This window comes from Hyaena hyaena, unplaced genomic scaffold (assembly GCF_003009895.1).
Source record: "Hyaena hyaena isolate Hyena2069 unplaced genomic scaffold, ASM300989v1 scaffold_243, whole genome shotgun sequence".
NCBI classification, from domain to species: domain Eukaryota; kingdom Metazoa; phylum Chordata; class Mammalia; order Carnivora; family Hyaenidae; genus Hyaena; species Hyaena hyaena.
This window is the reverse complement of record NW_024080872.1, coordinates 2084267-2372624: the sequence shown is the minus strand read 5'-3', so window position 1 is coordinate 2372624 and position 288358 is coordinate 2084267. Positions and strand designations below refer to the sequence as shown.

Sequence of the window (288358 nt, the reverse complement as noted above, 5' to 3'; positions counted from 1 at the left end):
GAAAGGAAATGCTTAAAGTTGAATTTAGAAATTTAACAGCTTTTGTAGATGTGCCCACAATCTTCAGATACAAGTTATTTTGTGGGGAGCTAACCTACTTTTTTTTTTAATAGTTGTTTTCGGGGCACCTGGGTGGCTCAGTGAGTTGAGTGGCCAACTCTTGATTTCCGCACAGGGCTGTGGGATCGAGTCTGCGTCCGGCCCCATGCTGAGTGTGGAGCCTGCTTGAGATTCTCTTCTCTCACCCTCTGCCCGTCTTCCCCACTGCCCCCCCCCCCCGCCGACTCACAGTCTCTCCCTAAAGACAAAAACAAAAATAGTTGTTTTCTTATTGCTTCCTTAATTTTTTCTTCTTGACATATAGTTGACATATAACATTATATCAGTTTCAGGTGTTGAGCCAACCTATTTTTTATTCCTGGGCATGATATAATTTTCCTTTCTTTTTTAAAAAAAAATTTTTTTTAATGTTTATTCATTCTTGAGAGACAGAGGTAAGTGGGGGAGGGGCAGGGAGAGAGGGAGACACAGAATCCAAAGCAGGCTCCAGGTTCTGAGCTGTCAGCACAGAGCCCGTGCAGGGCTTGAACCCACAAACTGTGAGATTATGACCTGAGCTGAAGGTGGATGCTCAACTGACTGAGCCACCCAGGTGTCCCTATAATTTTCCTGTTTAAAGGTAGACACCAATCACTGACACACTGTTGGTGGGAACGTAAAATGGTACAGCCGCTCTAGAAGATAGTTTGGCAGTTTTTTATGACACCAAATACGTAATTACCATATGACCCAGCAATTGCACTCTTGGGCATTTATTCCAGAGGTATGAAAAGTTGTGTTCACATAAAAACCTGAGCATGAGTATTTATAGCGGCTTTATGCATAACTGCAAAAAATTAGAAACGGAGATATCCTCCAATGACTAAATGTTTAAACAAACTGGTACCTCCACACCGTGAAATGAAAAAAAAAGAACTATTGATATTATTGATACACAAAACAATTTGGAGGGACCTCAAGGGCATTATACGGAGTTTTAAAAAAAAAGTCATCCTCAGTCATATGCTGTAAGAGTCTACTATAGTAACATTCTTTTTTTTTTCTTTAGTGTTTATTTATTTTGAGGGAGAAAGAGTGAGCAGGGAGGGGCAGAGAGAGAGGGAAAGAGAATCTCAAGCAGGCTCCGTGCTGCCAGTGCAGAGCCCGACACAGGGCTCGATCTCACAAGCCACAAGATCATGACATGAGCCGAAATCAAGAGTTGGACGCCCGACTGAATAAGCCACCCGGGCGCCCCTGTTCCAGTAACATTCTTGAAATGACAGCATTATAGAGCTAGAGAACGGATCAGTAGCTACCAGAGGTTAGAACTTGGGGGAGAGTAAGGCAGGGTGAGGGGGTGCAGACGGGAGGGGGGTATGGCTATAAAACGGCAACTCGGGATCCTTGTGGTAATGGAACTATTCTGTATTTACATGTGTGAGAAAATTACATAGAACTACACACACACACACACACACACACACACGCACGGGTGCGTGTGACACAGGGGTGAAATCTGAATTCGGTGGGTGGACTGTACCCACGGCAACTCTCTGGGTTTGATACCACACTCTAGTTAGAATGTCACCTCTGGGAGAAACAGGGTAAACGGTACACTGGGATCTCTCTGTACCCGGTTTGCAACATCCTACGGATCTACAATTAATTTTTAAAGATATTTTTAGAAAGTAGACCCCAAAAGTGGATGCATTTTCTACTGAAGCATCGTGCCACCCTCTTGGGTTTGTAAAAAGAACAGGGATAAAGAAGACGTGATATGGACACAATGGACTATTACTCAGCCACAAAGGAAATGAGATCCTGCCATGTGCAACAACATGGAGGGACCCGGGGTACTATGCTCAGTGAAGTCAATCAGACAAGGACAAATACCGTATGATTTTACTTCTCTGTGGAATCTAAGAAACAAAATGAACAAATAAACAGACTCTTAAATACGGAGGGCACACTGGTGGCTGCAGAGGGGAGGTGGGTGGAGGCCGGGTGAAATAGATAAGGGGGATTAACAGGCACAGGCATCCAGTTATAAAATTGGTCCGGTCCCAGAGTGGAAAAGTACAGCACAGGCACCACAGTCAGTAACACCGCAGCCCCGTGGCCTGCTGACTACACTCAGTGCGGCGAGCACTGAGCGCCGTATGGAATGGCTGCATCGCTATGTTGTACACCGGAAGCTAACAGAACGCGGTGTGCTAATTCTACTGCAATTAAAGATAACGATACATAAAGCCCAAAAATCAGGTTGTTCTTTTTATCAGTTTGGGTGTTTTTGTTTTCAATGTTTATTTTGAGAGAGACAGAGAGAGTACAAATGGGGGAGGGGCAGAGAGAGGGAGGGAGGGAGGGAGAGGGAGAGGGAGGGAGGGAGAGGGAGAGGGAGGGAGGGAGGGAGAGGGAGAGGGAGGGGGGGAGGGAGAGGGAGAGGGAGGGAGGGAGGGAGAGGGAGAGGGAGGGAGGGAGGGAGAGGGAGAGGGAGGGAGAGGGAGAGAGAGAGAGAGAGAGAGAGAGAGAGGGAATCCCAAGCAGACTCTGTGCTGTCAGCGCGGAGCCCAACACAGGGCTCGAACTCACAAACTGCGAGACTGTGACCTGGGCCGAGATCAAGAGTTGGACGCTCGACCGACTGAGCCCCCCCACCCCGGGGAGTCCCTCAGTTTCGGTTTCAGGTTTTAACTAGGTAAGAGCCCAACGCTCCCAAAACAAAAGCGATCTGTCCCTTCCTCCCCCTCCCTTCCCCTCCCCTCCCCGCAGGTCTCCCGCGCACACGCGCTCACCAGTAGTAGAGAGTATAGTTGGTGTCTGGACTTGTTTTCCTTCCAGGAAGCCAAGTGCACTTCATGTAGCTCAGGTTGTGCCAAACGCATTGGAGCTCAGTCACGGCCGACTCAGGGTCCCCTGCAACACGCAGCCAAGGGTTTAGGCTCCTTCTTTCCCTGCCAGGCGGGTCTGCCAATCCCTCTGGGGCACGGGGGATGGGGAGAGTGTCTTCCCAGAAAGCCAGTCCCTGATCGCTCGTGCCATGTTACCCACAAGGCAGCCCAGGATGGAGAAGACCCAAATCTAACTCGTTGACAACTTTCCCTCTCACCCCCCAGATACCAAGGGAATAGCTTTACTATCCCGGGGGACCCTAACTTTGTATCCCTAACTGGAGGCACAGTCTAAAGATCAAAGAGTATTTCAATCGTAAGATAGGAGTACGGAATTCCTAAATGAATGTGAAAATAGAAACAACCCATCGACACCTACCTGTCTTTAAAGAAAACAAGTCTATTGAGTTAAAATTCACCTTCCTGTCTTTGGACCCGTACTAACCCTCTTGTTTCGGAGGCTAAACAAACATTCCTCCTGAAGCAATGTTGGGGAAAAGTTAAGCAGAACGTAACGCCCGGTAATCGTCTGCGGTGGGTTATGACTTTAGGTGCCCTATCATCTTTAGCATCTGAAATCTCGACCTTTCTAAAGCCTTTGGAGTCGGGACATCAAGTCACCAAGTTAAAGGCCTGGGTTTAGAATGCAAACTCACTATCCCTCAGGATTCTCCAAGGGTACTGTACTGAGCTGTCAACCTTCTTACTGGCATAATCCAATTTCGGCTCTTTCAGATTATTTCTTAAACTCCTAAGGAAATGAGAATAGGGGAGGTAAGTTGTTCTAAACCACGCTCCCAGCCTCGTGGTGGTACTGAATTTTCTCATTCTACAAACAGGACTTCGTATGCTTTTGACCGGTGCAAGGCAAGTAGAGAGGATGGTCTGGAGCCCAGGCCACGCAGTGCTGAGGTCCCGTGGTGGGAGAGGGGACCCTCCACACAAGGGGCAACATGATATTAATAGACAGTACGTACACAGAATTTGCTCTTTGCCAGGCCCTATTCTACGCACCTCACGTATACTGACTTACCTAATCCTTTCAATAGTCCTGGGAGGCACGTACTATCACCATCCCCACTTCACAGATGAGGAAAGTGAAGGGGGAAGGGGCTAGGTGACCTGCCGATGGTCACACAGCCAGTAGTTGGCAGAGCTGAGAGTCCAGCCTGGACATCTGAGCGCCTGCGGCCCTCCCCTTCCGCATATGCTCTTCCCTCCACGCAAGCCGAGAGCCAGAAGCAACTAGGTGATGGGTGGGAAGGGAACTGGGGACCAGTGACCAACCTGACTACATGACAGCCGTTCCCAGGGCTGGTCTTGAATTGGAGCAGGACCTGTGGGCCATTTTCATTTTCTAGCAGCTTTCCCCAAATATATCCCATGTATCAAGCTAATCTTTCTAAAGAGGAAAATGGTATTTTGGTTTTTTAAGGCGCTCAACCTGTGAACTGAAGACTCACAGTAACTCAGTTCCCTTCTGCCTCACGAAATGGGTCAGGGCAATGACGCCTGCCTTGCTCACATCACAGGACAAGCCGGGGCGTCTAGGGGGCTCAGTCGGTTAAGCGTCCGACTCTTGATTTCAGCTCAGGTCGTGATCTCGCGGTTGTGAGACTGAGCCCTGCTCCAGGCTCCATGCTGGGCATGAAGCCTGCTTAAGATTCTCTCTCTCCCTCTCCCTCTGGTCCTCTCCTACTTGGACGCGTGCTCTCCCTCTCGAAAAAAAAAATTTTCTAAAAAAGCACAAGCTTATGAGGCTTAATTTAGGGGAGGGGTATATATGTGTGTATATCACATTCCAAAGTATTTATTTTTGAGGGGTGGGAGGGCAGAGAGAGAGGGAGAGAGAGGATCTGAAGCGAGTTCTGCACTGACAGCAGCGAGCCGGACGCAGGGCTCAAACTCACAAACTGTGAAATCAGGACCTGAGCCGCAGTCAGACGCTCAACCAACTGAGCCACCCAGGTGCCCCCACATTCCAAATGATTAAGTGCTATGTAACTATTGGGCACTGGTCCTCAAGTTGTGAGCACTCTGAAGGCAGGGACATCTTCACATTTATCACTGTGTTGTGAGCACCTAGTAAAAGTGCCTGGAACTTACCAGACTCAGCAAATACTTGAAAATTGAACGAATTGATGAACACTGAACATCAGCATGTGGCTAGTTTGGATTCATGCTCTAAATTCCAGCAAACAGTGCTTTCAGCTCTTACCTTCAGGGGGCGGGGTGCACTTTTCCACCAGAATGCTCGGATTGTCACTTTCATTGGTGCTACACTGGGATCCTACTTGCAGACAAATCCTCTCGTTCAGAGGCACTTCTTTCGAACGACGGGTTTCAGGAGCAATTTTCTAAGGTTAGAAAGTTTAAAAATAAAAAGGTGTCACTGTAGCAAACACCCAGAAATACATTTAGGTAATAAAACAGCAGCATGTTCAAATGTGTAAAAAAAAAAAAAAAAAAAGGAAAGTTATCAGATGGCATAGATAGTGACTCTCAACCTGGGGTGATTTTGCCCACCCCCCCGGCCCCCACAGGAGGATAGTTGATAATGTCTGAGAACATTTTTGTTGTCACAACTTAGGAGGGGGCTGCCACTGGCATCTAGAAGGCAGCGGCCAAGGATGCTGCTAAATATGGAACCAGGCACGGGGCAGCTTCCCCTCCCCCTACGACAAAGAACTATCCCGCACCACATGTCAGCAGTGCCACGGTTGAGAAACCCGGTACAGATAAAAGACAATTTCCTACAGTTTAAATGTATGAACATCATGGCATTTACCTACACAACTACCATGCTAACACATCAACTATCTGAAAGCAACTTAATATTTTTTTAATTTTTTTTACATTTATTTATTTTTGAGAGACAGAGAGAGACAGAGCACACGTCGGGGGGGTGGGTAGAGAGAGAGGGAGACCCAGAATCCGAAGCAGGCTCCAGGCTCCAAGCTGTCAGCACAGAGCCCGACGTGAGGCTCAAACTCCCAAACTGTGAGATCATGACCTGAGCCGTAGTCGGAGGGTGACCCGAATGAGCCACCCAGATGCCCCTAAAAGCAACTTTAAAGGACACACAATAATATTATCAATATTCCATTCCTATCCAGACACAGCATCAACATCAAGATCAAGATCAAGGTTAAAAACTGCTTTAAGAATCCATTGATCCCGGTCATTTCTGAGGACAGACGTACAGGAGAGCCTGAGGACCACAGAGACTTTTCATTAACCACGTTCCCGCACTGTTTGACCACGGTGACTACCTCAGCCACGCCCAGAAACGTGAAGGGCTGTTCGGTGCACTGACTAGAATACCACACGCTTATTCTGAAGAGCAGAACTTGGCAGAACTGCGCAAAGCCAGCTCACGGACAGCATACAGATGCAAATCACAAATCTGGCCGTTATGACTTAGAACGGTGAGAAGAGAGGGCTCTTTAGGAAATTAACATTTCCCAAATGGACAGAGTTGGAATCATTCTGAAGCTGCTTTTAGTCAGGGCTCCAAGGAGTTTCCTGTTTTGCAATTGTTTCTGACTCAAGTTGGAGATAGCATTTCCTTTTCTATACCTGCTCCCGGCCCTGAAGTGAAAACGTCGTCATGGCCGCCTCTGTCTGCCACCCTAAGGAGCTACTCTGCCATTTCACAGGCCAGCCACCCGCTGAGGGTAAGGACAACAGGGAGGTACTCCCGAACCCAAGACATAACGGCCCTCTGAGAGGCGGCTAGCAAATCAACAATGAATGAATCACAGCAGACATGGGCCCAATCACGTTAGAGACACTGAAGAGCTCTCAGGCCCAGACAACACAGCACTCTGAAAAGGGACTTACCCGGTCAGCCCCGAAGAAACAAAGAAAAAGAAAGGTGTGTGAGGGAACTTCTGGCGGGCGGGGGGGACTCTAGCTCCAGGGACACGGAGTGTTTCCGCGCCACCACCAAAGCTCTGCCTTTCTGCAGTGGCCTCCGGCGACTCTCAGCCAAACACATTTTCACAGCTCCTTTCTGATCCTTCACAAGAAACCGACTCACCATTTGGCTTTCTTTGTCGTTGCTGCCTACAGGGATGAAACACGCCGGGCACGCCAGCAGAAAGCTTTCTGGAATGGTCTTTTGGTTTTTGTTTGTTTGGCCGTGAGAGCTCTCATGGCAAAGGAAGGAACTGGCCCGAGAGAGAGAGAGAGAGAGAGAGAGAGAGAGAGAGAGAATCAGAGGACTGTGTGCTGAGAAGATGAGGGCTCTCGGCCCGGGAAAGCGGGCACCAGCCCCGGGGTCGTGGGAGTGGCAACACGAAGGCTCCAGATGCAAATGTCGCCACGCTCCCAATTTCACCCAGCACCAGTCCCATATAAAAGCCCCCGAAGGAGAGACACCGGGACCCGGGGGTCCTTGGTAGTTCTGGCGGGGAAGCTGCCTGCGCTCTCTGAAGACACCGCAGGGAACATGTACGGTCAAATGGCATCAATTAGAATCATCCTGGGGGAAAATCCCAGTCTTCCAATTATATTACACATTGTTCCAGCAAGAGGACTGAGGAATCTTATTACACAGAGATTTTTATTATAATCAAATTTTTTTAATTAAAAAAATACTTGAGTACTTACTCCGAACCGTGTATTGGGAGGGGGCATATGAATAGTAAAAATAACCCAGAAAAGAGACGGGGAGGGAGTGATAAAATACTTTTTAAAAGTCTCCCTCGAAGCTCAAGGTTAAGTTAATACTACATCGGCATGAGAGGAGGTGAAACCCAAACTGACGACGATGACAACGACGATGGCCAGGTCCAGCACCACCTCTATCAGACAAGGAACTAAATCCCTTCCGGCAGGGCTCGGTGCGGTCTGAGTGACAGCTCCCATGTGACTTTCAGCTGAGGTGACTCACTCCAAGGGGAGCTGCTGTAGGACACTAGGCTCCGCCCCCTGGGGAAGCTGGGCTCCTTTGAAAATGTATCAAAAACCAAGGCCAGAGCCCTGAAACGATCCCTCCCCGCAGGCCCACCGTTCCTTTGGCCGGATCACACCTTGCCCCATTCCAGATTCCTTTCTCAGTAGGAAAAGAGAGTCGGCCCTGGCTTTGCCTCTCTGGGTGCCTGGACCTGGACAGAACAGCAGCTTTTTAATTTATTCACCTAGTGAGACTTGCCTATCTCTTGGTGATGAAAGAGATCTAACCTGACGCCAGAGCACATGAATCAATGTTCTTTTCACAACAACCAGCCAAAAAAACAAAAACAAAGCCTGACGCCAGATCCTTCTTCGACTCTCCAGACTGGGAAATGAGGAGACACTGCTAACACAATGGGGGAGGGCGGCCACTTGAAACGAATCTTGTGTTTAAAAAAATAAAATAAAATCACATACGAGTCCCTGTCTCTTGTGTTCATGGTCCTCCAATCGGAAGACTGAAAGCAACCTCAGGGGTTTACCCCGTTTAGCAACATAGGACCTCTGGACGGTCTCATAAGCCCCCGTAACGTGTACAAACGATCCTAAAGCTCCCCCTACTTCGATCTGCTTCGAAGCCTATCCCAGACAATTGCATGATGTTAATGCTTTGTCCAAAGGATGGGAAGGGGAAGGGAAATCACTCCCGCCATTCATTCTCAGCCTCGGGACTGTAACCTTCAAGAGGTCGGCCGGGAAGTCTCCCATCACTGATTAGAAGAGAAAATCCGTGTCTATCCCATCCGTGGCCCGGGCCGCGTCAACAGTCAGCAGTTGGCTGGCTGGAATACACCCGAGCAAGCCTCAGGCAGAGGTCACTTGTCATGGTTTCCATCCGGTCTCCTCAGGGGCAGAATGGACGCTAATATTAGACTGAACCATATGACCTATAAAAGCAACCGTTTCGTGTGATTCAACCTCACAAGAAGAAGAAGAAAAACTGACAGTTATTGAACGTGAACTCGGTGCCAGGTGCATCACGAACATCCTCTCCTCTAAGACACGCGCCACTGACATTGGGTCCCGCCCTGGCATTTTACAAACAAGGAAATGGAGGCTCAGGGAGGTTAAGTGACCTGCCCAGGGTCACACGCCTTGAAAGGGGAAGAGGCACATTTTCAAACCCAGTCCTATCTAATCCCACTGCCTCCTAGAGTCGCTTTGAAGTCTCAATTTCTGTATCTCTACGGTGGAGTCGCCCCATTTCTGGGCTACGATATCACTACGTATGTCTACCCTACTGGTCCTTGAGTGTGCTTGGCTGGCTAATGAACGCGGACGTGTCAGAAGAAAAGGTGACCTCTCCTCGGTTTCTATGCGATGCTGAGGCGAAGCACTTAAAGGTCTTTCCCATGACATCTCAAGGGCTGAAGTACTGAGAGTCGCCACTAAGGATCCAAATGCCTGATGGTCCCCTCTTGGGAACAAGAGGAAGCCGACAGAGTGAAAGGGGAACTCAACTCCTGAACTCAACTTCTGCCTTGAGAGCATCTCTCTTTTGATTGTTTGGGTTTTTTTGTTTTTTGTTTTTTGTTTGTTTGTTTGTTTTTTTTTTTGAAGTATGGTTGACCTACTAATTTGGGGTGCACAGCAAAGGGATTCGACATTTATGTACCTTACTCGGCGATCCCCCTGGTGTCAGGTCTAGTCACCATCGGTCGCCACACAGACTTCTTAACAATATTACTGGCCATATTCCCTATGTTGCGCTCTTCATTGTCATGACTTACTTATAACTGAAAGTTGGTGCGGCTTAATCACCTTCACCTCTTCGCCCATCCATCCCCTACTACCCTCAGCTTGTCCTCGGTATCTGTGAATCTGTTTCTGTTTTGTTCTGTGTGTTCGTTTTGTTTTGTAGATTCCACATGAGTGAAATCACATGGTATTTGTCTTTGGTCCATCCATGTTGTCACCAATGGCAACATTTCATTCTTTTTTATAGCTGAGTAACATTACGCTGTATAAATATACCACATCTTCTTTATCAGTTCATCTTCCCGTTGTGAAAAAGGCTGCAATAAACATAGGGGTATCTTTTTGAATTAGCGTTTCCGTTTTCTTCAGGTAAATACCCAGAAGTGGAATTGCTAGATCATAGGACAGTTCTATTCTTTAATTTTTTGAGGAGCCTCCATATTGTTTTCCATACTGGCTGCACCAATTTACATTCCCACCAACCGTGCGGGAGGGTTCCCTTTTCTCCATGTCCTCGCCAACACTGGAAATTTCTTGCCCCCCCCCTTTTTTTTTTTTTTAAGATTTTGTTTTTAAGGTTTCTCTACACCCAGTGTGGGGCTCAAACTTAGAACCCTTAGGTCAAGAGTCACATGCTCTACTGACTGAGCCGGCCAGGCACCCCGATATTTCTTGTCCTTTTGATACTGGCCATCCTGACAAGTATGAAGTGATTGATCTAACTGTGGTTTTGATTTGCATTTCCCTGATGATCAGTAACGCTGAGCATCTCTTCTCGTGTCTGTTGGCCATTTGGATGTCTTCTTTGGAAAAAAATGTCTATTTGGGTCTAGAGATCCTCTTGTTTCTTTAATTTTAGAGAGAGTGTGTGCGTGAGTGGGAGAGAGGGGCAGAAGGGCAGACAGAGAGAATCGTAGTCAGGCTCCAAGCTCAGCATGGAGCCCATCTCGGGGCTTGATCCCACGACCCTGGGATCGGGACCTGAGCTGAATCAACAGTGGCACGCTCAACTGACTGAGCCACCCAGGCGCCCCTGGAGGACCTCTTAAAATGCAAATATTTCTAGGGCACCTGGGTGGCTCGGTCAGTTAAGCATCCCTATGATCTTAGGGTCATGATCTCAGGGTCACGATCTCACGGTCTTAAGATGGTGCCCTATGTCTCCAAGCTGGGTGTGGAGCCTGCTTAAAGATTTTCTCTCTCTCTCTTAAAAAAAAAAAAGGCAAATATTCCGAGTAGCCTCAATTCTCTACCAATGAACACCTAAACCCGGAATTAACACCCCGGCAGAAAAGGGGGAAGAAAGGCAGATTGGTAAGCTTCCCTCAAGAGGAAGCACCTGTTCCATCCTCGCTTTATGAAGCTTTCACATACGTGTTTTTCCATGTCCCAGAAAGCCAGAGAAGAGAGTAGGGCCACACTTCACAGAGCAAGAAATTAAGGCTCAGAGAGGTTCGGTCACTTACCCCAGGTCACAGGGATAGCTGAGTGGCACACCAACTAGAACCGAGCTCTCCTGACTCCCCCTGCCGCCAGGCTGCGTGAACATCGATGAGTCCACGGTTCGCTGACCCAAAGCACTGTCACTAGTATCAGCTTCTCCCATCCGGCCTCCTCACAGTCCCGGACAAACTCGATCCCAACCACCCCTGACACCTCTCCCCCCTTACTGAAAGAAGGCACAAAGATATAAAACAGTTCTGAACAGCTGATCTGACGCTTCGAAGGATCGGTCCGTCAGAAGGGGTTGCAAGGCAATAGGGCCCAAGAGAACATTCCACTGGCTGAGACTGTCATAGAGACCCTGAGATCATCCAATCGTGTTAACAAAAATTCACTTACTTCAGTTGACTACATCTGACTGGAAAGGGCTGAAAGTTCCCCTCGCTTTTCCTCAGGCATCAGGAAACCTAGTCGACCCTATCTACCGCTGATACCTTATTTTTCCGCTTTCCATATGGCCACCTAGTTTTATATCACGTAGTTCTTGCACAGCTGCGTGCATGTCATCAGCAAGACGGTGAGTGGGAAGACTCTGTGAGAAACTGGAAGTGTTATATACACAGAGGCAGGGACACAGGAAGAAATGTCAACGCGACTAGGAGCCGAGGGCCCAGCAGGTAGAGACAGCAGCTAAGTGTCTCCTAACAGGGTCTCTCTGTGCATTTCGCGATCAAATAATGAGCCAACGTTTTCGAATGTTCAAGCGCTCGATTTTTCTCAACAGTCCTTTCGGTCATTTTCTTTCCCAGGTAAAATTCGGACACAAGCCCAAACAGAACTCCCGGGTTGAAGTGAGGTTAGAATTCGGTTTATTCTTGGCTCCAGTTCACAGCGTCCACTTCACCTCATCAATGCAACACACCCCAGAAAACTTACCTTGTCCTGTTTGTTGTCGAAATGACTAAAATACCATAAGGTGCAATTGGGGCTGGCTCCTTCTGGGGGGTCCCACGTCCAGATGACCGTGCAGAGGTTCTCAACAGACACGCTCAAGTTCGTCACAGGTGGCTGCGTCTCTGCTCAAATGAAGCACAAGGAGTACATTCATCAGCACCAGCCAGTGTTCTTTGTGGGTCATTTAGTCCATTCCTCCAAGTCCTGGGGCCAAGAGCAGTAAAGCCGAGCGAAGAACAGCTGACGCGCACCCAGCCGGGCGACGCTCTAGGCTCTCTCCGCGTGCCACTCCACCGCGTCCTCACGACCGCCTTGCGAGACAGGGGTCTCAGCCTCATCTCGAAGATGAAGTGGCCGAGGTCAAGGACACAGAGTCGCTCGCCCCATGTCCCATAGCTCGTGGATGGCAGAGCTCAGATACAAACCCAGGAAGGGGGGCTCCGGGGCCACAGCTTCAACTACTCGCTTTAGTGTGGACACAGGGGAGAGAGTATACCCTGAAGTTTCTGACTCCCTCCCGCAGGAGTTTGGGGTTCCCTCTACCGCCCGCTCAGTGCACACACTCCGATCTTGGCAGTGCCGTGGGGGAGTCTCAGCAGCGTGTCTTTAATCATGCTTGCTAACGTGACCTGGGAACTGTTTTTATAACTTTTCCAAAGAAGTACTGAGAAAGATTTAATGGTCCCTGTCATTCCCCCGAGGTCTGACACTAAACAGCTGGGATTGTAGCTCTGAGTAATCTGAAGAGGGAAGGAGACAGAAGAAGCTGAACCAGTGTGTTAAAAATGTGTTTCAGTTGGAGAAAACCCACCACTGCCTCCACCAAATATTCAGTGACTCTATCATTTTGGACCCAGCTCTATCACCAGGGAGAGGAGTTTTAAAGCTTCTGCCAAAACCAGGGAGAGACACAGAGTGGGGGAAAGGAAGCACCATTTTAGACTTTGCTGAGGGCTTCTGAGACCAGGACGACCGAAATCATTCCTCAAGAGCCTCTGTCCTACGTTTGCAACTTTTCTATAAATTGAAAATTATTCCAAGATAAAGTTTACTAAACTCATTAAAGAAAAAAAACAATCCTGGGGCGCCTGGGCGGCTCAGTCAGTTAAGTGTCTGACTTTGGCTCAGGTCATGATCTCCCGGTTCGTAGGTTCGAGCCCCACGTCGGGCTCTGTGCTGGTGGTGCAGAGTCTGCTCGGGATTCTCTCTCTCTCTCTGCCCCTTCCCCACTTGTACTCATTCTCTCACGCGTGCTCTCTCTCTCTCAAAATAAAAAAAACTTTTAAAAAGGAATAAATAAGTAAGTAAATACATAAATCCTCCCAAATTGTCCAAAGTTGCAAACTTAATCATGATTGATCACTTATGGGCTACAGTTGTCTTAATTTACCAATCCACGGAGTTCTATTTTTTTTTAAACGTTTATTTTTGAGAGAGAGAGAGAGAGAGAGACAGAGCAGGGGAGGGGCAGAGAGAGGGAGAGGGAAACACCAAATCCAAAGCAGGCTCCAGGCTCTGAGCTGTGAGCACAGAGCCCGATGCGGGGCTCGAACTCACAAACCGTGAGATCATGACCTGAGCCGAAGTCGGAAGTGTAACCGACTGAGCCACTCAGGCGACCCTCCAGAGTTCTATTTTATACTCTGTGCCAACACACTGGCGTGCACTGGGCCTCTTACATAATCTGTAAATACTTTATACCATGACCTTCCTCTTCAACTGAACAAAAAATTCCTTTTGTCCCCCAACATCAGCCCCCCAGGCACTACATAGTTGGCATTTCCCCCAAAGGTCAGTTTTATTCATGGTAGCCTGTAAAGGCCCTGGACTTTCAATATCCATTCCCTTTCCCCACAAGGGTGACCAAAGACCCAGCTGTGGGGACGCGCAGCCCACAGCAGGGCCAATGGAAGCAGAAAATTCCCACTGCGCTGAGTGAAAAGCTGGCTAGCCTCTGGAAGCATCGATGGTTCCGGCGATAGTGCTAGTGTTAGGATTCTAAGCAACTTCTGGCGTGCACAGCAATTTAATTTTGGCCTTTCAAACACATCAGCACTTGTGAAGACAAATCATTTGTCAGCGGTAGGGCTTCTGATAAAAACTTTGTTCCCTCTGAAGACTACAGTCTACTTTAGGCTCATCTGCCGTATTCCGCGCTTTCCAGAAACACACGGCAGCAAACTTCGTAACGCTTTACCTTCCTACTCCCACACAAACATTAAAGCCTTGATAATAAAAATTATTACCTACTTGTGGTGATATAATGAACCACACCTCAATTGTCAAGGCAATTTAAGACCTTTTAAAATCTATTTTTGGGGGGCGCCTGGGTGGCTCAGTCGGTTAAGCATCTGACTCTTGGTTTTGGCTCAGGTCATGATCTCATGGTTTCGTGGGTTTGAGCCCCGCGTCGGGCTCTGCAGCGGCAGCACGGACCCGGCTTGGGATTCTCTGCCTCCCTCTCTCTCTGCCTCTATCCCACTCATGCTGACTCTCTCAAAATAAAGCAACTTTTTAAAAAAATCTATTTTTTAACCTCAGTATTTTAGTAGAACAATAGCCTGCACTATTTCCAATCTCTCCGATGGGTTTATTTTCTCTTCCCATCTGTTCTTAACTGTCCTTTAGTCAAATCTTGTCATGGCTTGCATTTTAAGCTACTTGTGGCTATCTGCCATCCGTTCTTCCCCCAGTGGTTCCTTCCATTTCTCTTGAGGTTTTTCCACTTCCTATACTTTAAAAAATACACACACAGAGACACACACGTGCTCGCACACACACACTCAGTCATCCTGAAACTTAAAATACAATCTCCAAATGTTGAAATATATACGGATACATGTGTATGTACATATAGCACACTGAGATATGTACATAAGTAACCGGTAACTGTACTTCTCGTAAAGATCTCTAACAGCTCTGCACATGTAAGACTTAAGATAATTTCCGTACGGTGTAGTTTTGAGAGCATGGACTCTGGGCCCAGAGCACCTGAGTTCCTGCCCCAGCTCTGCTACCTACTGGCTGGCAAGCTACTTAACTTCTCTGTGCTCCAGGTTTCTCACCTGTAACGTGAGGATGATCAAGGGGCGATTCTGAGGATACAATGAGTTAATCCAGATAAATTGCTCAGAACAGTGCCTGGCACAGAGCAAGCGCTATATAAATGCTAGCTATCTACTTGCTTTCTTTCTGAAGAAACAAAACAGTTCTAAACAGGTGCTTTGGGGGGTACCTGGGTGGCTCAGTCGGTTAAGTGTCCGACTCTTGATTTCAGCTCAGGTCATGATCCCAGGGTCGTGGGATCAAGCCCCACGGGCTCTGCAATGAGCATGGAGCTTGCTTCCAGATTCTGTCTCTCCCTGGGCACCTCTCCCCCCAACTCATGCTCGCTCTCTCTCTCTCTCTCTCTCAAATAAAAAAATAATAAAATAGTTGCTTTGGTTGTCTATGAAAGGGATACATGCCCACCGCCTGTAAGAGAGAACAGGTATTTAACTCCAACCGTTTCTCAGAGGTTGATTGCTGGCTTCAGAAAGGGGAATGGGAAGAAGAGAGGGATTCAAGCAGCTCCCCCTGACCCCCAACGTAACTTCAAACCTCAAGAGAGTCAGTATGGTCACCTCAGTAAGATTCCATCCTACTTAGAAGCTGAGCTGGTCGATGCTCTAATAGGTCATGTTGCTTAGGGAACAGTTTGTGCTCTCTCCCGTTCAATCACAGCAGATGGCAGAGGTGTGCGTATTTCGGGAAAAGTTAAGGAAATCACAACAGTCATATATGAGTCACCGCCTCCTTCCCTTACATCCACTCAGTCATCAACGTCTGTCCATTTTCTCTTGCAACATCTCTTTTAATCATCCCAGGCAAACCAATGTGCTCTGCTGGGCCCGCGAGACGGGCTGACACTGGCTAAGCCGTGGCCCTGGACAGGAGGCATTCATGACACATCTTTCTGTCTTTCTTTTTTTTGTTTTGTTTTGTTTTTGGTTTAAGTTTTATTTATTTATTTTGAGAGAGACGGAGCATGAGCAGGGGAGGAGCAGAGAGGAGGAGAGAGTGAATGCCAAGCGGGCTTCATGCTGTCAGCGCAGAGCTCGACATGGGCTCGGCCTCACCAACTGTGAGACCGTGACCTGAGCCGAAATCAAGAGTCAGGTGCTTAACCGACTGAGCCACGCAGGTGCCCCCACAACACCATCTTTCTAGCGGACAACTTCAACCCTAGAGTCCTCCACAGCTTTATATTCCAGCAATTCCCATCACGCCATCAAGTGTCCCTGTTTGCTTCTTCTCTGGTGTCATTTCCCTCACGCCGTGCCCCACTCCGGGCCTTTGCGGGCAAATGAAACTCTCCCACCCGGACCAACTTCGCCAATGCCCCCTTCCTGCCGAGCCGGGCTCCTTGCTGCCCACAAAGGAGCGCCCTCCCACCCTCATTTTGTGGGTCTCTGCTCTGGCAATTCTGCCCTGACTGGGAAGAACTTCTCCACCTACTCAAATTCCACCCGTGCTGAAGGTCTAGCTCAAGTTTTACCTCTTCTGCACAACTACCAGTCCTCACGGCTTCCCCTCTTCTGAACGCCTACAGTGCTTCTTATTTGGACCACACAGTCTGGCAATTAGAATGCGAGTCTCCAGGGGCGCCTGGGTGGCTTGGTCAGTTAAGCGCCTGACTTCACTTGGGTCATGATCTCGCGGTTTGTGAGCTCGAGCCCTGTGTCGGGCTCTGTGCTGACAGCTCAGGGCCTGCAACCTGCTTCGGATTCTGTGTCTCCCTCTCTCTCTGCCTCTCCCCTGCTCATGCTCTGTCTGTCCGTCTCTCTCTCTCTCTCAAAAATAAATAAACATTTAAAAAATTTTTTTAAAAAAAGAAAGAAAGCGAGTTTCCAATATACAATCAATCACTTCATAACAAATGACCTGTCTATCCGTTCGTGGGTCCCAACCAATTCTGCCCTGCTACTCTGGGAGGTGCCCAGCTCCTCTCTGAGCCAAGGACTCCCCTCCCTTCTACAGAAGGAGGCACTGAAAAGACATCAAGGACATGACCTCTGGAGTCTGGCTGCTAGGATTAGAAGCCTAGCTCCACTCTCCTACCTACCAGTCTTGGAGCAAGGCTCTTAGCCTCACTGTGCCTCAGCTACCTTATATCCAAGATGGGACTAAAAGCAGCAACTACAGAATAGGTTTTGTGTAAAGGTTAAATGAAAGAGCACAAGTGAAAAACTCAGAACACTGCCGGGCATAGAGTATATTAAACACTAAATAAATGCTAGTTGTTATTAAGACACACCACCATGTGGACTATCAGCCTAAACAGACTAAACTAAGCTTGTAACCTAATCATCTGTATGGACACTGAGAAGATTAGAGCTGGAAGAGCCCTGAGAACTTACAGGTTCTAAGGTGAGGTGCCTAGGTGACTCGGTTGGTTGAGTGTCCCTCTCTGGATATCGGCCCAGGCTGTAATTTCACGGTTCCTGCAACTGAGCCCCGTGTCCAGCTCTGGGCTAACAGCATGGAGCCTGCTTGAGATTCTTTCTCTCTCTCTCTCTCTCTCTGCCCCTCACCCCCTCAAAATAAAAATAAACATTAAAAAAAAAAAAAAGAACTTACGGATGAAAAAAACTGCCACGCAAGGAAAGGGAAATGATGAGCCCAGAGTCCCACAGCTGGGAAATGTCAGACCACTAAAACTCAAGCCCGCTGCTTCTTTTTTTCTTCACTGTAACTCACTGCAACTTTATTAGTATTTCTTTTTTTAAGTCATCTCCACATCCAACGTGGGGCTTGAACTCACAACCCCGAGATCAAGAGTCTCACACTCCACGGATGGAGCCCAGCCAGAGGCCGCACGATTTTATCAATATTTCTAGTGGGAAAAAAGTTTCTTTATTTTAAGTAACCAAAGTTACCAATGAACCGCGGAGACAAAACCGATTAAGTTGAGGGTTGCTGGTATCATCTAGAAGGCCAGCTGTTGTTTCAGGTGCCTGTGGGAGTCTGCAGAAGGGAGGGTGTTGGAGCAGGAGCGTGAACATCAGGAGACTAAGGAGACAGGTGACCCTAAATAAGTCCCTTGCCTTCTCTGGACTGAATGTCCCCAAACGATTATGGGAATCCGATCTCCACAACGGAACTACACTCCACAGTTCTACACTAACCTACAGAGCTGGGCTCAGTGCTAGACAAGGCAGACGCTTGAATAATTATTAACTGAAAACTTCCAACCTGCCTCGGGCCTCCACTTTAAATGCCACCTTTTCAAGTAAGGGCTTCCCAGTTCACCCTGTTTATAATGGCAAACCCCATCTCCGCTTGGTGTTTCTTCATTGTACTCAGCGCCATCCCACACACCTGATATTTTACTCCCCCCGCCTCCCCCCTTCCCGCCCGCCCGCTCCGGACTCTACAAAGAGCACAGAGGCTGTACAGGGCAGAGGTTTCCTTGGTCTGTTTCACTCACCACTGCATCCTCAGCCCCTAGAGCAGACTGCGTACGTTCTGTTGGCTGAATCAATAGGGGGCATCAAGATTTCCCAATCAATGTCTCAACTTGGGGTTCAAAGCACAACACCCTGATGAAAATGCAATAAGCTAATCGTGGGTGTTTGTGTCGATACGGTAGCAAAACCTCTCCAATGTGGAGCTACTGTGGTCACCCAACGCGGCCACAAGGCCGCTCAAGCCAGGAGCTGTCCGTGAAAAAGGCATTAGCCCCCCACTTTTCCCAGCATGGAAAAGTTGCGGCGCGGGGTGAAGGGTACACGCGAACCCTCTGTAGGATCTCTGCAACTTGTCTGCAAACCGAAAACCATTTCCAAGCAAACAGGTTATTAAAGAAAACAAAATGCCATCCACCCGGATGCTGCTCCGGGTTTCCCAACGGATTTCTCGGACGCCAGAGGGGGCGGTGGCCCTCGCGTCTTTTTCCTACGAGGACCGGGGTCTTCAGGAGTTCCCTTCAACTCCCACCCCCTCGCTCGACCGGCGAGGTCCCCGGGGCTCGCCCCGACCTCGGTCGCCGTCCCCGCCGGGCCCCTCATCCCCTCCTCGGCGACATCGCGGGTCCTGACCCGCCGCCCTCCGACGCCGCGGACAGGTTTCCGTCCGGCGCCCGGGCGCCGGGCTCTTCCCGACCGCGCGAGGGAAGTGCGGCGGCGAGTCGTCCTGCCCCGCCGCCGCCGTCGCCTGCGAGCCGGGAATGCCCCGTCGCTCCCGGGTCCCCTACCTCGAACCCGGCGCCAGAGGTTGCGGTCGCCGGACGTCGTGAGGACCGGCCCCCGGCGCCCTCGGTCGCCGCAGCCCTCGGCCCCTCTCCGCCGCGACCCCGGCCGCCCCCTCCCCCCAGTCCCGGCCGCCGCCGCGCCGGACCCGCACTCACCGGTGGGCGCGGCGCCCCCGCGGCCGCCGCCGCCGGCGCAGAGCAGCAGCGCCCACAGCCCGCAGAGCCGCGCCGGCCGCTCCATGCAGCCCCTCTCCTCGGAGCCCGGCCGGGCTGCGGGCTCGGGCAGTCTCCGCCTCCTTCGCTCCCTCTCCCACTTCCCGGCTCCGCCGCCCTGAAGGCTGGGGGCCGGCGCAGACCGGAAAGGCCGCCCCGCCCACCCGCCGCAGGTAACCCGAGCCGTGCGCCGCGGGCGCGGGCGGAGGGGGCGGGGCGCCGGGGCCCGCGCACCTCCCGCGCTCCCCCCCCCCCCCNCCCGCCCTCCGCCGCCGCCCCGGCCCCGCCGCCGCCCGGCGCCCGCTCCGGAGCCCCCAGCTCGGCTCGGGTCACGCCGCCCTTCCTCGGCCGCGTCGCCGCCCGGGCGCCCGCCGGGCCCGCCTTCTCGCCTCCGCGCGGGGGCGCCGACCCGGGCCGGCGTCGCCGCTGCGTGCGGACCTGCGTGCGGGGGCCTTTGGTGGCGGCGGAGCTGGGACGGGGCCACCCACGGGAAGCGGCCTCGGCCGGGGAGTCGCGAGACGCGGCTCCGGGTCGCCGGCCTCGGAGCCCTAGTTTCCTAAACTCCGACTCGGGCCTTAGTAATCCCAACCCCGTCTCCCACGGTGGGCTCGGCGCCGAGACCACGAGGGGACTTAGCGGGGGACGCGCTCGGCGAAGAGGCCGAAAGGTGTAGTGGAAAGCTGGTAATCCATGAGCTTGAGTCGGGGTTGGGGGAGAGCAAAACTTTTAATGCGAAGGACAGTGTCACACGATGTGTAGTTCTTGCGCTTTAAAAGCGCACAACCAACTCTCTACGTATTTCTTTTTCATGGGTTTAGAGGATGGAAGGGGGGGGCCGAAGGACACACAGTACAGACAGTGGGGGGCTGTGAAGGTCAATGAGGCGGGGGATGGAGGGAAAATGGGAACCCTTGTACTTTGATTAGAGTTCTGGAAGTCAGAAGTCTCACTGGGCCACAATCAAGGCGTGAGCAGAGCTGTTGCTCCTGGAGGTTCGGAGAGAAATTCCGTTTTTAAAATGTTTAAAAAATGTTTATTCTTGAGAGAGAGCGAGACACAGCCGAGCGGCGGAGGGGCAGAGAGAGAGAGGGAGACACAGAATCCGAAGCAGGCTCCAGGCTCCAAACTGTCAGCTGGATCCGGGGCGCGAACTCACCGATGGCGAGATCAGCACTGAGCCTCCCAGGCGCCCCGAGAGAGTCTGGTTTTAGCTTCTAGAGACTTCCCAGGTGCCTTGGTTTGTTGCTGCACCACTCAGGCCCCTGCTTTCCTTGTCACCTCTCCTCTGATTCTGACCCTCCTGCCTCCGTTTTTCATTTATAAAAACCCTTGTGATTAGACTGGACTTACCAGATCCTTGCTGATAATCTCCCCGTCTGAAAATCCTTTATTGAATCACATCTACAAAGTCACTTTTGCCTTATAAGGTAACATATTCACAATTGTCTGGGACTAGGGCAGGGACAGCTTTGGGGAGGGGCATTATTGTCTCACCCCCCCCCCAAGAGGGTGCCATCTGGATGGATGAGGAGACCCACTAACCTAGGTGTACTCTGGTTGAATTAAGCCAATGTATGCACCTGAGCTCTGTTGCAAAAAATATATACCGCAGTAACTGCCCGTAACACACTAGACGCTACCGGAAAGGCATGGGGATATTGAACCTATCTGAAACAAAGGCCCCACTCTTAGAATTGTGGTCCTCGGGTTCCATAAATATTTCCTGGCCTTTCAGGACCCGTGGTGGCCACTAATTAAAAGCAGGCCCCGCCAACAGAGAGCAGCAGCCGGGGGGGGGGGGGGGGGGGGGGGGGGGGGGCTGCTATCATAAAGGCAAAAGCAAGGAACTATGGGGCACAGAGAAGGGGTCACCCTCTGGGAGAGCAGAAGCAAGGGAGGCTTCCAGAAGGCAGGCCTGCCTGCACAGAATCTTGCGATGCTGTCTTGCGTTCGAGGTTCAGAATAAATCCTTGTCTGCATATGTTACTGAACGACATAATATTTATGAGAACGCTTTGTAAACTACCGAAGCTGGTGGAACTGAGAGATAGTACCGTTATTTCCAAATCCCCCTGCAAATAAGCCAGCCACTCTCTAACCTAAGATTCCCCCCCCACCCCCATCACCGCACACATGCACTTGTTGACATTGGCTATAAACATTATACAATAAGTTTATAATAACATTTCCAAAATGGTTATGTCATCTGCCTTGTAAGAAGTCTCCACTTGGAACGGGAGGCCCTAGGGACTGGCTTAGTGCCACCGTGGGCACTGTATGGCAGAGTTTGAGTGAGTGCTTAATGAAATGAACAGTAATGGCAGCAAATGATTGGAAAAATAAGCGTCATGACTTGTCATTAGCGTCGAAAAGTCCCTGGGACTTAGAGCACTGTGAGGCGAAAGACAAAAAGAGCAGTGGCATCGCCATAATAGTACTGGCCTGCTGACCACGAATATGAGTGTTCTAACCAGTTCTACTTCCTCCCTAGCCTAAACTTGAAGCAACGCTTTTTTTTTTTTTTAAATGGTTTTCGGGGCTCCTGGGTGACCCAGTCAGTAAAGCATCTGACTCCTGGTTTCCGCGCAGGTCACAGTCTCACGGTTCCTGAGTTCGAGCTCCACGTCGGGCTCCACGCTGATAGTGCAGAGCCTGCTTGGGATTCTCTGTCTCCTTCTCTCTCTGCCCCTCCCCCACCGTCTCTCTCTTTCAAAATAAATAAACATTAAAAGACATTAAAAACAAAAAAATGTTTTGGGGCACCTGAGTGCCTCAGTCGGTCAAGGGTCCGACTTCGGCTCAGGTCACAATCTCAAGGTTCATGGGTCAGTCAGCGCCCATCAGGCTCTGTGCTGACAGCTGGGAGCCAGGAGCCTGCTTTGGATCCTGTGTCTCCCACTCTCTCTGCCCCTCCCCCACTCGCGCTCCATCTCTCTCTCTCTCTCTCTCTCTCTCTCTCTCAAAAATAAACATTAAAACATTTTTTAATGTTTTGGAGGGGGTGGTGAGATTTAGGAATGCTGTTTCTTCAACGTCAATCTTTTATTCGTAATTTCCGTGCACTTTTACTTAAAGAGCATCTTAGATTGGATTAGGCCACTGCTGTGTTCTGCGGGAAGATAAAGACAAATGGAAGACTTCAGGAATTGCCATCAACAGCTCTTATTTGGGCTTTGTGTAATCAAAGTCATAAGGGGTCCACGTCACGTTCAGCTCTAGTCCTTAATTCGTCGAGCCCTGATGATTCGGCCGCGACGCCACCAATCGTCATTCTTTTTGCTTTGGCCTGACGGGACTGGCGTCCTGGGCTGACTTATATACCTCGGCCACTCCAACCGCTTTTTGGATCTTTACCCTTTTCGCTAAGGCTTTCTCCTTTTTTGTAAGGGCACAGATCAGAAAATATCTGGGGGGAAAGAATGATGTACCTCTTTCCACAGTCAGGTCTCCTTCCAGCCTATTGGAAATGCCCTCCTGACTTCATAAACGACACAGACATCAGCACGTATACCAAGAATCCGCCCCTTAGGTCAAAAAATCTCGCAGAGGGTCTTCTACCTTTTATGAGGCAAAACCCGAGCAGATGCTCACCGCCGCTGCAGTGCAGAGAGAAGGAAATAGCAAAGAGGGAATTTCCCTCCTTCTGACATTAGCGCAGTGGTTCCCAACCGAGGTTGGTCTCTTCCTCCCTGGGGGACATTTGGCAATGTCTGGCGATATTTTTGGTGGTCAGCCCTTGGGCTGGGGGGGGGGGGCGCTACTGGCATCTAGTGGGTAGAGGTGAGGGATTCTGCTCAACATCCTTGCTTTGCACAGGACAGTCCCTCCCCCACCAAAAAAAAAAAAAAAAAATTATCCAGCTCAAAATGACAATAGTCCCAAAGTCGAGAAATCCTGAGCTAGCGGACTCTTTGTTTCTTCTGGACTTGGCCCCCTATCCACCCGTTGTCCCCATGCCCACCACGAATGAGTGAGAGATGAATACTACAGGTACTTGTCCTTGATACCTCCCTTTCCTGTGTCTAGTGCGCGTGACCTCCCCAGCCCTGCTGGCCAGCCGTGCACTCCCTGAAGTCACAGAACAGCTCTCAGGGCTATTCTCCTCCTTCCCCACCTCCACTGTTCCAATCAGGTGCCTTATTGCCTGTCCCTGGTACTATTGCGAGAGTCTGCACATCTCCCCTCCACGAGCCAAATCTTCCCAGTGTGCAAATCTGATCATTTCACCACAGAGAACTTGAAGATGAAGGGACGTGGTCAGTGTCGTGACGTACCATGCTCTCAGTGTCTGGGTTGCATGGACTTGAAGGTTCTTGCTCTTCAGTAAGTGGTTTCCTTTTCTTCTTTTTCTTTCTTTCTTTTTTTTTTTTTTTAGAGAGAGAGATGGCACAAGCGAGTGAGGGGCAGAGAGAGAATCCCACGAGGGGCAGACGGGGAGAGGGAACGGGGAGAGAAGCAGGGCTCCCCTAGGGCTCGTATTTTACCAGAAGCAGGGCTCGAACTCACAAACTGTGAGATCATGACGTGAGCCGAAGTCAGACGCTCAACAGCCGAGCCACCCAGGCGCCCGGTAACTGGTTTTCTTCTACAGGTTTGGTGAAGCTCACTCAAGGGAGTGCTGTTTGCACAAGGGGCTTGGGACAGGACCCTTTGGGTTTTAGCCTGAGGCAGAGAGGTGTGGTGCTGGGGTATCTGTCTGGGTCAAAGTCCCGAAGCCCATCCACCTTTAGGTCTCCAAAACTTACACTGGCTGTTAAATGGACCCTCGGATTCCACAAGGCACCCATCTACTCAGAACTGTCCACAGGTCTCCAAGGCCCTTCCCTATCCCCCCTTTTCTAACCTCATCTTCCACTGCTCCGCCCAATGCAAGCTCCCCTGGCCACACTCACCTCCCAGCAATTCCTATTGGGAGTCAAGTGCACTCCTGCCGCAGGGCCTTTGCTCCGCCTTTTTCCTCTGCTATTTGCCAGATGACCACAAGTCTTACTCCATCACCTCATTTAGATGGCTCACTGAGGCCTGCTCTGGCCACCGCATGGAAAATTGCAAGCCCCACCAACACTCACTCCCTAGTCCCCTTTCTGGGCCATTCCGCCCTGTTCCACCGGAATGTAAGCTTCCTGAGGGCAGGGAATGTTTTCTGACTTGTTCCCAGCTGTATCCCCAGCTCTCGGAACTATACCTGACACATAGTTCATACTCCATAAAGATGTGAATAAATATACAAATGAAGAAATTAACACTGTGCTAGTTGCCGTCAGGGATCCCAGCCAACCAACAACACAACACGCAAGAGTTCTTGTTGGTGACCTTGGGAGATTTCCAGTCTCAGGTGTGGAAAGGTATAGAAAACGATTAGGGAAAATGCAACAAGCAAACACATATAAATGGCAAACATACTCATCTGTGGTACAGAGAAAGGCAAGACAGACCCGTGTGGCTGGAACTGCTCTTGAAGGCTTCTTGGACTGGATGGGAATTGAACTAGACCTTGAAAGATGACCAGAACTTGAGAGAGACAGACAGACAGGAAGACAGGGAGACAGAAAGAGAAAGAGAAATAAGTGAACAGCATTTTATGGCTGGATCTCATAAGCAATAAGGAGCCACGGAAGACTTTTACGAGCAAGGTGGTGACATTATAAAGGTGATATTTGGGAGAGGCGCCTGGGTGGCTCAGTTTGTCCAACTTCGGCTCAGGTCATGATCTCACGGTCCGTGGGTTCAAACCCTGCATGGGGCTCTGTGCTGACAGCTCAGAGCCTGCTTCCGATTCTGTGTCTCCCTCTCTCTCTCTGCCCCTCCCCCCACTTCTGCGCATAAGCACACGCATGCTCTCTGTCTCTCTCTCAAAAATAAATAAACTTTAAAACAATGTTTTAAGTATTAAAAAAATAAAACATTTTTTAAAATTAAAAATAAAAAAGAATCTCCATTTGAACAAAATCCCGAGGTGGTACAAAACCCCATGCATGATAAAGTTTGAAAAGCACTGGGCTAGGGGCACCTGGGTGGCTCAGTTGGTTTAAGCACCGGGCTTCAGCTCTGGTCATGATCTCACAGTTCATGAGTTCTAGCCCTGAGTCGGGCTCTGTGCTGACAGGTGGGAGCCTGGAGCCTGCTTCGAATTCTGTGTCTCCCTCTCTCTCTGCCCCTCCCCCACTTGTGCTCTGCCTCTCTCTCTCTAATATAAACATTAAAAAAATGTTTTAAGTTAAAAAATATTTTTAAAAAGTGATATTTGGGAGATCTGGTTTTCTAAGATAAATTATGAAAACTTCCGTACTTCCTGCCTGGAGGCCAGGAGGCTGGGGAAAGACTGAGGCCTCGGCATTCCGGGACAGGGCTGGCCTCCAGGCCAACTTCAAGCTCTGCCATGAAACCCCAGGTGCCCTGAGGCTGATTCTTCCCTGTGCCCCACTACTTGGGGTGCTGCTCTGTGAAAGAGCACGCCCTTGGGGTCTGGCACCCCTATTCTTCCTTGTACCCCTTCAAAGCGTTCAATACCCGCTCCAGTCGCCCCACAGCCTCACTGCCTTCAGGCCGCAAGCTTTTCCTTTCTGGCATTGGCCCTGTTCTGCTTTCCAACACTTGGGTCTCCAAAAGAGGAAGAAGAGCCTCTGTGCGTCAGCACCCAGGACCCCTCCTCTGGCTCTGGAGTTGGGGTGCTTTCACGCTGCCACTACCCCAGCATCTCAGCCAAGATCCCCCACCACCTTTTCACTGCACCCTCTCCACCCTGCGTCTAACCCAACTTAGGCCCCGCCCCCTACCCTAGCCCCGCCAGGATGCATCTAATCTGTCGAGTGCAGCCTTTATTTTATTTTTTAATTTTTAAAATATTTTCTAAAGTTTATTTATTTTGAGAGAGAGGGAGAGAGAGAATCTTAAGCAGGCCCCGCGCTGCCAACACAGAGCCCCATGCGGTGCTCGAACTCACGAACCACGAGACGGTGATCTGAGCCAAACCCAAGAGTCAGACGCTTAACCGACTGAGCCACCCAGACGCCCCAAGGGGCACTTCACCACTGAGCGATCATGAGTGTCTGTCTCTCTCATCTCAGCCTCAAGAAGCCTCACTTTAAAGATTCCAATGCTTCATTTGCATGTTAGTCCTCTGCACCTTCTTGCCCTGGAATGTCTCCATTGTTCGTTTGCCTTAAGCATGTGGGATAATCAATACTTACATCTGAACACAGAAACCTCCGGTCCCGGTCCCTGGGGCCTCTTAGCAGTTCCCTCATTCACAAAGTGCCTGGGTGGCTGGGTGGGTCAAGCATCTGACTACAGCTTGGGTCAAGATCTCATGGTTCCTGAGACCCTTGTCGGGCTCTGTGCTGACAGCTCAGAGCCTGGAGCCTGCTTCTGATTCTGTGTCTCCCTCTCTCTCTCTCTCTCTGCCCCTCCCATCCCGCCCCCTCAAAAAATAAACAAACAGTAAAAAAAAGAAAAACAAAGCCTCTGGGAGGAGGCTATTTGCATAGCTGTGACGTGCAGAGGTCAGCTTGCCTTTCTAGCTGCTGGACAGTTCCCTAAAGGAGCAAGGAATTGAGGTGTGGGAACCGCAAAGCTGTTTGGAACAAGACCCCTGCGTTGGCGGCAGCCCTGCCTACTTGGCGGCATCCCTCGCCTCGCCGATGCTTCGCAGCCACAGAAGCCAAGGCCAGTCGCTTACCTTCTCTGCAGCCTCACTTTCCAGGCTACCGATCCTTGCAAATTTGACGAGGTTTGCTTTGTGGCCCAGCGCATCGTTTATTTTTGTAAACGGTCCACGAGCATTTGAGGAAAATGTATACGGTTGACTCTTGAGCAATGTGGGGGTAAGGGGCACCATCCCGGGGCGCAGTTGAAAATCTGCAGATAAGTTCTGACTCCCCCCACAGGTAGCCTACCGCCCCCCCCCATAGCCTGCTGTTGAGATGACGCCTTCCCGATAACATCAACAATCAATTAGCACACATTCTTTGCATTTATATACTGTCTTCTTACAATGAAGGAAGCTAGAGAAAAAATCACATTAGGGAAATCATAAGGACGAGAAAGGACATTCACAGTACTCTGCTGTATTAATTGAAAAAATCCGCGCACAAATGGACCCGCGCAGCTCAATAATTCTCAAATTATTAGTGTTCTACGTGTGTCCATTAAGTCAAATTTGTGGATCATGTTGGTCAAATTAATATTCTTGCTCATCTTTTTTTGTCTCTTGAACCTATCAGTTACTGAGAGACCTGCTAAAATCTCCCATTACGATACTGTGATGGCTGATTGGTCAAATTCTCTGTAGATATTAGTTCTAACACATCCACGCTTCTTTCCACCATCTGTAGAAATGGCACCACGTGTGCCATTTGACCCTCTTTTTTTTCCTGTTTCTTTTCGTCCTTTCCCCTCTTGACTTCTTTTCAATGCTGTCTGCCTCCGGGAGTCTTTTTTTTTTTTTTTTTTTTCTTTCTCTTTCTTCATTACAAGAGCGTGTTGTATCTTTTGGGTTTGGTTGTAAGGATTCAACGAGATGAAGAAGCTTACACCGAATGTAAATCCTGTGCCTAACATATAGTAAGCACTAATAAATGGGAACTATTATTAGAAGGTTCTAGTGCTCTTTCATCTTCAGGGTTCCTTTGTCTCTTACGGTTCCGCTTTTATTGTTCTTCCTTCTGCTGACACTGTCCCATTTGCTCTCGGTCTTTTTTCTTTCATTTCTCCTTTACTACCATTCAGTTTCCTGTTTCCTCTTACTCTTTCGTCCCCACGCCAGCTCCGTGTGCAAGCTGCAATGGCGAAGCCCCCTTGGGAAATGAGTCAGTGTGGAGGGGCCTGGTGTCACAGCAGAGTCAAGAGGCAAGACAGCACAGCCGTTTCCCCTGAGACCCATTCCACAAGGTGACAGAGGTACTGTCACTCTAGGTTGGCCTTGGTACCATTCGATCAGCTGGGCTCATCGGTGCCTGCGAAATGGGTACAAAGCCCTAGAACTCACCACCTCGGGTACAGTTTCATTCCTTCGTGCCTCCGCCTGTAGAACACAGCTGGGGGCCCAGGAGTATTACTGTCGGAGAGTGGGTGTCACCTCACTAGGAATTTGTGTGTGTACAAACCAGAGCCTGGAAAGAGGAACCATTTGTGCTCAAGCACACTGCGGTCAGAGGAAAATTTTGTCATCATTGTTGTGACAGAACTGCAACTAAATTTAGCAAGCTGTGTGTGTATTTGCGTGTGTGTGTGCACGCGCCCTTACGATGCTCGGAGAAAGCAACACATGAGGTTTCCGAAAAGCAAAAACTCCCCAGACCTAAAAAAGAAGCCCGCTTCCGATGTGGTGTCTGATCACCCTGGCGATCCCTTCGTCCTGTTACCTCAGATTTTTGCTTTTTCTGTGTCCTTCGTAGCATGACAGTCTTTCAAGATAGATTGTGTCACTAGAGGAACATTGGCGCTTGGTGGAGTTTTGGGTGTTTTTCTGTTCTCTGGTGGTTTCCACACTTGGATTGAAATAGGCAGGGGTGTCAGACTTCCATATTTTACGTGGGCCTCACTCAACTGTAATATTTTGATGGCAATTGAGCAGATGCTTTGCTTTCTCACAGGAAAATGTTTAATAGATGCTGCTGATGTTTTGAATTCTCTTTCATACGAAAGGGCCATTTACACTTCCAATGTGGACGAAATGCAACACATTCCTGGCTGTTGGAATTTCTGATCCCAAAATGCCTCTCTATGATTCAGAAGTTCTAAAAAAAAACAAATGATATATAATGTACTGGGTCTCTCTTCGTGAAAACAGGAAACAGGAAAACTTTAATTTCTTTTAAGCCACAGAAAGGATATGGAGTAGAAGGTGAGAGAAACATGCTGGAGGTAGGGGTGCAAAATGGGAAAAGGAACAGAGATGAGAGACAGAGAGTCATCCAATTTGAGTAGTCAGAGAAATATTTGAGTGAAGTGGCTTTGAGTGGGTTTTACTTCCCCTAGTATGCTCCAGACCAGAGACTCTCTAACGAAATGTTTAATCTCAGGACCCCTTTAAACTCTTAAAACCTACCATGGACGCAGGGCGCCTGGGTGGCTCAGTCGGTTAAGCATCCGGCTTCAGCTCAGGTCATGATCTCACGGTTCATGAGTTCGAGCCCCACGTCAGGCTCTCTGCTGTCAGCACAGAGCCCGCTTCCAATCCTCTGTCCCCTTGTCTGTCTGCCCCTCTCCAAGTCCCCCCACCCCCCCACCCCCCAACCCCCACGCACACGCACTCTCTCAAGAATAAATAAACATTTAAAGAGATTATCAAGGACCCTAAGCTCTGCTCTCAGAGTTTACTTCCTGGGGAACCTAACCTGTGACAAGCGTCCTGTACAGTGCCTACCACATTTGTGCTTAAAGTATCGAAGCTACTAGTTTCCTCAGTTACAGATATACTTGACCTTGAACAAACTACATCTAACAGCTTTTAGACACACATGGGGGTTATTCATTTTGCTAACAGATTCTTTAACTCTCTTCAGGTATTTCTCAATCCGAGGATTGATTAAAACTAAGGTGTAATAATTAGGGAAATGCAAATCAAAACCTCAACGAGGTGCCACTTTGCAACCATTCGGATGGTTATTCTTTTTAAAACAACAGGAAACAGGGGCACCTGGATGGCTCAGTTGGTTCAGCGTCTGGCCTCTGACTCTTGATTTCAACTCAGGTCATGATCCCAGGGTCGTGTGATCGAGCCTGGGGTCAGGCTGCACGCCGAATGGAGATTCTCTCGCCCTCCCTCTTCCCCTTCCCCCACTCGCACTCTCTCCCTCTCTAAAAAGAAAAAAATAAAATAAATAATTAAAAAATCTTTAAAAAACAGGAAATGAGGGTTGGTGAGGATGTGGAGACATTGGAACGCTAGCACACGGCTGGTGGCAAGGTAAAATCGTGCAGCCGTGGTGGAAAACAGCTTGGTAGTTCCTCAGAAACGTAAATATAGAATTATTATATGACCCAGCAAGTCTACTTCTAGGTAGATATCCAAAAAGAATTCAAAGCAGTGACATGAACAAATATTTGTACTCCCAGGCTCAGAGAAGCATTATTCACGACAGCTGAGACACGGAAGCAACCCGCTGTCCATTGACGGATGAACGTATAAGCAAAATGCGGTCTATCCATGGAATGGAATGTTAATCAGTCTTAAAAGGAAGGCAATTTGGACACATGCTGCGACGATGTTGGACATCAAAGATATCATGCTAAGTGGAATAAGCCAGCCACAGAAGGACAAATATTGTATTATTCCTCTTCTATGAGGTATCTAGAATTCTCCGGTTCATAGAGACCAGGAAATAGACAGGTGGTTGCCAGAGGCTGGGGAGGCGGGGAATGGGGGGTTATTGCTTCATGTGCCCAGTTTCACTTTGGGATGATGAGAAAGTTCTGGAGATGGAGACTAGTGATGGTCACACAACAGTGCAAGTGCCCTTAAATTAATGCCACTGAACTGTCCACTTAAGAGAGTGAAAATGAACCAAAAGAAAGAAAGAAAATGGGCAAACTGGAAAACGTTATGTATATTTTAGCACAATAGGAAAATGAAAACAAGTTTTAAAGTATACATGTCTGAAATCTTGCAATACACTAGGACATAGGCTGCTTAAAAAAGTTAATGGATCATTCCCTTGTGTCGCCAAATTAGCGTTCATTGCATGGATCCACCGCCTTGAAAGCATGAGGCTCGGTGAAAGAAGCCAGTCACAGAAGATCACGCACTGATTCTGTTTATGTGACACGTCACGAAGAGGCAAGTTGACAGAGACAAAACCTAGTTTAATGGCTGCCTAGGGCTGGGAGGGAATGGCTGGTACTAATGGATGCAAAAGTTTGGGGGGGCAGGTGACGAAAATGTTTTAAATTGAACGTCGTGATGGTCACATGTACAACTCAACGGGTTTACTGAAAATCCCTGAATTCAATTCATTCAGTCATTGATTGATTGATCCATTCATTCAGTAGGATCCACGCCCAACATGGGGCTTGAACTCACAACCCTGAGATCAAGAATCACACGCTTTACTGACTGAGCTGGCCAGGCGCCTCCGAATTCAATTTAAATGAGTGAATTATATCTCAGTAGACTGTTGCTCACAGAAAGGTTAATGAAAACCAGAATAACTCTTGGGGAGTTATCTTTCCTATTTGACCCAGGAAATTAAACTTTGAGGCCTTGGTGTGGAAAGGTTCATGGGTTTTCTTGTAGTCATTTTGATCATTCAGTAAATATTTATTGAAAACTTTCTGTGGGCAAATAACACTATTGAAGAAGGTACAGAGCGGTCTCCAAAAAAAATTCTTTTAAAATACTGTGTCTGCAGAGATCAGCGGAGCCGAATAGAGAGCCCAGAAATAAGCCCGTGCTTATATGGTCAATTAATCTTTGACAAAGGAGACAAGAAAAATATACAATGGGGTAAAGACAGTCTCTTCAATAAGTGCTGCTGGTAAAACTGGCCAGCTACACACAAAAGAATGAAACTAGACCCCTTTCTCACACCATACACAAAAACAAACTCAAAATGGATTAAATACTTAAATATAAGCCTTGAAACCATAAAACTCCTAAAAGAAAACCTAGGCAGTAATCACTTGGACATTAGCCTTAGTAATATTTTTCTGGATTTGTCTCCCGAGGCAAGGGAAACAAAAGTAAAAATAAACTATTGGGCCTACGGCAAACTAAAAAGCTTTTGCATAGCAAAAGAAACCATCAACTGAATGGGAGAAGATATTTGCAAGTCATATATCTGATAAGGGATTAATACCTAAAATATTATAAAGAACTCATGTAACTCAACACCAAAAAACAAAAACAAAAACAAATCATCTGATTTAAAATGGGCAGAGGACCTGAATAGGCATTTTTCCAAAGAAGACATCCAGACGGCCAACAGACACATGAAAAGATGTTCAACATCACTGATCGTCAGGGAAATACAAATCAAAACCACAACGAGATATTACCTCACGCCTGTCAGAACGGTTAGTAATTACAAAACGCAAGAAATAAGGGTTCTCAAGGATATAGAGAAAAGAAAATCTTGGTGCACTGTTGGTGGGAATGTAAATGGGTCCAACCACCATGGAAAACAGTATGGGGGCTATTTAAAAAAAAATTAAACATAGAAATGCCATATGATCCAGTCATTCTGCTTCTGGGCATTTACCCAAAGAAAAGAAAAACACTAAATTGAAAAGTTCTGCATCCTTATGTTTATTGCAGTATTCTTTTTTTTTTTTTTAATGTTTTATTTATTTCTAGGAGAGGGAGAAAGAGAGAGAGACAGCGTGAGCAGGGGAGGGTCAGAGAGAGAGGGAGTCACAGACTGAAACAGGCTCCAGGCTCTGAGCTGGCAGTCAGCACAGAGCCCGACACGGGGCTTGAACCCACGAACCGCGAGATCATGACCTAAGCGAAAGTCGGACGCTTAACCGACTAAGCCACCCAGGCGCCCCTATTGCAGTATTCTTTACAATAACCAAGATATAGAAGCAATCTAAGTGTCCGTTGGTAAATGAACAGATAAAGAAGATGTGGTATGTGCATGTTCACACACACACACACACACACACACACACACACACACACGAATATTACACAACCATAAAAAAGAAAAAAATCTTGCCATTCGTGACAATATGCCTGGACCTAGTATACTATGTGAAATAAGTCAGACAGAAAAACACAAATACCATATGACTTCACTCACATGTGGGATCTAAAAAACAAAACCCCTGAACAAACCAGCAAAAAGCAGAAAGAGATTCATAAATACAGAGAACAAACAGGGGGTTGCTGGAGGGGAGGGGCGTGGGGGGATGGGTGAAATAGGTGAAAGGGATGAGGAGGTACAAACTTCCGGTTATGGAATAAATCAGTTGTGGGGCTGAAAAGTACGACATAAGGAATAAAGTCAATAATACGGTAATTACTTCGTATGGTGACAGATGGTAACCACCCTTACGGTGGGGAGCATTTTGTAATGTACATAATTGTTGAATCACCATGTTGTACACCTGAAACTAGTATCATATCGTATGTCAACTATATTTCAGTTACAAAAATATGGTGTCTGCCTTTCAGTAGCTCGCTCTCTGGGGGCGCCTGGGTGGCTTAGTCGGTTAAGCGTCCGACTTTCACTTAGGTCCTGAACTCGCGGTTGGTGGGTTCGAGCCCCGCGTCGGGCTCTGTGCTGACTGCCAGCTCAGAGCCTGGAGCCTGTTTCAGAGTCTGTGACTCCCTCTCTCTCTGACCCTCCCCTGCTCACGCTGTCTCTCTCTCTCTCTCTCTCTCTCCTAGAAATAAATAAACATATTTAAAAAAAAAAAAAAGAAGCTCGCTCTCTGATTAAGGAGACAAGCCACACACACACATGAAATGAGACTGATCAAGGCAATACCATGTTGCAGTTCTATTGTCAACTCATGTTAATGATTCCACTTGCCACGTACAATCAACTGAAAGTATTACTGTAAAATTAGCCATACCGAAAATAAGACCTTAGAGTGGTTAACGTCAAGGGCTCTGAAGGCAGAGTGCCTGGTATGAATCCTGGCTGGATCACTTTCTAGCTGTGTGACCCTGTGTGAATTATTTAACCTCTCTGTGCCTCCGCTTCCTCCTTTTGAAAACGGGATGATTATGATAAGGACAGCGCCTACTTCAGCTGGCTGTTGTGAGGATCAGATGTGTTCATGCATGTAAAGTGCTCAGAGCAAGTCCTGGCACATAGCAAATGCTCAGTAAAAGTTAACTGCCATTTCTGGAAAATGGTGAATATTGAATATTTGTCCAGTGAAAACCCATAAGCATACATTAGAAGATACTTCTTAACAGAGCTGCGGCCCTTTTGCCAGAGATTTCAACAGCACATAAGGCAGGGTGTGATTCAGGAACGTCACAGTATTATTGGCTTGGGGTTTCCAGAATGTTCAGTATCCTGATTGGGCACAAATTAAGGATTCAATAGGTAGTAGAATGTAATGAAAAAATCTAGGTTAAAATGTTATCCGAAAGGTATAGTGAGATCAGATTGGTTTTTGCTACTTTCTAATCTGTTTCTCAAAATGACTGGATGCCTTTTGTTTTTATATTTGCATTGTTAATATTTCAAGGATACAGAAATGCATAGAACCAACATGATGAACACACAAATACCCGTTATGAAACCGTAACCCTATTTATCTGAGATTCCTTTCTAGGAATTCAAACATCATAAACAGTTGATACACCGTCTCTCCATAGAGGTACCATTACCTTAAAAAAAAATTTGTTTTAATGTTTATTAGTTCTGAGAGACAGAGCAAGAGAGGGGGAGGGGCAGAAAGAGAGGGAGACACCGAATCCGAAGCGGGCTCCAGGCTCCGAGCTGTCAGCCCAGAGCCTGGCGCAGGGCTTGAACGCACGAACCGCGAGATCATGACCTGAGCCGATGTCAGACGCTTCAGTGACTGTGACCCGCCCAGGCGCCCCTAGAGGTGCCATTATCTTAAATATTTTTATACTGGTACTGCAATGCAGATAATCATAAATAATATAGAACTGTTTGCATATTTTAAAACCATATACAAATGGTAACCTGTATGTATATGATATGATATCATGTCTGTTGATAGATACAGTTAGCTCTAGTTCATTCATTTCCTTTGTTGTAGAGTATTCCAGAATGTGTGTGTTTACTTATCCATTCTCCTGCTGGAGGACATCTATACTGTTTCCATTGTTTTGCTATTACAAACAGAGCTGCTATGAAAATTCTTGGGTATAAGTGCAGGTTTGTCTAGGTGCCATTTGCATCTTGCCAGCAGTGTCTGGAAGTTTCCGTTGCTTCACACCCTTGCCAAAATGTCTTTGTTGTCCTTTTCGGAGTTCTGCCAACTTGATGGGTGTGAAATGGTATCTTAGATAAAGCGTTTTAGAATGTTGCCTGGCACGCAGTAGGGTCTCAATAAGGGTGAGGTATTTTAATTGATAACCAATATGGACACTGGGCGCCTTGCACCTTTTCATCTGTTTGCGGGTCGTTAGAGTTTCCTGTTTGGTGACATGCCTCTTCATCTCCTTTCTCCACTGTGGTTTTTTGGGGGTTTTCTTTTAGTTTCTTTATTTATTTTGAGAGAGACAGAGACAGTACAAGTGGGGTAGGGGCAAAGAGAGACAGAGGATCCCAAGCAGGGGTTCGAACTCGTGAACTGTGAGATCATGACCTGAGACGAAACCAAGAGTTGGATGTTTACTGACTGAGTCACCCAGGTGCCCCCTCTGTTGTTTTTTTATGAGGTTATTTGTCTTTTCCTTATTAATTTATAGATTTTAAAAATGTCTCCTTTGTTGTTTATGTAGTCAATGGCATTTCTTTACCCTCCTTTATGGTGCCTTTTGTCCGTCAGAACTATGTTTTTTCTTCCAATGTACTCAGATCGATCATATCTCCCCTTTGGGCTGTGCTTTTTATAGCTTGTCTAGAAAACCCTTCCCTATTAGCGGTTATGAATTCTCAAGGGGGTTCTATTTTTCTGCCCGGAACCAGGCCTAGGTATGCAAGCTTTCAGTTAGTCTCCTCTGCCAGTGGACAGGTATTTTCCTCACTTGCCATGTCACTGAAGCGTAACTCATTGAGGGTCCAGGATTTACATGAGGTCCTTGGATCCAAGGCCTTGGCTTCGCTCTGTGTGTACATTGTACTGATTAGTATTCAGTTTGGCTGCGAGCAACGGAGTTCCAAAATAATAGTGGCATAAACAAGGGCAAAATATGTCTCATGTAACAGCCTAGAGAAAGGCCAGCCAGGCTGTCGTGGCGTGTGTGCGTTCACTCTGCTCTCGGGCACCCAATGCTCTTTATATCTTTTTTTTTTTTTTTAAAGATTTAAAAAAAAAAAAATACACCCAATGCGGGGCTCGAACTCACAACCTTGAGATCAAGAACCACACGCTCCCCCTCCTGAACCAGCCAGGAGCCCCATGTATCTTGCTGTTCCGTTCTATGTGGCTTCTGTTTCCTCAGGTCACCTCATGGTCCAAGATGGCTGCTCCGACTCTAGCCTTTGCTCTTACATTCCAGCTGGCAGGAAAGAGTAAGAGGTTAAGAAATAAGGGACACGGCAGCTGTCTTTTAAGGAAGATTCTCAGTAGCTTCCGTAAGACATTTGTTTTTATGTCCCCGGTCATGAGTCAGTCACAGTAGCTATTATTTGGGGGGCCATGTATCCAATTGAAAATTAGGGGCTCTCTTACTATGGACGCACGGGACAATGGCTGTTGGGGGATCACACAGTGGTCAAACCTCAAGTCAGTAGGTCACAAGTTACCCGTACACCTCTCTGGTTTTTAGTTCTCTTGTTCTCTCTGGCATCCGATTTTCTTGTACTCTCAACTGCGCCTTTCAGCCTTTTATCCGATAAATATTTAAGCATCTACTACGGGCCAGAAACTGTTTTCAGAGCTGGGGTGACGGCAGGGACCAGGACAAAGGCCCTGCCCTCACCATGCTTCCATTACCGTTGAGGGAGACAGACCATAAAGGAACCAGAAAAGGTAATGCTGTAATGTCGGAGGGTGTGGATTGGGGTGGTGAGAAATACAGCAGATTGGGGGGGGGATGGAACGTGCTGAGAGTGGAGCGATCAGTTACTTCAGGGAAGGCCTCTACGGCAAGGTGACATTTGAATAGCACACTGCACGAAATAAGGAAGAAACCTATGGTAGTATTTTGGGCAAGAGCATTCTGGGCAGAGAAAAGAGCCAGTGCAAATGTCTTGGGGTGGAAGTGGACATGGCGTGTTCAAGGGCCAACAACATGGCCCGTGTGACTGAAGCAGACTGGGAAGGTTGGAGAGGGAGGGCAGCGGTGTGCCAGAGGTAGCAAAGTACCAGCTCAGTTAGGGCTTTGTAGATTTTTGATTTCACTGGAGCGAGGAGAGAAGCCATTGGAAGGTTTAAACGGAGGCAAGACAGGATCTACCTTGTGTTTTGAAAGGATCACTTCAACTATGGAGTTGACTTAGTAAATGCTGGACGCAGAAGATCACTGTGGTTGGCCAGGCAGGGGACGCGAGTTAGTTGACCTAAAGCGGTAGTTACGGAGGAGGCGAGAAAGGGTTAAGATTCTACTTTGAAGGTTCGCCAACAGCTTTGCCGAAGGACCACACGCAGGGTGTAAGAGAAAGAGAGAGAGGCGGGAGACGCGACTGCTAGGTTTCTGGCCTGAGCAACCGGGTGAGGGGAGCTGAGATGGGAAACTGGGAGAAGAGCAGGTTCAGGGGATGGAAATCGAGTCCTGTTTCCACCAGGTCAAATTCTATTTATGGGTTTTTGAGTTTAGAGAAACCTAGGTGGAAGACAGGATATGGGAGCCATCAGCACATACACGGCCATGACATTGGATGAGATCGCCAGGAAGGGCCGCAGGGAGGCTGATAGATTTGGCAATGGGAGGACAAGGACATTCTCTTCTGATTCCCCCCTCCTTTTCTTTTTCACTGAAATCAGAAGAACGATTATTTGCTGGCAGTGAGATGGTGAAGAGGAAACCGGAGGTTTGACGAGACAGAAGACGGTATAATATCTATTCGTGATGTTATATGTATATTTTTTAAATTAATTCCTGAATTCATTTTTAAAGTAGGCTCCATGCCCAATGTGGGGTTTGAACTCACAGCCCCGAGATCAAGAGTCTCATGTTCCACTGATAGAGCCAGCCAGGCACCCAGGCACCCTTGTGATGTTATATTTTATAAAACATTTCCTCTTGTAAATGTTTATTTATTTATTTTGAGAGAGAGAAAGAGCGAGAGCAGGGTAGGGGCCGACAGAGAAAGAGGGGGAGAGAGAGAGAACCCCAAGCAGGCTCCACACCATCAGCACAGACCCCGATGCAGGGCTCAAACCCACAAACCATGAGATCATGCCCTGAGCCAAAATCAAGAGCTGGACGCTCGACTGACTGAGCCACCCAGGTGCCCTTTTATAAAACATTTCTAAATGTTTCTCATGGGGGAGGAGTTTTGCATTACCCAATGAGCAGCTTGCTGTCATAGCTCACTTTTATGAGGAAAAGCAGTTCTTTATTTTATTTTATTTTGAGAGAGAGAGAGAGGGAGGGATAGAGACAATCCCAAGCAGGCCAGGAGCCTGATGCAGGGATTGATCCCACGAACCATGAGATCATGACCTGAGCAGAAATCAAGAGTCGGACGCCTAACCGACTGAGCCACCCAGGTGTCCTGAAAAAAAAAATCCTTTGAAATTAAAAGACATGTAGCTACTTACAATCATCCTCTCCAACATAAGCCAAAAGATGCTTCATTAAGAAACTGACTTGTTAGACGACAGAACAAGAAGAAACGATCGAAAATCTGAAAATGGTCCTTAAGTTCCAACAAATGAATAAAATAAGATAATAAAACAAAGGCTTTTCCCTTCTTTACACAGAAGGAGTGGCATCAAAGATTGATTTGTTTCTTGCTGCCACCGAGACTTGGTGACTGTCATCATGCAGGCAGGGTGAGCTCCCATGTTGTTTGGCCCCTGGTCACGTTTCCAGAGAACGCTGCTGCTGTCCAAGGCCACACTGAGTGTAGATGTGTCTGAGGTCCTTTGCAGAGTTGCTGTGTCCCGGGTACATGCAGAGAGTGGGGCTCCAAGCTAAAGTAGGTCCACGTGTCCCGTCTACGCATCCCGTCTGGTGACCACTGGAAAAAAGAGGCCAGACCCAGTCCAGCCAGCCCCCGAGGTGAGACAGAACCAGCATGCACTTAAGTTGTCTTTCCCATTCTTTTTGTGGTCCTTTCCACTGGGACTCGATTATAGAGCACCATTTACTCTCTTCTCCCAGGCCATCATAGAAAATGGTGGCACATCTTAACATATTGTGTCTCCAGTGCCAGATGCAGGAAGGAAGAAGCAAACTAATGGGTAGCTTGTGCTTCACACTGTGAGCAGGTTAAAAAATAAGAGAAGCTCATGGACGTCCATGTACCGTAGCTGTAGAGGATCTTTCTTGCAGTCTTCCATTTTGCTGAACTGTCAGAAGGCAATGTGGGCAAGTACCTGAACTAAAATGATGTAAATGTGGATGTTTATCAACCGTCTGCATCCCCCCCCCCAATTGCCTATTCATGTCCTTTACCCATTTTCCTATTGGGAAATTCATCTTATTGATTTGTAATAGCTCTTTTCATATTAAGGTTATTTATCCTTAATCTGTCATATGTGCTACAAATATTTTACTCATTTTTTCCTTTGACTTATGCTTTATTTATTTATTTATTTATTTTGAGAGAGAGTGAGAGAGAGAGAACACCTGAATGGGAGGGGCAGAGAGAGAGGGAGAGAGTGAGAATCCCAAGCAGGCTCTGCACTGTCAGCATGGAGCCTGATGTGGAGCTTGAACCCATGAACTATGAGATCATGACCTGAGCCAAAATCAAGAGTCAGATACTCAACCGACTGAGCCACCCAGCTGCCCCTACTTATGTTCTTAATTCAGCTTTTATGTGATCAAATTTATTAGTTGCTTTTGTTTTTGTGTACATAATAAGTAGTACATAAAAAATAATTTGCACATAAATTTTGTGCAAATACTTAGCCAGTTATTCCAACACTGCTTATTGAATAATCCCAACACAATTTATTGATTTCTTTCTTGAAATGCAACCTTTGTCATTTAGATTTTTACACACACATGAATCTTTTCTGTTACCTCCTTCTGTCTGTTTTTATATTAGTAAATGCCTGGTTTTTCCCATGTCTTTTCAGGGCTTGATAGCTCATTTCTTTTTAGCACCGAATCATATTCCCTTGTCTGGAGGTATCACAGTTTTCCCACTCACCTACTGAAGGACATCTTGGTTACTTCCGAGTTTTGGTAATGATGACTAAAGCCACTATAAATATTCATGTGCAGGTTTTTGTGTGAAGACACAGTTTCAATTCCGATGGGTAAATACCAAGGAGTGTGATTGCTGGATCATATAGTAAGGGTATGTGTCCTTTCTAGAAACTGCCAAACTGTCTTTCAACGTGGTTGTGTCAGTTTGCATTCCCACCAGCAATAAATGGAGTTTCTGCTGTTCTACATCCTTGCCAGCATTTGGTTTCTGGATTTCAGCCGTTCTGATAGGTGCGTAGTGTTATCTCATTGTTGTTGAATCTTGCATTTTCCTGTTGACCTATCACGTGGAACATCTTTGTAAATGCTTCTGTTTTTGCAAACATTTTCTCCTAGTCAGTGGCTTTTCTCATTCTCCTGACATGGTCTTTCAAAGAGCAGAAGTTTTTAATTTTAACACGTCCGGCTTATTAATTCTTTCGTTCAAGGATCTGTCCTTGGTGTGAAGCTGAGGTCATCTAGGCTTTCTCCTATGTTATCTCCTAGGAGTTTTAAACTTCCCTAAAAAAAAAAAAAAAAAAAAAAAAACCTTTTAGGGGCACTTGGGTGGCTCAGTTGGTTAAGCATCTGACTTCGGCTCAGGTCATGATCTCACAGTTTGTGGGTTCGAGCTATGCATCGGGCTCTGTGCTGACAGCCAGCTCAGAGCCTGGAGCCCATTTCAGACTCTTTCTCCCTCTCTCTGCTCCTCCCCTGCTCACGCTGCCCCCCCCTCTCAGAAATAAATAAAACATTAAAACATTTTTTAATAATTTTTTAACATTTCTTTTCTAGAGAGGAGAGTTGGGGAGAGAGAGAATGAGCACAGACAGAGAGAGAGAGGGAGAGGGAGAGAGAGAATCCCAAGAAGGCTCCACACTCAGCTTGGAGCCAGATGTGGGGCTTGATCCCACAACCCTGGGATCATGACCTGAGCTGAAATCAAAAGTCGGATGCTTAACCGACTGGGCCACCCAGGCGTCCCTAAACTTTTGTAGTTTTATAGGTTTGCATTTTACATTTAGATCTGTGATCCATTTTGAGTTAATTCTTCTGAAAGGTATAAGGTATGTGTCTATATTTATTTTTTGTTTTTTGGGTTTTTTTTGCATGTGGATGTCCAGTTATTTTTTAACCATTTATTGAGTAGACTATCTTTGCTCCATTGTATTACCTTTGCTCCTTTGTCAAAGACGACGTACTTTACTTATGAGGGTCTTTTTTTTTTTTTAAATGTCTTTATTTAGTTTTGAGAGAGAGAGAGAGAGAGAGAGAGGAACAGAGGACCCGAAGCAACCTCTGTGATGACAGCAGTAAGCCCAATGTGGGAGTTGAACTCATGAACCATGAGATCATGACCTGAGCTGAAGTTGGACACTCAACTGATTGAGCCACACAGGCGCCTCTATGAGGGTCTACTTCTAAGCTCCCTATTCCGTCCCATTGATCTCTTTTTCTCTTCTTCATCAATATCATGCTGTGTTGATTACCATCGCTTCATAGTAAGTCTGCAAGTTGGGTAATGTCAGTCCTCCAATTTTGTTCTTCTGTAAATACCCAGTTTCAATGAGCTATATTATTTATTTTAATATCTGATAGGGCAAGTCTTTCTTATGCCTCTTTTTTAGGGGATACTCTTTCAGCTATTTTTGTATTTTTATTTTTTCTGATCAACTCTAGAATTGTTTTGTCACATTAAAAAAAATCCTTTTGGGACGCCTGGGTGGTTCAGTCGGTTAGGTCTCCGACTCTTTATTTCATCTTGGGTCATGATCTCACAGTTCGTGGGTTCAAACCCTGCATCAGGCTCCATGCTGACAGTGCAGAGCCTGCGTGGGATTCTCTCTCTCTCTCTCTCTGCCCCTCCCCGGCTCTCTCTCTCTCTCTCTCTCTCTCTCAAAATAAATAAATAAACATTTTTTAGAAAGAATAAAAAGTCCTTTTGGGGTTTTGATTGGGATGGCACTGAGTGAATTTACAGAGAGTTAGGGAAAAAGTCATTATCTTTAGAATTGCAACAAGGTACATGTCTCTGTTTATTCAGGAGTTTATTTTTACACCCTTCAGAAGATAGTCCTCTCAGGGCGCCTGGGGGGCACAGTCAGTTAAGCGTCCGACTTCAGCTCAGGTCATGATCTCACAGTTTGTGGGTTCGAGCCCCGCGTCGGGCTCTGTGCTGACAGCTCAGAGCCTGGAGCCTGCTTCAGATCCTGTGTCTCCCTCTCTCTCTGTCTTTCCCCTGGTCGCTCTTTGTCTCTCTCTCAGAATAAACAAACATTAAACAATTCAAAAAAAATTTTTTTAAATAATAAAATAAAAAGAAGACAGTCCTCTGAACCTAGTGCTTTCCCTTCAGGGCTAGTATCTTAAGAGGTCTTGGGTTTTGTTTTATTGCAGGAATTAAAGTGCTTTGTCGGTGGCAACTGCAATAGAAATGGAACGGTTTGACCCAGTTAGCGAGTTGGAGGCTTGGCAGGGGAGAAAGACCTCCCCAGAAAGTCCAAGAAATAGGTCCAGAGGTCGGGAAGCAGACCTTGGTCAGGCACAAGGCTACTGCTCCTGGCTGCAAGCATGTGGGGGAGGGGCAGATAGTTGCAACTGAGATTAAGAGCAGTCGCCAGTAGGAAAGAGGTTCTCCAGTGGACTTCTTGGTGGGATGACCAGCCAAAGGGGGTCCTTGTCAGACGCCATTTCTCAGCTTCCGCATTAACTGACATTAGGGTCCGGGTAAACTTTTGTTGTGGGGGGGGGGGGTGGGGGGGCTGCCTGTGCGTAGTAGGATGTTCAGCCGCATCCTCGGTCTCGACCCACTCGATGCCAGTAGCTTGCCCACTTCCCATTGTGGTAGCTAAAAATGTCTCCAGACGTTGCCAAGTGTCCCCGGGGGAGCAAAATCACCCCCGATTAAGAACCACCGCGCTAAGATCTCAGAGTCCATGAAGGAAACTAAGAACCAAAGTGAGCGCGTGTGGTCAGTTAGCAGGGCACCAGTGGTGAACGTGCCGGTTGGCCTCCTAGAAAGGGGAAGTGCAACGTACCCCACCCCCACTCTGCCACATCCTGGTTGGGGGGGGGTGGGACGGTGGGGTAGCTGACTTCCTAGGGATGTCCCAACATCAACGCGGGAGGAAGAGGCAGAGCAGGGGCAGAGTCCGCTTTGCTCATGGCCATCTGAAGGAGGGAGCCCTTGCTGGGGAATGCCCCGCAGGGAGGCAACCCGAGGGCGGAAAGGTATCCATCTCTGAGGACAATTCACGTTCAGGGTGGAGAAAGGGAAATTCTAGTATTTCCACCTCAGGATGAAGACTTGGCTGGTCCTGACTGAATGTCAGCCTCCCCGAGTAGCAGCACCTGCAGACTTACTGAAATGCCTTTAAGTAAGCTGAGCATGAGTTACAGGTCATGGCTATGGAAACTGGTTTGTCTAGACAGCGGGCATGGGAAGCCTAGTGTGAGGAGAGTGCACGGCGTACGCGTATGGAGAAGGATGGGGTCTAGGAGGGTATCAGGAGGTGGGGGTCACCTGGCTGGCTCAGTCGGTCAAGCATGTGGCTCTTGATTTTAGCGTGAGTTCGAGGCCCATGTTGGGCGTCAAGATTACTTTTTAAAAAAGTAAAAATAAGTGGGGCGCCTGAGTGGCTCAGTTGGTTAAGTGTCTGACTTTGGCTCAGGTCATGATCTCATGGTTTGTGAGTTCCAGCCCTTCATGGGGCTCTGCTTGTGATCCTGTCTCCCTCTCTTTCTCAAAAACAAAAACAAAAACAAAAAACCAAAAACCATTAAAAAAAAAAGTAAAAATAAGTAAAATGCAGGCAAGAGCCAGTAGACCTCAGCTCCAAGCCCCAACACCCAAAGTGAGAACGAGATGTTTTCCAACAAGATTGGTTGGGCAAAGTTTCCCCTACAGGGTTCCTATGGCTATAGAGAAACGAGTAGGAGATGGGGAAGGGGAATTCTAAGAACCTTTCTGATCTGTGTCAAGAGAGCTGTAGAACAGTGATCTGTGAGTGTTGACAGGGAAATCCAAACGATAGGTATCAATCAAACTCAGTTGAAGGGGCAGGGGGCAGGGGGACTCCTGGGTGGCTCAGTCAGTTAAGCATCCACTTCAGCTCAGGTCAAGATCTCATGGCTCGTGAGTTCGAGCCCCCACGCCGGGCTCTGTGCTGTTGGAGCTTGGGATTCTCTCTCTCTCCCTCTCTCTCCTCTGCCCCTTCCGCTCACACACACACTGTCTCAAAACAAAATTAAAAACAACTGAAAGAGTTGAAGGAGGCAGCGTGTTCGAGACTCTATAGAGTTAATATTGAGGGAGCAAGTCTCACCAGTTCAGTTTTGAATCCCAAACCACTTTTGGGGGGCGCCTGGGTGGCTCAGTGGGTTAAACTTCTGACTCTCAATTTCGGCTCAGGTCATGATCCCAGGGTCGTGGGACTGAGCTCCGTGTCAGGCTCCATGTTGAGTGTGGAGCCTGCTTAAGACTCTCTCTCTATCCCCCTCTGCCCCCCGCCCAACACACACACATGCTCTCAATCTCTCAAAAAAAAAAAAAAAAAAAAAAAGCAAAAAACTTTTGTGTAGTTCTGCTAGTGGAAGAAGGTCGGAGGAGGTGGCACTAAGCAGAGAGGTCATACAGTGGGGGGTGGGGAGGTGGTGGCAGGAGGGAGCATTCACCAATGCTCAGATGTGCATGGCACCCGGAAATAACTGGATAGTGTCCTGAAGGACAGACACAGGGGCAGGGCTGCTAGTCAGCCAGGAGGCATCAGTAGCAGTACCTGTTAACTAACAGCCAGCGTCTGCATGTATTTGTCAGTGCCTGTGCCACGAAGGAAATAATGTCCCTGTGTGCGGGCACAGATCTCCATCATATGGCGAGATCTAGGGAGGCCAGAGGGGATCTGTGGGACAGCAAATGGTAAACATGGCCTGACCTTGACCCATCCACTCTCCCTACCCCACTTCCACTAACAATGGAGAGGTGGGTCGAGAAACACAGACGGTGGGGTGGCTGGCAAAGTTCTGTTATGCTTTGGGGTAGGTTATAGTTACAGCGAACACATGTAACATGTAACATATAGACGTGCCAGATATCATTCTCTAAGCTTTACACACGTCACTGAATTTTCATGTTAGGAGGTAGGTACAATCCACGCGTCCATTTTAGAGATGAGAAAATGAAGGCGTGGAGGGGTTACCCTAGCCAAGGTCCCACAGCTCAGTAAGTGAGGGCTGGGATGCTCACTCAGCCAGTTGGGTTTCAGAGTCTGTGTGCTTAACCACCGTAGGCTACATAGAAGAAACGTCAAATCTCTCAAAATGAGACTCATCATTAGAGAACCACCAAAGCTGCTGGGCAGGCTACGGGGACCTGTAACTAGCCCATCCCCACCAAAGAGTCTCATCTAGAAGCACCGCTGGGGCACCTGGTTAAGCGTCTGACTTCAGCTCCGCTCATGATCTCATGGTTCATGAGTTTGAGCCCCGCATCGGGCTCCGCACTGACAGTGTGGAGCCTGCTTGGGATTCTCCCTGTCTCTGTCTCTCTCAAAATAAATAAACTTAAAAAAAAAAAATAGAAGTACAGTTATCACGAAACAACCCTGGGGGCCATCGTGGTGGTGGCAATTCAAAGAGAAATGAGAAAAATCACAAGATGGTTAAACCAATGTGGATTGCCTTGGAACTTTCCCTCCTTAAGATTCTCCTTCCAGGGCTAAAACTTTTACTGAGTTCTGTTTCTACAAAATAGGAAGAGGAGGGAGTGGAAGTGGGGCTACCTTCTTTTCAGAAACAAAAGATTCTGTGTAACTACCCAAAATTATTTTCATGAGAATGTCTTCCATGCGACTTGAATGGCCGCTGTACTTGTTCTGACAGAGACAATTTTGTCTACTCAGCCTTTCTTCCTCTCTCCTCCTCCTTTCTGTGTGTGTGTGTCTGACTTTAATCTGGGATGAGGCAGGGAGGCATAGTACTACTATCGTGCTATGACGGCAGCTCCAGGGGCATCTCAAATCCTCACTAGGCTATGGAAACATCCCGCAATAATAGGCCTTGGTCAGCTCTGCATCGAACATAACTCCGCATTTATATCGGTTTTGGTTTTGCTTCGCAATATTAAATGTTCAGATCTGTCAGGGCTAGACGCTATTATTTATATCCAAGAAACATACGATGCTTTCTCTCCAAGAATTCAGAATACTCGGGGCAACTTGGTGGCTCAGTTAAACCTCGGACTCTTGGACTCGGCTCTGGTCACAATCTCGCAGTTCGTGAGTTCGAGCCCTGCATCGGGCTCTGTGCTGACAGTGTGGAGCCTGCTTGGGATTCTCGCTTTCTCCTTCTCTCTCTCTGACCCTCCCCTACTCGTGCTCTCTCCCTCACCCTCTTTCAAAAATAAACTTTAAAAAAAAATTCCGAAGACTCAATCTAGTTAGTGACAGAAAAAGACTACCGTTGGATTATCTACTTATCACATCCCATCTATTTGCCTGCAGATTACTGCCCTGATCATTCATGTGCCTGGCTCACAATGGGTTACCAAGCACATATGTAATGAATGATCTACAATTCCCAGACTGTTCATATGATAACTTCTGTTGGTTTTCTATCAAGGCACATGCAGTCAGCATGTAAGGTGCACCCAGGGCCTTTAAGACCCAACCCTAAGAGATATACTGAAGCAGTGATTATAAATCCTACAGTACATAAAGAATGAGACTTGCAGATCAGAAATCAACCGGGGTTGGTTGAACTGGAAAAGTTCATTCAGGGGAAAGAAGCGAATTGGGCATAAGTTTTCTGAATAACAACACAAAGGCTGGTCTATTCTGTCTGAGTCTCAGACCAAAGGATAAAGGAATCTGGGCAAAACAAGATGAACAACATTGCCTGATTTTATATGCATTATTTGCACATTCCTTGTAGCGATGGGCTTTAATGGTCAGAGTTTATATAACAATTAAAATGAAGAAGTTTTCAGCTTCCTGTTAAACTCTATTTTCCTAACACACACATATACTACTTCCTACTTGTCTTTCAATGCCATGTTCATGCCCTGTCTCCTCCACAAAGCCTTTTTTAAAAAAAATTTTTTTAATGTTTCTTTTTTCTTTTTTTTTAATGTTTTATTTATTTATTTATTTATTTCTAGGAGAGAAATTTATTTCTAGGGGAGAGAGACAGCGTGGGCAGGGGAGGGTCAGAGAGAGAGGGAGTCACAGACCGAAACGGGCTCCAGGCTCTGAGCTGGCAGTCAGCACAGAGCCCGGAACCCACGAACCGCGAGATCATGACCTAAGCGAAAGTCGGACGCTTAACCGACTAAGCCACCCAGGTGCCCCTAATGTTTATTTTTGAGGGAGGGAGAGAGAGAGAGACAGAGTGCGAGTGGAGAGAGGCAGAGAGAGAGGGAGACACAGAATCCGAAGCAGGCTCCGCACTGTCAGCACAGAGCCCAACGCGGACCTTGAACTCACGAACTGCGAGATCACGACCTGAGCCGGAGTCAGATGCTTAACCCACTGAGCCACCCAGGTGCCCCCTTCACAAAGCCTTAAAAACAAAAAAAACCCAAACACCAACTTTAAAAACTCTACGTTCAACCTGCGGCTCAAACTCGCACTCCCAAGATCATGAGAGTCGTGATCATGAGCCAGCCAGGCGCTCACAAACCCCTTTTTTGTTCTACATATAGAGTCTGCGCCTATTCAAGTACTTGTCATCATCGCCACTGATTTGCTATTATCAGACTTCTTCATATCATCTTTTTATGTGACTAAGTCTTATCTCCCTCAACCACAATCTCTCTGAGGGCTGAGATATCTGTCCACATGGCCTTGCATATAATGAAGGCTTCAGAAGTATCTGCTAATCTAAGCTGGCTTTATTTCCTTGAGGCTGTTCACTATTCCATGCCAGGACTTTTTTTGGTTCTAGGGAAACAGGTGAAAAATCAGACAAAGACCTCACCTATTTGGAGTTTACCTTTTCAGTAAAAAAGTGGAAGATATAAACTGTCGTGTCTCTCTCTCTAGAACGTCGCAGGAAGTTGTAGCAGGAGACCATAGGAAATAGTACAGACCTGTTGAAAATACTGTGGATTGTGAGTCATGATCTACCTTGGCTTCATCGCTGATTTGATGTATATCTTCAGTATATTTAAAAAAAAATTTTTTTTAACGTTTATTCATTTTTTAGAGAGACAGAGAGCGCGAGCAGGCGGTGATGGGGGAGGGGAGCAGGGAGAGGGAGACACAGAATCCAAAACAGGCTCTTGGCTCTGAGCTGTCAGCACAGAGCTGGACTCGGGGCTCGAATTCATGAACCATGAGATCATGAGCTGAGCCGAAGTTGGATGCTTAACTGACTGAGCCACCCAGGTGCCCTGAGTACATTTCTTAACCATTTGTTATTTCTATTTCTCTATATGTCATATAGAGATCCTATAGTTACTGGGAGAATTGGATCAGAAAAAGATGAAAATACTGCTGGAGGGAACTTCCTCAATCGGACAAAAAGCATCTATGAAAACCTCACAGCTAACACCATACTTAGAAGTGAAAGACTGGCTGGCTTAGTCAGAAGAGCATGGAACTCTTGATCTAAGGGTCGTGAGTTCAAGCCCCACATTCGGTGTAGAGATGACTAAAAAACCAGAAACTTCAAAAGTTAGGGGCACCCGGGTGGCTCAGTCAGTTAAGGGTCTGACTTGTAATTTCAGCTCAGGTCATGATCTCACGGTTCTTGGGATCAAGCCTCTTGTCGGGCTCCACACTGACAGCATGGAGTCTGCTTGGGATTTTCTCTCTCCTGCTCTCAAAATAAATACACTTAAAACAAAATAAAAGTTAAAGACTGAAAGCTTTCTCGTAAAGTTAGCGTGTGAACCAGACTAACTCCATCTTGGACGAATCTGCCTCGACGACCTGTGAGCAGTCCCTTTCCCCCACATTCCTTATTTAACCATACCCTTAAGTCCGTCCTTGACAAGGCTCCTCCTGGCTGGTCCCCAAACATGTACTCCTTAGCCTCTAGGGCTATAAAAGCAGGTCTCATGGGAAGGTGGGAGTGCCATAAGATCTAACCATAAGGCCTCTTAATAGACCTTAATCTCCTGCCAGGTAGGATTTGTCAGCCTTTTTCTTCAGTCTTAATGGTACTTTCAGCCTTTGGAGGTTGTTTTGCATATACGCCCCGCCCCAACCTTTTTCAGGGAACAATCAGTAATCAGACAAGGATGCTTTTCCTGCTGCTATTCAATACTTCACTGGAATTTCTAGCCAGGTTCTAAGTAAGAAGATGAAATAAAAATAGTGGAGATTGAAAAGAAAGAAGTAAAACTATCTCTATTTTCTTTTTAAAAAATTTTTTTTAATGTTTATTTATTCTTGAGAGAGAGACAGAGCATGAGCAGGGGAGGGACAGAGAGAGAGGGAGACACAGAATCTGAAGCAGGCTCCGGGCTCTGAGCCCCCAGCACAGAGCCTGATGTGGGGCTCGCACTCACGAACCGGGAGATCACGACCTGAGCTGAAGTCGGACGCTTAACCGACTGAGGCACCCAGGCGCCCCAAACTATCTCTATTTCAGATGACATGATCTTATATAGAAAGCACTCAAGAACCCACCCCCCCAAAAAAACCCTGTATTAAAGCTAACGAATTCAGCAAGGTTTCAGAATACAAGGTCAATATAACGAATCAGTCATATTTCTATAAGCTAGCAATGAACAATCTGAAAATGAAATAAAAGCTTCATTTACAACAGCGCTGAAAGGAATCAAATACTAAGGAAAAAACTCAACAAAATCTAAAACTTGTGTACCTTAAAACTCCAAATCAGCATTGGAAGAAATTAAAGAAGACCTAACCAAATGGAAAAACATCCCATGTTCAGGGCTCAGAGGGCTTAATTAATATTGTTAAAATGGCAACACACCCCAAAGTGCTGTATAGACTCACAGCAAGTCCTACTAAAATACCAGCTCCCCCCACTCCCACTTTGTCATACAGAAATTGACAAGCTGCTCTGATCTTAAAATTCACAGGAAAATTCGAGGGCCCCCGGGTATCCAAAAAATCTTGAAAAAGAACAAAATTGGAAGACTCATGCTTGCCAATTTAAAACCTTCCTACAGAGCTACAGTAATCTAGACTATGTGGTACTGGAATAGGGATAGACCTATAGATCAATGGAACAGAGCAGAGACCCCAGAGCAAACCCATGTTTTTATGGCCAACTGATTTTTGATAAGCATGCCAAGACAGTACAAGGGGGAAAAGAATCGTCTTTTCAACAAATGGGTGCAAGACAACCAGCCATCCACAAGCAGAAGACTAAATTTGGACCCAAAGCTCTTACCATATACGAAACTTGAAATGGATCAAAAACTGTAGAACTCAAAGAAAACATAGGTGTATATCTCTAGGACCTTGAATTAGGCCAAGTCTTCTTAGATAGGACATCAAAGCACAAGCCACAAAAAAGAACATAGGTACATTGGACTTCATCAAAATTAAAAAACGTGCGCTTCAAAGGACGCCATCATGAAAGCGAGAAGGTGATCCAAAGGATAGATGTATGGAAATCATATCTCTGATAGGGGACCTGCATCTAGTACATATAGAGAACCCTTACAACTCGATAATAAAAAGACAACCAATTTTTAAAAAAATCAGTGAGGAATCTGAACAGACATGTCTCCAAAGAATGTATGGAAATAGCCAATCAGCACACGAGAGATGCTCAACATTGTCAGTCATCAGGGAAATGCAAATGGAAACCAGGAGAGACCACTTCACACTCACTGGAAAGGGGATAATCAAAGAAGCAGATAATGATCAGTGTTGTAGAGAATCCCAAGAAACTGGAATCCTTATACACTCTTGCTGGGGAACGGAAGGGCTACAGCTACTGTAGAAAATAGTGAAGCATGGGGCGCCTGGCGGCTCGGTCAGTTGAGCGTCTCACTCTTGGTTTGGGCTCACGTCACGATCCCAGGGTTGTGGGATGGAGCCCTGCATTGGGCACCGTGCTGGCCATGGAGCCTGCTTAAGATTCTCTTTCTCTCTCTCTCTCTCCCCACCCATACTCTCTTCCTCTCTAATAAAAAAATAAATAAATTAAAGCAACACAAAGAAAAGTCTGGCCGTTCTTAATAAGGTTAGAGTTACAATATGACCCAGGATTTCTACTCTTAGGTATTATGTCCAAGAAGACTGAAAACCTGTGTAGCCAAAAATATGTATGTGAATGTTCACAGCATTACTAATAGCCAGAAGATGGAAATAACTCAAATGCCCATCAACTGAGGAGTAGTTAAAACGTGGCGTATCCATCCGTTCAGTTATAAAAAGGAATGAAGAGCTGATCCATGCTATACTGTGAAGGAACCTTGAGAACATATTAAATGAAAGGAGCCAGTCACGAAAGGCCATGTTTTGTAGGATTCCATTTAGATGAAATGTCCAGAAGAGGCCAACCCACAGATACAGAGAGCAGATTCGTGGTTGTCAGGGGCTGAGGGCTGACGGATCGGCATCGGGAAGTGGCTGCTGGCGTGTATGGGGTCTCTTCGTGGGGTGGTCAAATGGTCCAACATTCACTGTGGCTGGTGACGGCCGCACAGCTCTGGATATACTAAAAACCACTGAATTGTGCATGTTAAGTGAGTGGGTTGTAGGGTATGTGAATTATAGCTCAATAAAGAGGAAACAGAAAAAAAACCACATTGGAGTAAGTGTTGAAAGGCCATACACGGAGGTAACTCACTCTGTAGGACTCAGTCACCACTTCAACCAGGAGTTGGAGAAATGTACACACACTTAGAGAGTGACCATTACGTGGTCGAGGGCTAGGAAAAAAAGCCTTTATTGTAACTGGAACCAGATAAACAAAGCGCTCTTGCTGGCCAGCTCTCAGGATAGGGGGAGAGCCTTTTACACAGACCCACTTCCCACCCCCAACCAGCTTTCATTCTATCCTTCTCCCTTGGTGTTTTGATAACCGAAGTGCTGTACTTTGAGCGTGAGACCGAGGCGGAAGGTTGCCCACCATTTTGTGGATCAGAAACCTACCAGACTTAGGGGCTTGTTCATGTTTGGAAGAGTTTGGGGATTCCTATGACTCCAATACACTGCTTGGATTCTTCATGTCAGATAAACCCAGTGTTTGTATATCAAAAGCTTGGGTTGTTACACTGACCTATTTCGTTTGTTGATTAACCAGTGAGTCATCTCTAGTTCACCGATATGGTGGTCAAGGGTCTAAGGCTCTTGCTACCACGGCTGGTTTCTATTTCGGTTTTAAGAAGATGTTTACAAGACTTATATAGGCAGGCAAATCACATAAACATGGTAACAATAACAATTCCGTCCACGGAGACGATCCCGCTGGTTACCAGGAGAATTTGCATGGACTTATTTTCTTTGCGGGCTGTCACCACAGCAATAAACAAACACTATCAATGATGACTTATTCTGGTTTTACAATATGTTCAAAGACTACCAAACCAGTAGCTTCCACGGGAAATTGGATTCGAGCTTCACTGGAAAACAGTCAGGATAGCAGAAATGTATTCTTTGGACGTGAGTTAATTTGCAGAGGCCAAATCACTGCACGTAATCACTCAACTATAGAAACAGTAATACCTAGCACAGGTCGGGTTTTCAAACACACTTTCCTGGCTTCCTCTAGTCTAGCGCACCTGATTCTCCAGAGCTTGCTGCCCTTGGTCTGAAAGCTGGGAGAAAGAAACCCTCGTGAAACTGTGTCACAACTCGGGGGACTCACTGGCCACAGGACACAAAACTATCCCTCGTGTTTCCCTTTTTCTCCCTAGCCATCGATAGCTCAGGTCCAGTCTTTCCACATAATGTCTCTCGCACTTGGCATTTCTTCTCCATTCTTAGTCTTATCTGCAGGTTTAGGGCCTCATAACTAGATTACTGCAAAAGCCATCCGACTGGGGTCCACATTTCCATTTCTCTCTGCCTCAGACACATCTGACAGCAACGTAAAGGATTAAATACCTGAAAGCAACAGCTAATCTCTCGGTCTAAAAATCCTTTGACTGGCTCACCCCATGTTTTCCTAAGTCCAAACACTGTCAGCCGGGCATTCAAGGCCTTCCACCGCCTAGGTCCGAGTTTTCATTCTAGGTTTATATCCTCTTCCACGCCCTTGAACAAAACTCATCTCCTCACCATCCCCCGAACTCCTGCTGATTCGTTTTGCACCTTTGCGCACGATGTTCCTTCTGTCTGGAACGCCCTCTCATCCTTAAGAAGCCTGTCCAGGGCTTCCTTTTGTCCATGAAGCAATCCCTGAACATCACACTCCACAGCGATCTCTCATTCCTTGAACGCGATGAAAAGTTAAGGACAGTGCTGTCCACTGGCAAGGCTTAAGTAGGACTTTTCTCATCTTACGTCGTCAATCCTTCCATTACGTTAATCCTGTGTGTATCTCGCCTGCTCGCCCACATTGTAAGCTCTTTGAGCACACGGGCCAGTTATTGGACTTTAGACAATTACCCACAGTACACAACACTGTGCTGGGGGCCATGACATGAGACCAGCTGTTGACTAGAGAGCACTAAAATGTCCCCAAGATGCCTCATTCTAGGGGACGGTTCCTTACGCATACGTACCAAATCTAATCACTTTCAACGTGAAAGTAACTCTACAGGTTACTCCAAGATATTAAGGAATTACAAAGGCTTCTGGAAGACTTCTGAATCCCCTATGAAAATACAAAGTGAACCTTCAATAAATAAGTTCGTGCCCCTCTCAAAGCTTCAAAATGACATGTAAATAAAAATGGCCGGCCGGGGGCATCATCCTTAAGTTTTGCTTGCTCACAAAGCATTAAAAAAAAAAAAAAAAAAAGCCAAGGCTCCATGCAGTTCCTTTATATTTCAGTGTCTTTTTTTTTTTTCTCTCTGCAAAATAGGCTAAACTATATAAGGAAAATACGTCTAGAACTTGAAGTTTACGTGAAAGGCAGCCAACATTATGTGGATAATTCCAGCCAAAGAAGTTCTTTACATCTCGGTTTCTCCTGAATGATTTAGGCAGTCCGGGAGGTCTTCGTAATTAGCAACGTAATCCCTAGCTAGCAGTTGCTAAGTCTGCGGTGGGTACAGTACCCTGACCCCCCACAATGCTGCAACCATGAGTTCTATCAAAATACCTGCTGATCTTGCAAACTGCGGGGGGGAGGGAGGGGGAAGGAGTCATTACAAAATGCCTACCCGCGTCTGCTACTTTGAAAGGTCTGAAGCTGCGTACGGTGTACTCACTGTAAATTCGCAGAAATGTTTTATCTAGCTTCATGGATGGCCCCAGATGACAAAACTCTGGCAACAGATACCGCCTTCCTTAGGGAAGCCTACGTCATAGACGAACCCTCGCCCCGTTCGGAGAGAGAGCTCCTCAATTACCCAGCTTCAGTTGGATCAAGACTGGAAGGAACGGTTAAGGTTTTTGGTATTTCTAGGTATAGCCTTGCCTTGTGAAGTTCTCCTCTTTAAGTAATTCTTTTGTTTCCGTGAGCCTCGCCTTGACTACTAGCGGGCAGGATTTCAAGTGACCTCCCCAGTGTGAAATATCCATGTTTTCTGGAAATCTGATCAATTTTGTGCTCTCCAAGGATTGGCCTGATCAGGGCTTGAGCTCCCCGTTGAGAAAAATGCTGAGTTCAAAGTATTATTTCCTTCACTTCTAATTACAAATAAGTTTCACCTTTTATTGTGTTCCATGATACAATTTTACATAGTACCATTGTTATTTTGAGCAATAGTGAAGCAAATTGGATGGACGTTTGCGAGCTCTGCTTCTCCGTATATAGATTTACCTAAAAAAGTACAAACCAAGTACAGTGGTGCAATTTTCCAGGCACTTTCAAGTTGCTTAAATATGTACAAATACGTAAGCACCCTGTTTGAAAGCATGAGAATTTTGGCGTCAGGAAGAAACACTCCGTGTGTATCACATCTTTACATGTTAACATTTGCACAGCTCCGATGATTCCTGAGAAAGGTCAGTCTCGTCACTTTACATGTGCACGTCCTCATATTTCAGCAGTGTATCTTGGAAAGCCGTAGCCTCTGTCACTCGATGTACCGCTAATAGCACAAAATACATGTAACGTGTCCCTCATCCAAGGGGAATGTATGGTGTCTTCTTGTAATATCTAAAACAAAGGAAATCTACATGTTTATCATGAAGCACAATAGCCGCGGTCAAGAAAGGATGTGTATATGAAATTACAGGCATATTTCAATTTGTCACGGACACTTAGGTATTTAAAATGACATAAAACAGAAAGAGCAAAGAATAACATTACCGACTTAAGTCTTCAAAGCTGTATTACAAAGGCCGCATAGCAAAAAAAGCAGAAAAGATCTGGTTACTCATTAAGAAAAACGAAAGACTGGAAAATGCAAAATTCAAGAAAACGTGAGAGGCAACGCAATCTTTAAAACGTTTTTTAACAAAGACTTGTAACAAGAGCTCTAAACAGCGGTTCTCAGAATTGCCTGTAGGGCGTTTCTAACACACAGACACCCATGCTCCCTTCCGAGAGGCTTGGAAAATAATATTCACTAAAGTCACAAGTGATTATTTGTTTTTGAAGGCTACACTACAATGGTATAAGCTAATCGATACAGAGGCGTTTTCATGGAAGTGAAGAACTCCAAACGTACAAAATAGAAACTTTATATCCCATAAGTATATAAACATATAGATTCATATTGATGTAGATATTTAAAACACGTTCCATTTTGTGTGATCAAAAGAAACCGAGAGCTTCTGCTTGGATTAGATGTAAGAAAAGAATGCCATACACATCACACCTGACCTCCTTACCATGCGATCCCTTCTTAGATCTCAAGCTTTTGATACTTGGTTCTCAAGTTAGCTTCGAAAATTCAGTATTAAGTCCACAAACTGCTCTCTGGTCACAGTAATGAGACTATTGCTACTGCTACAAGTCATGTCTTGTATAAACTCCACAATAATTTCCTCTTACAAAATTTGTAACTCATGACACCAATCTCAAAGGCAAGTGGAGGTTTGAGGGATGACTAATTGTTTATCCACACCTGTCAGATGCGACAAGCCAATATGGGGCTCATTGGGAGGAAAACAAAACAGACCAGACCTGCTGAGGCCCCAACTCTAACTACTTAAGAAATCTGCAATTATTGGGGCCCCTGAGGGGCTCCGTCGGCTAAGCGTCCGACTCTTGATTTCGGCTCGGGTCATGATCTCATGATTGGTGAGATCAAGCCCCACGTCAGGCTCTGTATTGATAGCTCGGAGGCTGCTTGGGATCCTCTCTCTCCCTCTGCCCTGCTTGTTCTCTCTCTTTCTCTCTCGCTCGAAAATAAATAAACTAAAAAAAAAATCTGCAATTAATAGTTTTTAAACTTTATTTTTGAAAAATGTTTCTTTATTTATTTTCAGAGGGAGAGTCTGGGAGCTCAAGTATGGGCAGAGAAGGGGCAGAGAGAGGGAGAGAAAATCTCAAGCAGGCTCTATACTGTCAGCGTAGAGCCTGACAGGGGGCTCAATCTCACGAACCGTGAGATCACGACCTGAGCCGAAATCAAGAGATGGAGGCTTGCACTAGTTTCTACTCCTGAAATCATTATTGCACGGTATGCTAACTAACTTGGATGTAAATGTAAACAAATAAATAAATATATTAAAAAAAAAAAAAGAGTCGGAGGCTTAACCGACTGAGCCACCCAGGTGCCCCTGCAATGAATAGTTTTAAGATAACATAAATGCCCTTTTAAAAGTCAAAAGCCTGAAGAAGTTTTAAAATAACTGTATACTGTGGTATATATATGATAACAGTTTATACAGAAAAGGGCCAAGGAATATCTAGCCCATATATCTTTTGTCAAGTAATCGTTTATGAAGCACAAAAGAATAATTTATACGTCACAACACAGCTACACTTTATCTTATTTTCTATTATTTTATTTTCCTTTGGGAAATAATGTATCTCAAAGTGTGACTAAAAAAAGGCTCTCTTTTATGAGCCTCTAACAGGAAAGCCTGATTATAAAAACTCACTATAAAGTCAACATTTACTCAAAACAAGGCACACCTAAATATGACACATCAGGACAGGACAGCTTGCATAAGTCTACGCCAATAGAAATGAAGATTTTCCTTGGTTATCTATCAATGTGTAATGTCACGGATCTAAAATACAGGTCTCTACAGCTAAATAAAATAGCCACGGCTTCTGGGAATTAAATGAGATAGATGGGAAACAGGACCACGTATTTGTAAGGTCCATACTTCAGGGGGAAAAGAACTTTATTACAATGACTGCTTTAAATATCTTGATCACCATAGTAGCGGTAAGTTGAATACTTTGTTTTCAATTTGAGTAATGTAGAGTTCAAGGCTAAGTCATGCGGTTGCATGCAAATCGAGTAACTGCAACAGGCTATACACACTGGCTTAAAATAATGTGTGTAGCTGTTGTGTCTTTTGTGGAGCCATTTTTGCTGATATTCTACGGATTATGAAGCAAAGAAACCCATACACTAGACAGCTCTGAGCAAATTACTGAACAAATTACATAGTTGATAAAAATATGGGGGCGCGTGGGTGGCTCAGTCAGTTAAGCGGCCGACTTCGGCTCAGGTCACGATCTCACGGTTCGTGGGTTCGAGCCCCATGTCGGGCTCTGTGCTGACCGCTAGCTCAGAGCCTGGAGCCTGCTTCGGATTCTGTGTCTCCCTCTCTCTTTGACCCTCCCCTGTTCATGCTGTCTCTCTCTCTCAGAAATAAATTTAAAAAAAAAAATTAAAAAAAAGATATGGCTTGGAACAGTGATGGTAAAGAAAGGTACACCCCTACACTACTGAGCTTGAGATACAGACAACAGGGGCGCCTGAGTGTCAGTCAGTTACGCTTCCAACTCTTAATTTAGGCTCAGATCGTGGTCTCACAGTTTGCGGGTTCAAGCCCCACGTTGGCCTCTGTACTGGCAGTGCGGAACCTGCTTGGGATTCTCTCTCCCTTTCTCTCTGCCCCTCCCCTGCCTCTCAAAATAAATAAATAAACTTTAAGATAAAAAAAAAAAAAAAAAAAGAGGGGGCGCCTGGGTGGCTCAGTAGGTGAAGCATCTGACTTCAGCTCAGGTCATGATCTCATGGTTCATGAGTTCAAGCCCTGCATCGGGCTCTGTGCTGACAGCCTGGAGCCTGCTTCAGATTCTGTGTCTCCCTCTCTCTCTCTGCCCCTTCCCTGTTCATGCTCTGTCTCTCTCTCAAAGAAATAAACATTAAAAAAATTTTTTAAAAAAGAGAGAGATACAGAGACACAGACAATAAAGGAAGTGGAACGATTTCCTATCTTCCTAGTCCCGATCACCACCTGGCTTCTTTGGGAAGGAGACAAAAAACAAAAACAAAACCAAAAAAAACCCTCTGAAAATGGAACAAAGGGATGAACAAAACAAAAGGGGTGCTTTGGAGCAGTGCGCACGCGCTCGTAAAGGGGCTAAAGGAAGTAAAGATGGCAAAAAGAAGAAACAGAACACTGATTCCAGACTCCTCAAGCCACGAGGAGTCCCAGACATGGAGACCAGGCAAGAAGGAGACCGGAGCGGCCAGTCCCACTGGGGCCGATGGAAGTCTGGGTGACCGGCTTCTTCATATTCCGAAGAGGACAGTGGTTGGAAAACGAGACTCCTGGGGGCGCCTGGGGGGCTCGGTCGGTTAAGCGGCCGACTCTTGATGTCGGTTCAGGTCATGATCTCACGGTCGTGGGATTGAGCCCCGCGTTGGGCTCTGTGCTGAGCGTGGGGCCTGCTTGGGATTCTCTCTCCCTCTGCCCCTCCCCCGCTTTCTCTCAAAAAAAAAAAAAAAAAAAAGAGGGAGAAGAAGAAAGAAAATTGAGACTCCTGGTCATTCAATGCGACCTCATACTAACTAACTAAATTTCCCATAGCCTTCCCTAAAGAGAAGCATACAAAATAAATTTGGAGAGGCAGAGAAAGTCAACTAGCCTGTTTTCCTGGAAATCTCTCTCCTCTTCTTTTCCTCATCATTTCCATGCAGTTCTTTGGACACTAACTGCTGCTGGCTTATTTGTAAGTACAACCTTGGTGTGACAGGCTCATATGGGGGAATGCCTTCATCAGGCAATCACTGAAATGCAGCTACCAGGGCAGAGAAGGTTCTTTTTTTTTTTAAATTTTTTTTTTTTTTTAGTGTTTTTATTTATTTTTAGGAGAGAGAGAGAGACAGCGTGAGCAGGGGAGGGTCAGAGAGAGAGGGAGGCACAGACTGAAACAGGCTCCAGGCTCTGAGCTGCCAGTCAGCACAGAGCCCGACGCGGGGCCCGAACCCACGAACCGCGAGATCATGACCTAAGCGAAAGTCGGACACTTAACGGACTAAGCCACCCAGGCGCCCCAGGGCAGAGAAGGTTCTGGAACCAGCTTTACAAATGTGTTCTCGGGACACCTGGGTGGCTCACTCAGTTAAGCATTCGACTTTGGCTCAGGTGATGATCTCAGTTTCGTGGGTTCAGGCCCCGCATCGGGCTCTGCACTGGCAATGCGGAGCCTGCTCGGAATTCTCTTTCTCTTTCTTTCTCTCTCCCTCTGTCTGCTCCTCTCCCACTCGTGCTATTTCTGTCTCTCTCAAATGAAATAAACTTAAAAAAAGAATGTGTTCTCTAAAGGGTTGTAGTTACCCTTGTTTCTTTTAAGACGTCTTAATTTCTTAGGGCGCCGGGGTTGGCTCAGGTGGTTAAGTGTCCGACCTTGGCCAGGTCATGATCTCACAGTTCGTGGGTTCGAGCCCCACATCGGGCTCTGTGCTGACAGCTCGGTGCCTGGAGGCTGCTTCGGATCCTGTGTCTCCCTCTCTCTCTGCCCCTGCCCCACTCACACTCTGTCTCTCTCAAAAAAGGAATAAACATTAAAAACAAATTAAAAAATGAAGTCTTAGTTTTTTAAAAATTCATAGTTTGAAGCGTTTCTGAAGCAAATCTTTTACTGGGTGTTTTCATTAGTAAGGATATGAAGGTGACTTTAATAATAAGCTGACTAGGCTCAGTCACTGAGGGTCTAGACCATAATGCTAGGACTTTTACAAACACGTTGAAGACGTTAAGATACTTGAAGTGACAATCCATGTATAGAGTGGTCAGGACTCTGGCATAAAAATGAAGTCTAGGGGCACCTGGGTGGCTCCATCGGTTGAGCGTCCAACTTCAGCTCAGGACACGATCTCAAGGTTCATGAGTTCAAGCCCTACATCGGGCTTGTTGCTGTCAGTGCAGAGCCCGCTTCGGATCCTCTGTCCCCCTCTCTCTGCCCCTCCCCTGCTCGCGCTCTCTCAAAAACACAGAAACATTTAAAAAAAAAAAAAAATGGAGCTTACCAGAATAACCCGGGCATACTCTGGTTTTAGGATAAATAGGTGTGTAAAAGTCGGAACTACTTAGTTACGACATAATGTGGCTGTAAGTGGTAAACACGACTCCACTTCCCTATTTTTTGGGTTGTGGTTTTAATAAGGTAGCTGCGATCATCAGGAACACTCAGTCATAGATGAAAATGCTAAGAAGTTTTATGACAACAGAGTTTTTGGTAGGCCATCCGAGCACCGAGACAATTCTCAGGTTTCGGAGGTCCTTCAGTGCCTCACCTAAACGATAGTATCTGTAGTTTCTTATAGCCGAGACAGGGATTATGGGATTATTCTTTTAGGCATTCGGCTCCTGGGCCCATCATCTCATTGCTTTAGGACTTCTTGAAAGACTCTTAGCCATGCTTACAGTAGATCAGGTCAGATTGGCTCAGCTAATTACTTCTAATAGCACTGCGGCCTGAAGAACAAAATGGCTGATTACCAATAACTGCCATAACCTTTGCTTCAGATAATTACTTCCAATTCGATCCACATTATATCATTGAAACGATTAAAGACGGTGGGAGCAAATGTGAAAATACTGATGGGATCATTTCAAGGGAACACATTTCGAGCTAACAGATTTTGCAGGGTAACGCTTCTGGGGCCCCCAGATCATGTTTTCATTTTCAACCACACGAATACTTGCCTGCTCGTGGATAATGTCAGACAATTCTTTCACCATGTCTCTGAAATTTGACTTTAGCCCTTCATGGTACTCGATTTGATCCTCTTTAATTAGCCGCTCATTTAGTTCCAGTGCAATACTGCAGGCCTGTATGAATTTCCTGTGGGCAAAGAACAAAGACAATGAGGGGTTTTATCATTTATTCCCAGAGTGTCTCACCAACCATCAAATTGATATTCACTTTAACCACGCTTGCCTAGGAGGAAGATTAGAATCTGTATTTGCTCACTGCGTCTTTGCTAATGCCATTTCCTAAGTCCGAAATACCTTTTCCTTTCTCCCCCAGCTTTCCCTTCTGGTTTCTGACCTTCTTTAAAACCTGGCTCCAAGCAGAGGCCTTCTAGAAAGCCTGTTTGCTCAGTCACTTGATATTGTATCAGCTAAAGTTGTGCTAACGTTGATTTGCATGTGTCAATAATGAGTCGTGCCTTCGAAAGTAATTTATTTGGGGTTACTATGTACCCAGTACAGTGCTGGGTGCTACAGGTAAGAATTATCCGCCCTGGGGCTGGGAGCAGGGACAAAGATGGGGGAGCGGGGGTGAAATCAGTGAAGGGGATTGAGAGGTACAAACTCCTATTATAAAATGAATAAGCCACAGAGACAAAAAGTACAGCACAGGGGCGCTCGGCTGGCTCAGTCAGTTAAGTGTCCGACTTTGGCTCAGGTCATGATCTCACCGCTCATGGGTTCAAGCCCCACATTGGGTTCTGTGCTGACAGCTCGGAGCCTGCTTCAGATTCTGTGCCTCTCTCTCCCTCTGCCCCTCCCGCACTTGCACTCTATCATCTCTCTCTCAAAAATGAATAAATGTTAAAAATTTTTTTAAGAAACCCAGAAAAGTACAGCACAGGCAATATAGTCAATAATATCGTATTAACGGTGTGTGGTGACAGGTGGGGTGACCACACTCCCCGCGGGGAGCACTGAGTAATACACAGGATTGTCAAATCGGTGCGTCATACGCCTGAAACTAATAACACTGTATGTCAACTACAATACTTTACAAAAGTGGGGAGAGCTGATGACTTATCGTAAAAGTCTTTTCTCTGTCATTTCGTGTGCGTATGTATTTCAATGTCCACAATTAGAGTGTAGGTCTTAGGGACAAACTACCTCATTGCCCATTTGCTTTGTATCCCTGTCATAGCAACTAGGAGGATCTTTCTGGCCGTGCCAGGCATTTATAAATATTGGTGAATGAATGATTACCGGTTACTCTGCAACCTGGAAGAGCAGAGAGCACATAGACAGGAAAAGCAAATGAAAGAAGTCGGCAGCAAACGAGTGGATAAGTTATCTTCCTCCTTGGTGTGTTTTACTCAACCTCTCTCCTCATTCTGAATGTAAACTCTATTTATGTAGTAAACAGATCTGTAATGCAAGACCATTCAGACACGCCTTAGTTTACAGGGATGTTCAACTCCAGCCAAGGTACTGAGTGCCCTGGACCAGCAGAATCCCAGCTGGAACTAAGAACACAAGATAGGAGGGGCGCCTGGGTGGCTCAGTCGGTTCAGCACCCAATTTCAGCCTCGGTCATGATCTCGCCAGTTCCCAGATTCGAGCCTCCTGTGGGGCTCTGTGCTGAGGGCTCAGAGCCTGTTTCTGATTCTGTGTCTCCCTCTCGCTCTCTGCCCCTCCCCCACTCATGCTCGCTCTCTCTCTCTCTCTCTCTCTCTCTCTCTCAAGAAATGAATAAACATGAAAAAAAAAGTACTGTTAGAAGGTCGCTTGGCTATTGTCAAAGAGAACAGAGAATGTCTTTTTTTTTTGGAGGAGTATCATTTGGTGCACATTTTGGTTTCTATGAAGAAGAAAATGAAGTAAAAGGATTGAGGTCTAAAGGGAAAACGACAAAGCACTTACCTAAACATGTCTTTCAACTCGTTTACTTTCTTTGGTGGATACTTGCTAGCTTGACTATCATTTAAGAAAGCCCTTGCATATGCTAATGGGCCAGCATTTACCTAAATGACAAAGGGAGAAAAATAAGAGAGTTGTTAGAATGTCATCAAAAAGAAATTTCTACATTTCTCGTTTTATTTTTATTATTTTTGTGAGACTTTATTATTTTTTTTTTTAAGGAATCTCTACACCCAAGAGGGGGCTTGAACTCACAACTCCAAGGCCAAGAGTCAAGACGGAGAGTTGCACACTCCACCGACTGAGCCAGCCAGGTGCCCGTGCTTTTCTCTTTAAAAAAACAAAAACCAAAAAACCCCTCAAGGGGCGCCTGGGTGTCTCAGTCAGTAGAGCCTCTGACTCTTGACTACGGCTCAGGTGATGACCTCATGGTTTGTGGGATGGAGCCCCGTGTTGGGCTTTATGCTGACAGCGTGGACCCTGCTTGGGATTCATTCTCTCTCTCTCTCTGCCCCTCCCCTGCTCATGTGCTCTCTCTCAAAACAAATAAATTAAAATTAAAATTAAAAAGCCCCCTCAATACATTAAAAATATGTGCCTAACAACCATATTTACTATTCTTACTATAAGCTTATTTGGGGAAAAAAATGACTAAAGCAAATAATCTGCAAAGATGATATTCCAGTAAGTTACTTAATGACTTCTGCTATGTAAATACAGAGCTCGGCTACAGTCAGAGGGGTTTATGTCAAAGTCTTCTGCCATAAGGTCCATTTTATGGCTGTTGAACAGTTTTTCCGGTTAATCGAAAACAACCCACAGGTGTCTGCACTCTGGAGGAGCAGAACACACATATGGCTAATTATTGCTCTGTGCCTTTAAGAAAGCAGGGCTCTCTAGAAACGTTGAGGATGTATTCAGCCATTGACATACCTGCACTGAGACACAACCCTGCAATTTCAGCTGCAGCTGAATCATGTCCACGTCGGCAGAGGAGCAAAGTTTTTTCAGCTCTGCTGTTTTATCTTTGATTTCATCAGTTGCAACGTCGATCGGCTTTAGATGAATCTGCTGCTCATAGTTTATAGGGATCCTCTTCTTCACATACGGAAAGGAGTTTGAAGCTGGTAAAATGTTCAGATTGACTGGTTATCTTTAAACAAAATCGTCTGTTCAAACGGCCAAATCAAAGGGGAAAAAAATCCATCATGCTTAATTAACCACCTCCCCCTGTGCCCCGCCCCTGCTTTCTCTAGAAAGTACCGTAGGGTATCAGAAAGCACCGTAGTACTTCAGGATTGAGGGGGGAATTCTTTTTAGGAGATACCCCAGAGCAATCATGAATTACATACGGGGAAACGCTGGTATGTAACATCGCCATGTTTGTGTACGCTGGTGACAGAACAGTGGAAAAGTGAAGGATGACAATTCCGGTTTACATTTTCCTGCTGGCCACCTGCTCCTTGTGTGTATCCCAAAGAACCAAGTCAAACAAATGTTATCTCGCCAAGTCCTACTTACTAGTCAAGATCGTACGGCGTTTACACTGTTCTTCTATGCAGCCTTGCTTTTTGCCTGATAATGTGTAAGGAGCTTCAAAAACAAATCTGTTGATATTGTGGTTTCTTTCAAACTCCGTCTTTCTTTCTGTGAGTTCTTTGTCATCAAAGTAGGGCTTCACATACGTGACTTGGATATGAGCATATTTTGGATCGAGCTCTTTGGTATTCACCTATAACGTAAGAAAGTTTAGGGTTTTTTTATTCGGTGGAAGGGAAGAGTGGGTACCGGTAAGCTAATCAACTCCTCTGAGACTAACTGAGGAACACTGTCGTCTGGATCGTGCTCTCAATTAAATACATGCCTGGGGGAGAGCGTGGTCCATGTTTTAAGGATCATTTCCTTCTGATTATAAAAAAGTTACAGTAACTTATATGGGAATTATAGGAATGTAGGAATGTAATAAAAACTATAATCCTTCCACTCAGTGAGGACCTCTACTCACATCTTGATGTATTTCCTTTCAATCTTTTCTCTGTGCACATGTATTTACAGAGCTGAGAGCATAGCAAATGCGGTTTCATTTTCTGCTTCTTTAAAAATACATTAAAATGGTTAACTGTACCTTTGAATTCTCCCTCAATAAAAAATAAGGTTATGGAGAGGGTTCTGAGAAGGGGGGAGAGCACCAGAAATCCATCTTCCTACTTAGACAACATTTACTCTGGCGGAATCTGTCTGAGCTAACAATTTTGGACTCTGGAGTCTATGGAAAGCATGTAACTTGTAGGGGAAGAAGGCCTAGACGGAAAATTGCAGGTACGTTTGGTTTTCGTCGATTTCAGCTCCTGGCGTACTGGCGGCTCCAGTGCCCTACCCCTCAGCCCCATGGCAGGCAGCTGTGCACACGTTCCTGGAACAGACTGCAGGAGCTAGGATGGGCAAGAAGGACTCTGTCTTCCAAATACTGGGCATTTGTGCTCTGATTGCCGTTTCTGATCATCAAGCTACAAAGAGGAGATAGCCATTTTCGTAATCCCCCACCGCTAGCTGCGCAAGTAGGGGAGGGGCAGAGAGAGAGAGAATCCCAAGCAGGCTCTGCACCATCAGCATCTCAGAGCCCGATGCAGGGCTTGAACTCACACACCATGAGATCATGACCTGAGCTGAGATCAAGAGTCGGAGGCTTAACTGAGCCCCCCAGGTGCCCCTGACTTCCAGGGGATTTAAAAGATCTCTCCCTTTCTTTTTCTTTTTCCCTCCTTGGGAGCCAGACATTGAAGAGAAGGATACTCAAAATCAACTGCACAGAGGAGGGAAATGAGAGATTCACTACACATGCCCAAGGGAAGGTGCAGGTTCAGAAAAGACCTGAGAAGACCCTAAATTTACACCTCCGATCCATGGCACAGAGGCAGCCTCCGCCAATGAAAACAAAACCCAGCAGACCCTGGAAAAGGGGGAGAATCTGATTTCCAGAATGATCACAGTATCAGATCCAAATGTCCAGTTTTCAACAATAAAAAAAATCACAAGGCATCTAAAGAAACAGGAAAGTACGGCACATTCGAAGGAGAAAAATAAACCAATGGACACTTGTCCCCCAAAAAGACCTGCTAGCAGACCTTCTAGAAAAAGACTTTAAAATAACTGTCTTGATGATCAAAGAACTAAAGGAAGTTGTGGAGAAAGTCAAGAAAGTGATGTACGAACAGATGTCAATATCAATAAAGAGGTAGAAAACCTCAAAAGAAACCAAATAAATTTTTGGAGCTGAAGAATACGGTAAGTAAAATGAAAATCCACTAAGGGATTCAAAGGTGGATTTGAGCAGACAGAAGTAATAGTCACAGATCTTGACTATTTCCCACTGGGGAACGTCACCCAGTGGACCAACATATACACTGTAGGAGTCCTGGAAAAGGAAAGAGATGGAAAGAGGAAGAGGTAATATTTGAAGAACTAATGGGTGAAAACTTCCTAAATTTGATAAAAGGCATGACTATAACCATCCAAGAAGATTCTGAGTTGGGTGAGTCATAGAGACCCACACTGAACCACAATAAAATCAAACTATCAAAGAATTTTGAAAGAATCAAGAGAGAAGCGACTCCTCACATACAATAAGGAAGTCTCAGTACTGATCAGATTTCCTATCGGAAACTTTGGAGGCCAGAAGGGAGTGGGTGGATATATTCAAAGTGCTAAAGAAAAGTCTATCAACCAAGAATTCTGTATCTGACAAAACTGTCCTTGAAAGTGAGGAAGAAATGAAGATACTCCTAGAAAAAGAAAAGCTGAGGGAGTTTGTTACCACTAGAACTTTCCTACATGAGATGCCACAGGAAGTCTTGCAGCTCGAGATGAAAGGATACCAGACAATAACTTGAAGCGGCGTGCAGAAATAAAGATCTCAGTAAAGGTAAATCCACGGGCAATTGTAATAGCTGATATTATTCTAACGATGGTATGTAACTCCATTTTTTGCTTTCTCCATAATTAAAGAGACAAATACATTAAAAAATTATTAGTCTGAAAGCCAGTATTATTGTAATCTTGGCTTGTAACTCAAAAATTTCATTTTCTACATCATTTAAGAGACTAATGTATTAAAAAATTATTAGCTTATGTTTTTTGGACACACAAGGGATAAAGATGTAATTCTACAACATCAACAACTAAAAGGGGGAGGGATGGAGCTGTTAAAGAAGCAGATTTTTTGGTATATTATTGAAATTAAACAGGTATGAATTCAAATTAGAGTGGTATAACTTTAGGATGTTAAATATTAATACCCATGAAAACCACCAAAAATATAAAAGGATATAGTCAAAAGGAAATGGGAGACAAATTTAACCATTCCACTATTAAAAAATCAATTAAACAAAAAGAAGACAGTAATGCAAAAAAAAAAAAAAAAGAGAGAGAGAGAGAGAGAGAGAGAAAGACAAAAAAGCTATAAGGCACATAAGAAAACAAATAGCAGAAGGAAAGGACTCTTTCTGTACGAGTAATTACTTGAAATGTAAATGGGTTAAAATGTAATCAAAAGAGAGATTTGCAAAATGGATAAGAAATTATGATCCAACTATGTGTGGTCTACAGGAGATTTAGTTTAGGCCCAAAGACACACATGGGCTGAAAGTAAAAAACAGAAAAAGATATTCCATGCATACAGTAACCAAAAGAGAGCAGGGTTGAATATACTAATACTGAACAAAGTAAACTTTAAATTTTAAAAGGTCACAAGAGAAAGAAAAGGACACTGTATAGTGTTAATAGGTTCAATACAGCAAGAAGGTAAAACAATCACAAACATCTACACATCTAATAACAGACCATCAAAATACATAAAGCAAAAATTGACAGAGCTCAAAGGAGAAACAGTTTTACAATAATACTTGGAGACTTTAATACCACTCTCAATACTAGATACAGCAAGCAGACAGAAGGTAAGTAAGGAAGTAGAGGACTTGAACAACACAACCAACTACATCTTGCAGACATATACTGCACACTCAACAATAATATGTATTCTTCTCAAGTGCACATGGGACACTTTCCAGGATAGGCTGTATGTTAGGCCACAAATTAAGTCTCAATAGATTAAAAAAGACAGATATCATAGAAAGTATCTTCTCTGACCACGAAGGGATGAAGTTGGAAATCAATAACAGAAATAGGAAAATTCATAAATTTGTGGAAATTAAACACTTTAAAAAAAACAACGGTTCAAAGAAAAATAATCACAAGGGAAGTTAGAAAATACTCAGGGCGTAATGAAAATGAAATCACAACATACCAAAGCTTATAGGACACAGCAAAATCAGTGCTAAGGAGGAGACTTATAAACACGACATTAAAAAACAGGAAAGATCTTAAATCAACAACATGATTTTACAACTTAAGGAACTAGAAAGAGAGGAACTAAGCCCAAAGCTAGAAGAAGGAAGGAAATAAAGGGTAAACACAGATTAACGAAATAGAAAATAGGAAAATAGAGAAAAGCAATGAAACCAAAGGTTAGTTCTTTGGAAAGATCAATGAAGTTGACAAATCTTTAACTAGATAGATTAAAGGAAAAAAAGAACACTCAAAATTGCTAAAATTGGAACGGAAAATGAAGACATTACAAGCGAATCCACAGAACTAACATGATGGTAAGAGTATGAGCAAGTATATGCCAACAAGTGAAATAACCTGGATGAAATGAGCAAATTCCTAGAAACACACAGCCTACCAAGATGCAGTCGGGCGCCCGACCGACTGAGCCGCCCATGCACCCCTGAACATCCCTGTCTTTCAAACTATGTGCATTTTTGTTTTCTGCCTTCGTCCTCAGGGTCAATTCCCAGAAGCTGCTTCATTAAAAGATTTACCTGGTTTTAAGGATTTTGATAGATATGACACAATTACCCTACAGAAAAGCTTACCGATGTGTATACCCCCGCGAAGTGACTGACATTGTAAGCGGGGGTGCTCGAGACTACATTGATCCTATCTTAGGTCCTCCCGTCCTCCGAAGGGGACCGCAAGAAAGGACAGTTCTCTCCCAGAGACAGAACGTTATGGCAGTGATGGACCATTTCGTGAAGAGTCTACATTCCATGTCCAGAAGCCGCAGGAGGCAAATCTCAGAACTGTCTGTGCTGGACTTTCCGAGATGCCCTCCCCTCCATCAGGCTCCCCTTTAACCTGACACTATGTCCAGGCCCCTCTCTCAATGTTCTCCCAACTCAACTGGCTTGTGACTTGGCTGTCGAGGACTTTGTCAATGTCACTGCAATCGATGATAGGCCTGGTTCTGCGTTTAGTGTAGAAACCAAACATTGAAACAGACTAAAAAGACAACAAAAGCCTCTCAGGAAAGAGTCTCAGTCTCTGTATCCTTCCCCCCCCCCCCCCCCCCCCGCTCCCCCACATACACAGGAGGATGGCCAGGGGACAGAAAGTTCCTTAGCATCTTTTAACTTCTCCAAACCCATTTTTCTTATGGAAAGATCTAAAAGCCCATCTCTGGAAACCTTAATCTTCTTTTCTCTTCCAGCACATTGCTAGATTTCTCTACAGAGAACACACTGGTGGTTGGCAGAGAGGAGAGGAGTGGGGGGGGGGGGCAGAATGGGTGAAGGGGAGCGGGAGATACAGCCTTCCAGCTACAGAAAGAATAATCGGGGACTAAAAGGCACAGCCCGGGGAATACAGTCAATGGCACTGTAATAGCCTTGTATGGTGACGGACGGTAGCTTCGCTGGCGGCGAGCATAGCATAACATACAGAGAAGTTGAATCGCGATGTTGTAGCCCTAAAACTAACGTACCATCGTGTGTCGACTATACTCAGAAAAAAAAAAAAGGCTAGATTTCTAAGAGACACCTCAGGAGATAAGCAAGGCAATTATCTGGGCTAAGACAAAATACAGAAGGGAAATAAAGAAAAAAGAGGTCAAGCCTGATTTTAACCTTATAAAAGTAAAATATGTGTATGATAAAACATTCAGGGCGCCTGGGTGGCTCAGTTGATTAAGCGTCCGACTTCGGCCCAGGTCATGACCTCCCGGTTTGTGGGTTTGAGGACCGTGTCGGACTGTGTGCTGACAGCTCAGAGCCTGGAGCCTGCTTCCGATTCTTTGTCTCCCTCTCTCTCTGTTCCTTCCCAGCTCGCACTCTGTGTCTCTCTCCCTCAAAAATGAATAAATGTTAAAAAGATTAAAAAAAAAACCCCACATTCAAACAGTACACAAAGGTATAGAGGAAAAGTAAAACATTTCTTTCCATGTAAGATTCTAGTGCATCTCCTCAGGGGTAAGCATGGTTAACAATTTTATACGTATCATTCCAGAAATTTCCTAAGCATGTACAAGTTATTGTGCCCATCACCCCCTTCCCTTCTCCCCCTCCCCCATCAGCCCTGAGTTTGTTCTCAACATTCAAGAGTCTCTCATGGTTTGCCTCCCTCCCCCTCCCCTCCATTTCCCTTCTTCTCCCCCAATTTATCTAAATTTAAAAAAAAAGTTTTTAATGTTTATTTTTGAGAGAGAGAGAGAGCATGAGCAGGGGAGGGGCAGAGAGAGAGACAGAGACAACAAAATCCAAAGCAGGCTCCAGGCTCTGAGCTGTCAACACAGAGCCCAACGCAGGGCTTGAACTCATGAGCTGTGAGATCCTGACCTGAGCCGAAGTCAGACGCCCAACCGACTGAGCCATGCAGGCGCCCCCATCTCAATTTTTTAATGCATAGGTTACCACATCCATTATACGGATGATACCATTTCTTGAGCCATACGGACATTTAGATGGCTTCCAGGTTTCTGGTATGTAAACTTTGTAGCAATGACCACCTTTCATCATACAACTTTATGACAGCGTACACCCTACAAGATAAAACCTTAAACGTGAACTTACTGGCTCCAAGGAAACACAGGTTTAAAATACTAGAAAACATCGCCAAACCGCCCTTCGAATGGTCTGCGTCCTTCAAGCAGACTTTGTTTTCTGGCAAGGTCAAAGCGGGTTTATAAGTTTTACGTTCACACATTAAGAAAGAAAAAAAAGGACCTGTAAGCAACTGCTTATTACATCTGTTGGCTACGGAGAAGGACTCAAATTCTGTGCCTCCGAGTAACGTCAGGAGTGCAGCTCCGTGACAGTGGTTTGCCGCTAGCACTCGCGAGCCGGCTTTGCAGGGGAAGAAAGAACTAGACAACTGTGTGGCGTTCGCTAGCCTGGCTTTCCACTAACTTTCCATTTATAGCATCAGTTAAGTGGCATCGAGCCTAAGACTATCTGGCTACAATGAGATAAGATCTTCCGTTTTCTTAACTTAATAAAACACCACAAAATAGGGAAACTGATAAGGAGAGGGGTTTTGCCAAATATTAATAAATTCCAAGCCTACTAGCGTAGCAACTGCTGCATGGCTAAGCCATGGGGTCAAGATCAAACTGTCTCCGAGAGAGATAGGTGAGTCTACAAAGTGAAGACATCATTTTCTTTTCTTTCTTTTTTTTCGTTGAGAGAGAGGACACAGTGAGCGAGTGGAAGAGATAGAGAGACAAGGGGCAGGGAGAGAGAGAAACGGGGCTCCCCTGAAGTGGGACTCGAACTCACGAACCGTGAGATCATGAGCTGAGTCAAAGTCAGATGCTTAAGTGGCTGAGCCACCCAGGTGCCTGACATCATTTTCAGGGTGAACCACGGCCGCGAGCTTTTCATTCTGGCAACGCTACCTACTAGCTGCTAAGTCGCTTGCATCGGAGTCGCTCAGGAAATTCTGCTGTGGCCTGCAGATCCTGGACCGTGTAGGGCCCTTCCTACCTTAGCAACCAGCTCTCATTCTGGGCACATCTACGGCGATGAAGGACGGTCAGGCATTCCTACTGTGCTTTTCTGAAAGTCCGCCTGGAGGAAACTACGTGTCCCTAGGAGAGTCTCTCTTGCTAGAAGCCTTCTCATCGTGGCCTGGCAAAGCCTGCTGGGATGGACGGCCTTTAGGGCAAGGCCCAAGAGATCTCTCCTAAATTTACTTCATTGCAAATGTAACTACCAAACTAAGGATATCTTAGAATAAAACGCCCTAATAGCACTAGTACTATCTCCATTTTATGAAAGAGAAAAAATGAGGCACAGAGAAATTAAGGGACTTCCCTATGGTCAACTAGCCAGCAAATAGTAGTAAGAGGATGGAGATCTGAATCCTTGTCTCTTGGACTCCAAAGCCCCTGTCCTTTCTTTTTTTAATTAAAATAATGTTTATTTTTGAGAGAGAGCAAGAGAGACAGAATGTGAGCAGGGGTGGGGGCAGAGAGAGAGGGAGACACAGAATCCGAGGCAGGCTCCAGGCTTTGGCCTGTCAGCACAGAGCCCGACGCGGGACTCGAACTCGAACCATGAGATCATGACCTGAGCCGAGGTCAGAGGCTTAACCGACTGAGCCACCCAGGTGCCCCTCCTGTCCTCTCTTTCAATATCCGAACAGGCTGTATTTCCAAACTTCTCCACCAGCTTAAAAAGGAAGGAGTCAGGAGCAGTGTACCATGCTTGGAACGAACACATCATGATTTCAAAATGCAGGGTCTAGGTTACCTTGTCCGAATCCTGAATTATTTTAACATTCTCTGTACCAAATTTTTCACCATAAAGTTTAACGAGTCTCAGGGAAATCTCCGAGAGGCCGGTGAGCTTGGGTTCTTTATAGATGTACTCCTTCCCATCTTCTTCTTCAAAAAAAGACTAGGGGAAAATGAAACACACAATCACTTCTGAATAGCCCGAGCCGGCACGGCATTTGAAGACAATGTAGGAAATAACTGGCGCTAATATACTTGAAATAAGTTTTAAGTGGCACTGAGAGCCATGTGGCACGCATGGACCCTCTCACCTTCAAAAAAATTCGAATTTTCCAATTCGCAGTCATATGCACGTATACGTGGCCAGAAGTTTTCCACGCTAGTTTTTTTCTCATTCCCTGTCGTCCTTACCTGTTCTGGATTTGAAAGCTCTCAGTACCAGATATTAAATATACGCCTTGAGACGTTGAACAGAAAACGAAACTGAGGGAAAAATTCAAATCTCCTATGTTGTACTCTGACCTAGTGGATTTAGATATGGAAACCGAAGTGAACTTTACACTTAGACGGGCTTCGGGCTGTTGTGCCTGGCACTCTATCTACAGAAGGCAAGGAACCAATGCCTGCTGCCACTGTAATCTAATAATTCAAAGGTGAATGTTTAAAAAGGAAAGCAACTTTACGAACGAAAGTATACTTACTTGGCCATAAAAGGCAACTCTGAAGAAAGTCCCTAAAAGTCTCTTTTTGGTGTGCATGACCTCCAGGATTTTTGTGTAAGCTCCATGAAGAGTCCTATAGACTTGAGTAAGTTTCTGAAAAGTGAGAATATACAAATCAGTGTTGTCTCTTGGTTAATTACTAAGTGGCTAAGATAAATACACGGTGGGGGGGGGGGAGGTTGGGGGGCGGAGCAACGCTATTTCCTTTTCAAAGTGTTTTATGGGATCAGCCACACTCCCCGGCCCCTCCATCACAATCAGATGAAATTCCTCAATAACGTCAAGTCTGAGGGTAGAACTTAAAATGGTCAATATCCACACAGACGTGTATCTGTGTGTTTCTAAATATCATGCTTCATTTCATTCACACCTCAATGGTAATACATACTTTAAACATACTGTATTATTGGCTACTATTTTCTTTAGGTCTGAATTAATTGAACTGAAAGAGAAGCCAAATGCTTTGCTTGAGCCTTTCAGGCAGAGACGAGAATTAAAAAGTCGTGCAAAACTTCTGGAGATAAAAATAAATGCAGATAAGGTCAAGCCCAGAGAAAGAGCAGAAGCTGAGGGCAATTTCCCTCTCCCCTTTTTGGATGAAGCAGGGTGGAGTGATTAGGAAAGGCTTGATCCGGATGCTAGAGAGATCAGGATCCTTTCATTCTGAGGCACAGACAGAAGCCCCAGAAATACGGCAGATCACTAAGAGACAAAACAAACAAAATGTGTACATACAAAAATAAGAGCATATGCCTCAGTGAGGACTGCTGTGTACAAGTTTCCAGAAGTTTTCAGAGAACAGATTCATCAGGACACCCAGAGAAAGGGTGCACATCGTGCCAAGGACATTATTAAGAATGTGAAAGACAGCCTAGAGAATGGGAGAAAATATTTGCCAGTCCCAGATCTGATACAGGTTTAGTATCAGAAAATATAGTTTAGTATCAGAAAATAGAAAGAGCTCTCACAATTCAACAACAAAAAGGCAACCCAATTTAAAAATGGGCAAAGGTTTTGAACAGACAGGTCTCCAAAGAAGATATACAAATGGCTAACAAGCACATAAAAAGATGTTCAAAGTCACTGGTCGTAAGGAAATACAAATCGAATACCATAATGTGGTAACACTTCACATCCGCTACGATGGCTTTAATGAAAAACCCAAAGCAATAGGTGTTGGTCAGAATGTGGAATGTATACATTGCTGGGGGGAAGGGAAAAGGGAAAACTGGTCGGTGGTTACTCAAAAAGTGAAACATAGAATTATCCCATGAGCCAGCAATTCCACTCCTAGGTAAATACCCAAGATAAATGAAAACATAGTTGCCGTACAGAAACTTCTACGGGAATGTTTACAACAGCAACTCTCCGGAACAGCCAAAAGGTGAAAACGACGTCAACGGATACATGGATAAACAAACTGTGGCGTGTCCCTGCGATGGAAAATCATTCAGCCATAAAAAGAAATGACGTTCTGATACATGCTACAGCTTGGATGAACCTCTAAATATTATGCTAAGTGAATGAAGCCAGACACAAAGGTCACATCTCTATTAATCCTTTTTTTTATGACACATCCAGAACACGGAAACCTATAGGGACGGAAAGCAGATCAGTGGTTGGCAGGGGTGGGGTGGGGAGTAACCACTTAGTGGGTAGGACGTATTCTCCTGGGGTGATGAAAATGTTTTGAAACTAGAGAGAGGTGGCCGGTTTGGAATATCATGAACGCACTGAATGATACAGAATCGTGCACTCTAAAAATGGTTAATTGCGTATTATGTGAATTTCACCTCGATAAAAACGGGAAGCACAGAGAGGTTGTGCTCAATTTGAGGGAAACCTTCCTTACCTTTATGGCTGCTGTCTCTGGCACTTTTTTGGCTGATCCCATAAAGATGCAGTGAAAAATGACATATCAGTGTCCGAGAAACAAGGACTACATCTCACGTGGAATGCTAGGGGGTCTGCACAGACCTTTACAAGCCCACGAGGGGACAGGAGGCGTGTGCCTATAGAAAACAGCGTTTCCTTTCATGTGTAAAGATCTATTTTTCTTTCTTCCCTATCAGTTGATTACGTCGTACAATGCTCGCTGGGCTTATCTTCAAGCTAATAAGACAGTGGGTATTCTGGAAATTTTACAAAGGTCCTTAGGATGTTATGCTTTGATAAAAGGGGCAACTCATGTCTTCTTCCCAGGTTCTAGGCCTTTCTCTCTTGGCTGTACTTTTGGGGTATGTGAGGCATGCCTGAACAACAATCTTAGTGGAGTTCAAGCGATTCAATGAATAACAATGCAGATGATATTCAGTGGATGGGTTTTCTCTCCGGGGAACTTCTTCAACAATGAAAGGGTACTTGCTATACTTAAGGGTAAATTGCTTTGCTTTAAAAAAAAAGGGGGGGGGGGTGGGCTCGAGGGCCGCCTGGGTGGCTCAGTCAGTTGAGCATCAGACTCCTGATTTCAGCTCAGGTCATGGTCTCATGGCGATTGGCTCTGTGCTGGGTGTGGAGCCTGCTTGGGATTCTCTATCTCACTCGGTCACTTTGCCCCTCCCCTATTTGTGTGCGCATGCGCGCACGCTCTCTTTCAAAATAAATAAGCATTTTTTAAAGAAAGGGCTTGAATCCTAAACCACCCCTTCCTAATAGAGTTGGGGTAGAAATCACGATACGGACTCAGAGACTGGAATATAAAACATTCCTATTCAGTGCCAGTGGCAACAGGTGTTCAATATACTGCTATTCTTCATGAGTTACCCTTTATCAACAGCTGCATCCGACAGACTAAACTGGGAAAAGGCCTCAAAGCGGGACTATTACGAATGCCTTACTACCTCCCCCACCATGACCTGGCAGCACCTTTGGTCTCCCCATCGAATTGCAAAGCATAGGAAAAGCCTATGTCTCTTCCCAGGACAACATGGAAATTCAATAGCTTTCTTTTTGGTTTATTTTAAGAGAGAGTCGGGGAGGGGCAGAGAGAGAGAGAGAGAGCGCGCGCGCGCCAGAGAGCATCCCAAGCAGGCTCAGTGCTGTCACCGCAGAGCCCCATGTGGGGCTCAAACTTGTGAGATCACAACCTGAGGTGAACTCAAGAGTCAGATGCTTGACTGAGCCACCCAGGCGCCCAGGAGATTCAACAGCTTTTTTAAGTGAAGGTTTGGCCAAGACAACACTGAATTTTTTATGCCCTGAGGGGAAGTAGGTGGGGAGGGGGTTGCTAGATTAAAATGTTTTAAGAACCACGTGGATAATCTAAAATTCAATTTACATTTTGGAGGTTTTACCCTTAATTTCCTTTGGAAAATTTATATGAATGTAAGGTAGGATTCTCATTTTAGGATTTCACAGGATTTGTAAGGACAGGAACTTTCTGATTGGACAAATGTGTCAACATAACACAGTTAAGCATCTATGCTCTACGATAAAATACAAATGCTTAATATAATTAACCTTTGATTCTTCAAAGAACACACCTAGAGGGACAGTAACATAACTACGTTATTATGTTTTCTGAGGCCAAAATAAAATCTAACTTAGGCCAATGATGCAAATGTTTAGACTTTTTTTTTAAATTTTATTTATTTTTGAGAGAGAGAGAGAGAGAGAGAGGAGGAGAAGCAGAGAGAGGGAGACAATTCGAAGTGGTCTCCATGCTGTCAGCGCAGAGCCCGACGCGGGGCCTGAACTCACGAACCTTGAGATCAAGCCCTGAGTCGAAGTCGGAGGCTCAGCCGACTGAGCCAGCCAGGTGCCCCGGGTGCGGCAAACGTTTTAATGACCTACCTCAAACTCACGACGTTTCTCATAAATTGGAATGATCAACTTGGAAATCTCAGAAATGACTTCATAGCGTTCTGCTTTCCATAAGCCATCCACACACTGCTCTAGCAACTCCAGCAAAACTTCCTGTATCAAAGGCAAAACGCAAGCAGGAATCAGAGATGCTTTTAGAGTTCTGGGCAAAGACATTCTGCGCCATTTCAAGTTCACAGAGAACAAACAGGATGTATGCAGAAGGAGGGTGCTTGTGTGACTATATTTTCTAAAACAAATACTTGAAATGTCTGAAATGGAAACCGCTCTCGAAAATGTGAAACGAATACAGACAATAGCGACCGGCACCCATTGATTTCATTTACTCACGTAATGAAGATGTTATTAACTGTACTTGCAAATGGAACCCATTAGGAAGGAGTATCTTTTCTCCTTTTTTTTTTAAAGTCGGCTCCAGGCCCAGCGTGGAGCCCAACATGGGGACCGGACTCACGATCCTGAGATTGAGAGCTGAGCTAGATCAAGAGTTGGACACTTAACCAACTTGAGCCACCCCAGGCGCCCCGGAGAAGGCATATCTTCATATCATATAAAGATTGTATCAAGTATATTGTTTCTTCCAAACTGCCTGTCTGATGGGGTAAATTCCCCTAAGCCTACAAATGTTATATACATATAGAGAAGTTATATTTACACATAACGTAATAGTCTCAAGAAGACTAGACAACTTTCAAGCTGTTGTGTGAGCAATACACATGTTTATTACGATGTTGCAGCTTTGGTAAACAACGCTTCCTTCCTGACTGTTGGCCCTAAAATTTGTGAGGACAGGATAATAGCTCAAGATAGAGATCTCCGACCCTGCCAGAATGATAACAGCTGCTATACATTACTTTATGAACGCTCATCTCAACAATAAAACGATGAGGCCCGTGGCTGCTCTACTGGTAAGCCTCAACAGCTTGTTTCTATCTTTTTTTTTTTTTTAACGTTTATCTATTTTTGAGAGAGAGAGAATGGGGGAGGGACAGAGAGAGAGGGAGGCAGAGGGGCCGAATAGGCTCACACGGTCAGCGCAAAGCCCGACGCGGGGCTCGAACCCACAAACCTTGGGATAATGACCTGAGCCGAACTCAGTGGCTCAGCTGACTGGGCCACCCAGGCGCCCCAGCTTGGGCCCTGGGTTGTTTCTATCTTAAAGAGATGTTCTTGAGGTTTACGGACCTGGACGCCTTAACAGTTCTCCTTGTATGCCCTTTAGGTAGTTGTGAGCTCCACTTCTTCCTGACCCAGTTCTTTCCCTTGTCTTTTCTATCGAGCCAGGGGCGACACCCTATAAACCCTTAGCTAGAAAACCTACGAGTAGTTTTGACTTGGCCCTGTCATGGGAGGGGGGGACTTGTGCCCCTCAAAAAGAGATTCTGAAGTCCTGACCCCCGGTACTTCAGAATGTGACCTTATTTACGGAAACAGGGTCCCTGCAGGTAGAGGTAGTTAAGGTGAGGTCAGACTGGAGGAGGCTGGGCCCTTAACCCGAGAGGAGTGGCAACCACACAGGCAGGCAGAGACTGCCATGTGACTTTAGAGGCAAAGCCGGAGTAATGCAGCTATGACATCAAGGGACCAGAGACCAGCGGCCACCACTGGAAGCTAGGAAGAGGCAAGGAAAGACTCTACCCAGGGTCTCGGTGAGAACACAGTCCTGTGGACACACTGACTTCAGACTTCTAGACGCCGAACTGTGACGCAATGCACATGCGTAGCCCTCGCTACCGCAGCTCCAGAAAACGGACAGGCTCCCTCCTCACTCACCCTCCCATCAGCTCACCACCGACTTCTGCCGGTGTTGCTTCCTCCACGGTTCTCCAATCCGACCCTTCCTCTCTATCTCCACTCCCCCTGCCAAGGCTGAAGACCTCGTTACTGTTTTCTAATTGATCTTCCTGCCTCCAGCCTCGGCACCCTTCAATCCAGGTGCCATAGGCTTCTGGTTAAAATGCAAACCTGACCACGTCCCTCTCCCCTTCGTAAAACCTCACGATGGCTATTCCTTCATTCACGGAGCAAAGGACAAGTTCTTTCACTTGGCATCCGAGACTTGCAGCAGTCTGGCCGCTACCTCCATAATCTCATCATTCACCATGCCCAGCCTTGTACTTTACGCTCCAACAACAACGAACTCCCAGTAGTTATGCTGAAGCACCGCGGTGTTGTCTTAACCCGGGTCTTTGTTCCTGCCGCGCTCTCGGCTCTTTACCCCCCTTACTTGGTTAACCCCTTTAAGACCGAAGACCCTAGTCCCTTTTATCCTACTCTGATAATTCCCTGGGTGGGTATCTCTCACCGTACTTGCCCGTCACCTATGTCGCTGACTTTCCAAATAGGCCTGTGACTCTTCAAGGGTAGGAATGAGATCTTCTTTTTATGGGTTTCTTTAGTCACCGGTATAGCGGCAGTGCAGAGATGGTCACTAACCGCTGCCACTTGAATACATGTATATTCACATTTAATAGCCAAATTAAAACTTCCAGTAACAGTGGGAAGGGAGAACTTTGGGGGGAATTAAAACTCTGTGACAAACTACTGGGTCCCAGGAACACAGAGCTGGTTTACAAGTACGAATAAAATTCAACGGAATACACAGAACGAAGCAGAATAAAAGAGAAACATGGCACCTCCAGGAGCAGAGGCAGAAAAAGCATTTGAAAACACTCAACATCCCTGCACAATATTGAGAAAGACTTCTCCGGAAACAAGAGCTAGACAAAATAACCGTGTTATCTCACAGTTGCCTGATAACGGGCAACTATGAGAAATCTATAGGCTGAATGTTGTTCTCATAAGTTTGAGAACAAGTCAAGAATGTCTGCTCTCAGGGCGTCTGGGTGGCTCGGTCAGTTAAGCGTCAGACTCTTGATTTGGTCAGGATCTCACGGTTCATGAATTCGAACCTCATATCGGGCTCTGCACGGACGGCATGGAGCCTGCTTGGGATTCTCTGTCTCCCTCTCTCTTTGCCCATTCCCCCCGCTCACACACTCTCTTGGTCTCAAAATAAATAAATAAGCTTAAAAAAAAAAAAAAAAAAGAATGCCTACTCTCACCGCTTGAATTCGATATTATGCTACAGGTCCTAGCCAGCACAAGGCAAGAAAAAGAGAGAAAAGTCATACAGATTGGCAAATCTAAAACTGTCCGTGCAAATGACATGATTGTGTATCCAGAAAGGCCTAAGGAATAAACAAACTACTAAAACTATTAAGTGTATTTAGCAAGGTTGCAGATTGTAAGATCAACATACACAAATCAACTGTAGTGTAATATATTAGCAAAAACAAACTGAAAAATAAATCAAGCAATGCTATTTACAGTGGCAGCAAAACATCAATTATCTAACAATGAATTTGGCAGAAGACTTCTGGCCTGAAAAATCACAAAATACTGCCGGGAGAAATTAAAGATGACCTAAATAAATGTTTATTGAAAGGCTTAATATTGTTAAGCACGCCATTTTCCATGTCCTCATAAACACAGTTAACAAAATCCCCAAAACAATTCCAGCAGGCTATTTTGAGGAAATAGAAAAGAGGATTCTACATTTTATATGGAAATTCAAAGGGTGCAGAATAGCCGAGGCGAGTTTGAAAAAAACAGAGGGCTAACGCTACCTGATTTCAAGACTTATAAAGTGAGAACAACCAAGATGGTGTAATACTCCTATCAAGATGGACAAAAAGGTCAGTGCTATAGAACAGTCCAGAAATAGGCTGCACACATATACACATATACAGAACTGAAATTTAACCAAGGTGCCAAAGGAATTCAATCAGGTCAGGCAAAAGAAAAGTTTTATTTTCCTCCCATATGGTGTGATCCATCTAAATATCTACCTTGAACCTTGACCTCTATCTAATTCCATGCTCAAAAACGAATTTTAGATTACAGACTTAAATAAATTAAAAAAAAATTTTAACGTTTATTTATTTTTGAGAGACAGAGTATGAGCAGGGGAAGGCCAGAGAGAAAGGGAGACACAGACTCCAAAGCGGGCTCCTGGCTCCGAGCTGTCAGCACAGAGCCTGACGCAGGGCTCGAACCCATGAACTGAGAGATCATGACCTGAGTTGAAGTCAGACACTTAACCAACTGAGCCACCCAGGTGCCTCTACAGACGTAAATATAAAACTCACATACAGGGTTTACAGAAGAATACGTAAGGGGCACCTGGCCGGCTCTGTCAAAAGAGCGTGCAACTCTTGATTTCAGGGTTGTGAGTTCGAGCCCCGTGTTGGGTATAGAGATTACTTAAAAATAAAATCTAAAAAAAAAGAAAGTGTCAGACAGTATGTTTACAATCTGGAGGTAGGCAAAAACTTCTCAGACCAGATACAAAAAGAACAAACTATTAAAGATGGTAAACTGGACTTCATCAAACCAAAACGTGTGGCTCAATAAAAGGCTCAATTAAGAAATGAATAAACAAATCAAAGATAAATTTGCAGCACACATATCTGACACAGAACGTATACTCGGGATATATAAAAATGTCTACAAATCAGAAATAAAAAAATGAACAGTGCCATTTCTAAACATGAGCAAAAGACTTGAACGCACATTTCACAAAAGAAGATACATGAAAGGCGAGGAAGCACATGAAAAAGCGCTCTCAATATCATTCGTTATTAGGAAAATAGAAATAAAAAACCACAATGCCTAATAGAATGGCAAAAATAAAAATAAAAAAAGCTTAGCAATGTTAAATGTTGGTGAGGATATGGACAGACTGAAACTCATCCGTTACTGGTGGGGATACAAAACGGTCCATTCACTTCGAAAGAGTCTTTGGCAATTTCTTAGAAAATTAAAAATACAATTTCCCTGGGATCCAGCAATTTTACTCCTAAGTATTTACCGAAGAAAAGTGAGAGCATATGTCCACAAAGGGGCACAGACAAGGTTGCTTTAAGCACCCTTCTTCCTAACAGCCCTGAACTGGAAACAATCCAAAATTCATCAACAGAATAGATTAAAAAAAAAAAAAAAAAAAAAGGTATCAATACAATGGAATATTATCTAGTAATGAAAAAGAACAAACTTTTGATATACTCAACAACATGATGTATCTAAAAAACATTAGGTTAGGGGCGCCTGGGTGGCTTAGTCAGTTAAGCGTCTGACCTTCGCTTAGGTCATGATCTCGCAGTTCGTGGGTTCGAGCCCCGCGTCGGGCTCTGTGCTGACAGCCAGCTCAGAGCCTGGAGCCTGTTTCGGTCTGTGACTCCCTCTCTCTCTGACCCTCCCCTGCTCACGCTGTCTTTCTCTCTCCTAGAAATATAAATAAATAAATAAATAAATAAATAAAAAACATTAGGTTAGACAAAAGAAGCCAGACTCAAAATGGTATGTATTGAATGATGCCATTTCTATGACACCAGAATACAGGCAAAATTCATCCCTGGTGGTAGAAATTAGATGGGGGGAGGACTGACTGGAAATGGGCACAATGGAACTTTCTAGAAGAATGGACGTGTTCTCTTTCTTGTTTCTGATGGGAAGTTGGTTATATGGGTGTATGCTGCTGTTAAAGTTCATCAAACTGTTCACTTAGGAATGTGCATTATACTGTATGCTAATTATCTTTACAAACTATTGAAAATCGAAGGTCAGAAATTCATTTTAGAAACAAATTAAATTTCACTATTATTGGTTTAATTCATGTATTTAAATACAGGCACTAAACAAACGTTTCTCCTTTACATTTTAAGAAAACTCACAAATCACTGTCAGTTATTTTCCCACTGGGTAGGGCACGAGGAAGAAGCCTCCTTACCTAAGCTGAAACGTACAAAGGCTCTTTTTTAACAGGATCCTATCTGTATACATCAAATAAAATATATAAACTTTTACTGTAGAACACAAAAGAGTTCCAACAAATGTGTTTACGTAGAAAACAGATTACAGTTCTTGACTAATAAGAAATGTTACGTTCTCCTTAAGAGCATTAAAAAGAGTCCGGCTCCATGATACTCTACATAGAAAACCCGACAGACTCCACCAGAAGCCTACTAGAACTGATCCAAGAATTCAGCCAAGTTGCAGGGTACAAAATCAACGTACAGAAATCGGTTGCATTTTTATACGCCAATGATGAAGCAACAGAAAGAGAAATCAAGAAACTGATCCCATTCACAACTGCACAAAAAACCATAAAATACCTCGGAATAAACCTAACCAAGGATACAAGAGATCTGTATGATGAAAACTATAGAAAACTTATGAAGGAAATTGAAGAAGACACAAAGAAATGGAAAAACATTCCATGCTCATGGATAGGAAGAATAAATATAGTTAAGATGTCATTACTACCTAAAGCACTCTACACATTCAATGCAATTCCAATCAAAATTGCACCAGCATACTTCTCAAAACTAGAACAAACTATCCAAAAATTTGTATGGAACCACAAAAGACCCCGAATAGCCAAAGTAATCCTGAAAAATAAAACCAAAACGGGAGGGATCACCATCCCAGACTTCAGCCTCTACTACAAAGCTGTCACCATCAAGACAGTATGGTATTGGCACAAAAACAGACCCATAGACCAATGGAACAGAATCGAGAACTCAGAAGTGGACCCAAAAGTATACAGCCAACTGATCTTTGACAAAGCAGGAAAGAATATCCAATGGAAAAAAGACAGCCTTTTTAACAGATGGTGTTGGGAGAATTGGACAGCAACATGCAGAAGAATGAAACTAGATCATTTTCTCACACCATGCACAAAAATCAATTCAAAATGGATAAAGGACCTGAACGTGAGACAGGAAACCATCAACACCCTAGAGGAGAAAGCAGGAAACAACCTCCTTGACCTCCACCGCAGCAACTTCTTACTTGACACATCCCCAAAAGCAAGGGAATCAAGAGCAAAAATAAACTGTTGGGACCTCATCAAGATTAAAAAGCTTCTGCACAGCCAAGGAAACAACCCAGAAAATTAATAGGCAACCAACGGAATGGGAAAAGATAGTTGCAAATGACATATCAGATAAAGGGTTAATATCCAGAATCTATAAGGAACTCACCAAACTACACGCCCGAAAAACAAACAACCCAGTGAAGAAATGGGCAGAAGATATGAACAGACCCTTCTCCAAAGAGGACATCCAGATGGCCAGCAGACACATGAAACGATGCTCAGCATCCCTCCTCATCAGGGAAATACAAATCAAAACCACACTGAGATACCACCTCACGCCAGTCAGAGTGGCTAAAATGAGCAAATCAGAGAACTCTAGATGCTGGTGAGGATGTGGAGAAACGGGCACCCTCCTGCACTGTTGGTGGGAACGTAAACTGGTACAGCCCCTCTGGAAAACAGTGTGGAGGTTCCTCAGGAAACTAACAGTAGAACTCCCCTAGGACCCAGCAATAGCACTGCTAGGAATTTACCCAAGGGATACAGAAATGCTGAGGCATAGGAGCACATGGACCCCAATGTTCATAGCAGCACTCTCCACAATAGCTAAAACATGGAAAGAGCCTAAGTGTCCATCAACGGACGAATGGATCAAGAAGATATGGTTTATCTATACCATGGAATCCTACATGGCAATGAGAAAGAATGAAATCTGGCCACGTGTAGCCACATGGATGGACCTTGAGGGTGTGATGCTGAGTGAATTAAGTCAGGCAGAGAAGGACAAATATCACATGTTTGCACGTATAGGAGGATTAGGAGGAACTTGACGGAGGAACCAGGGGGAGAAGAAGGGGGGAAATGGTGGGGGAAAGGGAGAGAGGCAAACCATGAGAGACTCTTGAATGCTGACAAAAACTGAGGACTGATGGATGTGGGGGGGAGGGAGGGGATGGGCATGGAGGAGGGCACTTGTGGGGATGAGCACTGGGTGTTATGTGGAAACTAATTTGACAATAAACTATTTGTTAAAAAAAAAAAAAAAGAGTTCGGCTCAAGGCTATTTCCATTTCCTTCTTTCTTTCTTTTTTTATGTTTATTTATTTTTGAGAGACGGAGACAGAGCGTGAGCAGGGGAGGGGCAGAGAGAGGGAGACACAGAACCCGAAGGAGGCTCCAGGCTCCGAGCTGGCAGCACAGAGCCTGATGTGCGGCTTGAACTCACAGACTCTGAGATCACGACCTGAACCGAAGTCGGACACCCAACCAACTGAGCCACCCAGGCGCCTCAGCCCCAAGGCTATTCCTATGAATATGTTGAAGCTGTTGTTTGGAAGACAAGAATGTAACTTCAGTTGTGCTGAACCATTTATCTCCCAAGAACTGCCCTGAATCCTTCCACTGTCACCCCATAAAAACTAGAGGGCTCTGGAAAATCACCGAAGTCTAACTGAGACCAAAAAAAAGTGCATTCACTTACCCAAGGCTTCACAGTCAAGAACGGAGCTGGAATTAAAATTCAAGTTTCTTGATTATCGGTTATAATTAACTTAGCAACTATGCTTTAAATATTTATTCTTCCAGGTTCTGGGATAAGAGGTAATGTCACTGTCAAGTAGGTCAGCAATCGAGCCTGATGTTAATGTAGCAGTTTAATGAGCTATGAAGAGCTTTCACAGTTTTTTGTTTTGTTTTTGAAGTGACCGGGATGGTACTGTCGCTATGTTACTGACAAGGCGGGAGATCCGTATAGAAATAGTAGGTGAAACTTCTAGGCACGTCATTTTAGCTAAATGACCCAGAGCCACCTTGAGGTTATCTTGAATTTAAAAAAAAAAAATTCATAGCATGTAATAAAGTCAGTCTCTGTCACTTTCCCTGATCCCTTTCTTCTTAATACAACTTTAAGAAATGTATTTCTGGGGGCGCCTGGGTGACTCAGTCGGTTAAGCATCCCACTCTTGGTTATGGCTCAGGTCATGATCTCATGGTTTGGGAGTTCAAACCTTGCATCGGGGCTCTGTGCTGGCAGTGTGAAGCCACTTGGGATTCTGTGTTCCCCTCGCTCCCTGCCCCCCTCCCCTACTCACGTTGTCTCTGTCTCTCTCAAAATAAACAGAAAAAAGAATGTTTTTCTGTAGGAATATAACCCCTTACATTTCCGTTTTTGTTCTTTCTTTTGATCGTCTTCCCGTTCTTTGCAAATGTCTCTACAGTTCAAGTCTTCGGTTATGTGGCCTTCACCGGCTGTACTAGATCTCCCCTCCTCCCTCTGCTTCAGTTCTCCCACAGATGACTTCCAGATGTGTATTTCCCCTCCTGACTGCTCGCCCCCGACTTGGTCCCAAACGCCCAACGGCCTGACGGCCATTTCCATTTCGATAAGCTCCTACTTAAGGTTCGACACACATCAAAGACGGAATTCATCATCTTCCCCGGAAAATCATCCACCTGCTGCCTTCCTGGAATGTCCAAACCCGAAAGCTCAGAGCTGCCTGGGACTCTTCTCGCCCCAAAGCCAGTGGGCCTTTCTCTTTTCTGTGTGGTGGTCAGCCTGCCACCATGTGGGCTTCGGCCCCGAGTGCCACACGGCTGGACTTCTGGGCAGTGCTCTAGCCTCCGCCCTCAATGCCATCTGCCACCTTTCTGCCAAGTGACCTCTTCCTTGCTTTCATCTTGCCATTCTTCTGCTCAAAATCCTTTGAGAGCAATTCAACAGTCTGCTGAACAAAGCCGAAACGTGCCAAGTGTCTCAAAATCTAACCTCAACCACTACTCTTCTCTATGCGAACCCGCTGGTTGATCAGCCAGGGCCCCAATGCCTTAACGTTCCCACCTCTTCACTTAAAAAAAATTTTTTTTTAATGTTTATTTATTTTTGAAAGAGAAAGAGACACGGAGTGCGAGCAGGGGAGGGGCAGAGAGAGAGAGATTGAGGGAGGGAGACACAGAATCCGAAGCAGGCTCCAGGCTCTGAGCTGTCAGCACGGAGCCCGACGCGGGGCTCGAACTCAGGAACCACGAGATCACGACCTGAGCTGAAGTCAGACGCTTAACCGACTGAGTCACCCAGGCGCCCTTCCCACCTTGTAACTTTTGTCCCTGTTCCTCTACTCATCTGGCAGACTGCCTGCAGAGTGGCCTCTTTCTCGGCCCCTCTCTGATCATACCTCCTCTGTTCTACCTCAGCTCAAAGGCATCTCTCCCACCTCTGACTTTATGTGAAGCACACCGAGGCCACTGTTCAAAGGGCATGGTCTTATTTTGGCTTGTTTTTTCCCCTCATTTCCATGTAGATGTATTAACTGTTCAGGCAGATACGGGAGGTCAGGTCAGGGATTTGCCATATCTATTTTATAGCTCCTACATCACCACGTCTGGAGCCTTGCTCCTAAGTCAATAAATATTTATTGACTGATGAGAGAAGCTGTTTGCTGTCCATAAGAAGTTTATGGCAGGAATTTTCCATTTTAGAAACGACTTTTCTGCATACTCTGCTCAGCGGCTGCACTGGGTAACTCTCTTTTTTCTGGAGATTTTTCCAAAGTACGGGGACCCTGATCTGGTTACTGGGACGGTAATTCGAAGATGATAAATATTGCCTCCCGCGAGCCAGACAACAGGAGCCATTCCAGAAGCCAGGCTCCACATTCCAAATAGGGACATCACTGCCCTGGGCAGTTTTAATGCTTACAGTTCATCAGCCCTTGGTTACCTTCCAAATTAAGTTAGCTGTCATAATTTTTTAATATAAATTTTAAGAAGTTAAATTTATATAACTGGCATTGCAGGCCCTGGAATCATACCTCACTGTAATGGACATCCATCATTCCAGCATCTTCTTTCATTGCTCCTTCTTCATCTATATTGGGAGTTATTTTCTTGAAGGCTGAACATCCACTAGGGAATAATTCTGTATGAACAGAAAGCAGTGAAGTGAATTTTTTATTTTTATTTATTTATTTATTTGAGAGACAGAGCGTGAACGAGGGAGGGACAGAGAGAGAGAGAGGGAGACACAGAATCCGAAGCAGGCTCCAGGCTCTGAGCTGTCAGTACAGAGCTGGGTACAGGGCTCAAACTCACGGACCACGAGATCGTGACCTGAGCCGAAGTCGGACGCTCAACCGACTGAGCCACCCAGGCACTCCAGTAAATGCATTTTTTAAAAAGTGTCTGGTGGAGGGGTGCCTGGGTGGCTCAGTCGGTTAAGCGTCCGACTTCGGGTCAGGTCACGATCTCATGGTCCGTGGGTTCGAGCCCGGCATCGGGCTCTGTGCTGACAGCTCAGAGCCTGGAAGCCTGTCTTCGGATTCTAGATCTCCCTCTCTCTCTGACCCTGCTCATGCTGTCTCTCTCTCTCTCTCTCAAAAATAAATCAAAACATTAAAAAAAGATTTAAATAAAAAGTGTCTGGTGAGGAACAGCCTTACGTGGACTGCTCACCCTTAAAAACAAACACAGACATTTTTGTGCTGGTCAAAGCCATTGGCGCAATTTTCAGTTGGTAAAGAATGTTGCAAATTGCTTCCATCTATTACACATCCTACCAGTCTTTTTCCCAAAAGGCGAGCTCAAGTTGCTAACAAGTCAGTTTTATTTTCTGACCAGGAAGCATCTTCAGCGGCTAGTAAATGTGTCCTTGTGTAACTGACCGCTTTGATCCTGTGTGTTTCTGGTTTGTCACCTACACAAAAAGGGCATGTACCTTTCAGGCAGCCAAGGAATGAGCTTTTGTAACCATTTCTAGTTCCTCATTTTCCTGAAGAACTGGAAAAGGGAAGTGGGTTGGGTGGCTGGGGGAAGCGTCGCCCAGGACTTGTAAGAGAGGCAGAGAAAGCACATGGTGGGACCAAAGCATCCTTGGAGATGGGGGGCTGGCCCTGGGGGAATCCGTGCTTTCTGAGTTAGAGCGCCTCAGTTCTACCACTAACGGCGTGATTTTAGACAGGCTTCTCTCTCTAGAACTGTTAAAAAGCCACACTGGCCGTCAAATGGAGAGAATTACAAGAATTTAAGCAAATGCAGAGAGTAGAGCAGAACCCAGCATATAAGGAGTGCTGAAGAAATTCTGAACCGAAGTTATCAATAAACAAGCGAGCTTTTCCAAGGCTGGACAATTGTGGGCAGCCAGCACAGCGAGTCTTCAGCTGGACCTCTGGGCGGCAGCAAGTGAGCTCAGGCTGAGAAGAGCTGCTGTGGGATCGTGGACCAAATGTTTGCTGTCAAGCAGGAGTCTGGGTATAGAAGGGGCCCCGTGGCTGCCCTACACATTCTGTGACCATGTCCAAACCCTCTTGGGGAAAGGAGAAGGAAGGTTTAAGAGAGTCAGGCTTCCTATGTAAGAGACTTCTCAGAACTCTGGTAGAAAGAAAGGTCGGGTTATCAGGCTTTTGCCGGGTCCCCTGGTCTAAATGAAAGCTACATACATACATCGTCTGGTAAGATGCCTGACAGAGCATGAGTTATCAAATCAGCACCACACTTTGAAGAGAGGGAGAGATGGGCTTCTGGAGAGGGAAGATGGGGTTATTTTCAAGTGCTTTTTCAAGAATCGAGAAACACAGAGGGAGCAGTCCGTGGCTTTCTGTGAAGGAGAGGCAGAAATAAAAATAAGGGGCACCTGGGTGGCTCAGTCGGTTAAGCATCCGACTGTTGACCTCGGCTCAGGTCATGATCTCACGGTTGTGAGTTCAAGCCCTGTATCAGGCTGTGCACTGTCGGTGCAGATTCTCTCTCCCTTCTCTCTCTGTCCCTAGCCCGCTCACACTCCCTCTCTCTCGCGAAATAAATAAGTAAACTTAAAAATTAAAAAAAAAATGAAAATGAGAATTACTCATGGACCCTTTGGGGCCATTTTTGTTCAAAGAAATTAGGTTAACAGAAGACACTGACGACCGAGCGGAACGCACTTCATTTCTGAAGATAAGCACGTCTAAAATGGTCTATTACAGACTTTGAGGCAAGTTCTATTCAAAGTGCTGAACCACAACAAGACAAGGAACTTGCACCCGAATGTGAATCAATTCATCATTTCCCTCTTCAACTGAGTCTATGGGGGTAAAAAAAAAAAAAAAAAGTCTGCTAAACTAAATGCGCTCAGGGACGGAGCTGATTTCCATCCAGGGGAATGCTCCTTAGCTTGTTGTGACCCAGTAACAAACAATTTTGAGATCAGCCACTCTTTGAGTAGTACCTTAGGAGAACTTTCTGAAATTTAGGAGACGATGTCCCACTTGATCACCTCTGCCAAGTCAAGAGCTAGGCGGTAGGGAAGCGGGGCGGGGGGGGGGGGGGGGGGTCCTCAACAAAGAAAGGCGTCAATCCCTGAAGGTCGTGAAGGTCCATGACCAGGGAAAAGAATTCCTGTCTGCTCTGACACTATTATTCCCAAATCTAGGATTTTTCCAGAATGCTGTGATTTAGGGGAGGACGAACGGGCACACTCCTGTGCCTGAGATCAGACGAGGCAAAAGCATCTTGGGAGAGAGATTTTAAGTAGACTTTAGGTAGAATTCAAATATATTTTTTATTTTGAATGTTTATTACTTTAGAGAGAGAGAGAAACAGAGCATGAGCAGGGGAAGGGCAGAGAGAGGGAGACACAGAATCTGAAGGAAACTCCAGGCTCCGAGCTGTCAGCACAGAGGCCGACGCGGGCCTCAAACCCACGAACCCGGAGATCATGACCTGAGCCGAAGTCGGACGCTTAACCGACTGAGCCACCCAGGCGCTCCTCAAGTATATATTTTAAGTCGAAGGTGGTTTTTCTCAGAAACCGACAGGTCAATGCCCACCTTGGAGTTTGCTATCTGCTTCATGGATTGTTAGCTTCCACTATTCTTGCGGAAGTGTGTTATTTGAGTCCTATGCCTAATGACGTACCTCTGCCTAGGGGAGAATATATCCTCTTGTTTGCATAAGTTCTTATCACCCACCAAACCATCCAATGATATAAGGACGCTTTTCGTTGTGAGGGTCTTTAAAATGCTTGGGGGAAAGAAAAAACAAACAAAAACAAAAACGAAAAAAAATGCTTGGGGAAATTTGATTGCCCTTAGTCCTGGAAAGATTTTTAATGTTCTTTTTTTTGTGTTTGTTTATTTTTGAGAGAGAGAGAGAGAGAGGAGAGAGAGAGAGAGAGAGAGAGAGAGAATCTGAAGCAGGCTCCAGGCTCTGAGCGGTCAGGAGAGAGCCCAATGTGGCGCTCGAACTTGTGAACCGCAAGAGCATGACCTGAGCCGAGGTCGGCCACCCAGGTGCTCTTGGAGAGATTTTTTTAGGTGAAACAATTTGCTGAATCTAAGAGTGGCCAGTGTACATATCCCAGCAGAGGGAGGCACGTGTTTCGGGACTCTCACGTGGTGCTCCGTGGCATTACAGAAGGTGGTCTTCAAGAGTCTGCTCTCCATCTTTCTGGTGTATGACCAGAATTCCTGACCTTGCCCTTCATAGCTATAGTTTCTGAACTCCTGACTGCTGCTCTAGGGAAAGCGGGATGCAAACTGACCAAGGATGGACCATTATCTTGGGCACAAATGATCCCAGGAGAAAATAAAAGCTGAGAGGAGTTTGGAGGGTGGGGAGGCAGTTCAACCCTTGATAAAATAAGACTTCAAGTCAGAAGAAGGAGAAGAGGTTAAAAGTCCTATGGGGGGAGGGGGGGAAGGCAGGGAGGGCTGTGACTGGCAAGGAGTCAGGCCTGCAGAACTTAAGCTATCAGACCCTGGGTAAAAAGATTTGAGAAAGGGAACAAGATTACCCTATAAGGAATGAAAGGAACAGACTCTATGGGAAAGGAAATTCCTTTTTCTGGGTTGTTGGCCAGGGCCGGGGTGGGGGGGGCAGGGGCGGGGAGCGCCTCTAGGACCAAAGTTTGCTGAGCCTCGGATGCTAAACGGTGATGGAAGGGCGCAGACACCTGCCTCTTGTCTTCCCCGGGTCAGAAGAGTTGTGCCCTCTCTGGAGAAGAGAAGAGGGAGGGGTACATCAAGTCTTGCCCCCAAAGAATGAGATGTAGAATACTTGGCGGTTCTCAGATAGGATAGAAATAGGGACATTGAGAACTTTTTTTCTTTTAGATCCGTGGGGGTGAGGGTACCCAACACCCAGTAAGTACCACCACTTAGAGGGAACTTAAGTCAGAGGAAGAGAAGGGTATCCTTAAGGTCTCTCTGAGAGGAAGAGCAAGAGCTCTGGCTGACTAAAAGAAGGGGCGGGGTGGGGGGGCGGAGCGCCTGGGTGGCTCAGTCGGTTAAGTGTCTGACTTTGGCTCAGGTCACGTAGAATCCCACGTAGGGCTCTGTGCTGGCAGCTCAGAGCCTGGAGCCTGCTGTGATTCTGAGTCTCCCTCTCTCTCTGTCCCTCCCCCAGTCACACTCTATGTCTCTTTCTCAAAAATAAATAAATGTAAAAAATAAAGTTAAAAAAAAATAAAAGAAGAGGGGCGGGCAGGGAAAACTGTACATCTCCTTCCCCTTTCCTTTTCAGTTCAGTGCTTGGAACATGAAAAAAGAAGGATCTAGAAATAAGCCATCAACGGTGTTCTACAGTCAGTCCCGGGGGACAGGGGCCCGAGCCTTTGCTTGCTTAGGCAACCACCCAATGGAACGAACCAATTGAACGAACTCTTTAAAAAAAAAAAACAAAACTCTCATCAGAACATCTGTCTCCAATAAGTCAGCTGGAAAGTATATTTCATTTTATCTTGATTAAAAGAAGTGCTTTATAATGACTTCAAAAGAAATGGCATAGGAGTTTGAGAAAACAAATTTTTTTGCAATTGGTATGGCCAAGATTTAAAATACACTCTAACTCTCCTTCCCTTCTGTCTTCATTGTTAAAGGACGCTTAACAGTAGAACACAAAGGATTGTGGAATTGCTCAACTATTTTTGTGAAGTCTGTCTTAGGTGTTAATAAAACTTTTTCCCCCCAGCACTGCACTCAACTGTTTTTTGTATTTACTCTGTAAATAGCCAGCTCTTATCTAGATCATGAAGTTCTCAGGCTGGATGACAGGTTAAAAGATTAAATTGTGAACTTGTGTTTTCTTTCTTTTTTCAATGTTTTTATTTATTTCTGAGAGAGAGAGAGAGTGAGCGAGCGAGCAGGGGAAGGTCAGAGAGAGAGGGAGAGACAGAATCCAAAACAGGCTCCAGGCTCTGAGCTGTCAGCACAGAGCCCGATGCAGGGCTCAAACCCACGAACCGTGAGATCGTGACCTGAGCCGAAGCTGGACGCTTAATCGACTGAGCCACCCAGGCGCCCCTGAACTTGTGTTTCCAATTAGTAGTGTATATTGGTAGAACGATCACAGTTTAATCAACTAATCACCAAAGGAAAGTGTTTTGGATCATCTGAATGACTAAAGCCGAGGGTGAGGGGACCCTGAGGATTTTACTACTGTCACCATTTAAAATTTCTTTTATTTATTTTGGGGGGGGGGGGTCATGCAGAGACAGGAAGAGAGAGAGAATCCCAAGCAGACCCTGCGCTGATGGCACCAGGGCTCAAACTCACGAACTGTGGGATTATGACCTGAGCGGAAATCAAGAGTCAGATGCTTAACCAACTGAGCCACCTGGGCGCCCCTTAGAATAAGGTTTGCTAGTTTAAGCAAGTAGAATTTTCCAGGTTTAAAAATAGATGGGGCTGGGGCGCCTGGGTGGCTTAGTCGGTTAAGTGTCCGACTTTCGCTTAGGTCATGATCTCGCAGTTCGTGAGTTCGAGCCCCGCGTCGGGCTCTGTGCTGACTGCCAGCTCAGAGCCTGGAGCCTGTTTCAGTCTGTGACTCCCTCTCTCTCTGACCCTCCCCTGCTCACGCTGTCTCTCTCTCCTGGAAATAAATAAAAACATTAAAAAATATTTTAAAAAAATAAAAAAAATAAAAATAGATGGGGCCTATAAATAAATACATGAACTCCTAAAGTTAACGTGTTTTGTTAAATGTGAAAACATTTTTTTCCAACTCAAAGAGGGACTCTTTGATTTATATGAAGGAGAAACTCTTAAAAACCTTGGGGATTATGAAGTAAATATTTAAACAGGGGGAGAGGCAGATACAGCCTTCCAGCTACGGAAAGAATAATCGGGGAATAAAAGGCACAGCTCAGGGAATACAGTTCATGGCACTGTAATAGCCCTGTATGGTGACAGACGGTAGCTTCGATGGTGGCGGGGACAGGGTAACATACAGAGAAGTGCATCGCGATGTCGTCGCCCTAAAACTAACGTACCATCGTGTGTCGACTATACCCAAATTAAAAAAAAAATTTTTTTAGGGCACTGTTCCCATTTACTGAAGCATGCCACACTGTTTAGTGTTCAGCCTAGCTGCTTCCAGCCGATGTCCAGGAAACCACAGCAATATTTACATTCTATTTTAGTTGCTATTTTGTCCAGTCTTATATTTTCAAAGTTTAAGGACTGATAACAGAGATGAATAATTCTTGATTTCTGCTTAATTTTAAGGCCTACTGGACCTCTGGGAAAAACATCTAGGGAAAGATTTTAATATATTTAACAATTGTTAATATCTAAAGGGTGTAGTTTTATACTCCGTGGACATAAAAGTCTTACTGCAGCTTTCTCTAATTCAAAAGAGGAGATAATACCAACCTAAATGTATTACCGTGTTTACAGTTCTCGAATCAGTCTATTTGGAACTGCAGAGGTACAATTTCAATATTTATTTTGACTGTGATTTCACAGGCAGACGGGTGATATAGGAAAAAGAACCTCAAATGGGGCCTTCTTTTAACAATTATTATTTTTCCCGTTTAAAACCAAGTCCAGGTAGTCAAAGGAGAAAACTAGAGTATGCCAATTTCAAACACATGGATCATTAAATATGTCAGTATTAAACAGAAAACGTTAATTTAAAATACAAGTAAAAAAGGGGCGCCTGGGTGGCTCAGTCAGTTCAGCATCTGACTCTTGATGTTGGCTCAGGTCATGATCTCGCAGTTCCTGAGATCGAGCCCCGCGTCAGACTCTGCACTGACAGCGTGAAGCCCGCTGGGATTCTCTCTCTCCCTCTCTCAAAATAAATAAATGTAAGAAAAAACATACAAAAAAAAGCAAAATGAATCTCCATTTTAGTCTTGACGCCATGCTTGAGATGACTCTTTGTAGAAAGAGGTTCTCCTCACGTGGGGTGGTATTCTTAGACGAGGCACTCAAAAACCGAGCCTTAGATGGAAAATGGAAGCTACAGAGTTAACCGTAGGAATTCGAAACAAAACATGGCTGTGTTCTCATAGATCAAACCAGAGTGACAGGGCTCCCACAGGATGGTTTCATCTTGCTCTAATGTTACTCATTCAACCGCTGGAAAGGAAATAGCTAGAAGGGAAATAGCTCGGCCATTATGCTAGACAGTGGAAGGCTGCTAACCCAACCGTTTTGCCATCTGAGTAGTTTTACAGTAGTCGACAATATTGGCTTGGGAAAGGGAAGCTTTCAGGCAGATCTTTGCATTAGATCTGCTGGATCCTGAAGCCCTTCGGGACCACCGGCTCCCTTTGTTGTTTCTTTCTCCCTCCCCCACCGCCCCGCCAGCTCCGTTGAGACACAGCTGAAATGGAACGCGGAGTCAGTTTAAGGCGTGTGTGTTGATTTGATGCGTGTACATTGTGAAATGAATGCCCCGCCCACATAAGTACCATTTTTGGGGGGGCGATGAGAATATTTAAGATCCACTTTCTCAGCAAATTCCAAGGACACGATACAGTATTAACTATCAGCACTGTGCTGTACATGAGATCTCCAGAATTGACTCCTCTTCTAACTGAAAGTTTGTACCCTCTGGTCAACATCTTCCGAAGCATTTTCCCCAACCCCTGGCCTCTGGCAACTACCATTCCACTCTCTGCCTCTGTGATTCCGAGTTTCTAGATGCTACATGAACGTGAGCTCATACAGTGTTGGTCTTTCTCTTTCTGACTCATTCCACTTAGCATGATGCCCTCAACGTCCATCCATATTGCCGAAAGGGGCCAGATTTCCTTCTCTCTTGTGGCTGAATACGGTGTATGTGTGCCACACATTCTTATGGATCCGTTTCATATGTTTTCGTGTTATTAATTGGCATCTCTTCATTTCAGCTTCAAGAGCTCCATTCAGCCTTTCTTGCCTGGCGGGTGCAGTGGGGATGAACTCCTTCAGCTTTTGTCTGTCCGGGAACGTCTTTATCGGTCCTTCATTTCTGAGGGACACCTTTACTGGAGTGCTTTTGGCTGGCGGTTTTATTCGTTCAGCTCTTTTTTTTTTTTTTAATGTTTTATTTATTTCTAGGAGAGAGAGAGACAGTGTGATCAGGGTAGGGTCAGAGAGAGAGGGAGTCACAGACTGAAACAGGCTCCAGGCTCCGAGCTGGCAGTCAGCACAGAGCCCGATGCGGGGCTCGAACCCACGAACCGCGAGATCATGACCTAAGTGAAAGTCGGACGCTTAACCAACTAAGCCACCCAGGCGCCCCTCGTTCAGCTCTTTGAATGCTTCCTAGCACTCTCTCCTTGCCTGCAAGGCTCTGCTGAGAAACCCGTTGATGGCCTTTGGGGGCTCCCTTGTCAGTGACAAACTTCTTTCTTATTGCTGCCTTGGGGTTGTCTTTTGATAGTTCTAGTATGATGTGGCTTAGAGAAGCTCTCTTTCTGTTGAGCGACTGGGGGATCTATGAGCTTCGTGAACATGGATGTCCGATGCTCTCCCCAGATCTGGGACGTTCTCAGCCATTATTTCTTGAAATAAAAGTTTTCTGTCTCCTTCTCTCTTCTCCTGGGACTCCAAAAATTCACAGGCCGTTTCTTTTGATGCTATTGCAAAGATCATGGCCGGGGCTTCTTCACTCTTTCCTATTCTTTTGTCTCTGTTCTCTGAGGAGATAAATTCAAAGGTCCCGGCTTCTAATTCCCAGATTACTTCTTCGGCTTGATCCATTCTGTCTGCAATGCTCACTGTTGCATTTTCCACTTCATCCATTGTATTCTTCAATGCCAGAATTTTTTTTTTTTTTTTAATTTCCTGTGTTTAACTTCCTGTTTTGTTCTGGTACTGTTCTCCCGGTTTCATGGAACTCTCTTTCTGTTTTATCATGGCTCATTAAACTTCCTTAAAACAGCTATTTGGGGTTCTTCATGAGGTAAATTGCAGATCTCCGGGACTCTGGCACGGGTTACTGGAAGATTATTGTGAGCCTTTGGTGCTGCCATGTTTCCTTCATTTTTCCTGTTCTCTGAAGTCTTTTGCGTGGCTGTCTTTGCATCTGAAGTAGCAGTCACCTCCAACCCTTTTTACTGACTGGGTTTGGGAGAGAAATACCTTCCATCTGTCCTGCGAGGGAGTCTGTGGCCTTCACGGACCTCCTATGGATACACTGGCTTCACACTTCTTGCTCCCTTTTGTGGCAGATTTCTTTTTTTTAATGCTTATTTTTGAGAGAGCAAGAGTGAGAGAGAGTGAGAGAGCGAGCGAGCACACAAGCGGGGGAGGGGTACAGAGAGAGAGAGAGGCACAGAATCCAAAGCTGGCTTCAGGCTCTGAGCTGGCAGCACAGAGCCCGATGCAGGGCTCAAACCCACAAACCATGAGATCATGACCTGAGCTGAAGTCTGACGCTCAAGTGACTGAGCCGCCCACATGCCCGTTTTGTGGCAGATATCTGAAGCTTGTATGCCTTCTCTCCATCATGTAACACACCAGGCCAAAGTGCTAACGCTCAAGCTTGTGGTCTCTTAGGGGCCCACAGCTTCTGGATGGCTTTCTAGTCGTCTGCCAAAGCTTGGTCTCACCACCCATCAGGGGCACACGCAGGGAGCCGGCTATAGGATACAGGAGAGTGGGGTTTAGATGCACAGAGCACCGAGGGTGCCGGTGGGCTGGTGGGGGTGGGGTGGGGGAATCCATGTGCTATGTGTCCCTAGTGCCTTGTTGGCGGGTTTCTAGACGGAGCCTGGAAAGCAGTTAGTGGGACCCATGTCTCTTTAAGGCCCTCTAGGAGTCCGATCTACTCCCACCTCCTCCTGCCCTTCATCATGCAGCTCGTGAGCCAGGTACCCCGGATGGGGCGAGAGAGAGACGTGCCTCTCTGGAAGGCCTTGTGCCACTGGGGATGCCCGGTGCCCACTCGTGTGCTCCCACTTGTTCCCCGCAGAAGAGATCACGGGCGAGAAGGTCTCCCTGGGCACGGAGCTTTCACCCTCTCCGAAGCATCCGAACTTGTATCTGGTCTGCTCCAACGGCACGCTGGAGCTTCGCAACGGGCCTCCCGGACGCGCCCACCGAGGTCCTCTGGTCCGCGGATGGTTATCGAAGACAAGGCTCTCTAGGGGCTCTCGGAGCGCAGCTGGGAAGGGCCAGGCCCAGTTCACGAGCCACGACACGGTCCACATCCAGGACCGAGGTCTGTCTGTTTCCTGAGGCACAGGTGGGGGAGAGTCCTCCCAGGTCCCCGGGTTATGGTGCTGGACCCATGGCTCCCACAGAGGCACTTCTGTCCACGGACAGATGCCAAATTGGTGAGGGGGGACACAGGAACAAGGGGCGCCTCACTCGGCCATCTTGCTGATGTGCTGACTCCCTTTTATCTATCTGTTAGGTTTACTTATTTTGAGAGAGAGCGAGAGAGAGAGAGAGAGAGAGAGCACACGAGAGCAGGGGAGGGGCAGAGAGAATCCCAAGCAGGCTCCGCACAGGCAGCACGCGGCCCGACGCGAGGCTCGAACTCTCAAACCGTGAGATCACGACTTGAGCCGAAATCAGGAGTCGGACGCTTAACCGACTGAGCCCCCCCAGGCGCCCCCTGACTCCCCTTTTATACCAAAGTATTGTTGCATGAAAGGGGCTACAGAGATGTAACCTGCGTGCAGTTTTTGGTGAAGTTGAGACAGATGAGGGGAAAACAAACGAGCTGTATTAACCAGAGCTTCTCACGAGCCCTGAGAAGAATGTGATTTGTGGCAGTCTTCCAGGGAGACAGACTTGGAAAATAAACACTGGGCATCAGGCCGGGCCCTGCGCTATTTAACTTATTCTTGTACTCTCAATGAAAGCAGAAGGCAAAACGAATACTCCAGTTTTTTTGGTAACAACTTCTGTTTGAACACCAAACGAGGCTAAAGGTGAACGCAGTGTTCGGAGCTCAACGGTATCTCCCATTCAAGCTACAAGGAGGAAAAACTACCCAGCCGCCGGAACTTCGCCCCGTCTCGAGAACAGAAATCTCTTACTTTTTCGATGAAGAAACTCGGCGACCAGAGCTGCCACGTGCACATAACACATTGCTGCCTGGAAAAGGATGACAAAGAAAAGAGCAGTCAGAACGCGTTCCAGAGCCTTCTGCAGGGTTGTGTTTAGAGCAACGTCTGAAGTAGTTACCTCTGAAAAATCTCCGTTTTTTATATGAATCTTGGCCATGCTGTCAAGCCAGGTTTTCCTGAGCTCCGGGGTGCTTGCGTAGGACTTGGCAAGGCTGTACTGGAGATCAATCAGCATTTCAGGATCTTTCTCATGCTCCTTCATTTGGGCCGTGGCCATAAGGACGGTACGGATTCTCTTGGTCAAGTCTTTGACTTCTGTGGGAAAAGCAGTTGCCTAATTTCAAAACAAACAACAAAAAAAAGACATGTTTATCAATAGTACCCCTGTGCTCTAAGCCCTGGCATCCAATCCTGGGAATCCATGACCTATGTCGCTTGTTATAGTTGTTGGTGCATCACATGTCTAAAGAGCTTTGTTTTTGTTTTTCTTTTTACGGGGCGCCCGGGTGGCTCCGTCGGTGGAGTGTCCGACTCTTGATTTCGGCTCAGGTCAAGATCCCAGGATGGTGGGATGGAGCCCCGTGTTGGGATCTGCACTGAACATGGAGCCTGCTTAAGAGTCTCTCTCCCTCTCTCTCTTCCTCTGCTCCTCCCCTGCTCACGCTCTCTCTCTAAAATTAAATAAACAAATAAATAAAAAAACAAAGAGCTTTGAATTTTAATGCTTATTTACTTTGAAAGAGAGCGCGGGCGCATGGGTGAGAATGTGAGTGGGGGATGGGCAGAGAGAGAGAGGAGAGAGAGAGAGAGAGAGAGAGAGGAGAGAGAGAGAATCCCAAGCAGACTCTGCACAAGGGGCTCCATCTCACGAACTGTGTGAGCATGACCTGAGCCGAGATCAAGAGTCGGATGCTTAACTGACTGAGCCACCCAGGCGCCTCTAAAGAAGTTTAAATTCTTCTTTTCAAAATGTCCCATTAGCTCCGTCTTCAAAGGCTCTAAACTTGATGGCAGTATACTCACAATACATAAAAGCATGGATTCTAGAGCCAGACTATCTGGTTCAGAACTCCAGCTTTCCAGCGGTACTAGAAATTACGGACAATTACTGGCGCATGGTAAATTCGACAGCCAGGAGAATTATTTGCTGTTCCTGTGTGACGTCAGTTACAATGGTAACTAAAAAGTGACAGCTTAGTATGTACTCGGCAACGGTCTTAGGTGCCTTCCATGTTTTAATTTTTGTAGCAACCCTATGAAATAAGTACCATTACAATTCATTTTAAAAAGAAAAATCGAGGCACACAGCTGTTAAATGGATTGGCCAAAACCTCACAATTGGTTAAGTGGTAGAGACAGGATTTATACCCAGTCATTCTGGTTCCAGAGCGAGTGATCTTAGCCACTCTTCCATCCAGACAAACATACCTCTCCCATCCACCAACTGCCGCATACACTAAGGTAAAAACCTTATACCAAAACCGTAACAATTTCTGCTTCTACAGCGAAAAGGTTGTGAATCGCAGAAAACCCTAAAGAGTTAATTACAGCCTCTCTCCAAATGTCGTTTTGTCCTCCAAACCCATTAAGCTCCAGTTTCCTTTTAATCTTGGCCGCTATTAAGAAAGTATTCTCACTTCTCCTTAACCCCGGTGGAGTCATCACAGTTATCTGTAGGATTCAGAGAAGACAAGGAAGGGACAAGTAGGCAGGGGTGGGGAGCTTCTCGGGGCGAATGTAACCAAATGTGGAGGAAATGGTTTTTCAAAGTGCCTTCTTGCTCCCTGCAAAAATAATAATTACACATAATCAAGTTCCTTCTTACACCCCAGTAGCCATCCCATTTACTGGGGGGAAAGGCATAACGTGCAGTGGGCTTCACTGGTAACGACAGCCCTGCCAGACTAAAGCGAGGTCATTTCAGAAATGAGTCATAAAAAAGCCAACTTTTATGTCCCAGAGAATGAAGAATGGTCACCAGTGGTAAAACAAACTCAACGAGCGGAAGATCCTAAATGACAGAAAATGTTTCTGTGCTCATGGGATTAGTTGGAGTGTATGCTGATCTCCTGGGGAACCAGGAGAACTGGCTGAAAAGCAAACTTTCCCAGCCTGAGAACGGCTGGCATTACTCAGCGTTGTTTTTGCTGGGTTTTTTTTTCAGGCTAAGCAACGTTCCTACGGGAATTATTTTTTTGGTACAAAGATTCTACATGTCCTGAACATCAAGTATGCTGTGACTGTGAATTTTTTTTTTCCTCCTTACAGTTTTTACACAATATTGTCAAATTATCCTGGAGGATGACCTTTCCCAAGAATGGGGGTCATCCCCCGGGGAGGGAAAGTCTGCAACCGGCAAACAATTCTTCTGCTCTTGTATGCACACATCGCCGAAGATCAGACCCGGTTTTCCATGCAACGAGACAATCGAATTTTTACAACATTACAGGTTCTAAGTATGTGGGGGAGAAACAGGAACGGTGGTCAGGGTCTTGGGCTCGACCCCAGCCAGCTGGTACCGGAGAACGTCCACCTTGGCCTTGGGGTTGACAATACATACCTATGGCAAGCCATAATCAGTGCAAAGATAATTCCTGAAACTCAGAAGACCATCAAGTAACGACTCCCTTCTGGGTTATTCCTCCTTCGTTGGCAATGGGTCAGGTAGCTCTCAGCTACGTGAGATCTTGTGAAAGCTCAAACTCAGTGCTTCATTAATCAATGCCATAAATGGCACCGGTAGCCAAGTGGGAGTCAAAAAAGAACCCATGGGTTTTCTGAACAAGGGAAGAAACCAAGCCGGGAGGAAAAAGGCCAATCCTACCAGCTCAAACAACTATGTATACACAATACAGTCATTCATCCATCCGGTCAACTAATACTGAAGACCTGCTGTGTACCAGGCAGTGTTCTGGGTGCTAGAGATAGATGGCCCCAGATGACAGAGAAGGTTCTGGATGCTGGACAAGACAGAGCCTTGACTCCTGAAACTCACACTCTGCATACACCCTGGACCATCAAACGCTGAGAACCCAATGAGAGTTTAACTATAGGAGAGTAAACTTCCCTGAGAGTGAAGGTGGTCCCAGTTTCTTACTTGAGGTGAGCACATACCTTCATAGGCCTGTCGCTGTTGGCAAAATTATTGATAATGAAGAGGGACTCCTGAAATCGCGACCCTCCGCTTAGTGCCACGTCGGCGATCAGCTGGCTCACAGCGATGATGATCTGTGGGAGGAAGCACACGTTGGCCTTCCAATGTCTTTTGAACAAATGCTGCCAATTTTCGTCATTGTAGGAGCCCATAAGCACCCGTATGAGATGCGCTCTCTCTCTGCCTCACCCCTGCTCACTCTCTCTCTCAAAACAAATATATACACTTAAAACAATTTTTTAAACACCTTACAGTTCCATCCTAATCTAGTTTCTTCACACAGGAGGGGTTTAAATTCTTCTAGTCCAGGAGCAACTCTGAAGGTCCCGGTAACAAATGTTATTGGGACGTTTCTCGGCTTAGAGGTGAACAGCTGTTCCAAACTCACAGCACAGACTGATCTGAAACGGTTTTCCAAATCGTGAACTCGTAACGATGGCGGTCACCCAGCCAGGAATAAATGACATTTGTCTTTGATGGTTTCTCACCGCCTTTCGCTGCTCTATTTCAATGCCACACTGGCATTGAATTTTTTTGCAAAAACAACTCCATGACCTTGCCTCCCTTCTTGGCTTCGGACTGGGGGTCTGTCTAGTTTAGACAGCAGAGGGCAGAAGGGACTTTGATGGGGATTTTAATCTCTCAAGCTCCCTTGGATGACCACCCAAGTGATCCACGTGAAGGTGATGACCACTTCTGGGAAGCAGGGCTCTGGAGGAGCAATGAGCGCAAGCTCTAGGGTCCAACGGCCTTCGGTTCAAATTTTGACTTTATCAATTATTCGCCATGTGGCTTTCGGAAAGTTACGGAACCCTTCTGTGCCTCACTTTCCCCATTTGTAATACGGGGGTGCTGACACCTGTGTGAGAGCGCTCTTATGAGGACTGAAGAGATCATAATCAGACTCTCAGTTAACTCTTTACTGAGCACTTACTATATGCCAGAAATGGTTTTAACGCTTCACATTTATTCATTTATATTTCAACAGATGACTTGCGTCAGTGAACTGACGCTCCGACCCAGAAGAATAAGGACCTCGTGGGGCATTTCAGGCATTAGCTGCATGTTTATTGCAGAAACGTTCTGCGGAAGGTGGTATTTAAGCAACACCTCATAAAAGCCAAGAGTCAAAGCCCTAACGTGTGATGGCGGCCCTCGTATCCAAAAGAACCTACGTGGCAGATTTTTATAGGAAACATATACCTCTATCAGACGTCCCATTACTGAGGACATTTCTAGAAAGCTGACTACGGTTGTTTCCTCATCTATAGCCCACTCGCCAATAAATAACTCCAATGGATCTGACCACGGCAATGAAGACAGAAATGTGGCCTAGGATCGTCCATGGTACAAAGATGCCTCGTGTTTAAGAAGTCCCAGCTGTGGTTTAGTTCACAGCTGTTTCATCAAATAAGCAAAAGAAATGTACATGTTTAAAAAAAAATTTTTTTTAATTTTAATGCTTATTTATTCTTGAGAGGGAGACACAGAAAGAGAGAGAGAGCAAGCACGAACAGGGGAGGGGCAGAGAGAGAGGTTAATACAGAAGCTCTGAGCTGTCAGCACAGAGCCTGATGTGGGGCTCAAACCCATGAACCGCAAGATCATGACCTGGGTCGGCGTTGGACGCCTAACTGACCGAGCCACCGAGGCGCCCCTTGAAATACATTTTTTAATGTGTATTTATTTTTGAGGGGGGGGCGCAGAAGTGTGTGCGAGGGGTAGAGGCAGAGAGAGAAAGGGAACAGAGGAATTCGGATTATCCTACCTGACGATAAACGATTGGGAACAGAGGAATTCGAAGCGAGCTCTGTGCTGACAGCAGAGAGCCCAATGTGGGGCGTGAACCCACGAACCATGAGATCTTGACCTGAGCTGAAGTCGGACGCTTAGGTGACTAAGCTACCCAGGCACCCCAGAAATGTAGAGGTTTACTGACAGCTACCAGGTGCAAAGCGCCTATTACGTGCACGCTAGGCGTCGTCCCTGGCACCGCGCACACCTCATGAGAGCTCCACAAGGCGAACTACACTTGGCCGCACGTTACAGATGAGGCAGACGGTTAGAGGCGCACGGAGCAACTTGCCTAGGGTCACATAGTAAGCAAGTAGCTGAACTAGGACTTAGATCCAGGAAGGTCTGATTCCAAAGCCCATGCTTTCCACTAAACCTTGAACTGTCTCTCATCCTTTATGAACTGGGCACGCTGCAACATGAAAAACAAAGTGATCTGTTACGGGATCTAACCGGTTCTGTGCTCTAGCAAATATTCTGTTCGGTATTTAATCCTCATGAAACCATATGAGGTAGGTACAGACATTTACCACTCTCTTACCTATGAAGAAACTGAGGCACCGAGAGACTAAGGAAGTTGCTCAAGGTCACACAGTGAGTGGGAATCTGGGAATCCGAACTCGAGTCTGCACTCTTAATACCTACACTCTAGAGCAGTGCTGTCCAACAGAAATAAGTGAGCTGCGTACATATTTTAAAATCTAGGAGCCACATTAAAGGGTAAAAAGACACAGGTGCAAGTCCATATATTTTACTTAACCTGATTATGTCCAAACCATCACGTCAACATTGAGTCAATATAAAACGACTGAGATATTTTGCTTTTGCCGCGCTCGGTCTTCGATAAAGACGGGACAGAAGAAAGATCAGGAGCTTTGATTTTCACTGACCTGCAGATGTGTCCTCAGAAAGGTTTTCCTTTTGGTGTACTCAAAGTTGTTTCTCATCAGGAGATACAGAAGCGCGGATGCTTCATTCCTGGTTGAGCTGATCTTCGAGGTGCAACATTTCAGAACCTCATAGCAAAATGCAGCACACATGTTTACCCGTCCTTTGAAAAAGGCCGAGGGAAACTAAAGAACGGGAAAAACAGAAGTAAGTGTCTGAAGACCCACGCTCCCAAATCACTCGCCCGTCCAACGCCTTCTAGCTTCTCACTCAAAACTGTACTGGGTGCTTTGAGGGTACAAAACCAACGTAAGGCTGGGGCTCCGCTCCGGAGAACCAGAGACCAGCACGCATTAATAACAGAACAACTCAAGTCAGTGGGTAGGTCGTGACAAAAATGTGCGGTATGGACCATAAATGCTACAGATCTGAGAAGAGCTCACGATGGTCTGGAAAAGATGATAAGTATGTTCTTTTGTTTTTGTCTTTTTTTTTTTTTTTTTTAACAGAGAGAGAACGTGAGTGCGCATGTGTGAGCACAGGAAATGGGCGGAGCAGGGAAGAGGGAGAGAATCCCAAACAGGCTCTATGTTGAGGGCACTGCCCAATGTGGGGCTCGATCCCACGATCCTCGGATCATGACCTGAGCTGAAATCAAGAGCTGGATGCTTGACCAACTGAGTCACCCAGGCGCCCCGATACGTAGGTTCTTGATGATATGTATTAAATTCATGAATGGCTGAAATGATGACGACTGATGGGTCTCAGTTTTGGGCTTTGAAAATGGGAAGGACAACCTGCATTATTTACTCCTTTGCTTTGTATTTGTTTGTTTGTTTGTTTATTTTAATGTTTTATTTATTTCTGAGACAGAAGGAGAGACAGCATGAGCAGGGGAGGAGCAGAGAGAGAGGGAGACACAGAATCTGAAACAGGCTCCAGGCTCTGAGCTGTCAGCACAGAGCCCGACGCGGAGCTCGAACCCGTGAACTGTGAGATCATGACCTGAGCCGAAGTCAGACGCTTAACCGACTGAGCCACCTAGGCGCCCCTCTTTGCTTTGTATTTAAACAGTTCCTTATATTATGAACTCCCAAATGCTGAGAAAATTATAGTGGGGGTCTGTTCAGCAAGTAAAGTTGATGTTTTCACAAACTGGGGTATAAGCGAAGGGTATGCCCATAAACACACGCACGACATGCACAGGTGTGTTCTACTCATAACTAGTGTTGAGTAAGACACAGTTTGGCATTAGAAAGAAAGTACAAAAGTTATGATCAATCTTCAAAACAGCCGAGTGGCTATTAGTCTGAAAATGTATTCAGTCTGCTTTGTGGAAGATAAACTACTCATTATAACATAGGCTTGTTACGACCTCCTGTGCTTACATGGCTAAGTAAGCGGGAAGTAGCTTCAAGGGCACACAATGGATTTTCTTCAGGTAGCATGAAGCTAGAGGGCTGCGCTTTCAAAATTATTCCTTGGGAATCTTGAGTTTAAACCCATGTTATCGGAACCTATTTTTTTTAAAGTTATCTCTATGCCCAACGTGGTGCTCGAACTCATGACTCAAGAATCACATGCTCAAGGGGCGCCTGGGTAGCTCAGTCGGTTAAGCGTCCGACTTAAGCTCAGGTCATGATCTCACGGTTCGTGGGTTTGAGCCCTGCGTCGGGCTCTGTGCTGACAGCTCAGAGTCTGGAGCCGGTTTCGGATTCTGTGTCTCCCTCTCTCTCTGACCCTCCCCTGCTCACGCTGTTTCTCTCTCTCTCTCAGACATAAATAAAAGATAAAAAAAAAAGAGTCACATGCTCTACTGACTGAGCCAGGCAGATGCCCCAAGAGTCTATTTCTTATTTTTTTTTAATGTTTATTTATTTTTGAGAGAGACAGACAGACAGAGTGTGAGCGGGGGAGGTGCACAAAGAGAGGGAGACATAGAATCCCAAGCGGGCTCCAGGCCCTGAGCTGTCAGCACAGAGCCTGACGCAGGGCTCTCGAACCCACCAACCGTGAGCTCACGACCTGAGCCAAGTTGGATGCTTAACCAACTGAGCCACCCAGGTACCCTACCCCCGACAAGAATCCATTTCTTTTGAATCACCTTAACACCAAGTACAATGCAATGCAGATAATGAATGTTTCATGAGCATTTTCTGATTGGCAATTGGGAGATTTCATCAACAGTTTCACCAGATCAGACCAAATATTGCTGGGCACGATACTCTGGGATGAAAAAAAAGGTGTAAGCGAGCGCATGGGAATAGTGCAGTTAATCCACTATCAGTGTCTCCCTCCATCACGCTTCTCGGAGGGGCAATGGCCAAAATCATCACCCACTTCCTAAGTGTCAATCCCGATGGATTTCCTTTCCTCCTTATCTCAGTGACCACTCCATTCCTCATAATAATGTTGAAACTTTTTGCTACTTTGGCTTCCAGGATACCTCCTTTTTTACCTTCCTTCCTACTTCTGTGACTGTCCCCCTCTCATCTCCAGAGAGTGCTTTTCCAGCCCCTTCCATGTTGTTTTTCTCCAATGTGCTGCTCTTGACCTTTTGTGAGTCGGGGGAGGGGGGGGTCTTCCTCTATATGTTCTCCAGGGGAAATGAAGCCACTCCCATGGCTTCAATTACCACTCATATACTTCTGATCTCCCCGGTTTACTGTGTCCCAGAGAAACTGGGCCTTTTAGAATTTCTGGGTCTTTGCATGTATGTGCACATCCTTCTCCCCGGAGTGTTCTTCCTTGAGCTTTCCAAACAGCTGGCCCCTTTTGGTATTTCAGGTCTCATTTTACAAGGGACGAGCCTCCCTAAGGTAAAGGATCTCCCACAAATCCTTATTCTCTATCATAGCACCTTTAGGTCCTTCCTAGAACTTGTGATTACGTTTGTTTACTTGTTTATGTCAGCAGACTAAGAGCTTCAGAAGGGCAGAGACTGTGTTTCTTTTGTATCTCTAGTGCCTAGTACAGTACCAGACAGAGAGAAGGTGTTTGGTAAATCCAGGATGGATGGATGGATGGATGGATGGACGGACGGACGGACGGACGACTCCAAGGCTAGCTCTCTAACTCAGATCACTCTCAAGAGCAAAGATCCACGTATCCAACTGCCAGTCCTAACAGCTCTAACTGGACGGCCCAAAGCCACCTTCAATGTAACAGAGCCACGAAACAGAACTCCTTAGCTTTTACCCCAGATGTAGTGTTTTTTCTCTAGATCTCACACCAGCCACTCTACTCTTCCCCTTAGTTTCTTATAATGCGCTCCTGTTGAACTCAGTTCTCCGTACACTTACTTCAAAATGGTATCAAGGAGTGGCAGTTAAAACAACAACCTTCAACTCCACCTAAGTTCTCTATCGACGAAGTCCAACAGGCCACCACCCAAAGAGGATGACAAAAAAAAAAGTTTTCCATGCTTCTCCATTCCACGACACAAATCAATTAATTGAATTTTTTGGTCTCTTTGGGAGTTATACACACCAGCATGGAGGCCTAGCCTGTGACTTTCCAGAATTTTAACTCCATCCTGGTTTATGATGTCTTTTTTATTACGTCTAAAAGCTATCAAAAGCAGATGAGAAATCGATCTTTGCTGTCTCGTTCGGTCATATTTATTCCTAAAAGCCTGGTCTGAGGGTTTTGTGGAGGTGAGATGAGCAGCCTGACAATCTAGAGCCCGCAGATCCCATGAGCGATGGAAGGCAGAATTCATTCATTTGGACACGTATGGAGGGCCTCCCCCTCGCAGGATATTATACAAGACCCTGGGGCTATCAAACTTGGTCTCTGCTTTCTACCTGCTTATACAGGAGCGCGCCGATAACTTCTATGCCCTCAGCGTCCTGAGAATATTTTCAAAGGAAGCAAACTACAGTAAACACTGGCAAAGTCAGTAACTTGAAAATGATACTTTGCAAAGGAACCTGCTGAGAAAGGGAAGGAACGACTAGGTGAAACAAAACATGAAAAGCATGGGGACGCCTGTGTGGCTCAGTCGGTTAGCGTCCGACTTCAGCTCAGGTCATGATCTTGCAATTCGTGGGTTCGAGCCCCACATCGGGCTCTGTGCTCACAGCTCAGAGCTCAGAGCCTAGAGCCTGCTTGGGATTCTGTGTGTGTGTCTCTCTCTCTGCCCCTCCCCTGCTCGCACTCTGTCTCTCTCTCAGAAATAAGCAAACATTTAAAAAAGTGTTTTAATTAATTAATGCATTAAAATTTAAATTTAAGGAAAAAAAGCAAAACGCACGTTCCGATTTTAAGGGGTTCTTGGTTGGGTCCTCTTCCTGGATTTTGCTACTCTGTACCCGCACTTACAAAGGCAACACTTAATAGCTTCATTATCTGAGGCTTGTACATGTCCTTACAACGATCAGCGTAGCCCCCTCTTTCCTTCGTGCCACGGATGGAGCCCACTAGCAGCTAGAAAGCTTTTCGCCTTACCTTGCTGATGAAAGCTCGCAGCGAGGCAAAAACATGTTTCAGTGACACTTCAGACTGTCCATTTTTAAGAAAAGCCAGATGGATGTCAAATACTTTTTTCATTAACGGGTTGTGGCCATCATTATTTAAAAGCTGACTCTGCGAAAACAACAAAAATGCATTTTGCAGGAACGATTTCTGCTGCCCCTCCCCCAACGAGAGAGCCGACATGCCCTATACCTGTTCATCAAAGCCCTGCTTGAAAGTTTCCAAAAAAGAAAAAGTTTGATATAACTGAAAGACATTTGTGCCATCTTTCAGCTTGGAAATCTTAAAATGCCACACAACTACATTTTCACTTAATTCCACCATTTAAACCGATGAAAAAAATTATTTTTCCAACGTAACACCAAATAGAATACAGAAATACAGAAACAGTATGGGAAGAGTATTTTCTGTGAACCTCGTAATTTTTTTTTCCCAAAGATTTTATTCTTTGTAAGTCATCTCTGCACCCAACGTGGGGCTTGAAACCACGACCCTGAGACCAAGAGCTGCATGTCCCACAGAATGAAACAGCCAGGCACCCCTATTAACCTCTTAATATTATGCAATATTAACCACACTGCTTCTCAATGAAGGAATCAGTGAATTGAAAATGGACACAAGGCAACCAGGCTTTGCGTTTCTTCGAGGAAGCCTAAATAATGTAAGAATTAAAACTATCATTTCTATTTTAAAAGCCTATTATCTAATTTCCTTTTACAAGTCTGTCTAGTACAAAATGCATTTAGCTACTGGTGACAAATTAAATCCTCCAGGAAGAGAGATAACAAGGGGTACCACAATTGAATAGACTATGTAAAATGTTTACTCCTCACAAACAGGTATAAAAGAAACAACAAATAATAAAGAAGTAGCTACTGGTTTGTGAACCTTTTTCTTTTTTAAAAGCTTTGGTCAACTTCTCTAGGCCTAACATCCCTGAAGAAACTAATTAGGGGGTTACAATTTGACACAAAGTAACCACAACAAAACAAAATACTATACAAAACTATGACAGAGCTAACTGATGGTAACATCGAGGGCTAGAATCCCTGAATGGTATAGGAGTTTTCCGGTTCTTTCCTTAGTCTACTACTTTCGCTACTTCCACGCAGGGTGTAGTGGTTAGAAGCATGGATTCTTGGGAAGACTGGCCCAGATCTGAATCCTGATTCTGCCACTGACTGGCTACATGACATTACCTTCCCTGTGAGCCTCAGTTTCCTCATTTTAAAAGGGGAATAATAACAGTATCTGTATCATAGAGCTATTCTGAGGATCAAAAGCAAGTTCATATTTGTATTTTTAAGTTTACTGAGTTATATGGGGTGCCTGGGTGGCTCAGTTGGTTGAGCATCCGACTTCAGCTCGGGTCATGATCTCGCGGTTCGTGGATTCGAGCCTCGCGTCGGGCTCTGTGCTGACAGCTCGGAGAGCCCGGAGCCTGCTTCGGCTTCTGTGTTTCCCTCTCTCTCTGCCCCTCCCTTGCTTGTGCTCTCTCTCTCAAAAATAAATAAACATGAAAAAATTTTTAAACTTACCTTTTTACATATATGACTTAATTATTTTTAGAACATTTACGGCGGTGTTCAACCATCACAATCCAATTTTAGGGCCGGCTCCCATCTACAATCACTCCCCTCTCCCACCCCCCAGCCTCCCAATAAAAAAGTGAGTTCATATTTGTAAAGCGCTTAAGATGAGGCCTCACCTCTACCAAGACACGTTTGCCAAGTAAGAAGTGTCTGAATTTGGGCTACATTTTCATCAGAACAAACTTAATCCTTGATACAGAAATTCCATAGCCTATTTCTTATTAGCATCTAATTCCGTTTTCAAGGATCATAATTCCTGGCCTGAAAAGGCCAGGCCAGGTTTCCATAGTAAATCTGGAGGGCCGAAGCAATGAACTGAATTACACAGGGAAGAGGGAAGAAAAGAATTGATCTGCGTAACTCGGAAATGCAGGCAGGATTTTTCCATGTTGAGCTCTCCCACTAATGTTACATTATGTTACAGTTAAAGAACTTTCCGTCTTCAAAGCACTCCCCTAGTGGTTATCTTGTTTCACTGCCTCCACAACCCTGCAAGATCCCTGCTTTTTACATTCTCCTTTTTTAAAATCCCAGCAATGACGGTTTGTACTGAGGGGCAGACATCTGAGAAAAAGCACTAGGTGCCTGGCCAGGGAAGCCAGCAAGCTTGCCTCGACATCACCCAGTCCTGGCAGGACACCTCATCACGAGGGGCACTGGGGCAAACGGACTCAATCTTAAGTCGCCCTAAAAAATGACTGGATAGGTTACTCAGAAAAGTGTGACGGAAAACGGTTTTTAGACACACAGAAATCAAACAGCAGAATTTCAGAGGCTGAAGGAAGCTTACGGGCAAATTAGCCCCCACCCCCCCCCTTTAATGGGTGGGGGTCAGGGGGGGTCTCTGTGAATTCCCAAGGTCACGCAGTAGCCGATCAAGGTCTGTCATGTATGTTTCCAGACTGTTCCTTCGGGGCTTTTTCACTACACTCTGCTTCCTCTGACTAATTACTTTGCGTCTCTTGTTTTCTTTGCAAGGACGCCAACTGAATTCTAATTTTTCATTTTTACCTTGAAGCACTGGGTGAAAAACGAGATGGTGTCTAGAACTGTCAGGGACACTTCGGTAGCGGTATTGCCTTCAAGAAGTGCCTGATGGAAAATATCCGCTTCGGTTGTTGCAGAGCCTAAGATGAAAAAAAGTAAATTAAAACCGCCCTACGCACAGATTCACATGACAGTTGCGAATGATTATTTTTCACCCCCCTGAAGACTTGGAGGGGGAAGAGCGGGAAGAAAAGACGCTCTTGATGCCTGCAGCCCTAACGAGTTTCGCTGTATTGATTCCTTAATCAAGTATGATCCTGCTTCACTGACTCGGCTAATTCTAACATTGGCGCTGTATGAGAAGCTCTGCGACACCTAACTACGTTCCCACTTCTTCGCAGACGAGATTTCAGTGATGAGCTGTGGTGATGTCACTCGGGATGACACAGGAAATTATGTGCGCAAAAATGAGAAATAGAAAGTCAGCCACATCGCATACAGCGCGGCCCCGTGGCCAGAGGCTTTCAATGACGCCAACGGTAAGAGGCTGATTTCTAAATCAGAGGGGAAGCAAAGCACCTGGGCCAACCGAAGGAAGTGGGTCCATTACATTTTTACCAGCGACGGACACACAAAGCTGAAGGCTGTAAAACCTGCGGTTTTTTTTTTTGAAAGGTCTTGAGTCTATTATTAGCTCAGGATCCATCTGCTCAGGGCATTTGTTTTTATTATCAGTCCTTATTACGAAGCCAGTGCCGCTGGCTTGCTTGCCTGCGACCTCCAGAGGGTTGCATGGAAACCAAAGTATGTTCTTGGACTTTTCATTACTCTTTGCTCTTCAGAGGATCGCTTCCATGTACAGAACCCGCTGGCCTCCCCAGCTGGGCAACATTTCTCTCCCCGTCGGGTCCTCCCCGTCAAGAGTCCAACCCGTGTGAAATCGGCCTTTGTCAAAACAGTATTTATTTACCGTTCATTGATTTCTGCAGCCAGCCCAGGATGTGCGATCACTTAAAAATCACTGAATGAACAGACATTAGATATGCTAAACAGATTTTACATATACCATGTTATTAAGATGCTATTTTCCATGTGGAGGGTGCAGAGCTTGCCTGGGGTTCTCTCTCTCCCTCTCTCTCTGCCCTTCCCCTGTTCATGCTCTCTCTCAAAATAAATAAGCTTAAAAAAAATCCTTTAAAAAAAAGAAAAGATGTCCCTATTTGTACTGAAGTTTAAGAGTAGGAATGAAGGATATCCGGTGTAAAATAATATGATGAGAACAGCAATTCAGTGAGAAAAAGTTCATTTCTTTAATAGTGAACTAGTGGTGGTTTTTCACCATTACCTAAAATCGCTGGAAAATCCACGTATATTTTATTAGATATCCATGTATGATGAAAGGATTGTATATAAGCACAGAGGCACGCAGAAATATCCACGAATGTAAAGTCATTTCCAGTCGTACTGGTGATTTTGGCTAGAATTGCTTTAAGGTTACACAGCATTACGTGTATGTTTCAAATGGGTATCCTACCCATATTTTCACTTACTGTGATTAAGTGTAAAGGAACTTTCCAGGCTACTAAGATGCTGAAGTCGGGCCTGCATTACTCCTGATCTGTTTCGCAGAGCTGGCATGGTTTGCGATTTTCGGTCTATCCCAAGGTGCTTTGACAGCCAGGCATCATGCACCCTTAAAATAAATTTTAAAGTTAGGAAATGGAGTACCCTAGTAATAGACCTCATTAGACTAAAAAAAAACCAAATTAATAAATGATTAGGTTTCCATATAAACAGCGTACTATGTTCAATTTTCTATCAACTATTATTACCTGCCTTAAATGAGGCATCACTGGAAACTGTACGGAGTTTCAAGGTCTATTTATTTTTTTACTGTTAAAAGATTTTACTTTTAAGTGATTGCTACACCCAATGTGGGGATCGAACTCCCAATCCTGAGATCAAGAGTCACACTGTCTACAGACTGAGCCAGCCAGGCGCCCCATAACAGTGTACTTTAAAAGAGCTTTTACTTTGAGAGTATGATAAAAGAACTGAGAAAAAAAAAAAAACCTTTTGTTCTTGCTTCCCTCCTTCTCAAAAACATCGGAGTTAAGTGGCCAACACTCCGGTAAGATTCAGTCTTTTCTCAAAAGGTGAGGAAGGGCAGGAGTCCGAGAATACAGAGAGAGGGGATACTCAGAGTTGAAATGTGGTGGGGAGAGTTCCTGGGGTTAGGTGTGCAAGAATGAATGCCAATCTATTCTGTTTCTGGACTGGAGTGAAATCTGGATCAGAAATTTTTACTCTGTAAACATGTCTATTAATGGATGTGCCAATTTTTGTTTTCCTTCAGTTTTAAGATACCGTTTAAAAAAAATTATGGCTGGGTCATAAGGGAACTAAGGAAGGAAAGGAGTTTGACTCTCCTCCAGTAAACAGAGTGTGAAAATCAGCAGAATCGTAGCGGTGAAAGCTCATGGTGGTAGTTACCACGCCAGCTCCAAGTTATGAGGAAAGATGGTGGAAATCGTCACCTGAATGACCTGTTATTAGGATGTTCCCGAAAGGGAGCAATAAACGACATCCAAAGTGTCTCTGTAGTTTTTAGAAGTGCCGTGGACTTTAAATTTTTTAAAAAGGAACTCTATTTGAGCTCCTTAACTCTACCTCTAAAATATATCTTATTGGAATAAGTAATCTTTTCCTTAGGGTCCCTCACACATTTTCTGAAGTATTTACCTCGTTAAGATTTAGGTGGCAAAAGAAAAGAGCTGATATAGAAGGCATGTCCCAGTTGCTGTTGGAGATTTCTATTTACCTTAGTAGCTGAAGTCAATATTGACAGGTCGTTGCTGGAAGTATAGACCTTACAGCTGTCCCACTTTAGGATTTCCTGCCTCCCCCTGGATCTAAGCCCGTTCTCACCTCTTTCAGAAAAGATGAGCATCTGCTCTAGGATTAGAACAGAAACTCTGCACATCAGGCTAACCAGTACCCTTTGGAAAACTTAAAAAAAAAAGTATCAGTTTGTGTTAGTTTAATTTACACTTTGAGTTGAGATACAGTCAATAAATCATGGGTACCTTCATGTGAACTCAAAATGAACAGTCTATGTTTTACATGATAGGATCAAGACTGCCCTCTGTTGGAAGAGAAGGAAAGAAGTGGAAATTGCTGTGGGAATTACCTTGCTATGTTTCTTTTCCCCATATATCTAAAGTGAAACAAACATACTCTAGAAGGAAAAAAAAAAAAAATAGCACGTTAGTAAGATACTGCCACGCTTTACATTTTAAGACGTAATATCTGAAAACTCGGGTGTTACGAAGAATGGCCCACGAAAACCATATTACAATAATATGTCTTGGTATACAGACACATACACATAACGACCTGTGGGTTTGTGGTATTACACCTTTCTAGATATATTTGCTACAACTATGTTAGCACCAAAAAGCCCCGATGTCTTCACATACAACTCTAACGACAGTTTAAAAACCTGTCAATGCAAATGGTGATTCTACACTGCGCTCTATTAACGTTTCATAACAAAGATCCCTGGTGTAGCCATTACTACCTAAAGAGAAGCTTCCAAGGCCCTAAAAATTGGAGCAACTGCTATATTTTGATAATGGCATTAAAATACTTTCTATTATTTAAAATCTCAAACACATACGTAAGCTGGAAGGACAGCATGTTAACTCCCACGTACTCGGCACCCACCAGCTCCAATAGTTACTAACTTAGGGCCATTCTTATTCAACCTCTACTCGGAACGTGTTCCCTGCTCTCCCTCCACTCTCCCTACCTCCTGTATTGTTTTTGAAGCAAGCCCCCAACATCATATATTTTGTTAGTAAATGTTTCGGTGTAGTTCTTTTTTAGTGTTTATTTATCTTGAGCGAGAAAAAGAGCACGCGCGAGCAGGGGAGGGGCCAAGAGGGAGGGGAGAGAGAGAATCCCAAGCAGGCTCTGCGCTGACAGCTCGGAAGCCAGAGCCCGATGCGGGGCTCGAACTCACAATCTGTGAGATCGTGACCCGAGCTGAAATCAAGAGTCGGATACTTAACCGACTAAGCCATCCAGGTGCCCCAGTACAGGGTTTTCAAAAACCTTAACAGCCATTTTGTTTGCTGACATCTGCAAAATTTTGAAAGCCTTTATTTAATAAACATGCATGGATGCGCCTCTTTTTGTTTTGAAAGACATGCTCATAAAAACATCATTTATGTGTGCTACTTATTTATTTATTTTTAAAGTAAGCTCTGTGCCCAATGTGGGGCTCAAACTCACGACCTTGAGATCTCAAGAGTCGGATGCTCTACCGACTGAGCCAGCCAGGTGCCCTTGTGTGCTATCTCTTTAAAAAATTCTTATATTTCATTCTAATTTTTCTTTTAGCGTTGAGAAAAGATGTACAAATAGCTCAGCAAACAAGCTAGGGCAACTTCTGACCCTGACCTAGGACACAAGACTGGATTTTCCCCCTACTGGAATGGAAATGCACTATATGTGTATGTACACACAATAAATGTAATACATATATATTATACATGTATTATATATATACATACAGGTGTATATACACATAATATATACATATATATACAGCTAATATGTATAATGTAACATATATACATATATATGTATATATACATACACACATGCATTTCTGACATTGGTAGAATTACTCAGCTCTACAGAGGAGTACGAATTCCAAATTCCATTCATTGAAGCTGTTCCCTTAAGCCAGCATGTGCTCCAAATGAATGCTTTTGGACAGCTGACGCCACTTCTCGTTTTCCAGATCACAGCAAGACTGCTGCTGGGCTGAAGACGGTCTAGTCTTAGCTAATTTCTGTGATATCGTAAATATCCTGCCTCCATGTTGTCTCCTATCTGTGTGAAGAGCCTGTATGCTACCCTTGATGCTACCAAAACAGTTGACCGTTTCCTACGTCATTAGCAAATACGCTACTGGGGAAGAAAAAAAGGTTATTATTTTAGCCCCCGAATAAGGAGAACATTTATGAAAACAAATGAATATAACTTACTCTAGAAGTATGAGAATGTTTATGAGCTCCTGAGGAGACACTTTATTCCAGTAAGTTAAGAGGGTATCTGAAAATGGAATAAATAAAGTGGTGGATCTTGAAATAAGTAGAGCAAATAGCACAGTGCAGCCCAAAGTACCAATGTCCTAGCTTCACCAACATCCAATCAGCCAACTGTTTCCTCTATAGCCCCTGCTCCCATCTCACTGCCCAATACACACACTGTACGTGTTTGACTTAATTCCAAATGTAATGCTTAACCTGTCATTCTTTTAACCATTATTTTTATTTACTTTGTAAACATCCTTTTGGACAGCTGATACTCATCTTCACATCATCCCTGAAGACAGAGGAAGGGAAACAGGCCTGGGGGGGGGGGTGTTTCATGAACTTCAAATTCTATGCAACAGGGTGTGCTTATGTGTATTTTTCCAAGGGAGGGTCAGTTACCTTTGCCTGCTACTCAAAGGGCTCTGTGAACCAAAACGTTGGAGAACTTTAAGCTTTGGAAGAGAGACTTTTCCCCCTTTGTCTTTGCGTTATAAACTCTGAAGTCCTGGTAATATGTAAATACACGTGCGTGCGCGCGCGCACACACACACACACACACACACACACACATACACACACACAGAGTTAAAAACAAAACAGGCTGAAAATGGAGTTGCTTAAGCTAAGCCCCACATCACCAAACCAAGGCAATTACAGTTTCAGCTCTCCCAGGAATGGAATCTTAAGCTGGTCAATTAAGGAATCATCTGGTCAGCACTAGTAAGGCAATCTGCCTGATAGAGCTCTGGCATCCCCTAAAGAATAGTGACTTGGCAATAACCAACCCATTTTCTGTCCCTGTATAAACTTTTTTTTTTTTATATTTTTATTTATTTCTAGGAGAGAGAGAGAGAGAGAGAGAGACAGCGTGAGCAGGGGCGGGTCAGAGAGAGAGGGAGTCACAGACTCTGAAACAGGCTCCAGGCTCTGAGCTGGCAGTCAGCACAGAGCCCGACACGGGGCTCGAACCCACGAACCGCGAGATCATGACCTAAGCGAAAGTCGGACGCTTAACCGACTAAGCCACCCAGGCGCCCCTTTTGGGTTTTATTTTTAAGTAATCCCTATACCCAAGGTGGGGCTGGGAACTCACAACCCCGAGATCAAGAGCGGCAAAGCTCCATCTATCCACTGAGCCAGACAGGTGCCCCTCTCCATTCCTTTTTAACACCACTCAGATATTAGGGTACCCTAGCTCTTCTTCTCAATGTAAGAACCGCAAAGGTTGTGGCCCAAGTGGCAAATGACAAAACTGCCAGCCAAGCTACAACAAGCGCAAGAAAGGATGGAAGACTAGGCACTGCTGCCTACGGGGAGGGGGGAGGAATGTAGAGATTTTGCCTTTAGCTCCAACTGTTTTTAAGACCATGAGTCTTGACAGCTTCCAACGATTACAAAACACGGATCCTCAAGAAGAAAAATGCTAAAATAGCGTCAAATTAGATTTGTTTAAAAAAAAAAAAAAAGACTCCGCGTAGTCACTTCTGGTCCCCCCCACGCCTGCAATTGGTTGCGTCTCCGCTCAGAGAAGCCCAGATAACCCGGAAGCCACTGGGCTTCCGGTCACTCCTCAAGGAGCAGGGCGGAGGCGCCATCTTCTCCCTCTTGCATAGTGGCTCTCCCCGCCCAAAGTCTGGCGCCCCCTTTCCACCAAAACACCAGGACTTTCTGTCCAGCCTTGAGCCAGCCCAGTGCCAGCCCAGTGCCAGCCCTGTGCCCCAAGACAGCTTCGCAGAAGGTCTGTAAAGCGGGTGAAGGCCTCATTCCCGCCGCGGCCTAGTTGTCAGCCGTCCCTCCGCCATTTTGGCGGTGGCGGCGAAGGCGCTGCGAAGCCATTGGCCTGTCTCTACCATTTCTAAGTCCCAAATCGGTGAGACATGATGCGGGGAGGGAACGTGGGGAGAGGAAACAGGGGTGGTGACCAGAAACCCCCGGGAAAAGAGAAATTACAGCGTAGTGCATGTGACGTGTCGTCTGACGAATTTAAAAAGACCTGGCTGACGCTAAAAGAGCTCCATGACAAAGAGCTATACCGTTTACAGACAAAATTAACCAATTTGAGGAAAGAGCGATTGGCCGACGGAAGGCGGACGGGCTCCATAGCCAAAATTAAAGAGCTGACCGAGCAGCAGAAAATCCTTAACTGCACCATTCATGACTTGCGAGTTCAGTTAAAGGCAAAAGTATGTGAGCGCTGTTCAGTAAATGAGACCTATAGGAACACGCTCCAGCAAGAATTATATGATATCCAGCAACAAAACATTCGCTTTATTGCTGACCTTACCGCAGAAAGGAATAACTTAAGAGAAGAAAATAAAAGGCTTTCTGCAAAACTAAAACTGAATGAGCAAACTGTGTGTGAAAGTTCTTTTAATAGCGAGGAGGACTTCATTCCTTGCTCTCAGGTGGCTCCGTCAGGCTATCCAGGCAGGGAGCTTTTCCAAGGAACTCAGGCGTTTGTGCCTATGAAATTGATGTTGGAATCAGACCAGCCAAAACCGAAAGTAAGAAAGGAACCACGGCAGAGTTCAGAGTTTCCATTGCCGTTGTGCAGTCAGGACCTCTTTGAGGTGCCAGAGACTCCTTCTGAGGTGCCAGAGACCCCACTTGAGGTGCCAGAGACCCCTGTTGAGGTGCCAGAGACCCCTGTTGAGATGCCCTCTTCTCATAGCAGTAAGGGGAGCAGTGGTGACCCGAGGCCCTCTACCAGTTTACATTTAACATCTACACTGGCTGCTCAAAGGCGGGGTGGAATTCTAGAGGAGTCAGACAGTCAGGAAGACAGCCTGGGCCAGCCAAAAAGGAAACACATCTTAACCCAGAAGACCTGCACACAGAAGGTCCTCACGCAAAAGTGTAAAACTACCAAGGGTTTCTCTTGGAGCTTTTCCAGTCTTTCTGGAACAGAAAACCCACCGATTCAACTCGTGTCTGAAACCTCAGAGGAAAACATGCCTGTTAGTACTAGAAGTTTCTTTCCCTCTTGTATAGAGAAAAAGGAAGGTTCCTCTTCATCTGGACTTCTTTTTGACTCTAGTCCCAAATGTAGTGGGAAAAGAAGATCGAGGGCTGGTGTTGCCCAACACAGCCCTGGGTTTTCTGTAAAAGACGGCAGTGACCAGACACCTCCCACCAGACAATCCACTGTAAAGAAGCTTACTGGTGAATCTACAGGTGCAGGAAATGGCGCCAAGATGTCTCAAGGTGAGGTGCAAAGTAGAATCAAGAGAAAAGCCAAGACGCAATCCAAAAAGAGGGGGAAGTAGCTCTCCCCAGCCTCTCAAGAAAAATGCTTTTCAGACTGTGTAACTGACTACCCCTGACTCTGATTCCGTTTCTTCCCCCCTGACTCTGACTCCATCTCCCGGGAAATAAGACAGCAAGAACAGAACAAATGTGGCAAATGACTATGACTTTGAGACGGTGAATTATTGCCACTTAATAAAATACAGCCACAAATAGAGAAGGACGTTCATCCTTTAGAATCCTTCGACCTCCATATAAAAATGTAGAGGTCTGCCATCTTTTTGTTGAACCTAAGTTGCTACTGTTTATGAACCAACAAAGAAAGCCAAGAGAGGACCTGAAGGGTGTGGACTTGTAGGAGTTCAACACTTACATGCATACGGACTGACTAAAATATTTACCAGACAAGACAACGTAACCAGGATACATCCATTGAGAAAGATCCAGAAGCAAATTTTTTTTTTTCAGAAAAAACAAACATGACTTCACATGTATAAAAGATAGAGAGGAGGGGGGACACAGACCGTATATTTGTTATGAAAAATGTGCTTCTCAAAATCCGAAAGCAAGAGCAGGAGAGAGAGAAACCTAAAGAGCAAAGACCGCAGATACTCAACAAGCAAGGTCAACATTTACGAGAAGCAGGAACTATGAAGTTCTCAAGAAACAAAGCAGTTATGGTCTGATCCATGACTTTAAAAAGGCGGCCAGAGGCCTGTCACTGGTTACTGCAGTGGTGTGTGTGTATGGGGGTGTGTGTGTGTGTGGCGTGTGTGTGTGTATGTATGCGTGGGTGTGGGTGTGGCGTGTGTGTATGTATGCGTGGGTGGGTGTGTGGCATGTGTGTGTGGGTGGGTGTGTGTGCATGCGTGTGCACACACATTCCACCAGAGAGGAGGAGAGGAGAACCAGCCATCACTCCCTTCCTCCTTTTTCCCCTCCCCTGTCCCCTGTCTTACTTTCCCTGGGCTGTGGTGGCAGTCAACGACTTTTTTTTTTTCTGATTTTTTTCATGTGTCTCTTGGACCGCCTTTTATTTATTTATTTTTTTACACATTTATTGAGAAAATTTACGTGCATATAAAAGGGCCCAAACACAATAGCTTATAGTATTTTTCAAAGAGACGTATGCCATCTTCCCAGTGCTAGAATATTGTCATTACCCTGAATAGACGCCCCGCACACGGTGTCCCTTCTCACGTGTCCCCGCTTTTCACCTTGTGGGACCACAAAAAACAGTGAGCTGTGGCGGTGGTTGTTAACTGAGCCGTTTATCTTGTAGGATGAAATGCCACCAGGCTTGAAAACGATCTCCCTTTAACTTCTTTCCCAAAACAAGGGAGGGCATCATATAGTCTCAGTATAATCTTTGACTCTAGATTATATAGTCTTAGAACTTAACAATTATAGTTGTTTTGCTGTTTTATTAATATTCTAGTATGTATTATTAATACCTAGCTACTTTTAATGCTTGCTTGCTTATTTATTTGTTTATTTATTTATTTATTTTGAGAGAGAGCAAATAGGAGAGGGGCACACAGAGAAAAGGATCCGAAGTGGGCTCTGTGCTCCCATGGAGAGCCCGATGCAGGGCTCGAACTCACGAGCTGTGAGATCATAAAGCAAGCTGAAGTCGGGCGCTTAGCCGATTGAGCCACCCAGGTGCTCCATATCTAGCTACTTTCATTAATATTTTATTTATTTGTTTTGAGAGCGAGAGAACTCAAGCAGGGGAGGGGCGGAGAGGGGAACGGACGATCTGAAGCAGGCTCCGTGCTGACAGCAAAAAGCCCGAGGTGGAGCTCAAACTCACAAACGGTGAGATTGTGACCTGAGTTGGAAGTCAGACTTAACGAATTGGAGCCACCCAGGTATGCCATATCTAGTTGTTATTTTTCTTTAATTTTATTAATGTTTATTCATTTTTGAGAGACAGAGCGTGAGCGAGGGAGGGGCAGAGAGAGAGGGAGACACAGAATCCGAAGCAGGCTCCAGGCTCCGAGCTGCCAGCACAGAGCCTGACACAGGGCTTGAACTCCCGAGCCGTGAGATCATGACCTGAAGCCGAAGTTGGACGCTTCAGCAACTGAGCCACCCAGGCGTCCCTCTAGTTACTTTTTAAGGTCTCTCTGGCTAGTTAACTATCAAATTATTTTATGTTTGTATAGCCCAACTTACTATAAAAAGATTTAAAGTAATATTGACTACGAATAAAGCAAAAAATAGAAAATAAGTAACATATGAGGATTATAATAATCAGAACCCAGGTGCTTTTATGTTCTTCGTTCCTGCATACAGGTTTTTTAGTAAAAATACCGAGGAAAGGAAGGAATTGTGTAAATAAATGTGGTATTTGGGAATAAGATAACCTTCTGATTTTATTTCTAGAGGACATGCAGTTTATGAAAATCCTTTGGTTATTCTATCATATGCAGAATTGGTAATGCTAGTAATAAGACAACTCTACACCAAGGGAAAGCAGAACGGAGCCTGAGAAAGAGCCTGACACCATCCAATTCCACCAGGGGTTCTGTGAAGATAACACTGCATTCCTTCCCCTCAGAGAACCCTCCCTGTCTTTTTATTTGCTTTTTTTTTTTCCCTCCAAATCATGGGTCAAATAAAAGCTAAGGTATTAAATACAACTCCTGGTTATCATTTGCTTCTGTTGACATTGGTCACTTAATGCATGATAAGTGCTGCATGAAGAAGCATGCCGAGCACTTCATACACGATGGTCTCCTTTTCGAGGCTGATCTTTAAATTAAGAAAAAAATTAGGTCAAGGAATCACACCTGTGTGACCCAAATGATCCTGCCTGCAATTCAAATTACAGGGACATGTAAAGGTCAGGGCCTTCAAAGATCTAGTTCTACCTGCAGGCGGTCTGCATGCCGACGATGATCAAATATTTGTTGCACGAACCTGTGAGGGCGGGTGGCTGGCAGAGATTGTGCTTCATAGGCTGGTAACTCACCTTCAGAAATCATTTTTACTATATACAGGTAACACATTAAGAGGCTTCTGATTTCGTACTGATCCAGGCGGTTATACTGAGATATACTGCTCCGTGTAGAGCCCTGGCGGGTCTGTAACACAAAAGACAGGACTTTTGTGAAACCATATTGGGCTGAAAGTTTCCCACAGCCTTTAGCTCGATAACCATTTGCGGGATTTTTGTTTCGTTTTGTTTGTTTGTCTGCAGAGGGTAGGAAGGGCAGAGGGAGAGGGAGAGACTCTCAAGCGGACTCTCAGCCTGACGCAGGGCTCTATCTCCCGACCGGGAGATCATGGCCCCACGGACTCAGCCACCCGGGCACCCCAGCTCAGTAACTGTGTCAGTAGTCCTGTTTGGGAAGATGCTAAACCTAAATCCAACTTTTATATCCTACTTAGAAGGTCAATGAGCTGAATTTTTGTTGCTACTGCATGGGGTAACATCACCTGACAACACCCGGGGGACTTCGTCGAGAGAATAGCCATGAACACTCTGTCTCGTCCCCGTAAGTTCAGTGTCTGTTACACCGAGGTAGTTAAAAATTTAACTACTTAGTAGTTAAGAAAAAATTTAAAGAGTCATATGTGGCTATTGCAGGAAAAATAGCTTTTCCAGGAAGGAGGGACTTAACTAAAGTTTATGGAAGCACAGAAACACTAATTTGAATCTTTCAGAGTTTATTAAAATCCAACCAATAAATAATAGGAAATCTGTATATTAAAAAAAGATGTTTTTTAAATGCTTATTTACTTCTAAGAGAGAGAGAGAACGAGCGAGCGAGTGGAGGAGGTGCAGAGACAAAGAGGGAGATTGAGAATCCAAAGCCGGCTCCAGGCTCTGAGCTGTCAGCACAGAGCCTGATATGGGGCTCAAACCCATGGACCGTGATATGACCTGAACCAAAGTCGAGTGCTCAACCAACTGAGCCACCCAGGAGCCTCAGGAAATCTACATTTTTAAAAAAGAGCTAATAGTACAAGATCATTACCCCAAGAAGAACCCAGTAATACTTCAAAACTAGAGCTTCTACAGAGTAGTGATGTTCCTATTACTTAATGACTTTGGTTAAAATATCAGTTGTTAGGGGCGCCGGGGTGGCTTAGTCGGTTAAGCATCCGACTTTCGCTTAGGTCATGATCTCGCGGTTCGTGGGTTCGAGCCCCGCGTCGGGCTCTGTGCTGACTGCCAGCTCAGAGCCTGGAGCCTATTTCAGAGTCTGTGTCTCCCTCTCTCTCCGACCCTCCCCTGCTCACGCTGTCTCTCTCTCTCTCTCCTAGAAATAAATAAAACATTTAAAAATATATATATATCAGTTGTTAAACATGACAAGATCAGACTTATCTGGGGATTTATATGAACAAGGGTATTAATAATCCACAGATTATGAACAAGTCATTTTAACCTCTTTGTCCTCTGTCTGCGTTACCTGTGATAATGTCTGTTGACAGAATTCTAAATGACGTGAAATAGGAACCTTTGTGAATGAGGTACTATTTACCCCCAAGGCTCAAGGAAGTATATTCCAGAGGTTCTCAGGGGGTGGGTTCCCAGCCAGCAACATTGGCATCACGTGGGTGGGGGAGAGGGGAAGGGGGGTGATGGGCACGGGGGAGGGCACTTGTTGGGATGAGCACTACGTGTTATATGGAAACCGACTGGACAATAAACTCTTTAAGAAAAAAAATAAAAAATACATTTAAAAAATGTACAAATTAGCAGGCTCCACCCCAGACTGAATCAGCCGCTCTGGGGGCGAAGCCTAACCGTCTGTTTTTATTAAGCCCGCCCCCCCCCCGCCCCCCAGCCCCGGGTGATTCTGATGCACATGAAGAATGCCACGATACAGGAGAAACATTCCTGGAATCAGAAAACCTGGGTTCAGATCAGGCCTGCCACAGCTGCGTGGCTGTTCTAAATCACAGCCCCAGTTTTCATTTGTAAATTCAGCTGGAATTCTATTCTTTCTATGCGTCCTCCCAGCCCTAATTTTATAGGATTCTACAATTTTATGTAGTGGCGTGACAAGGCTGTATTGGTCTAAAATGAGGTTTCGTGGGGCGCCTGGGTGGCTCAGTCGGTTGGGTGTCTGACTTCGGCTCAGGTCCTGATCTCACAGTCTGTGGGTTCGAGCCCCGCATCATCAGGCTCTGTGCTGACAGCTCAGAGCCTGGAGCTGCTTCGGATTCTGTGTCTCCCTCTCTCTCTGCCCCTCCCCCACTCGCTCTCTGTCTCTGTCTCTCAAAATAAAATAAAGATATAAAAATAAAGTAAAATAAAATGAGGTTTCTTCTGCCTCAAGGCGGACAGACTCACCCAAACTTTAATGTTAGAGGCTATATTCAGATTAGGTGGCGCTGGGACACTGAGATCATCAGTTTGAGGACCTAATGTGTTCCCCCCGCACCTCCTGTGTTAATTACTCTACTACAAAAGCATGACCTGCAGAATTAACCCGGCCAGGGAGGCAATTAAATGACAAGGTGCATTAGATATTTTAAACTTGAACCTTCCCTCTCTAGAACAGGTTACAGTGTGTGAGGGTTAAAGGAGGTATTCCAAGTTAGAACTCTTCCTGATGTACACCTTATCCTCCATAAACAATTGTGTACATCCAAGTAGCAGCTGCCATAATGGGAAAGAACCAGCAGCATCCAAGAATTATTATGGGATGCCTTTCACAGATCCAGGACGGACTACAGGGGAGTGGAAAGCCTTTTATTTACATGAAAAGAAAGACCGTCGTAGCCTAACATGTTACTAGGGTGATCCTATATATTTAGGTTCTTACATTTTCAACAGTTCCGCTCTGATCTGGAAATCCTGTTGCCCCTTCTGGGATGAGGGAACCTCTTGAATCTTCCCTCTTAATCCCATGTCCATTTTGAAAAGCCCCGTAAGCTGGAAAAAAGCCAAGTCCTTATTAACAACAGGAAGAACGGTCAAAAAACATTTTCTTTATTTTTGAGAGAGCGAGCGAGCGAAAGAGTGTGTGTGTGTGTGTGTGTGTGTGTGTGTGTGTGTGTGTGTATGTGTGTGTGTGTGTGAGAGCAGGGAAGGGGCAGAGAGAGAGGGAGACACAGAATCAGAAGCAGGCTCCAGGCTCTGAGCTGTGGGCACAGAGCCTGATGGGGGCTCGAACTTGTGAACCACGAGATCATGACCTGGGCCCAAAGTCGGACGCTTAGCCGATTGAGCCACCCAGGTGTCCCTCAAAAAACATTTTTAAAAGTAAGTACTGGGTTCATTTAAATACAGGTTTTAGGGAACAGATCTTGGTCATCTAAAACGTAAAAATTTCTATATTTTATCAATATACCGTAAGCCTTACAAAGGGTAATTTTTTTTTAACCTCCTGAAATACTTTCCTATGTATGAAACTACAGGAAGTTCCTTGGAAGCAATAAACGAAAGCTACTCAATTTTAGAGATAATTCTATAGATAAGGAGACCTGGGCCCAGAAAAGGGAAGTGTCTTGTCCAAGACTGGAGACAGATAAGAGGATTGGAAAGCAGTGTTTTTCTCATTATCCTCTATTCTGTCTGCCTCTCAGAACTCCATTTTGCACAAGCTCAGATAAGGAGACGGAAGCAAAAAAAAAAAAAAAAAAAAAAAAAAGTGGCGGCAAGTGTGAGTCCGATTCTAATTAAACTTGAGGAGAGATCCTGCTGTGTCGTTTTTTTCCGCTATGAAGTATTTCAAACAAAAACATAAAAGCCAGAGAAATACAGGGTGCACATCTGAACAGCCATGTGGTGTATAATCTCGAAGGGACTGAATTACCCGTGTCTTTGTCGGCGCTCAGACTCCCTCTACTCGTAGGTGAGGTGAAGCCGCAGGCAAACTCGTCCCTGGATGCCTGTAACACAGCAGGGTAGGTAACCTGGTCATTTAAACAAACGTGCCCACTGGGCTGAGACATCGGAACGGACAGGGGGAGATGGGACCCTAATTTGAGACAAAGCTCGCTGTGAAAGTCGAAATCAGGCAGCGCTACTGATGTTTGGGGGACGTGTCTTTAAAAACGGGGGCACTAGCATCGTGTCGCAAGCGTGACCTCTGGCTGAGTCCTCGAACTCTAGATGGCTGGGGAAAGCGACAACTGATTGCAGTCTACTCCGGTTCAGTTCTCCTTGGAACCAGGGGGCATTTCTAGCAGGGCGGGCGTGACCGGAAGTCCTAGGGGCGCTGGCGCTACAGAAGAAAAGCAGAGATAAGTAAAATATTTCCAGACGTCACCGTCCCATGCTGTGGACGCGGCCTAAGCACAAGTAACTGTGTTTGTGGAGAAAGAGCTGCCCGGAATGCTCATTTCCGCAATCAGCTGGCTCTGGGCATCAGCGCCATCAGGGAGGCTCAGAGCAGCTTTCTCAAGGGCCCCAGGCAGGCTTGACAAATCGACTAGGACTTCTGATCGTTTGATCTTTGATCCTTTGATCAGGGTCGTTTCCAAAGCTGTAAAGGACACAGTATCACCTGCCACCGAAAAAAAAAAAAAAACAAACCACATGGCTACTGAAAGCATGACGGTGATCTTGGGCCATAGGAACACGGAGTGGGGGCGGGGCAGGACTTAATAGTCCCACTGGGCAGGGTATAAAGTGTACAATTCTGAGTACTACAATTTATTTATTTACTTAAAGTTTATTTGTTTCTTTCTGAGAGAGGGAGAGAGAGAGAGCGCGCGCACGCACAGAGGGGGGGCAGAGAGAGAGGGAGGGAGAATCCCAAGTAGGCTCCGCATAATCAGTGAGCAGCCTGATGCGGGGCTCGATCCCATGAACCTCGAGATCACGACCTGAGCCGAAATCAGGAGTTGGGCGCTCGACTGACCGAGTCCCCCAGGCGCATTTTAATAGGATGACTGGTAGAATGGAGCATATCCAGAAGTATGAAACCAAACTGTAAAGGGTTTTAGAATGACAAACGATGAAGCGGAGACACCCAGCCTGGAGAGAAATGTGGAAGGCCCTTGGGTGAGGGGAATCGTGAGCAGGCGGGAGTGAGCGTGCCGTACATAACTCTAAGAATGCAAAACTGGGGCAAGTCAGTTAAGAGAACCCTGTACATCTCATGTGAGAAGCGCCGTTTTAATTATTACAATGGTAAAATGTTCTTTTGCCAAAATTGGAGACTGACCACCCTCCAAAGTTCCTTTGAATGCTGAGATTCTAAAGAGAGAGAAAAAGCACAGACCAATTGGGCTGAGCAAACAGCGACTCACCGAGAAGAAATGAAGGAAGGCTGTCCCGGGAAGGGAGAAGCAAAGAAATACAGCTGGAACCCTGGTGCCTAACATTTTGGAAATGAAGAATCTTTTCGTTCCGTTTTCAAGTTGAATACACATATGAAGGCAAAGGGCAAGTCTTAAAAACCAACACGGTACAAGAACCAAGGGGTTCTTGGCATTCTCTGGGACCCTGTTACTCAAAGTGCGGTCCTTGAACTAGACGCAGCCAAAGAGGGTGTTAGACATACACAGTCTCAAACGCCACCCCAGGTCTACTGAATTAGAGTCTGTTATAGAATCTGAATTAGAATTTGTTATAACAAATCCCCCGGGGTAATCGTATGCACGTTCAAGTTTGAGGAGCACTGTTCTCGAACAAAGTACGCGTAGCTGTGTAAAAATGGAATGAAAAGGAGTGACGGAGCTAGAGACCACAGAGCATGGGACCCCAGTTCTAGGGACCCCAATTCTAGACACATTCGAGAGAAAACGGGAGAAAACGCCACTGGCAACAACAGTGCTACTTACAGAATTGGGCACAGCCGCACAAGGATACAAAGTATCTCGACCTGCTAAGCGCTGGATGTTTTCCAATAGCAGTCCGACAAATGGGAGGTACAATTGTGCTATTTTGGCTTGTTGGTTCTGGAAAGGAATGATCAAAAGCTTAGTAGGTATACACTATGCATATATCCCAAATAAAGTTGGCCCCATCTATCAGTTTCAAGGCTCAAAGTGGGCTAAGAGCCTCGACAAATGAAGTGAAGCAGGAGTCTGTTTACACTTACAGCCTCAAAACTACCACAGAACTTTCATGGTATTTGGATTCACACACACGATACGGTCAATAAGCAGAAGTGAAAAACAGAGAGTTACTCTCTTCCTTAAAGAACCGGTTTTTTGTTTTGATCAAAGCAATGAAGATAATGTGCCTGGGTGGCTCAGTCTGTTAAGCGTCTGACTTTGGCTCAGGTCATGATCTCCCAGTTCACAAGTTCAACCCCTCCCCCCCCCGCCACCCCCTGCCCCACCCCGTCGGGCTCTGTGCTGACAAGTCAGAGCCTGGAGCCTGCTTTGGATTTTGTGTCTCCCTCTCTCTGCCCTTCCCCAACTCACATTCTGTCTCTGTCTGTCTCTCTCCCAAAAATAAACATTAAAAAAATATATGTAATGTGATCTTGGCCCCTTGAGTCAACTGTAAGACTTAAGAGATTAATGTATTTGTAAATAAATGTATTTATCCATGGGCCGCTAGTAGTCTTAATGTGGTACCTCTTATAAGAATATATATTTTTTATAAATGTTTACTTATTTTTGACAGAGACAGCACACAGGTTTGAGCAGGGGCGGGACAGAGAGAGAGAGGGAGACAGAGGATCCAAAGTGGGCTCTTTGCTGAGAACGGAGAGCCCAATGTAGGGCTCGAACTCACAAACCATGAGATCATGACCTGAGCCAAAGTCGGACACGTAACCGACTGAGCCACCCAGGCACCCCTGACTGTGGATTTTAGACATATGTGAATTCCAGGTCTCCTGCTACTCGTTACTAGACTGTGATCAAGTCACTGAGCTACAGTTTTCTCTCTGGTAAAATGGGGATAATAATGGTATTAATTTGTGAGGTATTTAATACACTGACATGTAGCAAAGTCCTCAATAAATTTCAGCTGCTACTATTAATTTTTTTTAATGTTTATTTATTTTTGAGAGAGAGAGAGAGAGAGAGACAGAGTACGAACGGGGAAAAGGCATAGAGAGAGGGAAACACAGAATCCGAAGCAGGCTCTAGGCTCCGAGCTATCAGCACAGAGACTGATGCAGGGCTCGAACTCACAAACCCTGAGATTATGACCTGAGCTGAAGTTGGACGCTTAACTGACTGAGCCACCCAGGCGCCCCCAGCTGACATAGCAAGACAAAAAACAACCTAAGAATCTATTACTAGAAGATGTTTTAAAATAAGGTGCTATCCAGGGGTGCCTGGCTGGCTCCGCTGGTGGAAAGCACGACTCTTGATCTTGGCATTGGGAGTTCAAGGCCCACGTTGAGTGTGGAGGGTACTTAAAAAATAAATTAAAAACGGTATATCCATCCATATGGTGGAATAATATGCAGATTTTTAAATAATAATCTTTAGGATGTATTATTAAGTAAAAAAGAAAAATGCATAATGGCTTCCACTTATATATATACACACCTATATACATATACACCTGTGCATGCACAAAGTAGACGTATGTAGATGAAACTGACAATGGTAGCTACGGATGGAGAGATGAACTGGGGGATAAGGAATGGAGAAAAGCATTTTTATTATTATTATTTTTTTAACCATGTACATCGATCACTTAAAAAAAGGTGGGGGGCAAGGGAGGGGGAGGGAGGGCGGAAAAACAATCTGCCCACAGCCCAGCTAGACACTGCGGCCCTCTTGGGTGTCAACATCACTTGCAGTGGGTTCGGGAACAGACAGACGTCAATCATTGGACACTTTTGTCCTGAGGGGGTCTCAGAGTAATTGTAACGAGCTGGGAGAGCTCCCAAAGCCGTTTATGAGCGGCACACACACAACAGGGACCAGTGACATCTTGAAAATTTCATGAGAGGACAAGGCCGAGGAGTAGCGACATGGCGGGGGGGGGTGGGCGGGACCAGGGGATCTCGAAGCAGCCTCTTCATTGGAAGCATTTTTCCCCCTCGATTGTGCATTTATTTGGGCTCACTCTGGGAGACCCAGTAAAAATTATGGGAGCCTGGGGGCGCCTAGGTGGCTCATTCGGTTGAGCATCTGACTCTTGATTTCGGCTCAGGTCACATCTCAAGGCTCGTGAGATTGAGCCCGGTGTCAGGCTCTGTGCTGCCAGAGCAGAGCCTGCTTGGGATTCTCTCTACCCCCTCTCTCTCTGCTCACTCTCTCTCTCTCTTAAAACACACACACTTAAAAAAATTGTGGGAGCCTAACGTTTCCCTCTCTATCTTTACCTTGGCATCATCACTAACGGTGAATCTGCTTTACTTGAATGTATTTGACAAATACGTTTGTTTACTCAGGCCCCCTGTGAATTTTTTGGACTGAACAGAGAAAGGAATTGAAGCTTTGGTTTACCTGGCCCAGGAAGCAAAGTTCTACTGGAGAGAATCTCACGGTCTTTTAATGGCTACTTAAAAAGCCTCTGAACACAGAGAAGAGGGCTTTAGAAGTTTCTAAAAGGTTAATGAGCTTAACATTTCAATCCTTCTCATACTCCAAAGCCTCAAATACTCAAGTAGGCATAGTGCTGAACTTACAGGTAGCAATAGTTACATGCGTATGTGTGTACATATACTGTTCTCAGAATTTTAAAAAGGAAATAACGTCCAAATAGGTGACAGAAAATATTTAAAATCCCACGTCTAAGTAAGACACTAGTGAAATCCCATTTCCCTTCAGTTTCATCTGAAGAAGAAGGGGTAAAAAGTACCACTTCCTGCTTCATTTTGTACTTTTCCCGCGAATCCTTTGAAATCATGGCTAAAGACCTTCTCTTCCACACCATGCAAAATCCTCTTCTCTACTGCTAGCCATACGCGGCAGTGGTAACTGGCATGTTTACAGGGTTAACAAAGTCTGGGTGAAATGGCTAACTTTTGAGAGATCTTTCCGTTTAGACGTATTATACCAGCGAACTTGCGTGAAGACAACAGCAACATCCACAAAAAAGAAAATGGCACATAAAGGAGCAAAGTACTCTAAGTGGGAATGTGCTACTAGAGTTACAACATGACAAAAACCAATGTAAATGGCGGTTGACAAATCACATCTGAAAGCCAAGTTTAAATCTACTTTAAGATAGAATCACATGAAGAAAATAAGAAAAATCTGTAAGTAAAAACACAAAAAACAAAAACCTTTGTAATTAAAGAAATGTAAGTGGATGTAGCTGGCAGGCATTTTGTTATTTTTTTTTTAAGGTTATTTATTTTGAGAGGGAAGGAGCAAGCGAGCGAGTGAGCACATGCGCATGTGGAGGAGGGGCAGAGAGGAGAGAGAATCCCAAGCAGGCTCTGTGCTGATGGCGCAGATATGGGGCTGGAGCTCATGAACTGTGAGATAGTGACCCAAGCCGAGATCAACAGTCGGGACGCTGAACTGCATGGGCCACCCAGGCGCCCCAGGCATTTTCTGTTTACTAAGGACAAACAAGAACACTGTAGAAAGAAGAATTAAGCCCTAACTCCAAGTCAGCTTTCCAAAGTGATTATAACAATACATGATTTCCTAATTGGTATTTGTCTTTGAATGTGAAAACAAAGGGACAAATTACTTTTCTATTTACAACAATGGTTTTTAAATTTTTGTTTAATTTTATTTAATTTCTAGATAGTCGACACACACTGCAATACTGGTTTCAGGGGTCGAATTCGGTGTTTTACCACTTCCATATGACACCCAGCACTCATCCCAACAAGTGCCTTCTTTAATGACTGTCACCCGTCCAGCCCATCCCCCACCCACTTCCTTGCGCCAACCCTGTTTGCTCTCTATGGTTAAGAGCCCCTTGTGGTTTATTCCCCTCTTTTCTCTTCCCCCTCTTCCCCTAGGCTCATCTGTTTTGATCTTAAATTCCACATATGAGTAAAACCACAGGATATCTTTCTCTCATTGACTTATTTCGCTTCACATAATACACTCTAGCTCCATCATCAAAAATGGCAAAGGAACAAATTATCAATTAGGAAATGGTACGACGTTCCCTTGAGGCATCTGATTCCAGGTACATAAGTTAGGTCACTCTAAATCCATACAGTTTGCAATCTACTTAAAAAAATTTTTTGTTTGTTTGTTTATTTTTGAGAGTGGGAGAGAGCATTAGAGGGGGAGACAGAATCCGAAGCAGGCTCCAGGCTCTGAGCTGTCAGCACAGAGCCCGACGCGGGGCTCGAACCCACCAACCATGAGATCATGACCTGAGCCAAAGTCGGATGCTTAACTGACTGAGCCACCCAGGTGGCCCTGCAATCTACCTTTTTAAGCCCATAGGGTTTAACAGTAATAAGATCTGAAAGTATTTGTTAAAGGTGCAGCAAGCAGCAGCTATAGTGATGGCCTTCACACAGAGACAAGGTGTAATGTATAGAAGGTTTAGAGCCACACCCACATTTTTTCAGTAAGAAGGAAATCTCTATTGTCCGTATTTCATATTTGACATAGTTAATATGTCTTACTATTAATCACTTAATCCGTAATATAACTGACTTGAGCACATATATTAAGATCTATATTCGAAAAAAAAAAAGATCTATATTTGAAAGAACACACATGGCCATAACCATGTATGATTTTTAAAAAAATCATTACTTATATAACAATCATGAGCAGTTAATGTTCTTTACACACGATTTGAGAAACCAGTGTTTTTCTTCAATAGTTAACTGAACAGTACTTTATTTTGTTCTTATTTATTTATTTTTTACAGTAAGCTCCATGCCCCTCTGGGTGGCTCAGTTGGTTAGGCATCCAACCTCAGCTCAGGTCATGATCTCACCATTTGTGAGTTTGAGCCCCGCGTCTGCCTCTGTGCTGACAGTTTTTGTTTTTTTTTTTTTTTTTTTTTTTTTTTACAAAGTAGGCTCCACACCCCAATGTGGGGATTGAACTCAAAAGCCTGAGATCAAGAGTCACATGCTTTACTGACTGAGCCAGCCAGGTGCTTCCTACCGAACAGTATTTTTATTTATTTATTTTTTAATGTTTTTTATTTATTTCTGAGAGAGAGCGAGACAGTCGGATGTTTAACTGACTGAGCCACCCAGGCGCCCCTGAATAGTATTTTGAAAACTGAACCATTTGAGGGGTGCCTGGCTGGCTCAGTCGGTTAAGCATCTGCTTTCGGCTCAGATCATGATCTCACGGTTTGTGGGTTCGAGCCCCATGTCGGGCTCTGTGCTGACAGCTCAGAACCTAGAGCCTGCTTCGGATTCTGGTGTCTACCTCGCTTTCTCTGCCCCTCCCCTGCTTGCACTCCATCTCTCTCTCTCAAAAATAAATAAATATTAAAAGAATTTAAAACCTAACCACTTGATACTGAGACAAATCTTATTTACAAAAGTTCATCAATGCTCATAGTACGTTCCTTACTGAAAACTTCATCTTTAATGTAATATCTCAGCAGAAATCAACTAATGCAATACTGATTACGTGGACATCCTTACCTTGTGCTGGTATCTAGTGTCAAATGCATGTTTTATCAACAGATTCTTTACGACAGAGATAGCTGTGTATCTGATCTCGTAATTGTCTTGCAGAGCAATGGAAGTTTCCCTCAGAAGTAAACCAACCAAGAAGTGATGCTTGCAATATTCATCTGATAAACTGTATTCAAGATTTGAATCTGCAGTACAATGAAATTTAAAGCCCATTTACAATAATAATAATAATTTTTTAACAAGTACTTTAACATTAAAACACCGTATGTATTACTTAGTACCATGTGGCCATGCTCGCAAGAGCTATACTTTGGCTATGAACAAATGTGAACAATTCTTCTGTCATATGGAGCATGCACAATTTTTACAAGACAGGTGCACGCATAATTAGGGTAGGTGACAGCCTTAATGATCACTTCAGTGGGTAAGAGCGCCTCTAGATTTCTTTTTCCTACATTCTTTTTAACTCTTTAGGAATCTTTAGAACCCAGAATGAAAGAACACTCTATTTGGCAATGTCTTTTAACACATTTCTTTAGGTCTGAAGAGATTCAGCCACAACTACAAACTGGACTGAGTCCGCACCACAATACTTGAATTACTGACCCGTTTGTACTTGTAAAACAGTAGGAAAAAGAAGACAAAGACAATTGTATCGTTGTAATGCTATTAACCGTCGACCATTCTGGTAAAGGTTACGTACTGGCCTGGGTGTGCATACAATCAAGTACAGAGCTTTGATTTCATAAAATCACTTCCAACTAGGTCTTTCACTCCCTTTTAGGCCTCAGTCTATTTTAAGTCCCTGCTGCCAATATTCTGGTCGGCACTTGTCTTAAAACTACCCACAAAGGATTGTGATCAAGTTTAGTAGTTTCTACAGATTTTTGCAATCTGTATTTCCTCTCCTCTACCCTTGAATTCAATGAGGCCATAAGGCTGAAGGATAGGTTTCTTTTCTTTGGCCTCCTCTTCAGCAGTTAATATAATGCTATGTACTCAGTTAGGACATAAGAAGTGCTGTGAGCAGTCAGGTTCAATCGTAAATCCTGACGATCTGTACACCCCTTCTTTTCTCGGACTTCCTCATAGCTACCAATAAACTGCGGGGAAGTATTTGAGTCATATAGGCTCAGAATCTAATACGGGAGTAGTTGAGTGGGGTGCTTGTTTTCCTAAATGCGTTTTCTTCATTTTCACTGGCTGGAATTCAGTGACTAAAACCACTGCTCAGCAGCTCTTCCCCTGGAGACCAAGGCAGCTGATTTTCCTCTTGCCATTGGTCACCCTCTTTTGTGAACACCCCCCCCCCCACTTTCTGTGCACGAGGGCCAGAAACGACTGACCCAGGGGGCTTTCTGTGGGGAGATTTTGCCACGGCGGGTTAAGTTTTTCACTTTAGTGCTTTGAATAACTTCAATCAGGTAGTTTCATCCACACCTTCAAAACTGTCACCAACAGGGTCCTTAGACAGGGTCAGGAGAGGCGGGAGGGAAGCCTGGGACACAGGGCATTTGCTCAAAGAACAGATATAACCCTCCAGTCCCTGTGCTGGCTTGAGCAAGAACTTGTTTTCAAGCAATCAGTGTTCAGGCTCATTTTAAGAAGAACCAAATATACCGCCTCATACACCACCTCTTGGGTTTTCTACGTACATTAGCCACACTGTGTGCGGCCGGGGAAAACGTGAATAAGCGAACAAAGAAGGTGAGTAAGCGAACAAAACTCCCCCCGCCCTCCCCCCATCCATCTTAAGCCATTCATCAAATCAATGGTTTTTCCAAGACAGTTAACTACTTTAGAGTGAACCGAGTTAAACCTACCTACTGAAGTCAAACGGTCCACCGCAAATGAAAAAAAATCTAATTAATATATGAAAAGAAAAGGGACAAATAAAAAACATAGTAACATAAGAATAGTGCTACACAACAAATCATTCAATAAAACTAGCAACGGAGATAACATTTAATATATACACATTCCTATTCCACTCTGCCTTTATACGCTCCTCACAGTGGAAAAGCATTCACATGGGTTTTTTTTTTTTTCTGAATTTGGTCTCAGTTAAGAGTCCGAACACCGCTACGGAAAGCAATTCGACTAGCATCGGACATCGTTGTTTAAGCAGCGATCTATGTACTACGCCTACTGTTCCCACGCTATGCATACTATCACTGATGCTACGAAGAAACTGCAGATACTGTTAATGAACGTACCTTCACATAGCTAACAATTCTGAGGTTACCTTTAAATTCACGGGTTTACCTAGAAAATATCACACTACACTAGCGCTAGCCCCCCCTCCCCAAAAAACAGAAAGAAAAGAAAAACACGTTCTCAAGGGATGAAAAATGCAAATACATACCTTGAACTCGCTGGAGTTTAGGTTTTGCAAATGCCATTGGCAGATTCAGAGGAATGTAATGCTCATGGTTGCAAATTGTTTGCAAAAATTCAAACTTGTATTCAGCCAGAACCTAAAGGGAAAGAAATTACACGTGAACCCCTATTTAGCGTGCACTTACTATTTTAATAACGAAACACAGAGCATTCGTTTCCAGAACAGACCGACGTAGGAAAGTGTTAACACAGCTGGCCCAAGACTGCTTTCCTTTAGGGAAGGGAAAAAAAAAAAAAAAACCAGCCTGCTTGCGAGGCTGGTTGCGGGCTGGCATTTGGGAAACTGGGTTTTGAATAGCTCCCTGCGCGATAAGGTGGTGCCCTCTGCCAGCCCGCTCTGACGAGCTGCGTAAACAGTGTGATTTATTGCTTTCTTTTCCTTCCCAGACTCTGGAATGTGGACCGGTCTCCAATATATGACCAGCCTCCCAAGAAAAAAAAAATCTCAACTCCAAGTCTCAAATGGGCTTCCCCGAACAGAAATGCGGCAAGCCTGCGACTGCATTTTCAAGGCTGGAGAGAGAGTGTGCTCCGTGTGACCTTCGCGGGGTGGGGGTGGGGGGCGCTCTGGGAAGCCTGCGTGAGAATTGTCAAGGACTCCACTTGACGGGTTGTGGCCTTACTGTCCCAGCTACGTAGCGTTACTGTGTCATCAGAATGCATGTCAGCCGTAACTAAGATGGCCCTTTGTATACGTTGAGCCCCGTGAGTCTTTCCACTGAGGCTGTGAGTGGTCCTGGATCTCCCAAAACACCACCCGACATCCCCTGCTTTGAGGTACAGACGTCTGCCAAGTACAAACACAGAGACGGCAGTTCCAAATCCTCCAGAGAATAAATGTCATTCTTGGACTCGTGCTCTAGTGTCTGACAGCCGCTAGCGTCAAGTCCTTATAACTCACCTTAGGATCTTTGGGGCTGAATCCAGATATATAGTCGTTTATCAAATTGAAAACAAATCCTCGATCCATCAGTGTCAAACAGCGCTATAGAAACGAAAACAAAAGGAACAGTGAGATGATCCCAGAAGTCTGTCAACTACAGCTTTTTAAAGTTTTAAAATTTGTTCCCCGTTGAGGGCATGACATTTTCACTTTTAACAGAAAATAGAGGAATAGCGTTCAGAATTTTACTTTAGGTGACCTGAAAGGAGATAATAAAAGGCAGTGATTTATTGTTGGAATTGGGTCCCAACTGTACAATTTTCATGTAGATACACACACACACATTTTCATATATATCTATACATATGCACACATACATAAATGCACATGTATTTATAAACATACATATATATGTATATACACAAATATGTACGCATCTATACAGGCACATATATATGCAATCTACTGAGCTACAGAGTCTCATTTTGGTCAGTCCAAAAAGCTCTAGGTGAAGTGTATGGTGGTCAGTTAGCTGCTAAAAGTGGGATTTGGCTATGTAAACATTTCAGACCCCAAGAGAAGGTTCTTTCTGTGTTCTATGAAGTCTTGGCCTATTAAAACATCCTTCCTCTATGGAGAAAGAGGAACCCCCTTGCGCTGCTGGCGGGAATGCAAACTGGTGCGGCCATTCTGGAAACAGTGTGGAGGCTCCTCAAAAAATTAAAAACAGAACTACCCTACGACCCAGCGATTGCACCACTAGGTATCTATCCAAGGGGATACAGGTGTGCTGTTTTGAAGGGGCACATGCACCCCAATGTGTGTAGCGGCGCTACTGGCCATAGCCAAAGTATGGAAAGAGCCCAAATGTCCATCAACTTACAATGGGTAAAGAAGGTGTGATATATATACATATATATATATGTATATATATACACACACACACATATATATATACACACACACATATATATATATATACACACACACATCATGTATATATATGTATATATGGGATATTACTCAGCTATAAGAATGAATGAAATCTTGCCATTTGCAATGACATGAGTGGAACTAGAATGTATCATGCTAAGCGAAAGAAGTCAGGCAGAGAAAGACAAATATCATATGATTTCACTCATGTGGAATTTAAGAAACGAAACAGATGAACACAGGGTAAGGGAAGCAAAAAGAAGATAAAAACAGAGAGGGAGGCAAACCAAAAGAGGCTCTTAAATACAGAGACCTGGCTGAGGGTTGCTGGAGGGGATGGGCTGGATGGGGGATGGGCATTACGGGGGGCACTTGTTGGGATGAGCACTGGGTGTCATATATAAGTGATAAATCACTAAATACTATTCCTGAAATCATTATCACACTCTATGTTAACTACCTTGGATGTGAAAACAACATCCTTCCTCTGCGACAGCCCTAATGGCTGCCTGCACTTGCCTTCGGTCATATTCCTAGTTAAGGCCTGCGATCTCTCCATCCATCTATGTGCTTCCAGATTCACCTCGAAGTCCAAGCCCCAATCATGTCACCTTCCTCCCCAAAAGCTTTCAATAGTTCCCTGCTGCCTTTAGTATGATTATAAACCCCTTCGCCCGGCACTCGAGGACGCTCACAGTGACATCCCAACCTCCTTCTCCCATGTGACCGCCCAGTACAGTCCATCTGCTTATTATCCAAGATGCGCTACGTATTCCCACCCCTGGCTCTTTGCTCAGGCTGGCACCACTTCTACCGAATCCTACTCGTTCCTCCATGTTCGGATGAAATCCCATCCTCCTTAGCCTCCCCCGCCCACAAGTCCCTTGAAACATTTATATTCTCCACTAGCATGTATTTTACTTAGTACTTCCCTATGTTTTTTACTGACACAAGACAATAGGAAGACTCCCTTTTTCTTTATGTTCTCCCTAGTGCTTAGACTCTTCCTGTGAAGCAGAAGGAGCTCAGAATGTGATTAACCAGCTGTTTGCATCTCATTTCTCACGGTGTTTGAGACGGTGTTCTAGAGAAATACAAAGGTGAAGATGACATGGTCTTTCCCCCCCGTCCGATGGTAAAGACAGTAAGACAAACAAATAACTAAAATACAGCACAGTAAGAAAATACCATAGAAGTATGTAAAGGACAGGTGAACAACAGAAGGGGCGATCGGCATGGCACGGGAAGGAAGGTTAGGGAAACGCTGAGCCTAAGAGATGAATGAACAAGGCAGATGAGGGGAAGGGAATGAGGTTCTAGGTGGCTTACCCTGACTCTGGCCTCCTCACTTCTTCCATCATTCCAGCAGCGAACCTATCCTCAAAAATCTATGGTCTTTCTCCATTGCATACAGATCAAAACCGAAATTTCTTAGCCTGACATTCAATGCCTTCCATCACGGGGCGCCAGATGCGCTTTCTAGCCCTACGTGCACACATCCTAAACTCTCTGCAGCACAATGACGCTCTTGCTCCTCGCTAAACAATTCCTGAGCATACAGCTCTCCTCCACTGTGCTCATGGGTCCTCCTCTGCATGCAACACCTTCAACTCTTCTAGAAGAACTTCTCTTCCAGGCTCTGGTCATAGTTGGTGGTCATAATCCCTCCCGTTCTGGTCTTCCTACTCTAGTTCGTTTCTATTTTCCAAGCAACAGTCATCACGTTTTTTCTTGAATACGTAGCAGAAATGTGATTTCAGGGGCGTCTAGGTGGCTCAGCTGGTTAGCATCCGACTTTTGATCTCGGCTCAGGTCATGATCTCACAGTTTGTGAGTTCGAGTCCCGCATCAGGGGTTCACGCTTGTGAATGGGGGAACTTGCTTAAGATTCTCTCAGGGTGCCTGGGGGGCTCAGTCGCTTAAGCGTCCAACTTCGACTCAGGTCATGACCTCATGGTTCATGGGTTCAAGCCCTGCGTTGGGCTCTGTGCTGACAGCTCAGAGCCCGGAGCTTGCTTCAGACTCTGTGTCTCCCCCTCTCTCTGCCCCCCCCAAATAAATATTTTTATTTATTTATTTATTTTTAAATTTTTATTTATGTCTAGGAGAGAGAGAGAGAGACAGCGTGAGCAGAGGAGGATCAGAGAGAGAGGGAGATACAGGCTCTGAAATAGGCTCCAGGCTCTGAGCTGGCAGTCAGCACAGAGCCCGACGCGGGGCTCGAACCCACGAACCGCGAGATCATGACCTAAGCGAAAGTCGGACGCTTAACCGACTAAGCCACCCAGGCGCCCCCAAATAAATATTTTTAAAAAAAGATTCTTTCTCTCTCTCTCTCTCCCTCTGCCATTCTCTCTCTCTAAAATAAAAAAATAACAAATGATAAAACAAAATGAAAAATGCGATTTCAGAGACAGGCTCCCATCTCTGAATCTTCAGAAGACAGGCAAATGATGACTCAAATGAAATAAATACCGCTACGAAATCAACTGTGTTCTCTTTATTCCCTTTACATAGTAACTTTCAAGTTTAAACTCCATGGGAGAAACTGAGAGTTTACGCTTCAAATAGTGTCCTCCATAGCTTACTTTAAAAAGACAGGTGGGAGCGCCTGGATGGCTCAGTGGGTTAAGCGTCCGACTCTTGATTTCGGCTCAGGTCGTGATCTCAAGGTTCGTGAGATCGAGCCCTGTGTTGGGCTCTGCACAGACAGTATGGAGCCTGCTTGGGATTCTCTCTCTCCCTCTCTTTCTCTGCCCCTTCCCTGACTTGTGCTGTCTCTCTTTCCCTCTCTCTCTCAAAATAAATAAACATTTAAAGAAAGGAAGACAAGGGTATGTTAGATGCGAAAACTGCTTGGATTCTTGACCGTGAGGGTCTTCACATGAGGCTGAGCTATGATGAAGGGCTGGGAGAAGAGGGGTGGTAGAAAGGAGCAAGTAAATAGCAGGTGCGTTTACGAACTCGTGTCCCTTCTCTGCAGCAAGCCAACTATCGTTGTTACCCTCTTGATAGAACAACTACATTCTAGCACTGCCCTTTATGTGCCGGTAACAGACTAGAACAACAATAAACGCGTAGTCCTTCGTGAATAGAGGAGTTTTCGGTATCTCTCAAACAAAACCATCTCACTGACCAAAACAGACAATTTTCCTTCACATGGATTAACAACACGTAGACGGTGGTTACATCAGTAAGCGGGGTGCTTTCGCTCCCGCATTGCAAACACAAAAGCCGACAGGGGTCAGAGAAGTGATTTAAATGCATAAAGAGTCAGGGGTATACTAAGGAGTGGTGGGGACCGTGGCAACCAAGAAAGTATACGCCCCATCTAAAGGCTCTCAAATTAACAGATTTGAAAAAACATTCCGTGAAACAAGCAAAACATGCCTTCTGGCTAAGCCGCCCCTGTAGGGGACCTCTGATATAATTAATTAGGCATTTCAGTGTAGGGGGGAGGGGGAATCAAATGGGGCTGTTTTACGCAATTGATGGATGAATTCAGTCAGAATCTTCTCCCGCATCTTACAAAGACCTAGCTGGGTGTCAAGAAAGGGGGTAGTTTCTCTCTTTGGCTTTCAAGACCATATTGGTGAAGAACAGCTTCTGAGCATGTGGTGGCTGCCTTTAACTCACCTTCAGGAAGCTAGCCAAACTGTAATTGACATTTCTGGATTCATCGGGAATCTCGGCATAGCGAATCGTCACGTGGGGAATTATGGCGAGAAGCAATGAATGTAAGACGTGGTGATATGCCTCAGGAAATCTCTGGCCTCTGGGAAGCTGAAATTAAACAGACGTAGTGAAAAGTCACAGCTGCAAAAGGTCAACATCAATTGCTATTTTCATTTTCAAACATATTCTAGATGTAAATGTGGCTTTTCTTAACTGGAGTGTAACTTTCCTCCCCAACTTAAAGATGGTACCAGTAGTTCAGATCATTAGAGGAACTCTTAGGAACTGACTGAAATCGTCCACAAACCAACTTTGGGGGAGCCTGAGGGGCTCAGTCGATTAAGTGTCCGACTTCAGCTCAGGTCATGATCTCATGGGCCATGACTTCAAGCCCCGCGTTGTCAGCTGTGCTGACAGCTCGAAGCCTGGAGCCTGCTTTCGATTCTGTGTCTTCCCCTCTCTCTGCTCCTCCCCTGCTCATGCTCTTTCTTACTCGCAAAAATGAATAAATGTTAAAGAAATGTTTTTTTTAATAACTTAAAAAGCCCAAAATCATGTTCCTGAGATGTCCCCACATCCTAGATTTTCATTCCAGTTTTTTTTTCCTCTGACACACAAAGAATATACTCATGCTTGTCAATTTCAGTAAACCCATGCTTGTGAATTTTAGACATTCTGCGAAAAGTCTGAGAAAAATGGTAAATTGCAGGTGAATACTTTGATTTCACAAACCTGAACTCGATGGTTGCTAGAACTAAGAACATTTCTTTGTACTTTAAGGAGAATGTAAAAATACAACTACAGTCTATGCCACATTCCAGAAACACATCTATCTATTACAGAAGATGTTTTGAACTTTATACATGCCTCAGCCCTTTCTAAGAGAAAGGTGATTTCTGATCTGGAACGTGGTCTCCAAATGACTGTTTCAACATACACATTTTTAAGCTACAAGATAAAAGGGAAGCTTCAAAGAAAATGCATTTTACGTGGCAAATAACAAAAATAGGAAAGAACGTATATGAACAAGCCTCTGAGGACTTTGAAAAGGTATGAACTGTCAGACCTCAGATTTATGAAATACGTCCAATGCTTTTAGGTTTTGGTTTTTTTTTTTTTAGGCAAAATTGACAAAGCCAAGGGCTAAAAGCCCTTCAGTATTAGACAATCTGTGCATCACTGCTGCCTGTGAATAACACCCTTCTTTGCCTATGCTAAATATTAGCCTTGGGACACCTAGGCGGCTAAGGCAATTAGGTGTCTGACTCTTGGTTTCAGCTCAGGTCATGACCTCGTGGTTCATGGGATCGAGCCCCGTGTCAGGCTCTGCACTGACAGCATGGAGCCTGCTTGGGACTCTCTCTCTCTCTGTCTCTCTCTCTCTCTCTCTCCATCCCTTGCTTGTGCTCTCTCTCTCTCAAAATAAATAAATATTTTCAAACAGATTATTCTTAGCCCACTTACCTTAATTTTATTCTCTTCCAACAAGTATGTGGCCATAGACTTTGCGATAATTTCAAAAAAAAACCACGAGTACTAAAATAAACAAATACATAGAATCAATTTCTAATAGTTACCCACATCCTGAAGCTTAGCAAAGTTTGAAAGATCAGCACGGACCTCACCTCTGAGCTTTAACAATGTTTTAAAGTGATCGCAAGCAATTCACTATCGAAGTTGCACAACACACCTTCCCACTGTGTTGCCTACAAGGGAATATCGCCAGCTGGTGAGGTGCCAAGGGCATGTGGTCGGAATGTTTGCTGGTGTGGGGAGGGGCATCTTATCACTGACATTGTTTGGTTGTGCTTACTCGTGGTGCTGAGAGGAAACCGACTTTTAGTTTGTTTTATGATTGCTCTTAAAGTCTCTACGGATGCGGCGCCTGGTGGCTCAGTCAGTTAAGCGTCTGACTTCAGCTCAGGTCATGATCTTGTGGTTTGTGGGTTCGAACCCCGCGTCGGGATCTGTGCCAACAGCTTGGAGCCTGGAGCCTGCTTCAGATTCTGTGTCTCCCTCTCTCTGCCCCTCCCCCGACTTGCACACATACATGCGCTCTCTCTCAAAAATAAATAAACAGTAAAAAAAATCTCTACAGACAATAAATCTTACTAGCATCTGCACCCAGCAGAGGCCCCAACCTTGCCCTTGGTACAACACTGGAGCCCAAGGAGCACAGGTGTTCGCATAAGTCTATTGGAAGGGTAGAGAGAAGCCTCAGGCGGATATATCCTAAGAGGCCCGGAACTGAAATTCTACCATTAACAGAAATAGTAAATATGACCAAAATAAGAGCCAGCACTTGTGTGCCCATGTGTCCGGAAACGAAGTGTTAAGTGCTTTACCTGTGTTTTAGAAATAAGGAGTTGGACCCTTAAAGGTAGTCAACAACAGGGTCCTGGTCACAGAACTGTTATGTGGTGGATTCTAACCCGGGTCTTTTTTCACACGATTCTTTCTAGTACACATTCGAATGAGGACAGGGTGGGTAGGAAAGGTGAAGAGAAAGAAGAAGGTCCTGTGGCGAGCGAGAGGGAAGAGGATCCAGGAGCAGGGGGTAAAGAAAGGGAGGGTCGGGGGGCGCCTGGGTGGCTCGGTTGAGCGTCCAACTTCAGCTCGGGTCATGATCTCAGGGTTCGTGAGTTCGAGCCCCACATTGGACTCTGCGCTGATAGTGTGGAGCCGGCTTGGGATTCTCTGTCACTCTCTCTCTGCCCCTCCCCTGCTCTCTCTCTCTCTCTCTCAAAAATAAACATTAAAAAAAAGGGGGTGGGGGGAGGGTCACATGAGCAAATGACGAAAAGACTAGAACCAAAACAGGAAGGTGGCAAGCAGGGACGTCTGCAGCGGCTTTTGTTCCCTGCTGTGTCCTGTCTCCTTACCTTTAGCAGTTTGTTTATGGACAGAAAGTCGGCAGACTGTTTCAGCACTGCGATCATCGTCGTGGCCAGGGTTTCATGTACCAGCTGCGCCTGAGGGGCGTTCGGTTTTTCGGGTCGGAAGCTATACTACAAACAAAGGCAGACGCAGCCCTAAGTCAAAAATCCTCGCATAAAATAAACTGCTCCCAGAGAAAGCTGACTCCACACACCTTGATGAAAGATCGTAAATAACTATCCAAGCCTTCTTCGTGACACTTTGAGACGATGTGTAAGAGGACCCTGCAAACACAGTCACAGAGATCGGCACGTCAGGCCACAATGAATTAGCACAGGTGGAGTATCCAACCCCCCAGACACCCCCCCCCCCCCCGTCTGAAGAGCTCAAAGCCAGCGGATTACATAAGACATCCTAAGATGGTCCGAGAAAGATTTCGGCATCTAACTCGCTCAGGGCCTTGCACAACATTTCCTGGGTCAAAACACAAGTGTTGGAGTTTGGCAACCCAGAGGCCTCGCCTCTGTTCTGCACACGTTTCAAGTATGGTCATGGCTACGATGCAGGAAGAGACCTCGGGTGATGTAAGTACTGAAATCCGCCCCCGGCGAGTCAAAGGAAAGGAAGAGAAAGAGAAAAATGGAAAGCGTGGCAACAGATGGGGGCAAAGGAACAGAGACCGGACACGTATAATGACAGGGCCCGGGATGAGAAGTAAACATAGAATTCATGTATGAGACCCGCGGCGATTCTCGAACTTTATCGTGCATCAGAATCCCTGGAGGGCACACTGCCTGGCCCCTCGCGCAGTTTCTGAGTTTTTAGCTCTCGGGTGAAGTTCAATGATGAGCGATTTTGTCTGTCTGTGTTTTGTTTTCCCCTCACTTCCCAGGTGATACTGACAGTGTGGGAGCCAAACTGGACAACCACTGGACTAGAACAACGCTTCGGGAATTTTCCAGCAAACTCTCCCCGAGAGCAGAGCAGAGCAAACGGCAGCTTAAGTCCCGCTGGGATGGGTCATGGCAATGGCAGAAGCAGCAAAGCCAGAAACATCCAGCATTGAGCTCTCGGTTTTTTTGGGGGGGGGGGAGGGGGTCCTATTTTAATTTCAAAATTCGGTGCAATTTCCAATCGACACTACCAGAGATCCTTGTTTGTTTCTATAAAAAAAAAATGATACTCTCTTATCCTTTTGAGTAAAAATTCAGGGTTCGGGGCGACTCTGTCCAACAGGAGAGACACCGGCCACTTGCAACTATTTAATTAAAATGAACTACAGTTAAAAATGCAGTTCCTCGGGGCGCCTGGGTGGCTTAGTCGGTTAAGCGTCCGACTTTCGCTTAGGTCATGATCTCACGTGGGTTCGAGCCCCGCGTGGGCTCTGTGCTGACTGCCAGCTCAGAGCCTGGAGCCTGCTTCAGAGTCTGTGACTCCCTCTCTCTCTGACCCTCCCCTGCTCACGCTGTCTCTCTTCTCTAGAAATAAATTAAAAAAAAAAAAAAATTAAAAAAAAAAAAAAATTAAAAAAAAAATGCAGTTCCTCAAACAGATGAACATAGGAGAAGGGGCAAGGCAAGAGGAGAGAAGGAAACAAACCATAAGAGACTCCTATTAAATACAGAGAACAAACTGAGGGTTGCTGGAGGGAGGGGGGGAAACGGGCTAAATGGGGGATAGACATTAAGGAGGGCACTTGTTGGGATGAACACTGGGTGGTATATGTGACTGACGAATCCCTGAATTCTCCTCCTGAAACCAATACTGCACTGCACGTTAACTAACTAAAATTTAAATTAAAAAGCAGGGGCGCGTGGGGGGCTCAGCCAGTTAAGCGTCCAACTTCGGCTCAGGTCATGATCTCACGGTCCGTGGGTTCGAGCCCCGCATCGGGCTCTGTGCTGACAGCTCAGAGCCTGGAGCCTGCTTCGGGTTCTGTGTCTCCCTCGCTCTCTGCCCCTGCCCCACTCACACTCTGTCTCTCGGTCTCTCGAAAACAAATAAGCATTAAAAATTTTTTTAAAAAAATTAAAAAGCCAATCAGTTCCTCAGTTACACTAGCCACATTTCAAGCGGTGGGTAGCTAAACGTGGCTAATGGCTACCATATTGGACAGCACAGGTGTAGAACAATCCCATGATTGGAGAAAGTTCCATCGGACAACACTGGTCTAGGGCAACGGTTCTCAAACTCTCTTGCATTATGGAATCACCTGGAAAACTTTAAAAAAACATGCTGATGCCGAGTTCCACCCCTAGATGGTCTGGACTCACTGGTATGAATGTGGTCTGGGCACACACATCTTGAAAAGCTCCCTGGGTGATTCTAACATGCAATAAAGTCTTAGAACCCCTGGTTGAGGAAAACACATTCAGTTTCTCCTATGGTTTCTGGTACCATCTATCCCTGGGGATACAAGGTTCCCCAGTCTGAGAAGCATGAAACAAGAGAAAATGGATATTAGAGTTTTGACTTTTGGGTTCTCTGTTTGGAAGACACATTTGTATTTAAAATGCTGACACACAAAAAGAAACCAAAGTTGCTTCTTCGTACTGTAACGCCAAAACTCACATGGTGCAGTTGACAGGAACGTCATCTTCGTGGGTCATGTTTGTGAGGACTCGGAAGAGTTGCATCAGAATTACAGGCAGAAACTGTATCATGACTTGGATCTCCATGGCATGCAAACACTAAAATAAGTCGTTGTTAGTTACGAGAACAAACAGAAGTAGGATCTAACTTGTAAATGGGCGACAACAAAAAATGAAGTAATGAGAGACGTACTCACTAGAGTATAAGCTCACTTAAACGTGGGCTTCGTAAGACAGGACACTTTGGTTAATTCCTTTACCCACATCTCTATTTTGACACTCAGATTTGGTTAGTTTATTTCCTATTAAACACTTTGCTTCCTGAAGATAAAAACGTATAACTGAGATAAATGGCTTTTGGAAATAAAGACTCTGCTGAGAAGGGGGATTCGATAAGCGTGCACTTCTCTATATAATCGGCTCTCCACTGGCCCCATCTATGAAACTGACTACATTCAGACATCCTCCTGGTATATTTCTTCCAAGTTCTAACACCCTGTCTCCAGCGGTAGGTGCATTAAATGGCAAAAAGAAGCAATGTGCTCGTACAGACGTAGGAACGATGCAAGCAATGGAATCGGTAAAACTTCTTTCTCCTTCCTTCCCTTCTCTGCGCATTCCTTCATTCACGCAGGCATTCACTCGGTCACTTAACCAACCAGCCAACCAAAAGGCAAAAACAAGTCTCACTGGGCACCTTCGACATCCACGCAGGGTTTCGTGCTACGGGAAATACGGAGGTGGAGGAGACAAGTCTCTGTAGCTAAGGAACTCACTCTTTCTCTTTCCCAGGCCCCTTTGCGTTTGCTCCATCCCTTCATCGTCACCGTCACCATCCCTTCTCAGGACACGATCATCCATACGTGAGGCATCACAACAGTGACCTCTTAGATCTCTGGGCTGATGCTCTTCCATCACTCGCACAGGCCAAGAGATCAAGGTCAAGAAAGCCACGGCCTAGCCTTCCAGGCTTTCCCTCCTTTTGTTCTCTCTCTTCCAGCCTTACTGCCATCGCCTCCTTAACCTATAGCCAATACAGGCTAATCATTTCCTAGCAGGCCTCTACAGGGCTCTCTTTACTCCCCACACACCCACCTCTCATTTCCAAATTCATCGCTCTCCGACTGGGATACAGCAGATCACCTCCTGTCTGTGACACCTCCCCATTACCCAGGCCAGCACCTGGCAACCAGGGGCCACTCTGCCCCGCAACGGGACATCCTGGCGTGTCTGGAGACATTTGGGGTTGTCACAACTGGGGGGGTATCTAGCGGGCAAGAGGCCACCGATGCTGCTAAATGCCCACCAGCGCACCGACGGCCACGTACAACAAAGAACCGGTCCAAGGTGTCGATACTGCCAAGGCTGAGAAACCCTGGCCTGGGGTTCAAGATTACTTAAAGACCTCACCGGTGTTTTTAGCCTCAACACTCATCACTCTTCACAAGGCCAAACTGATACCGTGCCTGCTCGGTGAGTAGATCACAGGCATTCCGGCCTTGGTGCGTTTTTGTTCAGCTTTTAGCCACCTCCCAGCCACCTTTCCAAGTTCAAACCCATAGCTCGGTGAAGCCGCTCATTCCACGCATTCAACAAAAGCATTCGGAATGAACTTCCAAGTGCCTGGTTCGCCTGGTTCCCACCATGAAGCAGGTCACGGTCTTTGGGGGGTAAAGACCGGGAACGAAATCTGCAAGACGAATGGCAGCGTGTACTAACAGCGGTCTACTCAAAACGCGCAAAGGAAGAAACAATGGAGTCTGCAAATGGGAAAGGGATGTCCAATAAGGCTTCAGAGAGGAGGAGAATTAAAGGGCAAGTGTGATCACATCAGGTAGAAAAGAGAGGGGCATTCAATGCAAAACTAATCTAGTATTGCTCCTCGGTCATTTATTCTCAATGCAACAAACAGCACTGGAATGTTCTTTCCCCCCTTGTCACACACAAAGAAGCCACCAAGAACAAAAGGCTGCCAGGGGCCCCCCATACCTACACGTACCCCACCGATCTCTCCAAGCTCCTCCCATGCCACCTGCCCCTCCCCCAGCTGCTCCCTGCGTTCCAGCTACACCGTCTTTTCTTCTGTCCTTCAAACAAGCCATCGCGAGGTGTTTACACCTGCCGCGATATCAGTTCTCCTTTGCCACGGCTTTATCACCTAGGCTTGTCTTGCTCTCCATTTCTTTTCAGCTTGAGGCATCAGCTCCTCAGACAGCCCTCCCTTCTACTCCGGCTTCAGCTACCTCATCAAAAACTCTCAAGACACTCTCCCCTTCAGGGCAAACAGTCCATATAGGAGTTCGGCTCCTTCTGTAATCATGTGGCATTTCACTCACTGCCACTAGAGGGCGAGCAAAGGTCACCTTAATATCAAAATTTCCACACCCTTAAAAACACAAATACACAAATATGTATTTCTTTTTCTCCATTTTAAGAATACCAGTAGATGACAATGATGCTCTGCTCCATTCCATTCTGCTAAAACTTTTATAAAACTTCCCCGCCGGAAGAAAAGCCAAAGATCTTAAAAGACTCAACATTCGTACGTAGAGCTGGCTTCCTAGACATTGCCCGAGGAAAGGATTTGAAAGTTGGATGACGATCATACTTCTTATTGATAATTAAGAATAATAACCACCACAGGGGCGCCTGGGTGGCTCAGTCGGTTGAGCATCTGACTCTTGATTTTGGCTCAGGTCATGATCCCAGGGTCATGGGATCAAGCCCCACGTTGGGCTCCGTGCTGAGCTCTCCCTCTGTCCCTCTCCCCTGCTCAGGCACTCTCAGTCTCTAAAATTTTTTTTAATTTTTTTTAATGAATAGTAGCCACCATTTATCAACCATCTCCCTGCTTCTACCCTTCCAACAGTATCTTCTCAATATGGTAGGCAGAATGGTACTTTGAAAACCCACATCATGGGGGCACCTGGGTGGCTCAGTCAGTTAAACATCCGTCTTCAGCCTAGGTCATGATCTCACTGTTCCCGAGTTTGAGCCCCACGTCGGGCTCTGTGCCGACAGCTCAGAGCCTGGAGCCTGCTTCGGATTCTGTGTCTCCCTCTCTCTCTGCCCCTCCCCACTTGTGCTCTGCCTCTCTCAAAAATAAACATTAAAAAAAAAAAAAACCCAAATCATGCCATGTCACTCCCCTGTTCGAAGCCCCACAAGGCTTCGCATCTATTTAAGGTATAATTCAAACTCGTCATCACAGCTTAGGAGGCCGCACCCACATAGCTCCTCAGCTACCTTCCGGTAGCTACACTCTGGAAGTCCTGCTGTGCCCTGAACACGCCAAGCAAGCTGCTCAGAAGCTTTGCAGCTGCTGTTCTCAGCTCTCCGCCCAAAGTCCACACAGCTGGGGCCCTCATTTCCTTTAGGTCTCTGTCAAATGTCACTTTGCCAGAGATCTTCTCTGACACTTTATCTAGAAGAGGGACTCTCCCCTCCTTATCACTCTATGTTTGGGTCTTCTTTGTGGCAATTACTACCACCTGAATGAATACACGACATATATAGCTACGTAACATAGTCATTTACTTGTTTGCTGTCCATCTGTGCCCACAAGAAAGTAAGCTCCTCGACAACAGAGATATTGTTTGCTTTCTTCCCTTATATTCCAGACACGAGAATGCTGTCTGACCCCGAGAAGGCACTCAAGAAATAAGTGTACGCTGAATGGTTCCTATATGGTACATGCCCTATCTCACTTAAGCCCCACAACCACCCTACAAGTTGGCATCACAGGTTTGCCTGCGTGACAGATGAAGAAACCAAGGCTTCGAGTAGTTCCATAACTCGGCCAAGGTCAATCACAGGGCTAATGGGGGACAGAGCTGGGACACAAGCTCGGTGAAATGATTCCAGAACCCATACATGTTATCTCTTGTCATACTCTCTCTCTGAAAGAAACAAACATTTTTGGGGGCGCCTGGGTAGCTCAGTCGGTTAAGTGTTCGACCTCGGCTCAGGTCATGATCTCGCAGTTCGTGGGTTCGAGTTGTGTCAGACACTGTGCTGACAGCTCAGAGCCTGGAGCCTGCTCCAGATTCTGTCTCCCTCTCTCTCTGCCTCTCCCCTGCTCATGCTCTGTCTCTCTCTCTCAAAAATAAACATTAAAATTTTTCAAAAAAGAGATGTTTTTACTTCCTGAGAACATCATTAAGTAATAATATATATCCAAAGGGAAATCCTGTAGAGATTTCACTTAAAATAAAAATTCCTGGAGTGTCGGGGTGACTCCGTCAGTTGAGCGTCTGACTCTTTCATTTCAGCTCAGGTCACGATCTCACGGTTCATGGGTTCGAACCCTGCCTCGGGCTCTGCGCTGATGGTGCGGAGCCTGCTTGGGATTCTGTCTCACTCTGTCTCTGCCCCTCTCCTGCACTCTCGCTCTCTCTCTCTCTCTCTCTCCGAATAAATAAATATTTTAAAAATTCAAAATAAATAAATAAAATAAAAATGCCTCAGACTTTCCATGGCTGACCTACGAAAGGAGTACACCTTTCACAGAAAGGTTTCGGTAGAAACCGAAAGAAGAGTCGCTCCCAGCGAGGTCCCGTGACGTGCAGTTCAGCCCGTGTTAGGTAATAAACAGAGCCTTGGGTTCTCAATGCATTTAAATAAAATACGCGGTTTCTTAACGCTCTCGCCCATGCAACATGCAGAAACTGGGTTTTTCGCTCCTCAGTTGACCCTGTTGATAATCTTTCACCCAGAGACCCAGGAACCATGCGTTTTATTCCCAGCAAAAGGGACGCACTCCATGTGCCCTGACTACTTTCCCCACCGTGGCTGCCCCCGTTACTGGGAAGTCAGCAGGAAGAGAAAAGACCCGCGAAAACCAACTGATGGCACCGAAGTAAACATTTTCATGAGACTTTCAAAAAACATGTCGACAGTCTGGCTGTTACCAGTTTCTTCCTAACGTGGCAAGTTGGCTGTCTGCTCCCAAATTGGCAACTGAGAGAGAAGCACGTTGGAGGACGTCCTCTCTTGGGGACACACAGCCCCAACGATTTTAGGGTCTTCGTCTCATTCTCCTCCCCCCTCATCAAACCATGGCAACAAGAAAGCCACGGGAAACAAACCTTTCGCGGAAAGCTGTTCATTTACCTTTAAATATTTAATGAGCTCCCCCGGAGCTTCTACGGAGCCCGACTGAATCAGCTGGCAGTGATGGAAGAATTTGTGCACATGCAGATCCTGGAAAACAGATGGTCACAGCCATATGAAATGTGATTCATTACCCCTCAAACACAGGCGCCCTGGCGCTCCCTCCTCCCTCATCTGCATCTCGCAAGCCGATTCATCCGGGTCTTCTCACGCCCAGGTTCGGCAGCTGCAGTGCCCAACACATGTGCCCATGTCCCGTGGTCCCCTTGGCCATCACGCAAAGCAGCAGAAACCAGGCCGAGTGAGCGTGTACCTACACATACCGGGCAGGCCACAACCATCGTGCGACTGGCCAAGTGTTCCTTTAATTCCCTTTCTGATGAGTGTCGTCCGGCAGGCTGGGCTGCCTCTACATTTTAGGCAGGCTTCCCGCCCAGCGTGAAGCCCTACGCGGACCGTGAACTCACGACCCTGAGATCCAGACGTGAGCGGAGATCAAGAGTCAGACCCTTGACTGACTGAGCCACCCAGGCGCCCCGGTCTGCTGCTAGATTTTAATGAAATGAGGAGGAATAGAGGTCCGGACTGACAGGTAGAGAAAAGGCAGCAGCAGGGAGTCACCAGATAACAGTCTCGGGCACTCAATGCCCAGCTGACCACGGCTCTTGGCCGGCAAGCGTCCAGTCATCCTCTCCGGAATCTAGACATTATGTACGGACTTTGGGGACAGCAGGTACTAGATCAGGAACCAGACAAATCAGATGTGCATTTCGACCTGTCTCTTCTGTGTGACTTTGGGTAAGTCATCTAACCCGATGGCGTTTCAGTGTCTTCCTCTAGAAAATGGTGAGGTGGGCAAGGGGGAACCGAGAAGGACCTTACAGGTCACACCAAGGAACGTGGACTTACTTCATCTTCTCCATCCGTGAATTTCCCAACTGTGCTTAAGCCCTCCAGCAGATATTCGACTGAAATTTCATGGATGCCAAGGGTAAATAAACTACTAGTCATCCATGATCCACTCACGGACTTCAAATTTCTGTGTTCAACTCTGGTCTATCTATGAGAAAAACCTCAAATTCCAACAGAGGCGCATCCTACAAAGTTTCACGACTCCTGAGACCTGACGAGGCCATCAAAAACGAGTGCCTGAGAACTTGTCACAGCCAAGAGGAGCCTAAAGAGACGCGACAACCAAATGTAATATGCTACCCAGGAGAGAATCCAAAGGTAAAAAACGAAGGAAATCTGAATAAATAAATACATGCTTTAGTCAACGGTTATGTATCACTACTGGTTCGTTGATTAGAACATACGTGCCAGGCTATTTTTTTTTAATGTTTATTTATTTTGGGGAGAGCACAGCGGGAGAGGGGCAGTCTGGAGGGTCTGAGCTGTCGGCGCAGAGCCCGACACGGGGCTCGAACTCACGAACCGCGAGATCATGTCCTGAGCTGAGGTCGGACGCTCGACCCACGCAGCCACCCTGGTGACCCTGCACTATACTAATTAACGTAAGAGGTTAATAACAGGGGGAACTGGGCACAGGGTGTGTGGGAATTGTCAGTATGATCCCTACTATTTTTTTTGTAAAGCCCAAACTGTTTCAAAAACTAAAATGTATTTTTTAAACAAAGGGGATAACAGCCTCCACCTTCCTTTCGAGTTTTATAAGGCTGGAATCCATTAATGGGATTTGGGGATTTGGAAGGGATTCTACAACTTGAGCTACTACAATTAAGAACGATGTTGTCGCTAATGAGAAAGTCTTTGAGGCCACAACTCCTCTGAGGCTGCAGGAATCAAATATAGTCTATTTTAAACAAGAAACGGGTTCAGGAGCCCCTGGCTGGCTCAGTCAGAAGAACATGTGACTCTTGACCTCAGGGTGCTGAGTTCAAGCCCCACACTGGGTGTAGAGATTACTAAAAACAAAAACAAACAAAACAACAAACAAACAAAAACCAGCCAACCAAAAAAAAAAAAAATAGATTCAAGTATCAAAATTGATCAAATGCACATGATGCAACTTACTTGAGTATAGATGGTAGACTCTAAGTGGCTTTTAATCTTCAACAAAGGCTTTGCACCATCTACCCACTTAATATCCACATTCGACTGCTGTGAACAGAAAGCGCAGACAGGAGTTTCTGGAACATGGGAATGGATAGGCGAGGGACAGATAGCGCCTTTACGCATTTCAACATTTTCTCCCCCAGAAACAAATGTGTTAGTTTCACACACAGGGAATCACTGGAGAAAATAATCTGCCTTCCGAGGAAATGGATCCTAAGCCATTGTGAATTTCCAACGTTTTGCAGGCTGACGCTTTTATAAATTACAATACCAATGAACTAGTAACTAAAGGAATTGTTTGAGGTGATGCACAAAACCCAAGCCCCCAGTTTTTAAAACTTCTTAGACTCAACAGACACGAGGTAACCTGAGCCAAACTGCTATCAAAGTTCTACACAGATTTTCCTGACTTTTTCTTGTGGACCAGTCAGTCCTCAGAGCACGCTTTGTGAAGCTATCCATTAGAATACAGCATTCTACTTTTCATGTTTTTGAGAAAGAGAAAGAGAGAGAGAGAGAGACAGACAGCATGAGCCAGTGAGTGAGCGCAGGGAGGGGCAGAGGGAGGGGAAAGGGACGGAAGGAGAGAGAGAAAGAGAGGAGAGGAGACAAGAGACAGAGAGAGAGAATCTTAAGGAGGCTCCATGTTCAGGGCAGAGCCCGACGCCGGGCTCGATTCCGCGACCCCAGAATCACGACCTGAGCCGACATCAAGAGTCAGAGGCTCAGCCGTCCTGGCCACCCAGGCACCCCCAGCATTCTACTCTTTAAACACGATACTGTGATTACTTCCACAAAGATGGTTATTCTCCTACCCTTCTTGATTCTGCATCATTCACGTTCAAGTAGCCTGGAGGAAGGTTGGCTGAAACTGGCAGCTGTTGCTCAAAGGTAATGATTCTACCGTCCTTCAGCAAAGGTACCCAGGCAAAGCCAACTGCCAAGACAATGATCAAGCATGAGAAATGATGCCGCAAACGCAATTAGCTCCACAAATCTCTGACTGCCGGGGAGCTGGGCAGGGTGGCGACGTTTCCGGGGCTGGGGGGTGGGGTCCGTATGTGGGAGCCCAGGTGTTGGGCATCCGAGCACTCGGGAAGGAACAATGCATTTGGATGGCTTCCTAATCCCAGCCTGGCCACTAATCACTCATCGACTCAATTTCCTGGATTATAAATTGGGAGCAGCACGTAAGCTTTCCGTCTCATAGTTAGTGAGAGACCAAAGAGAGGTACTACGCTTTAAAATTTTACAAGTGCATCAGGACCGTTTTCTTTACCCTTTGGGGAATAATTTGCGGTAGACTTTTTTTTTTTTTTTTTTTAAAGATTCTGATCTCTCTGGTCCATTCTTAGCAAAAGTACAGAGGCTCGTGTCTGGGACAATCTCAGACCACCATCAGCATGTTCCAGAGTTTCTGACAGCAATGCAACCATAGGGGACTATGGAAAATCAAGGTCACAAGCCAAGGCTACGGTCCATATTCACACAAGGCAGTATTCAGTTGGGCAGTTTTCCTGTGTGCAGAAGGAAGAAGATGCAGTAGCAGCATGTAGCCAGGGCACAGTGTTTACAACTTGAATCCACGGAGAGATTTCCCCCAGTCTCTATTCTTAACAGTTCTACCCAAAAAAGCCTCTTGGATTTCTATTAAAGAACTCATCATGTTCTAGCTAAAAGAGCCAGCGCCTTCTGTGTTCCTCAGGTTGAAGTGTCAGTATTTCCATTATAGAGATTACACTCTGGGCTCCAAGTGTTTATAACTCAGCTGTAAAAAAGCTTGCTCTGGATGGAGTTCTGGCGTACGAGAGAGGGTGCTGGCTGGAGAGCACTTTTTTAAGCCGCTGCCTTCTGATTCTTTAAAATTCTTTGCTTGAGTGTGTGAGTGTGTGTGTGTGCGTGCGCGCGTGTTTATACTGTGAACGCAGAAGTCAACACAAATCTGGTTAGACTGTTTTCATTCACGTGTTTCACTTGGCAAATGCTTTAATTCTTAGAAGAAGACAAATATGTTGTTTTCGCTAAGTAGACTAAATGGCTTTCTCAGACTCTGAAACACGCCCGAAGGGATCGTTACTTCTACGGCTTCAGACACGGTTTACCCAGAGCTCTTCTTTTATAAAGAGCACAGGAAAGTAACACGAGCGCAAGAACCATTCCAAAGGACTCTGTCAAAGTAGTTAAGTGAAAACTGGACAGGTGACAAAAGGCTTCCAGTCCAGAAAACAGGGAGCTCTCTTTCATGTTCGGGGGGGAATTTGTCCCCGTAGAACTTTTTACTGAGATAGAATTCAGACACCGTGCGATTCCCGTTTATTATTATTTTTTTAATACAATTTACTGTCGAGTTGACTCACATACCGCATATACAGTGTGCTCTTGGTTTCGGGAGTAAATTCCGGTGGTTCATCGTTTACGTACACCCCCCCCCAGTGCTCATCCCAACAAGTGCCCTCCTCAATGCCCATCCCCCTCTCCCCGCCCCCTCATCGAGTCACCTGCCTGAAGTGCACAATTCAGTGGTTTTTAGTATATTTCACAAAGCTGGGCATCCACTGCTACTAATTCCCCAACTCTTTCATCACACCGGAAAGAAACTCCACACCTCTCAGAAGCCACTCCCTATTTTCCCTTCTCCCCAGGTCCCTGGCGACCGCTAATCTACCTTCTGTCCCTATGGAATTGCTTAGGCAACACCTTCCGCATGGTGATTTCATCAAAAGCGCGACCAACGGTGTCTCTCAGTCAAAACTCAGAGAGCACTTGGAAGCTGAAAAGGTACAAAGTCAAGCATGCACCATGTGGCTCAAAGGCGTGGAGCCACTTAACGACGGGCAGTAACATGTGACGAGTGACCCACAAAATGACCATGTCCTGTGGTCTTGTGTTCCGCCAGATTTGTTCTCAACCACTGAGGTCCCTGCCCTGAACAAACCGCGATTTCTATGGGGATAGAGAACAGGACCACGCTCTCCCTAAGGGATACTTCCTGATATCTTCAGTCCGGCTGCCTGGTGGGCATCACTCAGGTGTCTCGCCAGCTCCTCAAACCCCACATCCCCCCAAAACCTATATTCCCCACCCGTGATCCTGCTACTTGGAAATTCCTTCCATCCAGTTTTGAAACTTCAGTGCTAACTCTGAATGCTCTCTCTAGTGGCCAACCATTTACCAGACCCGGCATTTCTTCTCCAGCAATACCTTTTTCGCCATCTCCCTGCTACTGCCGTAGTGTGGGCCCCTTCCCTACTAGACCTCTGAGGTACCCCTCGCTGGCGTTTCTTCCTTCTTTCCTGCTCCAACTCCCTCCGCCATTATCCGCTGCCCAGTGGGCTTCCGGCAGAACAGCTCTTACCGGTGTTTGCCACCCTTCAAGAGTTCCAGATTGGTGACAGAATGCAATCAGATGCACAGCCTGGCATTCAAGGCTTTCCATGATCTGACGCCTCCTTATCAACCCGACATCCTGTGATTCGCCTCCCAGCACGCTATGCTTGGGTGGTACTGAACTATGTGTGGTTCCCTTGGCCACCCCCCTCAATACTCCACGTCACTTCGTACAGGCTGCTCCTTTATCCTGGGATCCTCGACCTTCCTGCCATCACTGCATTCTCAATCTCAACCCCGCCCCTTGCAGGCCTCACCCAAACACCCTCTCCTCCCGGAAGCCTTCCCAGATTCCAGGCCCCTCGTCCCTCCACCAGCTGAAGTACTAACTCGCTATTCTCTGCGATCACACAGCACCACTTTCTCGGTTAACTACTACTTTTGATCTTGTATTGTAGTTATCCACAACTACACTTCACCGGCTAGGCCCTATGCCCACCTGAGATCTATGTCGGATTCTCCGCAGGACCTACGATCATGTCTTGCACGTCATAAGCACACAGACGTCGTTGGTGAATGAATGAATGAATGAATGAATGAATGCATTTAAGGCTGATCCAGGCTATCCTGGATCTCAATCCCAGAGCATGCTGACGTTTATACAGTGGGGATGGCACCCACCACGTTTACAGGGCCTCTACAGCCTCCTAAAGAAGCATCCTACGGCTTTACCTCCAGCCTTGCAGAATGGGGCCAGGACTGGGGTTTCATGACTTGAGTTTCTTCCAGATCATGGCTTCTGTTCTGTTCTCACTAGAACCACGTGGCCCCCAAGCTCCCCTCAGGCTCAAAAATGTCCCCAGCTCTGGGCTCACTTCTCCCTCCCTCAAGGAGCCAATCTGGAATGTTCTGGTTGCTGGGCCATTCTACATAAAAGAAAGAACACAAATACCACCTATCACAATATGCGTCCCTGCGTGAGAGGCAAGATTCTGTGTTGTGTGTATTGCTGTATGTGACTTCCAGTCCAAGCACACAGGCAAGCACTTTGACGTGTCATGTGGTAGAAATGACGGTCACATGAACATATAATTCGTCTTATACCGATGAACTTTCTAACTCTGAAATGTGCTTTATTTTTAAGAAGGGTTCGCAGCCTGAGGAAAAGAGGCCTGTTGCATTCTAGACAATTCCATCTCAAATAGTCGCAGAAAGAGACTTTAAAGGGTACACGCACCTGGAGTTTCAACCGTGTCCTGCTTTTTGGTCGTTCCCTTTGTGTTAATTTCACAACTTACATGATAAAATGTGAAAAGCAAATGATGTTTTTGATGCAGGTGAATAGGAAGCTCGATTTTAATCTGCAATGACAGCAAAATTACACACAGCATTTTGTTTCGGTTTTCACGGTCAGGCTGGACTGTCAGACCTTCAGTTTGGTTTCTTCGTTACTTTCCCAATGACATATTTTTCTAAATGGCAAGCCCAGTCGTCATATAATAGATACCATTTAAACATGCTTTCAAGGCTTTTCCAGTCAGTTTCAACATGGAAACCGTATTCTCCTGGGCTGGGAAGGCTGACTTACTACTTTTGCTGGATAGGCCGGTGGATTCTTCTGGACTCAGCTCTGCAGCAGGATTTTCAGAACACTGGATCAAAACCACAGCCTCACAGCCCAGGGGTAGCATGTAACACAAACTGAGTCAGTGAATACGATCTACCCAAAATGCGTACTGGATTTGAAAGGCTTCTTTTCTCTAAAGTGTTGCCTTCCTTTCTGCGAAAAAGTAGGCTTTGCAAATAAACGTGCAAAAAGTCACCATGGTATTATGGTATCCACCAATTACAGTTCACATAAATATCCTTTGAAGCAAAACGTGAAGTTGACTTAAAGAAATAACAATTGTAGGGACACCTCAGTGGCTCAGTCGGCTGGCGTCTGACTTTTGCTTTCGGCTCAGGTCATGGTCGCACAGATTCGTGGGTTTGAGCCCCGCATCTGGCTCTGCGCTGACAGGACAGAGCCTATTTGGGATTCTCTGTCTCCCTCTCTCTCTCTCTGCCCCTCCCCCACTCACAGTGTGTCTCTCTCTATACATAAATAAATAAATTTTATTTTTATTTTTTAACGTTTATTCATTTTTGAGAGACAGAGATAGAGTGCGAGTAGTGAGGGGGAGAGAGAGGGAGACACGGAATCCGAAGCAGCCTCCAGGCTCTGAGATGTCAGCACAGAGCCCGACACGGGGCTCATACTCATGAACCATGAGATCATGACCTGAGTTGAAGTCGGAGGCTTACCCGACTAAGCCACCCAGGCGCCCCTATAAATAAATTTTTTAAAAAAAGAAATAACCATGGTTACCCTTGACACATGAATTTAATCCTAAAAATGAATACTTTTCTCTTAAGATTTATTTTATTTTTAGAGAGAGAGAGCACGAGTGAGGGAGAAGGGCAGAGAGGGAGAGAGGGAGAGAGCATCTTTTTTTTTTTTTTTTTTAGGGAGAAAGCATCTTAAGCAGGCTCCATGCTCAGCGTAGGACCTGATCCCTTGACCTTGGGATCATGACCTGAGCCAGAATTAAGAGTCGGACGCTCAACCGACTGAGCCACCCAGGCGCCCCTACAAATGAAGGCTTTAATACAAACCCCCAGCCTCAAGTGATTTTCTAATCAAGACGCAGCCAGATACCTGCAATGCCTCCCGGAGGTATGTAAGCAACAAATTGCGGGTTTAACTGATTTGACATACATGCATTTACCTCCTGGTCAAGACAGACCGAATGACTGAAAAGCCTGTTTCTTTCTGGCATCCTAAAAATGACATGGGTTACTTCTACCTGACCAAGTTTTCTGCTCCGACTGGCGCTGATTACAGAGGAGGCCAAATTCAAAGAGCTGGGCCGAATGATCACTCACACAAGGCGTGGTTTTGGCATTAGAACTGATTTCTCTTGTAGGTGGATCTCACCACAGCCCATTCACAGTGTCCACGCCATCCGAGTATCTAATGGTCTGCTGCACATAAACGTGGGCATCCTCTCTCCATGGGTGGCTAACCCACAAAGGTGCCGCTGTTCCCCCTCGCCCCCCACTCCCTACAAGGCTAAGGCGTGAGGCTTCAGGCTGGGGGGCGAGGCCTCCACGGAAGAGCAGGTGGACCCGGGCATATTGTAACAGCAGTTGAGGGGTGAGTTTCAGACAAAGAGCCCCGAGGAGCAGAAACAGCAGCGCTCCCTGCCTGGGATGCGTATTCGGGTTCTTGGAGACACATGGGAGTCAAACCCAGTCTGCAGATTTGGATCAGCCTGGGACATGCCGACTAGGAGAGGCTGTGACCGAGACACTAAGAGTGACTCTGAGAAGTACACAGAGACGTAGAGGTGGAGGAGGAAAGGGAGGCAGAGACTGCGCCAGAGAGGTAGACTGGGGAGGGGAGCACGGAGCCTGGGAGACAGTACAAGACCCCTTTGTCTACACTGCACTGAGGCATTAAAGCAGCCAGAAGGATTCTGGTGGCCGTCACGTGCTGCCGTGTCTCCCAAAGTCTTTCACATACAGAGAGGCTGCACCCGCAGCCCCACGCAAAACCACAGGAAGAAAAATCTAGAATGGCCTTAAGAGAAATCTGTTCTGAATTTCTCATTTTATTTTTTTAAGTTTGTTTATTTATTTTGAGAGAGAGAGAGAAGAGGGGCAGAGAGAGGGAGAGACAGAATCCCAAGCAGGCTCTGCACCGTCAGCACAGAGCCCAATGCAGGGCTCGAATTCACAAACTGTGAGCTCATGACCTGAGCTGAGATGAAGTCGGACACTTAACCGACTGAGCCACCCAGGTGCCCCAGAATTTCTTATTGTAAAGCAGAGGAAATGGAGACTCAGAAAGGGATAGTGACTTGTTCAAGGTCATCGAGCCAGCTGTCGTCAAAGCTACGGCTAGAATCCTAGTCTCGCGTTTGGGTCCTACGTTGTTACCTTGTGCCAGAGCCCCTCCAATTCGTGGGCAAATCTTCTCCTGTCAGCAAAGGGCCCCAAGCAGGCAGCGGCCCCACATCTTGGTGTGCCACTTTCTATTTCCGTGGGACAAGGGACTCCAAGGGCAGATAAAATGATGGAAAGGAAGGAGAAAAAAAAAAAAAAGAAGAGCCACCACTGTGTTTTATAAACATCCGGGAAAAAAATGCATTCTTACCTCATCATAGAACTCTGGATTTTGGTTGTGATGCGAGACAACAGCATAAGCATTTGTGGTAAAGACAGACCCTGCAGGTTTCCCATAAATACACTGCAAAAGAAGGAAACTGAGTCACCGATCTCAGTGAGAAGGTCTTTACACATAATGCAATGGAACCATATCCCGGCAGAGGCATCTGTGGGCACAAGGCCATGGCCAAGCCCACTCAGCTCTCACCACGACTTTGTAAACTCCGGATCGTTTACCCGCACTCCAGCCATCAGCCTCAGATACTGCCTAACTTGGCTGCATGGATACTTCTGGGTTTCCAGCCATCAAAGAAACGCACTTCCAAGTTCATCGACAGCAAGGAGTCAAACATGGCTAATCATTTGGAAAGGAAACACCCTGAAACCGGATCTGGAAAGCTTCCGTCTCTGACGCTATTTGCATCTCTTAACTAAAGAGGCTCCCCCAGCCCCAGTTAGCAATATTTCCTGAACGTTCCTTGTGTGGTGGGCAAGGTGAGGGATTAACACACACCCCCACAGACACAGACACAGACACACACCAGCAGACACATGCGTAGCCTAAAGGAATTAAAACTGGAACGTCCGTGAGGCTACAGACAAGCTCACTGTTCTCTCACTTTATGAGCCACCTTTGAAAAGTCAACGGCTTTCTGTTATGCCAATAAAATAAATGCAAGGCTTTCTATGGTTCTTCGAAAAGATCCAATTTCATTGCTGGTGGGAGTTTTGCACTTCCATAGTGCCTAACAAGCTCAAGGGTAAATACAGAGAGTCAGCATGGCTTGCTTCACCCTATCACTTTCAGAGCCAGCCTCTAGGCCAGCTACGAAATGAAATGAAGACTCCATGTGAATAGATCGCCAGTTCTCCTCTAAACATGCTTCTTTCTGAAGGCAATTTGCAGGAACTGCCGAGAAGTAACGTAAGAATCTTGAAATATACAAAAGGATATTGCATGGGGGATAAAACAAATAGTTCTCATCTGCAGTGAAGGGAGAATCAGAGACCATGCACCTAATTTGAGCCAGCTAATTCCTAACTTAGGTTTCTTGGTGGGGGGTGGGAGAGCAAAAAACAAAAAATCAAAAAACAAAAAAAAAAACGCAAAAAAAAAAAAACCACAAAAAGCAAAAAACAAAAACAGCAAAAACACCTCTTTTCAAAGGCAGGGGTTAATACACATTCAACGACTTAGTCAGGGGCTCCCAGCCTCCTTCCCCAGGAGGTTTGAGTGGAAGACTTAACCATCCATCTGTCTGATTTAGGCTCAAGCTAGAGAGGTGGAGAGTCAGATAAACAATTCGTGAAGGCTTGATGTTCTCGGATTTCTCTCCCAGGCCTCTGATTAACGTGCTAACGAGTGAAAACGTAAAGGCGCGCTGTGAAGTGATAGGTATTTAAAGACTCCAGAGATTCTGCTCTTCCTACATCGCTAATACAAGTTTGGAGGCACCATTTGGCCTGTCACAGAGGAGGAGTCCCATCTCAGATCAAAGCAGTCATGCTGTGCTTCTGTTTGCTCAAAGCCTATTCAGGTTTCAAGGAGAAAGGAGTTTACTGTCCCCTGATGATATCATTATAAACTGACAGGTCATAGGAGAAAATGACCTTGTGATTGCACATCAGAGCCATGTGAAATCAAAGCGGAGCAAAGGCAAAAATCGGCTGTATGAAGCTTACCCCATTTTTTTAAAGCTACACATGCTCCTATCTCATTCCCTTATTTTTTTTTAATTTTGAATCCTGGCAGTTAAGGTGTGAGGGCAGAAAAGGCAATAGTATGTGTGTCACTTTAGTACATTTTCTTTATGGCGCTTAAACAAATTAAGCTTAGCCTGGGACACCACCAAGTACCACGGTCTTTAGCTTTCCTAAAAGTGCACGCTTATTAAGATCATGAACAAACCTTTAGAGCGCGGGCATCGCTTTCATCTGAATCCCGGAATTCCACACAGACCGCGATGTTCCTCGCCTAAAAAGGATTAACCATTCGAAATGAGTCTTGGTACCGGCGAACTGTAAATAACATCTTGTACCCCACAATGTATAGTTCATGCCGCTTTACCTTGGCAAATGTCTTCTGGCTATCATATTTTAATTGCAAGGGGTAGACGTACAGATGGTTTTTGTAAATTGTAAACGGAGAACAATATTTTGTCATTTCTGGAACAAACTCTTCGACCTCCACGGTAATATTTTGACAATTCTTTTCAAAAGGCTTCAGGGGCACATATGAAGAAGTAATACAATCTACATCAGAAGAAAAGAAAACAGGCGAAGAGAAAACAACTGAGCAGTGACGAACACATTCCCGTGTTGATAAAAGGACACGCAGACTGTGTTCGCAAAGAGTGATTTAACAGAATTCTGAGCGACTGACGAAAGTCCTACAACCACTTTAAGAATCCAGAAGGACAAGACAGCAAAGGCTGGGTCTGATTTCAGTGGAACAATCCCAACCAGACGCTAGTTCCTTCTCAATGTGGAGTGATTTGCCAAATATAACACATCATAATTTTGACAAATTTAAACTCTGCAAAGAAATCCATTACATTTTTCCTCCTGTGGCTGCAATTTAGCTCTCACTGCAAATTTTTATTGGGATCAGGGAACTAACAGTAAATGTATGCCTCCAATTAGCTCATGAGTAGTCACTCTGAAAAACTTGGTGCAGGTGCAATTTTCACCCAAGAAATAATGGAGGCCTTTGGAAACAACAGATGGTAGGATGTGCTACCCATGATAAGTTCAAGACTCCCAAAGGTGAAAAACACAAATGCTCAGAAAAGGGCGGCAGCCCGGGTGACTGAAGTTGCCATCGCAGGGCACCCGGGTGGCTCAATTGGTTAGGTAGGCGTCCAACTTCAGCTCAGGTCGTGATCTCGCGGTTCGTGAGTTCAAGCCCCACGTTGGGCTCTGTGCTGACAGCTCAGAGCCCAGAGCCCGGAGCCCACTTCGGATTCTGTGTCTCCCTCTCTCTCTGCCCTCTCTTTATTTCTGAGAGAGAGAGAGAGAGAGAGACAGCATGAGCAGGGGAGGGCAGAGAGAGAGGGAGATACAGAATGTGAAACAGGCTCCAGGCTCTGAGCTGTCAGCACAGAGCCTGACACAGGGCTCGAACCCACGAGCTGTGAGATCACGACCTGAGCCGAAGTCGGACGCTTAACCGACTGAGCCACCCAGGCGCCCCAAAAATAAATAAACATTTAAAAAAATGTGAAGTAGCCATCGGAATAGAGGGGATTCATATACCTGACAACACAGTATTTTCTGTTGTGTGTGGTTTCCTCCAATTATTACCGTGATACTTACAACAGACTCTCTGCAGATACAGAAGAAAGGCACACAAGAAACAACTGACCGCTCTACTATCCCGAGATAACTACTGTTAGTATTTTGGCGTATTTTCTTCCAGTCTCCTTTCCATACATGTTCTATACAATAATACAAAATATGACAATCCAAAAAACCCTACTAGTGCTGTATACACAGGACTTCATCCTGGGATATTTTTGGCATCTTACATACTGTTTTACCCTGTGCACTCTTCATTTTTTTATTTTTTTATTTATTTCTAGGAGAGAGAGAGACAGCGTGAACAGGGGAGGGTCAGAGAGAGAGGGAGTCACAGACTCTGAAACAGGCTCCAGGCTCTGAGCTGGCAGTCAGCACAGAGCCCGACGCGGGGCTCGAACCCACGAACCGCGAGATCATGACCTAAGTGAAAGTCGGACGCTTAACCGACTAAGCCACCCAGGCGCCCCTGTGGGAGAGTGTTTTTGTAAGCCACCAGAAATGTCTATTGGCTTTCACACATGGAGTTGCATCGTGCATCTTTTTCTCGGTAGGAATAGGGTTGACAATAGCCATCCCTTCTCATTGTCCTTATAATNGAGCTGGCAGTCAGCACAGAGCCCGACGCGGGGCTCGAACCCACGAACCGCGAGATCATGACCTAAGCGAAAGTCGGACGCTTAACCGACTAAGCGCCCCGCTGTGTGCTCTTTAGAAACATCATTTCTCAGGGCTGCCTAAGGGTTCCCGGTATAGATGGGCCGTAAGTGCCTTAACCACACTGATAGCCTTGGACCCTTCAGGCTGTTTCCAATTTCCCTCCAATATAAACAACACGGAAAAGAACACCTTCGGGCGCAATCTCCTGTACCTTTCAAATGATTTCTTTAGGAAAACATAACCCACTATACTCTTAGATGGATTTTCCTTCCCCAATGATGATCCTTGAACGACTTCTCATTGCCCTTGGAACAAAAGCCAATCCTTTAAAGGGCTGCCGTGGTCCATACAATTCCCTGCGTCGCTTGTATTTCGTTCCCATCTTCACTGATCTCACACACCACGCTACGACCGCACTGCCCTCCCTTCTGCTCATAAGAACCAAGCCGACTTCCACCTCACAGTCCGAATGTAACGCCCTCGGTGGGGTACGTACAGTCCCCACCTCCAGAGGCTGACTCCTTCTCACTCTTCAGTTCCGGAGCCAAAGGAGGGCCCCGTTGGCCACCCGTTTTAAAGCAGTCTGCCCCAATCACAGATTCAAAGTTTTCTTATTGTCAGTCACTCCTTCCAGACTTTAATCCCCTTAAGTGCAAAGCACCTTGTAGGTATGCAATAAACTTTTACTCAAATAAATGCTTATTCACGGGCGCCTGAGTGGCTCAGTCAGTTGAGCGTCCGACTTTGGTCAGGTCATGATCGCGCAGTTTGTGGGTTCGAGCCCCGCGTCGGGCTCTGTGCTGACAGCTCAGAGCCTGGAGCCTGTTTCGGATCCTGTATCTCCCTCTCTCGCTGCCCCTCCCCCACCCGCACTCTGTCTGTCTCTCTCAAAAAGAAATATTTTTAAAAATAAAATAAATGCTTATTCAGTGAATGAACGGGTAGATAGCATCTCAGAATCAAAATGCCTTAGTTACTGGCGTCTGTAAATGGCGACTGACACACTGTATTCCTACTCACCACAGGTGACGGTGCCTGGCTAAAACCGAGCCAGCATTAGACTGTTTCCCGTTAAACATTTTCATACATTTGACAGAGGAGCAGAAGCATCTTGCTATTTTAATTTGCTTTAGTGGCATTATTGCTAAGATCTGAACGGTTTTCAAGTTCTTACTGGCCGCTCCATTTTATTTCTTGCAAAGTGCCTTTTCCGTCTTCTGTCCATGTCTCTCCTGAGATCTGCAATTGCCAGCTTTAGAGAGGAAAAGAAACGCTCCTCCTATTGGATCCCTTAGTTGATGAGACTTACCCAAGGCAAAAAGCAGAAACTGACTAGGGAATACTCACAACATGATATATTTCATACAAAACCACGTCTGGCACAACCAACTTCATACTGTTCTGAATTTATAACTATCCACTCTATGTACTGGATCGACTAGCGCGCCCCAACTTCACAGCCACCTGAACCTCAGAATGTGACTTAATTTGGAAATAGGGTCTCTGCAGAGGTAAGTGGTTGAGATGCGGGCAGAGCGAATTAGGGCAGGCCCTTAATCCCATGACGGGTGATTCTTCCTTAGAGCATTCAGGGGGAATGCAGCCTTGCTGATGCCTTGATTTTTGACTCCTAGCCTTCAGAATCCGGAGAGAATAAATCGGTCACCTTAAACCACCCAGTTTGTAGTAGTTTCTTACAAATAGCCCTATGAACTTCATACACCCCATAAACTTCGAGAGATATATATAAAAGACAAAGAACCTGAGATTCGAGCACAGCCCTCTACGGTTTATTTGTAACATGGGAACTCTTACTTGATAAATCCACAGGAACACATTCCACTGTGACGTTTAGCTGCCCGGGAATAATCTGCAGTTTGGTCTTCTCTGGCCTAGGTGTAAAATAGGAATATTTTATACTTAAAATGTATGCTTGCTGAACGCACCGGGTGCCCTAAATGCAAATTTCCAAAGGCAAAAATGCTCCAAAGCGGTCAGTTTCTCCCATATAGGACTCACATCTACCATTTTAAGAAATTATAAGCCACCTGTTGTACTGACTGACCACAGTTGCAGACTTACTTCTTATACTCAGAGAGCAGCTTGAGAATGTCTTCGTTCGAAAGCTTGCTGCCGTCCTGCTTATACAAAGGAGAAAATCTCCCATCCAGATCCAGAGAACCTTGAGTATCTTTGAAAATGGGTCTAAAACAGCAAAAGAAGTTTTTGTTAGTGTTTTTTAAATTCTGAAGCACTGATTCCGTTAAGACAAACCCAGCGCTGGTAGGTGTATACAACACTAAGCCTACTTTGGAAACTCGCCTGGCCATGTCTCATGAAGCCAAGCACACACACACCCCGCTCTGATCCTGGCACCCCACTACTCGGGGCCTATTTCCACGTGGTACGTAAATGTTCACAGCAGATGTATTTCTTATAGCCCGAAAAGGAAACGGCCCATTCCACAAGCGAATGGATACACACAGCGGTGCATTCATACGATGGGACACTACTCAAAACGAAGGGCTGTTACCTAACACAATACACATGAAGGTCAAAACCAGACTGGGCCCCCCAAGAAACCAAATGCAAGAGTACATTTTGGACGATGCCGTATGCGTGGAAGTCTCGAATAGAAAAACGTCCTCTGTAGTGATAACCACCAGGTTACTGGCTGGCTGACTGATGGGAGTGGGGTGGTGGACTGGACAGGGGCCTCAGCAACCTTTCCGAAGGGACGGACATGTTTGAGATCCTGGTCGGAGCGGTTGTTACAGGGCTGTAAACAGCCGTGAAAATTCATCGAGTCGGATATATGAAATGCGTGTGTTGGAATCAAAGGTAAAGCATCTCTCCAAGTTGGTGACCAATGAGTTCGATCTCAAATTGGGGTGCCTCGGCTGGGCATGTGACTCGAGTTCAGTAGAGGTCACGATCTCCCGGTTCGTGAGTTCAAGCCCGTCATCAGGCTCTGTGCAGACAGCTCAGAGCCTGGAGCCTGCTACGGACTCTGGGTCTCTCTCCCTCTCCGCCCCTCCCTCACTCGTGTTCTCTCTCTCTCAAAAATAAAAACATTTTAAAATTTTTTTTAAAAAATAATAAAAAGAAAGTAACGTACAAGCAACCAGCCTGACGAAAGCAGCTTTAACCAGACACATAATTCCATTTGGCAGAGCGTCTGAAGATGAGGTTCTAGGCATTAACCACGGTTCCTACTTCTAAGCATGCCGCCTTTATTTTCAGTAAACGGGGCTATACCATAGATCATTAAAATATCCCAGGCAAGCCTTTAGAGGGAGTTTTTGCTGCTGAGGCCACCCAAAACAACTCTGGGAGGGAAAAAGAGGGCCATTCCTCATCACAACTGGGGATCAGAGCTTCTGTGGAGACTTTTAAATGAATTTTACTGACAAACCGGCCTCAAACAGCTACTAGAGCCCATACAGTGGGCTGGAGTGGGCTGAGGTCACGGACCGTGGGGGCTGAGCCCAGCTCTGCTATATGCTGTGTGAAGTTGGGCAGGGATAGGTTTGTCAATTTTTTTAATCCTTATTCGTTTTTGAGAGAGAGCGTGAGCGGGGGAAAAGCAGAGAGAGAGAGATGGAGACACAGAATCTGAAGCAGGCTCCAGGCTCCGAGCTGTCAGCACGGAGCCCCACGCGGGGCTCGAACTCAGGAACCACGAGATCATGACCTGAGCCGAAGTCAGACACTTAGCCGACTGAGCCCCTCAGGCGCCCCAGGATTTTTCTTTTTCTTTTTTTTTCAGTGCTATGCCTGAACTTCCTCATCTCCAGGGTAGGAACCATAGTCCTCACCTCTTAGGAAGGTGCGCGTTAAGCACTTAGACCACTGCCTCGTATGGGGTTAACGCCTAACTGTAAATAATAACAAGAGCAGCGACTGACTTCTCCACTAAGGACGTGCAGATTTACAAGCCATACTTCACCTGCTACAATGCCTAAACAGCCCAACCACCTCTCCTCTTTGCCATTCACCTAACCCTATCATTTTTTTTTCAACCAGTCTGAAGAACAAGGACACTGTGCCTCATCTGCCAACACACCAAACATTTTGAAACCTGTCCCAAAATGAAGCGATCCTAGCGACAGAAGAGTTAATTAACTTAGACCCTCCTACCTTTCTGCTACTTCACAACACCCGCTGAACATAATTGATTGAATTATTCAGAACATGGTGCCCTTCCCTTCCCCCCGAAATTCCAGGGAGCTGTACAGGCTGTACCACAAACAAGCCGGTGAACTTGTATTTCCAAGCGGGGGGATAAGCAAGAGACGCATCTGAAGTCATCCATGTGCGTGGCCAGTGGGGACGATGTGCGGGGAGAACAAACATAACATCCTGTACACAGAAGGTACAGGGAACGTGCTTCTAGATACACGCCCCGGGGGGCGCCTGGGTGGCTCAGTCAGTTAAGCATCTGACATCAACTCACTCAGGTCATGATCTCGCGGTTCGTGGGTTCGAGCCCTGCGTCAGGCTCTGTGCTGACAGCCAGCTCAGAGCCTGGAGCCTGCTTCGGATTCTGTGTCTCCCTCTCTCTCTGCCCCTCCCGTGCTCCTGCTCTTTCTCTCTTTCAGAAATACATTTAAAAAAAATTTTTTTTTAAACTTTAGATACATGACCCGCAAAGGGCTAGAAAAGTCTATTAATTAATTACATACTTGTAATTAATTGCACGTGACAACCACATTCCCTTGCCTTCTGATTTTGACCACATTTTCCAGAAATATCCTAGGACAGCTTTTCGAAGCCTAAGGCTAGCCAACTGTGAAAGAGTGGCCACGCTGTACATAATTCCCTGCACGTGCTGGTTTTCTGGGGCACACAATTCCCTCAGTTTAGCAAATAAGCCCTGCTTTGACGTGCAATAACATTAAGTGGGGTCACTCAGCCCAGTAACCCCAGCCAAAGAAAATTTCCCCGAGGCACGATGCACGAAGAAACCGAAAGGGTCCTGAATGCAGGACGCATTTAAGAGAAAGGATTCTTATTTCGCGTTAGGGATTTCGTGTTTGCACCCTCCCGCCCCAAGTTCCCACGGCAGAAACCAAAAGCCCGGGGTGATGGGCTTTAGGAGGACGGGACCTGCGGCAAGGGTCAGAAGGGTGGAGCCCTGGCGAATGGGATCAGCAGCCTTAGAAAAGTCCAGAGAGCGCAGAGAGCGAGCTCATTTCCTTTCCACTACAGCAAAATGAAGAAGTCGGCTGTCCGCAACTCGTAAGAGGCTTCTCACACCACAACCCGGCCGTGCCGGCCCCCTAATCTCAGATCCCAGCCTCCAATCTCAGATCCCAGCCTCCCGCACCGTGAGAGAGACGGGTTTTGTTGCTGCAGCCTACTGTGGGTCCCCAGGAATTTGTTACAGCAGCTTCTGATGGACCAAGACCCACCGCGAGCGTCCCGAGATAGAACCGGCTTGGCAGAGGCCGACTGCTAAATGCTGCCGGCAAGGACCATAACCGTGAACTTTACATAGGAGAGCGAACAGAAAGGTCAGGATTATATGTGCACAAACCTGGCAGCCCAAGCAAAGGGCATTCTGTACTGTCCAAGGCGGCTACACACTTGCTTTGCTGTCTTGTGCACCTTCTGGGCCGTCTAAGGTCAGAAACAAGAAGACACGCTCATATTTGTTCAAACTACCAGGGACTCGCCACAAAAAAGGCTCCCCCCACCCCACCCACCCCCCGCCGCTTACTGGAGTAAAACATCAAAGTCTAGCCAAAGAGATAAAGAAGGAGCTATGAATAAAACCCAAACCTGCGTTGTAACGCTACCCACCCTCCAAGACCCACGTTTTCTTAAAAGGCTTACGTTTTCTCACTAAAGGAGAACTTCATCGAGATACCGGAAGTGGGACAGAAACAGATGAAGGCACGTTTTGTACCAAAGACCTGTACCCGGGACATTCTGAGCAGGTCTAATGTGTATTTCCTTTCATACACGAGCAGCCAGAGATTCATTATTCCTGGGAGAAGTTGGTTCTGAATACAGTTGACCTTTCTACTCCCAAGATAAAAGCCCAGTGATGAAGAAGAGTCAATGCAATTAATTTAGTTAGGCATAGGCACTAGGAGATCACAAAAGATTAACGGCCCATAGAGTCTCAACAGGCTGTGAAATGCTGACTGGATCCTTATCCCTGGGGATGCAGAATGGTATCTGTATCGGGGAGATGTCCCCCCCACGCACACACACCAATTAGCACAGCTAACGAGCTGTGCTAAGAACGCTTCCCCCCTCTGGGCCTCAGCTTTCTCATTTATAAAACAAGGGAAAGGACCACATCGCTGATTGCCGAAGTGCAGATTTCGTGATCCAGAAACCTGGATGACTCCATGGCTTGCTGACTTTTAATGCCACCAGCCGAAGACCGCCAACACTAAAAACAATCGCTACCATTTAAATATGCCAACATTTCACGAGAAGACTCATAGGCCTGATGTTTCAAATGTAGGCAGAACAAAAATCTCAGAATAAAGGGCAGCCCCTCGAATTGAATACGTTTCGCTTCCTACATTTGAACTGTTTCTCCTGTCTTTCTTTTCTTATCAAGAGACAGGAGGAAATTTCAGCGCAGATCGGCATTTGGGAACTGTGGGCCTGGACTTCCCAGCTCTGACATTCTAGGACTGTATGTGAGGGCTGGAAATAAAGAACGACTATTGCCAAGGATACGGTGTCAACAAACAGATGTCGCCTCAAAGCCTTTAGCTCTTATTTTGAAAAGCAGCCAGAAATCAGACTGTCACGTAAACAGAACATAAATGAAAAGGGAAAAGAGTCATGGTCAAGGGTAGCACGGGTACTCACATAGCATACGGTGTTTTCAGAATACACCGCATACTGAGAGAATAAGGTTTTCGCGAGGGTTTTACGAACTGTGTTAAAAATACCAGTAAAAGGCAAATTTTACATGAAGCTGAAATATTCGCAAACGATCTTTATAAATACCTTTGCTGGGTCTGAATTTTTGATGTAGGGTTCCGCGCAGTGCGTGATGTTTCCCTGGAGTACCTTTTCAATTCTCGCAACCAGAAAAATTTCAGGATGTGGATTCGTCACCGAGAAAATTCCCTGGGAGAAAAATTATTTCCATTAGATGTTTTTATGTAACTTCACACATCTAGTTGCATGACTGACAGTTCCTCGTGTGTTTAGCATCGAATGTGGACAGCCAACACAGGGTCATGTCCAGGACGCTGAAAATAGACAGCATTACCTCTCATACAGTTTCTAAAACTCCCAATGCTTCTTTCAAAACAGATTTTCTATTTTTTTAATTTTTTAATGTTTATTAATTTATTCTGAGAGAAAGAGAGGGCGTGAATGAGGGAGAGGCAGAGAAAGAGGGAGAGAGAATCCCAAGCAGCCTCTGCGCTGTCAGCACAGAGCCCGATGTAGGGCTCGAACTCACAAACCGCGAGATCATGACCCGAAATGAGATCAAGAATCAGATGCTCGGGGCGCCTGGGTGGCACAGTCTGTTAAGCATCCAACTTCAGCTCAGGTCATGACCTAGTGGGTCACAAGTTTGAGCCCCGCGTCGGGCTCTGTGCTGACTGCTCAGAGCCTAGAGCCCGCTTCGGCTTCTGTCCCCCTCTCTCTGCCCTTCCCCCGCTCGCACTGTCTCTTTCACTCAAAAATAAACATGAAAAAAAATTAAAAACACAGTCGGACACTTAACAGACTGTGCCACCTAGGGACCCCCAGATTTTCTATTTTGTCACCGACTTCACATCTATTAGTCCCCGAGAGGTAGCTGTCACCATTGCTGCTTAGCCTCTTGTGTATGGCTGTGTCTGCAAGGTGCATTCTTAGGCCTAATTAATACAGCATGTATTCGTTTAGCTTGGTCGGCATGTGTTAAAATAGCGTGCGGTTCTCAAGTGGAATGGGATAAGCATTTTCAAAACTAGCTGTGCATCACGCCAGAGCAATTCACTCACAATTAATACTAATTGCCGCTGAGAGGAAGAAAATAAAATACTTCACTGCAGTTGAAGAGCTCCAGCTTTCAATGTGGGGACTGGGGATCCAAAATTTGGTTCTTTCCTGCATGTTCCATTTAAGGATGCGGATGTAGATGCACCCAACGTTATATACGTTGTCTTTTTTTTTTTTTTTAATTTTTCAATGTTTACTTATTTTTGTGTGAGAGAGAGAGTGAGAGCATGAGCAGGGGAGGGGCAGAGAGAGAGAGGGAGACACAGAATCCGAAGCAGGCTCCAGGCTCTGAGCTGTCAGTACAGAGCCCAACGCGGGGCTCGAACCCACGATCTGAGAGATAATGACCTGTGCTGAAGTCGGACCCTCAACTGACTGAGCCACCCAGGCGCCCCGTAACGTTTTCTATGAATACGTGTGAAAGGACCACCTGATCCACTCTCCAGCTCAGCTCCTTCCAAATACATTATCTTCCAAATAGCCTGTTAGTTGGTTATGTCTGTTGTTCCAAGGAGCACCGCACAAATGAATTCAAATGGAAAAAGCCATCACTGGGACTACACCAAGTTTCATTTTGCTCTTTGGTATATTACCCGCTGTGTTAAGATCACGCGTTCCAGTTTTCAAAACATCTCAGACACATTATCTCATCTGCTCCGGAGAGAACACTCTATGGCATACAGGGAAGAGCAGAAAACTCCGTGTCAAGACCCTGAGTAATTCCCCCCAAGTCCAACGGCTCCTAAGGATCCCTGAGAACAGCAGATTCACCTCTGAATTGCCAAGCTGCAAGCAGGGAAGGAAGCAGTTAAAAACTGCTTGGGAGTCAAATTTCCTGGGTTGAAATTCTGGCTCTACCATGTATAGGTTTAGGCAAGTCACATCCTGTGCCCACGCCTCAGGTTCTCATCTGCGAAATGGGGATGGGGATGGCAATAAGCTATTCCAAAGATTTCCTGTACGGCTTCCATGTACCGCACGTTACGGATCCAGTTATTACTAGAGTGGCCCAAAGCACTGCAAGGTCACAGAACTTGATTTCTTTTTTCTTTTAATTTTATTTTGAAAGAGAGAGCACAAACAGGGGAGGGGCAGAGAGAGAGAGAGAGCGCGCGCAAGCGCGTGCGCATCCCAAGCAGGCTCTGCACAGTCAGCACAGGGACCGAAGCGGAGCTCGAACACGCAAACCGTGAGATCATGCCCTGAGCCGAAACAAGAGTCGGACGCTTACCTGGCTGAGCCACCCAGGCGCCCCCTGAGCTCTGATACTCCCAGGAACACGCCGCTCGGGCGTGGTGAGACACCTGGCATCCGCTGACCCTGCCGAAGGTGTGCCGAGCAATACACTTTGAGTGCAGTCTCACACTTCGCGGCTGTCACCTAGCTGTCCCGGATGGGTTTTGTGCATTCTCTACATTCATCTTCAGAAAAGCCCTTGAATGCAGGCACTACAATATACCCATTGGACAGATGGAAAAGCCAAGGCTTACAGAAGATTATGCAGTGAGTGAGCGAAGGGGTCTGCAGCCCTGGCTGGCAGGCCATAAACACACAGGCCATAAACACAGCCCAGGATGCACTGCCTCAGCCCCGGAGGCCAAACATCCAACACGTCACACGATGAGGTGGGATGAGAACAGCAAGCCTGATTATTGTGACGGCTAATGTTCACTGAGCACCTACTATCTCTTTTCCCGGGACGCTGAGCATCTCCCCACATGGGTGCCAGCAATGAGTATAAGACTTTGCAGAACTCTGACAGCAGCTAAGAGCACGGTGCTCCCACTTGGTTATCCACGATCACCATTATGGCCACCGTCTGATACCGGGCAAGCGCGGTGGGCTTTGAAACCGGCTAGACCCAGTTTCAGGTCCTGTTCTTCACCTTCTAAGTCCTGGGATCCCAGGCAAGCTACTCCTGGATGGCTCTGTGCCTCAGTCTGCACATCTGTAAAACGGGTATGGTCACAGTACCCACCTACTTTGCTGGGGTGTCGTGAAAATAAGGGACTTTGTAAAGGAGCAAGAGAAACACGATGGCGCCAAGACGTGCTTAAGTTGCTGTGTCAGCTGAAAAACCGACGAGCTGGGCTTTAGGCTCCGATCTGCTCACACCCAGTCTCTCTCTGACACAGCACTACTTCCTAGTCCTAAACAGGAAGAAGTTGAAGAACAAGAAAAAAAAATTCTCCAAAATGGAAGATTTAACTAACTGGAGTCAATGACCACCTCCTGGTATCACCAGCAGATCTTAAAAGGGTGCAGGACGATAAAGCCATTGAGGGCCACTTCCTATCGCTGTCCCCTTCCCACCTCTCATGTATTCCTGAAGTCCGTTAAGCCCCACCTCTTCCGTGCCCCCCCCCCCATGTTAACTCCCAAGCCCTGAGCCCTTCTCGAGTTCCAAATGCGGCTGCTACCACTGCATTTTAGACCGCGGTGTAGCACGCCAGACACTATCAATTGGGGTCTTTTAGCCAGACCTGGTTTCCAATCCTGCCTTCACCACTATTTGGCCATGTAATGGTGGCCCGCTGACTTCACCTCCCGATCTGCCCTTCCCTCACCTCACAAGACTATGAGGATTACATGAGACCCCGGTGGGAAATTCTGGCATACCAGAGATACTGAAGAAAGAAAAAAAAAAAAAAAACTGTTGATTTTCTTCCTGACCTAGATTACAGGTGGGATGACGCCCATGACCACAACTTAAACTCCATGCCTTGAACATACAAGGTGAGTATGGGGCAGTAGTACGGTAAATACGCCATTGGCTTCAAAGGACTTCTTGGATACGGTGCAGAAAAGGTTACACATAATTCCGTAGCAGACTCTTAAATACTTTTGTAGTGTACCTGCTCAATCTCTTTTTGTTAATGTTGGTTTATCTGTGAGAGACAGAGAGAGAAAGAGCAAACAGGGGAGGGGCAAAGAGAGAGGGGGACAGAGGATCCGAAGCGGGCCCTGCTTGGACAGCAGCGAGCCCGACACGGGGCTTGAACTCACGAACCTCGAGATCAGAACCTGAGCCGAAGTCGAACACTCAGTCAACTGAGCCAATGTAGGCGCCCCTTGCTCAATCTCTTTTAGAAGCATATGCTGGGGCGCCTGGGTGGCTTAGTCGGCTAAGCCTCCGACTTTCGCTTGGGTCATGATCTCGCGGTTCGTGGGTTCGAGCCCCACGTCGGGCTCTGTGCTGACTGCCAGCTCAGAGCCTGGAGCCTGTTTCAGTCTGTGACTCCCTCTCTCTCTGACCCTCCCCTGCTCACACTGTCTCTCTCTCTCTCCTAGAAATAAATAAAAAAAAAAAAAAAAATAGAAGCATATGCTGCAGTGGTGAGTGTTCACATATGTAACAACTATCATCTGAGTAACAAAGAGGCAACAGAGGGAAAGACCGAAGAGGGAAGTAAATGTATGTGTAAAGTCTTCCTCCGCCATTTAGCAACCTGTACCGGTGAGCAGAGCCCTGAACGCAGGAACCCCTGATGCTTGGAGCGTATTCTAAGGAGGTAACTCAGCAAGTGAGCTAACGTGTGCACATGCATGCTGAATGCAGTGTTATTTATGAACCCCCCAAATTACAAATATCCTGGTTCGCAAAGTCAGTGGGATACCAAATTAGCCTTTAACAGCGAGAGTGACCCAGGGGGCACCTGGCTGGCTCGGTTGGTTGAGCCTCCGATTCTTGATTGCAGCTGTCATGATCTCCTGGTTCATGAGTTTGAGCCCCACGTCGGGCTCTGTGCTGACAGCATGGAGGCTGCTTGGGATTCTTTCCCTCTCCCCCTGCCTCTCGGCCCTTCTCCAACTCGAAAACTCGTTCTCTCTCTCTCTCTCTCTCAAAAATAAATAAACACTAAAAAAAATAAAAAAGAGGGGCATCTGAGTGGCTCAGTCGGTTAAGCGTCCAATCTCGGCTCAGGTCATGATCTCACGGTTCGTGGGTTTGAGCCCCACGTCGGGCCCTGTGCTGACAGCTCAGAGCCTGGAGCCTGCTTCGGATCCTGTGTGCCTCCCTCTCTCTCTGCCCCTCCCTCGCCCAGGCGCTATCTTTCCTTCTCTCAAAAATAAATAAACAAACATTAAAAAAAAAAAAAAAGAAATTCAGGGGCACCTGGGTGGCTCAGTCGGTTAAGCATCCAACTTAAGCTCAGGTCATGATCTCATGGTTTGGAAGTTCGAGCCCCGCGTCGGGCTCTGTGCTGACACCTCGGAGCCTGGAGCCTGTCTCCGATTCTGTGTGTCTCCTTCTCTCTCTGCACCTCCCCCCGCTGGCACTCTCTGTCTCTCTCAAAAATAAATAAACGTCAAAAAGAAAAAAAAAAGAAATTTAAACTCTATGCCACATTTCAGTTTCCTCCAAGTTACAAAAGTCAAGAAGGAAGACCATCAATTCTGCTCTGTGTAACCTTATCTCCTGGCCTCCAGTGTGGTCAGAGGTCAAAATGCCAGGGACGCATCAGGCTCGCTGTGAAGGGGCTTCTTTGCACCACACAGGACAGAAGGGTACAGCATTGTGTATGTGACATAAACAGCTCATTCCCGTTGCTTTGCAACCAGAACTCCTTCGATAAAGAGCCTTTATGCTCCATTAAAACTACCTATTCATGCGGGGTCGGCATGAACCCTGCCAACTCACAAACGAGGCTCCTAAATCCCAGACAACACGGGAGACTGGCTCGGGGGCGTGGTTCACCGCCAAGCCACCAACAGGAATGATTTCTGGAGGAATCTGATCGTCCGTGTGGGGACCTTCTGACACGGGGCTGCAGCCAGCCAGGGATTTGAGGGGCATTGACGTGACGGCACCTCAACCAGGGGTGTAGCCAAAGAGACGCAGGGACCCTCGATGCTGTTCTCGAACCTTCCAAAAACAGAGCCTCCAATCTGTGACCATCACAAAACTTGCCCTGATGGTGGTTGACGTTTCATTCAGACGGGGCCCCTCCCTTCCGTGCCTAATGTCCTTTTCCTCAGGGGGGTCTGCTCAGAACTCCATTCTCTGCTCAGTAGTCAGGCTGCAGCCACAGGGCTCTCCTCTGCTCTGTAAAGCTCCGTACACAGTTCCCAAGCTTCCGCAAAGGGGTGACCTCTGCTTGGGTCCTAAGGAAGAATCTAATGGGGGGCACGAAACTGGCTCAGTCAGAAGAGCACATGACTCTTTACCTCGAGGTTGTGAGTTCGAGCCTCACACTGGGTGTAGAAATTACTTAAAAAAATTTTTTTTAAATCTGAGGAAGGGGCTCCTGGGTGGCTCAGTCGGTTGAGCATCTGACTTCGGCTCAGGTCATGATCTTACGGTATTTGAGTTCGAGCGCCGCATCGGGCTTGGTGCTATCAGCGCAGAGCCTGCTTCAGATCCTCTGTCTCCGCCCCCTCTCTGCTCCTTCCCTGCTCACAATCTCTCTCTCTCTCTCTCTCTCTCTCTCTCTCTCTCAAAAATTAAAAAACAGGGGCACCTGGGTGGCTCAGTCAGTTAAGCAGCCAACTTCAGCTCAGGTCATGATCTCACGGTTTGTGAGTTCGAGCCCCGCGTCAGGCTCTGGGCTGACAGCTAAGAGCCTGGAACCTGCTTTGGATTCTGTGCCTCCCTTTCTCTCTGTCCCTCCCTTGCTCGTGCTCTGTCTCTCTCTCTCTCTCTCTCTCTCTCTCAAAAATAAATAAACATTTAAAAAATGTAAAAAACAACAACAAAAGAGACACCCATGAAAACATCCATCTGAACGGACAGAACAACCTAAGAGGGTTTCTGTTTCTTATTCTCAAGCCTGGAAGATCTCCCTACCTGCTTTATGTAGCGTAACTGGGATTCAGCAATTCCATGAATCAAAGACTCCGGTAAAGAGCCTCTCTGGGGTCCATCAGCGGCCAGCTGAGCGGAAGCACCCCACAGCATTTCACGAACAGATGGAGGATTCAAGTCTATGTGGAAGTCAGCTGAAATCTTACAGTTGTTCTTTATGTCAAATAAAGCGAGATTGATAAAAAAGGGTTCAACCTGGAACGAAAATGAGGGCATTTTGAAGCCAAGACTCTTCGGCGGGGTGCGGGATGGAAGCAAATGACAAGATGATGTTTTTATTCCTCGAGGTTCTGGGAGGAGCTTTCTTTTCGGGTGTCACAGTTAGCTACCAAGGCATTCGGACTCATTTGCATAGAAGAAAGAGTATTCTGAAATAACAGGCTATCAAATGTTAACTTTGGTCAGGCATAAATAATTTTACAAGTTACGTATTCTTTCAACGCGTCAAAATCCGAAGGCGCCTTTAAAGAACATCAATTGTTCTCTGAATAAAATGTAATTCTCTGTAGGTTTCCTGACATTACTGGAAAAGAATGCCAATATTGTAGAATAGATCTAAACCTTCCCTTTTGTTATGTTACTCGATTATACATCTAATAAGAGCTAATATCCATCAACATCAAATTATCTGACAAAAGCTTTGCCCCGTCAGCAGTTTGGGAAGGCGCGATTCCTCCCTACAGATGGCATTTGAGAGCCGGTCACAAAGAGAAATTTCGTGCCAAGCGGCATAAAGATTAACCCTTTATACGCAGAACGTCTGCTAGTGCATTTCAGCCACTTGGGAAGGGATGAAATCCTCATCGTGGATACGTTTCAAAGACAAAGCCGGAACCAAAAAAATAAAGACGAGCAGAAAATGCCGTCTCTTTGGTGATGTAAACATTTATAGTTTCAAGTATTTCTGGGAGACTCAAATGATCCGTGACGGCTAATAGTTAGAATTTCCCGTGAAGAACAAAATGAATTCACACTAGGGGAACGAGTGAGGCCAGCGGACTGCACGGGGACGCGCCGTGATGAGCAGCCGATAGAGGATTTTCCAGGTTCTGGGGACACGTCCCTTGTGAAGGTCAAGAGCCTACTCTACCTGCTATTTTGAATAGGTCGACAATGTTGGGGAATTTTCACCCCGTAAACTCGTTCTAGTGACAAAACAAGAAGAGCATTTCTTCAGCGCTCTGCCGTTAAGGGACGTGGAAGGGCAAGTCGTACGTACATTTGTGGCCGGTCCTCTTGCATGGTCTCCAACTTGACCCAAGATATTGAAAGTTAAATCATGGCAATTTACCAGGAAACGTTTATTGCACTTTTCCTCAAATGGCTTTATATCTGGTTCGATTCCTGAAAAGTCCAACCTCTACAAAACAGAGGAGAAGAAGTCGTTTTGTTAAAAATAGGATTCATAGGAATACAGGTCTTGAAGTGAAAACCACAGAATCCTACGGTTCTCTATCCACACTTCGTTTGAACTTTTTATTTTATTTTTTTCATTCAGTAAGCCTTTGTAGAGCTCTTACACTAAGGTTCAAACGCCGACAGAGAAATCCTAGAAGCAAATGACGAGACTCTGATCTTAGGCACTGGAAAAGTCACAGGTCGGTACTATGGCCGACAAAGCCCTATAGGACAGGAGTCCCTACCTCCCTCGACTCCCTCGACCCTACCCCCACACTCTGTTCCAGCCACACTGGCCTCCTTGGTTATCTCTCCAACACACCAAGTACACTCCCACCTCAGGGCCTTTGCACTTGCTGTTCTGTCAGTTGGATGCATGCCTTACTCCCTAATTACATTCATGCCTCCCACCAACTGGCACTTCCAGAGACCTTCCTTAACTCCCTATAGAGAACTGCACACTCTGACGTCTACATACTCCCTTTCTTTAAGTTTTCTAACATGACTTTTTTTTGCATGTACTTAGCTGCTATGGGCATTCCCCACAAAACATATGTTCCAGGAGGATAGAGATTTTTTTTTTTTTGTCTTTTACGAGGTATGCGGGTGGCAAAACTGCCACGAATGGCCATGAGAGGCATCCAAATAACACGGTGGTCCCTAACTTAGACGGATTCGGTAGACTGTGCTGTTATGAACTCAGCTGCGGAATAAAACTGAATAGCAGGGGTGGGGGAGGGTGCGTAGAGATGGTGAGCTCAGTGTGGGATGTGCTCAGTTGGAGGTGAGGTTACTAAGCAGGAACTAGACCCTGGGGACCACCTACATTTCAATGATGAGCAGAGGGAGAGGCGTCAGCTTCGAAAAGTGACAAACAATGAGCTCAGCTTCTAACAGAGCTGGGGGCTGCCCCCTGGCTGCCAGCGACCTTTGTTAATTATAGGTATTTCCCAAAAAAAATGATTTTAAGTTTTAAAAACAGATACTGGGAGTCAAGGAATTCCTCTCGGCAAGGGACGAATCGGTCCCTCAAAGAGACGCCTAGAATCCTCCTCTTCAGCTCCCGCAGCTCAGGCGATGGGAGCCCATCCGTTCATTGGGAATATCCGAACAGATTTCACGTGGCATTCACAAATGGGAGGGGACGTATGGATTGTGGGGGGACTCACTATACCACAGGATCAGAGAGCTGGCCGGCGGGAGAGGACTCGGTGAATCGGAGTAGAATATACCGCCAGTGTAGACAGCTCAAGCCAAGAAACACAAGACTTTTTCTCAGCTGCCTGAGTAATTCAAGCCAGAACAGGTATTGTGCCGGAAGAGTCTTGGATAATTACAGCCGTTCCGACCTAGCCTGCCTCACGGACAAAACGTCCTCCTTAAAGGGGCCTAAGTAGGATATTCACACCTGAAAGCACCAGCCCCCTCCGCCGCCCGCCCCCGAGTCCATTTATCTACAAACTGAGCGCAAACGTGTGGGACTAGACAGCTCCCTCTTGAACACTTATCTGTGAAGCCAGCAGAGGCCAGCCATTGCCATGGAGATCAATTCTAATTTCCGCCCATTTATCTGCTCTCCCTTCTCTCTCACGGACCAAGTGGAATGTGAGGAGGAAAACTGGACTAGAGCACCCCAGCCCCCAAACCCCTTCCCTTCTGAGGCCTCCAAGTACAGTGGCCGGGACCCAGGGCCTTCCCCGGGTTTTCCAAGTTCCGGCCACCCCCTTCGGTCAGCCGGTGTGTCTTTATGTGCTGGGGTCAGTGGTGGAAAATCTCTCTCGAAACACTGTGCTGTGGTCAAAAGAGAAGGCTGATCGCAGAGCAGCGCACCCCGCCCGGAAAAGGTACGCAACACAGAGAACAGATTACTCTGCGAGGACACTGCCTTCCCTAATCGACATTCAATTCAACGGTTTTGTGCTTCAAGGTGTCAGCGCCACGTTGAATTCTTCACTGACGACCATGGCTCACTGATAACGGCTTTCAGGCTTGAGCGCGGTTGCAGGGCCACGAAAACACGACACCACAAATTTTTTAAAGATACTGGATTGAGTTTCAACCACAGTCAATCGGCTTCTTTGTACACAAGGAAAGAGCCTGACATGTCCAATTAGAGCCCAGTCATGAGGCAGGGGGGAGTCGGGGAGGGCAGCTCTATGAAAGGCTCAGACTTGTTTGGAACCAGCAACTTTCTGAATGAGTATCTTAGAACCAACTCGAAAGGCCCTACTGTGCCTTTTTTTTTTTTTTTTTTTTAAAGCACATAACTTACACAAGCCATGTAATATTGCTATGGAAAAAAGTTGGAGAGGGGCACCTGGGTGGCTCTGTCGGTTAAGCGTCCAATGCTCGGTTTCAGCACAGGTCGTGATCTCACGGTATCGTGAGTTCAAGCCCCGCATCGGGCTCTGTGCTGATAGTTCAGAGCCTGGAGCCTGCTTCAGATTCTGTGTCTGTCTGTCTGTCTGTCTCTCTCTCTGCCCCAGCCCAACTTGTGCTCTCTCTCAAATGTAAACAAACATTTATAAACAGATAGATAGATAGATAGATAAAAACAAACTTAGGAAAAAAAGAAAGAAAAAAGGAGCTAAAACATTTTTTTTAAATTCCCCCCCACACAAATAATTTTATTTTTTCTTGTGGCATTTTTACTTAAGGAAAAACGTCTGCATTATTTATAGGCTATACATTTTTCCCATTTGAAACTTAAAAAAAAAAATTAAATCGTTCAAAGCACAAACAATAAAACCAGTCTTCCCCAAATTATATTTTTATGATCCATTTTCACTAAGAAAAAAAAAAATTCTTATATAAAGCAAACTTTCAGGCTTCAAAAAAAATCTCCAAATTATCTCATGTAGAAAAAAGTGGAAAAAGAATCTGTCTTTCCCCCAAATAATTTAATTTTCTCATGAAATATGTTAGGAAAAATATTTGTAGGGGTGCCTGGGTGGCTCGGTCGGTTAACGTCAGACTCTTGGTTTCAGCTCAGGTCATGATCCCACAGTCCTGAGATCGAGCCCCACAACGGGCTGTGCGCTGAACGTGGAGCCTGCTTGGGATTCTCTCTCTCATTCTCTCTCTCTCTGTCTCTCCCCCCTCTGCTCCACACTCTCTCTCTCAAAATAAACACATTTTTAAAAAAGAAAAATATTTCTAATACTTGCATACTGTTGAATTTTTCCATTTAAATAAATCAGCATTTCAATGAGAAAATATGGACTTAAAAATGAACTGCAGATCTTAGTACAAAAAGGTGCCTCACTCCCATGAAAGAGGTTAAAATACACAAATGCACATAAACGGCCACATCCCCACAGTACCTTCCCCTTGAAGTGGGATTAAAACAAGCATGAACATCGGGAGCAGAAAATCAATCACACTGGTGTTCCTTCTACCGCAGATACCTGCTGCCTCTAGATCACACTTGAATTTAATGGGTTTATAGAGCATAGGAACCATCTTTAAGGGTTCTTTTATTTATCGCTTTTGAGGAGTGAGATGAACTAAAAGAATATAGGGAAGGAGAAAAAAGAAAACGTGTACTCAGTCTCAGGCTATTTGCATATGTGACAGTCCTCTTGAGGAAGTTAGCTGTTCAGCTACCTGTTCAAAGCGAGCATGACAAATCGGAAACAACAGGTACGGCCCGGCGGTACAAAACACCAGCAGTTTCAACATTTCACAGATGTTGTTTACCTGAATAAGCGATCATTCTATGATTATTTAAAGAAATAGGTGACTGATACCTGGACTTCCGAATCAAAGGAAAACAGATTCTGTCTTCCGTCCCCTCTGCTGAGTTTATTTAGCTGCTCGGTTTCTCTGCCATACTGAAATTAAAAATACACACACCAAACATTACTTTGTTTCCTTCAAAACAGTATTCGATAACATTCAAATATCGAGTCTGGGTGGGGCGCCTGGCTGGCTCAGTTGGGAGAGCGGGCAATTCCGGATCTCAGGGTCGTGAGTTCAAGCCCCATGGTGGGTGTAGAGATTACTTTAAAAAAAAAAAAAAAAAATACTTGGTCTGTGAAACTACCCTTTGACAGATCTTCGAAAATATACTATTCCCCAGTTCCATGTAACTTAAAACATATTAAAAAAAAAAAGAAAGTGCTGGGTGAGAGTCACCATCGCTACAACCCATGATAAGCTATAGATCGAGTTCTTATACCTTCTATGTGCCTCTCATAACATCCAGAATCTTGATCAACCCACTGTAGTACAAAAAAAGGAATATCAGATATTTGAATGCAAAAGAAAAACAAATGACAAAATACTATCTTCCCCACAACCACGGTGCCAGCCACGGGGTAGGACACACAAAATTTGATTCCATCACTTATAGCCTGGAATGTCAAAGACTCAGAAAGGACACATTAAGCTCTACAAAACCGCAGAAAACCTAAATCAGCGTGTTCCTCAGTCTTGGAAAATATACGTGAAGTTTAAGAGAAGGGAATTTTTTTTCTTCTAAGAGACGCATACATTTTAAGCAGAAAAAAAAGAACTATGCTGGTGTCATTTAGTAGTCCAGGAAGGGGAATCGAGTAAAACTATCAATGGGTTTAATGAGGATTTAAATGAATGAATGGGGTATATAAGCTTCTGCTCTACTATAGTTTAGAGTCCATAGAGTAAAATATGTAATCTACTGTGATAGGTATGATAATCAGCTCTACGCTTTCTAAATCAGTTCATTTCAAACTTCAAAGAGTGCAGTAATTAACGCAAATGACGTCTGGTCACCAAAATCTTTCTCTGATGAAACTATTCATATACGTATATGGATGTATTTACATATAGACAGAGTACGTGATTTTCACATGAAACTAACATATGCAGATCATTAGACTGAATATCGCGTTCAATCTGCGTCAACAGCCCCTTGAATGAAGAAAATTTATTTTATGAATGGCATTAATAAAGTCACAAAAATGTAAAAGTGTAAAAGTACCTTCTGTCATCTAGGGGGGAAAAAATGTTCCACACTGGTCGTAGGCCCTCATAACTCTGACTGTAGGAATGTAACTTTTCTCTTATAATCTCTACCTCTTTCACTAATTGCTGTGGGTTTTAACTCCGAAATGACATTGCCAAATGGAATCCAGCATTACAGCTAAGAGCTAATCCTGCATTGTCTCAGTTGAAGGCGAGTTGCCAGAAGAACGATGTACCTTCATCAGTTCCGGATGCATGCTCCTTTCCAAGCTGGCCATGATGTTCTCGGCTTTTCCTTGGCTGCTAGTTTCATCTTCTGCAAAAATTCATTAAAAGCAGATGTTCTAAACCATGCAGACCATTACTAATCACCTAAGAAGAATATCCTAACTATCTCTCCCAACCCGTCTCTCCTACTAGATTTACTGCAAAGGATTTTGATTATGAAAGCATAGGGAAAACTTTAATGGGCTTTTGACAATCTGCCATGAATTCCCTATCCGTTTTAGTCTGGTTATATTTCATGTGTCAGAGCCCATGCAGCTTCAACGCTTCGAAAAAAAAATAAAAAAAGGAAATCTATCAACCTCCACAGTCACTTTTAATGAGGAAGTAGGGCAACCTTCAAGATTAAGAGTTCTATATTCACCCTACACAAAGGACATTCCCACGGAGTAAAGATAAGAGTTCTACCTCGATAATGAATCATTTAGAAATTCTGACCTTGTGTGGTTTCTACTGTCTCCTTTTTCTCTTGCACTAAACTGTCGGTATTGATCTGAATAATCTTTTTCAAAGTTAGCAACCATTCCTCCATTTCCTGTTCAGTTTCAGCAGCCAGATAATGGCTATACTTATCTAACATCTTGAGTTCGAACGCATGACGCCGCATTTTGGGGCACTAGAGAAAAAAAGAAAAGGAAAAAGCATAGGTTCGGTTCGTTTAGTTACCCTTTCAACATTAGATGTCGTTAGCGTATTTAGGTTTACCTCTGCTCAGCACGTACGTACGTCAATCGCGTCATGAAAGAATTGCTTCTTGCAACAAGAAATAGAAACTCCCAGATGATGAATGACCATGTCGAATGTGCCCTTTCTATTCCCCTCTATGCTGGGCGCAGTGGTTTATGCACAAAGCTGGCATAAGATATTATTTGTTTGCTTGATTTTTTTTTTTTTTAACGTTTATTTATTTTGAGGGAGAGAGAGAGACAGAGTGCGAGCAGGGGAGATGCAGAGAGAGAGGGAGACACAGAATCCGAGGCAGGCTCCAGGCTCTGAGCTGTCAGCACAGAGCCCGACGCAGGGCTCGAACCCACGAACTGTGAGATCATGACCGGAGCCGAAGTCGGAGGCTTAACCAACGGAGCCACCCAGGCGCCCCATAAGATATTACTTATTGACTATTATCATTTAAGGCCTTTTTTTCCCATCTTTCCCATCTAGAGAACTGAGCTACCACCATCAATAAGCAAATGTGTTTAACTCTTCCTACCCTGCTTACAGTTTCTTGGATATTTACAGATTTTCAAAATCAGCCCTTGAAAACAAGCTCAAATGTGGTTCGAAATAAACCTGGCACTTGCTTTACAGCGCACCATAAAACAAGGTATCGATACCTAGTTCACATTACCGTGCATAACATGAAATGCACCACAATCGCATAAAAGAAGATGACAGTTGATTCACATTAAATTGTGGCCCTCAGCAAAAGTTAAGGGAATGACCTACACCAAATACTAGCACAGAAGGAAAATAAAAGCCTCCTCCACCCCTCCAACATGAGGACACATGCTTTCACATTACCACCTTCTCTGTCATGACAAAAGAAATGACCCACTGCCCCCCCATACCTCAGCATTAATTTCAAGAAAGGTTCATGAATCAATAATTTTCCACTACGTGCTCATCATTCAAGAAGGAACCCAGAAAATTCCTCCTCCTCATCTTCAAAGGATGGTAAAGGATGAAATTAAACGGCTGTAGCAAGTCATAAAGATTTATAGATTTGAAAATATTTGGGAGGGGGAATCATAAATGCAAGGAGAAAGCAGAGGCTGGGAACATTGTAAAGGAAGGTCATTCTGGACTGGAGCTAATTGAGAAAATCTGAGAATCACGTACCTTCTTTCTTCCAGTAAGATGAGAAAGCTGTAGCTTCCTATATATAGGTATCTTTTATTCACATAGATCTTTATATATTTTTTTAATGTTTATTTTGAGAGAAAGGGTGGGAACATGTGCGTGCATGCACACGCACGCATGCACACACATGCAAGCTGGGGAAGGGCTGGGGGGGAGGAAGAGAGAGAGAGAGAGAGAGAGAGAGAGAATCTCAAGCAGTCTCTGTGCTATCAGCACAGCACCCGACATGGGGCTCAAACTCACGAACCAGGAGATCCTGACCTGAGCCAAAATCAAGAACAGATGCTTAACCGACTGAGCCACCCAGGCGCCCCAGATCTTTAGATTTTTGTTTTTCAAGTGTTTTTTATTGGATCCACATGACAATCTCATTTGATTCATGTACGATGAGGACACTGAGCCAGCCTCTCTTGCCTCTTCCTCAGCCAAGTCAACCACACCACCTTGGCTCTGTACTAATGACTCCATCTCTTGACCAACCCGCTTCCTGCTTAGACCATCTGCCTGCCCTGGCCCCCAATGCATCTCGGTCCATGCCCCCTCAGTAATTCAAATGAGCAAATGTATGTGCAGCCTCTACTCAGTGAGTGCACAACCCTGCTGATTGTTACAGGTGACACAGACGTGAATAAGACATGGTCCCTCTGATCGCCAAAGGAACACACAGAATTAACCACAAATGAGCAGATGGTTCAGCTCTAGGATAGAGGTGGCGCAGAGGCGAGGGGGAGCTTCGTGCCACTTGGTGGGCAGGAGAGTGAGGAAAGAAACAGAGAACGTTTTATGGTCGAAATGCCACTTGAGCGGAGTCTTGAGAGATAGGTAAGGTTCAAACAGGCACAGAAAGGGAAAGTGTATGCCAGGCAGAGAAACAAACGGAGGAAAGACAAACACACGTGAAACCCTGTGGAGGGGGTAGAACATGAACTGTAATGGGTGCAGAGGGCATGAGGTTAGAAGGCGGGGTGAGGCCAAATCACCGTGACCTGCAAGGTCACCGTAAGAGCTCTAGCTCCCCCGCTGCAAGAGAATAAATCAAGAGCCAGAAGGTTTTAAGTAGACAAGTGAAGGGCCCCATCTAGGTGTTAGGAAGACGGGCTGCTGCCAGATAACAAATCAGAAGGCAGGAAGGCAAGACTCCAGGCAAGAGGAGATGAAAGGGAGAACCAGAGGAAGGGAATGAGGTCAAGAAGCACGTTGGAGCCAGACTCCAACTGAATATTGGCACAGAGCGAGAACAGGGCACTGACGAAGATTCTGAGGTTCCTAATATAAATGTTTGGGTGGATGGAGATCCCAGTGACCAGGACAGAAAAATGCTGAGGTTCTTAACAGATAACCCTCTTCAAGAAAGAGAAGAAGGGGCGCCTGGCTGGCTCAGTCGATTAAGCTGACCCGACTTCGGCTCAGGTCATGGTCTCACGGCTCGTGAGTCCGAGCCCCGCGTCAATGCCGAGCCTGCTTCTGATCCTCTGTCTGCCTCTCTCTGTCCCTCCCTGGTGAATGAGTGCACATGTGTGTAAGCATGCACGGGCTGGCTCTCTCTCTCTCTCAAAACATAAACATTAAAACACAGAAGAAGGCAGAGAAGAAAAGATAATACCTATAGCCTCACCTGAACAACGTCAATGCAGGCATCCAGGTAGATGCAACCTTTAGATTCTTTTGAATTTTTCTCATCTTTATAGGAATTGAGAATATATGAACCATCCGGAAGTTGAGTCAAGTAAAAATACCTTCTCTTGAACACCTATCGGGGAAAAACAGCAATGATACGGTTGTTACATATGCAGTGCATCCGAACAGCTTATTTGAACCAAAAATCCTGAAGGGCTTGCCACAGCCATTACAACCGGACAATCTTCAGACAACTCTGAGAAGCTTTTAGGAATTACAGTTACCTTCACTTTTTTAAGATGAAAAACTTCAAGCCAAGTGATTTCCTCTCAGTTACTCTAGAGACGACCTTTTTTTGTTTTTTTGTTTTTTAATTTTTAAATACATTTTAACACTTCATTATTTTTTAAGACTGTTAAGACACCTCTACACACGACACCAGCTCGAACCGATAACCTCCAGATCAAGAGTCGCACGCTCTTCTGAGTGAGTCAGCCAGCCACCCCTGTTTTAACGCTTTAAAGTTTATAAAGCACTGGGGCACCTGGGTGGCTCAGTTAAGCGCCCAACTCTGGATTTCAGCTCAGGTGGTGATCTCGCGGTTTGTGAGTTTGAGCCTCTCGCTGGGAGCGGTCTGGCTGATAGTGTGGAGTCCTCGTGGGAGTCTGTCTCCCTCCCTCTCTGCCCATCCCCCGCTTGCTCGCTATCTCTCTCTCAAAATAACTGAAAACAAACTTTTTAAAAAACCAAGTTCATAAAGCATTTTGTATCTGACTCACTGTCCGTTTCACCGGAGCGTCCTTTCCCCCGTTTAATTGCAAAACCATGAGTGGGTTCTCATAATTCCGTTCACATCACCACAAATCCAAGTACAAATATAAAAATAGTTTAGAAGTCTGAAGAAGATTAAAGACTGCTGTACAGCAAAAAAAAAATAAATAAAAATACAAAATGTAGACACCTACGCGTGGCCCCCATCATATATTTTCATCTCACCTGCACACCTCAGTGCACTCACCTATGCTCTTCCACGTCCCCACTTCTGGAAGCCCAGCTTAGAATGTACTCGCAGGGAAACGGGTTGCCTCCCACTTGTCTCCCGAGTGCCCTGAATGCCGAGATCTGAGTCAATAAGCCCAATGGGATTGTGATTTGGAATCAGGCATTCACAGCAGTTAAGGAGGAACCTTTCGCTAACAACTCACAGCGAAGCCCACAGGAATGGGGAGAAGGAAGGAGGTAGGCAGTCGGATTTGTTCTTGCTGGCCCTCTAGGCTCCTTTACAAAGTCTTAGACCCGATCGAAGAGGTTAAAGGGGGGATCTGCAGCTCTCTGATGAGCCTATGCGTCTTTTAATAAGGCAGAGACTGCAGACTGTGTCAAGCATCTGTTCTGGTAAAATCCCCCAGGATGCGGGATCTCAAATCACTCCAGGGTGGGAATGGGTGGGAATGGACACAGGCTCTTGGCAATTATTGAGGAAGCGCTTCCCTATGCTTCTCGTCTTACAGAAGTTGGCTTTGAGATTTAAGCCTGCCACTTTTCAATCACCCATCTGATTATCCAGTACAGTCTCAAGACTATTTTAAGAACTTTAATTATGGAAAGAGTATTATTTGGCAAGCTCAGGCTCGAAAATGACTTATTTTCTGGCAAAGTCTCTGAAATATCAACAATTTATTTTTCCATAGCATGAATAAGCAAAATACCTACACTTTAAGGGGCATTTCTTTTTAGGAAAACCAGCGAAGAGAAATAATATGCTTGTCATTATTTTCGACTTGTTTCGATACCACCGATTTTAGAACGAATGACAGAGAAATATACCAGTGCGAGGAACACCCTAACAGGTTAGACTGGTAAATGCTATGACTTCTCTTTCAGGGAGTGGCCATGTGGGTCCGTAGGAGATCAAGGGAAAGGAGTCCAAACAAAACGTCACCTTGTTTTGCAACGCCAATCAAGCAAATATTACTACGAAGGTACAGAAGATGTGTGTGCGTGACCTCACAATATGTGAATACATATTTCTTATATTTGATTCACCTACATTTTTTACAGGAGCTATAGCTGAAGAAATCTAGATTCATATATAAGGAAAATGTTAATCCCAGTGGTGATTTTATACACACACAAATACACACACACAGGTGACTCTTGAACAACGCGGTTTTGAACGGTAGGGGTCCGCTCACATGTGGATTTTCTAAGAAAATACATTACCGTACTGTAAATGTATTTTCCCTTCCTTGTGCCTTTCTTAATAACATTTTCTTTTTTCTAGCTTACTTTATTGTAAGAATACAGTATATAATACATATAACATACAAAATATGTGTTAATTGACTGGCTATGTTATCCATAAGACTTCGGGTCAATGAGTTATCAGTAGTTAAGTTTTGGGAGAGCCAAACTTATATAGGGATTTTCAACTGCGCAGGGTGTCGGCGACCCTAACCCACCCCCTACCTACCCCCCCCATTGTTCAAAAGTCTACTGTATATGTTTTCATGAGAATGGTTCACATCTTTTATTTATTTATTTATTTACAAATAGTTTGTCAAGTTGGTTTCCATATAACACCCAGTGCCCATCCCCCCTCCCCCCCCCACACCCATCAGTCCTCAGTTTAAATGATGGGACCAGGGGTGCTCGGCGGCTTAGTTGGTTGAGCATCTGACTCTTGATTTTGGCTCAGGTCATGATCCCAGGGTTGTGGGATCAAGCCCCACCAGCTCGGGCTCCACACTGAGCATGGAGTCTGCTTAGGATTCTCTCTCCCTCTCCCTGTCCCCCTCTCCCCTGCTTGTGCTCTCTTGAAAATAAAAATAGGGGTGCCTGGGTGGCTCCGTCCATTAAGCTCCGACTTTGGCTCAGGTCATGATCTCACAGCTCGTGGGTTCGAGCCCCATGTTGGGCTCTGTGCTGACAGCTCAGAGCCTGGAGTCTGCTTCTGATTCTGTGTCTCCCTCTCTCTCTGCGCCTCTGCCACTCAGGCTCTGTCTGCCTGTCTCTCTCTCTCTTTCTCTCTAAAAAATAAACTTTAAAAATATTTTTAATAAAAATAATTTTTAAAATAATAAATAGGTAAATAAATAAATAAACAGATGCTGAGACCAGACAACCTAAAATGGCATACCGTGCCCAAATGAACAAAACACCCCTTTTTCAAAGCTATCACAGTAATGGTGTACGGCAAAAAATTAAAATGCATTCCCCAGGCAAAAACTACAACCAGATTAGAATCTGCCTTGTGATTCAAACCTAAAGCTCAAGTAGAATCCACTTGCAGAGTTCACAGCCAGCAGCAAAGAAAGCGGCAAGGGAAGGGAAAATACAGAGCAAAACATTTGTGGTACGGAGTCAAATTATAGTCTGTGCAGTTTTTTTCACGTACAGCTGCCTTACCCGGTAAAGATGTTTTGTGGCCGCCGCGCCAGTTCCAATATTAGCAAGGCACATCATGACAATAGCGAGGGAAAGGGATCTGAAATTACAGTCAATCACTTCCTGTAACAGTGCAATTAGGCCTAAATGGGGTGCTGAGGTAGGTAGCTCGTGAATCCGGGGAAGAAAGCAGATGCCCTCAAGACCTCCGATCTTGATTCTCGGCCAGGACTCCCACTCGCTGGCAATCACCCTGCTTCTGTTTCATCACTTTTAAAATGGGATCAGGCAGGGGGATCTGTACGATTCTTTTTTGTTCCATGATCTACAAATAACTGTATTGACATTGAACAAATAACACAGCAGCCTTCCTAGGCTAGGGGCCACCCCCTCCAAGCAATTTCTTGCAGGCTTGAAATGCAATTTGTACAGTAAGGAATTTTAAGTCATTTCTACAGAAATCAGGCTCTGCAGCAACAGATCTGTAAAATCCGTAAGACCTCTCCTCATCGTAAGAGCCTAGGTTAGATGTTGGGTTTCAATTTCTGGGAAGCTGTTAAAATAAGGATTATATACATGGGTGGCTCAGTCGGTTAAGTGTTTGGCTCTTGGTGTCAGTTCAGGTCATGATCTCATGGTTCACAGGATTGAGCCTCGGGTCAGGCTCTAGTGCTAACAGCTCAGAGCCTGCGTGAGATTCTCCCTCCCTCTCTCTGCCCCTCCCCTGGCTTGCGCTCTCTCTGTCTCTCAAAATAAATATGAAAAAAAAATTTTAACTAAAATAAAATAAAATAAGGACTATATCGAACAGTGGTGATTACTCTGTCTCATACCTCTCACGCTAAAGCCCTCAAGTCCTTTGTAACCGACAGCTAATTCTTTTAATGTCACTGGAGATAACAAGCTAATTATCCACACTTTACTTAACAGCAAACTGAGCCACCAAGAGCTCACTCAAGTTCACAGAGGCAAGTCAAGGACAGAACTAGAATCAGGGGCGCCTGGGTGGTTCCTCCGGTTAAGCGTCCGACTTGGGCTCAGGGCATCATCCCCCAGTTCAGAGGCTGGAGCCCCGCGTCGGGCTCTGTGTGGACTGCTTGGTCCTGGAGCCTGCTTTGGATTCTGTCTCCCTCTCTCTCTGTCCCTCCCCTAATCTCACACACACACACACACACACACACACACACACACGCTTTCTCTCTCTCTCAAAAATAAACCGAATCAGAAGCCTAGGAGGATGACAAAGACAGTCTTGCCCAAACCCTCCAACGGCTTCCCATCGAAGACCCCAAGACCTCGCCGTACGATGACGTGCACAATCTGGCCTCAGATGCCCTCTTGGACTTTATTTGTGATTATGCTTCTCAAGCTACACCAGCTTACCTGCTGTTCCTCAAACACCCCGAGCAAGTGCCTTTGGGTGTCTACACTTTCTGATTCCTTGGCCTGGAATCTTCTTCCTGCAGCCTATCTGCACAGTCCACTCTCTTACTTCCAAGAGGCCTTCTATGACCACCTGCCCCCATTGATGGCACATCACTGTATCTTTTCCCATCACTGATCACTACCCAAATATATCTTAATCATCTCTTTATTTGCTGCCTGGCACTTTTAGTCAGCTAAGGCCCACGGCCCGTCCGTTGCTACATCCCCAGCATCTACAACGGCACCCGTGACCTCAATACAAGTTTGCAGAAGAAACGATGAACGAATGAATAATTCATTCCCCGCTATGGCTTCTCCAGTGGCTTCAGCCAACAGAATGGTATTTCTCTGTAACGTCCATATTCTTCCTCCTCCTCGCCTTTCTTGTTTTTCCTAGATGGTGGACACAGCCGGAAATTCCCCCACCTTATTCAGGAGAAGCCTGGATCTTGACGAGTGGCCCACTCAGACCACCCAGAAGAATAACACAGAGAGGAGGCCAAAGGAGGTAATTCTTGGGGATCGAGTCTTGCCAAGTCTCCTTAAAAACCTTGAGCTGTCTGGATGACAACCTTTTAAACATTTACCACATGACCCTTTCTGGAGCCAGAACAAAGGCTTTCTGGCGCTCAGTTGAATCAAAGATGGAGGGCAGGAAAGTTTGAGCACGAAGCATCCTCAAGTTACGAGAGGCTTTTATCATGTGATACAACAAATCTCAAGAGGACTCACCTCTGTGCATTACCTGGAGGGTAATTAGTTACCGCTACATTACGTGAACCAGGAGCCCTAAGAAAGAATGCTCTCCGTGATTTAGCAAAGTAGGTGGGCCGGGAGCGAGGCAGCAATGGGGCAGGCGAAGCTCGCTCGACTAATGTCTCAGAACAGAAAACAAGGGGCAGCGAGGAAGAGGGGAAGGCAGGAGAACAAAAGACGTCCTGGGCCTCAGAGCTGTTCCAAGCAAAGACGAAAGAAACCCGCAGGACTTCTCAGAAAACCCAGTCGCAGTTCATCATACCAGAACGTCAGGAGCGTACTCTCGCTGAAGAACCGCTACCAGTCTGTTGGCAACCTAACATACCACTCATCTCTCTTCACCGTATCATCTTAGAATCCTACCAGCTTTTAATAGAGGTCTGCCCTCTGGGAAACTGGTTACAAATCAAAGAGCTTTTTTCTCTTAACAGCTCCACCATATCTGGGCACCAGAGATTTTTTTTAACTAGTGAGCTGGAAGCGAAGTCTAGTGGGAAAGGCCTACGAATCCGACCCTCTCATTGGAGACAGGTTACTTGATGAGCTTCATTTCAGTGGGTCATGGTCCTGCTCCAATTCTCAGTGACCCTCGAGTACCCACATGACCGATCCCACATTCAAGGTGTTCCCACAATCCTACTAATAATCTAACATATTATTATTTAGTAACCACTGACATCCGTGGAGTGGTTACTACCTTGTGGTCTCTGGCTATGCGCTTTCCTCATATCATATGGCATTTAGTCGCCCTAATGACCTTGGATGAGGATTACTATTATCATCTCACATGACAGAGGGGAAACTGAGGCACGGGGTGACACCGATGGATCAAACAAAATTTATCCTCCCGTGACTCCCCAACCCCCCCTAACGCATCCGCCCTGGACACGCTGCCTCCAACACACACCTCCTGATTTTCTTCCTTTGAGGCCCCACCCACTTAGAGCAGCCTTCTCTGACTTCAGATCACAGTGAGCTAGACTCCTAGGACACTAGGTCTCTGTACCACCTTTAAACAGTCATGTGGGGCTCGAACTCACCACCCCACAACGAAGAGTCACACACTCTACGGACTCGGCCAGCCAGGCGCCCCTATGCCATTTTCACTGTGCGTCTCATCTCCCCGAATAGGTTTTAAGTTCTGCGTGTGAAGCTTTTCTCTACCCTTTGCAATATGGACACCTCGAGGGGCGCCTGGGCGGCTCTGTCGGTTAAGCGTCCAACGTTGGCTCAGGTCATGATCTTGGGGTTTGTGGGTTCAAGCCCCGCGTTGGGCTCTGTGCTGACAGCTCAGAGCCTGGCGCCTGCTTGGGATTCTGTGTCTCCCCATCTCTCTGCCCCTCCCCTGCTCGCTCGCTCACTCGCTCTCTCTCTCTCAAAACTAAATAAAAATTTTTAAAAATTAGTAAGAAATCCCTTATCCATAAAATGACTACGATCTGTGCGTTAGCTGGGAGAGGCAGCCTCGTAGACTTGAGACTATAACGCACCCACCTATAAAAAATAAAAATTTCTCTTCCTTTGGTTCCAATAAACACAGTGCCCTTGGCCTCCCAGCCATCCTTTCAATATTGCATGTGCTTTCATAGTCAAAACTCCCTCGGTTTGTTGTTCTCCCAACAGAGAAGAGAAAAACCCTCCTGTAACAGTCAAAGAATAAGGGAGGACTTTTTGACTCTGGATGTTTAACAAATGGCGCTCTTATGTGCAAAGGAGAAAAGGGGGAGGGGGCAGCAGAAGTGAGTCATACATCAAGCAGTTGAACTTACAACCCCGATAACATACCAAGACACTTCAACATTTAATTGCTAAGAATGGGGAGGAGGAACAAGAGGAATGCGACCAAATTGAGCCAAAAAGAGGCATAAAGGTAGATGGGTGTCCCACGGGCCGGCCAAGAATCTGCAGCAGACTTTTTTTTTTTTTTTTTTTAAATCAAACACCACCCTCAAGATCAAACTCTTCCCTATTCCACAGATCATTAAATCCCCTAGGAAACACAGCTCTAAATACCAGGGGAAGGTCAAATCCAACATCACGGCTATCTAGTCCACATTAAACTTCCTTCGCCGATATGGAAAGGAGCTGGAAAAGGCAGATGTTTCCAGCAGCTACTCGAGAGAGAATGCAAATAAACAGGTTTCTGTCAAGATAGGCATTTCTGTCTAAGAGGTCATTTATTCTCGGTGTTATCTTAAACTATTCTCCAAAACTTCTCCAGGCACTGAAGAGCAGCAGTTGGGGGTGTTCTCTGGAAAGTACAAATTGACGACATTAATCACCGATGACAAGGCTTGTCTCGTTTTCACACGAACGCCAGGAGCAAAGCAGATCATAAGCTCTGAGTAAAACAGTCACTGCGTACAGAAAACGAACCCTGAGAACTGCGCCTTGTGCCCTAATGCACATCGCGACCAGCTTTCCCGTGGCCTGGGTTCCTCACGACTCATCTCCCGGCCAACAACGGGGAGGCTCGGCAAGCACTTCGGGGAACATCAGGACAACGGCAAGGAAAGGATGCAGACGCGATCCGCAGCACCGGCCCGAGCCGGGGGAAAGGCGTGCAAATTTTCATTCCATAAACAGGGAGTCTCTCGGTGTGCGCGTATTCCTTCACCAGCCCCTTTTCCACAGAGCCCATCACCAGCGACTTGAATGTTCTGGCAAAAGTGTCCGGCGGCTAGCTAGGGAGGACCAACTTTCCGAGGCAGCCTACGTATGAATGACTTTGGCTACGGTATTCATGGCACATTACGGATCACGTGGTTGCGTTCTCAAAAGACCTTAGAAAGTAGGAGTCTTTTTTAATGTTTACTTATTTTTGAGAGAGAGAATACGAGCAGGGGAGGGGCAGAGGGAGCGGGGACAGAGGATCTGAAGCGGGCTCAGCTGATAGCACAGAGCCCGACGCGGGGCTTGAACTCACAAACTGTGACTTCGTCGTGGGCCCGACCCATCTTCCCATTTGCTTAGGAGACTCATTAGTATTCCTTCCCTCCAAAGGCCAACGTAATAAAGACACATACAGAAGAGATCTTCCCCTCAGAATGGCTTGGCCCTTCGCCTCAGTTCTTCCGTCTCGACCTTTGCCAACTCTCCAGGAGCTGAGTCAGCTGCTCACCCCACCTTTAGATTTAGACTCTCTCCTATGGCTGAGCCAGCCTCAGCCTGCAGCAGGGAGAACGTGTCTGATCCGCCACCTAAGGGTGCGGGCCCGAGGCCCCCAGGGCACCGCCGCTCGCAGGCCTGGACTTCTACTTTGGCCCTCACTCCACATTCCAGTCTGGCCACTACAAACCTGCCACCTACACCCCAAACCGCCCTCCCCCACCCCATGCCCCTTCTCCATACGCCCTCTGTTTCCATAGAGACAGGACGGTGAACGCTCGCGTTTCAACCAACTTCCATGATGCTGAACTAAGGAACAGCAAAAACACAATTCTCCTAGGGAAAATAAAATACCTGGGCGAAACCCCTCAGACACCTTTAACGGACTCCCTAACCCTTCCCCTCTGCCCATCCTAGCTGTGACTGATCCTGGAATACAATACTACTGCTGTGGTGTAGGAAGTAAAACCGGGGACTACACGATGCACACTTCAGCTCCCAGAAATCCAAGATGGAGGGCCGGCATCCATAATGGAGACTAGCTGGGATCAATGAAATCCATGACCTGGCACAATTCCCAAACCCCATCATGGCCGATCTCAAATTATTCCCTATTCAGGTTTGTGTGTGTGTGAGTGAGTGAGTGTGTGTGTGTGTGTGTGTGTGTTTAAGAGCTGTGTAGCACATATGATCACTTCGGTTTCTTCTCCTTTTCCTTTCTTTACCTACTGTGTGGTAGAAGTTTTAAAAAGAAGTGCTTTTATGCTACGTGAATTATCACACACACACACACACACACACACACACAGGCCAAAACATGAGCAGCTGGGGATGAAAGGAGGCAACACAAAAAGCCTAGCTCAGCAGCAACAGACCAACAATTAGCTGGAGACGAGCAGCAGCTGTCCCCTTCAGCCGGGCCATGTGGTCACCAAGTTGCCTCAGACCCACCACCCACTTCATGAATTTATGGTCCCTGCCCGGCCCCTGTGAGGGGTGGACTCTGCAACCTCAGGGATAGATAACACATACGCTAAACCATCAATCTTTGAGCACTTGCTGGAATTCCTTTTCTCCTGTCCTTGCAACAAATCACCACAAATTCACTGGCTTCCAACAAGAATGTATTCTCTCACAGTTCGGGAGATCAGAAGTCCGACATGGGTCTCACTGAGCTACATCGAAGGGTGTAGCAGAGCTGTGTTCCTTTCTAGAATCTCTAAGGGAGAATCCATTCCCTTGCCTTTTCCAGCTTCCAGAAGCTGCCTGCATTTCCTGGCCAGTGGCTCCTTCCACCATCTTCAAAGCCCGCAAAAAAGCATCTCTCTCTGACCCGGCTTCCCTTTCCCTGTCCCTCTTCTGCCTCCTCCTTCCACTTCTGAGGACCCTCGTGATTGCACTGGGCCCACCTGGAGAACCGCGGCCATGCTCCCTACATGCTGATTAGCAATCTTAACTGCCCTTTGCCATGTAAGGAAACATTTACAACTTCTGGGGATTAGGAGGTGGCCATCTTTGGAGGGGCCATTATTCTGCCTGCCACCTCAACCAATCAGTGTTTCACAAATTATGGACGAAAATTAAAAGCATGTACTTTTTACAGGCAACGGTCATTTGACGTTATAGTCCATGGGCCTCAGAAAAGCTGTAGGTGAAATAAATCAATTTAAAAGCATTAGAGTAATTCGCTATTGAAAAGAATCCTGTGGCGAATTGTTTTGTAAAGATATTAATTCCCCAATGTCTTGTTTTACGACACTGTTTTACAACATTTTATGACAGATTTCCATACGTTACATTAATGTTGGGCTACAGCTTCATATGGATAGAACATTTTAACATTTTGAGTAGGTTGGGAGTGGAGTCAAAACCCATAGAACCATTTTCTGACAATCTGCACAGAATGATAGCCTTCCCGCATGCATTTCTGAACCGGATCATTCTGACAGGAGATGGATTATAACAAAGGCTTCTGTGTCACTCACTCAGCTACTAAGCACCGATCATGTGCTGTTTAAGAGCACAGGCTCAGGCCTCGGCACGGCCGGGGTTCAAATCCCATGTCTGGACATCTGGGGCTGTGTGGCCTTGGGTTAACCACTACATTTCTTTGTGCCTCACTTTCCACATCTCCAAACTAAGAATACAAAGAGGACCTCGATCACCGGGCCACCAGAAAGATTAAATGAGATACAGGATACAAAACACTCAGTGTGGTGCCTGGGACATATGAAGTCCCCAATAAACGGATTGACCACATCCTACAACTTGGATTCATTACTGTCGGGGCTTGAAAATGAAATCGAGAACGGACACAGCCACGAAATGGAAAGCAGCAGGCAAAATGTTAAATTAAGATAAAACTGGAGTCTTGGCTTGGTAGACACCCATGATTTCTGCTTGCAGGCTGTGTGAAAGACAGAATGACCTTCAATGCTTAATGGAAGTGTGAATCATCCTCAGCAACCCACGTGGTCTCATATTGAATATCTGAAAGAACAGTTATATTTGGTCTCAGAGAATACTTTTTCAGCTCGGACTCTTCAAGGACCTTGTGAGTTTTACCTCTGGATTTTAATGGCTCTGCCTCGCCTCTGGAACAAAAGCCAACTTCATGCTCCCAGGCATTCCAGACCCTGCACAATTTCCTCCCTCTGCTTCGACCTCTATCTTGTACAAAGCCCGCACGCAAACTCACCGTTGTGGCCAAGCTACAAAACTCTGCAATTCTCTGACAGCACCAAGGGGACCGCTTTGTGGAGGAGTAAATTTGCTAGGTTTCTTGTCTAGTCTGGAGACCGCGGGAGGCCAGGGACCTCCTCTTAGCCACCCATATATGTCCCCTCAGCGACCAGTGTGTAATACGCACCAAATTAATATTTGCTCAATCAATGAATGACCCTGCCCTTCCGTTCATTACGTTCATTTCCACTTAGGAACCTGCCGTGCCCTTTTGTTTCAAAGCTATTATCTTCATTCAGCTGACAGCCTCCTCTTTCAATTTTTCTTATTTTTAATTGAAGTATAGTTTGAATGACAGCCTCCTTCTTCAACTTCCTGACTCAGAATAATTACATTTCTTTAAAAAGTCACACTTCTAAATTCATCCTGGAGGTTGCAGATTTTTAAAATGTGATACCTCTGGGGGCGCCTGGGTGGCTCAGTTGGTGGAGCATCGGACTTTGGCTCAAGGTCATGATCTCATGGTTCATGGGTTCGAGCCCCGCGTCGGGCTCTGTGCCGACAGCTAGCTCAGAGCCTGGAGCCTGCTTTGGATTCTGTGTCTCCCTCTCTCAGTCCCTCCGCTGCTCGCTCGCTCACTCGCCCTCTCTCTCCCTCTCTCTCTCTCAAATAAACATTCAAAAAAACTTTTTAATTAAAAATAAAATCGGATACCTCTGTGAGGATCCTCTCAGTAAAGTCGCACTCTGTTTTGTTTTGGCTAAGGCTCACTGGAAACATTTTTTTTTAAAAGAAATATTTTTCTCCAACACAGGCTCCCCACGGCACTATCCATACAGTGATGAAGTAATAGAAGAAGCACTCCTTACCTTCATGGTAACCGTGATGGTGCTATTTACATTTGCTTTATGCAGCCAACCTTGTTTTATCACACCGCCCTTCTGAGAACACAACGAAGACGAATCCTGCAACAGGGCAGAAACCATCAGGGAAACAGCCAGCTGTCCAATCAAGCATTTGGGGGACACAAACTATGCCCTGCCCTCATTTGCTAATTAAAGCATCAAGCCTCCACCCCGCCCCCACAAAGGTGCCCCATGAAACTGGAAACGAAACCAAGGAATGAAGGGATCAGTGCCGGGCACACAGGAGGTACTCGGTATTTACTGAAACCTTGGGGCCGTCTGCTGGCAAGGTCTTCTGCAGTTAACAGTCAAGCTGCACCTCAAAGTGTTACAGAGGGGGCCTGGGAGGCTCAGTCAGTTGGGCATCCGACTCATGATTTCGGCTCAGGTCATGATCTCATGGATCGGGGGATCGAGCCCTGTGCCGGGCTCCGCGCTGACAGTGGGGAGCCTCCTTGGGATTCTGTCTCTCTCTCTCTCTCTCTCTCTCAATCTCTGCCCCTCCTCTGTTCACCTGAGCTCTCTCTCTCTCAAAAATAAATAGGGGCACCTGGGTGGCTCGGCTGGGCAGCAGACTTCAGCTCAGGTCATGATCTCCAGTTTGTGGGTTTGAGCCCCGCGTCGGGCTCTGTGCTGACAGCTAGCTCAGAGCCTGGAGCCTGTTTCAGATTTTGTGTCTCCCTCTCTCTGACCCTCCCCTTCTCACACTGTCTCTCTCTCTCAGAAATAAATAAAAAACATTAAAAAAAATTTTTTTAATAAATAAATAAACTTTAAAAAAAATGTCACAGATATCCGGGCCATCTGTCCTATGAGGGAGCAGAGTCCGGAGGAGTCACCACACCGCGTGCCCAGAACGGAGAAAACCAAGTCCACGAGCTCGGCCCACAGGTAGGGAACCATGTTTACGTTCAAATCCCAGCCCATTTCCTTTGATCTTTCCTAAATCCCATTTGGAAATGCAACAAATGGTGTTTAAAAAATTTTTAAAAAACATTTTTTTTGAAAGCTGGTCACAGATCATTCAAAAACAATTCTGTCCCTCGTCTTTTCCCAAGGAGGCCTCTCTCAGCAGAAGCGACCTCGAGGAAAGCAGTGCAGCCCCCCCCCCCCTTTACCTCATCTTTATCACAGTCCTCATCAATCTCAAATACATGATTGGGAATCTTTTCCGGTCGCAGAGACTTGCTGAAAACGCAAGAGAATTATGTCAGATGCTGACAAGAAGCGGCAGGAAAAATAAAAGCACGTCGAGCAGGCTTCTCTCTTTCACAGCCAAAGAGATGTCAGGACACAAGATGGGCCCCTCTGACTCAACGGACGCCACCTTTTCTATAAGGACTCGCACATGCGCGGCCAGCAGCACAGCTACCATTGGGGCCCCGTACTTTGTCAGGGAGGATAGAGTTGTCAAAGATGGTGTGTCAGAACCTGATCTTCCCCCAGGACAAACAGTGCAATCCTGGCTCTTCCCTCTGTCTGCTGTATAAACTTGGACTGGTTGTCTATCTTGGGATTCAATGTTAAGAGACATTTTGGGTGCTGTTTTCTCCTCTAGGAAAGTGTTTGGAAGACCCCAACAGACGACATGACAGCTTATTTCTTGAAAACATTTCCCACAGGATAGACAGACTATGAGGTCAGTAATAGCATAGATGAGGAAAGGGACAACAGGGAGGTTCAAAGAGACTGAGTGGCCCAAGGTCATCCTGCTAGTAAGTGGCAGAAGGAAGAGTTGAACTCTAACAAGGAAGACTGGATGGAAATGACCCCTGGGTCAGTAGGCTCCAGGCACTCAGTCAACTCAACTGAGAGCAAGACACTTTGGGGGCTCCTGGGTGGCTTAGTCAGTTGTTTCCAACCCTAGATCGTGGCTTGTGAGTTTGAGCCCCGCATCAGTCTCTGTGCTGATGGCGCAGAGCCTGCTTGGGAGTGTCTCTCTCTCTCTCTCTCTCTCTCTCTCCCCCTCCCTCCCTCTCTCTATCTCTCTCTGCCCCTCCCCTGCTTGCACACCCTCATGCACACACTCGCTCTCTCTCTCTCTCTCAAAATAAATAAGTAAACTTTAAGAAAAAGAGAATGTCTGGGGTCACTGAACCAAGCCAAGTACCTTCTCGCATTTTCACTGACACCACTGGTCCGTACAGATGCATCGAAACCAAAAAGCAAACTGTCACATGTTGAAAGAATGTCAGTGAGCAAAGTAAAAACACATTCAATTATCCAAAGGGCATTGACCAAACAAGCGAGTTGCCTAAGACTTTGTTTTATGATCAATTATAACTGTGAGAATCTTCCTAAACGGTTTGAAAAAAGGTAAACCGCTGAGGACCTCACCTCCTGAAGGGTTCCACTGAATTCCACACTTACCATGGCAACATTCGGAAGTCCCCGGAGAAGTCCTCGTACTTATAATTTACCACATGCCAATCTGTGCTGTAGGTTTTAATGCACTGAAAGAAAACAGGAATCTTTCATTTGAAACATGACAGACGCTCACATATAGCCAGGCTCGTCAGGTCTGCTTGTACACTGACAGGTTTTTAAAAAAATTCGGAAAATGTTGACGTTGTGATTTTCCTGTGGGGATTAACATGGTCTCCCCTAAACCGACTGGCAGCAGTAAATCCCAATTCGTACAGCCTTTGGAACACTGTGACTCCAAGCGCAGAGGGCGCTCAAGTCCAAAAGAGAAAAGCTGAGAACCCATGTTGTGTGTCTAGACTCGGTATGGAGATCCACCAAGTCACAGTAATTTTAGTTCCCGTTTACAGTAAGGGAAGGATATTGTTTCAATATAATAATTACTCTGTGGACTCTGAGTGTCTTACCTCTTTGACAAACAAACTTTGGGCTCTTTTCTCGGCATCTTCTGGTACAGTCGACTGCACTGTTCTGCGTTGACGACTTATCACCGAGATCTAGAAGACAAGGAACATTCTTGCCTTAAGAATGAGCTCAGACAGTGCGTTTTCCTTTAAAGAAGTGCTTGGGCGGGGGGGGCGCGGGGCTGGCTGGGGGTTCGGTCGGTTGAGCCTCGAACTCTTGATTTCAGCTCGGGTCATGGTCCCAGGGTCACGGGATCGAGCCCCGCGTTGAGCACTGTGCTGAGCATGGAGCCTGCTTAAGATTCTCTCTCTTTCTCTCTCTCCCCCTCTGCCCCTCTCCCCTACTCGCGCCCTCTCTCGCACAAATGAAAAAAACAACGAAGTGCTTGAGAACTCACAGATATATCTTCCATTGGAAACATAAGCAGGTCTCTGAGGGGGTCACTGTAAATCTGGGTTTTCCTTTGGGTGACAACATTCTCGTAGTCCAAGGGCTCAACAATCTTGGTCTTTTCCTTAATAAAAGACAAAAGTAAAGTTAATAGGGTCACACTCGCAAGAGATCAATTCGTCTCCGTGTGCTAAAGATGCCAAATTTCATTAAAGAAGGGATTAGTGATGATAATAAGCGATTAGACGCTTTCACAACAGAAATATACTCCATAACGAGACTTGCACCTGCAAAACACATACATACGCCCACAGATCTCTCCGGTAAAGCCAAGAGCTCTGAAGGGAGAGCACCATACTCTGTTTATCCGTGTGCCTTCCAAAAACGAAAGGTCAAACAGAAACTGGTATATTTGGAAGCCTGTCACTGGGTGACTGAAGCAGACGAAGTATCAGCATCCGCGTGCCTGGGACAGGCAGCGCTAAGGCAAGCCTGGGTACTGGAGGTAGTAGATCCGTCGGGAAGAGCATGAAAGGGAGAGGTTCTAAGTGGCACGCTCAGTGGATCCCTGTCGGGACTTCCAGGTGGCGTGGCCCCTGAAGGCAGGGCCCCAGCCTGAGGTGAAGGTCACAAGGAGCAGGGGCGGTGACTGAGAAACCCAGGAAAGGATTAACTAGAGCCCTATTGGCTGGCACTTACCAAGCCCCTTCTACTCGCCAGAAACCGTACCAAATGCCTTCTCCAGATTTTCTCATGTGATACTCATAACCCCCCTACAAAACAGGCCTAGTCTGGGGCTCCTGGCTGGCTCAGTCAGTGGAGCGTGCAACTCTTGAGAGGTCATGAGATCAAGCCCCGCGTTGGGGGGAAGTTTACTCATGAATGAATGAATGAATGAATGAATAGAAAGAAGCTTAATCTTTGTCACCATTTTACAGATGAGGCAAACTCTGCATTCAACTCATACTATGTAACTTGTCTGCCTTTAGAGCTAGAATTCGAACCTAGCTCTGGGACTATAAAAGTTCTGTCCCTTCTGCCTCACAGAGCCTTTCCTCTCCTCAGAAGTGCACAAAGAGGGGCGCCTCGGTGGCTCAGTTGGTTAAGTGTCCAACTGTCGATTTCAGCTCAGGTCACGATCTGAGGGTCGTGAGATCGAGCCCCATGTTCGGGCTCTGTGCGGAGCGTGAAACGTGCTTGAGATCCTCTTTGCCCCTCCCCCGCTTGTTTCCTCTCTCTCAAAAAAATTTTTTAATTAAACAAATACATAAAAATACTAATATGCAAGAAACTGAACTTGGAATAGGACCCCACCACTTACCTTCTATCGTATTTCTTTACTGAACTTATCACCATGTGATATAACGTCTACTTTATGTCTTTGCCTACTTGAGGGCACAGATTTATTTCCCTCTACTTGTTCGCCGTTATAACTCCGGCACCTAGAACCGTACCTGGCCCATGGCGGGCATCAAATCGTTAACTGTTGAACTTTGTGATATTCAGATTCACCCAGAGCTGTCTCAACACGCTATTCCAAACCAAGGTGGGTATATATTAGCAATTTCGAATAACAACGCTGCACTTAAAGTTACTTAATATTTTTATTTAGAAAAACGACATAAAGAAAACCTGAATATTAGATATATTGAAAGTTAGTATCATAATGGAATTGGAGTTATATTTATATTTGTGTACATGGTATTTGAGACAGTCTCCAGCAAACTAGATCCACAGAATCCTTTGAGAAGATTTTTTTTTTTTTAAGTTTTTATTTAAACTCCAGTTACGCAAGGTGGGTGCCTGGGTGGCTCAATTAAACAATATATCGATTCAATACTTCCATACAGCACCCAGTGCTCATCACGACAAGTGCCCTCCTTAATCCCCAGCACCTATTTCACCCATCCCCCCACCCACCTCCCCTCTGATAACCATCAGTTTGTTTTCTAGAGTTAAGAGTCTGTTTCTTGGAGCGCCTGGGTGGCTCAGTCGGTAGAGCGTCCGGCTTCGGTTCAGGTCATGATCTCACGGTTCATGAGTTCAAGCCCCATGTCAGGCTCTGTGCTGACAGCTAGCTCAGAGCCTGTCCTTGGATTCTGTGTCTCCCTCTCTCTCTGACCCTCCTGCTCACGCTGTCTCTATCTCTCAAAAATAAATAAAACATTAAGAAAAAAAATAGTCTATTTCTTGGTTTGCCTCTCTTTTTTTTTAACCACTGTTTGTTTTGTTTCTTAAATTCCACATATGAATAAAATCATATGGTATTCGTCTTTCTCTGACTGACTTATTTCACTTAGCATAATCCTTTCTGGCTCCATCCATATTGTGGCAATTGGCAAAATTTAATTTGTTTTTATGGCTCAATAATATTCCACACACACACACACACACACACACACACACACACCGCTGCTGCTTCTTTATCCATTCATCAGTCAATGGACACAGGTTGTTGGCATGATGTGGCTACCATAGGTAACGCTGCTATAAATGAGAACAGTTTTTATCCATGGTTCACAATGGAGTCACGGCTGTATCTCAGGTCCATATCTGAAGAGCATCTCAGAGTCGCCTCTATCAGATTACTTAGAGAGGTTACACCGCTCTAACCAGTGAGCATCATATTTAACAAATCTAAAAGATCCTTAAAAGCCAGTGCCTCAAGAAATTAAAAACAGAACTACCATATGATCCAGCAATCCCACTGCTGGGTATTTATCCAAAGAAAACAAAATCAGGATTTCTAAGAGACATCTGCACTCCCGCGTGTAGAGCACGGCTATTCACAACGGCCAACGCACAACTTAAAAGCGTCTGTCAACAGATGAATGGGTCAAGACATGTGATGTGTATATATACTGAAATATTATTCAGCCACGAGAAAGAAGGGCATCCTGCCATGAGAAGGACAAAAACTGCGTGTTATCATGGATAAAGAAGATATGGGGTGTGTGTGTGTTAAGAGTATTACTCAGCTACAAAAAAAAAAAAAAAAAGATTGAAATCTCGCCATTTGCAATAACATGGATGCACATAGAGGGTACTTTGCTAAGTGAAACAAGACAGAGAAAGACAAATCCCAGACAATTTCACTTACAGGTGGAATCTTACAAAACAAAACAAAACCAGACCCATAAATACAGAGAACGAGCTGGTGGCTGCCAGAGGGGAAGAAGGTAGAGAGATGCGTGAGATAGGTGACGGGGACCAAGAGGTACAGAACTTCCAGCGATGAGATAAGCCAAGGAGATGGAAATTACAGCACAGGGAATAGAGTCAATGATACTGTAAGAACTTTGTTTCGTGGCACATGGTAACAACCTTTATCATGGTGAGCATTTCATAATGTATATCAAACACTACGTTGGGCCCCTGAAACTAATATAATGGCATATGTCAACTGTACTTCAGTTTAAAAAAAAAAAAACTTCCCATTGGGTAGGACCCGAAAGAAGGACATAGCCTTGGTAATTGAAGGAAAAGATAGGTGATGAGTACCTGGGTTTTCATTATTCTCTTCTGACAATGACAACAAAAATACTGTATGGTGGGGCGCCTGGGTGGCTTAGTCGGTTGAGCGTCCGACTTCGGCTCAGGTCATGACCTCGCAGTTCGTGGGTTCGAGCCCCGCGTCGGGCTCTGTGCTGACTGCCAGCTCAGAGCCTGGAGCCTGTTTCAGTCTGTGACTCCCACTCTCTCGGACCCTCCCCTGCTCACACTGTCTCTCGCTCTCTCTCTCCTAGAAATAAATAAAACATTAAAAAAAAAAATACTGTATGGTATCATTGATACGTGAAATCTAAAAAAAAGGTAGTGTGGTAGGTGGGGAGATATCACTAAAAAGGTGCAAACTTCAGTTATCGGATGAGTAAGTTCGGAAGATATAATACAGAGCATGGTGACTATAGTTATGAACACTATATTGTGTACTTGAAATTTACTCAGAGACTAGATCTTAAGCACTCTCATTGGGGGGGGGGGGGAGTACACAAGAGGTGCCTGGGTGGCTCAGTCAGTTAAGCAAGCATCTGACTCTTGATTTTGGCTCAGGTCAGGATTTGATTTCACGGTCCGTGGGATCAAGCCCCGCACGAGGCACAGGGCTCTGTCCGTGCTGATAGCGTGGAGCCTGCTTGGGATTCTCTCTCATTCTCTCTCTCTCTCTCTCTCTCTCTCTCTCTGTGCCTGTTCCCCGCTTGTGCGCTCTCTGTCTCTCTCGAAACAAATAATGAACATTTCTTTAAAAAGTGTTCATTAATTTGATGGTGGTAATCATTTTACAACGTATACATATATTAAATGATCACACCATACACTTTAAATATACACAATTTTCTTTTGCAATTGTACCTCAGTAAACCTGGGGGGAGGGGGAAGATCCTCACAATGATCTACTTCAAGTCTTAAATTTGAACTTGTAGACCCATAAGAATCAATCAAGTTGATCATCCTCTATCACGTCTGTGAATACTAGTGCAAAAGGAGTTGAAACAATTCCACTTTCGGGAACTCAAGAGATTTTATGATAGTAAAATTGGATCCCCTTGTCCCAGATCGATCATGTTTTCATGGACCCAAGTGAAAGGAAACAGACTGCATCTTCCACGTCTAACATGTAGCGCCTGTGGTCAAGGTCTCAGAGAAGTTAAGTGAATAAAGCCCCATCTAAGAAGGCCAGCCTGGGGCGCCTGGGTGGCTCAGTTGGTTAAGTGTCCGACTCTTGATTTCATCGCAGGTCATGATCTCACAGTTTGTGAGTTCGGGCCCCACATTGGGCTCTGTGCTGACGTGTCAGAGCCTGGAGCCCACTTCGGATTCTTTGTCGCCGTCTCTCTCTGCCCCTCCCCTGCTCATGCGCTCTCTCTCGAAATAAATAAATTAATTTTTAAAAATTATCTTAAAAAAAAAAGGCAAGCCTGAGACACTAAAAGTAATTTCCAAGTCTTGCTTTTCATGCCAACTATGCGCTCAATACAGATTGCAAAAACAGTCCTCAAATTTCAATGTTTAACCTGTTGAATTGGCATCTGCTAATCTCTCTGTACAATAATTTCACAAGTACCTGCTCCAAGTACCTCTGAAAAAGGAAAAACGAAAGAAAGAAAACCTTCCTTCAGCTTCCTAATGTAGGTGTCAGATCAATATGGAAAAGCATATGTCCAAATGAATCACTTGTTTAAATGCTCAGTATAAAATAAGTCTTCCAGGGGCGCCTGGGTGGCTCAGCCAGTTAAGCGTCCGACTTTGGCTCAGGTCATGATCTCACAGTCCGTGGGCTCGAGCCCGGCTTCGGGCTCTGTGCTGACAGCTAGCTCAGAGTCTAGAGCCTGCTTCAGATTCTGTGTCTCCCTCTCTCTCTGACCCTCCCCTGCTCATGCTGTCTCTCTCTCTCAGAAATAAATAAAACATTTAAAGAAAAAAAAATTTTTTTAAATAATTCTTCCAAACCTGATGCCTACAGCACGCCCTAGGTTTTCAAGGCTATATATTCATGTTACAGAAAACAAGGTTTCACTTTTCATTTAAAACTAAGCACACTGGGGGCGCCTGGGTGGCTCAGTCAGTTCAGCGTCCAACTTCGGCTCAGGTCAAGATCTTGTGGTTTGTAGGTTCGAGCCCCGCATCGGGCTCCGTGCTGACAGTTCAGAGCCTGGAGCCTGCTTTGGATTCTGTGTCTCCCTCTCTCTCTGACCCTCCCTGGCTTATGCTCTGTCTCTGTCACTCCCTCAAAAATAAATACACATTTTTAAAAAAAACCTCACTACATTAAGCGTTCTGGGTCTTCATTCCTGCTTCATCTGCCAGGGGTAGCGGGACTGTAGAAAAAGTTGGGGTGTATATTCTGAGTCCCACAAAGCTTACCCTACTGGAAAGATCTAGGGCTGTGAGTTGGGCTTCATCTCTTTAAGAAGAAAAAGAGGAAGGACTGACCCCTCCCAAGCAGCCTCAACCCTCCTGTTTTCCCCACCCCCTCCCACAGGCTTATTAAAAGCACAATTCAAACTGGAAGTGAAAGAGAGAGAGAGAGAGAGGTTACATTAGGAGTCAGCCCCCACCCCCACCCCCAAGGAACCACTGCCTCCATTGCTCTTCCAGTAGAATTTAGTTGTTAACACTCTTGGCATGAGAAACAAGGAAAAGCTTTGACTCTCAGAATTATCCTGATTTCACGGTGGCTCTGTCCTGTGGTCTAGAACATGTGCTCCAGTCTAACAATTGTCATTCAGCTTTACTATTTTATTATTAGACTTACAGGGTTTCCCTTAATAAAGCTTCCCTCGCACACAAAAAAGGTCTTTTCTCACAGGTTCATAATTTTTCCTTCCAGAGAAGGCACTTTTTCACAACCCCCAAAAAACGGGGTTATAAACAAACGGTACTTGATAAGCATTCAGAGACTAGCAAGTCCCACTGCGAATTTCTGCACAGTTCTGTAGCGGCGTTAAGGAAAAGGCAAAAGCTTTCCTACAATCTGGAGAGAAGCATATGTTTCAGCCTCTCTCCTCCTAAGCAGTGACAGGAAAACCGTCAACCTAAATTTGGAACCTGCTCCGTTTTCACCATAAAGAAAAGAAAAAACCCAAAACGGTTTGCCTTTGAAAGTTCTCACTCGCTGATTCAGAAGCTCTCTTGAAATAACTTGCTAGTAATAGTAGTAACTTTTTTTTTTTTTTTCAGAGAGGAGCGGGGCAGAGGATCCGAAGCAGGCTCCGCACTGCCAGCAGAGAGCCCGATGCAAGGCTCGAACTCACAAACCGCGAGATTGTGACCTGAGCCGGAAGTCAAACGCTTAACCAACTGAGCCACCCAGGTGCCCGTTTTCTGGATTTTCTTTTAAAGGAAACTCTACGCCCTACGCGGGGCTTGAACGCATGACCAGAGATCAAGAGTCACATGCTCTACTGACTGAGCCAGCCAGGTGTCCCACTAATAAAATAAAATTTAAAATAGCAAAATTTGTACTACAGTTTGGGACAGAATACATTCTCCCAGGTTTACTCAGGACCAGATCTGAATAGGCTTCCATGATGTAAACCCTAAAACTGTGAATGTGTACAAGTCCACAACCTGAGATGACTTTCCAATTTCTAACACAGAAAGGACGGCAAAGAAAGGAAATTCATCAGTACAAATTTGGTTATAGTCTACTTCCTGGTCCAAAGAGAAGACACTGGCACTTTATTGGGGATCACTGACAGCATCAACTACTTCGATTTTATGATTCTGTGGTGGTTCCCTCTACATCTACTATACGAGGTGACTGATCGCTCATCATCTTAACTATGTATGTATAATTATAAAACCACGTTTGTAATCCTAAAACAAATACATAAAGATATATGTGCGAGTATATATTCGAGCATCTGCCCACTCATGTATTTGTTTTAACTGAAGTGTAATTAACATACGTTATGTTAGTTTCAGCTGTACAACACAGGTGCTTCAGGTGCTTCAACAACCATATACATTACTCAGTACGGTAACCATGGGTAACCACAGTGTTATTACAATATTATTGACTGTATTCCCCATGCTGTACCTTTCCTCACTGTGACATTTATTCCATAACTGGAATGCATAGCTCTTAATCCCCATTACTTATTTCACCCAGGCCCCCGCCCACCCCCCTGTGACAACCACCAGTTTGTTCTCTGTAAATACAACCACTTAGGTATTTTAAGAGCTCACGTTACTAGCAAGCCCATTTATGTGATCATTAGAAACATAACCACATAATTTCAACTTTATTTAAAAAGCAATGATAATTGCATAACATATCTCTGTCAACAATGTGAAATCAGCCGGGGTTGCTTCTGCTTAGATATTATACCAAAGGTCATTAGTTTGCTGGTAAATCTTTTACTTTAGCAACTAGTTCTCCTTAAGAATTCTAAGAATGTCTCTTCCGCAAGTCTAAAGTGAACACTGGCTTCCCAGAATCCCTCCTGTAGCACACTGGGAGGGACACCAGAAGGCTTGGCCTTGGAGGACAGGGCTAATTCAAAAACCACTGCCACCAGGAACCACCCACCCTACTCTCCGAGGGAAGGTTCACTGCAAGGAGCACAGATAACAGCAACCAGTTTAGGAAATACAAGGACTTAGCTCAAAAGTCACAAGCCCATTGCCACAGCATTGTGATTGGACTACTGTTTCAATGACATCTGACCATATTCTTCTCTGGGACACCTGAGGGGCTCAGTCAGTTACGCATCGACTCTCGATTTCGGTTCAGGTCATGATCTCACAGTTTGTGAGTTCAAGCCCCAAGTTGGGCTCTGTGCTGACAGCTCTGTGCTGAAGAGCCTAGAGCCTGCTTCAGATTTGGTGTATCTCTCTCCCTCCCTCCCTCCCTCTCTCTCTCTCTCTCTGTCCCTCCCCTGCTTGCACTCTGTCTCTCTCCTTCTCTCTCTTCCTCAAAATATAAACACTAAAAAAATTGTTTTTTAAAGGAACATATTCTTCTTGAAAACAACAACAATCTCAGGCAAGACGTAACCTACGCAAAAAGAGGGGATTACTCAGGGAGTCTCTCCCTCCCATCCTTCCTCCATCTCCCTCCCTCTGGAATTTCTCCAGATACTCCTCCCCACCCCCCCAGGCATTCAGCTCCCCTTTTGTTTGAGACACTGGTAGCAGAGTTCAGAGTGCTCTCTCCACAGAGAATATCTTAAAATAACACTTTGCACTCAAAATGGCCACTGGGGGCATGCAACTTCCGGCAACGCAGAAAAGGAAAGTGAGTTTGCTATACCATTTATCAGGACCCTGCCGAGGTCCAGGCCCTGTGCTGGCACCTGGGAATGCAGAGATGAAAACGAACCAGACCCTGCCCTTGAGAAGTTCACAGTTTAGCAGGGGGGTGGGGGGAAGGGGGGAGACAGACGCAAGACGGTCAAGTCGATCACAGAAGCTGTTGTAATTGAACCCCCCCTTGGCTTCCCTGTCAAGGGAAGATTTCAGAGCATACCCTCTGACAGCCCCATCTTCCAACAAAGCAACTGCACAAGTGCTTGTGCACACTCAAGCGTGCAAGCCTATCTATTTATGTTCGAATCCTTCGACAGGATTTCCCTGTATGGTGTTATGTGGTCTCCGACCGTTTCCCCGTGTCTTCTGCTTCTGTTGATAAACTCCGTAAGATCAGAGACTAGGTAAACTGTCAACGGTGGTGCGCGAGGATGAGCAGTGGGCAAAAAAAAAAAGTGATAGAAGTGCCACCAACAGAGAATAGAGATCTCTAGCCCACCCCCCGCCCCCCCACAAGGCACAAAGCAACGGTGTTTGTAACCAATGAACCAATGTTTCTGGAAGGTTCCAATAGAGTATGTGACTTTTTTATGACCTTGTCTGTTTCCGAAATCACACTATCACCTTTCACCGGCACACCTCTTCCCCTCTCTCCCAAAAGGAACCCCAAGTACTGAAGGAGCTTTGTATTAATATAATCTGACAACGGTGGGGGGGGGGGGGGGGGGGGGGGGGGCAGCCATCCAGTCAGTACAACCCAACTTGGCAACACAGGCGTGAGCATATTTTAATAAAGATTGTTTTTCAGGGCACATCTTGGCACAAAAACCCCACATACAAATTGCATTCAAGACACCAACCTTTCTTAAAGCAAACAACTAAGGGAAAGTTTTTCTTTTTCAGGAGACCACGGGGCATGCTCAGTCCTGGTGCACACTCTGGCTCAGGCCATGCCTGGGACAGCCCGCCCTCCCACCTCTTGCCTACAGCCCTCACCGCTTTGCTGATGTGTCTCCTTGGCAAGCTCATAAACACCTAGAAGGGGGGACCGCTCCTTGTACTTTCTCTACCACTCGCAGGGAGCATGAGCACATATGAAGTTAAGCCTTTTATATCTGCTACCTCACTGAATTCTTTCCAAGACCCTGCAAGGCAGTTTCTTTTAGTATGCCCATTTTGCAGATGAGGAGACTGAGGGCTCAGGGCAGGTCCGGTCTCACACGTTAGTGACACCGGATTCAGACCGATTATCCAAAGGAGCCCCGAACCGGCAACCTCCCCCGTGACACACATCACAAACCCACGTGCACGGAACGCTAACAAAAGCCACACGCACCCCCACCGTGGTTCATTTCCTTGGACAGACTTTGCATTTTAGGATTTGCTACGGCATCCCCAAACGCGGCTACCGTCTTTACCAAAGGGAGGTCCTGCCTTCTCGCTGTCTAGATGATGTTGAACATGACTGGCTTGGAGAGCCGGCAACGTACTTGGATAAGGAGTTTTGCACTTCTGAGCTGTGACTCCCCACTTAGCATCAGCTAAATTGTAGGGATTTAGCACCCTAGGTCTCTTACTCTGGGGAAAGGAATTGGCAGATTCAACTTCAAGAGGGTAAGACTCAAATTACAAAAAAAAAAAAAGGAAGAAAGAACGAACAGTGAGACGCTGACTATATCTAATTCATCTCCACATCGTCCACACAACCTAGAAGCTTCTGTGGTTCATGAATGACAACCAGCCGAATAATACAAAGAGACCAATCTTGCGTGGATGCCTTCCAAGCCAAAATGGCAGCACACAAGGAAAGCTTCCACTTTCAGGACGAATTTTCAGATCTCGGCCTTAATTTAGGAACGACTTATTGTTCTAAGAATCAGCAAAGTGAGATCATAAAGGTATTTAAATTCAACATAGAAATGCTGAGGAAAAATAAAACTCTTTTTTCCCCCCTTTTTACAGTTTCCACATAGGGAGAAAACCTTTTTATTTTTTTATATTTTTTAAGGTTTTATTTATTTGTTATTTTTAGAGTTTATTTATCTATTTTGAGAGCGAGCGAGCGAGCAGGGGACGGGCAGAGAGAGGGAGAGAGAGAATCCCAAGCAGGCTCTGCACTGTCAGCGCAGAACCCGATGTGGGGATCGAACTCACGAACTGTGAGATCACGACCCGAACCAAGATCAAGAGTCAGACACTTAACCGACTGAGCCAGCCAGGCGCCTGAAGGAGGAAACCTTTTTAAATGTCCAATTACTTCCCTTTGCCAAGTCTATGTAGCTACTTATATAAACTCAAGAACTATTTTTAAAAACCTACAAAGAATTTATATATTTTTAATAACGAAGTAAACAAGTCTGTATATATACTATATGATTACTTCAAACTCCGAGAACACGATTTTTCATTACAGCCAACTCAAATATGCTAATAATCTAGATTATCTCCAAATGAAGAAAGAATTTCAATGAACTCTATCCTCCTTGTAACTTCATCTTAACCACTAATCATAACTTTATCCCACTGGCTGGCTGACAGTTAGGAAAACTGATTTGAATTCAAGCACTCCTGACTTCTCGTGTTCATTTTGTGCTAATAAGAAGCACTTAAATAACTCAAAGACGAAAAGAGGCAAAAATGAAGAGGAAGGCTTGAAAAAAAAAATCGAGAGAATGGCAAAGTAGCTTTTTAAAACAAGAAGTACATTTTGTTTCTGTTCTTTAGCAAGCCGTTGTTGACCAAAAGGGAGGGAAATGGGACTTCGTTAGACATAATGGCTTTCGTTCTAACAAATCGAAGAGTTTAACAAGTTCACAGAGACAAAAAAAAAAAAATTACTGCAGAAAATTCACTCACTCAAGGAGAAATCAGACGATCCTTATTCTGAAAATCAACCTTGAGAAAGGCAAAAATGTACCTTTCTAAAAATATTTTCATTTTCCATAATTGGTCATATTGGATCTATCTATTAACTGAAATTCTCTCTGCATTCTTGAACTTAACGATATTTTCCGTCTATACCACTTCATGAGATAATAAATTCTAACAGCTATTTAAAGTAAATAAAGTGATAGCTCCTTTGATTTTTCTTTTTTCATAATTTTTTAAATGTTTATTTTTGAGACAGAGACAGAGCATGAGCAGGGAATGGGCAGAGAGAGGGAGACACAGAATCCGAAGCAGGCTGCAGGCTCTGAGCTGTCAACACAGAGCCGGATGCGGGGCTCAAACCCACGAACTGCGAGATCATGACCTGAGCCAAAGTTGGAAGCTTAACCAACTGAGCCACCCAGGCGCCCCTCCTTTGATTTTTCTTTTTTTTTTTTTAATGTGTTTATTTATTTTTGAGAGAGACAGAGAGCGAGAAGAGGTGGCGCAGGGAAAGAGAGAGACACAGAATCCGAGGCAGGCACCAGGCTCCAAGCGGTCAGCACAGAGCCCGATGCGGGGCTTGAACTCACAGACCGCAAGATCATGACCTGAGCCAAAGTCAGACACTGAACCGACTGAGCCACCCAGGCGCCCCTCCTTTGGTTTTTCTTAAGGTTACACCTTTAAAGTATCAGGAGATGCCCCACTCCTTGGCATAAAGTTCCAGTATATGGTGACCTGATCCACATTTATCGTATCTACCCACTCAGATAAAACAGGCACACTTTAGGGTCTGTGCTGACAGCTCGGAGCCTGGAGCCTGCTTCAGATTCTGTCTCCCTCTCTCTCTGCCCCTCCCCTGCTCATGCTCGGTCCCCCCCTCTCTCTCAAAACTAAAAAAATTAAAAACAGGCGCACCTTCTTTACATAGGTTCTGTCTTTTGGTAAGGTGAGGCAGGAGTCTATAGAAGGTCACCAAAGCCCTACTGTCCCTAACGTGTCCTGGGCAGACTGTCCTCAGTACCCAGTCTCAAAGCACTCCCATGTTGCTTTAGCCGAGTGTAACCAGGCTCAGAACCTACTGTCCTATTAGTATGTTTCACTTATTTCCCCAGCTCTTGAAAATCATCTCTCACTGTCCTGTCCTCATTATCCAGCCTTAGGGGATGTCGCGGCAGTAAAGCTCCTAGCCCGGCCTCTCTCAAGTCCTAGGAAAGGCTGTTAAGTCAACACTGGCGTCCCTTGGGTAAACATCCCTTGGCTATTCAGCTTTTTTACCAGCCTTCCTCTAAAACAAACAAACAAACTGCCCTATCTACAATCTTTGTTTCCTTCTTTCAGCCAACTCCCTCACTTGACAAACTCCCCTGTCACCAGAGAGATCACTTAAAAGAACCCCTATGAAAGGTTTTCTTTTTTCTTTGTTTTGTTTTGTTTTGTTTTGTTTTGTTTTAAGAGAGAGAAAGAAAGTCCCAAGCAGGCTCCACACTCCGCTGGAAGGGCTCGATCCCACAACTGTGGAATCGTGACCTGAGCCGAAATCAAAAGTCACACGCTCAACTGACTTGAGCCACCCAGGCACCCCGCTATGAAAGGTTTTCTGAATGTCTTAAGTAAAGAATCTTGAGATGCTAAAAAAAAAAAAAAAACATTCTAGAACTGATTGTGGTAATGGTCGCCCATATCTGTGAATGCACTAAAAGCCTTGAAAATATACATTTTTCCCACTGTTGATATTTTTTGTGATTTTGTGTTTTTCCTCCACACATATTATGAATAGCTGTGGGGGACCCATCATATACGTGGGGTAGTTATTTCACGTTAAAACGTGTGTCCCACGTTTTCGCTTAACATGATTGCCTGAGCCTTTTCCGCGTCATTTAAAATTACTGAAAAGCAGAATTTTCATAACTGCAAAATATTCAATCTTGGCCATTTATTCCATCACCCAGGCGATTCGCCTATTGCTGAGCATTTCCATTTTTAAAGATGTGTTTATTGATAGTTTTTCTTTTCTTTTCCTGTCATGTTTTTGAGTACAGCTGACACACAATGTTATGTCATTTTCAGGTGTACAACATAGTGATGTGACAACTTTCTACCGTATGCTCTGTTCACCGCAGGCGTCGGTCACCAAACAGCACTATTATAATATCATCGACTATGTTCCCCATGCAGTGACTTTCATTCCCGTGACTCAGTCGTTCTATAACTGGAAGCCTGGATCTCCCATTTTCCTTCTTCCATTTTGCCCAACCCCCACCCTGAACTATACATTTTAAATGCGTTAAGTTGGATGCTATGTGAATCATATGTGAACAAAGTTATTAAGAAAGCTTTAAAGAGAGGGGTGCCTGGTTGGCTCGGTAAAGCATGCGGCTCTTGATCTCGGGGTTGTGAGTTCAAGCCCATGTGGGGCATGGAGCCTACTTGACGTTTGTTTGTTGGTTGGTTTTTATATAAAAAACAAGAGCGCCTGGGTGGCTCAGTCGGTTGAGCGTCCAACTTTGGCTCAGGTTATGATCTGGCGATTCACGAGTTCGAGCCCCGTGTTGGGCTCTGTGCTGACAGCTCGGAGCCTGGAGCCTGCTTCCAATTCTGTGTCTCCCTCTCTCTCTCTGCTCCTCCCCTGCTCATGCTCTGTCTCTCAAAACTAAATCAAAAAAATATTTTAAAAATTACCAAAAAAAGTTTTTAAAAAAAGAAGAGAAAAAATAACATACCCGGTTTCAGTTCCTTGTACCTTAAAAAAAAAAAAATCCCTCCGATATTTAGTAAGAGACGAGTTCCCAGTATCCCCACCATGTCCCTCCCCACTAGAAAATGGTTACTAGGTGTCAACGTGTGGGGATCCTACGCTCTGGCCATAGATTCTGCTGACTGGCCTGTCGCTTGCCTCCCCGCCACTCCCTGAGGACTCTTCTGGAATTCTTGTCAACAGAAATATAGGACACACAGCTTAGTTCCATACAGGCACTGAGCATCGACCACGGGCCGGACAGTGAGCTACAAAGGTGGGCAAGATGTGGGCCCTGCCGTTCATGAACTCTCGGGCTTGGGGGAGAGACGGACCCCTTGAGGCAGAGCTAAAATACGACAGGGTAAAGGCGAGGACAGGTGACACAGAGCGCTGTGGGCCTCGAAGCACCGAATAAAAACGCCCACGGCAGACAAGATGAATAAAGGCATTATGGGCAAAGACGAGAGCGTAAGTTGGGGCGCCTGGGCGGCTCGGTCTGTCAAGTGTCTGACTCTTGGTTTTCGGCTCAGGTGATGATGATCTTGCGGTTCGTGAGATCGAGACCCACATCGAGCTTCAGGCTGACGGGGGGGGGGGGGGGGGGGGGGGGGGGCAGTCTGCTTGGGTTTCTCTCTCTCTACCCCTCCCCTGCTTGTGCTCCGCGCACGTATTATTCTCTCTCAAAATAAATAAATAAGCTTAAAAAACATCTTAGTAAGAATAATAAAAAAAGAAGAGAAGATGAATGATGGCATGGAGGACGAAGAGCATGTGGTCAGCGAGTCTGGGGACCGACAGAACAGGGAGAAGTGGCAGACATGGGCTGGAAAGGCATGTTTCCGAAGGGCCGTGTATGTCAAAGCAACGAGCTGGACTCTTTCCTGGGGTAGGTGACGGGAAGCCAGCAGAGGTCTTTAAGCAGGGGAGTGACACGAACAGATGTTTTACTCATATGTACGCACGGAAAGCCAGAAGGTCAGCGCTAATGGAAACTAATCCATAAAATGACAGCACAGGCTGAAAATTTGCCCCACTGTCTACATTTTCCAGGAGCAATACCCTGAATTATGGAAAACTACTCGTTAGAGCTGCAAGCAGAACTACTGAGGAAAATTGAGCGAGAGCTCTATTTATGCGAAGAGATTTTTCCCTTAAAAAGGGAGACAAACGCTGACAAGGCGCCTTCCTCGTGTGACAGACATTAAATTAGCCTGAACATTTCATTTTGACGGAAAAACTCAACTGCCAATCTGCACTACATTTATTTCCAACACCTTTCCCATGGCTAATGTGATCCAAACAGGAGTTGGTTGCATCACAGTATTCCTTTGTTTAAACCCCTTCAGGGGCGCCTGGGGGGCTCAGTCTGTTAAGCGTCCAACTTTGGCTCAGGTCATGATCTCACGGTTTGTGGGTTCGAGCCCCACGTCGGGCTCTGTGCTGACAGCTCGGAGCCTGGAGCCTGCTTCGGATTCCGTGTCTCCCTCTCCCTCTGCCCACACGAGCTCTGTCTCTCTGTCTCTCTCTCTCAAAAATAAATCAACATTAAAAACCACCTTAAGCAAAGCAAACACATGAAAAAGTACATTAAAAAAGAAAACAAAACAAAAAACCTTCAGTGGCTCACCATAGCCATCAGGAAAAAAGCTCAAACTGTTCAGCAAGGCTTATAGCATCTGGCCTCCACCCCAGCCTCCAATCATGGTGGCAAATGTCCTAATGGGCATTTTTAAAGCTCTGTGCTTATTAGTCTTTGTCTTATTTGCTGCTCTGTCCCCAGCACCCTAAAAGTATATCTTGAATGGCTGAATGAGCAAACCACGAATCCACTGGCAACATCTTTCCAACCCTGAGCATGAAGCTTTTCTGCCTCTTCCAATTTTTCAAGACGTCGACTGCAATCTGCAAGCTACCTACTGAAATACACACATCTGGGGACGCCTGGGGGGCTCAGTCGGTTGGGCGTCCGACTTCAGCTCAGGTCATGACCTCAGATTTGAGTTCGGGCCCCGCATTGGACTCTGTCTGACAGCTAGGAGCCTGGAGCCTGCTTCGGATTCTGTGTCTCCCTCTCTCTCTCTGCCCCTCCCCTGCTCGTGCTCTGTCTCTCTGTGTCTCTCAAAAAGAAATAAATGTTAAAAAATTTTTTTTAAACAAACAAGTTTTCATATATGTCGGCACACCTACATGAAGAAATATAGAGGGTCAGGTGGTAGAAAATCGTTTGGGTTAGGCAGAGGTGATGACTCAAGGAAAAGTCCATGTGCGCAGGTAATAGTGTCCCCATTGCCTAACTTCCTCCTAAACAATCTCTCTCTCCATCCCTCCTGCCCCTGAGCCCCTACTCACCCTGCAAGCGGAGGGTACCCACAGGTGCATTCTCTGGCTTCCTCCCCTAAAGCTAATCCAAAGCACATGTCCCGTCGTGTCACACGTACACGAAGAAGCACTAGCAAGATGCGCACCCCCACACTCTTAATGGAGTGCCCCCATTTTGCAATGCCAACCCTCAGCCCACACGAGTGCCACCACTGAGCCCTCAGACCTGCACCTCTAGCATGTGGCATTAACCCGGCCATCATGACAAAGCGATGTCTTTCCCAGGAAAGACTATTCTCTATACCTTCACCCCGGTTCGTTCTTCAACTACACTGGCATAACCCTTGCCCATCCCCTCAGTAGGAAGTGCATTCCTGTCTTGCTTTCCTTTTTTTATTATTATTATTATTTTTTTAACCTTTATTTATTTGAGAGACAGAGAGAGACAGAGCACGAGTGGGGGAGGGGCAGAGAGAGAGGGAGACACAGAACCCGAAGCAGGCCCGACTCTGAGCTGTCAGCGCAGAGCCTGGCATAGGGCCTGAACCCACGAACGATGAGATCGTGACCTGAGCTGAAGCCGGACGCTTAACCGACTGAGCCACCACGGCGCTCCGTGCTTTCCTTTTCAATTTAACCTGGACTCCGTGGCCAAGAGGCCCCTCACTAACCCCTTGTCATTCAGAACCACGTCCAGGGCCACTCCTGGGCCCTGGATCAAACCCTCTGCTTATTTTTCTTTGCTGCTGCTGCAGAAAATCCTGACTCGGAGCTCAGGGGCTTCATTTACAAGGATACAAATCCCAGGCTCCGCTGGGTTCTCAGCCCCACCCTCAAGGCTTTGCCCGGCTGCCTGTTAGCTCCCTGTGACCCACAGAACAGACTCGTGAGGTTTCGCAAACGGAAAATCCCCCCTCTCACACAACGGCGTCTTGATGGATTTGCACAGCCTAACGCAAGGGCTCTACTACTCGCTTAAACAGATGTCCCCATACTGATGTGACTGCGCACATAACTCCACACCATTCCGCATTTATTTGGCAGCCCACTCCTTCTGGGGTGCCACTTTCTCCATTCCTAAAGAGGCTCCTAATCTGGAGTCTTAAGTGATCCTCAGATGAGTTGTGAAACTCTGAAATTACACGGAAAACGCTATACATACATTTTTGGAGGAAAAGGCTCCAGGACCTTTTCAGAATCTCAAGAGTATAACCCAAGAAAGGTTAAGATACACCGCCTTCCTCATCAAGATGAAAAGCTTCTCCACAGCAAAGGAAACAATTAGCAAAACAAAAGGCAACCAACGAAATGGGAGAAGATCGTTGCAAATGACATCCTGGATAAAGGGTTAGTATCCCAAATCTACAAAGAACTTACCGAACTCAACACCTGAAAAACAAAGAATCCAGTGAAGAAATGGGCAGAAGACATGAACAGACACTTCTCCAAAGAGGACATCCAGATGGCCAACAGACACACGAAACGATGCCCAGCGTCCCTCCTCATCAGGGAAATACGAATCAAAACCACACGGAGATACCACCTCACACCGATGGGAGTGACTAAAATTAACTCAGGAAACAACAGATGCTGGCAAGGATGTGGAGAAAGGGGAACCCTCCTGCATTGATGGCGGGAATGCAAACTGGTGCAGCCCCTCTGGAAAACAGTGTGGAGGTTCCTCAAAAAATTAAAACAGAACTACCCTACGACCCAGCAATAGCACCGCTAGGAATTTATCCAAGGGCTACAGAAGTGGTGATACATAGGGGCACACGTACCCCAATCTTTACAGCAGTGCTATCAACAATAGTCAAATTATGGGAAGAGCCCAAATGTCCATCAACTGATGAATGGATAAAGAAGATGTGGTTCTACGTACAATGGAATACTGCTCGGCAATGAAAAGGAATGAAATCCTGCCATTTACAACAATGTGGATGGAACTGGAAGGTTTTCTACTAACCGAGATAAGTTAATCAGAGAAAGACAGATATCATATGTTTTCACTCATTTGTGGAAGTTGAGAAACCAACAGAAGACCATGGGGGATGGGAAGGAAACAAAATAGTTATGATGAACAACTCAGGAAACTACAGATGTGGAGAAACGAGAACACTCTTGCACTGTTGGTGGGAATGTAAACTGGTGCAGCCGCTCTAGAAAACAGTGTGGAGGTTCCTCAAAAAATTAACAACAGAACTCCCCTATGACCCGGCAATAGCACCGCTAGGAATTTACCCAAGGGATACAGAAATGCTGATGCACAGGAGCACATGGACCCCAAGGTTCATAGCAGCACTCTCCACAATAGCCAAAACATGGAAAGAGCCTAAGTGTCCATCAACGGACGAATGGATCAAGAAGATGTGGTTTATCTATACAATGGAATCCTACATGGCGATGAGAAAGAATGAAATCTGGCCATGTGTAGCCACGTGGATGGAATTCAGGAGTGTTATGCTAAGTGAAATAAGTAGGGCAGAGAAGGACAGATACCATATGCTTTCACTCATATGTGGAACAGAAGAAACTTAACAGAAGACCATGGGGGAAGGGAAGATGAAAAGAAAATAGTTACAAACAGAGAAGGGAGGGAGGCAAACCATAAGAGATTCTTAAATACAGAGAACAAACTGCGAATGGATGGGGGTGGAGGAGAGGGGAAAATGGGTGAGGGGCATGGAGGAGGGCACTTGTTGGGATGAGCACTGGGTGTTGTATGGAAGCGATGAATCACGGGAATCTACCCTAAATCCAAGAGCACACTTTACACACCTATATGTTAGTTTGACAATAAATTATATTTTAAAAAATAGTTACAAACAGACAAGGTTTGTAGGTATTGTATCTAAGTGAGGAATCACAGAATCTACTCCCGAGGCCAAGAACACGCTGTATACATGGTAGGTTAGTTACCTTGACTAAATTAATTAATTAATTAAAAAATTAAAAAAATACACTTCCTAACTTCATATAAACAGGTTGCAATCTTTTTATAGAAGATCTATTGGTTTGTGTAATTCTACAGCAAATGCATGTTCACTGAAGAATTTTTAATCCAAAAATACAGAAAAGTCACTTAGAATCCCACCATCCATAGATGACCACTGTTGCTATATTGGCATTCCTCCACCTCTTTTCCATATTTTTCTTTCAAGTTGGGAGTCCCCCTGCTGTTAATTTCTGATTGTTACAGTTTTCCAAACAACATAAGAGGAACACCAGAGTATAGAGAATGTGGGATTCGTATTCAAAAATCCCTTTGATTTCCAAGCCACATCCACCCATAAATCATTTATTGAGCACCTGCTATGTGTGGGACATACTACTCCAAAAGTAAGAGGTAAATCCTTCTCCAAGTTCTCACACGAGGTATTAAAAATTCTACAGATTTGGGGGCACCTGGGTGGCCCGGTTGGTTAAGCATCCGGCTTCAGCTCAAGTCATGATCTCACCATTAGTGAGTTCGAGCCCACATTGGGCTCTGCGCTGTCAGCGCGGAGCCCGTTTCAGATCCTCTGTCTCCTCCCCTCCCAAAAATAAATAAAATATTTTTAAAACTTTTTTCTAGGGATTTCAATAGAGAATGTGAAGCTCAGCCTAAGAGAGGCAACCTTTTTTTTTTTTTAAGTACGCTCTACACCCAACACGGGGCTTGAACTCACGACCCCAAAATGAAGAGTCACATGCTCTACTGACCGAGCCAGCTGGGTGCCCAGAAAGTGAACCTTTTAAAGGGACTTGATTTGGGGCACCTGGGTGTCTCAGTCAGTTGAGCATCTTGACTCTTGATTTCAGCTCAGGTCACAATCCCAGCCAAGGTCGTGGGATCAAGCCTTGTGTTGGGCTCAGTGCAGAACGTGGAGCCTACTTAAGCTTCTCTCTCTCGCGAGCGCATGCTGGCTCTCTCTCGCCTCTCTAAATTACAAAAAAAAAAAAAAAAAAAAAAAAGTGACTGGATCTGTATCAACTGAGAGAACAAAAAGGCAGATGGCAACAATGATATAATTATAGTATTGATGAAACACAATTAAACCATTAGAAGTAAGGTGGGTTGTTGTTTTTTTTAAGTTACTTATTTTGAGAGAGGCAGAGAGAAAGGAAGAATCCCAAGAAAGGTCCAGCACTGTCAGCGCTGAGTCCAACACGGGGCTCAAACTCCCCAAACTGTGAGATCACGACCTGAGTCGGTCACCCAACCGACTTGAGCCACCCGGGCGCCCCCAGAAGCCAGAGTTTTTTTGGGTACTTCTTAACGATCGCTTTCCTCTATTACCAAAATGCAGACACTCATCTACTAATACAAATACACACACAATGAAAATAAACATGTGGTGAGACGAGGCTACAGAGTAAAGGCCAGAGGTTGTCTCACGTGACTTGTAACCTCGTTCTGAGAAACATTCCCTGTGTTTTGAGCCATGACATTAGTGAGCGTGGCCTCCTACGGTGGTGAGTATTCAAACGATGGCACTTGCTTGCGTGTAGAATTCCGTTGTGTTTAAAGGAGGAAGCTCAGTGTAATTACTTCCCCAGCCACTGCTTACAGATTTCCCAACAAGATAATTCTGGCAAAACAGAATTACTGCTTGTCTACTTTAACTATATGTATAGGCAAAGGATGAGCCCACTGAAAGAATTCTTGCCATTTAAGTGTGCTCTCTCCAATGCCGTTTGCAGCCCGCAGTTAAAGACTATCCCATTTTCGAACGGGAAAGCAAACAAACCTCTCTGCAGAATCGAGGCAGCACCCAGTGAAATGCTTAAAAGCCTTCTGTCTCGCTCACCCCCTCCCTCTAGCTAAGCCACCGGGCCGGTTCCTCTTTCCTGCGCCCATCGGAGGTTTCTCCGGGGGAGCAGTCCGGGTCTAGCCCAGCGAGCTTCCTGGGATCCGGGAACATGCTAGCTTGCCACCGCAGAAGCCACCGCCTCTGGCCAAGTCCAAGGCTTGCCGCGGCCACCTTGTAAATACAACCTGAGAGCAGCCACTTTTCCAGTGGTGAGCAAGGTGGTCAGCAAGCAAACGGGCAGGCGAAGCCCCTGGCAAAGCCTGGGCATCTTCCTGTCCCTCGGGGACGGGAGGCCAGAACCGCTTTTGGAAGGTTCCCTGGGGGCACTCAGTAAACAGTAGAGAACAAGAGATGTAGAACCCTCATGCTTCTTGAATAAAGAGGCTTCGAATGGATGGCTAAGTGAGGTGCCTCTCTGGGACTCAGGGTGTAGCAGGAGGGAAGTCTTAGGACTTTAAAGCCCTTCCAGGGGTCTCTGGGGGGCTTTAGTTTGGTCAAGCAACCAGCCTCGGCTCAGATCATGATCTCGCGGTCCATAGGTTCGAGCCCCGCGTTGGGCTCTGTGCTGACAGCCCGGAGCCTGGAGCCTGCTTTGGATTCTGTGTCTCGCTCTCTCTGCCCCTCCCCTGCTCGTGCTCTGTCTCTGTCTCTCTCTCTCTCTCTCTCTCTCTCTCGCTCTCTCAAAAATAAAATAAACATTTTTTTTAAAAAGTTACAAAAACGCAGCTGGAAGCCAGACCTGCTGACCCAAGGTCCCTGTGCCCTGGCCAGCAGCTGCTCCCACAATGTGGTCACGGCCCACGAACCACTGCACTGAGGACAGCTTTCCACAGAATGCGCGCCACGGTAGCGACGCTTTCCACTACTGAGGGGCCTTCTGTATTTCTTTTCTGCTTGTGGGTTGTTTAGGGCACTGACATTTCAGTGGGGGGGGGTAACCAGGTGTTATTGTATCCCCTATTTGGGAAGTGGCAGAAAGGGAATGTCATTTGTTCTGACAAGGAGAGAATAAATATTGTTAAATGAAAGCACGAAAAACTGATGTATTCTGGGGCGCCTGGGTGGCTCAGTCCATTAAGCGTCCGACTTCGGCTCAGGTCATGAGCTCACGGCTTTTAAGTTCAAGCCCCATGTCGAGCTCCGTGCTGACAGCTCAGAGCCTCCTTCGTATTCTGTGTCTCCCTCTCTCCCTGCCCTTCCCCTGCTCATGCCGTCTCAAAAAAAACAATAAATAGTTTAAAAAAATTTTTTTAAAGAAAACCTGATGTATTCTGAGTGGCTGAATGAAGATCCTTTTTCTTCCTTTTTCTTTTCTGTTTTTTCCCCCCAATTCTTCAAGCACACACAAGTATTGCTGTATTAATCCAGAAACATATAATCGATTTCATGCATTGATTTTTTTTTTTTTACTATGGTGAAATATACATAACCCGACATTTAGCTCTTTAAGCCTTTTTAAGTGTACGTTTCCCGTGGCCTTAAGTACATTTACACTGTTGTGCAACCGTCACTGCCCTCCATTTCCGAAATTTTTTCATCATCCCAAACAGAAACTGTGTATGCATTAAACACCAACTCCTCCTTCCCACCACCCTCCCCTCCCCAGGCCCTGGTAACTGCTAATCTGCCTTCTGTCTCTTTCAATTTGCCTGTGCCGGGTGCCCCGTATAAATAGAAACACACAATACTTGTCCTCTCGCGCCTGGCTTATTTCACTTAGCATGACATTTTCAAGGTTCATCCATGCTGCAGCATGTGTCACAATTTCATTCCTTCAAAGGCTGAATAATATTCCATTGTACAGGGGCGCCTGGGTGGCTCGGTTGGTTAAGCGTCTGACTCTTGATTTCAGCTCAGGTCACAATAAGTTCAGGTTTATAGGATTGAACCCCAAGTCCAACATGCTGCGCGCTCTCTCTCTCTCTCAAAATAAATAAACACCTTTAAAAATTCCATTGTACATACAATACCATGTTTCAGAGATCTGCGGACAGACATTTGGGTTGTCTGTCTTTTCGCTACTGGGAATAACAGTGCTGTACTCATATGAGTTCCTGCCTTCACTTCTTTCGGGTATAGACCTCAAAGTGGAGTTGCTGAATTCTACACATGGGAATTCTACATTTACGTTTTCGAGGAACTTGCCAAGCTGTTTTCCACACCGGCTGTACCATTGTCCATTCCCACCAGCCAAGCACAAGGATCTCAATCTCTCTAAATCTTCTCTAACACTTGTTATCAGGGGCTTTTTTTGGTTTTTTGGTTTTTTTTTTTTTTTTTTTTTAAGATAACAGCCAACCTGATGGGTGTGAAGAGACATCTCTTTGTGGTTTTGATTCGAATTTACCCAATACTTAGTTTGATGTTGAGTGCCTTTTCATATGCTTATCGGCCGTTTACGCACACTCTTTGGTGAACTGTTTATGCAAGTTCTTGGAGCATTTTCAAATCATATATTCTGCATGTTAACCTGATACATCCTTTGTGAATTCTTCCACGCTGATGGTGTCCTCAGGTACACAAAACTTTTTAATCAACTTTATTTTTTTTTAATTTTTAATGTTTATTTATTTTTGAGAGAGAGAGAGAGAGAGAACAAGAGCTGGGGAGGGACAGAGAGAGAGGGAGACACAGAATCCGAAGCAGGCTCCAGGCTCCAAGCTGTCGACACAGAGCCCGACACGGGGCTCAAACCCACAGACCAGGAGATCACGACCTGAGCCGAAGTTAGACGCTTAACCGACTGAGCCACTCAGGCGCCCCTAGTCAACTTTATTTTTTAAAGAAGGTACAAGATAAAATATTTAGGGAGCAGGCAGACGGCCTAAAGTACAGATACGGAAGGGAATCCTTATACCTCCTTTCCCTGAACCCCCCCTCCCGGCCCCCCCATAGGACTCTACGCCTCTTCCTCGTGGTTTCAGGTACTCTACACATTCAGAGAAACTTCTCTAGTAACAGACTATAGAGATGATCCCTGAACGTTTAGCCTTCTCTGTCTTTTTAGACTTTTCTGGGCAGGGACAGGAACAGGGACTTGAGGGCCTGTCAATGAGGTGACAGCTCATGGCTCCTCCCACAACGTGGCTCCTCCCTGACATTTGTATGCTGGGAGTCGTAAGTAACTCACACCATGCGTGGTAGGTGAGCCTCGTGGGGACAGCAGGGATGGTGGGGACACAGAATCCTGTAGCCTTTTTTTTTATGTTTATTTATTTATTCTGAGAATGGAGCATAGGAGGGGCAGAGAGAGAGAGGGAGAGACAGAGAGAATCCCAAGCAGGCTCCTCACTGTCAGTGCAGAGCCTGACACGGGGCTCGATCCCATACACCAGAAGATCATGACCTGTGCAGAAATCAAGAATCCGATGCTCAACCGACTGAGCCACCCGGGCGCCGTGGAATCCTATAGACTTTTAAGGTTCCCTGGTTCTACCAGGCAGGCACTCCATAAGCTATCCTTTCAGCGGCTGGTTCTGGACTACACACACTCAAGCTTCCAAACTCCTCACACAGGAGATACATACACAGAGTTGTTACCACGGAATGGACTGGGACATTTAAGTCATCGTTGTGAAAAGCAGGCTCCAAGTTCAGTCCCGTCCTGAAGAATCAAACTCTCCAGAAGTGACTCCCACCCGTTGCAAATGGTGCCTAGTGCCCTTTGTGCGTCTCTGCCCTTTCTTTTCCCCTTTCCCCCTCCTCCCCAGCTCCCACTGGCAAAATGGGGCTTCCAAACAACCACGGTAAAACCTTGGGTTGCGAGCGACTTGTTCTGCGAGTGTTCTGCAAGACCAGAGAACACTTCGGATACATTTTAATTTGATAAACAAACACTGTCTTGCAACACGAGTAATACGCGATGCTGAACGTCACGTGATCACAGCTGAGCCCATGGTTCTCGAAATTCGCTTTGATATACAAGGGCTTTGGATGACCTGCATGTTTCCGGAAGGAATGATGCTCGCAAACCAAGGTTTTCCTGTACTTGTCACCGGGGAATTTATTTTTGTCAAGAAGTCTGAAGGATGATCAATTTCTGCAGGCAACAAGTAGGAAACACACACTTTTTCTTGTAGAGAGAGCCCTGAAACCAGAGTCAAATCCCCTGATATGTCCATGCTTCCGTAGCTTCTGGGAATAAAAGTCGAAATTTCAGGCTGATTCGGACGCTGAGCTGTTGAGTCTCTTCCGACCAAAGTTTAAAAACCCAGCGCGGGTCCTGCCTGTAAATTGGTATTTCCCGCTCTACTGAGTAAGCAAGTGTTACCAAAGGCATTGTCAATTCTAGATCTCTGGTCTACCAAGCCATTTCTTCCTAAGTAGAATAAGATCCGAGACTTTTACTTTAACCTAGGGAATATACCTCAAACCCCAGAGCAGGGGAGAGCATGAACCGAACAGTTGTCTGTGCGTTCATTTGGCAAAGAATCAGGTCAGAAGGCTATCTGAAGGAAGGCCTCCACTGAGACATTTCAAAACAACCGCGTTAGAAATTTGTGTTGGGGCGCCTGGGTGGCTCAGTCGGTCTGACTTCAGCTCAGGTCATGATCTCGCGGTGTTTGGGTTCGAGCCCCGCTTCCGGCTCTGTCCTGTCAGTGAGGAGCGGGCTTTGGATCCTCCATCCCCCCCTCTCTGTGCACTTCCCTACTTGCTCTTTCTCAAAGTTAAACAAAACATTAAACAGATTGTTGTATTAAATGGGGGCTCAGTCGGTTGAGCCTCCAGCTCTTGGTTTTGGCTCAGGTCACGATCCGTTCATCCAGTGTGGAGCCTACTTACCATTCTCATTCTCTCTCTCTCTCTCTCTCTCTCTCTCCCTCCCTCCCTCCTCCTTCTGCCCCCTCCCCTGCTCATGCTCTCTAATAAAAAAAATAATAAGAATAAAAAGAAGTTTGTGTTCAATAACTTTTATTCGTAGGAAGTCCCTTTTTGTACTAATATCATTAGGGAAATAAAACCCTCAACTCTTTAGCATATGCTCACATGTGCTACATACAAAGCAATTTTATTATGGCGTGGGGAGAGCGGGTAAAAGAAAAGGGAAGAGGGGAGAAGGAAAATTAGCTCTTCTCTGCCACAATTCTTTTTATTTAATGTGTATTTATTTTTGAGGGAAGGCAAGAGAGTGTGGGTGGGGGAGGGGCAGAGAGAGAGAGAGAGAGAGGGAGACTGAGGATCTGACGTGGACTCTGCTGGCAACGGGGCTCGAACCCACGAACCAGGAGATCATGCCCTCAGCTGAGGTCGGACGCTTAACTGACTGAGCCACCCAGGTGCCCCTTCTCTGCCACGACTGTAACACTTACTGAAAGCTTGCTAATAAGCCCCGGGTGCTGGACTAAGTGCACCTACGGGTGTTACACCTCACTGAATTCTTCCAATCATCCTAGGAGGTAGCAAATACTATCATTACTCAGATTTTATCAGTGAGAAAACGGAGACTAAGAGTGACTGGGCAACCTGCCCAAATGAGTGTTAACAGTCAGGGTGGTAGGCTAAAGCCTAAGATGTCCGCTAAGAGTCCTGCCCCGCGGGCTACTTGCCCTGTAGGCCCCTCCCGGGAATGTATGTGGAACCTGTGAAGATTAGGAGGTGGCACTCCCCTGATTCCATGAATAATACACTGACTCGGAGTTGATCAAATGGGAGACGACCCTGGGTGGGCCTGACCTAATCAGGTGATCCCTAGAAGAGGGACTGGGCCCTTCTTGGGGAGTGAATCGCCTGCTGGCTATTTATTTTTTAATTTTTTAGAGAGGGAGGGAGTGCAAGCAGGGGAAAGGGGCAGAGGGAGAGAATCTCAAGCAGGCGTCAAGTCGCGGAGCCCAAGGCGGGGCTCCATCCCACGAACCTAGGATCACGTGACCTGGGCCGAACCCAAGAGTTGGATGCTCAACCGACAGAGCCACCCAGGCGCCTCCACCTGCTGGCTTTCTAGAAGCAGACCGCCATCCTAATATAGGCCCTCATGGCTAGGACCAGACGGTGTCCCCCAGGAGCTGACAGCCAGCAAGAAAAGAGGACCAATCAGTCCCACAGCCGCAAGGAACTGAACTGTGCCAACCTGAAGGAGCTTGGAAAAGGCCCCTGAGCTTCCAGATGAAAACGCTGCCCCGCCAACACCTGCCAGACTCTGAGGAACGGCTCCCACTGCACCCTGCCCAGGTTTCCGACCCAGAGAAACGATGAAATACGTTATTTTAAGCTGCTCTCGCTTTGTGATAATCTGCTGTGCGGCAACCAGAAAACTAATACAGTCAGGATTCCAAGTGGCGCCCTTTAACTCTGATGACCATGCCCTTAACCGCTACGGGACTTCCTGCGGTGGCTTCACGGATCCCTAACCATTTTTAACTCTTCAAAAAGCACAGAGACCTACATTTCGACTGAACAGTGATGGTTATGATCGCTGCCTTTTCTGCGGGCTTTCTCAGGTCTCAGACACGTTTGGATCACAGTCTAGTACAGGAACACATTTTTTGATTCATTAAAAAGCTACAAATACAATACTGTAAGGGGTAAGTTGGGGGAAAAAAAACTGAGCAGGAGGGAAAACAGAATATTTTATTTACCAAAAACACCTTGTTGAAGCAGGCTGGGCTCTTGCAAGGGCTCCAGGCTGAGAGCCCTACTTAACAAATATTTTCCTTTTGACTCGATGGCGTGATCTACAAGGTCTGTCATCTGGTGCCTCCGAGCGGATGACAACACATTACCTCTTTCAAGAGGACCCAACTGAAACTTCACGGACTAGGAGAAGCCAGTGAATTCTTGGCTGGAGCGAAATCCATGTAGAGACTCTCCAGAAATCATTTTAAGGAGAATCTCGGGGCGCCCGGGGGGCTCTGTCGGTCGAGCATCTGACTTTTGACTTCAGCTCAGCTCACGATCCCAGAGTTGTGGGATCGAGCCCCGCGTCGGGCTCCCCGCAGAACAGGGAGCCTGCTTGGGATTCTCTGTCTCTCTCTCCCTCTCCCCAGCTCACACACTCGGGCTCTCTCTCAAATAAAAAAAAGTAAAATAATAGAGCCCATGCTCCCTCTCAAATACAAAATAAATAAACAAAAATTTAAAAAATAAAGAGAAATCTCAACAACTCGAACACTGGTTGCTTCTCGGAGCATGTCAGTCAACTCACGTTTCATGTTCTCTCTCTCTCTCTCTCACACACACACACACACACAATACACACAGGGACAAATTAGATGAATAATAATGGCTGACTCTTCCCAGTGCCAAGGTCTACCATGGACCATCTCACTGTAGGCCTCGCACTTACCTTGTGAAGTAGGTATTATTATGGCCAACACGCCCATTTGATAGACAAAGCAACTGAGACTTAGCAAGGTGAAGTACCTTCCCCGATATTCCACAACCTGAGGTCAGCCCAGATGCTGACGGCAGAGCTCAAGGGCTGGTCCCTTTGAGGTATTCCCTCCTTTCCAGTACCTGGCCGCTTGCTTTCGCACAGGAATGCTCAATAAACGCTTGCTGATAACGATAAAGAGTGAGGTCAGTGCCTGAGGGACCAGGTGAGGCTTCCAGACCATTCATCATGAGGATAATGGAAGATGGGGGGGGGGGGAGTTGAGATGGGTTAGGGAGGCAGGCGTTAGGCAGCCCCCCCCAATCTGTGGGGGCCAGTCTAAAAGCAAGTGCTACTTAGAATTCCAAATATATGCTGGCCGACCATACACAGAAAGATTTGATCCTGGCCCTCAGATCATAAAAAGAAAAAAAAAAACTAACCCAGTTTTCCAGAGTTTATTTCTTCCTTTTGGAAAAGCTTCGGCTACACATCTGGAAGTGATTTTCTAACACACCAGTTCCAATGAGTCATCTACAATATGAAGCAATGATTCCATAGGGTGAACCCTGATCATATTTTTCCATTAAGTGGCAGCCACTGAGGTCAATGAAAGGCAAGGGCTGACCCAGTCCCGGGAGAGCCGCACCCTCCCCAGCCCCATTTTATATTGTCGAGAACATGAGTTTTAAGAGGCGCAGGAATGCAACTTCTCTCCCAGCACTAATGCGAGGCTCCTTCTACTACCTTCCACTGGTCAAGTGCCTGAAGGGAGCAGCAACCCTAAGAAATGCAGAAATGCAGGGCGGGGGGGGGGGGGGGTGGTGGACGGGGAGGGGGTGCTCCCTGGACAAAAGAGGAAGACAACCTATGCTACCCAGAGTTCGGCGGGAGCTCAAGACTTCACTTGGCCAGCAAGGATGTCCCCGAGGAATATTCTAGAAAGGACTGCCAATTCACCCCTTGCTCTTTTGGCCACATCCTAATATACAGACTCCAACCATCAACTTTTAACCCATATCATAATGGTTTCCTAATAATGTAAGACTTCTAGTATTGGTGTTTACAAGTATTCCCCAGTATAATTCAAGTATAATCATATACAAGCATACACGTTATACGCAAGTATAATTCAAGTGCATTTCTCAGTGTCTTCGGACACTTGGACTTCTTTCAGGTTCCAGTGAAGGAATGAGTCATGTTCCTCCAGAGGCTAAGGAGCCACTTACAGAGGCTATTTTGAATCTTTCAGGTGACAAGGGTATTATTTAGTTCCCAGAAACAGTAATTGACTAAATAGCTTCCTCGGGGCTGAAGGAGTTAACGCAACTTCCCAGAGCGATTCTTCTCTCCCAGGCACCAAAACAAGTTGATTTTAAGTGGCACAGGAGCTAGAAAAACCTAAACCATTAAATCCTACCTTCCAAAAGATATAAATCAGTGGGTGTTCATTTGCATTACGAAAGGATTCTTTGCCTTGCCAAAGAATCCCGATCAAGTTTATTCAAAAATCAGATTCCTCTAATGTATGCTAAATGATTTGATTTGCACGTGGGCTTCAGAGCAAACACAGCTGTACCAAAAAGCCTGAATTGGATGAGTAGGACCTCTCGGCCTTGATTTCGCTGCTTCGAAGACCCCTTTCAGAGGTGCGAAGACCCCTTTCAGAGGTGCGATGCACTGCCTTCAGAGGTCATACAGTGAGGAGTCGACCTTAACATTTCCGCCTCCTACTCCCCGATTCCTACAATAAAACTGCTCTGCTTTTTACCCAGCACGTTTCATCCAAAGCCTCCAAAGTGTTCAATCCACATTTGCCAGTGTTCATAATTATGCCAAACAAGCTGGCAAGAGAACTGGCAGCGAAACCTTCCAGAACTACAGGGGATGCGAAGAAAAAATTAGGACCACTGACAGGCAGAAACGGAATGGTCCACAGAGGCACAAAAGAACTATGTTGATTTTTTTTTTTTACAAAAAGAAAAATACGAGATTTCGTGCGTCTCACTTTATAAAAAATAGACCTTTTTTTTTCCCCCAAGCCATTTCAGATTCAAAGCAAAAGGGAGCAGAAAGCACAGAAAGTTCCGTTCCCATATACCTCCCTGCACGCCTGCACGTGCGAGCGGGCACGCGCGCGCTCACACACACACACACACACACACACACACACACAGAGCTCTCCCTTTACCAACATCCCACACCAGAGAGGTGCATCTGTTGCCATCCGTGACCCCATACTGACCCATCATCATCACCCAAAGTCCACAGTGCAAACCAGGGTTCACACTTGGTGTGGTCCAATCTAGGGGTTTTAGCAAATACACAATGTCATGCATCTACCGTGCCAGTGTCATACGGAACAATTTCACTGCCCCCAAACTGCTCTGCCGATTCATGCCTCCCACCCTCCTACGTTTTAAGTCATGGAGAAGAAATACTCAAAACCCAGTTTAAACACAACCCATCGATGTTTACGTATCAGTTTCACAGGCTGACCGGAGCAGGGGCGGGAAAGAAGTAACGGGGTAGAAGACCCGAGAAGACCCAAGAAGCCACGAGAAAGAAATGACCTCAAGGATGTGCACGCTGGTGGAAGAAGACAGGCACACTGTTCAGAGGGGAAAGGGAGCCGGTTCACCAAGCTGCACACCGTAATGTAATTATCTTAAATGTCAGAGGCAAGACCTTCCTTTTCGGAGCTCCTAATTTATCAGTAATTCTCCCATCCATTTGCTCTGAAAGCCACAAGAAGTCGAAGATTATTTTTTAATGAGAGAACAAAGATACGGCGTGTGCAAAATCAGGAACACTGCACCCAGAAATCTCTGCAGTATCGATGCATATCGCCTATTTATTAGCTTGACTCGAAATTTTAAGTCCCTCTAGTGATTAATGTTATTAACGGCAGCAAATGCGAGCAACACTATCAACAACCTGAGGCACATTTCACCAGCGAGAGAGGTGAGAACAATTTAAATCTGCATTTCAGAAAATTCAAGGTAGACATTTCTGCCTCTCAAAGTTTATTTTAAAAAACAGGAGGGGCGCCTAGGTGGCTCAGTCACTTGAACACCTGACTTCGGCTCAAGCCATAGTCTCACGGTCTGTGAGTTCGAGCCCCGTGTTGGGTTCTGTGCTGACAGCGCGGAGCGTGGAGCCTGCTTCCAGATTCTGTGTCTCCCTCTCTCTCTGCCCCTCCCCCACTTGTCCTCTGTCTGTCTCTCAAAAATAAATAAACGTAATTTAATAAATAAATAAATAATCAAACAAACAATAGGAAACAGGGGCGCCTGGGTGGCTCAGTCGGTTAAGCATCTGACTCTTGGTTTCTGCTCAGGTCATAATTCCATGGTCTGTGGATGCGATGGGGCTCCACATCGGGCTCTGCGATGACCACATGAAGCCTGCTTGGGAATCTCTCTCCCTCTCTCTCTGCCCCTCCCCTGCTTGTGCTCTCTCTCTCTCTCTCTCTCAAAATAAACTTAAATGTTTTTAAATACTAAAAAACAGGAGATATCATATAAACAGATACTGCACGTCACATATATGTATTCATATGTAACACACAAATACAGCAAGCCGGAAAGGGAAGTATGGCACTTGTCTAGAATTCTACCTTTGCTGATTATAAAAGTAATACATACTCCATGCAGAATAAATGAGTATTTTCAAACCAGAAAACAAAGCAAGAATAAAACGTACTCATGGTCCCACCATCCTGAAATCGTACTGTTAATAGTATAGATACACACATTTATAAATACGCACCCTCTCTCATACCCACCTTGAGAATGCTTTCTTAGAATATAATAGTTATTTAGTGCTTGCTACATTCCAGACATTTCTCTATGTGCTTTATTGTGTTATTTTCCTCAACCCTTACAACCACCTTGTGAGGTCAGAACTACACCGTGTCCATTTTACAGATGAGGAAGCAGAGATACAGTGATTAACTAAATGCACACATATCACATAATGCTCTCTTTTACAAAAATACGATCGTGGTTTTTCATAGCCTCAACTTTTTCCCACGTCAATAATAAATACAGATGTCGCTTTAATGACCGCAGGGTCTGCCGGTGTATAGAGGTGCTTGGTCAAGCCCCCTTAGTCTTGAACACTTGGCGGGGGGTTCAGTTTGGGGGTGGGTTGTTGGTTTTGCTAGACCTCCTGCGGCTGAGATCATTATTTCCACTTTACTAACGAGCACAGGGAAGTTCCACACAGTTACACTGTGTGCCTGAGGCGCCATAGATGAGCAGAGGAATTGCTGGGCCTTTCTGGCACTCTTCACTACGGTGACTGAGTCAAGGGTCTTGAGGTGAGGTGATCACTCTGGATTACCACGGTGGGCCCTAAAAGCCATCACAATTGACCCTTTGTGTGTGTGTGTTGATTTATTTTCAAGAGACAGAGAGAGCAGGGGAGGGGCAGAGAGAAGGGAGACACAGAATCCGAGGCAGGCTCCAGGCTCCCACCTGTCAGCACAGAGCCCGACTCAGGGCTAGAACTCACGAACCTGGCAGATCATAACCCGAGTCGAAGTTGGACACTTAACCGGCTGAGCCACCCAGGGGCCCCACACATGACCTTACAAGAAAGAGACAAAGGGAGACGTGACACAGCTGAAGAGAATGCAGTGTGATCACACAGGCAGAGGCTGGAGCGACGGAGCCACAAGCCAAGGAAAGCCAGCAGCTCCCAGAGCTGGGAGAGACCAGGAACCGATCCTTCCCTGAATTCCGCGGAGGGAACGCAGCCCAGTGATACCCATTTCGGACTCCGGCCTTCAGAATTACAATACATGTGTTATTTTATTTTTTTAAATTTTCAAAACATTTTTTATAGCTTATTTTTGAGACAGAGAGAGACAGAGCACGAGTGGAGGAGGGCAGAGAGAGAGGGAAACGCAGAATCAGAAGCAGGCTCTAGGCTCTGAGCTGTCAGCACAGAGCCCGACATGGGGCTCGAACCCACGAACCGTGAGCTCATGACCTGAGCCGAAGTCGGACGTTTAACTGACTGAGCCACCCAGGTGCCCCAATACATGTGTTATTTTAAGCACCCTCCCCCGTTTGTGATAACTTGTAGCAGGCGTGAAGGAACAATTTGCTCCAAATGGGGGAGGGGGGCTGAGTGTGCGGTGTTGGGGGAGAGGGCCATCTGACCTAAACCCTGCAGGACAGATTGAAGTCCCTTGAGCAGCGGGGGACTGGAAGGTCATTCCAGGAAGAGGAATCAGCATGTGCAAAGGCACGGAGGTGAGGAAGTGGGGGCAGTGCGTTTGGGGAGCAGCAACGGTCCAGCATGGCCAACGTTCAGACCGTAGTCAATGGGATGTGGTGGGAAAAGAGAATTCAAAGGTGGGACGGGCCCCACTGGTGGACAGGAAGGGGCGTGAAGGTCCACTGGGAAGTCTAGGTGCTTCTTTATAGTAACATGGAGCCAAAGCAGATAGAGTTAGCATTTTTCTGGGTTTGAGGATTTTGTGATTCTCTTCCCTCATGCCCTCCAGGGAGGCGGCGGCAGAATGGTGGTCAGTACCCCAACAGACCAGAATCCTCGATTAAGTTAAGCTACAGGGACTCTGTCCTGCGGAAGGTTTCACTTTTGGAAGGTCTACGAAGCCAAAGGCCAGCTCAACCCAGCAGAAAAAACACAAAGGGATGCAAACTGGGCTCTGCATTTATAATTACACCATTTCTCTCTCCCTCTCTCTCTCGTTTTTGATTGTAGTATTTCCTAAACCCTTCATTCTTCTTCCATCACTCTGCAGATAGAAACTCCACTTCTTTTTGTTGGAACTAAACCCAAAGCCGGGGCATTTTAGGGGACAACCTTTGCCAGATGTGTAGCTCTACGACATCTCCTTGGCATCCAAGGCCATCGGATTTCCAGAAAAGGCACCCGGCCATCACTAGCTCAGGCCTCTGGAATTTTCCACCCTTGGCTAAGGAAAAGGTTAAAAAAAATTTAACATGGCTCTGTCCCACGGAGAGCACTTTGTGGCCAAACACTGAGGAGAGGAGGAAGGAAGAGGTGAGAAAAAGAGGAGAAAGGGAGAGTGGAGGCGTGCCCACCAGAGAATGGGGTTCCCCACAGCATGGCGGAAGGGAGCAAAAAGGGCCGGGAGCCAGATCCACGCACTTTCCCAGAAGGCGGCGGGGCAGGGAGGTGAAGACCAACAGAAGCGCCTGAGGAGAAGGGGGGGGTACCCATGAGGGGGTAGGAGAAGGGGGAAGAGGGAGAGAGGACCTAGTCACGTAAGAGGAAGCCAGGCCCAGAGGGCCACTCTCAGAGAACATCTCACGGGCTCAGAGAAGCAGCGTCCGTTGCCACCACGCCCGTCGAGGAGGGTCTGTCGCCTTGAGAGATCTGGGTCGGGCACAGGGGTGAGCGGCTGCTCCTCTTCCTCCCCAGAGGACAGAGGAAGGGAGGGCAGGCCCACCTGGCAACAGGGGTGTCTCCACCCTGGACTCCCCAAAAGAAATCTGGCCTCTGCAGATTCCTGGGGGTCACAAGTCTCTGGCTTCCCTCTAAATGGGAGAATTGCACACAAGTATACTCTACGTTCCTCAACGATGGATGGATTTGGGGTCCTCCGTCCCCCCAAATAAGTGTCTCCGCACCCCTTTGGTCCCAGAAAGAACTGTTCCAGTTACCTAGTACAATTTCTAAAGGGTTTGAGCTCTTCCCGTCTGCAGTTAAAAATATACTTGCTACCCTCATTAAATATCGTTAATATTGTAGTCTCTGATCTCCTGGTCTATTATAATGGGGGGGAACCTCCCTTCCATCTGAACTTTTTTTTTAAGTGTATTCATTTATCTTGAAAAAGAGAAAGAGACAGAGAGGGAAACGGAGCGGGGGGAGGGGCGGAGAGGGAGAGCGAGAGCGAATGCTGAGCAGTCTCCATGCTCCCAGCGCAGAGCCCACTGTGGGCCTCGATCCGGTGAACAGCGAGAGTCGGACGCTGAACCAAAAACAAGCCACCCGGGCGCCCCCTGAGCTTTTGATAATCTTTCCGTTTCCTCCGATTAAGTCCCCGTCTTGCCTTCCTCCACCCCCTGCAGATTTAATCCTTCAACAGGAAATCAGTGGAAACAGATTCTCTCTTCAGTTCAAGCAACCGTGCAAAAAGCATTTCCCTTGAGCTTTTAGCGCGACCTGAGGCAGACAAGTAAGTACCTAGCTCTTCTCTCACAGCTAAGGCAGTGATCTTCCACAGCTCATCACGCCCCCCCCCCCCCACTTCTCTGTCTGTCTGTCTCTCCAGCTCCCTAAGGCATCGACTGGGTCACGAAGCTCACCGATCGAATGCACACTGCTGCTCAGGTGACGGCCAGTAAGACAAAACAGGAACGCTCCTGAAGCAGAAAGGAGTAAATCAGTAAAATAATACGAAAGACACTGAAAAAAGCCAGACTGAGGGAAAAGGGCCTTCAGTTTGGAGAAGAAACACCCCTCTCTACAGAAGATGTGAACAGGGCTATCGTTTAATACTCTTCCACATTTTAGGGGTTAGTAGAGATGAGAAGTATACAGAACACACCAGAAAAAACAATTTGAGATCGTGCTACCGAGAACCTCTGAATGTTTTCACTGAGGTGGCTGATAAGGAGAATTAGAATTGTCTTCCTACTAAGGGGGGGTGGAAGGGAGCTGTAACTAGAGAAACTAAAGATGGTTAATGCCTATTTTGTCTCTACAGGTTTTTAAACAAAATCTGGGGGCACCTGGGTGGCTTAGTCGGTTAAGCGTCCCACTTTCGCTTGGGTCATGATCTCGCGGTTCGTGGGTTCGAGCCCCGCGTCGGGCTCTGTGCTGACTGCCAGCTCAGAGCCTGGAGCCTGTTTCAGAGTCTGTCACTCCCTCTCTCTCTGACCCTCCCCTGCTCACGCTGTCTTTCTCTCTCCTAGAAATAAATAAAAAACATTAAAAAAAATTTTTTTTTAAAAATAAATAAAATAAACAAAATCTGGAGGAGGGGGGGGTCCCTGACCTTTTACGTCAGTTTCAGTGTACAGCCAGGTCGGTTGGCCAAGGGCCTGAAGAAAGACAGGCCAGGCCTCAGAGAAATGGAGCCGTGGCCAACTAGGATTGATGTAAAAATAGAAAATGCAACCCCCAAGTATGACAGAGCGCTTCCTCGGAGCGGTGAAGCTCTCCACCACCAGCACACCACGGATATCCTACTTGCGGGGGTGAGAGGGGCCGGCGCGCATGCCGGGGGCCAGCGCGTTTCTGTGGCGTGTCTCTAACTAAGATGGCGGCGGCTAGATTTGGTGAAGAGAGGAAGTTTCGATTTGTCTCTCGGCTGAAATCATCATGAAACCAGAAGGAAACCAGAGAGATTTTCCAGTCCTCTGTTTCTCCGATCATGTGTTTGAGAAGCCCATTTCTGGAAAAGGGTCCTGCAATTTCCTTGGAAATGCAGGCAAGCCATGGCTTGGTCTAGAACTTGACCTTCAGGGGGAGTGAAGTGTCCCTCACGCAGGACACGAGGGAGGTGTCTTGGGGGCTGGTCAGCTGAAGAGTTATTCTCTGTGATTGAAATCATCTCTTTCTCTTTTAAACACACACACACACACACACACAGCCCCCTCACTACCCTTCCCTTTAGCTGGGGGTGGAAAATTCCATAGGCCGAAGCTGGCTAAGTGCCGGCTAAGCGTCTGGCCAGCTCGTATCCTGAAACACCTCAAGTCTGAGAGCAGTGCCCACTTACAAGAACTCCAGACTGAGGGAGTTCCGTGTGGGGGGAAAAAAATTTTTTTTAATTATGAAGCATTTAAGAGAAACACCCAAATTGAAATCACAGACGGCGGACCTGTATTGCTTCCGTTGGGCCAAGATTCTCAAAAGCGATTGTACTTCCCCATTGAATTCTGTGAAGACGTCCGCGCCTGGCTCACCGTTCACCGGCCCATCAGAGCTCTGTTCCCCCGCCGCCATTTCACGGATCCGTGCGGAGAACCCAACGCCAGGCTTCCGGCCTTCCCCAACCCCAGCCATGCCCGTGGCCTGGGCGGGGGGGTGCTTTCCCAAAGAGGTCCAACATCCGAATCCCCGGAACCCGGGTCTGTGTGACTTACACGGCAAAAGGGGACTCTGCAGATGTTTGAGCTGGGGAAGTCGGTCACCCTGGATGGAACGGGCATGGCCCACGGAATCCTAAGGGTGCTTCTAAGGGAGGGAGGGAGGGAGGAGAGTCGGAATCAGAGAAGGGGATGTCGGCGGGACCGGATGTGAAAGCGACTCGACCGGCCATCGCCGGCCGGAAGCTGGAGGAAGGGGACACGAGCCAAAGAATGCGGGCAGCCTCTAGAAGCTGGAAGAGGCCAGGTAATGGATTCTCCCCGAGGGCCTGCTGACATCCTGATTATAGGACTTCGGGCCTCCGGAGCCGTGAGAAAGAATTTACATTCTGAGATACTAAATGCATGGCAATTTGTCACAGCGGCCATGGGAAATGAAGACGGCCGTGCGTCTAGTCCAACCGCCGGCAGGGCCACTGGCTGCCCGCCCCCCGGCCTGGGCTCGCTGCCTCTCCTCGGTCTCTAAGCAGACACTCAGCCCTTCCGTCCCCCGAGCCCACGGTGCTCAGCTCAAGCTGCTTTACGGTTACGGGGAGGGGAGGGCCGTCCTCAGCACCAGCAGGAAGACCAGAACCCGCTTCGAGAGGAAGTGGGCGACTGGCTGCAAAGCCAAGGCAGGGGCTCAGATACAGGCGATGGGGTGTGTCAAGGACGCGGGACAGAAAGAGGACAGGGAAGAAGACAGAACCCAATGACCGGAAATGAGTTTTAAACACAGGGCAGAAGCGGGGCGCCTGGGTGGCTCCGACGGTTAAGCGTCAGACTTCCGCTCGGGTCAGGTCATGATCTCGTGGTTCCGGAGTTCGAGCCCCCGCTCGGGCTCTGTGCTGACAGCTCGGAGCCTGGAGCCTGCTTCAGATTCTGTGTCTCCCTCTCTCTCTGCCCCTCCCCCATTCACGCTCTGTCTCTCTCGAAAATAGACATTAAGTTGTTTTAGCTTTAAATACATACATACATACAAACATACATACATACATACATACATACAGGGCAGAAGCAGCAGCCGATAGGACTGGAGGCCCAGAACCTGAGCTCTGGATTCGAGAGTCCTGTGCTGTTCCCCGCTTAGGCCCAGGCTGGTCTCTGAGCAGCTCCCGAGTCGGGAGGAAAGGAAGGAGGCAGGGAGAGAGCGAGCCAGGCTTTACTCGCAGAACTGAAGTGAGGACCCTTACGGAATTGTCTGCTGGCTCTCCTGGTGGGCATTCTGCCAGAATGTTCATTTGCAAGGGGGCAGACAAAAGCAAAAGTCCTCCAGAGGCGGGCCTGACAGTCACCAGCAGTGGACAATGGAGGAGCTCTTAGCCAGGGGGGCCTTCTTTGCTCCACAAGCAACAGAGCATTGGACACAGGGAGAGCGGCTGGCCCCTACGAACTTTTTTTTTTTTTAAGGCTTGTTTTGAGGGAGAGAGCGTGTGTGCAACGGGGAGAGGGGCAAAGAGAGAATCTCAAGCAGGCTCTGTGCCGTCAGTGCAGAGCCCAGCATGGGGCTCGATCCCACGAACCGTGCGATCGTGACCTGAGCCGCAATCAAGAGCCGGACGCTTAACAGACTGCGCCACCCAGGTGCCCCCGCCCAGGAGCTTGTCAATAACGATGCAGTTCAATTTTTGCCACAGTTGACTCAGCGCCTTCCTGGACTAAAGTTGCTTCTTGGTGGTAAGTTAGGCGCCTTACAAGGTGGTATTCCCTCCTTCATTCAGGTCTCTAGGAAACCATTTAACGCGGTGAAGCGTTAGAAACTTGTTAACCTATGAAAATAAACCGGCTATGCCAACAGCACTCTTCCAAGGCGTAAAGCTGGCCGCTTCTCAAGTGGGAAAACCAAGCCGCTAATATCAAAGGCATGGAGAGACATATATATATTATTTTGGGGCAGCGCTAACCCATGCAAAAAAAAATCATAAAAACAGTTCCATGAATATGATCCCAGGTAGCTCTGCAGAGCCAGTGTTCTGGAGACTTTTTTTTTCCCATACAGTTATTCAAATAGCAAAGAACGGAAGGACGGCCCATTGCAAACAGTTCTCAAAACCCGTGGGCTTACTTTGGCAAGGAAAAATCTATACGGAGCTTGCCCACGTTTGTCAAGAAGAACCCCGCCCCTCTTTTTTGGTTTTTATCCTCACCTCCTCCTTTCCCACCACGGGAGACCTAAGCTCGCTCAGAAATAAACACTGCTACCCAAGAGAAGGAGAGCAGCACCAAAACCGCGCAAAAAGAGCTTCCACCGTCCGATTTGTGGGAGAATCCAGCCCAGAAGCTAGTGCTTCCTTACCTGATTGCACCAAAGGACTCAAGACATGCCACCGAGTTCATTACCTGTTCTTTTTTTTTTTTTAATGTTTTATTTATTTCTAGGAGAGAGAGACAGAGAGACAGAGAGAGCCAGCGTGAGCAGGGGAGGGTCAGAGAGAGAGGGAGTCACAGACTGAAACAGGCTCCAGGCTCCGAGCTGGCAGTCAGCACAGAGCCCGACGCGGGGCTCGAACCCACGAACCGCGAGGTCATGACCTAAGCAAAAGTCAGACGCTTAACCGACTAAGCCACCCAGGCGCCCTGTTCATTACCTGTTCTGTCATTTACTAAACATGGACGGCCTGGGGCGCCCGGCGGGCTCAGTGGGTTGAGCGTCCGACTTCGGCTCAGGGCATGATCTCATGGTTCATGAGTTCGAGCCCCGCGTGGGGCTCGCTGCTGTCAGGGCAGAGCCCACTTCAGACCCTCCGGCCCCTCCCCCACGCTCTCAAAAATAAATAAATAAAACATTAAAATATATATGTTTAAACGTGGACGGCCTACAGCCTGTCTCCCTTTCCCCACTTACCCAACAGGGGTGGCCCAAATGTGGTATGTGTTTAACAGTGACCTGTAAGAACGTGTGTGGCCATGGGTCTAAGGACATTTTTACCGCTTCCTACGACCGGGCCCTTAAAATACGAGGTCTTGTTATCGTCGCAAACACATTTCATACAAATGCATTTCTCCCAGCCTCCTGCCACACTTCACTGAAACACTTCAGATACAGACGTTCTGTCTCCGAGGCCGGGAAGAGCACTTGGCTTCTTAGTTACATCTCACCCGGTGAGATCTGTCAGTCGTTAGGGAAAGCAAAGCCGGAGCATCAGAATGCCCTCCGACGCTTCCCAGCGGCGTGGGTCCTGTGCGCTGCAACAGAAGCTGTCAAGAAATGCAAAAATACAACTTCCCGCGAACGAGCGATGAAAATAAGGTGAAGCACAATTGCAGGAAATCATTAATAGCAAATTTAGGCCTGATTGTTTGAGGTCGTGCACAGCAGTAGATAAACCACCCGTCGCCGGAACAGCCGCCGTATTTTCCATCCTATCGACCGTGCTGGAAACCCGCGCGCGCTATTCCTGATAGAACTTATCCTGCTACCACAAACCTGAAGTAGCTGCATATAAAGTACATTCGTTTCGTTGTTGTTGTTAAGTCTTTATTTATCTAAGGAATCTCTACACCCAACATGGGGCTTGAACCCACGATCCCGAGATCAAGAGTCACACGCTCTTCCAACTGAGCCAGCCAGGAGCCCCGAAAGTACATTAATTTCTTAGGAGACACTGAGGCTTTGACATGTTTCCACTACATGTATCCAAAATAGGTCTTTAAAAAGGCTCTTAAATTCGAATTTCAATATTCCCTTTTTTTTTTTTTAAGTGGACCTTAAAAAATAAATTAAAAAATTTTTTTTTAATTTATGGGGCGCCTGGGTGGCTCAGTCAGTTAAGCTTCCAACTTCAGCTCAGGTCATGATTTCACAGTTCGTGGGTTCGAGCCCCGTGTCGGGCTCTGTCCTGACTGCCAGGTCAGAGCCTGGAGCCTACTTCAGAGTCTGTGTCTCCCTCTCTCTCTGACCCTCCCCTGCTCACGCTGTCTCTCTCTCTCCTAGAAATAAATAAAACATAAAAATAAATACATAAAATAAAATAAAATAAAATAATAGAAATAAAAAAGGCAGCGTCCGTGATCCCCATCAGCCAGTTTACTTTGGTCCGGTGGCTTGGGATCCATTCACAAAAGCCTTCTTGCCCGCGAAAAGCCTGGGAATATTAATGAGAGCCCACAGCACGGGGCCGAGCCTCGCGCCATCCCCTGCTCTAAATGCTTCGCAAGTGACAACCCCTTTAAGCCCTTCAACGGGCCCACGAGAGGGGTCAGCAAGCCGCGGGGAGGCCCTGTAACTGACCCAAGATCACCCCCAGCTGGTAAGCAGCTGAGCTGAACTTGGAACCGGGGCAGCGTCCCCCCAGATCCCACTCCGTAATCTCTGGGCTCTGGCCAGCCCTGGGTTCCCGGCAATGGGGCTCAGTGAGACCGTCCCCTCGCCCCGGCGACCCGCTCGAAAACCTCCGGGGGTGGAGAAGCCAAAAAAGGCTGATAAAAGCAACAGGCCAATGCCCCCCATGGGCCCCTCGGCCCTCCCGGCACAGGCTAAAGGAAACCAAGAGATCTAAATCCCAGAGAGATGTGTATCGTGAAATTGCCGTTGGATTTACAGAAAAGGGGAAACTGCTCTAGCTCCTTCTCCCTCCCGTGGCTTCTGGCCTTCCTTTCTGTGTTTAAAAAAAAAAAAATGTTTTTCAATTAAAAAAAAAAAAAAAACCTAAGAACTTTTCAACACGCCTTACTAATAATGATTCTGTGTCTCGGAAGAAAGTAACACCCAGGCAGGTAAATGACTCCTTCGAACTGAATCCCCACAAACACGCGAGGGGGTTTCCTGGGGCGGAGTACTACGGGTCTGCGGAAGGCAGCAAGCACTTCTTCTAGACCTTGGAGGTCAAGGAAAGGAATGCCAAGGTGAGTTACACCTGTCCGCGATACACGAATTTCTGAATGTTCGACGTGACCATTTACTTTCCCCGATCCCCCAAGAAAAAAAGGCCCCTGTAGTCAAATCACCGTGGGATGTGCCACAGAGATGAGCGGTGTCCGTCAGCAAAGGCCTAGTTAACACCGTTGAGCCCGGAAGGGACCGAACTCTTGAAAAACGTTCAAGGATCACAAAAAAAGGACGTGGGGCAGGAAACGCAGAGAAGTCACTATCGGCTCGCTCACTGACCGCCTGAGGCCGACTCTCTAGCCTCCGGTAAACTTCTGCCTCCTCTAGGCGGGTTATTTGCATGCATCTAATCTCCCTTCCGGCCTGTGGGTCCCTTCAGGGCAGGAAGTATCCTAGGCAGCCCCTCATCCCACAGCTCAAACCCTGGGAGGGGGAGCCGCGGGGGGCGGGGGGGGGGGGAGTGACCTATTTTCCCATCTCCGGCCCATTCCTCCACGCCCTGCCCCCCACTTCCCTAATCACCCCCAAAGGTGCAAAGCTCTTTAATCAGCTAATCTAGCCTACAATCTCCTCTCAGCCCTGGCTCTTCCTCCCCTTCCTGATCCCATTTGGAACCCTTCGCTGCCCTCAAGAACCCTCGTCTTGGGGCGCCCGGCTGGCTGGGTCGGGAGAGCGTGCAACTCTTGATCTCGGGGCTGTGAGTTCGAACGCCGCGTTGGGCGTAAAGCTTACTTCCAAAGAAGTCTTAAAAAAAAAAAAAGACCTGGCCTTTTGCCAAAACACAACACTACATGCTCAGCCATTCCCTAGAATGTTCTCTCCACATTAAGCCTGACTTCACCGAAAGCTGGCTTTGCCCGGACAACGCTCTCAGGACGACGTTGCTCGTCTTCCTTCCTCTTCCCCGGCCACCAAACCCGCTTCTTCTCCAGTTCAGCCGGGCTGAACCACCTCAGCGCCATCTTGACTCCACCTCCTCTCCTCTCATCCTCCCCCTTCAAGAAAAATCCCCAAATCCTGTTGATTCTATCACTGAAACATTTCTGACATCCTCTCCCTTATCTCCATTCTCCCTGCCTCGGGTAAGCCTTTCTTATCTCTCTCCGGAACCCTGTAACTATATTTTAACTAGTTACCTGGCCCCCAGTCACCTAACACCTTGTCCATGCCTGGCACTGTGCGAGGCACTGGGAACAGAGATGAATACACAGCCCCTGACTTCCTGGCTAGTATCCAGAAAGGGTAAGAAACATTTTCCCCTCCCTCATCTGTCCTTCTAGAATACCTTTGTTTCCACCGTATCTTTTTTAAATTTTAACTTTTTTTTTTTATGTTTGAGAGACAGAGGATGAGTGGGGAGGGGCAGAGAGAGGGAGGGAGACACAGAATCCGAAGCAGGCTCCAGGCTCTGAGCTGTCAGCACAGAGCCCGACGCGGGGCTCAAACCCAAGAACCGCGAGATCATGACCTGAGCCAAAGTCGGACACTTAACCGACTGAGCCACCCAGGAGCCCCCACCAGATCTTTTTTTAAACCCTATTTTTTTCTTAATTTGATACAGGAAGAGAGAGAGCGAGCGAGCACATGTGCACATGTGCGGGTGAGAATCTTAAGCAGGCTCCATGCTCAGCTCGGAGCCCCACACAAGGCTTGAGCCCAGGACCCTGGGATCATGACCTGAGAGGAAATCAAGAGTCAGACCTCAACTGACTGAGCCACCCAGGCGCCCCTTTCTCTAAACCTTTACGAATCACTTAGACATGAGACATATACTACCTTCCTTAATGTGCATGCGAGCTACACAAGGTCGGTCCAACTATCCATCCCCATTTTGTAGATAAGGAAAACAAGATCCAGTTCCCTGCCGCTGATCTTGATCCAGTTACAAGCAGGTGACAGAAGCCAGATTCAAGCCCGGGTCTGACTCTCGAGACCGGGCTCCCTGCTGGTGAAGAAGCTTGAGACCAAATCATGTGAGACACAGAGGAAAGAAATGAAGTGTCTTGGGCTTTTATGAAGAGTGAATTTTAAAATGACACGATGGATATCTCCGAATATTTGAAGGGTTGTCATGTGAAAGAGGAAGCAAACGTAGTCTGTGTGGCTCCAAGCAGCAGAGGTAGTGCTGGCCGAGGTAGAACTTGGTGTACATTTCAGCTCAAGAGCCTTTCCTAACATACCTCTCTCTACTAGGCAGGGAGGGTTTAAGGAGCAGCTAAGTCCTCATTTGTCACGGGTACTCGGGTACTCATAGGGGCCGGTGGTCTAGAGCCTCGTTTCTGTGCACATCACAATCGCCTTGGGGAGCTGGTAAAAATACAGATGCCGGGCCCCACCCCAGACTTATCACCCAATCTGGGGGTTGAGACCGTTATTGCAAGAATCACAAACAAGGAAATAAGTCTGTAAGAAGGCTCACGCAAATCCTCAAAAGAAGAAATACAAATGGCTCAGCAGCGTTTGAAAAACGGTTCAAGAGTAATGAAAGAAATGCAAATGAGAACAGCAACGTGCCGTTTACCTCCTATCAGGCTGCAAAGATTCAAAAATATTAATAACCAGCGTTGGCACGCAGGAGGGGAAATGAACACCGGCGTTTTCTGATACAAGAGTAAATGGCAACAACTTTCTGCAGAGAAATTTAACAGTTCGCTCCAGGGGCGCCTGGATAGCTCGGTCGGTTGGCCATCCGACTTCATCTCAGGTCACGATCTCATGATTCGTGAGTTCGAGCCCTGCGTGGGGCTCCGTGCTGACAGCTCAGGGCCTGGAGCCTGCTTCGGATTCTGTGTCTCCCTCTCTCTCCAACCCTCTCCAGCTCACACAAACTCGCTCTCTCTCTTTCTCTCTCTCTCTCAAAAATAAGTAATAAACATTTTTTTTAAAAATTTAAGAATGTTCCAGAGGACTTTTTTTCCTTTCTTCTTTTAATCTTTACTTTCCAGTATAATTAAGTGTTATATTCGTTTCAGATGTACAATAGAGGGACTTAACAATTCTATACATTACTCAGTGCTCTTCACAATGCGTGTGCTCTTGACCCCCTTCACCTGTTTCACCCATCCCCCCACTTACCTCCCCTCTGGCAACCACCATTTTGTTTTCAAAAGGCTTTCTATTTATTACTTTTAAGAAACTTATTTCTTTTGAGAGAGAGAGTGCATGGGTTTTGAGAGGGGATTTGGGGAGAGGAAGAATCTTAAACAGGCACCATGCCCAGCTAGGAGCCCGAGGCGGGGCTCGATCCCAAATCCGTGAGATCATGACCTGAGCTGAAATCAAGAGTCCGGAGCTTAACCGACTGAGCCACCAGGTAGGCGCCCCTCCCAGAGGGCTGTTTAATACTAAAAATGTGTCTAATGTTTGAGCAAGCAATTCCAACTCTGGAAATTTCTCCTAAAGGGATAATCTAGCAAGTTTGAAAATGCCTACCCAAAGATGTTCACCAGTTAATGTTTATACCAATGCTGTCCAAAAGAACTTTCTGCAATGATGGAAATGTTCTCCATCTGAGCAGTCCTCCGTGGCAGCCACTAGCCACATGTGACTACTATGCATTTGAACTGTGGCAAGTGCAATTTAAGAGCTAATTTAAAAAAAAAAATTTTTTTTAACGTTGATTTATTTTTGAGACAGAGAGAGACAGAGCACGAGCTGGGGAGGGGCAGAGAGAGAGGGAGACACGGAATCTGAAACAGGCTCCAGGCTCTGAGCTGTCAGCACAGAGCCCAATGCGGGGCTCAAACCCACGGACTGGGGGATCATGACCTGAGCCAAAGTCAGACACTTAACCGCTTAACCTACTGAGCCACCCAGGCGCCCCTAACAGCTAGTTTTTTAAGTTAACTTAAGTGTAAACATAAATAGCCACAGGAGGCTAGTGGTCGCTGTACAACTTACGTTTGTAATACCACAAAATTAGAAATGACCAAAACATAACACAATAAAGGATGATGACCTACGGTACACTCCTAAGGGAATTTTTGGCAATCATTAAACATGATTATGTAGATTTACATTCACTGAAGCGAAGACATAAATGCTCATATGACAGTAATAAGCAAAAAAAATTATTGTAAAGTTTGTATGATTTTTCATGTTTTCATATATATACATACACACACACACACACACACACACACACACACAGATGGAAGACTTTTGACATGCATACACTAGAATTTTAACAGTTCCTCTGAGTAATGAGCGGATTATTCCTGTCTGGTTTTCTAACCTTTCTCCAACAAATACGAATTTACTGTGTCACAAAGCAATAAACAGTTTTACAAAAAGAAGGCTTTGCCATGATTAGAATAGGAATCAATCCGGGGATCTGTTTCACACGTTTGTCTTCAAAAACAAATTTTACTGTTTGGTGCTTGGAAGACAGTTCGGTGAGGAGGCCTCTGGCTTCACACCCAACTCTGCACCGGGTGCTCGGACAGACCCTCCAGGCCCTGGGGCCCCCTACCCTGGAGATGCCAACAGGAGTAGGGAGCCTATTTCCTGTTGAGCAGTCAACACTCCGGGTAACTGTCCTGTCTCTCAGTTCATCCAGAGCCAAGCCAGGTCTGAGAACTGAAAATGCTTGGTCAAGGGGCCCAGTGCAACCGGGGCCCCTGGGCTCAGTCAGTTAAGCGTCCGACCTCGGCTCAGGTCATGCCTGATATCTAGGTTCGAGCCCAGCACTGACAGTAAGGAGCCTGCTTGCGATTCTCTCTCTCTCTCTCTCTCTCTCTCTCTCTCTGTCCCTCCCCCGCTTGCACTCTCTGTCTCAAAATAAATAAACCTTAAAAAAAAAAAAGAAGTCCAATGCAACCGTCTTTTGTTCCACTGTGTTAAGTTGTTTGGCCCTATATTGAGTACGTTCCACAGATTCCCCTGGGAAGAGAGAGAAGGAAAGCCAATTCGTTTCCAGGCCTCCCCTAAATGAGAACGTAGCACGCATTCCAAGCCAAGGTGGCTGGGGGCGGGGGGGGGGGGGGGGGGGGGGGGGGGGGGGGGGTATGTCAACAGCTGCAGACGCTCTTCAGTAATTCTCAGCTTTTAGAGAGCTTTCCCCTACTAGAGCTCTTAGATGAAATCTAGCCGGTGCCAGCCAAGGAAATATCCTGCCTCAAGGGGCTACACCCCGTAATATCTAGCAACTCTTTCTGGATCCTTCTGCGCACAAGGAATTGAGGGTAAGTTCCCCAGCAGCAGGCAAACCGTATTTACACACCTACCAGGCGACTTTCCCAGGCTGGCACAGTGACTCCTGGCAAGGGTGGTCAGAACACAAGTTTACCAAATGCCTTTGTTCCCCTCCCTGCCCACCCCCCCAGGCACAAATCACTATAGCCCCAATCATAACAGAAAAGGCGTCAAAACTCTGCATTTTAAATGTGTGTATGTATACGTAAACACTTCTCCCTTAATCACAGACACTCTCAGGTTATAATACTCCTCCCCAAGTCCCTCCTGGGAAATCTCTGCCAGCAGTTAATTCTGTTCTCATCCCTTTCCCTAGGTTAAACCTGACCTTCAGATAAACACCAAACTTACAGAAAAATGCAGCATCTACAAGAGTCTCTTTCTCCATCTGCTTGACTGGTAACAGAGTTGTGGAAGCACTAATGATTGAATGAAAGTCTGAAACCACGACTACACTCTACATAGCCCGGGCCCCCCGAATTTTTCAAACAATGAGCAAAACCGAATGATGTCAGCGCAAGCCAACAACGGTGTAGTTGTGTAAAAAAAAACCAAGCAAAAAACACCTACACAGGAAATACTGTATGTATGCTGTTTAAGTGTTCAGTTTGGAGGGTTTTCCAAGTTCTGGCGAGAGACCCACCAAAGAAAGCATGACGTGCTATGGGAGAGGCTCCGTAGTGAAATCCTGGGAGCAGAGATCTAATTCCTTTTCTTGCACTCGGCTTTATTGTGCTTCGCCGATGCTGCGTTTTTGACCGGCAGAAGATCTGTGGCAAAGCCGCATCAAGCAAGTCTATGGGCACCATTTTCCCCAAAAGCAGCGGCTCGTACACAGGTAAGTGTCACACTCTGGTTACTTCTTGCGATCTTTCAACAGCCTCCATTATTACTGCCTTTGCTATGGTGATCCGTGATCGGGGATCCCAACTCCCTAGAAGCTCAGATGAGGTGGCCAGCGTTGCGTCTGGCACCGCAGCGTGTTTCAATTAAGGTACGTACATCGCTTTTTAGGCACAACGCTTGAGCACTTAACAGACTACAGGATGGTGTCAACACGGCCTTCATATGCACTGGGAGACCGACAATTTCATTCGCCTCGCTGTACTGTGAGAGTCCCTGTCCTGCCGTGGTCTCGAACCGGCAGTACCCGTGAGGTATTCCCGTGGGTCACTCCATTCTGAAGCCCTAAGGCGAATGTCGTGGGTTTACAGCAGCAAGTGTAAATCCTACTTCAGCTGTCCCTAATAAACACGTTGGGGCTTAAAGCGGGAAAGAATCAGAAGTTAGGGCGGCAGCTGTAACTGGTCCACTTGCGCTCCAGCCACCCGTGGCTTTGCTGACACTGGTCAATGGCTCTTTGTGTCAGAAGAGCGGGGGCCAAGAGCGAGCCAGTTAGGAGAGTCCTCTCCATTGAAGGCTGTTTCCTTATGTCTTCATTGACTGAACTGCTGAGAAACAGCATTCACCAAGGTGCTAGGGACGATCCAAAATTGATTCGTGTACATACTGTGGGTGACAGACCCGCACGATCACCCAACCCCGGGCTGCAACGACTCAAAACAAATGAAGAAAAGGGCAGCTACGTTCACTTATAATTACGGGGCACCTCGCACTAGGTCTTGAACGTTGGAGGTCAACAGATATTCATTGATTTAGATTCCTAGAATCTGTTCCCCGCCTCCCCACTCCCCCAATCTCAGTGTAGATCACATACCAGAGTAGTAAATAAATATCATTCCTGTGCCTTGCCTGGTCAACCTCTGTGGACTCGGTCCCAAGGAAACCAGGCTGGCAGCAGCTTCTAGAAGAATCTGCTCCCACTAACAGTTTTTCCAGCTTTGCCACAGAGCCAATGGTTAGGAAGGGACAGCTGCACCCGGGCTACACAAAATTCTTTTTTTTTTTAATGTTTATTTATTTTTTGAGAGAGAGAGAGAGAGTGCAAGCTGGGAAGGGGCAGAGAGAGAGGGGGACAGAGGATCCCAAACAGGCTCCGGGCTGACAGCGGAGAGCCGGATGCGGGGCCCGAACCCACCAACCACAAGATTATGCCCTGAGCCGAAGTCGGACGCTCAACCGACTGAGCCACCGAGATGTCTCACAAAATTCTTTCTAATACCTAAAAGGAAGGGCATCTGGGAGGCTCAGTCGGTTAAGCGTCCGACTTTGGCTCGGGTCATGATCTCCCCGTTTGTGAGTTCGAGCCCCATGTCAGGATCTGTGCTGACAGCTCAGAGCCTGAAGCCTGCCTCTGATTCTGTATCTCCCTCCCTCTCTCTGCCCCTCCCCAGGTCGCCCTGTGTGTCTCTCTCAAAAATCAATAAATGTTTAAAAAAAATTTTTAATTAAAAAATAAAACCTACCAGCCTGAGCAAGAATGCTAACGTTAACATTTTGCTACTGAGAGTGACAGGTCAAATGCTGGTCAAATCCCAGGAGAGGCGTGCTGAGACCCGTTTACTCTGCTCAGACCATCCCCGCAGCAGAGGGCCAGCTACCTTGCTCGAGCATGGTTTTCTTTCTTCCCCATTTTAGGAAAGCATTTCCCGTGCCTGGCAGACTGAATCACTTGTTAACAATCACCCAAGATGAGAGCCCTGGTATAAATTCCCCGCACGCAGCTTGCCTTCCTCTCTAAACCGGCTGTGATGACAATTGAGGTTTCACTCTGACCCCAAGAGGACCTCATTCTAAAATCAGTGAGACACACAAGAAGCCAAGTCCATTAAAACAACATTAAAGGTCTGCTTTTAGATCTGCCAAACAGCAGGATTAAACTTTCAAGGGTCCAGCCACGATAGAGAGATTTCTTTAAAGTCACTTGGCTTTGCACTGTTGTAGCTATTAGGGATCAGATCTTTATCTCAAAGGTACGGATTTTACCTTTGATCCTCCTCCAGAATTCCCACTAATGTCAACTTTCTCCACTGTTGGGATCAAGCCCCTGGCCGCCCTTTAATGTTGGCTTTATCGCAGATTCTACAAGATCAACAGAAAAATTACAAGGAAAAGCTGTGAAGTTCCCTTCCAATGACAAGTTGTTTTAACAAAAAGAGCCCACGCTTAAATGGTGAAATTTAAATACAGGCGAGGAGACGCGTAAGTAGAGGGAAAGCAGAGACCAAAAACAACAACAACAACAACAAAAAACACCAAAAAACAAAAAACGAACAACAAAAACCCAAAGTAACAAAACAAACACTAATTAACCGGTCTGATGGCTTATTTAAGGGTTTGCTCTCCAGCCCAGGAAATCGGCAACGAGTGTCTTGAAAACACAAGGGACAAGTGCCCGTTAGCACCCGTCGGCTTTCCTCCAGCCAGGCAATCCGAGCTAGACAAGCCGGATGAGGCTGAGGGTGCAATGGAGGGATCCCAAGGGGTCAACACGCTTTCAAATCCCCATTCCCCAGCCCTGCCGGCTCAGAGGCACCCCTAGCCGTGAACGGTGGGGCTCTGACCCCCGGGTCCGCCAGCCCCGGACTGGCACACACCATCTTCCCTCAAACCCACGGCCCCATCTCCTCGCCTCTGGAGCGCTCCCGGGTCCCAGGGGACACCCCCGCCCAGGGGCGGTCGACCCCGCGCGCACTCGCCCCGGAACCCTGTTGTTTGCAATTCCTTCCCCCCGCGGCGGCAGCAGCACCCCTTCGACACCCACCACCACACTCTCCCCAGTAGCGGGAGGAAGTCGCTCTGCTTCCTCTGTTCTCACCGCCCGCCCGAGCTTGGGAGCCCGGGGCTTTTTGGGTGGGGTTCTTTTTTTCTTTTTTTGTGTACACGATGTGTGCGTGTGTGTGCGCGCGCGAGTGTGTGTGTGTGTGTGTGTGTGTGTGTGTGCGCGCGCGCGCGCGCAAAACGCTCATCGCATCCTTCCGCCGCGGCCGCCTCAGGTGCCCGCAGGAGGCAATCGGGCTCTCGTCGCGCCCGGGTCCCCGGCTCTTTGTGCGGGCTGCAGGGCGGCGCGAGGTCCGCACGCTAGCTCACACCCCCCACCCCAACCTCCGCCGGGGCCCCGGTTCTGAGCGCGCCCGCCTGCCGCGCAGCCGTCCGAGCCCCGGATCGCCCGTCGGCGCCGGGCCAGGCGCACGCCTCCGCAGCGACAGGCGGCCGCCGCGCTGTCAGCGGGCGCCGGGGACTCGGACCCCGGCAGGCGACGGCTGGGCGCAAACTTACCGAAGCGGAGCAACAGAGCGCGCGGCGCAGCGGGCGGCCGCCGCAGTCCCCGCGCGCGGAAAGCCACCGCGCCCGGAGCGCGTCCCCACCCCCACTCCCCGCCCCGGGGCGCCCGGTGCCCCGGCCACTCACCAGCACGACGGAGCCCCGCACGGCCTCCGACACGCTCTGCCGGAGCTCAGCCGCCGTGCCGGGCTTGCTGAGCCGCTTGGTGAATTTGCGCACTTCGGCCATGGCAGCGGCGGGCAGGTCGCGGACGGGCGCACTCACTGCCCCGCGCCGGGGCGGCCGCGGCCGCTGCTGCTGCTGCCGCTGCCGCTGCTGCTCCTGCTGCTGCCGCCGCCGCCGCTGCTGCTTCTGTTTACCCGCGGGCCGCCCGGCCACATCGCAGCTCGGCGGCGGCGCGGCTCCCGCGGCTCCTCCCTCCGGGCCGCGGCTCCTCCCTCGGTCCCTCCTTCCCTCCTCGGCTCGCCCGCGCGCTCCGCGTCCAGCCCCGCGACGGGGCCGCTCCCTCCCCCGGAGAGCCCGAGCTCGCTCGCTCGCCGCCCCAGGAGGAGGGTGTGTCCGGCGAGGAAGGGTGTGTGCCGGGGGAGGGAGAGCTGGGGGGGGGCGAGGGTCACGAGGGAAGAGGGGGGAAGTGGCAGCCGCTCGGGCTCCGCCCGCAGCTGAGGTTGCTGGTGCAGCCGCATCCGGGAGGGGAGATCTGGCTGCTTCATTTTCCGTGTGTGTGCGCGCGTGCACGGGGGGGGGCAAGGAAATATCTCCAAGTGTGGGGCGTGTTCTGCCCCAGCGCTCCTTTCCCGCCCCAGAGGCGGCAGTGCCCGCCGGAGAGCGGGGGGACTCTTGCGTCCCCCTCCCCTCCCCGCACGCCCCCAGGGCCGAGGCGGCGAGGGGCTGGGCGACGAGGCGGAGCGGCTGCCCATTGTGTGCCACGCCGGGGAGGGGTCGCGCCCCAGTCGGAGGAGGGAGAGCGGTTTTCTGGCCGGAGCTGCTCGCCTGGGTCCTCCCCCGCCCACACCGTTTTCTTACCCCCGCGGTCCCGCCCCAGAGGGCGAGACGGGGAGGGAGCGGGCTGCGGGGAGGGGAAACTTGCACTGGCTGAACCCACTCCCCCGCCCCACCCCCACCCCCACCCCCACCGGAGCGGGCGGGAACCGAGCGGTGGAGCCCGAGCCAGTGGCAGGTTCAGCAGTGACTTGGCGCGGGGGTGGGGGTGAGGGGGCTGCTATTGGGAAGGCCATTGCCTAGAGTCAAACCGACAATGCCTAAGACAGAAATAGGGATGGGGATCTTGAAGTACCGGGGACCCCGCGAAAGCTCCCCAAGTGTAAATTGAGAAGCCCTGCCGATCTTGGCAATTTTCTGTCTGGTTACTTCATTCGTTGAGAGTTTTGAAAATGACCACCACTTGCCGAGAAACCCTGCGGCCATTGTTAGAAGGTTCCAATCACTGCCTTGGGGCATTTTCCCCACTTGGGAGGTCACACAGCGACACGCACGGAAAGGACTTTGTTATGAAAACAAGGGCACTGATGGTGGTATCTCTGTACCCAAAAATGGCCAATCCTCTTAGCAGCAAATCTATTTTAGCGGCCATCGCGTTATGGGGGGCCTGGCCCCCGCAAGTCCTGTGAAGGTAGGTGAAGGTATCACCAACCTGGGCTTTGCACCGTGTGTGTATAACATTTGTTCGCTGTTGGTGGGTCTGCGGGGCTCAGTCGGTTAAGCGTCCCACTGCGGCTCAGGTCATGATCTCATGGTTCCTGAGTTCGAGCCCCGCATCTGACTCTGTGCTTACAGCTCAGAGCCTGGAGCCTGCTTCGGATTGTGTCTCCTTCTTTCTCTGACCCTCCCCTGCTCTCGCTGCCTCTCTCCCTCTCTCAGAAACAAAGAAAACATTAAAAAAAAAAAAACAGTTTTTAAAAAAAACGTTAAGGGATGAGCACTGAGTGTTATGTGGAAACTAATTTGACAATAAACTATTTGTAAAAAAAAAAAAAACACGTTAAAACATGTTTAAAAAATCAAATCAAATCTATTCACCCTTGAATGGAGGTAGATCAATCCCGAATTCGTCTCCTACATTCCTACGAATGCCTCTGTAGCCCACAGTGTTTGATATCTGCGCAACAGCCATGAAACTTTTTCTTTGCTAAGGGAGCCCATGTTTGCTTTCCCTATAGGGCAGAACCACAGGGCTTGGAGAAGGTGGGCCCAGTGCCCAGTGAATTATGACTCCTTAAAAAAAACCATTATAATCTCCATTTCCTTTACTAGAAGAATGGTCTTGACTCCCATTCAGTGTCGGCCAGAGGAGTGTAGGAAGAAGGCTCTTGGTAAAGTTTCTCCTTCTTGGTAAAAAGAGATGCGCGGGGAGACATCCATCCCCTTTTCTTTCTGAGAGGGGTGTTTTCCCGAGGTGCATCTGCTCTTGGCAGCCATTTTACAACCATGAGGAGAGGCCAAGATGATCCCGGAGAAGCCAATCCAGAATCTGGATTGCATGGACCTGCTGAACCAACCCTAGTACTGCCTACCTCTGATTTCCTTTTTACACGATAAAAGTAAACCCTTTTGGTCCATGCGACTATCAGTTGAATATTCTGTTGCTTTCAACCAAAAAGCATCCTTACTAGTACAAACTCTAATCATTGAAAGGACACAGGGTCAGGGGCGCCTGGGTGGCTCAGTCGGTTAAGCGTCCGACTTTGGCTCAGGTCATGATCTCATGGTCCCGGAGTTTGAGCTCCGCGTCAGACTCTGTGCTGACAGTGAGCTCAGAGCCTGGAGCTTGTTTCATATTCTGTGTCTCCCTCTCTCTCTGCCCCTCCCCCACTTGTGCTCTGTCTTCTCTCAAAAATAAATAAAATTTTTTAAAAAATGTTAATTAAAAAAAAGAAAGAAAGCACACAGGGTTGATGTGGTGCCTGGGGGGCTCAGTCAGTTGAGTGTCATACTCTGGATTTCAGCTCAGGTCATGATCTCATGGTTCGGGGTTCAAGTCCCGCATCAGGCTCTGTGCCAATAGTGCTGAAACAACTTAAATTTCCATTCATAAGGGACATTGAGCACGGTGCACTGAGGGAGAATGCGGGACGGATCAAAGACACGGTCCATTCCCTTCAGAAAAAATAGGAAAGTCTAGTAAAGAATGTATTTGTGAGGGGCGCCCGGGTGGCTCAGTCAGTTAAGCATCCAACTTTGGCTCAGGTCATCATCTTGTGGTTGACGGGTTCGAGCCCCGCGTCGGGCTCTTCGTAGACAGTGCGGAGCCTACTTGGGATTCTCCCTGTCTCCCTCTCTCTGCCCCTCCCCGACTCGCTTTCTCTCAAAAAAACAAATAAATATTTTTAAAAAGTTAAAAAAGAAAACAGTGTCTTTATGATACAAGGTAGTATGTAATAAAGACCGTGCTTGAGGGAAGGAGGCTGGTGAGATCGCATCCTGATTAGGGTCTCTGAATGGTTCCTTTGTCTCCGGTGATCTCTGTTCCACACTTATTAAATATCTTTGGTTTCATCACCCATTTATCTATCCTGAGATTCAAGTGTTCGAAATGCCTTTGAGCCCTTTGACCTAGAATTTCCGCTTCTCTGAGTTATGACTTCACGCCAAACAAACTCTCACCAGCGAACTGAGATGCCTGCGTAAAGATGCTCATTGGATTCATGTTTGTGGTAGCAAAGTATTAGAAACAACTTAAATTTCCATTCATAAGGGACTGCTGTATCTTTAATCCCTAGACTAGTGCCTGGCACATAGTACATGCTCAAAAAATATTTGTTGAGTGCATGCATGCGCGCATGCATGAATCACACATGATTCATTCATACTAAGGAATTCTCTACAGTTATTTAAAAAAAGAATGAGGTATAGGGGCGCCTGGGTGGTTCAGTCAGTTAAGCATCCGACTTCGACTCAGGTCATGATCTCATGGTTCGTGAGTTTGAGCCCCGCATCCGGCTTGCTGCTGTCAGCACAGAGCCCGCTTCAGATCCTCTGTCCCCCCTCTCTCTCTGCCCCTCCCCCGCTTGTGCGCGCACTCTCTCTCTCTCTCTCTCTCTCTCGAAAAGAAAATAAACATTTAAAAAAAAAGAGGTATGTATGTATGTACTTACATGGAAAAAGCTCCAAAAGATACTGTTAAAATGCAAGTTGCAAAGGGGGTGCCTGGCTGGCTCAGTTGGTAGAGCTTCATCTCAGAGTCTTGAGTTTGAGCTCCATGTTGGACGTAGAGATTACTTAAAAAAAAAAAAAAAGGAAAGGAAATAAATAAAAATTTAAAGAAAAAGAAAGGAAGGAAGGAAGGAAAGAAAATTAAGGGCCCTTTGCTCAAAATGTGTTTTGAATTTTGAGATAACGCTAGGAGAGGGGCGCCCGCGTGGCTCAGTCGGTTGAGCGGTCGACTTCAGCTGAGGTCATGATCTCACAGTTCATGAGTTCAAGCCCCACATCCGGTTCTGTGCTGAGAGCTTGGAGCCTGCTTGGGATTCTCTCTCTCTCCCTCCCTCTCTCTCTGCTCCTCCCTTGCTTGCTCTCTCTCTCTCTCTCAAAATAAATAAATAAACTTTTTTTTAAAAAAAAGGAAGTCTATCTATCTTGAGGCCACCATGCAATGAGGAAACCCAGACTAGCCTATGTGGGGAGGGCACGTGGAAAGGCCCTGAAACTATCTGAAGTGAAGAGATACCTGGGCCACCCCCTGCTGCTTCGGCGCCCCTACAATTCCAGCTCCAGTCACCACCCGACCACAGTCACATGTGAGACTCTGAGCCTCAACCATCTACCCCGGCTCTTCCTAAAATTCCTTAGCCACAGAAAACATGAAAGATAACAAAATAAGGGTTGTTCTTTTAAGCCATGAAGTTTTTGGGGTGATCTGTTATATAACAGTTGATAACTGGAAAGGCACCTGGGTGGGGGGCTCAGGTCATGATCTCACGGTTCGTGGGTTCGAGCCCCGTGTCAGGCTCTGTGCTGACAGCTCAGAGCCTGGAGCCTGCTTCAGATTTTGTGTCTCCCTCTCTCTCTGCTCCTCCCCAGCTTGTACTCTGTCTCTTTTTCTCTAAAATAAAAAAGTAAGCATTAAAAAAAAACAACAACTGGAACAATATCATTAAAACAAGGACAAGGTGACAGCAAATGCCAGGAATGGAAGACTGTACTGCTGTGCTTGTTTTCACTTGTCGTTTTGTGATGTCATCAGTGGGATTCAGGCTCTAAGTGATATATGAATTTTTTTTAAGTAGGCTCCACACTCCACGTGCAGCCCAACGTGAGGCTTGAACTGACCACCCTGAGATCAAGAGTCAGATGCTTAACCCACTGAGCCACCCAGTGCCCCGCAGACCCTAAGTGATATATCAGAGTGAAAAGAACTGTGTCTGAATCGACTGAGCCAGCCAGGGGCCTCTCCTGGGTTCTGTTTCTTTCTTTCTTCCTTCCTTCCTTCCTTCCTTCCTTTCTTTCTTTCTTTCTATGTTTTATTTCTTTCTGAGAGAGAGAGAGAGGCAGTGTGAGCAGGGGAGGGTCAGAGAGAGAGGGAGATACAGAATCCAAAGCAGGCTCCAGGCTCTGAACTAGCTGTCAGTACAGACCCCGATGCGGGGCTTGAACCCACGAACCATGAGATCATGACCTGAGCCAAAGTCTGATGCTTAACCGACTGAGCCACCCAGGCACCTGCTGGGTCCTGTTTCAATCAAACCAGCATTAAGAGAATTTTGAGGCGATAGGAAGTCTTTGAATAAGGGCTGGGTGTTAAATGATATTAAGGAATAATTGTTCATTTTATTAGATGTGACCATGGCATAATGGTTATGTTAAAAAAGTCTTCATAGATTCGAGATCCAAACTGAAGTGTTTACAAATGAATGAAATTGGTCCCCTGTCTCACTCCATATATAAAAATTAACTCAAAACAAACCAATCATCTAACTAGAAAAGCTAAAACTATAAGACTCCTAGAAGAAACCATATGACTGCATCTTTATGACTTGGGATTTGGCAATGGATTCTTAGATTTGATACCAATAGCATGAGTGCCGAAAGAAAAAACAGATACATTGGACTTCATCAAAATTAAAAATTTTTGTGCATCAAAGTACATTATCAAGAAGGCAAAGAGAATGGGAAAAATCTTTGCAAAGTATATATCTAGTAAGATGTTAGTATCCGCAATGTACAAAGAATTGTTTTTTTAAATTTTTAAATGTTTATTTATTTTTGAGTGAGAGAAAGAAGGGGCGGGGAAAGAAAGAGAGAGAGATAAAGAGAGAACGTGAGTCGAGGAGGGGCAGAGAGAGAGAGGGGGCAGAGGATCTAAAGGGTGCTCCGAGCTGACAGCAGAGAGCCCAATGTGGGACTCAACTTATGAACCATGAGATCATGACCTGAGCCAAAGTTGGATGCTTAACTGACTGAGCCACGCAGGCGCCCCCCCAGAATGTACAAAGAACTCTTATAACTCAACCATAAAAAGGCGAACAAGCAATTAAAAAATGGGCAAAGGACTCGAATAGACATTTCTCTAAAGAAAGTAACAAGGGTTGGCCAGGACGTGCAGAATTGAAATTCTCGGGGCACCTGGGCGGCTCAGTCGGTTGAGTGTCCGACTTCGACTCAGGTCATGATCTCACAGCTCGTGGGTTCGAGCCCCACATCAGGCTCTGTGCTAACAGCTAGCTCAGAGCCTGGAGCCTGCTTCCGATTCTGTGTCTCCTTCTCTCTCTGACCCTCCCCTGCTCACGCTGTCTCTATCTCACTCTCAGAAATAAATAAAAGCATTCAAAAAAATTAAAAAAGAAATTGAAATTCTCATACATTGCTAGCGGGAATATAAAATGGTGTAGCTGCTATGGAAAAAAGTCATTTGGAAATTCCTAAAAAAATTTCAAACATACAGGGACACCTGACTGGCTCAATCAGTAGAGCATGTATGTGAGTCTTGACCTCGGAGTCATGAGTTTGAGCCCCACACTGGGTGTGGGTTTTACTTTGGGGGGAGGGGCTGTGGATTTTACTTTAAAAAAAAAACTAGAATTACCATATGATCAAACAGTTCCAATCCTAGGTATATAGCCAAGAGAAATAAAAGCATATGTCCATATATAGATACCTGCACATGAATGTTTAGAGCAGCATTATTTGTAGTCAAAATATGGAAACAACCCAAATGTTCATCCGTAGATGAACAGATAAAAAGTTATGGTACATCCATGTAATGAAATATTTTCAGCCATAAAAAGGAATGAATTACTTGTTCATGTTACAACATGGATGAGCCTTGAAAACATTGTGCTAAATGGAAGAAGCCAGACATAAAGGATCAAATATTGCATGATTCTTTTTATGTGAAATACCCAGAAAAGGCGAATTCATAAAGACAGGAAGCAGATAAGGGGTTACCAGGGCGGGTGGCCAAAGGGGGAAATGGGGAGTAATTACTTAACTGGTCTGAGGTGTTCTTCTGGGGTGACCAAAGCTTTTGCAATTAGAGAGACACGGTGGAGAATGTACTCCGTTGAACATTTTTAAATGATTAACCGTAGAATAGTATTCAACCTTAAAAAAAAAGAAGGCAATCCTGTCACATGCTATAACGTGGATGGACCTTGACACAGTACATGGAGTGAAAGAAGTCAATCACACACACACACACACACACACACACATACACAAAACCATTATATGACTCCACTTACCTGAAACATCTTGAGTGGTCAAAATTATGGGGACAAAGAGTGAGTGGAATAGTGGTTGTCAGAGGCTGAGGGATGAGGGGAAAGAACTGGAGAGTTGTTCAGTGGGAGTAGAGTTTCAGTTTCGCCAGAGGAAAGGATTCTAGAAATCTGTTACACAACGAGAATATAGGCAACACTGCTGAATGGTACACTTAAAAATTGTTAAGGGGGAGGGGTGACGCCTGGGTGGCTCAGTTGGTTAGGCAGTAACTTCAGCTCAAGGTACGAGCTGATGGTTCATGAGTTCAAGCCCCACATTGGGCTCTCTGCTGTCAGCACAGAGCCCGCTTCAAATCCCCCGTCCCCTTGTCTCTCTGCCCCTCCCCGGCCCACACTCTCTCTCTCAAAAATAAATATGGGCGCCTGGGTGGCTCAGTCGGTTAAGTGTCCGACTTCAGCTCAGGCCATGATCTCATCGCTTGTGGGTTTGAGCCCCGCATCGGGCTCTGTGCTGACAGCTCAGAGCCTGGAGCCTGCTTCAGAATCTGTCTCCTTCTCTCTGCCCCTCCCTACTCATGCTCTGTCTCTCTCTCTCAATCTCTCAAAAATAAATAAATGTTAAAAAAATAAAAAAAGATTCATTTTAAAAATAAACATTTTTGAAAAAATGGTTAGGAGGGTAAATTTTATAGTATGTGCTTTTTATCACAATTAATTTTTTTTAAGTCAACTCCATGCCCAATGTGGGGCTTGAACTCAATAACCCTAAGATCAAGAGTCTCATGCTCTACCGACTGAGCCAGCCAGGCACCCCTCACAATTAATTTTTTAATTTAAAAATGTTTAATTTTATGTTATATGGAATTCAGCTAAATTTAAAACAGCACCGCAAAAAAAAAAAAAAAAAAAAAAAAAGGTGGGGGGAACATGGTAGAGGAAACAAGATTAGCCAAAAGCCCAAAAGCCAGTAACTGTTGAAGCTGGGTGATGGGTACCTGAGGATTCATTACGCGTAGTATTCTTTCTGCTTTTGTGTACGATGTAGATAAAATTTTCCAGAATTAAAAATAGAGAGGGGTGCCTGGGTGACTCAGTCACTTAACCATCCGACTCGTGATTTCGGCTCAGGTCACCATCTCAGGGTTCGTGGGATCCAGGCCCACATCGCTGGGCACCGCACTGACAACATGGAGCCTGCTTTGGATTCTCTCTCTCCCTCCCTCTCTCTCTTCCCCTCTCCTGCTCCTGCTCTCTCTCTCTCTCTCAAAACAAATAATCATTTAAAAAAATGATTCTTTAAAAACCAATCAATCAAGGAATCAATAAACATAGGGAAAGCATGTTGGTAACATGGTAGCAATATCATACATATTGTCTGTTCTCAGACCTTCCCTTGGTCCAGAAGTTGAAAGTTAATTATACCCTCGCAACTGCAGGTGAGTGCCGGAGCGTTGTGAATACAAAGCCGTAACAATGATGTCTAAGGGAACAATGGTGTCTAAGGGAACATATTCATACAGTTGTTCTTATTATGTGACAATCTGCCTTTTTTTTGGCGTGCTGTGCCCACCAACTACTGAAAGCTCCTAAAAGATCGCCAGGAGAATGAAAACACGATAGTCGGAAGATCAATGCAGAGGCGCCATTTACCACCTAAATGTCATCCTGAAATTCACTGTCCTCTCCAGTGACTGCAGTTTCCTTTCCGCGACATCCAGAAATACCTATTAAGTGTATGCCCCACGGGCAGCCCTCCCGAGCAATTCTAGAGAGGGATCACATCCTAGACGGCGCGAGTGGCTCCCCCTGGGGACATGTGGGAACAGTCCGCTTAGCAAGCGGCCTTGCGCTGGATAAAGTCATCTTCCTCGCCCCCCAGGGATACTTGCGTTGAGAGAAAAGTTACGAACAAACAAATAAATAAACAAACTAAACCCAAACCGGACTCTTACAAGGCTCATAAGGCCCGAATCTCACAAAAACGAGTGTCAACATTGAGAGCCTTTGATTTCTCAAAACTCAAGAAGCTGAATTAACCAGAGTGAAATAATAATGATTTCTGAAACCGCTGAATTAAAGAGTAGCTGTAAGTTGTAAAACAGGGTGCTCGTGTGCGTCTCTTTTCTCCAATGAATCTATTCAGAAAGGTTCCTTCAGATTAAACTACAATGTAAAGAAATATAGCGGGGTGATGGTTACATGTGTATACAGATATATTCATATGTATATATAACAAGTGTGCTTTATTATTTACAATTATAGCTCAATAGATTGAATGTGTGTATATATATATATATACAATATATATTTATATACTATAAACACAATATATATACACTATGTATATATGTGTGTAGATAGATAGATATAGATTTGTGTGTGTGTGTGAATGTTGGCTGCTCTTCTATCCCTTGATGATCTAAATTGTTTTTTTAATATTTATTTATTTAAAAAATTTTAAATGTTTTATTTATTTTTGAAACAGAGAGTGCAAGCAGGGGGGAGAGGGCAGAGAAGGAGGGAGATACAGAATCCGAAACAGCTCAGAGCTGTTTCTGCCTGCTGACAGCTCAGAGCCCAACACGGGGCTCGAACCCATGACCTGAGATCATGACCTGAGCCAAAGTTGGACACTTAAAACAACTGAGCCACCCAGGTGCCTCTATTTATTTATTTTGAGAGAGAGAGAGAAAGAGATCAAGGGAGGGGCACATAGAGAGTCCCAAGCAGTCTCCTCACTCTCAGCACAGAGCCCAACTCGGGACTTGATCCCACAAACCGAGAGATCAGGACCTGAGCCGAAATCAGGTTTCGTATGCTTAACCAGCTGTCCAAGTCACGACCGTGAAATCGTGACTAAGTCCAAGTTGGATGCTCAATCAACTGAGCCACCCAGGAGCCCCTCCTTAATGATCTATCTTACCCAGTGTTCATGACGTTATATACCACCTGTACCAGCACTATATAGAAATATAATGTGAGCCACATATATCATTTAAAACCTATCAGCCAAGGGGCTCCTGGCTGGCTCAGGCAGTAGAGCATATGACTCCTGATCTCGGGGTCATGAGTTTGAGCCCCATCTTGGTATAGAGATGACTCTTTTTTTTTTTTAATTTTTAATGTTTTATTTATTTCTGAGAGAGAGACAGACAGCATGAGTAGAGGAGGGTCAGAGAGAGAGAGAGACACAGAATCTGAAACAGGCTCCAGGCTCTGAGCTGGCAGCACAGAGCCCGATGTGGGGCTCGAACCCACAAACCGTGAGATAATGACCTGAGCCAAAGTTGGACGCTTAACTGACTGAGCCACCCAGGCACCCTGAGAGATGACTTAAACATAAAATCTTTAGGGGCACCTGGGTGGCTCAGTCGGTTAACTGTCCAACTTCGACTCAGTCATGATTTCACAGTTTGTGAGTTGGAGCCTCGGATTCTGTGTCTCCCTCTCCCTCTGCACCCCTCCTCCACTCACACTCTGTCTCTCTCACAAATAAACAATAAAACATTTTAAAAAATAAAATAAAAATCTTTAAACAACAAAAAAACAAAAACAAAAAAGAGTCTTTTTTAAAAAATGTTTTATTTACTTTTGAGAGAGAGAGATAGAGACAGAATGAGCAGGGGAGGGTCAGAGAGAGAGGGAGACACAGAATCTGAAGACAGGCTCCAGGCTCTGAGCTGGCTGTCAGCACAGAGCCCGACGCGGGGCTCGAACCCACGAACCGTGAGATTACGACCTGAGCTGAAGTCGGACGCTTAACCAACTGAGCCACGCAGGTGCCCCCAGAAAAGAGTCTTAAAGGGGTGCCTGGGTGGCTCGGTTGAACATCCGACTCTTGATTTCAGCTCAGGTCATGATCCTAGCTAGGGTCAGGGGATCAAGCCTTGAGTTGGGCTCCGTGCTAAGCATGGAGGAGCCTGCTTATGATTCTTTCTCTCTCCCTCTGCCCCTCTACCCTGCTTGTGCACCTCTCTCTCTCTCTCTCTCCCCCTCCCTCTTTCTCTCTCTTTAACAAAAAAAAAAGAGTCTTAAAAAAATCTTCTAGGGGTGTGCCTGGGTGGCTTAGTCAGTTAAGCATCTGACTTTAGCTCAGGTCATGATCTCACGGTTAGTGAGTTCGAGCCCTGCCTTGGGCTCTGTGCCGACAGCTCAGAGCCTGGAGCCTGCTTCTGATTCTGTGTCTCCCTCTCTCTCTGTCCCTCCCTTGCTCACACTCTGTCTGTCTCTCTCCTCTCTCTCTCTCAAAAATAAATAAGTGTTTAAAAAATGTCTTTAAAAATCTTCTAGTAGCCATGATTTAAAAAAACTCACACACACCAGGTGAAAATAATTTTCTTTAAGATTTTTTTAACGTAATCTCCACATCCAACATGGATCTTAAACTGACAGCCCCGAGATCGAGAGTCACATGCTCTACCGACTGCGCCAGGGAGGGACCCCTCGATGTATTTTCTTTAACCCAATACAGGTTGTGCCCTACTATGTTAGAGGAGAATGTTGCCAGAAGCGAAATTTGTCCTCATGAGCCAAAATGGCATAAAGCGAAGGAGCTATTACCATTAACTTATACGGAAACGTGTTTGAGTGTTCCCAGGCATAAAAATAACCAGTCTTGGGCTTTTCTTTTCTTTTTTTTTTCGTTAGCCACTAAAGAAATGTAATTTATTTTTTTTTAATAGTTTATTATCAAGTTGGTTTCCATATAACACCCAGTACTCATCCCCACAAGTGCCCTCCTCTGTGCCCATCACTCCCCTTCCCCCACCCCCCCCATCAGCCCTCAGCTTGTTTTAAGTATTCAAGAGTCTCTCGGGGCGCCTGGGTGGCTTAGTCGGTTGAGCGTCCGACTTTCGCTTAGGTCATGATCTCGCAGTTCATGGGTTCGAGCCCCGCGTTGGGCTCTGTGCTGACTGCCAGCTCAGAGCCTGGAGCCTGTTTCNGGGCTCTGTGCTGACTGCCAGCTCAGAGCCTGGAGCCTGTTTCAGAGTCTGTGACTCCCTCTCTCTCTGACCCTCCCCTGCTCACGCTGTCTCTCTCTCTCTCCTAGAAATAAATAAAAAAACATTTAAAAAACAAAAAAAACAAAAAAAGAATCTCTCATGGGGGTGCCTGGGTGGCTCAGTCGGTTAAACATCCGACTTCGGCTCAGGTCATGATCTCACAGTTTGTGGGTTCGAGCCCCGCAGCGGGCTCTGTGCTGACTGAGCCTGGAGCCTGCTTCAGATTCTGTGTCTCCCTCTCTTTCTCTGACCCTCCCCTGCTCACACTGTCTCTCTCTGTCAGAAATAAATAAAACATTTAAAAATTAAAAAAAAAAAAAGAGTTTCTCATGGTTTGCCTCCTTCCCCCTCCCCCACTATTTTTCCCCTCCCCCTCCCCCACGGTCCTCCGTTAAGTTCCTCCTAATCCTCCTATACATGCAAACATATGGTATTTGTCCTTCTCTGCCTGACTGATTTCGCTCAGCATCACACCCTCAAGGTCCATCCGTGTTGCTACACATGGCCAGATTTCATTCCTTCTCATCGCCATGTAGTATTTGTCTTGGGCTTTTCTGATACCTTACAACACATTTTGCTAATGGATGCACGAACTATGGGGAGATAGAGCACAGATGCTCACAGATGCTGTGGCTGCCTGCTGCTGGGGCGCTGAGTGGGGGCCCTGGAACGGTTTGGGGTGCACTGCCTCGCTAACAGCTCACTGCCACGTGTTCTTTTTTGTCCTTTTTGGTAAAAGTGAAAATCTCTGCACTCCTCTAAGTTAGTGAAAGCAGGTAGGAACGCAGGTCTTTAGTAAAAGCCAAGTGGCTGATGTGACCTTTCGGAAAGCAAGGGATGGCCGTATATCCAAAATACGGTTTCAACATGTGATTGACATAAAGTAACTATTCATGAGATATTTAACGTTCTTTCTTCCTGTGTTGTCTCTGAAATCCACTGTGTGTACCGGGCGCCTGGGGGGCTCAGTTGGTTAAGCGTCGGACTCTTGGTTACGGTTTATGTTGTGATCTTGCAGTTCGCGGCATCGAGGCCTGTGTCGGGCTCTGCGCAGGCAGCACGGAGCCTGCTTGGGATCCTCTCTCTCCTCTCTCTCTCTGCCCCTCCCCACTTGCACTGTCTCTGTCTCTCTCAAAATACGTAAACAAACTTAAAAAAAAAAAGAATGTAGTGTGTGTTTTACGTTCCACTGCACGTCTCAATTCAGATTCGCCAAGTTTTAAGTGTTCAATTCGTGTAGCTTGTGGCTGCTGTACGTGCCGGCACAGATCTGTAAGCTGACAGCTTCCTCACTTACTTCAGCTCAGGTCTTCCCCCTGCCCTGAACCACAAGGCATCCAGGTGTCTCCTCAACCACCCTACCTGGATTTGGTACGGGCATCTCAAACTTAACCGACCCACAATGAAGTCGCTCATCTTCTCCCAAAAACATTTCAAAGGCTTACACATCTCCATTAACAGCAGTTCCCCGGCTGTTCGGGCCCAGAACCTACTCTCTTTCTCCTATGTGGCTACAACCAGTGCATCAACAAATCCTGGAGACTCTGCCTTCCAAAAACCAGACCATTTCGGGGCGCCTGGGTGGCTTAGTCGGTTAAGCGTCCGACTTTCGCTTAGGTCATGATCTCGCAGTTCGTGGGTTCGAGCCCCGCGTCGGGCTCTGTGCTGACTGCCAGCTCAGAGCCTGGAGCCTGTTTCAGAGTCCTTGTCTCCCTCTCTCTCTGACCCTCCCCTGCTCACGCTGTCTCTCTCTCTCCTAGAAATAAAAAAAAAAAAACATTTAACAAAAACCAGACCATTTCTCCCCACCTCGACTGCCAAGATGTCTCTCTCCCGCTTGCACTCTGTCTCCATCTCTCAAACATAAATTAACATTTAAAAAAATAAACATTTAAACGAAAACAACTCTGGGCGAGCAGAGTTTTTGCCTGTTCTATTCATCACTGTATCCACAGTACTTAGAACACATGTTGGCCACTCAGTGTTTGTTGAATGACTCAGTGATATAAAATTCTTAGCCAGCACCATTGTTCATAATATGAAGAAAGTATGTGATAAAAAGACACAAATGCACTCTTTTTGTCCTTTTGGGTTTTTCTTTTAAAGCTTATTTATTTATTTTGAGAGAGAGAGACACAGAGCAAGCTGGGGAGGGGCAGAGAGAGAGGAGAGAGACAGAATCCCTAGCAGGCTCCGCACTGTAGCGCAGAGCCTGAGGCAGGGCTTGAACTCACAACCATGAGATCATGACCTGAGCCCAAATCAAGAGTCAGATGCTTAACTGACTGAGCCACCCAGGGCCCCCGCATTTTTTTAAAAAGATTTTTAAAAAGTAATCTCTATACCCAACATGGGGCTTGAACTTACAACCCCGAGATCAAGAGTTGCACACTGTACCGACTGAGCCAGCCAGGTGTCACACAGTGTTCCTGTTTTTAAACAAGATTTAAAAATTATTTTCATTTACAAATTTTTGCTCATTTTAAACTTTTTTTTGAGAGAGAGAGAGAGAGGGCACAAGTGAGCAAGGGGCAGAGAGACAGAGAGAGAGAGAATCCCAGGAAGGGCAGAGGGAGAGAGAGAGAGAAAGAGAAGCAGGGATCACTTGAAGTGGGACTCATACCCACCCAAAGCAGGGCACGAGCTCACTCAGCGTGGTACTTGAACTCATGAACCGTGAGCCAAAGTCAGATGCTTAACTGACTGAGCCACCTGGGCGCCCTAATTTGAACATTTTTAAACATTGATTTTTTTAGTCACATTTTATAACAAAGTTAAACATATCTGAGCTTAATATATTCTGTTTTTAATAAAATAAAAATAAAGGCGCCTGGCTGGCTCTGTCGGTAGAGCATGTGACCTTTTTTTTTTTTAATGTTTTATTTATTTCTGAGAGAGAGAGAGTGAGAGAGACAGCATGAACAGGGGAGGGTCAGAGAAAGAGGGTGACACAGAATCTGAAGCAGGCTGTAGGCTCTGAGCTGGCTGTCAGCACAGAGCCCAACGCGGGGCTCGAACCCACGAACCGTGAGATCATGACCTGAGCCGAAGTCGGACAGTTAAATGACTGAGCCACCCAGGCGCCCTGAGCATGTGACTCTTGATCTTGAGGTTGTGAGTTTGAGTCCCATTTCGGTTGCGGAGATTACTTTTTTTCTGAGAGAAAGAGAGAGAGAGTCAGAGAGAAAGGGACAGAAGTTCTGAAGTGGGCTCCATGCTTACAGCAGTGAGCCCCATGTGGAGCTCGAACCCACCAGCCTCGAGATCATGACCTGAGCTGAAGTCGAAGGCTCAACCGACCAAGCCACACAGGTGTTCCTAGTGTGGAGATTACTTTTAAAAAATCATAAAATCAAGGGACACCTGGGTGGCTCCGTCAGTTAAGCATCTGACTCTTGGTTTTGGCTCGAGTCATGATCTCACCGTTCATGGTTTTGAGCCTCGTGTTGGGCTCTATGCTGACAGTGCGGAGCCTGGTTGGGATTCTCTCTCTACCTCTCTCTCTCTCTCTCTCTCTGCCTCTCCCCTGCGTGCTATCTCTCTCTGTCAAATAAACATTAAAAAAATATTTTATTTTTGTAAACATTTTTATTTATCTTTGAGAGAGAGACAGAGCACTAGCAAGGGAGGGGCAGAGAGAGAGAGAGCGAGAGAGGGAATACAGAACCCAAAGCAGGCTCTAGGCTCCGAGCTGTCAGCACAGAGCTCGACGGCAGGCTTGAATCCACGAATTGTGAGATCATGATGATCTGAGCTGAAGTTGGACACCCAGCCGACTGAGCCACCCAGGCGCCCCATCATTAAAAATAATAATAATAATATCTTTAAAAATAAATAAAATAAAAATAATTTAATCTTTTAAATGTGCTATCACTGGCAATTTGGCATCTTATAAATTTTCTTTTTTTTCTTTTTAATGTTTTTTATTTATTTCTGAGAGAGAGAGAGAGAGAGACAGCGTGAGCAGGGGAGGGTCAGAGAGTGAGAAGGAGACACAGACTCTGAAACAGGCTCCGGGCTCTGAGCTAGCCATCAGCACAGAGCCCGACGTGGGGCTCAAACCCACGAACCGTGAGATCATGACCTGAGCTGAATTCGGACACTCAACCGACTGAGCCACCCAGGCACTCCAACATTTTATAAAATTTCTAAAGCATGCGAATCAAATCACAATCCCTTCCTGAAGCAATTAATTTTCCAGAAAACGTTTTTGGTTTTGGGCCGTCTACCTCAATTCCAGGCATTATACCTGGAGCTCCTGGCAGAGTTCCAGCCACATGTGATAATTTTAAGAGCGTCCCTCGGTCACATACATGTGGGAAATACTGTTGGGTCTAGTATCTCGCAGAAATTACTCCACCTCCTTGGTCCTTTACTTAATTTTCTGGACTTCCTCCAGCTTGATGAGTTAATATGGTTATTTGCTCTTCTCTCCATTTGTTAATGTAGCAAAGCCCGAATCTCTCCACACCACGTGCTTTGCCATTGTATTGCTTTTCCACTAGTAGTTAGGGAGCGATTTTCAATGATTCCCTCTGGGAGGATTTATTTTTCGTATCTACTCCTTGAAGGTGATCTACTTTGGCTTCATATTTCTCTTGAAAGGGCTGAAAATGTCTCCAGAGTCAGTGTATTTTTTAAATTTTTTAATGTTTATTTATTTTTGAGAGACAAAGAGACAGAGCGTGAGCAGGGGAGGGGCAGAGAGAGAGGGAGACGCAGAATCCGAAGCAGGCTCCAGGCTACGAGCTGTCAGCACAGAGCCCAACGCGGGGATTGAACCCACGGACCATGAGACCATGATCTGAACCAAAGTTGGACGCTCAACTGACTGAGCCACCCAGGCGCCCCAGAGTCGGTGTATTTTTAAGTCCTTGTCCTCCTCGGAGTACTCCATGTGAAAAGCTCTGTGAAATTTTTTTTTAAGTTTATTTATTTAAGGAATCTCTACAACCAGTGAAGGGCTCGAGCCCAAGACCCTGAGATGAAGCATTGTGTCTTCTTCCAACCAAGTCAGCCAGGGGCCCCTTGAAATATTTTTTCTGCAATTGTAACTGCAGAAAGGCCCCCAACAGAGAAATGATGAGCACAAGACTGATCTGTTTGCAAAGGGGGGAGATAAAAACAATGAAGGAATGAAAAGTTGTGCAACCCCCACTAAAACTCCGAGAGCGGTAAATTAAAAACAATAATTAACTATCAGTTCTTACCTATCAAAGTAGCAAACATTTTTTTGAAGTGAGACCGTTGGTGAGGTAGAAACTCCTGTTTATGGTTGGTGCTTCTTTGTATTTATTTATTTTTAATTATTATTATTATTTTCATTTTAGAGAGAGAGTGTGAGCAGGCGAGTGGGAGACAGTCTCGAGCAGGCTTCGCGCTCAGCGCAGAGCCTGAACCTGGGGCTCGCCGCGGGGCTCGATCCGATGACCCTGGGATCGTGACCCGAGCCGAAATCAAGAGTCGGACCCTCAACCCACTGAGCAACCAGGCGCCCCCTCGGTGCTTATTTTAAGTAAAGCGGTGGGATAGTGCGGTGAATGCTTGAAATATTCATTCGTGGCCACCGGCCACCTTTTGAACGGCATTTCTGTTCGTGTTACCAGGTTTAGTAGGTTAACTCTGAATTTCAGATAAACCACAAATAATTTTTATTTTTTTATTTTTTAAAAATATTTTTTATTTATTTCTGAGAGAGAGAGAGAGACAGCATGAGCAGGGGAGGGTCAGAGAGAGAGGGAGATACAGACTCTGAAACAGGCTCCAGGCTCTGAGCTGGCTGTCAGCACAGAGCCCGACGCGGGGCTCGAACCCACGAACCGCGAGATCATGACCTGAGTCGAAGTCGGACGCTTAACCGACTGAGCCACCCAGGCGTCCCCACAAATAATTTTTAAGCGTAAGTGTGTCCCGTAATGTTTGGGATACACTCATATGACCTATTACCCATGGTTTACCTGAAATTTGAGCTTAACCAGATAGCCTGTAGTTTATCTGACAGCCCTCATTTCTATATTTGTGGAAATTCCAAGTTTATAAGCCCTGTGTCAGATCCTCAGTCTCTCGCACTAGCCTGCAAGCAGGTGACCTCACCTCGGCTTTCAGGGGACTTAGATTCGACGGTGAGGGTGGTAATTAAACCAGGCTCTTCATAGAGCTTCTCTTTTTGCTGACATAGATGCTGAAAGGGGAGGTTCTTCCTTTTCCTGGTGCCGGTGACAGTGCAGGACAGTGGGGTTTTTTATAGCGAGGTTCAAAGCCCTAGTATATGTGCATCTCTAGAATGTGCCATTTACTGAGGCTCTGATGTCTTTTTCATCAGGCTCATTCGGTGACCTGGTTTCGGGCATCGTTCATAGCAGGTTAGATGATTATCCAGTCACGCCAACAATTCTGTGAAAAACTCAATATTCCTTAAGTAAACTCCTTTCCTGCTTAACCTTCCAGAGTCCGCTTCTGTGGCTCATGACTCAGAATCCTGACTGATGGGGGCACCTGGCTGGCTTAGTGGTGGAGCTAATGACTCTCGAGCTCAGGGTTGTGGGTTGGAGCCCCACAATAGGTGTGATTATTTAAAAATAAAATCTTGGGGCACCTGAGCCCAAGTCGGCTAAGCATCCAACTTCAGCTCAGGTCACGATCTCAGAGTTCATGAGTTCGAGCCCCACATCGGACTTGCTGCTGTCAGCTCGGAGCCTGGAGCCTGCTTCAGGTTCTGTGTCTCCCTCTCTCTCCGCCCCTCCCCTGCTTGTACTCTGTCTTTCTTTCTCTCTCTTTCAAAAATAAATAAACATTAAAAAAAAAAGAAAACTGAAAAACTGGAAACAATCTAAACCTCTAAAATCTAATTCTAGAAATCAGGGCTCTATTAAATGGAATCATTAGGAGAATATTTCAGGACAGAAAAAATGCTATAATATTAAGGGACAAAATGAAGATACAAATGTACATATGATCTCTATTGCATAAAAACATACAAAAGGCAGAGGAAAGAGCTGGAATAAAATATGTCAAAATGGGGCTGCTCTGGGTCATCAGCTTATTTTCTTCCTGCTTTTTTATACTTTTGATTTGCTACACAAGGAATAAGAATTACTCCTGTAGGAGCTCCTGGCCGGGTCAGTCCGTGGGGTGTGCGACTCTTGATGTCAGGGCTGTGAGTTCAAGCCCCATGTTGGGTGTTGAGATGACTTAAAAAAAAATCTTAAAAAAAAAAAAAGAAAGAATTACTTTTATGGTCATAAAAGGAAATCTCTAGCCCTACTGGACAATCTATATCTTACCAGGCAGACATATGTGCCTTATGGAAACACAGGCACAGATGTGACATCCCAAGTCAGGTCGTAAGAACAGAACAGCGAAAGAGCTCATTGCTTCTTCCAAACCCATTCACACCAGAACCCCCGGAGAAATACCCCCAGCCCCTTGGAGTAGTATCGCACTTTGATTGACCCTCATCATTTGCTTTTCACTTGTTTCGGAGCCCCCGACCCCCTTCTGGCATCCTGTTCTGGGGTCCCTCCTGTATGAAGTGGAAAAAACCCAGCCAGGCAGATCTAAATATTAGAGACTGGTTAACGGCTTCATCATCACTAAAAAAGCCTGTTTCTCACACAGAGATAAATGAGAGTATGGAAGAGTGGGGTCACACAGAAAAGGGGTCGTGTGTGAAGCAAGAAAATGCATCTTTTTGGAGTGTCTGTTTTTACGAGATGAGTAACTTTAAATGTTTTTTTTTTTTTTTAAAGATCTTATATTTAAGTCATCTCTGCACCCAATGTGGGGATTGAGCTCACAGCCCTGAGATCAAAGGTCTCGTGTTCCACCAACTGAGCCAGCCAAGTGCCCCTAAATGGTACTTTTTTAAGTTTAAAAAAAAAATGTATTCATTTTGAGAAAGAGATAATGTGCACACACAGAGGCGCTCGCGTGCAAGCACATTGGAGAGGAGCAGAGAGACGGAAAGAGAATCCCAAGCCGGCTCCGAACTGTCAGCACAGAGCCCGATGCAAGGCTTGAATTCATGAACTTCAAGATCATGACTCGAGTCGAAATCAAGAGTCAGACGCTTAAATGACTGAGCCACCCAGGTGCCCCTATGTGGTTTTTTTTTTTTAAATATTTTTATTTATTTCTAGGAGAGAGAGAGAGAGAGAGACAGTGTGAGCAGGGGAGGGTAAGAGAGAGAGGGAGTCACAGACCGAAACAGGTTCCAGGCTCTGAGCTGGCAGTCAGCACAGAGCCCGACGCGGGGCTCCAACCCACGAACTGTGAGATCATGCCCTGAGCCGAAGTCGGATGCTTAACCAACTGAGCCACCCAGGCGCCCCGTTACGTGGTATTTTTATAACACACTTGGATGTATTATGTACAGAAAGGCAAAATTTGCATAGGTTTGTAAGTACAATCCAAGACTTCGATGAAATGTTATGCTTCCAGCATTCATAGTTGGAATATTTCTCTGGGAAAACATGGGAAGCACAGAAGGGGGTACTTCTGCTTCTCTGTAAGGTGGGGATTCCATTTCTCCCTGTATCGGAGCCATGTGGTTTTTTACAGAACTGCATAGGGAGTCCCAGGGTTGGGGGTTAACGTGAGAAAGTGATCCATTTTACTCAACAACAAGCATGGGTTTGGGGGGTGGGTAAAGCAGTTGTGGTATATATACAATGGAATATTATTTGGCCATTAAAAAAATGAGGAAATCCTGTCATTTGTGCCATGGATAAACCTTGAGGACACGATGCTATGTGAAATAAGTCAGACAATGAAAGACGAACACTGTATGATCCCACTTACGTGTGGAATCTGAAACCAAACAAAACAGAACAAACCCCAAACTCATAGGGACAGCTGGCTGGCTGGCTCAGTTGGTAGAGCATGCAATCCTTGATCTCAGGGTTGTGAGTTTGAGCCCCACATCGGGCTCTCCGTTCTCCGTGCAGAACCTGCTTCGGATCCTCTGTCTCCCTCTCTCTCTGCCCCTCCCCAGCTCTTTCTCTCTCTCTGGGTCAAAAATAAACATTTTTTAAAAATTAAAAAAAAAGGGGCGCCTGGGTAGCTTAGTCGGTTAAGCGTCCGACTTTCGCTTAGGTCATGATCTTGCGGTTTGTGGGTTCGGGCCCCGCGTCGGGCTCTGTGCTGACTGCCAGCTCAGAGCCTGGAGCCTGTTTCTGTCTGTGACTCCCTCTCTCTCTGACCCTCCCCTGCTCACGCTGTCTCTCTCTCTCCTAGAAATAAATAAAACATTTAAAAAAAAATTAAAAAAAAGAGAACACAAAGTCATAGAAAAAGAGATCAAATGAAAACACAGAATAGGGAAGATAGTGAATAACACTGTGGTAACGTATGGTGACAGATGGTGGCTGCAATCATCACGGTGGGCACACGAGTCATGTAGAGTATTGTGGAATCAGTGTACTGGACTCCCGAAACCAATAGGCCATTTTATGTTATTTATACTTCAGTTAAAAAAAAAAGAGAGAGAGATCAAGGGCACCTGATCCGTCTCGATCAGTGGAGCGAGCGACTCTCCATCTAGGGGTTGTGAGTTCAAGCTCCACACTGGGTACTGAGTTTACTTCAAAAAAGAGAGAGAGAGAGAGAGAAATCAGATTTGTAACTACGGTTGAGGGCAAGGGTAAGGGGGAATTGGAGGGAGGTGACCAACATGTATAGACTTCCAGTTAGAAGATAAGTAAGTACGAGGGATGTAATGTACAGCGTGAAGACAGTTGCTAATGCTGCTATGATAGGGAAGTGATTGAGGGAATAAATTCTATGAGGTCTCATCACAAGGAGAATTTTTTTCCTTGTCCCTTTTCCTCATTCTTTTCTTTAAGCTATTTATTTACTTATTTATTTGTTTGTTTATTGATTGATTGATTAGTATTTATTTAAGTAACTCTGCCCTCAGTGTGGGGTTCAAACTCATGCTTTACCGACTGAACCAGCCAGGCTCCTCTTTTTTTATTGTGTTCACATGAGAAGATGGATGTTAGCTGATGATATTGTGGTGATCATTTCACAATACATATACATCAAGCCATCATGCTATATGCCTTAAGGGGCGCCTGGGTGGCTCAGTCAGTTAAGTGGCCGACTTCCACTCAGGTCATGATCTCACTGTTTGAGAGTTTGAGTCCCACGTCGGGCTCTGTGCTGACAGCTCTGTGCTTCGGGTTCTGTGTCTCCTTCTCTCTCTGCCCCTCTCCTGCTCACACTCTTTCTCTCAAAAATAAACATTAAAATTTTTTTTTAATTACACAGTGATATAGGTCAATTCTTTTTTCTTTCTTTTTATTTTATTAAAACTTTTTTAATGTTTATTTATTTTTGATAGAGACAGAGCATGAGCATGAGCAGGGAAGGGGCAGACAGAGAGAGAGGGAGACACAGAATCTGAAAGAGGCTCCAGGCTCTGAGCTGTCAGCACAGAACCTGACGCGGGGCTCCAACCCACAGCAGTGAGATCATGACCTGAGCCGAAGTTGGAAGCTCAACCGACTGAGCCGCCCAGGCGCCCCTCTTTTTATTTTTTAAAGCAAGCTTTATGCCCAAGGTGGGGCTCGAACTCATGACCCTGAGATCAAGAGTTGCATACTCTGCCAACTGAGCCAGCCAGGCGCCCCTGTTATTTTTTCAATAAAACTGGAAAAAAAAGATTTATTCAACACAATAAGTAAATGGGCAGTAATGCTTTCTTTTTTCCCCCTCAAAGCTTGCATGAAGAGTTTTCCTTCTTTGTGTACCTGGTTTGTCCTAAAGTTTTTGTAGGAGGCTGGATAACAATGTTATCTCTATTCAACTTAACTCAATATATGCCGTAAATGAAGTGTCACAGACAGGACTTTCTTATCAAGGCTTTCCAGATACCTGGAAAAGGATTGCAGAATCTATGATTCTGAATCTAGGATTGCAGAATCAGACCTTAACTCCAGCTTGTAGGTTCCCCTTCTAGAATCTCTTCAATAAACCTTTGCCCTTTTGTAGTTTCTTCCAAACCCTAACAGTGACCTTTGTTCTCAGAAGTGATTGGAAGGCATTTCCGGTTGTACTGTGACACACTAAGATTCTAGAAGGAGTGGAGGGTCGTGTAAAAACTCTTAATGGAGCACACGGAGATCTATTTATTCATCCATTATTTCATCGATATTTATGAAGCATCTACTACGTATCCAACAATAAACCAGAATTTTATTCAGTTGGGTTTTTTTTTTTAGTTTTTTACTTTTTATTTATTTATTGAGAGGCAGAGAGACTGAGCATGAGTAGGAAGGGGCAGAGAGAGAGGGAGAGAGAGAATCCAAGTAGGCTCTGCACCCGTCAGGCCAGAGCCCGACGTGGGGCTTGATCTCACGAACTGAAAGACCGTGACCTGAGCTGAAATCAAGAGTCAGACACTCGCAAGACTGAGCCACCCAGGCGACCCTTGCTGAATTGTTCCAAAAAGAAAAAAAAAAAAAAGCATAAAAGCATCTGCTATGTATTAGGCACTGTTCTAGATGCTGCAAATTCAATGATGAAGGAAACCCAACACCATCCCGACCCTCAAGGAGGTCTTACACAGTGCAAGCGATAGGCCTTAATTCAATAAGCCACGAATGCATGAATCATGATAATCAGAATAACATAAACAGACATATCAACTCTTCTCTGGTGTGTGGACGAGAGTGCCGGGAATGTGGGATTACTTTTCTCTTCTCTACCTGCTCCCTACAAAAGAATGACACACACACACCCTTTGCCAGGCAACTTTGCAGCAGCACATCTCACCCAGGGGAGTAAGCGGAATGTATTTCCCCATTCCATTGACTCTGGGCTTGGCCATATGACCTATTTTGACCAACGATTCCATTTGGCCCGTATTCATGGGCCAAAATGATAGCGTCTCAGTCCCGAGCAGAGGCTTTAAGAAGCGTTGTATTTTTGTATTTTTGCTTTCGTGTTCTTGTATGTTGGCGTCTTTCTGGTGCTCCTGCCGCCCACTAAAAGGTGAGTATGCTCCTCGTGGTTACTCCTCTTTGGCTTGGGTCCTGAATCAAGGAGCCGACCTGAACTCAAGCCTAAGAAGTCAGGTTAACTGAGTCGCGGAGGCCCACAGCCAGCCCGCGGAACCGCAAAGCAAGACAGCAAGATTTGTCCTAAGTATCTGAGACGTGGGGGGCTGCTACTGAAGCAAGAGCCGACAGTCCACCCGTTTATGAATATTTATTGAGCACCTACTATATGCCAGGCACTGGGTTAGGGGCTGAGATTAAGTCATTAGCAAAACCTGACCATGTTCTCATGAAAATCGCAGACTACATCTTCTTCCTGTTTGGCTGACATGTTTTTTTTCTCATTCTTTCTGTTTATTTCCACCTTAAGGAGGAGCCAGCACAATGTACTAAGAACACACCTGAGATCTCGATGTTGTTTGATCTGGTCTTGAGTTTCCATCTCCTTCCAACCCCCCCAATATTTTTTTTAGCCTTTCCTTGGACTCCGAGAATGGAGATATTCCCATCAAATTTTCGTTTCCAATGGCATGGGAAATCTGTCTTCTTTGGGAAAAGAAGGGTTTCCTTCCTAGTGTCCAGGAGCTGAAAAAGATTGTTAACTACCCATATTTTAAAATTCTGTCTTTTTATTTATCTATCTATTTATTTATTTAGAGAGAGAGAACACAAGTGGGGCAGGGGCAGAGAGAGAGGGAGAGAATCCCAAACAGGTTCTGCGCTGTCAGTGCAGAGCCCAGTGCAGGGCTCAAACTCACGAACTGTGTGATTACGACCTGAACTGAAATCAAGAGTTGGACCCTTAACCAACTGAGTCACCCAGGTGCCCCTAAAATTCTGTCTTAAGTTGTAAAAAACTTTCCAGTAACTGAATGCCTTTAAGATGTTTCATAGATGTGGGGTGCCTGGGGGCTCAGTTGCTTGAGCATCCGACTCTTGATTTCCGCTCAGGTCATGATCTCAGGGTTTGTGAGTTCAAACCCTGCATCGGACTTGATGCTGATAGCATGGAGCCTGTTTAGGATTAGGATTCTCTCTCTCTGCCCATCCCCCACTCGCACATGTGCACATGCGTGCTCTCTCTCTCTTTCTCTCAAAATAAATGAATAAAAACTTAGAAAAGAGAGAGATTTTCATAGATGTGAGCAGAGTGTGCCTGTGGCCTGGATGTTTCCTTTCTGATCACAAGCATGCAAGGTAGAGGCCTTCCCACCTTTGTTCTGTGAGGAGGAGACCATCTTCCTCACTCCCGACGCCTTGATAGCACTGATAGGGTCTCCGCTCAAAAGTTACACACTCGTTCAGAAGTTACAGCAAAGGAGGGGTGCCTGGGTGGCTTAGTCGGTTAAGCGTCCGACTTTTGCTTAGGTCACGATCTCGCGGTTCCTGGGTTCGAGCCCCGCGTCGGGCTCTGTGCTGACTGCCAGCTCAGAGCCTGGAGCCTGTTTCAGAGTCTGTGATTCCTTCTCTTTCTGACCCTCCCCTGCTCACGCTGTCTCTCTCTCTCTCCTAGAAATAAATAAGACATTAAAAAAAATTAAAAAAAAAAGAAGTTACAGCAAAGGATATCAAGTGTCATTTGTATCGTTTTACTTAATCTTCCTAACACTCCTAAGGTGTCAGTCTTCATGAAAATCATTACTGAGGGGCGCCTAGGGGGCTCAGTCGGTTGAGCGTCCATTTCTTGATTTCAGCTCAGGGCATGATGTCACAGTTTGTGAGATCGAGCCCCGTGTCGGGATCTGCGCTAAGCACGGAGCCTGCTTAAGATTCTCTCTCTCCCTCCCCCCTTCTCCTGTGCGCACGCTCCCTCTCTCTAAAATAAAAATAATAATAAAGAAAGAAAAGAAAAGCATTACTGAGGACTTCCTAGGTGCCAGACATTATTCCAGATGCTTGGGAATGTAGCATCAAACAAAAGAAAACAAAGATCTCTGCCTTTGTGAGCAGTGGGGGAAGAGAGAAAAGAAATGATTACAATGGTAAATAAATTAAGTAAATAATAATTGAGAATGTCATAAATACTATGTAAAAAAAAGTATGATTCAATACTATTTTCTTCTTTGGAAATGGAGTATTAGAGTCAGACCTGCGTTCAAATCTCAAGCCTACCACTTAATAACTAGGTGATTCAGTGTAAGCTACCTAACATCTCTGAGCCTCAGTTTCCTCATCTATGGAACCAAGATTGAACCTGCCTTCAAGCACTATCTCAGCCATTTGAGAATAAGTTATATAATTCATGACCCATTACCCGTAAATACTCCAGCGTATATTTCATAAGAACAGGAGGGCACCTGGCTGGCTCAGTTGGAGGAGCATGCGACTCTTGATCTCAGGGTTGTGAGTTTGAACCCCACGGTGGGTGTAGAGATTACTTAAAAACAAAATACAATCTTTTAAAAAATAAAAAGAGCAATATTCTTTTACTTAACCATAGTACAGTTATCAACATCATTAAATTTAATATTGATATAATTTTCTGTAATCTATCATTGTATTCCAATTTTGTCAATTGACCCAGTCACGTTCTTTATAGCATGATCCCCCAGCCTAGAATCAGGTATGCATTTAATTGTCATGTCTTTTTAATCTCCTTTAATCTGGAAACATTTCCACAGACTTACTTTGTTTTTATGACATTGGCACGGGTTTTTTTTAACGTTTGATTTTATTTTATTTTTTATTTTTTTTTAAATGTTTTATCTATTTCTAGGAGAGAGAGAGAGAGACAGCGTGAGCAGGGGAGGGTCAGAGAGAGAGCGAGTCACAGGCTGAAAGAGGCTCCAGGCTCTGAGCTGGCAGTCAGCACAGAGCCCGACGCGGGGCCCGAACCCACGAACCGCGAGATGATGACCTAAGTGAAAGTCGGACGCTTAACCGACTAAGCCACCCAGGCGCCCCTGATTTTATTTTTTGAGAGATGGAGAGAGACAGAGTGCGAGCAGAGGAGGCACAGAGAGAAAGGGAGACACAGAATCCGAAGCAGGCTCCAGGCTTGTGAGATCTTGACCTGAGCTGAAGTCGGACGCTCAATAGACTGAGCCACCCAGGCGCCCCGACACTGACATTTTCAAAGAATACAGTCTTCACGTTCTTCTTCTTCTTCTTCTTCTTCTCCTTCTTCTTCTTCTTCTTCCCCTTCTTCTTCTTCTTCTTCTTTTTCCTCTTCTTCTTTTTATTCCTCTTCTTCAAAGAACTTTCCTTACATGGGATTTGGTGAAGTTCCCTCACGATTAATTCAGCTGAAATACAACCGAGGTGATGCTGGGGGTCCTTCTCAGGGTCTCACACTGAGAGGCACGTGTCCACCTGCACCACACTGGCAATGTTAATTTTGATTGCTCGGTGGAGGTATTGTCCAGTAATTATTATTATTTTCTTTTACTGTGCAGTGAACAAGTAGTTTGTGAGGGTAATACGTTAGGACCATGCGAATATCCTAGTCCTAATCAAAAGCCATTGATGGTTCTTGTCTGATGAATATTTAACATGATGGCTGCAAAATGCTAGAAAACTGCACTTCCTTCACTTTGCCGGTTGCATTCACATTCAGTATGATCCGTCCCTCCTTCTCCATTTTATTTAGTTAGTTATATTTCCTATTGGTATGGACTCATGGTTTTCTACTTTTTTTTTTAATTTGAGAGAATGGGACAGTGTGAAGGGGGAGATGGGCAGAAGGAGAGAGAGAAAGAGACAGAGAGAGAGAGAGAGAGAGAGAGAGAATCTTAAGCAGGCTCCATGCTCCGTAGGGTGCCTGACTCAATCGGATGACCCTGAGACCACGACCTGAGCCGAAGTCAAGAGTCAGATGCTCAACGAACCGAGGCGCCCCTGGCATTCTATTTTTGTTCAGTGTTTCATAATTTATTACTGTACTTAATGATTGTGATTCTCAGTGTGTCACAGATTTGGCCAATGGCCCGTTCAAGCTGGTTCCTGTCCTTGTGACATACCTCCATCATTTATTTCAAGCCCTTCCTTAATTTCTGGCATAACAATATGTTCCAGACTGGTCTTGTGCCTCTCTTGCCCGGCGCTGAGATCAGCCATTTTCCCGAGGAGCTCTGTGCAATAAATTCTGTTGACTCCAGTTCGCAGTTCGCCTGGGTCAGTGCTGCCAATGCCAAGGCAATGTTTGTGAGATTTTTCTGGAAAGGTGCATCTCAGGGGTGCAGGATAATTTCTGGGGGTAAAGGTAATGGGAAACAAAGTTGATTAGAAAGTTGCCTCGAGGGGCGCCTGGGTGGCTTAGTTGGTTAAGCGTCCGACTTTCACTTAGGTCATGATCTCACGGTTCGTGGGTTCGAGCCCCGCGTCGGGCTCTGTGCTGACTGCCAGCTCTGAGCCTGGAGCCTGTTTCAGTCTGTGACTCCCTCTCTCTCTGACCCTCCCCTGCTCACACTGTCTCTCTCTCTCTCTCTCTCCTAGAAATAAATAAAACATTAAAAAAATTAAAAAAAAAAAAAAAAGAAAGTTGCCTCGAAAGCTAGAACTTTTTTGTGGTATGCAAATGGAAGGTTCCTGATCAAAATTCTCAATTGGAAATCCCAGTAAAAAGAATGGGGCAAGATTGATTCAGTAAAGATTGAATTCTCAGCTGGGGAGAGACTGTCTGGACCCAGCATTATTCAAGTGTATTTTTTTTCTGAAGATTTTATTTTTAAGTTATCTCTAAACCCAACGTGGGGCTCAAACTCACAACCCCAACATAAGACAGATGTGCTCCACTGACTGACGCAGCGAGGTGCCCCAGCAATCAGGTATATTCTTGATTTCCTTAAATCGAATAAAAAGAAAATGATGTAAAACACCCCTGTTGTAATTTTTGTGTAATATATTAGGAGCCCAACAGCTAAAATAAATGCAACCAACAGAAATCCTATTTTGTTTCTGTCCATGTAACATTCAATTTTTTCTGCCAACTTCTTCTGGGGGGTGGGG

General features: G+C 46.1%; 2 protein-coding genes and 1 pseudogene across 3 annotated transcripts in view; all 3 read right to left on the bottom strand.

The window, feature by feature from the left end:
- IL13RA1 (interleukin 13 receptor subunit alpha 1) overlaps positions 1 to 19543 on the bottom strand; it is a 60390-nt gene extending 40847 nt beyond the window's left edge. Inside the window, exons 1-4 of the mRNA XM_039244392.1 lie at positions 19375 to 19543; positions 11970 to 12109; positions 5152 to 5290; positions 2838 to 2958 (exon numbers count right to left, since the gene is read on the bottom strand). Coding sequence (XP_039100323.1) covers positions 2838 to 2958; positions 5152 to 5290; positions 11970 to 12109; positions 19375 to 19459 — 485 coding nt within the window. The 5' untranslated portion in view covers positions 19460 to 19543. The remainder of the gene's footprint in view (positions 1 to 2837; positions 2959 to 5151; positions 5291 to 11969; positions 12110 to 19374) is intronic.
- Positions 19544 to 55063: 35520 nt separating this feature from the next.
- Positions 55064 to 259087, bottom strand: DOCK11 (dedicator of cytokinesis 11). Of its 2 annotated transcripts, XM_039244393.1 has the most exons (54): positions 258860 to 259087; positions 206669 to 206785; positions 206274 to 206363; positions 205813 to 205895; positions 204561 to 204630; positions 203407 to 203502; positions 191178 to 191312; positions 188141 to 188318; positions 187654 to 187733; positions 186220 to 186303; positions 182292 to 182432; positions 181055 to 181267; positions 174274 to 174396; positions 172835 to 172917; positions 169378 to 169500; positions 169111 to 169187; positions 165407 to 165591; positions 165248 to 165313; positions 163328 to 163420; positions 160367 to 160490; positions 156618 to 156739; positions 155761 to 155847; positions 153727 to 153816; positions 148595 to 148713; positions 146238 to 146307; positions 146029 to 146154; positions 144611 to 144682; positions 143108 to 143254; positions 138557 to 138640; positions 137621 to 137732; positions 137079 to 137117; positions 135262 to 135440; positions 129596 to 129712; positions 127621 to 127696; positions 126628 to 126737; positions 123819 to 123930; positions 117545 to 117611; positions 115678 to 115725; positions 114038 to 114180; positions 112512 to 112627; positions 109882 to 110019; positions 105435 to 105617; positions 102711 to 102824; positions 99715 to 99930; positions 99567 to 99624; positions 88144 to 88250; positions 77428 to 77550; positions 73615 to 73728; positions 72930 to 73076; positions 64867 to 65077; positions 64279 to 64469; positions 63349 to 63449; positions 61441 to 61579; positions 55064 to 55531 (listed from the first exon to the last, which is right to left on the bottom strand). In XM_039244393.1, exons 1-54 carry the CDS (start codon positions 258959 to 258961, stop codon positions 55409 to 55411), a joined length of 6264 nt encoding a protein of 2087 aa, XP_039100324.1. In that variant the 5' UTR covers positions 258962 to 259087; the 3' UTR covers positions 55064 to 55408. The 2 variants fall into 2 exon arrangements, with proteins under 2 accessions (XP_039100324.1, XP_039100326.1); XM_039244395.1 differs by lacking the exon at positions 137079 to 137117.
- Positions 231009 to 231131, bottom strand: LOC120239872 (annotated as a pseudogene).
- Positions 259088 to 288358: the final 29271 nt, after the last annotated feature.

What these genes read in the sequence shown, in the direction of transcription:
- DOCK11 (XM_039244393.1), bottom strand. Translation starts at nt 258,961, where the DNA reads ATGGCCGAAGTGCGCAAATTCACCAAGCGGCTCAGCAAGCCCGGCACG. An exon ending in GGACCGTTTGACTTCAGTAG is followed by an intron (nt 135,441 to 137,078) that starts GTAGGTTTAACT and finishes ATTGTACTGCAG; the next exon opens with ATTCAAATCTTGAATACAGT. An exon ending in TGCGAGCTTTCATCAGCAAG is followed by an intron (nt 105,618 to 109,881) that starts GTAAGGCGAAAA and finishes CCCGTTCTTTAG; the next exon opens with TTTCCCTCGGCCTTTTTCAA.